The sequence below is a fragment of the Callithrix jacchus genome, chromosome 7 (assembly GCF_049354715.1).
Source record: "Callithrix jacchus isolate 240 chromosome 7, calJac240_pri, whole genome shotgun sequence".
In the NCBI taxonomy this organism is placed as follows: domain Eukaryota; kingdom Metazoa; phylum Chordata; class Mammalia; order Primates; family Cebidae; genus Callithrix; species Callithrix jacchus.
The window spans coordinates 82,289,827-82,514,794 of NC_133508.1; the positions used below are offsets into that span (position 1 = coordinate 82,289,827).

General features: G+C 42.6%; 7 protein-coding genes, 1 non-coding gene and 2 pseudogenes across 37 annotated transcripts; 5 read left to right on the forward strand and 5 right to left on the reverse strand.

The window, feature by feature from the left end:
• The first annotated feature begins 1,401 nt into the window (after positions 1-1,401).
• AKR1A1 (aldo-keto reductase family 1 member A1) lies at positions 1,402-20,687 on the forward strand. 3 transcript variants are annotated; one of them, XM_078331567.1, is made up of 10 exons: positions 1,402-1,460; positions 1,653-1,743; positions 11,179-11,268; positions 17,553-17,672; positions 17,859-18,010; positions 18,668-18,863; positions 19,177-19,376; positions 19,595-19,667; positions 19,808-19,894; positions 20,531-20,687. In XM_078331567.1, exons 3-10 carry the CDS (start codon positions 11,185-11,187, stop codon positions 20,594-20,596), a joined length of 978 nt encoding a protein of 325 aa, XP_078187693.1. In that variant the 5' UTR covers positions 1,402-1,460; positions 1,653-1,743; positions 11,179-11,184; the 3' UTR covers positions 20,597-20,687. The 3 variants fall into 3 exon arrangements, with proteins under 3 accessions (XP_078187693.1, XP_035107172.1, XP_035107171.1); XM_035251281.2 differs by lacking the exon at positions 1,653-1,743 and having other exon boundaries at positions 11,179-11,710; XM_035251280.3 differs by lacking the exon at positions 1,653-1,743.
• Positions 2,787-3,279, reverse strand: LOC100404787 (small ribosomal subunit protein eS24 pseudogene; annotated as a pseudogene).
• A 2,940-nt stretch (positions 20,688-23,627) lies between the features above and the next one.
• Positions 23,628-23,768, reverse strand: LOC118143283 (U4 spliceosomal RNA). Its single transcript, XR_004727520.1, has one exon. It is a non-coding gene; the product is annotated as a U4 spliceosomal RNA (small nuclear RNA).
• Positions 23,769-31,070: 7,302 nt separating this feature from the next.
• Positions 31,071-77,624, forward strand: NASP (nuclear autoantigenic sperm protein). 14 transcript variants are annotated; one of them, XM_078331570.1, is made up of 17 exons: positions 31,071-31,689; positions 47,211-47,258; positions 60,348-60,418; positions 61,051-61,123; positions 62,890-63,000; positions 64,465-64,545; positions 66,223-66,332; positions 67,053-68,042; positions 72,612-72,691; positions 73,513-73,598; positions 73,706-73,779; positions 74,122-74,310; positions 74,415-74,581; positions 75,757-75,813; positions 76,052-76,129; positions 77,011-77,136; positions 77,439-77,624. In XM_078331570.1, the coding sequence occupies exons 1-17, from the start codon at positions 31,640-31,642 to the stop codon at positions 77,517-77,519; spliced, it is 2,472 nt and encodes an 823-aa protein (XP_078187696.1). In that variant the 5' UTR covers positions 31,071-31,639; the 3' UTR covers positions 77,520-77,624. The 14 variants fall into 14 exon arrangements, with proteins under 14 accessions (XP_078187696.1, XP_078187705.1, XP_078187697.1 ...); XM_078331577.1 differs by having other exon boundaries at positions 31,482-31,561; XM_078331579.1 differs by lacking the exon at positions 67,053-68,042.
• Positions 77,625-80,069: 2,445 nt separating this feature from the next.
• On the reverse strand, positions 80,070-89,824 carry CCDC17 (coiled-coil domain containing 17). The gene is given in 17 exon segments (XM_078333115.1): positions 80,070-80,187; positions 80,189-80,286; positions 80,572-80,682; positions 80,752-80,962; positions 81,128-81,331; positions 81,485-81,582; positions 81,728-81,849; positions 82,102-82,209; positions 82,381-82,499; positions 82,584-82,667; positions 82,786-82,927; positions 83,025-83,247; positions 83,363-83,725; positions 86,312-86,460; positions 87,576-87,678; positions 88,473-88,597; positions 89,666-89,824. Coding segments are annotated over 13 exon segments (1,968 nt in total). The 5' UTR covers positions 83,693-83,725; positions 86,312-86,460; positions 87,576-87,678; positions 88,473-88,597; positions 89,666-89,824.
• Positions 85,384-146,869, reverse strand: GPBP1L1 (GC-rich promoter binding protein 1 like 1). 6 transcript variants are annotated; one of them, XM_035251301.3, is made up of 13 exons: positions 146,676-146,869; positions 146,094-146,298; positions 117,034-118,067; positions 115,885-115,999; positions 112,518-112,647; positions 111,873-112,159; positions 99,106-99,178; positions 97,038-97,231; positions 90,251-90,391; positions 89,666-89,824; positions 88,473-88,597; positions 87,576-87,678; positions 85,384-86,460 (listed from the first exon to the last, which is right to left on the reverse strand). In XM_035251301.3, exons 4-13 carry the CDS (start codon positions 115,942-115,944, stop codon positions 86,308-86,310), a joined length of 1,425 nt encoding a protein of 474 aa, XP_035107192.3. In that variant the 5' UTR covers positions 115,945-115,999; positions 117,034-118,067; positions 146,094-146,298; positions 146,676-146,869; the 3' UTR covers positions 85,384-86,307. The 6 variants fall into 6 exon arrangements, with proteins under 6 accessions (XP_035107192.3, XP_035107193.3, XP_035107191.3 ...); XM_035251302.3 differs by lacking the exons at positions 146,094-146,298; positions 146,676-146,869 and adding an exon at positions 145,806-145,912; XM_035251300.3 differs by lacking the exons at positions 146,094-146,298; positions 146,676-146,869 and adding an exon at positions 145,747-145,912.
• Positions 140,853-141,251, forward strand: LOC118142925 (dynein light chain roadblock-type 1 pseudogene; annotated as a pseudogene).
• Positions 146,870-146,942: 73 nt separating the features above from the next.
• Positions 146,943-153,461, forward strand: TMEM69 (transmembrane protein 69). Its single transcript, XM_035251305.3, has 3 exons — positions 146,943-147,018; positions 149,698-149,837; positions 152,478-153,461. The coding sequence occupies exons 2-3, from the start codon at positions 149,796-149,798 to the stop codon at positions 153,183-153,185; spliced, it is 750 nt and encodes a 249-aa protein (XP_035107196.1). The 5' UTR covers positions 146,943-147,018; positions 149,698-149,795; the 3' UTR covers positions 153,186-153,461.
• IPP (intracisternal A particle-promoted polypeptide) lies at positions 149,751-221,161 on the reverse strand. Of its 10 annotated transcripts, none has more exons than XM_035251297.3 (10): positions 220,964-221,161; positions 215,752-216,093; positions 210,058-210,489; positions 202,760-202,915; positions 200,146-200,313; positions 185,332-185,469; positions 183,384-183,506; positions 178,982-179,202; positions 168,466-168,586; positions 149,751-149,886 (listed from the first exon to the last, which is right to left on the reverse strand). In XM_035251297.3, the coding sequence occupies exons 2-10, from the start codon at positions 216,041-216,043 to the stop codon at positions 149,822-149,824; spliced, it is 1,716 nt and encodes a 571-aa protein (XP_035107188.2). In that variant the 5' UTR covers positions 216,044-216,093; positions 220,964-221,161; the 3' UTR covers positions 149,751-149,821. The 10 variants fall into 10 exon arrangements, with proteins under 10 accessions (XP_035107188.2, XP_078187709.1, XP_054115272.1 ...); XM_078331583.1 differs by lacking the exon at positions 149,751-149,886 and adding an exon at positions 149,917-150,254 and having other exon boundaries at positions 215,752-216,088; XM_054259297.2 differs by lacking the exon at positions 149,751-149,886 and adding an exon at positions 149,917-150,254.
• On the forward strand, positions 181,902-182,405 carry LOC103787193 (guanine nucleotide-binding protein G(I)/G(S)/G(O) subunit gamma-5). Its single transcript, XM_002750764.6, has one exon. The coding sequence runs from the start codon at positions 181,950-181,952 to the stop codon at positions 182,154-182,156; it is 207 nt and encodes a 68-aa protein (XP_002750810.1). The 5' UTR covers positions 181,902-181,949; the 3' UTR covers positions 182,157-182,405.
• Positions 221,162-224,968: the final 3,807 nt, after the last annotated feature.

Here is a 224,968-nt window from a genome sequence, read left to right on the forward strand (position 1 = left end):
ACACATAAATGCAAGACCTCCCCATTCAAACAGCACAGGCGATTTCAAATCTCAGATCTGTCATTTAATTAATACCTGTGTGACTTTGGGAAAATTATAAATAGCTTTAACCTTGCTGAGAATGTCTAATCTGTAAAACAGATCACTAATACTTTCCTCACAGGTTTATGACGTGCTGGTAATAGCTATATCTTCATCTGGATGGCAGTTACATTGCAAAAAATAACAATAATAGAACTGTATACATTTAAGATTTGTACATTTTCTTTCTTCCTGGATGTAGAATAGAAAAAAAAAGATTTGTGTATTTTCTGTATGTATGCTATACTACGATTTTAAAAGGCTTGTACGGAATAAAATAATATTCCTGGCCGGCCGCGGTGGCTCACGCCCATAATCCCAGAACTTTGGGAGGCCGAGGCGGGTGGATCACGAGGTCAACAGCTCGAGACCATCCTGGTCAACAAGGTAAAACCCCGTCACTACTAAAAATACAAAAATTAGCTGGGCATGGTGGCGCGCGCCTGTAGTCCCAACTACTCGGGAGGCTGAGGCAGGAGAATTGCTTGAACCCAGGAGGCGGAGGTTGCGGTGAGCCGAGATCGCGCCATTGCACTCCAGGTCTGGGTAACAAGAGCGAAACTCCGTCTCAAAATAAATAAATAAATAAATAAATAAATAATATTCCTTTTCCAGGGTTATTGTGAAGATTTGATAAGATCATATTAAGTGTTAAGCACAGTGCCTGGCACATAACGTGCTGCACGGGTCCATAGTCCAGACAGAAAGGGTACCCAGGCACTTTCCAGCGTCTGGACCTGTAGACCCGACGTCTTCTCTGTTCTGGCCAACCTTTGGGTTGCAGCTGCTCTCTGGGCCTCAGTTTGCTTTAATTAAATGTAACGGGGCCAACTTTGGTGAACTGTGGGAATCCAGCCAACATGACTTTAGGGAGAGGATGGAGCCAGGGATGGCATTGTGAATCCGGAGGGCGGACGCCAGAACCTGCAACGTGGCATCTACGACTCTACTTCCCCCGGAAAAGCGCCAGCAATTGCGCCCAGGCGCGCGGTGCAATGTGGGCCAGCAAGAGGCGCGGCTGGCCTCGCCCCTGGACCGCCCACGAGGCCGGCGCCCCCTGCCTCATTACGCTCAGAAGCTCTCCAGACCCACGCGGTGGAGTGAGTGACCCTGTTCCGGCCAGTTCGACCTCGAGGATCCAGAGGTGAAGACGGCATTAACTCCCCTCTCTGGCTTCCATTCGCTACAGGTCCTTCCTCTGGAGGTGGGGAAGGAGGTACACCCTGCGCGTGATCCTTGATGCCCGCCCCCTGCCCCTCCCTCCGGGTGGAGCTGCCTCATCACCGCCAGACTTAAGCTGAGGCTTCTTGGCTCTCTGGCAGTTTGTAGAACCGAGCCCACGCCACACTATCCTGTTCACGCTCTGTGCTTGTGCCAAGGTGAGTTTCTTCTGCTGCTGGCCCGTCTTTCTCCTGGAGGAGATAGCCTCAATCCTTTACTACTGAGATGTCAGCCCATGGGATTGAGCGGAGAGCGCAAGGCACTGGAGGGGACGAGAGTTGGTTTCGGATTTGAGCTCCTGTTTTTCTCTGTATGATCTTGGCTAACTTATCAGTTTCTCTGAACCCCAGTTTCCTCAGCGATAAAATGAGTTCCTACATTAGAGCTGTAGCAAGAATTGAGATAAAGCTTCGAAGGCGCACAGGACATACTATGTGATCTGTAAGTTTTAATTGTCATCTTTTCGTTTGCTCACCTACGTCCTTTTTCCAGACGCTCGGGCTTTCTTATGCAGGTGCAGGGATGCTTCTCGGAAGTGGCGAGAAGTGAGGATAAAATTGTCTTGAGTCTGGGAAACTCCGACATGTTATTGTGTTGCCCCAGAACTCTGTTTTTTTTTTTGAGATGGAGTTTTGCTGTTGTTACCCAGGCTGGAGTGCAATGGTGCGATCTCGGCTCACCGCAACCTCCGCCTCCTGGGTTCAGGCAATTCTCCTGCCTCAGCCTCCTGAGTAGCTGGGATTACAGGCACGCGCCACCATGCCCAGCTAATTTTTTTTTTTTGTATTTTTAGTAGAGACGGGGTTTCACCATGTTGACCAGGATGGTCTGGATCTCTTGACCTCGTGATCCACCCGCCTCGGCCTCCCAAAGTGCTGGGATTACAGGCTTGAGCCACCGCGCCCGGCCTCAGAACTCTGTTAAAGTGAGACACAGATCTGAACCTTCACTGGATGAGGCTACTGTTAATTAACTCTTACCCTTCAGATCGTTCATACTCAGGGCTGCAGGTCTGTTACTTTTCCAAGGTCTGTTTCCGTATCTGTAATAAAGGAGCAATCTCAGTATGATTCTATCTGGTCCACTGGAATTTTTTGCCAAATACAGTAAAGTGCTTTTATATTCTCCAAGAGGATTATTTCCAGGTTTTCCAAGAAGTAAAGGAAGATGGTGACAGAGGCAGTGACTTCCTCAAATGTCCTTCCAGCTGGTCAGACTCCACCTGTCAAGATCTCTCCCTCGTTAGCCATGTGTGTGTATGTGTGTCTGTGTGTGTGTGTGTACATTGTATATATGTATGTTTGTATGGGACAGGTACTCTAGGAGTGAGGGGTTCAGGCAGATGACAGCTCAGACCTCAAGGAGTAGCCAGGTTTGTGGGGTAAATTTATATATAGACAGAAAAATGCAGTGATGTGCACATGCTTTCAGTACATGGAGGTAGCCATCCATTAATTTATTTTCTTTTTTTTTTTTTTTACACACAAAAGTTTTTAGTTTATTAATAAGCTTCTCGTGAAAAATCCACAACGGCCATAGATAACATCATTGCGGCACCTTTTACTCCTTCGGCTTTTTGCCAGCACCAACATTGGCCTTTGCAGTCCCCCTGACTTTTTTCATTCTGTTCTTGCGTTCCTTTCGTTGCTTTCTTGAGGTCTTCTTCTTCTCATACAGGCCATGTCTTGCAAGTCTATGTTTGGGTTCATTTTTCTTTGCATAATCCAGGGAATCATAAATCATGCCAAAGCCAGTTGTCTTGCCACCACCAAAATGAGTTCTGAATCCAAATACAAAGATGACATCCAGTGTGGTCTTGTACATTTTGGCTAGTTTTTCCCGAATTTCTGTCTTAGGCACTGTTGCCTTCCCAGGGTGAAGGACATCAATGACCATTTGTTTCCTCTGAAGTAGTCGGTTGGTCATGAACTTTCTAGTGCGGATAGTTATTGTGTCGTTCATGATGGCGGCCTATCCTTAGACCTAATTTCTTTTCTTTTTTTTTTGAGACGGAGTTTCGCTCTTGTTACCCAGGTTGGAGTGCAATGGCGCGATCTCGGCTCACCGCAACCTCCGCCTCCTGGGTTCAAGCAGTTCTCCTGCCTCAGCCCCCTGAGTAGCTGGGATTACAGGCACGCGCCAACATGCCCAGCTAATTTTTTTTTTTTGTATTTTTAGTAGAGACGGGTTTCACCATGTTGACCAGGATGGTCTCGATCTCTTGACCTCGTGATCCACCCACCTCGGCCTCCCAAAGTGCTGGGATTACAGGCGTGAGCCACCGCGCCCGGCCTATTTATTTATTTTCTTTTCAGAGATGGATGGGGCTTTCTCGCCCTGTTGCCCAGGCTGGAGTGTACTGGTAGAATCCTTCCTTGCTCATTGCAGCCTCAAACTTCTGGGCTCAAGTGATCTTGCCACCTCAGGCTCCCTTTGGACTAGAAGCACATGCCACTGGGCCCAGTTAATTTTTAAAAATTTAAAAAAAAAAATTCTGCCTAGCAAGCAGACTCAAAGATTTTTTTTTTTTTTTTTTTTTGTAGAAACAGTTTCCCCCTTTGTTGCCCAGGTTTCAAGTGATCCTCCTGCCTCAGCCTGCCCAGGTGTTGAGATTACATGTATAAGCCACTGTACCTGGAAAGGAACCAGAAATGTAAAGTGCTAGCTCAAGGATGAGCAGTAGTTAGCCAGGCAAAGGTAGGGTTTGGGGAAGGAAAGTGGGCAGACACCTAGAGTCAGGTAAGTGGTGCAACCCTGTTGAGTGTTCAGAGTCTGGAAAACAGTCTGACATGAGGAGGTGATGAAATGAGGAAGATAAGACCCAGGTTTTGAGGAGCCTGGGCTTTATCCTGAATATAGGGGAGAACTCCTAGAAGGGTTTGAGACTGGGAGTCACCTGGTTGGATCTGGTGATGGACTGTGGGAAGAGGGACCACATTGGAAGCCAAGATCTGTGGTTTAAGTGAACAGTAATGGTCAGCTGGGCACAGTGGGTCATGCCTGTAATCCTAGCACTTTGGGAGGCAGAGGCAGGCAGATCACCTGAGGTCAGGAGTTCCAGACTAGCCTGGCCAACATGGCAAAACCCTGTCTCTACTAAAAATACAAAAAGCAGCTGGGTGTGGTGGCACACACCTGTAATCCCAGCTACTCAGGAGTCTGAGGCAGGAGAATCACTTGAACCCAGGAGGCAGAGGTTGCAGTGAGCTGAGATCATGCCACTGCTCTCTAGTCTGGGCAACAGCAAGACTCTGTCTCAAAAAAAAAAAAAGGCTGGTTGCAGTGGCTCACACCTGTAATCCCAGCACTTCGGGAGGCTGATGCGGGTGGATCACAAGGTCAAGAGATCAAGACCATACTGGCCAACATGGTGAAACCCCATCTCTACTAAAACTACAAAAATTAGCTGGACATGGTAGTGTATACTTGTAATCCCAGCTACTTGGGAGGCTGAGGCAGGAGAATCGCTTAAACCAGGGAGTTGAAGGTTGCAGTGAGCCAAGATGGTGCCACGGCACTCCAGCCTAGTGACAGAGTGAATCTAAAAAAAAAATACAGTATATGCTGGGCCTAGTGGCTAACTCCTGTAATTCCAGCACTTTGGGAGGCCAAGGCAGGCGGATCACCTGAGGTCGGGAGGTCGAGACCAGACTGACCAACATGGAGAAACCCCATCTCTACTAAAAATACAAAATTAGCTGGACGTGGTGGCACAGCCTGTAATCCCAGCTACATGGGAGGCTGAGGCAGGAGAATCACTTCAACCGGGAACCAGAGGTTGCTGTGAGCTGAGATCATGCCACTGCACTCCAACCTGGGCAACAAGAGCAAAACTGTCTCAAAAAAAAAATACAGTATAACACTTATTTACCTAGCATTTAGCATTTATACTGTATTAGGAATTATAAGTATTCTAGAGATGATTTAAAATATATAGGAACATGTAATTGGGTTATATGCAAATACTATCCCATTTTATATAAGGGACTGGAGCATCCCAGGATCTTGATATCCAAAGGGGTCCTGGAACTAATCTCCTGTGGATACCAAGGGATGAGTATATAGAAAGAAGAGCATGGGATGAATATACAGAAAGAAGAGCATGCAAGGTGCTTTAGATATAGTATCTCTTGAAATATCAAAACTAAGCATCAAACAGCCTTAACTGTTTCCTCTGCACTCTACTACTGGATTTGATGAGTACAGTGTTGGACATGGTGAATCTCAGGTGCCTATGGAACATACTAGTGGAGATGTCCAGAGGGCATTGAATATACAGAACTGGGGTGTGAAGAATCAAGGCTTAAGGTGATAATTGAAGACGAAAATCGCCTGAACCCAGGAGGGAGAGATTGCAGTGAGCTGAGATCATGCCACTGCACTCCAGCCTGGTGACAGAGGGAGACTCTGTCTCAAAAAATAAATAAATAAATAAAACCACAAAAATTAGCTGGTTGTGGTGGCATGCGCCTGCAATCCCAGCTACTTGGGAGGCTGAGGCAGGAGAATCAAGTGATTCACTTGAACCTGGGAGTGGGAGGTTGCAGTGAGCCGAGATCATGCCAGTACACTCCAGCCTGGGCAACAAGCAAAACTCCATCTCAAAAAAAAAAGAAAAGATAACATGAGAGTTTCTGAATGCTTCCAGAGGTCCAGGTGGACAGTTCATGACAAGCTCAGAGTCTGGAATCTGTTAATGCATGGCTAGTCTGGAAAGCAGTGGTATGAAGCAGAAGATGAGGATGTCAAGAGCTGGCTGAGGATGACTTTCTGTCCTAGAGAAAAACATCTATGTGGCACCTTCATTCTTAGGGAGCTCTTGTTCTTTGCAGATCTCCTCCTACCTCTTTCACCCCTGTGCCCCAAGCCTCATCCCCTTTGGTGTTCAGTTTCACCAGCAAAAGAAAGGGAAAAGCAAGATTCAGGTTTCTTCTTCCTTTTCCCCTTCAGCCAGGGTGTTCAAGCTCCCACCCCAGGTGTAATTTCAGAGCCTTCTCATATGTGCTGGGTAATCTGTGAGAGGCCAACAGGTCATTGGGCATTAAGCCCGGGAAACCGACCTTAGAGCCTGGTGGCAGCAGGCCACAAGGTTCCTCTTGTCAACTCCAGACTTGCTTGCTTGATTCCTTAGAAATTTGTGTCCCTGGCCAGGCTCAGTGGCTCATGCCTGTAATCCCAGCACTTTGGGAGGTCGAGGTGGGTAGATGACCTGAGGTCGGGAGTTCGAGATCAGCCTGGCCAACATGGAGAAACCCTGTCTCTAAAAAAAGAAAAGAAATTTGTGTCCCTGAGAAGCTTGATTATAAAGAGACACTCAGATTAAACAGTTTTGATTTTGTTTTAGCAGAAAAGAGTGGTTTCCAACGAAGTTATACTAGACTATGAAATTCTTGGCTGGGTGCAGTGGCTCACGCCTATAATCCCAGCACTTTGGGAGGTGGAGGCAGGCAGATCACCTGAGGTCGGGAGTTCAAGCCCAGCCTGACCAACATGGAGAAACCTTGTCTCTACTAAAAATACAAAATTAGCCTGGTGTGGTAGCACATGCCTGTAATCCCAGCTACTTGGGAGGCTGAGGCAGGAGAATCACTTGAACCCAGGAGGCAGAGGTTGCGGTGAGCTGAGATCCTGCCACTGCACTCCAGCCTGGGCAACAATAGCCTAACATCTCAAAAAAAAAAAAAAAAAATTCCTGGGTCAGAAGTATTAGGAAAGACAGTGTTAGTGCTGGCTTTACTCACAACTTGGCTTTTTTTTCTTTTTTTTTCTTTTTTTTTTTTTTTTTTAGATGGAGTCTTACTCTGTAGCCCAGGCTGTAGTGCAGTGGTGTGATCTCAGCTCACTGCAACTTCTGCCCTCTGGGTTCAAGCAATTCTCCTGCCTCAGCCTCCCAAGTAGCTGGGATTACAGGCATGCACCACCATGCTTAGCTAATTTTGATATTTTTAGTAGAGATGGGGTTTCACTATGTTGGCTAGACTGGTCTCGAACTCCTGACCTCAAGTGATCCACCCGCCTCAGCCTCCCGCAGTGCTGGGATTACAGACGTGAGCCACTGTGTCCAGATTTAACTTGTCGTCTTTGAGACAGGGTCTCGCTCTGTCGCCCAGACTGGAGTGCAGTGGCATGATCTCAGCTCACTGCAGCCTCCACCTCCTAGGTTCAGGCGATTCTCTGGCCTCAGGCTCCTGAGTAGCAGCTGGGATTACAGACGAGCACCACCACAACTGATTTTTTTTTTTTTTTTTTTTTTGAGATAGAGTCTTGCTCTTTTACCCAAACTGGAGTGCAGTGATGTGATCTCGGCTCACTGCAACCTCCTCCTTCCAGGTTCTAGCAATTCTCCTGCCTCAGCCTCCCGAGTAGCTGGGACTACAGGCATGTGCTACCATGCACCCGGCTAATTTTTGTGTTTTTATTAGAGATGGGGTTTTACCATATTGGTCAGGCTGGTCTCAAACTCCTGACTTTGTGATCCGCCTGCCTTGGCCTCCCAGAGTGCTGGGATTACAAGCATGAGCCACCACGTCCGGCCACAACTTGTCTTATTATTTGCTCTATCCTATATCCTTTTAGAACCTAGAAACTAAGATTATATTTATAAAGATATTATTGGCAATTAAATCAATCCCAAAAATGATATTCATGATGCTGATGAGATCAAGGAAGAAGGTTGTATCTATCTTATTGACTGTTAGTGTGAACTTTTTTTTCTCCTTTCTCTTTCACTTGGATAACTCCTGTTCATTTATTCTTTAGGACTTGACTCAGGAAGAAATGGCCTCCAAGAAGCCATCCTAGCAAGGTTACTCTTTTCTTGCTGTCCTTGTGCAGCTCTTGTGCAGAATTTGTTCAAATCTCTTAATCACAGTGTACTAATATCATCGGTTCCCATTACAAGACCATAAACTGAAAGAAGGCAGGGACCCTATTTAAATATGTTTGTCTCTTGGGTTTAGCACAAAATTGGAACATTCAGTTTACTGACTAAATGAGCTTTGGAGACTTCTTACTTTCATAACTTTCCAGAGAGGGAGGATCTAGTTACCTGCTTTGTTTAGTTGGAAATTTACTTGTATCTAATTTGTTATTCTTCTGCTATAGTGAAGTCATGTGTATAGTTTTTCCTTCCTGGAAAGACTTCTTCTTGACCGTTGGGAATTCTTAAAAGCCAATGTCAATATTTCTTTGTCCTTGCCCTTTTCTGTAGCACATCATACATGTTTCTATTGTGAGGCATAGTGCATATCTTTTTATAGGTTTGTGTTTATTTGCCTTTTCTCCATTAGCTCCTCCTTAGATCCTTGGTTTTGCCACTTCTTAGCTGTAGATTTGGAGCGAATAACTTCAGTTTCACTTTTTTTTTTTTTTTTGAGATGGAGTCTCACTCTGACACCCAGGCTGGAGTACAGTGGCACAATCTTGGCTCACTGCAACCTCCACCTCCCATGTTTGAACAATTCTCCCACCTCAGCCTCCAGAATAGCTGGTACTATAGGTACACACCACTACACCCAGTTAATTTTTGTATATTTTGGTAGAAACAGAGTTTCACCATGTTGGCCAGGTTGCTCTCAAACTCCTAACCTTGAGTGATCTGTCTGCCTCAGCCTCCCTATGTGCTGGTATTACAGGTGTTTGCCACTGCACCCGGCCTAACTTCACTTCTTTGAGTCTATTTTCTCATCTAAAAAATTAAAGATCTGGACATGGTGGCTCATACCTTCCTCAGGGTGCTGAAGTGCCTGGATAGCTTAAGGCCAGAAGTTCAAGACTAGCCTGGGCAACCTAGCCATACCCCATCTCTAAAAAAATTTTAAAGCATCCAATTGGCCAGACTTAGGGGCTCACACCTGTAATCCTAGCACTTTGGGAGGCCGAGGCAGGTGGATTGCCTGAGCTCAGGAGTTCAAGACCAGCCTGGACAACATGGTAAAACCCTATCTGTACTAAAATAGAAACAATTAGCTGGGCATAGAGGCATGCACCTGTAGTCCCAGCTACTGGGGAGGCTGAGGAAGGAGAATTGCTAGAATCGGGGAGGTGGAGCTTGTAGTGAGCCGAGATCGTGACACTGCACACTCCAGCCTGGGCAACAGAGTGAGACTCCATCTCTTAAAAAAAAAAACAAAAAACTCCAGTTTTGGTGGCATAGGCATATAGTCCCAGCTACCTGGAAGGCTGAGGCAGGAATGTCACTTGAGTTTAGGAGTTCAAAGCTGCAATGAGCCATGATCACACCGCTCTACTCCTAGGAGACAGAAAAAGACCCTGACTCTAGAACAGAAAAAGATATACCTTCCTCATAGGAGCCCACTCAGACCTACCAGCATGGCTGATCAGACCTCTGTGAGAGGTACTTAGAGAATCTCTGTAGCTCTGACAACCTCCTGGGAACATTCATTTCATTCTCAGAGAAGTGGCCCCTTCCTGGGCCTATTCAGTTACCTGGTCTCACTTTCTCTCATAATGGTCTTTGCCTGCCTTACACTGGCTTGAGACCTTATTAAGTCAAGACTGGGTACTTTGGTGTGGCCACTCTGCTTTCGTTTTTACATAATGCAGTTTTTTATTTTTTGAGACGGGTTTCGCTCTTGTTACCCAGGCTGGAATACAATGGCACGACCTTGGCTCACCACAACCTCTGCCTACTGGGTTCAAGCAATTATCCTGCCTCAGCCTTCCTAGTAGCTGGGACTACAGGCGCGTGCCACCATGCCTAGCTAATTTTTGTATTTTTTAGTAGAGACAGGGTTTCACCTTGTTGACCAGGATGGTCTTTTGACCTCGTGATCCACCCACCTCCCAAAGTGCCGGGATTATAGGCGTGAGCCACCGCACCTGGCCCTTTTTTTTTTTTTTTGAGATAGAATCTCACTCTTGTTGCCCAAGCTGGAGTGCGATCTTGGCTCACTACAACCTCCTGCTCCTGGGTTCAAGCTTTTCTCCTGCCTTGGCCTCCCAAATAGCTGGGATTACAGGCATGTATCACCACGCCCATCCAATTTTGTATTTTTTTAGTAGAGATGGGGTTTCTCCCTGTTGGTCAGACTGGTCTCAAACTCCTGACCTCAGGTGATCTGCCCACCTCTGCTTCCCAGGTGCTGGGATTACAGGCGTGAGCCACCATGCCTGCCCTGATAGTATAGGTCTTTAACCAAGATCTTTTTTTTTTTTTTTTTTATTTTTTATTGGATTTTAGGTTTTGGGGTATATGAGCAGAGCATGCAAGACAGTTGCATAGGTACACACATGGCAGTGTGCTTTGCTTTCCTTTTCCCCTTCACCCACATTTGGTATTTAACCAAGATCTTTAGCCTGGCACAAAGAAAGGCAGCCAGGCTGGTGGTCTGGTTAGTGTTTGTCCAGGAGTTACTGGCCATGATTGGTTTTGGGCACCCTGTCTCTACTGCCTTTGCTCACAGGCACATATATAACCATGTGTTTGTCCTCCACATCTGTCCCATCTTCCCCACCCCTTTCTGACCCACGCTTTGCAGTATTCTTTTTGAGACAGTCTTACCCTGTTGCCCAGGCTGGAGTGCTGTGATGTGATCTTGGCTCACCGCAACCTCCGCCTCCCGGGTTCTAGCGATTCTTGTGCTTCAGCCTCCCCAGTAGCTTGGACTACAGGTGTGTGCCACCATGCCCAGCTAGTTTTTATATTTTTAGTAGAGATGGGGTTTCATCATGTTGGCCCAGCTGGTCTCGAACTCTTGACCTCAGATGATCTGCCTGCCTCAGCCTCCCAAAGTTCTGGGATTACAGTTGTGAGCCACTGCACCTGGCTGCTTTGCAGTAGTCTTGAGAGTGGATATCTGAGACCTGAAAAACAGCACTAACCCCTACACCATTCTCTTCCCATCTGTGTTTCAGAGGACAATGGCGGTTTCCTGTGTTCTCCTGCACACTGGGCAGAAGATGCCCCTGATTGGTCTGGGTACCTGGAAGAGTGAGCCTGGTCAGGTGAGGGATGGGAGAAGAAAAGAAAAACTTGTGAAGCCTCTGCCTGCATTTTTCTAGCAGCTCCAGCCCCATACTGCCCTTCCAGTAGGGATGAGCCTGGAGAGCAATGGGAAGAGATAAGAGAAGAGTACAGTTACACACCCTGGACTTCTCCAGCTGACTCAGAGTGGGCTGAGGGGCCCAGCAGGGCCAGGGCCATCGGAAGGACATCTTTCTCTAACTGGATCTGCACTGAGTGCTGTGGCAGACATGGGGCCCCTCTGTGACCATTCCTGTGCTATGACCCCTAATATGGCAGTTATCACCCTGTGCTGTGATCATGTCTCCTCTCCCACATTGGGCTCTTTGAGGGCTGGGCCTTTCTGTACCTCTCTGTCCAGAATTAGGCACAAAGCAGATGTCAAGGTTTGAAGAAGAACTAGGTGAACTGTATAAACCAAAGGTCAGTAAGCTTCTTTTTTTTTTTCTTCTTGAGACAGGGTCTCGCTCTGTCACGCAGGCTGGAGTTCAGTGGCATAATCTTGGCTCGTGGCAGCCTTGACCTCCTGGACTCAAGTGATCCTCCCACCTCAGCCTCCTGAGAAGCTTGGGCAACTGGCATACACTAACACACAGGCCCAGCAAACTTTTTTTTTTTTTTTTTGAGACAGAGTCTCACTCTGTGGCCCAGGCTGGAGTGCAGTGGCCTGATCTTGGCTCAGTGCAACGTCTGCCTCCTGGGTTCAAGCGATTCTTCTGCCTCAGCCTCCCAAGTGCTAGAACTACAGGCATGTGCCACTATGCCTGGCTATTTTTTTGTATTTTTAGTAGAGTCAGAGTTTAGCCATATTGGCCAGGCTGGTCTCAAACTCCTGACCTCGTGATTCACCTGCCTCAGCCTCCTAAAGTGCTGGGATTACAGGTGTGAGCCACCCTGCCCAGCCAGCAAACTTTTTTTTGAGACCGAGTCTCACTCTGTTGCCCAGGCTGGAGTGTAGTGGTGTGATCTCCACTCACTGCAGCCTCCGCCTCCTGGGTTCACGTGATCTTGTGCCTCAGCATCCCAAGTAGCTGGGACTACAGGCATGAGCCACCAAGCCTGGCTAATTTTTTTTTTTTTTTTTTTTGAGATGGAGTTTTGCTCTTTTTACCCAGGCTGGAGTCCAATGGCGTGATCTTGACTCACCGCAACCTCCACCTCCTGGGTTCAAGCAATTCTCCTGCTTCAGCCTCCCAAGTAGCTGGGACTACAGGCGTGCACCACCATGCCCAGCTAATTTTTTTTGTAGTTTTAGTAGAGACGGGGTTTTACCATGTTGACCAGGGTGGTCTCGATCTCTTGACCTCGTGATCCACCCATCTCAGCCTCCCGAAGTGCTGGGATTATAGGCCTGAGCCACCGCGCCCAGCCAAATTTTGGTATTTTTAGTAGAGACACGGTTTCACCATGTTGACAAGGCTAGTCTTGAACTCTTGACCTCAGGTGATCTATCTGCTTTGGGGTATTTTACAGGGGTAAGCCACCTCCCCTGGCCACTAACTTTTTTTTTAAAGCACAAGATGGGGTCGAGTGTGGTGGCTGATGCCTGTAATCCCAGCACTTTGGGAGGCTGAGGCAGGAAGATGGCTTGAGCTCAGGAATTTGAGATCAGACTGGGCAACATATTGAGACACTGTCTTTACAAAAATTTAAACAATGAGAATATGCCTGTGGTTCCAACTACTTGAGAGGGCTGAGGTAGGAGGATTGCTTAAACCTGGGAAGTCAAGGCTGCAGTGACCTATGACATCATGCCACTGTACTCTAACCTTGGCAACAGAGCAAGACCATCTTAAAAAAAAAAAGTGGTCTGGGCACAGTGGCTCACATCTGTAATCCCAGCACTTTGGGAGGCAGAGGCAGGTGGATCACAAGGTCAGGAGTTCAAGACCAGCCTGGCCAACACGGTGAAACCCCGTCTCTACTAAAAATACAAAATAGCCCAGTGTGGTGGCGTGCACCTATAATCCCAGCTACTCAGGAGACTGAGGCAGGAGAATCACTTGAACCCAGGAGGCAGAGGTTGCAGTGAGCCGATATTATGCCACTACACTCCAGTTTGGGCAACAGAGCAAGATTCTGTCTTGGAAAAAACAAAAGGTAATCTGGCCAGGCGTGATGGCTCACGCCTGTAATCCCAGCACTTTGGGAGGCCAAGGCGTGTGGATCACGAGGTCTAGAGATCAAGACCATCCTGGTCAACATGGTGAAACCCTGTCTCTACTAAAAATACAAAAAATTAGCTGGGCGTGGTGGCGCGTGCCTGTAATCCCAGCTACTCAGGAGGCTGAGGCAGGAGAATTGCCTGAACCCAGGAGGCGGAGGTTGCGGTGAGCCGAGATCGCGCCATTGCACTCCAGCCTGGGTAACAAGAGCGAAACTCCGTCTCAAAAAAAAAAAAAAAAAAGTACTCTGGGCACAGTGGTTCACGCCTGTAATCTCAGCACTTTGGGAAGCCAAGGTGGGTGGATCACCTGAGGTCAGGAGTTTGAGATCAGCATGGCCAACATGTTGAAACCCTGTCTCTAATAAAAATACAAAAATTAGCCAGGTGTGGTGGCAGGTACCTGTAATCCCAGCTACTCAGGAGGCTGAGACAGGAGAATTGCTTGAGCCTAGGAGGCAGAGGTTGCAGTGAGCTGAGACCATTCCATTGTACTCCAGCCTGGGCAACAGAGCGAGACTCCATATAAAAAAAAAAGTTAAAAAACAAGATGGTTAATACTTTTGATTCTATTAGACAAATTACAGGTGGAGGTGATTATATACTCAAATAACCTTTTAATAAGTAACCACTTAAATATAAATGTAGTGTTTTTTTTTTTTTGAGATGGAGTTTCCCTCTTGTTACCCAGGATGGAGTGCAATGGCGCCATCTCGGCTCACTGCAACCTCCGCCTCCTGGGTTCAGGCAATTCTCCTGCCTCAGCCTCCTGAGTAGCTGGGATTACAGGCACGTGCCACCATGCCCAGCTAATTTTTTGTATTTTTAGTAGAGACGGGGTTTCACCATGTTGACCAGGATGGTCTCAATCTCTTGACCTCGTGATCCACCCACCTCAGTCTCCCAAAGTGCTGGGATTACAGGCTTGAGCCACCGCGCCCAGCCATAAATGTAGTTCTTAACTCAAGGACTGTTAAAAAAAAATTGATAATTGACTAACTCCTGGTGTAGAACTTTTTAGCTGAAGGGAGTCTGGGGATGTAAACCTGCGTTCTTTCTTTCTTTTTTCTTTTTTTTTGCGACGGAGTTTCCCTCTTGTTACCCAGGCTGGAGTGCAATGGCGCGATCTCGGCTCACCGCAACCTCTGCCTCCTGGGTTCAGGCAATTCTCCTGCCTCAGCCTCCTGAGTAGCTGGGATTACAGGCGCGCGCCACCATGCCCAGCTAATTTTTTGTATTTTTTAGTAGAGACAGGGTTTCACCATGTTGACCAGGATGGTCTCGATCTCTTGACCTCGTGATCCACCTGCCTCGGCCTTCCAAAGTGCTGGGATTACAGGTGTGAGCCACTGCACCCGGCCCTCTTTCTTTTTTATTTTTATATTTTGAGATGGAGTCTCACTCTGTAGGCCAGGCTAGAGCGCAGTTGTGCGATCTTGGCTCACTACAACCTCTGCCTCCCAGGTTCAAGCAATTCTCTTGCCTCAGCCTCCCTAGTAGCTGGGACTACAGGCGCGTGCCACCACACCTGGCTAATTTTTTGTATTTTTATTAGAGATGGGGTTTCACCATTTTAGCCAGGATGGTCTTGATCTCCTGACCTTGTGATCTGCCCATCTTGGCCTCTCAAAGTGCTTTTTCCTTCTTCCTAGGAAGTCTTGAGTCAGAGTGAAGAGAAGTTTGGGGATTAAGTTTGAGAGAAGCCCCAGCAGAGAACAGATTCTTCTATCTGGGATTTAGACTAGTATTTGTGGTGTGCTTGGATGACATGTGCCTTTTTTCCCTTTTGCTTTCTTTCCTATAGCTGCCTAGGAGCCCGGAGTCAGGGTGCCTGTGCTTCAGGCAGGCACTTGACACAGCCTGGGATAAGTCTAGGAGCTAGGTCAAGGCAGGGGTGGGAGCCAGACCCAGGGCTGAGGTGGGGCATGGAACAGCGGGGGTCAGATGTTAAGGGAAGTACATCTGCACCCAGGTGGGGATCTTGAATGCTATGCCAGGCACCCACAGCAAGAGCTTTGGGTGCTTTAGTTTTGCTGCTGATGTCATGTTTCCAGTCTGGATTTTAGCAAAATTAACTGATCTATCGTTCTACCTGATGCCTGTTTTCTTCTCTCTCATTAGGGGGTTCTGGGTCCAGCTTCCAGCCCACTTACCTGCCTTCCTTAATCTTTTCCCCGTTCTCACCCCCTTGCTGGCCTGAGCTCCCAGAACTCCCAGAGTCTGTCTACATGACTCTCTGAGGGTCTTTCCCTGTATGGCCTTGGCCTAGGAATTTTTTTCATAAGTTTCTCTAACCAACTCCTTAGAACTTGGAACTCATTTCCATGTTCTATACTTTTTTTTTTTTTTTTTTTTTGAGACAGAGTCTCGCTTTGTTGTCCAGGCTGGAGTGCAGTAGTGTGATCTCAGCTCACTGCAACCTCAGCCTCCTAGGTTCAAGCAATTCTCCTGCCTCAGCCTCCTGAGTGAGTAGCTGGCATTACAGGTGTGCGCCACCATGCTCAGCTAATTTTTGTATTTTTAGTTGAGATGCGGTTTCACCATATTGGTCAGGCTGGTCTTGAACTCCTGACCTTGCGATCCGCCTGTCTCAGCCTCCCAGAGTGCTGGGATTAAAGTGTGAGCCACAGCGCCTGGCCTATACTTCTTTTTTTCTGTTTATTTATCCATTTGTCTTCTGATTGAAATTTTAAAAAAATTTTTTAAAGAGTTTTTGTTTTTTGTTTGTTTGTTTGTTTGAGACAAAGTCTCACTCTTGTCCCCCAGGCTGGAGTACAGTGGCATGATCTCGGCTCACTGTAACCTCCACCTCCTGGGTTCAAGTGATTCTCCTGCCTCAGCCTCCCAGGTAGCTGGGATTATAGGTGCCTGCCACCATGCCTGCCTAATTTTTGCATTTTTAATAGAGACAGGGTTTCATCATGTTGGCCAGGCTGATCTTGAACTTCTGACCTCAGGAGATCCACCTGCCTCTGCCTCCCAAAGTGCTGGGATTATAGGCGTGAGCCACCATGCCTGGCCTTAATTTTTTTAAAAAAAGAGGTGGAGTCTTGCTATGTTGACAAGGCTGGTCTCGAACTCTTGGCCTCAAGCAATCTTCCCATGTTGGCCTCCCAAAGTGCTAGAATTACAGGTGTGAGCCACTGTGCCCAGCCTGAAAAAAATACTTACTAAAGCCCTGTTTATGGTAGATGGTGGGAAAATATTGTTAGTTTTTGCTAGACATTGCTGAGATGGCTTGGGTAGGAAGGCATCTTAGAGACTGGTTGGGGTAGGGGCAGGGCAAAGGGTTTGGGGCCTCTGAATAGGCTTCTGGTCCCTCAGACTGAAACCATCTTCCTTTTTTTTTTTTTATTTTTTTGAGACGGAGTTTCGCTCTTATTACCCAGGCTGGAGTGCAATGGCACGATCTCGGCTCACCGCAACCTCCGCCTCCTGGGTTCAAGCCATTCTTCTACTTCAGCCTCCCGAGTAGCTGGGACTACAGGCTGCGCCACCATGCCCAGCTAAGTTTTGTATTTTTAGTAGAGACAGGGTTTCACCATGTTGACCAGGATGGTCTCGATCTCTTGACCTTGTGATCCACCCGCCTCTGTCTCCCAAAGTGCTGGGATTATAGGCGTGAGCCACCGTGCCCGCCCCCCCTTTTTTTTTTTTTTTGAGATGGAATTTCACTCTCATTGCCCAGGCTGGAGTGCAGTGGTATGATCTCAGCTTACTACCACTTCCATCTCTTGGGTTCAAGCAATTCTCTTGCCTCAGCCTCCCGAGTAGCTGGGATTACAGGTGCATGCCACCACACCCAGCTAATTTTGTATTTTTAGTAGGGACAGGGTTTCACCATGTTGGTCAGGCTGACTTCCAGTTGGCCAGGCTGGTTTCAAACTCCTGACCTCAGGTGATCTGCCCACCTCAGCCTCCCAAAGTGCTGGGATTACAGGCATGAACCACCCTGTCCAACCCATCTTTCATCTTTCACCTCCACCGCATGGAGGGCCCTGTTATATTTCTGACCCACCTCCTCCAGCACTGACCTTGGGGTGGCGACATTAGAATGCTGAAACCAACAAAGCTGAAACCTCTGCTTATCTCACCTGGCAGGTAAAAGCAGCTGTTAAGTATGCCCTTAGTGTAGGCTACCGCCACATTGACTGTGCTGCCATCTACGGCAATGAGCCTGAGATTGGGGAGGCCCTGAAGGAGGACGTGGGACCAGGCAAGGTAAGGACTGCGGTTGTCAAGAGAGGTGGAATAAAAGAACTCAGAAGCTGAAGCTGGAGCTGGGGCTGGGGCCCAGCTGGAGGGAATCTGGCATCAGCTTCCTTCCAGTTCGTCTCTCAGAGTTGAGGGTGGGTGAGACCAGGTGCTCGTGGCTCTCCTCACTGTGGGCCCTTCCCCCTGCACTAGGCAGTGCCTCGGGAGGAGCTGTTTGTGACATCCAAGCTGTGGAACACCAAACACCACCCCAAGGATGTGGAGCCTGCCCTCCAAAAGACTCTGGCTGACCTTCAGCTGGAATATCTGGACCTGTACCTGATGCACTGGCCTTATGCCTTCGAGTGAGCCTTGCTAGAGCCTCATCTGGGGAATCAGGGTGGAGCAGGATGGTATTAGTAACTTACTGTAAGTCACAGCAGCAAAGCAGAATAGGAACACTTATCTGCGTGGCAAGCTGAGGAGCTTAACATGGGATCTTTGCCTCTTCTGCTACAGCAGCTTAGTGGAACTTACAGGAGTTTAACTCTAGAAAAAGGAAGCAAGCCTCACATGGCATGTACCCTAGGGTGTATGCCTGTAACCCTCCTGCTCCATTTATTCATTCAGGAAAGGTGCTGACCTTTCTGTGGAGCTACTGTAACCTGGAGTTACAGTAATAAGTAAGTCTCAGCAGAGGATGTGAGAAGAGCCCACCATTAGTGCTGTGCCCTGTGCTGGAAAAAAGGCGGAAGGGTGGATAACTCCCTGAAGACGAGTTAAGGAGGACTTCCCAGAGGAGAGGAGATATCTGGGTTTAGGAAGAGGAGGGGCATAAGCATTCCATGTAGACTTAACACTTGGGTTACCATCTGGAAGGATGAAAAATCATGACTTTTTAAAAATTCTTGGCCTTTTGTCCTCTCTGGGATTGGAGTTTGGGACATAGAGTGGCTGGATGGGAAGTCAGGGCAGAAACCTGGCATTTGTGTCCACACTTAGTGGGACTGTCTCTCACTCAGGCGGGGAGACAATCCCTTCCCCAAGAATGCTGATGGAACTATACGCTATGACTCTACCCACTACAAGGAGACTTGGAAGGCTCTGGAGGCACTGGTAGCTAAGGGGCTGGTGCGAGCGCTGGGCCTGTCCAACTTCAACAGTCGGCAGATCGATGACATACTCAGTGTGGCTTCCGTGCGTCCAGCTGTCTTGCAGGTAAGGACAGCAAGCAGATGAGTGGTTAAGGGTTGTGTGCTCAAGAGCATGAGTGAGCAAATGATTGATCTGCTTAATGGAGATGGCTAGCAAGTTGTCAGAGTGTTGGTGCAGAAGTCCTCTGCATAAAGGTGGGCACTGAAGCACTGGGAGAAAATGAAATTGCTGATGGGAAACAGTGAGAAAAGCAGGCTGAGGGGAAGTGGGGGCATGGGGGTCAGCAATAGGGGGTTGGTCCAGACATGCATGTCTGGGATGGAACAGGCAAACTGGGTGTGACCACTTCATGGTGATGGGTTATTCCTTGGCTCAGGTGGAATGCCACCCATACTTGGCTCAGAATGAGCTAATTGCCCACTGCCAAGCACGTGGCCTGGAGGTAACTGCTTATAGCCCTTTGGGCTCCTCTGATCGTGCATGGCGTGATCCTAATGAACCTGTCCTGCTGGAGGAACCAGTAGTCCTGGCATTGGCTGAAAAGTATGGCCGATCTCCAGCTCAGATCTTGCTCAGGTATGGGGCAGTCTTAGGGAAAGTGCCCTGGGTTGGGAGGCAAGGGTTAAGGGATTTCTTATTTCAGTGTCTGGGTGAGGAGGGAGGCCACTCTAGGCATACTCCCCATTTTGATGGGGCTCAGGTGCTCCAGGAGCTTAGGGACGGCTGGATGGAGAACAAAATGATGTTTATGAATAATGATCCCCTTTTCTCATCTACCTAATCCCCCAACTTAGGTGGCAGGTCCAGCGGAAAGTGATCTGCATCCCCAAAAGTATCACTCCTTCTCGAATCCTTCAGAACATCAAGGTACTTGGAATGGTTCTATCTTCTTCAGCTCTTTGGGACATTTTCTTGGCCCTGGCTCTGCCTGGCTAAAAAGGCAGTGTTGTGGAACCCCAGCTTCTGCTCACAAGACTGGCTTTCCTGAACCCCACTCTCCTCCTCAGGTGTTTGACTTCACCTTTAGCCCAGAAGAGATGAAGCAGCTAAATGCCCTGAACAAAAATTGGCGATATATTGTGCCTATGCTTATGGTGAGGATGTATCAGCCCGCTAGACTCGGGGCACGTGAAATTTGGGGTGGGATTCTGGCCCAAGTGTGACCTCAGACTTGCTGGTTGTGAAAGGGATACAATGTTGTGGGTGGGATTGCTATGCTGGACATAGTGCACTCATTTCTCTTCATTGATTTGAGGGAAGTAGTATGGCTCAGGGATAAGGCATATAACCTGTGAGTCCCAGTCCTGCTTCTTGATATCTTGTAACCCAGAGCAAGTTACTAAACTTCTCTAAGCCTCAGCTTCCCATATGTGACATAAGCCCGATTCCTGACATATAGTAGATTCTCAGTAAATGATATGAGAGCCCAGAAGGCATTGTTGACCTCGGTCAAGGGGTTGGGTTGGGAGGAAAGTCTGCTGTACTTAGCCTGTTGATCTCAGTTGAGACTGCAAACTCTTAGGAGCAGGGGCAGCTACATGTCAGGCTATAGGTTTGGTGCTGTAATGCTGTTGACACTGTGGTGTTCTCTGAGATGGGGATCCCGGCCACTGCCATCTGACACAGTGCTGTACACGACAAGTTTGTTTAGGAAGATTTGGGGAAGATGCCTGGAGTCTTCGGAATGGTAGCTCCTGCTGGTGGAGTAATCTATCTGTCTCTCTTTCCAGGTGGATGGGAAAAGAGTCCCAAGGGATGCAGGGCATCCTCTGTACCCCTTTAATGACCCATACTGAGACCACCACTTCTTGGCCTTCCTTCCAGCTCTTCAGCTAATGAGGTCCTGCCACAACAGAAAGAGAGTTAATAAAGCCATGAGAACATCCACACTGCTTGCTTGTCTTATATGCCTGGTCAGGCCTGGGATGGAGGCTGTTTCCCCCGGGGACGACAGACCTAGGGCTGCTGGATGTGACCTGCCCTTGAAGCCCAAACATACATGTCACAGGTTCTGGAGGAACCTGTGAGGTGGCTGAGTAATTCTGTATCCTTGCATTAGGCACATTGGGAAGTAGCACCATCTAGTGGCAAATCTTAAGTATTGCATGCTTCCGGGGAGTCTTACCAAGAATGCCTTTAATTGGTTACGTCAGGAATGAGCTATCACGGCAATGATTGTCCTTTGGTTTCAAGGCAGTGCTGGACCTGGGCCTTGAGTTCCCATCCCCCTGTCCTGATCAGTGCCTAGGATTAGGAATATGAAGAGTCCAAACAACTTACATTCAGAAGTTAGGGGATCCCAGCTTGCAAAATCACAAAAGGTGGGGATGGGCTTTTTCTGTCAGACACTGTAGTCAATGTGCATAAGTGACCTGCAGGAGGCAGAGTCCAGGCCAGACCTTGTCACTCAGCCCTTAAGGCCCGTCTTACGCACTTTTTATTAGTGGCCATCAGAGGCCAGTGATAAACAGGTTGTAGGAAAATTTTTGGCAAATCTCTCTAAACTCCAGTCACACAAAGCTCAGTTTACTTTCCCAAACCATTGCTCCTCATTCACGAAGTATTCATTGGGTACTTATGAGTTAGCCATGATGCTAGGCCCCAGGGATATTGCTATAACCAAGACATACAAGTCCCTACAGCCTACTTGAGGAGACAGACTAATTGTATAATGAGTTTAATTATAGTTGGAAGAAGTGTTTTGAAGAAGTGTAGGGTGAGAAGCCTACTTATTTAATCAGCTAAGATCTGAAGATGAATAGGGATTAACTTTAAAGGAGATAAGAGTGGGAACAGCATTCCATACAAATTGGACAGCTTAGGGAAAAGTCTTGAAACTGGAAGAAGCTGCTGGAAAAACCTAAAGAAGACTTGTATTGACAGCAACTAAAAGTGAGTGAGGGTCACCTGATGGTACAGGCAATGGCATAAAACAATGCTGGAGGCTGGGCAGGGTGGCTCACGCCTGTAATCCCTGCACTTTAGGGGACTGAGGTCGGGAGTTTGAGACCAGCCTGACCATCATGGAGAAACCCTGTCTACTAAATATACAAAATTAGCCAGGTGTGGTGGCATATGCTTGTAATCTCAGCTACTTGGGAGACTGAGGCAGGAGAATTGCTTGAACCCTGGAGGTGGAAGTTGCAGTGAGCTGACATCTACATTGGCCTTTTAGACTGGCTTTGATGGAACTCTGTTGCACAAGGACTGTCAGAGAAAACCTTTTTTTTTTGAGATAGGGTTTTCCTCTTGTTGCCCAGGCTGGAGTGCAGTGGTACAGCCTTGGCTCACTGTAACCACTGCCTGCCAGTTTCAAGCAATTCTCCTGCCGCAGCCTCCCCAGTAGCTGGGATTATAGGCACCTGCCACCATGCTTAGCTAATTTTGTATTTTTTGTAGAGATGGGGTTTCACTATGTTGGCAGGCTAGTCTCAAACTCCTAACCTCGTGATCCACCCAACTCAGTCTCCCAAAGTGGTGGGATTACAAGTATGAGCCACTGTGCCCAACCAGAGAAGACCTTTTAAACCCAAGCCCAGCCATGGGGTTGTATCCTCAAATACCTCTGAGTTGGGTGATCCTCTCCTCTTAAGGTCCCAAGATAAACTTGGAACTCCTAGGTCTGTTAGAAAGTGACATTCTTTACTGACCACAGGTCAGGAACCCTGTACAGGGACCCTGTAGGCAAGGGTATGAAGCCAGTTTTTTTCCCCAAAAAATTTTTTCAGCTCTGCAAGTCCAGCTCGACTGCTTAAAAGGAAGCATACCCTTCCTGTCAAAGCCTTGGTAAAACAACCAGTTTCTCCAAATGCATCCTGTTACAAAAGAAAATGGATACTTATTGCAGTGAGGCAAACAACTATATTACAGCAAGTTAAGAATACTCACAGTTTCCAAATTCTAGAGGAACAAGGCAAAGAGAAACAAACATGCTCCAGATTTTGTTCACAAGAGTATACCTAAGCTAGGCACGGTGGCTCACGCCTGTAATCCCAGCACTTTGGGAGGCCAAGGTGGGTGGATCAAGAGGTCAAGAGATCAAGACCATCCTGGCCAACATGATAAAACCCCATCTCTACTAAAAATACAAAAATTAGCAGGGCATGCTGGCATGTGCCTGTAGTCCTAGCTACTCAGGAGACTGACGCAGGAGAATTGCTTGAACCGGAAGGTGGAGTTTGCAGTCAGCCAAGATCATGACACTGCACTCCGGCCTGGGCAACAAGAGCAAAAACACCACCTGAAAAGAAAAAAAAGACTATAGCTAACTCAAATTATTAAAGGCCATAAATAGTTCAAAATAAGTTTCCTTGACTCCGAAAAACAAAACAAAGATCAGCAATATTCCAAGCAAAAGTTAAAAAGGTTTCTTCAGTTTCCTGAGTACATTCAGTTAACTCTTGCTTTGCTTGATATTTGTGAACATTTTAGCTCTTAATGAGTCCTGTATGTTTTTCCTTTATTCCAATGTTACAATCTCCAAAGTTATCAGAAATCTGTATTTGAGAGCACCTGTCAAAGTTCTGTAGCTTATTATAAACAATGTTTCAAAAAGGATTAAAACAAAACAATAACCATAATTGTCTATGAATAACCAAAAGTTCAGGGTATTTAGAAGCACAATTGAAAAAGAAGTTTGATTATCTCCATGGTTTACAAAAACTTAACAACTTTAATTATGATTGATAGCATATACTCAGACATTAGAATTTTAGAAATTCCATACAATTTTGGAACATATGTTAGTATTATTCACCAAAATATAACCTAAAGAAGACTGAACACAGTTCCATGTACCTAAATATTTCTATTTTTTTTCTTATGCAGTCCCCATAGAGACTGTCAAAAATTGCCATTGCGGGCTGTATTTCAAGTCATTATGGCGGGGTATTAGGAAAAGTTTTCAATGAGCAATAATCGTGCCTTGGATAAACCTCATTGGCTACGATACTGCCACTGTGCAAAGTGTACCTAAACATTTCAAGTAATCCTGTTTACCTCTCTTTTCTGGACACTCCAGGGGCTCTTCGGAAGTATTCGAAAACCCAGGTGTCAGGAAAGACAATTTTGAAACTGAAGTTTGATTTTGGAAAGTCTGTTAAATATGTTAAATATCTTGATGTTATGAAATAGAATTCCAGACTACCATAAATTACTTAGTTTGCCAAAATGATGACTCAGAAAAATAAAAAGGAAAAAAAACCTTTTATAACCCTTTACAAATTTTGGCAAAGAGCAGATTAATGCCTTAAGAGTACCTTGTTGTGCTTTTATTTCAATGCTCAATTTATAGAAAAATCATGTAATACCCTTTTGAATTTAGTCAAAATAATGACCTTTAGAATTTAGGCAGTTTCATTTTTCAGTGTCAAGGAAATATTTTTTTTTTTTTTTTTTGAGACAGAGTTTCACTCTTGTTACCCAGGCTGGAGTGCAATAGCGCGATCTCAGCTCACCGAAACCTCCGCCTCCTGGGTTCAAGCAATTCTCCTGCCTCAGCCTCCCGAGTAGCTGGGACTATAGGCGCGCACCACCATGCCCAGCTAATTTTTGTATTTTTAGTAGAGACAGGGTTTCACCTTGTTGACCAGGATGGTCTTGATCTCTTGACCTTTGATCCACCCGCCTCGGCCTCCCAAAGTGCTGGGATTATAGGTGTGAGCCACCACGCCTGGCTGGAAATATTTTGAACTATTTACAGCCTTTAACAAATGGAGTGAGGTATACTCTTGTAACAAAATCTAGAGCGTGTTTGTTTCTCTCTGCCTTGTTCCTCTAGAATTCGGAAACTATCTGTGAGTATTCTTAACTTGTGGTAATATAGTCGTTTGCATCAGTGCAAAAAGAATTTCTTTTGTAAGATTAATTTTTTTTTTTTTTAAAGATGGGGTTTCACCATGTTAGTCAGGCTGGTCTTGAACTCCTGACCCGAGGCGATCCTCCCACCTTGGCCTCCAAAGTGCTTGGATTACAGACGTGAGCCACCACGCCCGGCCATTTTATTTTTTTTTTAAGATGGAAATGGAGTCTCGCTCTGTTGCCCAGTTTGGAGTGCAGTGCCATGATCTCGGCTTACTGCAACCTCTGTCTCATGGGTTCAAGCAATTCTTGTGTTTCAGCGTCCCGAGTAGCTGGGACTACAGGTGCCTGCCACCATGCCTGACTAATTTTTGTATTTTTAGTAGAGACCAAAAAACAGTTTATAACTTTAAAACCTTTAGCCAACCTAGTATCTGACTTGTATAATTTAGTCCACCTATTTTTTTTTTTTGAGACAAAGTCTCACTCTGTCACCCAGGATGGAGTCCAGTGCCATGATCTCAGCTCACTGCAACCTCTGCCTCCAGGGTTCAAGCAATTCTGCCTCAGCTTCCTAAGTAGCTGGGACTCCAGGCACACACTGGCACACCTGGCAAATTTTTTGTATTTTGGTATAGACGGTTTCACCGTGTTGCCCAGGCTGGCCGAAACACCTGAGCTCATGCAATCCACCTTTCTTGGCCTCCCAAAGTGCTGGGATTACAGGTGTGAGCCACTGTGCCCAGCCCAGTCCACCTATTTATATTTTGATGACATCTGCTTTTTCCCCTTAATCTTTAAGTCTGTTTTCATTTCTCAAAGATTAAAGTCATGTGAACTGAAAAGTACCACAGCTTTTATCTCCCCCCCCAGCTTTTTTTTGAGGCAGAGTTTCACTTTTGTTGCCCAGGTTGGAGAGCAATGGTGTGATCTTGACACATCACAAACTCTGTCTCCCAGGTACAAGTGATTCTCCTGTCTCAGCCTCCCGAGTAGCTAGGAATACAGGCATGGGCCACCATACCCGGCTAATTTTGTATTTTTAGTAGCAATGAGGTTTCTCCATGCTGATCAGGCTGGTCTAAAACTCCCGACTTCAGGTAATCTGCCTGCCTCTGCCTTCCCAAGTGCTGGGATTAGAGACGTGAGCCACCGCGCCCAGCCTATCTTCCCTTTAAGAAATATTTGATTCAGCCCGGCATGGTGGCTCACGCCTGTAATCCCAGCACTTTGGGAGGCTGAGGTGTGCAGATCACCTGAGGTCGGGAGTTCAAGACCAGCTGGACCAACATGGTGAAACCCATCTCAACTAAAAAAACAAAAAATTAACTGGGCTCAGTGGCAGGCACCTGTAATCTCAGCTACTCGGGAGGCTGAGGCAGGAGAATCACTTGAACCTGGGAGGTGGAGGTTATAGTGAGCCGAGATCACGCCACTGCACTGCAGCCTGGACAACAAGAGTGAGACTCCATCTCAAAAAAAAAAAAAAAAGAAAAAGAAAATAAATATTTGATTCAAGTGCTTATTTTCCTTTTGGCCAATTAATTTGAGCTTTTTTTTTTTGAGACGGAGTTTCGCTGTTACCCGGACTGGAGTGCAATGGCATGATCTTGGCTCACCGCAACCTCCACCTCCTGGGTTCAAGCAATTCTCTGGCCTCAGCCTCCTGAGTAGCTGGGACTACAGGTGCGCACCACCATGCCCAGCTAATTTTTGTATTTTTAGTAGAGACGGGGTTTCACCTTGTTGACCAGGATGGTCTCGATCTCTTGACCTCGTGATCCACACGCCTTGGCCTCCCAAAGTGCTGGGATTATGGGCATGAGCCACCACGCCCGGCCAATTTGAGCTATTTTTATAGGCATCACACACACAACACATAAATAATTCCACAGACTGGCAGAAGAAAACTCAGCCTCCACAAGATCCTTCATTTGCCAATCTCCTATTTGGACTATTGGTCTTCGGGTAATTTTAATTCCTGGGGTTTCATGAAGAAAGCAGGCTGGACATGGTGGCTCACTCCTGTAATTCCAGCACTTTGAGAGGCTGAGGTGGGTGGATCACCTGAGGTCGGGAGACCAATACCAGCCTGGCCAATGTGGTAAAACCCCGTCTTTACTAAAAATACAAAAATTAGCTGAGCATGGTGGCTCATGCCTGTAATGCCAGCTACTCAGGAGGCTGAGGCAGGAGAATTGCTTGAACCTAGGAGGCGGAGATTGAAGTGAGCTGAGATCATGCCAGCACACTCCAGCGTGGGCAACAGCCTGGGCGCACGTGGCTGGGATTACAGGTGTCTGCCACACATGCCCGGCTAATTTTTCTATTTTTAGTAGAGACAGGGTTTCACCATCTTGGCCAGGCAGGTCTTTAACTCCTGTCCTCATGATCCACCCACCTTGGCTTCCCAAAGGGCTGGGCTTACAGGTGTGAGCCACCATGCCTGGCCTACTTATTTATTTTTGAGCTGGAGTCTGGCACTGCCACCTGGGCTGGAGTTCAGTGGTCTGATCTTAGCTCAATGTAACCTCCGCCTCCCAGGTTCAAGTGATTCTCCTGCCTCAGCCTCCCAAGTAACTGAGATTACAGGTGCCTGCCACCACGCCCAGCTAATTTTTTGTATTTTTAGTCGAGATGGGTTTCACCATGTTGGTCAGGCTGGTCTTGGATGCCTGACCTTGTGATCCACCCACCTCAGTTTTCCAAAGTACTGGGATTACAGGCTTGAGCCACTACATCTGGTCTATTAAGTTTTTTTTTTTTTTTTTGAGATGGAGTTTCGCTGTTGTTACCCAGACTGAAGTGCAATGGCATGATCTCGGCTCACCGCAACCTCCGCCTCCTGGGTTCAAGCAATTCTCCTGCCTCAGCCTCCCGAGTAGCTAGGACTACAGGCATGCATTACCATGCCCAGCTAATTTTTGTATTTTTAGTAGAGACGGGGTATCACCTTGTTGACCAGGATGGTCTCGATCTCTTGACCTCGTGATCCACCCGCCTCAGCCTTCCAAAGTGCTGGGATTATAGGCATGAGCCACTGTGCCTGGCCTAATTTCTTTTTTTTTTTTTGAGACAGTGTCTCAATCTGTCACCAGGCTGGAGTGCAGTAGCACGATCTTGGCTCACTGCAACCTCTGCCTCCCAGGTTCAAGCAATTCTCCTGCTTCAGCCTCCTCAGTAGCGGGGACTGCAGGCGTGTGCCACTACTCCCAGCTAATTTTTGTATTTTTAGTGGAGACGGGGTTTCACCATGTTGGCCAGGATGGTCTCGATTTCTTGACCTCATGATCTGCCCGCCTCGGCCTCCCAAAGTGCTGGGATTATAGGCGTGAGCCACAGCGCCTGGTCATCTATTAATTTATTTTTTTTGAGACAGGGTCGCACTCTGTAGCCCACTACACTCCGAGAGTGTAGTGGTGCACTCTCGGCTCTCCATAACCTTCACCTCCTATGCTTAAGCAATTCTCCTGCCTCAGCCTCCTGAGTAGCTGGGATTACAGGTCAGAGTCATCTTGCCCAGCTGATTTTCGTATTTTTTTTTATTTGAGATGGAGTCTTGTTCTGCTGCCAGGCTGGAGTGCAATGGCACTATCTCAGCTCACTGCAACCTCCACCTCCCAGGTTCAAGTGATTCTCCTGCCTCAGCCTCCCGAGTAGCTGGGATTACAGGCATCAGCCACCATGCCTGGCTAATTTTTTGTATTTTTAGTAGAGATGGGGTTTCACCATGTTGGCCAGGCTGGTCTCAAACTCCTGACCTCAGGTGATCTGCTCGCCTTGGCCTCCCAAAGGGTTGGGATTATACACATGAGCCACCATACCAGCCTTATTTTTATTTTTTATTATTATTCTTTTTAGAGACAGAGTCTCACTCTGTTGCCCAGGCTGAATTGCAGTGATGTGATTTTAGCTTGCTTCAACCTCTGCCTCCTGGGTTCAAGTGATTCTCCTGCCTCAGCCTGTTGAGTAGCTAGGACTACAGGTGCCCACTACCATGCCCAGCTAATTTTTGTATTTTTAGTAGAGATGGGGCTTCATTATGCTGGTGAGCGTGGTCTCCATCTCTTGACCTCGTGATCCACCTGCCTCAGCCTCTCAAATTGCTGGGATTAAAGGTGTGAGCCACCGGACCTGACGATTTATTTATTTAGAGACAGAGTCTCACTCTGTTGCCCAGGCTGGAGTGTAGTAGCGCAATCTCAGCTCACTGCAACCTCTGCCTCCTGGGTTCAAGTGTTTCACCTGTCTCAGCCTCCCGAGTAGCTGGGATTACAGGTGACTGCCACGACACCTGGCTAATTTTTGTATTTTTAGTAGAGATGGGGTTTCACTATGTTGGCTAGGCTAGTCTTGAACTCCTGACCTCAAGTGATCTGCCTGTCTCAGCCTCCCAAAGTGCTGGGATTACAGGTGTGAGCCACTGTGCCTGGCTAATTTTTGTATTTTTTTAGTAGAGGTGAAACTTTCACCATGTTTTCCAGGCTGGTCTTGAACTCCTGACCTCAAGTAATCCGCCAGCTTCACTCTCCTGAAATGTTGGAATTACAGGCATGAGCCACCACACCCAGCCTAAAATATACTTTAAAATATATTTCTCTGAGTTCCTCAAAGGCAGAGTCTATGTCTTTTGTCTCCAGAACCTAGTACAAATTCTTGAACATCATAGTTGCTCAGTGAATATTAATTTAATGAATGAATGGGTCACACCAGTAATTGCAGAGGGTTTCTCAGGCCCTAACTCTGGCTGCAAGGACTCTGGAGAGATCTTCCCTCCGAACACCCTCCATTTACCATGTCCTCAGACTGTGGTAGGCCATTCAATGAGTACTTAGCATAAATCCAACACAGTGCTAATTAACTGTAATTCTCACAATATCCTTAAGAGGTGGCTACTAACATGTCCTTATTTTACACTTAATCTTAATCCCAGTTACTCCATTACAATCCAGGTTACATGACCTGGCTCATGTCACCTAGCTAATAATGGAAGAGTCCATGTCTCTTTGCCATAGGAATTAGCATTTTTCACATCCAGCTCTCTAGCCCCAAAGATTTCAACCTCTTCAAGCCTTGACAGATTGGAGTAAGAAACCTTCCCAGGAATCTTTCCCAATATGCTGGAACCTGAAGGGAAATAACCCCTACTCTGATCAGTGTAGACTGGGCCATGGTGAAAAGGAATGGATGTGCTCCAGGTATGATGAAGTGCAGATTTTTAGCCTGACAGTTATTTTTCAATCAGCTAGTTACAGGAAATGAGGCACACTGCTTTCCATAATTGGTTTGTCTTGCAACTTTCTGAACAAGTCACACCTTCCCTGATCTTTTTTTTTTTTTTGAGTCGGAGTCTCGCTCTATTGCCCAGGCTGGAGTTCAAGTGATTCTCTTGCCTCAGCCTTCTGAGTTCAAGTGATTCTCTTGCCTCAGCCTTCTGAGTAGCTAGGATTATAGGCGCCTGCCACCATGCCCGACTAATTTTTGGGATTTTTAGTAGAGACAGGGCTTCATCATGTTGGTCCGGCTGGAAACTTGGGTTACTGTTTTTTTGAGACGGAGTCTTGCTCTGTCGCTCAGGCTGGAGCGCGCAATGGTGTGCTCTCGGCTCACGGCAACCTCCGCCTCCCTGGTTCAAGCGATTCTCCTGCCTCAGCCTCCCTAGTAACTGGGATTACAGGCGCGTGGCACCCGCCGGCTAATTTTTGCATATTTAGTAGAGAAGGGGTTTTACCATGTTGGTCAGGCTGGTCTTGAACTCCTGACCTGCTCGCCTGGGCTTCCCAAAATGCTGAGATTACAGGCTTGAGCCACCACGCCCAGCCTGGTTTTTGTTTTTGAGATGTAGTCTCATTCTGTCGCCCAGGCTGGAGTGCAGTGGCACGATCTCTGCTCACTGCAACCTTCATCCCGTGGGTTCAAGCGATTCTCCTGCCTCAGCCCCTCAAGTAGCTGGGATATCAGGCACCCGCCACCACACGTGGCTAATTTTTGTATTTTTTAGTACAGATGGGGTTTCACCACCTTGGCCAGGCTGGTCTTGAACTTCTGACTTAGTGATCCATTCACTTCGGCCTCCCAAAGTGCTGGGATTACAGGCGTGAGCCACCACGCCCTGCCCCTTGGTTTATTTTTCTAAGAAATAGACCAACACCGATCTCACCAGTAGCATTATTAAGACTGAATAAGATGGCGAACTTCAAAGCGTCTAATCACAGTACCCCCACATGTAGTCACTGAGCAAGTCAGCCAGGAGTGGACGAAAAGCACTGCGAGCATTAAACCAGCCAGATTTGGAATCTGGGCAGGGTTTACGAGGATGGTATCAGCGGATTGGGCCAGCCAAAGGGGGCGGGTCCAAAGGGAGGAGCCAGACGTTTCCCGCTGCGGCCAGAGCTTTGAATCAAGAGCGATAGCTTCAGCTGTAGCCAATCCTAGAACAAACTGTTCTTGCGTCAGTTGTTGCCGAGGCCCAGATGTCATCCAGATCAGTTGTAGCCGCTGCTGTTGTATTCGTCCTCGCTCTTGAGTGTCCATCCATTACGACTGAGAGGACGGACAGAAAGTCACCTTACTCAGTATCCAGGCCGGAAGGAGACTTTGGCTACTTGCCCTACACATGCAGAGCAGCACTGGCTTTCCTTTCTGTGGATACCGCAGGGGATTCCTGTCAGGAGTTACACTGTCAAGATTCCAGTTCTTCTTACGCGTCTTGCTGGAGAAGGAGGAAGTTGCTGTTTATCGGAGAAGGCGGGCTAGGGAGGGCAACAATCCCGCGGAGCCATCTGGAGAGGGCAGGAGGTGTCCTCGGATAGTGGGAGGCCGGGTTGGGGGCGGGGGGTATTGGTCCTGGCCCTTTAAACCCGAAGAGGAAGATCCGGAAGTGGATGGGCGGGGCCAAGGGCCATCATATATAAGAGGGCCCAGCCGCGCGGGGTCTCCAATCTGCCATTTTCTGTCCCTGAGTAAGTCCTTGGTATTCCAAATTGCTTGTTTTCTCACAGGCTCTATTCCGGTCGCTGGTTCGCCACCTCAGGGGAACGATGGCTACAGAGTCCACAGCCGCTGCCGCGGAGCTGGTTTCTGCCGACAAGTAAGCGGGACTGTGGAAAGCTTTAGGCACTGGCCAGTCCGCGGGGAGGGCTAATGGACGGGGGCTCCGAGGAAGGGATAGACCTGTGGGCGGGAGTACTTGCCTTCCTAGGAGCAACTGTCGCTGTTCGGGGAGGCCTGGTCACTGGAGCAGTTCTCTTGCTGAGAGCCTAGCGCTCCAGTGGTAACGGCGGTCGGCTGGCGCCCCTTGCCCCGCTTTTCGCGGCCGCCATCTTGCCGGGGGCAGCGGCGGCTGTATTCATCGCCTGCCCCTCTCTTTCCTCCCGCGTCCCGGGGCGGTTGACCGGGAGGCGGGGCCGTGGCTCGTGGGTTGGCCCTCACGCCCCTTCTGTCCCCAGCTTGTGCCTCGGGTAGAGTTCCTGGATAACCTGGGAATAGAACCAACGGAGATTTGGCGCCAAAAGAAAAAAAAAAAAAACCCTGCACGAGGAAGGAGGCTGGACCTCAGGGCGTCGGGAGTGGGCGGGGCCTTGTTGTGGGCGGGGTTTGCGCGCGTGTGTTTGCTTCCCTCGCTGGCTCCGGAGTAGGGGGCGGGGCCTCGAGGAGGCGGGAAAACTCCATTGTTTGGGGCCGCAGCCCGCTCCAGCAGGAGCCTTGGACTGGCTTGGTGGGGGTAGCTAGGCTAGTTCCCCCCGCGCCTAGCTCACTTCTTATCCTGGAGGATCCTTATCGCTCCCTCCGACTCAGTGAGCTCCTGCCTGTGGTAGGGAGGGTTGTAGTTCTTTATACTTTGGAGGTGTTGCCTGTTTTGGGGGAACGTTACCCGGAGGCAAAGCGTCTTCAGGAAGCGCTGTCTGGAGCTCTCACCAGCAGTGTTTGGTTGCTAGGTGAATCCGCAGTAGGATGCACGAAGTGGAGAAGAACTGGAGGGAAATAAGATAGGATTGCTTTGAAAGTGGCACAGTGCTACTCAGGCTCGTGTATTTTTTGAACAGTGGAGGGAAACACTACGTGAGTTCAAGGAAACAGGTGCTATTTTCCATAGAGTAGGTCTGATTTCCCATTCTTGCCTTATCTTTTTGAGGATCTGGTTCTATTTTTTTCTCTAATATGCACTTTAGAGGTTAGCTTCCTTCCCTGTAAAAGGAATGGTTGTTGTGAAGTTTTTAAAAATTAATATTCTGTAGGCTTACACTGACATGATTATGTCTTAGTGTATGTATAGTTACTAGAGATTTACTTATATCTCTGCTTACCCCTTTTTGTTTTCTCTGCCGACTTGCAGAGCAGTGGTTCTCAAGTCACCCTGAGAATCACCTGGCAACTCATGGGAAATACAATTTTAATTTCAAACTTACATAACCTACCTCTTTCCCTATTGGTTCGATAGGAGCAGTATAGATTGGGGTTGGGAGTCGTGCTATAACTATTACTAAAAAAAGAGCTCCTTTTCATAATATTTCATAGACAACTGTAGCATTCAGTATTTCACTGATAGGTGTCTGTTTTTGGAGACAGGGTCTGGCTCTTCAGGCTACAGTGCAGTGGTGGGATCATAGCTCACTGCAACCTCGGACTCCAGTGCTCAAGCGATCCTCCTGAGTAGCTGGAACTACAGTTGTGTGCCACCACGCCTGGCTAATTTTTTGTAGATACAGGGTCTTGGTGTTGCCCAGGCTGGTCTCGGACTCTTGGGCTCAAGCGATCCTCCTGCCTTGGCCTCCCAAAGTGTTGGGGCTACAGGTGTGAGCCACTCTACAGGGCCAGGTGTTTTATCTCTTGCAGGTCCTCTGTGTCTAGCCAGAGTTAGGTCATTAGTGAACTTAGTCTTAGCTTCCTGGCAGGTTATACATAAAGAAAGTTTATGTATATGTGGCTAGAAGAAAACAAACCATTTAAGTAGTTCCTGACACCATAAATTGAAAGCTAAAACTGAGCAATTATATGTGCTGTGTGTGTGGTGGGGGGCAGGGTCTCTTTTACCCAGACTGAAGTGCAGTGATGCCACCTCGGCCCATTGCAACCTCTACCTCCTGGGCTCAAGTGATTCTCCTGCCTCAACCTCCCGAGTAGGTGGGACTACTACTCAAGCTACTTGGGAGGCTGAGGCACAAGGCCCAGCTAGCTGATTTTTGTATTTATTTTATAGAGATGAGTTTCACCATGTTGCCTAAGCTGGTTTCCAACTTCTAGGCTCAAAGGATCTACCTGCTTGGGCCTCTCAAAGTGCTGAGATTACCCATGTAAGCTACCAAACCCAGCCAGTATTTTCATTTTCATTCCCTCATTACCCCATCTAATTAGTGTGAGAGAACAATGAAAGCAGTGTACCTCAGTTAAGTAAGTTAAGGGGACATTTAGAAGTAAAGTTTATAAGGTCCTCATGTTTAAGGGTAGGATAAAGAAAATGGAGTGAATTTAGACTTTAGGTAAGAACATGCATCATAATTTGAGGATAACTGTTGTAAGAATAAAATAACTTCCAAACCAGTAGGAAAAAAAATGGAATGAGAAACCTCAGTTCAGATATTTTAAATTTAGGAGATGGGGATCTTTCTATGTTGCCCAGGCTGAATTCCCAACTCTTAGGCTCAAGCAATCCTTCCACCTCAGCCTTCTGGGTAGCTGGGACTACAGGTGTGCATCACCTCACCTGGCTTGGAATTGGCTTTGATACCAGCTTCATTGCTTCAGTAGTGATACCCGATCACAATTCTCTAAAAAGTCTTAGGTTGGCTTTTGCTACTTCATAATACTGTTTGCCATTAAAACAGTATTGTTTAAGGTAACACATATCTAAATGCTAATGTAATCCTGTCATTCTTAGCTTTCAAACTAGTTCTTAGTTTTTTGTTTTTTTTTTTTTCCCCCTGAGAGTTTTGTCACCCAGGCTGGAATGCAGTGGAACAATCTCTGCTCACTGCAACCTCTGCCTCCCAGGTTCAAGCGATTCTACTGCCTCAGCCTCCCAAGTAAATGGGACTGCAGATGTGCACCACCATGCCTATCTAATTTTTTTGTGTGTTTAGTAGAGAAGGGTTTTGCCTTGTTGCCCAGTCTGGTTGCAAACATCTGACCTCAGGTGATCTACCCTCCTCTGCATCCCAAAGTGCTGGGATTACAGGCGTGAACCACTGTGTCTGGCCACCACTTTTAAAAACAGGTGTCCACTGGGTTCATGCCTTTAGTCCCAGCACACTTTGGGAGGCTGAGGTGGGCAGATTACCTAAACCCAGGAGTTTGAGACCAACCTGGGCAACATGGCGAAACCCCGCCTCTACAAAAAAATATGAATTAGCCAGGTGTGGTGGCACATGCCTGTAATTCTAGCTTTTTGGGAGGCTGAAGTGGGAGGATCACTTGATCCTGGGAGGTTGAGGCTGCTGTTAGCTATGATGGTGCCACTGCACTTAAGCCTGGGCGATTGAGCAAGACCCTGTCTCACAACAAACAAATGAAAACCCAGCGGTGACATAGCACCTCATACTCACTATGATGACTGTAATTTTTTTTGTTGTTGTTTGTTTGCTTTTTTGAGACGGAGTTTCGCTCTTGTTACCCAGGCTGGAGTGCAATGGCGCGGTTTCGGCTCACCGCAACCTCCGCCTCCTGGGCTCAGGCAATTCTCCTGCCTCAGCCTCCTGAGTAGCTGGGATTACAGGCACGCGCCACCATGCCCAGCTAATTTTTTGTATTTTTAGTAGAGACGGGGTTTCACCATGTTTACCAGGATGGTCTCGATCTCTTGACCTCGTGATCCACCCTCCTCGGCCTCCAAAGTGCTGGGATTACAGGCTTGAGCCACCGCGCCCGGCCGATGACTGTAATTAAAAAAAAAAAAAAAAAAAAAAAGTTTGGGTGCTGTGGCTCATGCCTGTAATTCCAGCACTTTGGGAGGCTGAAGCAGGTGGATCACGAGGTCAGGAGATTGAGACCATCCTAGCCAACATAGTGAAACTCCTTCTCTACTGAAAATACAAAAAAATTAGCTGGGCGTGGTGGCACACACCTATAGTCCCAGCTACTCGGGAGTCTGAGGCAGGAGAATTGCTTGAGCCCAGGAGGCAGAGATTACAGTGAGCCGAGATGATGCCACTGCACTATAGCCTGGGTGACAGTGCGAGACTCCATCTCAAAAAAAAAAACCAAGAAGGAAAAACACAAGTGTTGGCAAGGCTATGTAGAAATTTGAGCCCTTGGGACACTGTTGGTGAGATAGTAAAGTAGTGCTCACAGAGTGAGACCCTGTCAAAAAAAAAAAAAAAAAAAAGGACAGTATTCCATGATTCCACACAGGAAGTGTCTAAAGTTTCAACATAGAATCAAGTTAGATTCATTGAAACAAAGTGGAATAGTGGTTACCAGAAGCTGGGGAAAAAGAGGGGAAAGGGAAGTTATTTAATTGGTATAAAGTTGAGATTTGCAAGATTAAAGGGTTCTGGAGATATGTTTTATCGCAAAGTGAATACACCTAACTGTACTGAACTGTACACTTCAGATGGTAAATTTTATGTGTTCTTTCCCACATATGAAAAAGTTAAAACCATAGGATGAACAAAAGTTTGCCTTTTCAAATGAAAGCAACATTTTTCCTTATGGAAAAAAATGTAGATCACTCTTTGGCATCATTCATAATTATTTCTAGTCCTCTTAACCTTTAATTTGAACTAACATGGTTGGGTTTAAAACTTGGAGCTACATCATCACTGGTCATTAGAGAAATGCAAATTAAAACCATATTGAGATATCATCTCACGCCAGTTAGAATGGCGATCATTAAAAAATCTGGAGGCGGCTAGGCGCGGTGGCTCAAGCCTATAATCCCAGCACTTTGGGAGGCCGAGGCGGGTGGATCACGAGGTCTGGAGATCGCGACCATCCTGGTCAACAAGGTGAAACCCCGTCTTTACTAAAAATACAAAAATTAGCTGGGCATGGTAGTGCGCGCCTGTAGTCCTAGCTACTCGGGAGGCTGAGGCAGGAGAATTGCTTGAACCCAGGAGGCAGAGGTTGCGATGAGCCGAGATCGTGCCATTGCACCTCAGTCTGGGTAACAACAGCGAAACTCTGTCTCCAAAAAAAAAAAAAAATCTGGAGGCAACAGATGTTGGAGAGGATGTGGAGAAATAGGAACACTTTTACACTGTTGATGGGAGTGTAAATTAGTTCAACCATTGTGGAAGACGGTATGGCAATTCCTCAAGGACGTAGAAATAGAAATTCCATTTGACCTAGCGATCCCATTACTGGGTATATATCCAAAGGATTACAAATCGTTCTACTATTAACGACACATGCACACGAATGTTCGTTGCAGCACAGTTGACAATAGCAAAGACCTGGAACCAACCCAAATGCCCATCAATGATAGACTGAACAGGGAAAACGTGGCACATATACACCATGGAATATTATACAGCCATCAAAAACGATGAGTTTGTAGGGACATGGACGAACCTGGAAACCATCATCCTCAGCAAACTGACACAAGAACAGAAAATCAAACACCGCGTGTTCTCACTCATAGGCAGGTGTTGAACAATGAGAATACATGGACACAGAGAGGGGAGCATCACACACTGGGGTTTGTTGGGGGGGCAATAGGGGAGGGACAGCAGGGGGTGGGGAGTTGGGGAGAGATAATCTGGGGAGAAATGCCAGATATAGTTGAAGGGGAGGAAGGCAGCAAACCACGCTGCCATGTGTGTACCTATGCAACAGTCTTGCACGTTCTTCACATGTACACCAAAACCTAAAATGCAATTAAAAAAAAAAAAACTTGGAGCTAGTGGAAAATAAAGTATATAGAGAAACATCTCAAAAACAAATTTGGAAAAAAAAAATGCTGGGTGCTGTGGCTCACACCTGTAATCCCAGCACTTTGGGAGGCTGAGGTGGACAGATCACAAGGTCAGGAGATAGAGACCATCCTAGCCATGGTGAAACCCCATCTTTAAGGGAAAAAAAAAAAAAAAAAAAAAAGATGTGAAATCAAGTTACGATTTTTCTTTTCCTTTTTTTTTGAGATCGAGTCTCATTCTGTTTCCCAGGCTGGAGTACAGTGGCACAATACTGGCGAGCTGCAACCCCTGGGTTCAAGTGATTCTCCTGCGTCAGCCTCCTGAGTAGCTGGGATTACAGACACCTGCCACCATGCCTGGCTAATTTTTTTTTTTTTTTTTTGGAGGGGGGAGGAAGGCAGGAAGGAAGGGAATAAGGACGGTAGGGAGGAAGCGGGGAGGGAGGGAAGGGAAGGGAAGAAAGGAAATCAAGCAATGAAAGAGACATTGCCGACCTGGATCTAGAGGTTTACAAGTTGATTTCTTTTTTTTTGAGAGAAGGAAAGAAAAAAAAAAAATAATAAGTAAAGGAGAGGAAGAAAGAGGGAGAGTAAATGGAAATACTGCTTTATTTTGAAAAAAATTGGGTATTAATAATGGCCAATCAATGTTTCATTTAAACTAATGGGTAGGTGTGATGTGGTATTGACAAGAATGTATATTTTGTGTATTTGAAGTGGAGAGCTCTCTATATATTTATTAAGTTTACTTGTTCCGGATCTGAGTTCGAGTCCTTGATATCCTTATTAATGTTCTGTCTCATTGCATCTAAGTCTCGTATCTGGGTGTTAGGATCGTTAGCTCTTGTTGTTGCATTGATCCTTTTACCACTGTATCTTTGTTGCTTTAAAATCTATTTTATCCGATACGAGAATTGCAACTCCTGCTTTTTATTTATTTATTATTTATTTTTGCTCTCTATTTGGTTGGTAAATCTTTCTCCATCCCTTTGTTTTGAGTCTTTGTGTATCCTTGCATGTGAAACAGGTCTGGATGTAACATGCCATTGGGTTTTGGCTGTGTCTTTTGATTAGGGGATTTAGTCAGTTTAAATTTAGGGTTACTGCCATTTGATGTTGACTGGCTGTTTTATCCATTCGTTGGTGTAAATTCTTCTTTATGTTGGTGCTCTTTACTTTTTGGTGTATTTTTAGAAAGGCTAATAATACTGGTTGTTTCTTTCTGTGTGTAATGCTTCTTTCAGAAGCTCTTGTAAAGCAGGCCTGGTGGTAATAAAATGTCTGAGTTCTTGCTTGTTCATAAAAGATTTTATTTTTCCTTCAGTTGTGAAGCTTAGTTTGGCTGGATATGAAATTCTGGGCTGAAGGTTCTGTTCTTTGAGGATGTTGAATATTGGCCCCCACTCTCTTCTGGCCTGTAGAGTTTCTGCCGAGAGATCTGCTGTAAGTCTGATAGGCTTGCCTTTGTGGGTAACCTGACCTTTCTCTCTGGCTGCCCTTAGTATTTTCTCCTTCGTTTCAACCCTGGTGAATCTAACGATGATGTGCCTTGGGGTTGCTCTTCTTGAGGAATATCTTTGTGGTGTTCTCTGTATTACCTGGGGTTGAATGTTGACCTGCTTTGCTAGTTTAGGAAAATTTTCCTGAATAATATCCTGAAGGGTATTTTCCAGCTTGGATTCATTCTCTCCGTCGCATTCAGGTACACCTATCAAACGTAAATTAGGTCTTTTCACATAGTCCCACATTTCTTGGAGACATTGCTCATTCCTTTTTATCCTTTTTTCTCTAATCTTTTCTTCGCGTTTTATTTCATTAAGTTGGACTTTGACCTCTGATATCCCTTCTTCTGCTTGAACAATTCGAGTGTTTAAACCTGTGCATACTTCTCGGAGTTCCTGTATTGTATTCTTCAGTTCCATTAATTCACTCATACTCCTCTCTAAGTTGTCTATTCTCAATAGGATTTCATCAAACCTTTTTTCAAAGTTCCTAGTTTCTTTACGTTGGGCTACAACATTTTTTTTTAACTCACCGAAGTTTGTTATTATCCATTCCTTGAAGAGTGATTCTGTCATCAGGAGGCGCTCGTTCTCCATCAAGCCTTGTTCCATTGTTGATGTGGAACTGTGATCATCTTTAGAGGGAGAGGCATTCTGACTTTGAGTATTCTCAGCTTTTTTACGCTGGTTTCTTCCCGTCATTGTAAATTTATCCTCCTGTCGTCTTTGAAATTAGCAACTTTCAGATTAGGTCTCTTGAGTGGACGTCCAGGTTGTTAGTTCCCAGGGCCAGAGCAGCTGCGTTAAAACTGATGGTGCTTTTCTGCCCAGGATTCTCCTGTTGGGCTTCTTTCTTGTTTCCGTAGTAGTTTACTCTGCTCCCAGCGCTGCCGCGTCGAGGTGTCGGTGGAACCGCTGCGCCAACCACGAGAGTCGTGCTGGCGACTCGTGTGTTTCCACCACTGGGGGATCTTCTGCTCCGTGAGCGACCAGACTTTGTCTGAAAGTGTGGCGTCCTCTAGTTCTCCGCGCCTTCCCTGAGAGCTGCAATCCCGGGATGTTAGCGATCGGCCATCATTCACTTTTTTTTTTTTTTGAGATGAAGTTTCGCTCTTGTTACCCAGGCTGGAGTGCCATGGCGCGATCTTGGCTCACTGCAGCCTCCGCCTACTGGGTTCAAGCAATTCTCCTGCCTCAGCCTCTTGAGTAACTGGGACTACAGGCACGCGCCACCATGCCCAGCTAATTTTTTTTTTGAGATGGAGTTCCGTTCTTGTTACCCAGGCTGGAGTGCAATGGTGTGATGTCTGCTCACCTCAACCTCTGCCTCCTGGGTTCAGGCAATTCTCCTGCCTCAGCCTCCTGAGTAGCTGGGATTACAGGCATGCACCAGCGTGCCCAGCTAATTTTTTGCATTTTTAGTAGAGACGGGGTTTCACCATGTTGACCAGGATGGTCTCGATCTCTTGACCTCGTGATCCACCTGCCTCAGCTTCCCAAAGTGCTGGGATTATAGGCGTGAGCCACTGTGCCCGGCCCTACTTCTTTTTTTTAATTAATTTTTTGAAATAGAGAAGAGGTCTCATTTTGTTGCTTAGCCTGGTCTTGAATTCATAGCCTCAAGCAGTCTTTTCTGCCTCACCCTCTCAAATAGCTGGGATTACAGATGCCAAAGTTCAGGGATTATAGCAGTGAGCCACCCTCCCCAGCCTTGAACTTTTGTTAGCAGTGTATGGGAATGCCAATTTCTCCTTAACCTATCTTTGACTATTTGATGGATAAAACATAATTTCTTAGTATAGCTTTTTTTTGGTTTCTCATAAGAATGAGCAGGAACATGTGGTCAAGTGTTTGTGTTTGGTTTTTTTGTGAATGTGTTTGTTTATATTAAATTGATTCTTATTGGGCTTTTTATATCCTGTTGATGGTAAGATTCTATGTATATTTGCTAAGTTAACCTTTTGCGAAATGAATTAGATAGAGTAGAATCTATCGATATCCCATGGTTTCTGGATTTATTATTTATTTGAGACGAGATCTTGCTCTGTCATCAGGCTGGAGTAAAGTGGCATGATCATAGCTCACTGCAGGCTCCATCTCCTGGGCTCAAGCAGTCTTTCTGCATCAGTCTCTGGAGTAGCTGGGACTAGAGGCATACACCACCATGCCCCAGCTCATTTTGTTTTTGGTAGAGACAGGTCTCGCTATATTGCCCAGGTTGGTTTTAAGCTCCTGAGCTCAAGTAGTCCTCCCACCTTGGCCTCATAAGGTGTTGGGATTACAGGAGAGAGCCCCTGCACCCAGTCTGATTTCTGGATTTTGAAAGGCCTTCTCCAGATAATTACTAAGTAATTTTCCTATGATTTCCTCTAGTACTTTCCTGTTTTCATACTCATTCTAAAAATTCATTATGTTTTTTTTAAGGAAATCAGAAATCCAGATTAAGTCATAGCTTCATAGTTTTACATGTAGTGACTACTAGAATTAACATTTTAAAAAGTAACTGTATCAGGCGTGGCCTGGTGGCTCACACCTGTAATCCCAGCACTCTGGGAGGCTGAGGCCGGAGGATCACTTGAGGTGTTCCTCAAGGTCAGGAGTTTGAGAATAGTCTGGCCAACATGGTGAAACCTGATCTCTACTAAAAATATAAAAATTAGGCCGGGCGCGGTGGCTCAAGCCTGTAATCCCAGCACTTTGGGAGGCCGAGGCGGCGGGTGGATCACGAGGTCAACAGATCGAGACCATCCTGGTCAACATGGTGAAACCCTGTCTCTACTAAAAATTACAAAAAAATTAGCTGGGCACGGTGGCGCGTGCCTGTAATCCCAGCTACTCAGGAGGCTGAGGCAGGAGAATTGCCTGAACCCAGGGGGCGGAGGTTGCGGTGAGCCGAGATTGCGCCATTGTACTCCAGCCTGGGTAACAAGAGCGAAACTCCGTCTCAAAAAAAAAAAAAAAAAAAAAATTAGCCGGGTGTGGTAGCAGGCACCTGTAATCCCAGCTACTTTGGAGGCTGAGGCAGGAGAATTGCTTGAACCTGGGAGTTGTTTGCAGTGAGCCAAGATGGCGCCACTGCACTCCAGCCTGGGTCACAGAGTAAGACGCCATTCTCAAAAAAAACCCAACTGGATCAGACATAGCTATTGCTCAGATAGGATATGAACATTGGTCTATAATTTTTGTTCTAATCCAGTAGTCCTCAGAGCATGGTTCCAGAACCTGGGGAATGTGTCGTCTGGGCAGTTGTTAGAAATGCAGATTCTTGAACCTTACCCGAAATCTTCTGACTCAAACTGCAGGGGATGGAGTTCAAACTGTTTAACAGTTTTCCAGATAGTTTGCATACAGGCTAAAATTTGAGAAACATTGCTTTAATTCATTTTTTTTCCCAACTGTACCAGAGTTCAATCTGTTTTCTATTTGTCAAGGCTTCTGCTGAGCAAGAAGTAAATTTATCACTAATTAGTAGTGTTTTTACTGGTTCTTTGCTTTTAATGGTATTCACTTCAAAGAATCTTTTATATTGCAGTGATAGTGTATAAAAAGTAAATTTGAGGCCAGGCACGGTGGCTCAAGCCTGTAATCCCAGCACTTTGGGAGGCCGAGGTGGGTGAATCATGAGGTCAAGAGATCGAGACCATCCTGGTCAACATGGTAAAACCCCGTCTCTACTAAAAATACAAAAAATTAGCTGGGCGTGGTGGCACGTGCCTGTAATCCCAACTACTCAGGAGGCTGAGGCAGGAGAATTGCCTGAACCCAGGAGGTGGAGGTGTTGCAGTGAGGTGAGATCGCGCCATTGCACTCCAGCCTGGGTAACAAAAACAAAACTCTGTCTCAAAAAAAAAAAAAAAAAAAGTAAATTTGATTGTATTTTTAGTGACTCCTGACTTTACAATAAAAAATGTTAAACCTTAGGTTGGCATCAAAAGTAAATGGTCTGGCTGCTGTGTACCCGTCCAGCTTTGTAGCTTTTTTCCCAGTTACATTTTGGGATAGCAGGAGGAGGAAAGTTTAGAAAAATAATTGTCCTGTTCCTGGACTTTACATGATATATAAAGAAGTGTTCTTAAAAATAGAGAGGAATTAAGCTTTAATAATAGACATTGACAATTGACTTAGTTATTTTTTTTTAGAGATGAGGGTCTTGCTGTGCTACACAGGCTGGACTAAACCACCTAGGCCTATCATCCCACCTTAGCCTCTGGAATATTTGGGAGTATCAATGTGTGCCACCACATCCAGCTGACAGTTGCCTTATTTGTGACTTAGTTTATCCAATTAAAAACTAGCTCTTACCAAATGGGTTTGTTTAAAAGATACTGGAAAATTGCATAGAGTCCTTGAAGGTATTTGGTGGCAGCATAGGGTGGGAGCAGTGAATTAGGAAGATAAATGGTAATCAAAACATTTCTAGACTGAGCACAGTGGGTCACGCCTGTAATCCTAGCACTTTGGGAGCCCAGGGCAGGTGAATCACCTGAAGTCAGGAGTTTGAGACTAGCTGAGTGAGAGTCCCATCTCAAAAAAAAAAAAAACAAAACTTTTTTTTTCTAATTTTGATGAGAAAGTAGAAACCCACAGATCCAAGAATCTACAAACCCAAGCGAAAGAAATGTGAAGAAAATCACATGTAATCAAATTGTACACTATAATTAAATTGCTGGAAACCAGCAATTAAAAAATGAAAAATCAGGCAAATGAAAAACCACATTACAAACAGAATCAGGGTTGAATTCTGTTTTTTGGTCCCCCCTCCCCCACCGCCCCTGGTTAATGTATAAGCATTAATGTATAAGCAGGACTTTTTTTTGTTTTTGTTTTTTTTGAGACTTATTGCCCAGGCTGGAGTGCCACGGCGCGATTGGCTCACTGCAACCTCTGCCTCCCAGGTTCAAGCAGTTCTCCTGCCTCAGCCTCCCGAGTAGCTGTGGTTACAGGAATGAGCCACCACGCCTGGCTAATTTTGTATTTTTAGTGGAGATGGGTTTCTCCATGTTGGTCAGGCTGGTCTCAAACTCCTGACCTCAGGTGATCCTGCCCTCCTCAGCCTCCCAGTGTGCAAGGATTACAGGCGTAAGCCACTGTGCACAGCTGTTTTTGTTTTTAAATCAAATTTTTTTTTCCCCAGAGTCTCTCCATGTTATCCAGGCTGGAGTGCAGTGGCTTTTCACAGGCAACATGCACTACATCCTTGAGCTCTTAACTCCAAATGATCCTTCCACCTCGGCTTCCCTGGCGCCCCCCTTCCCGCCTTTTTTTTTTTTTTTTTTTTTCAGTCTTTGTCTCTTCTTTCAGAATAGTTTCTTCTTCTTTTAGAATAGTTTTTAGGTTTGTAAATTTTTTTTTATCAGGTTCTAATTTATTGTTCATCCTATCGTGTATTTTCATCTCTAAAAGTTTGACTTTCAGAGTTTAAAAAATCTGTTTCTCTATGCTTTTCTCTTAACTTTGTGAGCTTGTGGGATATATTTATAACTAAATATATCCACATCTGTATAATTTCTGGATGTGTTTCTATTGTGCTTGTTTGTTTTGTGTTTTGTTTTGTTTTGTTTTGTTTTGTTTGAGACGGAGTGTCACTGTCACCCAGGCTGGAGTGTAATGGTTCGATCTCAGCTCACTGCAACTTCTACCTCCTGGGTTCAGGTGATTCTCCTGTCTCAGCCTCCCTAGTAGCTGGGAATACAGGTGCACACTGCCACGCCCAGCTAGTTTTTTGTACTTTAGTAGAGACAGGGTTTCACCATGTTGCCCAGGTGGATCACTAACTCCTGAGCTCAGGCAATCCACCTGCCTGGGCTTCCCAAAGTGCTAGGATTACAGGCGTGAGCCACCGAGCCCAGCCTGTTTAGTTTTTTTTAAAGGCAGTCTCCCTGTATTGCCCAGGTTGGAGTGCAGTGGCTTGATCATGGCTTCCTGCAGCTTTGACCTCTTGGGCTAAAGGAATCTTCCCACCACAGCCTCCTGAGTAGCTGGAACTATGGGCACATGCCACCATGCCTGGCTAACTTTATTTTTTGTATAAATAGATAAAATTTAAAACCATTTGTTTGTTTGTTTATTTATTTATTTTTGAGACGGAGTTTCGCTGTTGTTACCCAGACTGGAGTACAGTGGCACGATCTCGGCTCACGGCAACCACCGCCTTCTGGGTTCGAGCAATTCTCCTGTCTCAGCCTCCCGAGTAACTGGGACTACAGGCGCGTACCACCATGCCCAGCTAATTTTTGTATATTTAGTAGAGATGGGGTTTCACGTTGTTGACCAGGATGGTCTCGAACTCTTGACCTCGTGATCCACCCGCCTCGGCCTCCCAAAGTGCTGGGATTATAGGCGTGAGCCACCGTGCCCAGCCAAAACCGTTTATTTTTTTTTATAAATACAAAGACCATGTTGTTCAGGCTTGTGTTGAACTCCTGGGCTGAAGTGATCCTCCAAGTGAAGCCATCCAGAGTGTGGGGATTACAGATATGAGCCACTATGCTTGCCTAATTATTTTCCCTACAGGTTTGACTTTCTGTTTCATTTGTTTTCCTGATAATTTTTTTCTGGAGGGGGAGGGAGATATCAGACATTATGAAATTTGTTATTGGTTGCTGGATGTTTTGTTTCTTTTGATATATTTTGGCTTTGTTCTAGGATGGTTATTTGGAAATAGTCCAATCCTTTTGAGGTTTTTAAGTTTTCTTTAGGCAGGCCTGGAATACTCTTTAGTACTAATTTGGCTCCATTACTAAAGCATTACTTTCTGCTCTTGATGTTGGGACTATTTTAGAACCTTTGTGAATTCTGAGGTTTTTTATCTATTCCTTTCTGTTGTTTGTCTTCCAGGCTTCAGTAGTTTTCTCATGTAGTAAGCTGATTAAAACCTAGCCACAGACTGAGGGGACCCTCTGTAGATCTCTGGAGCTTGTTGGCTCTCTTCTCTCTAGTTATTCTGTTCTACAAGTTCTAGTCACCTTGGTCTTTCTAAACTGTCTCCTCAATTTGGTGAGATTGTTGGACTCTGTTTGGGTCTGCCTGTATGCTGTGGATAAAACTCCACAAGGTAAGCTGGGATAGTCATTAGGCTCACCTCATTCCCCTCACTGTCTCTGAGATCACTGTTGTGGTCTACTAGTTGTTCAATATCTCCAATACTTCACATATTTTGGCTATATCTAGTTGTCCGAGTTAGAAGGGTGAATCCTCTCCAGTTACATCCATCATGGCTAGCTAAATAGGATTGTATTACAGTCTCTCACTGATATAGGTACAAAATATTTTGGATTTTTTTGGCGGGGGCGGAGGAACGGAGTCTCACTCTGTTATCCAGAGTGGAGTACAGTGGTATGATCTTGGCTCACTGCAACCTCTGCCTCTCAGGTTCAAGCGATTTTCCTTCCTTAGCCTCCAGAGTAGCTGGGATTACAGGCACGTGCCACCATGCCCAGCTAATTTTTGTATTGTTAGTAGAGGTGGAGTTTCGCCATGTTGGCCGGGCTGATCACGAACTCCTGATCCCAGGTGATCCACCTGCCTCGGCCTCCCCAGAGTGTTGGGATTATAGGTGTGAGCCGCTGCGCCTGGCCGCAGTTTGGATATTCTTGTTGCCAGTGGTGCCTGAATGTTTGTAGTGCATGTACAGTATTTTGATGTTTATTTTTAGTATTCAAACTCTTATTTGGACATTTGTGATACATTGTGTGGTTCCTAGACTAGTGTTGGTTTGCTACTGGTCTACAAAAAGATAAGTACAAAAGTTTGGAGTAAGCATTTAGAAACAAAGCAATTTGACATCTCCCTGACATTGTATTTTTAAAACCCTATGGTTGCAGACTGGAAATAAAAGACTTAGTCGTTTAACCACAGGTAGTTTGAGAAGCTCTGTGCTAGACCATTTGGTCAAAATGACTCCTTAATAAAACTATTTGACGTAAATAACTGGCTGTGACAGAATTTGTAGATAAGGATCCAAGACCATTTAAAGATTTAGGCAAATGGCCCAGATAGCTTACTTAACCTGTAGCTGAAAGCACTGCCTGTACTCCCCTTTAAGTTGTTCTTCATCCCTGTGGTTATAGCTGTGAAGTTACTACTTATTTTTAGCCCTGAATATTTGAATGAGTAAGAATTAAATTTGAGAAGGTAAGTAAGTAAATAATACTAGGGTATTTAATAAATGACAGTTCTTTTATTTTATTTTATTTTTATTTTCAGGCTTAATAATTGCCTCCAGTTTTACCTTTTTCCCCCCTTAATTTTTTATTACAGAATTGAAGATGTTCCTGCTCCTTCTACATCTGCAGATAAAGTGGAGAGGTAAGATTATTTACATGGTACAGTTAGATTTGTATCTGAAACATAAACTAAGAACAATATAACATGAAAACAGTTTCATTTTTATTTTTAAATTAAATTTTTTTAATACATATAGGCAAGATCTTGCTTTATTGCTCAGGCTGAAGTGCAATGTGCAGTCTGGGCTCACAATAATCTTGAACTCCTGGGTTTAAGCAATCCTCCCACCTCAACCCCTGAGTAGCTAGGACAACAGGCACATACCACTACACTTGGCTCACTTTAAATTTTTTTTGGAGAGATGGGGTCTTGCTATGTTGCCAAGGTTGGTCTCAAAACTCCTAGCCTCAAGCAGTTCTCCCTGCCTCAGCCTTCCAAAGTTTAGGATTATAGGTTTGAACTACCTGGCTGGTCTCACGTACTTCCCTGTAACTTTTCTATCTTGATATGACTGTGGTTTGTTTTTTTTTTTTCTTAATCTCAGATCTGCAGAGTTACCTTTTTTTTGTGGAGGGGGGAGACGGAGTTTCACTCTTGTTACCCAGACTGGAGTGCAGTGGCGCAACCTCCACTTTCCCGGTTCAGGTGATTCTCCTGCCTTAGCCTCCCAAATAGCTGGGATTACAGGCATGTGCCACCATGCCCGTCTGATACTGTATTTTTAGTAGAGATGGGGTTTCTCCATGTTGGTCAGGCTGGTCTCAAACTCCTGGCCTCAGATGATTCCCCTCACCTCGGCCTCCCAAAGTGCTGGGATTACAGGCGTGAGCCACTGCACCTGGCCCATGGCTATGTTTATTAATCAGAAGTGGGCATAACAGTTAACTAAAAAGCTTACCCAAAAGGTAGATGTTAGGTTGCATCCCTAGAGATTTTTGTTACTGTTAAGACAGGGTCTTATTCCGTTACCCAAGCTGGAGTACAGTGATGCGATCATAGCTCACCACCACCTTGAACTCCTGGACTAAAGGGATTCTTCTGCCTTAACCTCTTGAGTAGCTGGGTAGGCAGCCACCACCACATCTGGCTATTTTTTTTTTTTTTTTGAGACGGATTCTTGCTCTGTCGCCTAGGCTGGAGTGCAATGGTGCAATCTTGGCTCACTGCAACCTCCACGTCCTTGGTTCAAGCAATTCTTGCACCTCAGTGTCTTGAGTAGCTGAGATTACAGGCATGCACCACCATGCCCTGCTAATTTTTTGTATTTTTGGTAGAGACAGGCTCTCATCATGTTGGCCTGGCTGGTCTTGAACTCCTGACCTCAAGTGATCCACTTGCCTTGGCCTCCCAAAGAACTGGGATTACAGGTGTGAGCCACCACGCCCAGTCTATTTATTTTTGAGATGGAGTTTCACTCTTGTTGTCCAGGCTGGAGTGCAGTGATGCAATCTTGGCTCAGTGCAATCTCCATTTCCTGGGTTCAAGTGATTTCTCCTGCCTCAGTCTCCTGAGTAGCTGGGTTTACAGGCGGGCCCCACCAAATCCGGCCAATTTTTATACTTGTAGTAGAGATGGGGTTTCACCATGTTGACTAGGCTAGATCATGTTGAACTCCTGACCTCAGGTGATCTGCCTGCCTTGGCCTCCCAGTGTTGGGATTACAGGCGTGGGCCACTGTACCTGGCTGAATTATTTTATTTTTTCAAGTGGAGACTTGGTTTGTTGGCCAGGCTGGTCTCCAGCCTGGGCTCCAGCAATCCCCTGCCTTGGCTTCCCAAAGTGTTCGGATTAGAAACCTGATTTACCATGCCCACCTGATTTTATTTGTTAAGCTTGAGATAAAATTTTGGTTGGTTTGTTATGGAAAACCTTTCTGATTAAGGTTGAGAATTATTACTGTTTCTGTTTAAACCTTGTGCAGAATATCTTAAAAATACTTTTTTCTTTTTTGGAGATGGAGTACGGCCGGGCACGGTGGCTCAAGTCTGTAATCCCAGCACTTTGGGAGGCCGAGGCGGGTGGATCATGAGGTCAAGAGATCGAGACCATTCTGGTCAACATGGTGAAACCCCGTCTCTACTAAAAATACAAAAAATTAGCCGGGCATGGTGGCAAGTGCCTGTAATCCCAGCTACTCAGGAGGGTGAGACAGGAGAATTGCCTGAATCCAGGAGGCAGAGGTTGCGGTGAGCCGAGATCGCACCATTGCACTCCAGCCTGGGTAACAGGAGCGAAACTCCGTCTAAAAAAAAAAATCCCTTGGAGACGGAGTACAATGGCATGATCTTGGCTCACTGCAACCTCCACCTACTGGGTTCAAGTGATTCTCCTGCCTCAGCCTCCTGAGTAGTTGGGATTACAGGCGCCCACCACCTCACCTGGCTAATATTGTTTTGTTTTGTTTTTTTTTCCTTCTCCAAGAGTGGGTCTTGTTCTTTTGCCCAGGCTACAGTACAATGGCATGATCTCGACTCACTGGAACCTCTGCCTCCTGAGTTCAAGCAGTTCTCCTGCCGAGACTATGGAGTAGCTGGGATTACAGGTGCCTGCCGCCATGCCCGGCTAATATTTTTTTCTTTTTTTTTTGAGATGGAGTTTCGCTCTGTTGCCAGGCGCCAGGCTGGAGTGCAGTGGTGTGATCTCGGCTCACTGCAACCTCGCCTCCAGGGTTCAAGCAATTCTCCTGTCCCAAGTCGCTGGGACTTGGGACTACAGGCATGTGCCACCACGCCCAACTAATTTTTGTATTTTTAGTAGAGACAGGGTTTCACCATGTTGGCCAGGATGGTCTTGATCTCTTGACCTTGTGATCTACCCGCCTTGACCTCCCAAAGTGCTGGGATTACAGCCACTGTACCCAGCCTGATATTTGTATTTTTTAGTAGAGACAGTGTTTTGCCATTGTGGCCTGGCTGTTCTTGAGCTCCTGATCTCATGATCTGCCTACCTTGGCCTCCCTGAGTGTTGGGATTACAGCGGTGAGCCATCACGTCCAGCTGTAATTTTTGTATTTTTAGTAGAGATAGGGTTTCACCATGTTGGCCAGGCTGGTCTCGAACTCATGACCTCAGGTGATCCACCCGTGTCAGCCTTCCAAAGTGATGGGATTACAGGTGTGAGTCACCATGCCTGGCCACAAATAGGTTTTTAAATTGTCCATAGGGTCTTATGTTTTTCATGTTTGAAATCCAGTTGTCATCTTGGTTATTTAACCCTTTCCTATTTGCCCCAAGAATATTCGCTAGTGGTGCTTGGGGCTGCAGCATTTACCCAGTGATAACTACCACCAGCTAGCTCCCCTTAATTGTTATTTTCACATCACTCTAATATATTGATTTTGGAAAAAAAGACATCATTGTATTTATAGCACTGTTTTTAGTAGTGGTATTTTCATTTTCAGAATATAGTAATTCTTGATCACTGTCAGTGTCAAATCCTAGAAAACATAGCATTCCTATGTGTGATGTTAACACCATTCTCAAATGGTTGTTGGCCACAGATTCATTTGATGAATTCGATTTTTCTGAAATAGATGATTCTGATGTTCTGTTTAGAAATAAGTCCAGCCAGGTGCGGTGACTTATGTCTGTAATCCCAGCACTTTCAGAGGCCTAGGTGGGTGGATCACCTGAGGTTAGGAGTTTGAGATCAGCCTGGCCAACATGGTGAAACCCTGTGTCTAGTAATAAATACAAAAATTAGTTGGATGTGGTGGTGAGTGCCTGCAATTCCAGCTACTTGGGAGGCTGATGTAGGAGAATAATTTGAACCTGGGAGGTGGAGGTTACAGTGAGCCAAGATTGCGCCACTGCACTCCAGTCTGATGAGTGAAACTTCATCTCAAAAAAAAAAAAAAAGAAAAGAAAAATACTAATATTTTGTGAGTTAATCGGGTATTTTTATGGTATGCATACTGTTTAGGATTGATCCTAAACACAATACTTTTTTTTTTCAGACGGAGTTTTGCTCTTGTTACCCAGGCTGGAGTGCAATGGTGTGATCTCGGCTCACCACAACCTTCGCCTCCTGGGTTCAGGCAATTCTTCTGCCTCATCCTCCTGAGTAGCTGGGATTACAGGCACGCGCCACCACGCCCAGCTAATCTTTTGTATTTTTAGTAGAGACGGGGTTTCACCATGTTGACCAGGATGGTCTCGATCTCTTGACCTCGTGATCCACCCACCTCGGCCTCCCAAAGTGCTGAGATTACAGGCGTGAGCAACCACGTCTGGCTACAATACTTTCTTTTTTTAAGAGCCAGTATCTCGCTATGTTGCCCAGCCTGGAGTGCAGTGGCTATTCACAGGCACTATCCCACTACAGATCAGCATGGGAGTTTTGACTTGCTTCATTTCCCACCTGGGCCGGTTCACCCATTTTTAGGCAACCTGGTGGTTCCCTGCTCCCGGGAGGTCACCGTAGTGATGCTGAACTTAGTTCGGACACCTGATCGGCATAGCGCACTACAGTACAGAACTCCTGGGCTCAAGCGATCCTCCCACCTCAGCCTCCTGAGTAGCTGGGACTATAGGCCCCTGCCACCGCGCCCGACTACACAATACATTCAAGAGGGTTGCTCATAGGATATACCATAGTATTTAAGTTTCTGGACTGACTAAATGTAGCTAGGCTACCCAAAACACAGTGCTTGATACATAATCATCAGTATTAAACTTCGTAGCCCAGGCTGGAATGTAGTGGTGCGATCACAGCCCACTGCAGCCTTGACCTTCCCTGGTCCCAGGTGATCCTCCTGCCTTAGCCTCGTGAGTAGATAGGACCACACAAATGTATGCCATCATGACTGGCCAGTTTTTGTATTTTGTTTTCAGTGATGAGGTTTCCGTTTCCCTATGTTGTCTAGGCTGGCCTCAAACTCCTGGAGCTCAAGCCATCTTCTCACCTCAGCCTCCCGAAGTGCTAGGATTACAAGTTGGGGGGCCACCGTGTTGGCCTAAGCATTTGATTTTTAAAGGACGAGAATATTCTTATTCTTAGAAAAACGTGAAGGATGATTGGAAAACACATTATTAGTCTCACCTTAAATTTATAACCTCTGACCTCAAGTGGGTTTTTTGTTTTGATTGGCAGTTTATACCACATTTTTCTGGTCAAGTTATTTTTCCATTCTGCTGAACTGCTTTATCTCCCTCCTCCCGCTCCGACTTCAGTCAGGATATTACTCAGCCACTTAGGCTGGAGTACAGTGGTCCTGTTCCTGGCTCAGTGCAGCCTCCCTGCTGGGCTCAAGATATCCTCCTGCCTCAGCCTCTCAAAGCTAAGTTTTTTATATGTGTTTTAGAGTCAGGGTCTTACGTTGCCCAGGCAGGTCTTGAACTCCTGACCTCTCTATGATGCTCCCTCATCAGCTTCCTGAATTGTTCCAATTACAGGCATAAGCCACTGCACGTAGCTGATCAACCTCCTTTTCTTTACATTTTCTTTTTTCTCCTTTTCTTTCTTTTTTTTTTTTTTCCTGAGACTGAGTCTTGCTCTTTTGCCCATGCTGGAGTGTAATGGTTTGATCTTGGATCACTGCAATCTCTACCACCCAGGTTGAAGCGACTCTCCTGCCTCAGCCACCTCAGGAGCTGGGATTACAGGCGTGTACCACCATGTCTGGCTAATTTTTTGTAATTTTAGTAGAGATGGGGTTTCACCACGTTGGTCAGACTGGTCTCGAACTGACCTCGTGATCTGCTCTCCTTGACCTCCCAACGTTGCTGGGATTACAGGTGTGAGCCACCGCACCCGGCCTTTGTATTTTCTTAAACATTCAATATCATACCCCTCATCTTGCTTTTACCTGATGATTTTGCTTTATGTTTGGTTCTGGATTTTTGTTTGTTCTCTGAATAAACTATACAAAGAGAAATTTCTTAACACTGTGCCATTAATTTGTACCCATATATTCTTTCCTTTTGAATGCCTGTTCATGCTCTTATTCAGCAGTTCTCAAAAGTTTTTTTCTTGTGTACCCTTGGGTCTCCAGTACTGTTTCAGGAATAATGTAAGATTAAAACTGTTTACATAATAGCAAGACTGCCTTTTTACTGTGTTGACCACTGGCACTGATGTTGCTAGAATAATGGTGGATAAAATTACTGTCCTTAACATAAATCAAGGCAGTGGCAACAAACAGTAATAGCAACTCTTTTGTGTTCTTCACTATCACCTTCACTTAGAAAATGCTCATGATGAAGCACTACAAACTTAAGTTTATTAATTCTCAGTCATTAACTACATGGCTTTAAAATAACCTGGTAAAATAGGGATTGTGGATGGAGTGCTTCAGCATATCAAAAGTAAGTGTGCTTTTCTCTGCCGCCGCCGCCCCCCCCCCCCCCCCGCCACAAGACGAGGTTTCGCTTTAGATGCCCAGCCTGGAGTGCAATCGCATGATCTCGGCTCACTGTAACCTCTGCCTCCTGGAGTCAGGCGACTCTCCTGCTTCAGCCTCCTGAGTAGCTGGGATTACAGTTGCGCACCACCATGCCCAGCTAATTTTTGCATTTTTAGTAGAGATGGGGTTTCACCATGCCGGTCAGTCTGATCTTGAACTTCTGACCTCAGATGATCCATCTGCCCTGGCCTCCCAAAGTGCTGGGATTACAGGCTTGAGCCACTGCTCCTGGCTGGTACAGTGGTCTTTAGGAAAAGCCCTTGTGTGATTTTAATTAAGAATTGAGATGGCGTGTGGTGGCTCATGCCTGTAATCCCAGCACTTTGGGAGGCCAAGGTGGGTGGATCACGAGGTCAGGAGTTTGAGACCAGCTTGGCCAACATGGTGAAACTCTGTCTGTACTAAAAAAAAATGCAAAAATTAGCCAGCACCTGTAATCCCAGTTACTCGGGACATTGAGGCAGGAGAATTGCTTGATCTTGGGAGGCAGAGGTTGCAGTGAGCTGAGATTGCACCACTGCACTCCAGTCTAGGTGACAGAGCAAGACTCCATCTGGGGGTGGGGTAGGGTAATTGATTGAGCTGCTTTTTTTTTTTTTTTTTTTTTTGGTGGTGGGGGGAAGGCAGGAAGGGAGGGAAGAAGGACGGTAGGGAGGGAGGGAAGGGAAGAAAGGAAATCAAGCAATGAGAGAGACATTGCTGACCTGGATCTAGAGGTTTACAAGTTGATTTCTTTTTTTTTGAGAGAAGGAAAGAAAAAATAAAAATAAGTAAAGGAGAGAAAGAAAGAGGGAGAGTAAATGGAAATATTGCTTTATTTTGAAAAAAATTGGGTATTAATGATGGCCAGTCAATGTTTCATTTAAGCTTATGGGTAGGTGTGATGTGATATTGACAAGAATGTATATTTTGTGTATTTGAAGTGGAGAGCTCTCTATATATTTATTAAGTTTACTTGTTCCGGATCTGAGTTCGAGTCCTTGATATCCTTATTAATGTTCTGTCTCATTGCATCTAAGTCTCGTATCTGGGTGTTAGGATCGTTAGCTCTTGTTGTTGCATTGATCCTTTTACCACTGTATCTTTGTTGCTTTAAAATCTATTTTATCCGATACGAGAATTGCAACTCCTGCTTTTTATTTATTTATTATTTATTTTTGCTCTCTATTTGGTTGGTAAATCTTTCTCCATCCCTTTGTTTTGAGTCTTTGTGTATCCTTGCATGTGAAACAGGTCTGGATGTAACATGCCATTGGGTTTTGGCTGTGTCTTTTGATTAGGGGATTTAGTCAGTTTAAATTTAGGGTTACTGCCATTTGATGTTGACTGGCTGTTTTATCCATTCGTTGGTGTAAATTCTTCTTTATGTTGGTGCTCTTTACTTTTTGGTGTATTTTTAGAAAGGCTAATAATACTGGTTGTTTCTTTCTGTGTGTAATGCTTCTTTCAGAAGCTCTTGTAAAGCAGGCCTGGTGGTAATAAAATGTCTGAGTTCTTGCTTGTTCATAAAAGATTTTATTTTTCCTTCAGTTGTGAAGCTTAGTTTGGCTGGATATGAAATTCTGGGCTGAAGGTTCTGTTCTTTGAGGATGTTGAATATTGGCCCCCACTCTCTTCTGGCCTGTAGAGTTTCTGCCGAGAGATCTGCTGTAAGTCTGATAGGCTTGCCTTTGTGGGTAACCTGACCTTTCTCTCTGGCCGCCCTTAGTATTTTCTTCTTCGTTTCAACCCTGGTGAATCTAATGATGATGTGCCTTGGGGTTGCTCTTCTTGAGGAATATCTTTGTGGTGTTCTCTGTATTACCTGGGGTTGAATGTTGACCTGCTTTGCTAGTTTAGGAAAATTTTCCTGAATAATATCCTGAAGGGTATTTTCCAGCTTGGATTCATTCTCTCCGTCGCATTCAGGTACACCTATCAAACGTAAATTAGGTCTTTTCACATAGTCCCACATTTCTTGGAGACATTGCTCATTCCTTTTTATCCTTTTTTCTCTAATCTTTTCTTCGCGTTTTATTTCATTAAGTTGGACTTTGACCTCTGATATCCCTTCTTCTGCTTGAACAATTCGAGTGTTTAAACCTGTGCATACTTCTCGGAGTTCCTGTATTGTATTCTTCAGTTCCATTAATTCACTCATACTCCTCTCTAAGTTGTCTATTCTCAATAGGATTTCATCAAACCTTTTTTCAAAGTTCCTAGTTTCTTTACGTTGGGCTACAACATTTTTTTTTAACTCACCGAAGTTTGTTATTATCCATTCCTTGAAGAGTGATTCTGTCATCAGGAGGCGCTCGTTCTCCATCAAGCCTTGTTCCATTGTTGATGTGGAACTGTGATCATCTTTAGAGGGAGAGGCATTCTGACTTTGAGTATTCTCAGCTTTTTTACGCTGGTTTCTTCCCATCATTGTAAATTTATCCTCCTGTCGTCTTTGAAATTAGCAACTTTCAGATTAGGTCTCTTGAGTAGACGTCCAGGTTGTTAGTTCCCAGGGCCAGAGCAGCTGCGTTAAAACTGATGGTGCTTTTCTGCCCAGGATTCTCCTGTCTGGCTTCCTTCTTGTGTCCGTAGTAGGTGACTCTGCCTTCCCGGGGCTCCAAACGTCGGTCAGAAGGGGAACCGGTCCCGTTTACTCTGGGCGGAGCGCTACCGCGCCGAGGTGCCGTCACAGCCACTGCGCTGGGCTCTGGTGTCCTGCTGGGGCCCTTGGGGGTCCTCCGAACCTGTTTGCTCTGCTCCGAGAGCTGCCGCGCAGAGGTGCCGGTGGAACCGCTGCGCCGGCCATGAGAGTCGCGCTGGCCACCCGTGTGTTTCCTCCACTGGGGGATCTTCTGCTCTGGGAGCGACCAGAATTTGTCTGAAAGTGTGGCGTCCTCTAGTTCTCCGTGCCTTCCCTGAGAGCTGCAATCCCAGGATGTTAGCGATCGGCCATCTTGGATCGTTCTCTGATTGAGCTGCTTTTTAATGTAATTTTATTTACTGGCTTTTATTTGAAAGAATCTTATTTAATTAAAAGTTTTATTTTTGAATGAATGACCAACAGACAAACTTTTATTTAGACTTGAAATTTAGCAGATGTTTTCTCTGCAATGAATACAGTGAGCCTGTCACTTTAAGGGAAATAACTGACAGTATCAGGTGCTAGTGATAGAATGTGAGCTTTCATATGAAAAATAGAAATTTTGGGTAAGTTATATCAACTGCTGTTGTGAGACTGACAGTATCCTAATACTTTGTTCTGATGAAATTGATTTTTAAGTTGTAAAATACACATAATATAAAAGTTTCCATATTTTTAAGTGTTTAAGTCCGTGTGAAGTACATTCACATTGTTGTACACCCAATCTTATCTTGCAAATCTGAAACTATTACCCATAAACAGCTTACTCTTTAGCCTATAGCTCCTGGCAACCACCATTCTGCGTTCTGTCTCTCTGAATTTGGCTGCTTTAGGTACCTCATATAAATGGAATAATAGAACTTTTATCTTTTTATGACTGGCTTATTTCACTTAGCATAGTGTTCTTAACGTTCATCCCTGTTGTGGTGTCTCAGAATTCCCTTGCTTTTTATTGTGAGTACTGCTGCTATGACCGTGGGTTTATGTAATCGTTTATAAGTAGAAGATCCAGAATACAAGATAGACTGGTTTTTAACGTACCAGTATAAGTTCATCAGTGTTTTTAGATTGTACAGTACAACTAACCTTTAAGAAATTATCACTTGTTGGCCTAGTCCGGTGGCTCATGCCTGCAATCCCAGAACTTTGGGAGGCCAAGGCTGCGGATCACTTGAGGTCAGGATTTTGAGAACAGCCTGGTCAACAAGGTGAAACTGTCTCTATTAAAAATACAAAAAGTAGCTCGGTGTGGTGGCGCCTACCTGTAATTCCAGCTATTCGGGAGACTGAGTCAGGAGAATGGCTTGTACCCAGGAGCTGGAGGTTGCAGTAAACTGAGATTGCACCACTGCATTCCAGCCTGGGTGACAGAGCAAGACTCCATCTCAAAATAAAAAATAATAATAATAAATGCCACTTGTTGGGTTTGGGTATGGTAACAAAATACCAAGTTATCTCTAAAGACTAAATGTTTCCTTTCCAACTACATATCTAGGTCAAGTCAGATATTCTTGTACTTTAATGAAAACAAAACATTACAGAATAGTGAATATGGAAATGCAGCTATCTTCTGTCAGACATTTCGGAGATTTGTAAAAATGTAAAACTGCCACTATTAACAAATTTTTGTTTTGAAGAGTTGTTTCTCAAAAGCCATGTTATTAACATGTACCATTTTAAAATATTTAAAATTATTTTAGTTTTAATTTCAGTATGGTGGATGCTGATAGATATAACTTGCATACACAGAGACTTGGGGCTTCAGTAATGTAGCAGTGTAAAGGATCCTGACACCAAAGTTTCTTTGCTCTTATGTAACACCGTCATCTCCATTTGTTCACAAGATCCCACTCATCATTTGCTTAAGAATATAGCTCCTGTAGTTCTCTATGCAACAATACTACTCTTGTTTCCTATGAGATAAGTTGTATCAACCCACTAGGTATCATCAGGTTTAACTATTTGTTGACTCCTCATACCTCCCTTCATCTATTACCTCACATTAGTTTCTTTGACAGGAAAATATCAAAGAGGTGTCCACTCTTTCTCTACTTCCTCTTTTGTTCCTAATTGAAGGTTCAAGTTTTTCTCTGTCATTCTACTAAAATAGTCTTGTTTGTGCTCATTAATACCACCCATATTCCTTACTCTGGTAGTCATTTCTCAGCTGAGTTAATTTTTTTTTTTTTTAGATGGATTCTTTGTCACCCATCCTGGAGTGCAATGGTGCAATCTTGGCTCACTGCAACCTCTGCCTCCTGGGTTCAAGCAGTTCTCCTGCCTCAGCCTCCCCAGTAGCTGGTATTACAGGTGTGCACCACCATGCCTGGTTAATTTTTGTATTTTTAGTAGAGACGGGTTTCACCATGTTTGTCAGCCACTACACCCAGCTTTGTTACTTTACTTCATATTATTTTCTTGTCTCTTTTCCTTCACTGACTTTTACCCCAAACCCTTATTCTTACCTACATATAAATGTTGGAAGGCTTCCTACTAATGAAAAGGTCTCAAGTCCTACCTCTTCAATTAGTAGCCACTCTGTATATATACTCCCTGTTAAGTCCTGTGGCTTTAAGCATCTGAATCCCATTTGTATCTCTAGTCCCCATATATCTCCCAAAATTTTTCCCTTATTATATCTTGGAGGTCTAATAGGCATCTTAGAATTAACATATCCAGCCGGGCACGGTGGATCACGAGGTCAAGAGATCGAGACCATCATGGTCAACCTGGTGAAACCCCGCCTCTACTAAAAATACAAAAAATTAGCTGGGCGTGGTGGCGCATACCTGTAATCCCAGCTACTCAGGAGGCTGAGGCAGGAGAATTGCCTGAACCCAGGAGGCGGAGGTTGCGGTGAGCTGAGATCGCGCCATTGCACTCCAGCCTGGGTAACAAGAACGAAACTCTGTCTCAAAAAAAAAAAGAATTAACATATCCAAAGCCAAATACTGTACAGTAATTGATTGCCTTGTTCCTCAGTGGCTTTTTCTTCAATTGACTTTTTCTTAGTAAATGGCAATGTTCTAGAATTTCGAATCTTGATTGTGTAGATTTGAATCACTGCCATTAATGTTCAGTTTTCCATCTGTAAAGTGGGGGTAATGATTCAATAATTTTATGAGGTTTGGATCCTAGGATTTAAATGTAGGTAAAAGTTCTACATAGTTCATCAATAACACTTAATACCAGTTGGCTAGGCCTTAAAACATTTGCGTTATCTCTCTTTCATTCAAGAAATTACATATCTAAGCTATTAGTACATTGTAAAATAAGTATATTCGAACCTAATCCTCTGTAATACTCTTCAGGTTCTTGTCTAGATTCATATGGTTTCTTTCTTTCCTTTTTTATGGAAAACGAGTCTTGGTTTTTTTTTTTTTTTTTTTTGAGACGGAGTTTCGCTGTTGTTACCCAGACTGGAGTGCCATGGCATGAACTTGGCTCACCGCAACCTCCGCCTCCTGGGTTCAAGCAATTCTCCTGCTTCAGCCTCCTGAGTAGCTGGGACTACAGGCGCGCATCACCACGCCCAACTAATTATTGTATTTTTTAGTAGAGACGGGGTTTCACCTTGTTGACCAGGATGGTCTTGATCTCTTGACCTCGTGATCCACCCGCCTTGGCCCCCCAAAGTGCTGCGATTATAGGCGTGAGCCACTGTGCCCGGCCTTTTTTTTTTTTTTTTTTCCCTTAGACCTGGAGTGCAGTGGTATAATCTCGGCTCACTGCAACCTCTGCCTCGGGGTTCAAGCAATTCTTCTGCCTCAGCCTCCCTATTAGCTGGGACTACAGGTATGTGCCACTATGCTTAGCTAATTTCTGTATTTTTAGTAGAGACGAGGTTTCACCATATTGGCCAGGATGTTCTCGATCTCCTGACCTCGTGATCCACCCACCTTGACCTCCCAAAGTGCTAGGATTGCAGGCATGAGTCACCACACCCCACCAGGCGACCTTTTTAAATTTATGTTTTTGACATAGGGTCTTGCTCTGTTGCTCAGGCTGGAGTGTAGTGGTGTGATCCTGGTTCACTGCAGTCTTGAATTTCTAGGCTCAGACAGTCCTCCTGCCTCAGCCTCCCAGGTAGCTGGGACTACAGGTGTACACCATGATGTCAGCTAATTTTTATATTTTCCTGTAGAGTTGCTAGTCTGGAACTCCTGGGCTCAAATGATCATCCCACCTTGGCCTCCCAAAGTGCTGGGATTGTAGGTAGGAACCACCTGCCTTAGACTTTATTTCTAACTGGTTTTCTCCCTAATTCTATACTTGTTCTGTCTCAAAGTCTATTGTAATGTGATGCTACCCTCTCCCTCTTTCCCTTTATTTCCCATATTTCTTCCCCAGCTTACTCTAGCTGGAAAATTTTTCTGTTTCTCAATTATTTTAAGCAAGCTTCTTTAAGCTTTGAACTTACTGTTGCCTCTACCCTTAGAGTGCCTTTTTCCCCCCTCTGTATTTTTTTGGGCTTGCCTTCTTACTTTAAAGTATTTGCTTAAATTTGATATTGTCCATGTGGTCTTAGCTCACTCTTGTTATAATCAGTCTTGAATTGTGCCCAGCAATATTAGGTGCCCAAGTATTGTTGATTGAATTAAGATGACCAGTTATCCTTCCAACTAATTTGGTTTCTATTAATGGAACTGCCCCAGGTTTTTCTTAAAGCTGTAAGAAACATTAAATGAAGGTCTAATTAATACACAGGAAACTGCACATAACTTTAAAGTAACAATTATGAATTTTTACATATATACACCTATAAACCATTATCACAGTCAAGATAATGAGCGTATTCATCACCTCAAAGTTTCCTCATTTGCCTTTGTACTTCATTCCCTCCCCAGCAACCATTAATCTGCTTTCTGTCACTGAAGATGGGTTGCATTTTGTAGAATATTATCTAAATAGAATCATACAGTAAGTACTGTTTCTTTTTGCAGTTTTTTTGATTCAGCACAATTATTTTGAGATTCATCCATGTTACCACATGTATTAGTAGTTCATTGTTTTTGTTGGTGAATGACATTTCATGACGTAGATATATCACAATTTGTCTATCCATTTAGGTTTCCAGTTTTTGGCATACAAATAAAGCTGCTGTGAATATTTGTGTACAAGTCTTTGTATGGGCATTCATTTCCATTTTTGCGGTTTATACCTAGGAGTAGAATGGTTAGATATATGGCTGGTATATATATAACTTTAAGAATCTCCGAAGCTGTTTTCTGAAGTGATTCTAGCATTGTGTTCTTTCTAGCAGTGTTTGAGAGTTCTAGTTGATCTACATCTTCATCATCACTTGAGTCAGTCTTTTAACATATTAGCCATTATAGTGAGTGTAACAGTATCTTATTGTGGGTTTAGTTTGTAGTTTTTTGAGTGACCAGTAATACTGACATCTTTTTCATGTGCTTATTTGCCATCCTTGTATCTTTGATGACATATTTGTTAAAATCTTTTGCCCCCTTTTTATTGGATTGTTAATTTTATTGCATTCTAAGAGTTACGTATTCAAGTCCTTTCTCAGAAGTTTTGTGTATATTTTCTCCCAGTTTGGCTTGCTTTGTTTTTAAAACTGTTCTAGTGGTTTGTCTAGTTTATTGATTTTTTTCTCTTGTTAATAGTTTGTGCTTCTTTCATATTTAAGAAGTCTTTGCCAAACCTAAAGTCACTAAGATTATTCTCCTGTATATTTTTGTCGAAATTTTATCATTTAAATCTTTTTTTCTTTTTTTGAGACAGAATCTCACTCTGTCGCTGAGGTTGGAGTGCAGTGGCGCGATCTCAGCTCACCGCAACCACCACCTCCTGGGTTCAAGCAATTTTTTTGCCTCAGCCTTCCAAGTAGCTGGAATTATAGGTGCCTGCCACCAAGACCAGCTGATTTTTTTGTATTTTTAATAGAGAAAGGGTTTCACCACGTTGGTCAGGATGGTCTTGATCTCTTGACCTTGTCATCCACCTGCCTTGACCTCCCAAAGTGCTGGGATTACAGGCATGAGCCACCGTGCCTGCCCGGTTTAAATCTTATATTTAGAAAGCCTATGATCCATTTCAAATTTTTTGTATGAGGTATAACAGCTGAAGTTCACTTTATTGCATATGAATTTATAGTTACTCCAGCACCATTTGTTAGAAAGATTATCCATTCCCAATTGCATTGCCTTAGTACCTTTGTCAAAATTTCAGTTAGTCATATATTTGTGGATCTATTTTTGTACTCTGTGTTGTTCTATCTGATCCATTTGCTTTGTTTTATGCCAATACTACATTGTCTTAATCTTAAAATCACTGCCTCTTGCCCTATTTACCTAAATGCTTCTTAATTTTAATATTTCTTTTAGCTAGTACAGTTTGTATGAATTTATAGTTCTTTTATGATACCTTTTTTATTTGTTGCTTAATTAGCAAATATTTATAGTAACATACAATACAGGCTTTGTGAGTAGATGAGCCATTATGAGAAAATATTTTAGTCAAGCTTCTGGGAATGTTGCCTTTAAGATTTCTTTTGGTTTTATGATGGTAAATAAGTGTTATTCAGGCCTTGCCAGAGTAGTCCAAAAGTTTAAAAAAATTAAACTCTTGTTCAAATATAACAGGTATTCAGAAAATACTGATTTAAACAGTACTTGATACTATGATACTAGAAAAAAAGTCTTTTTTTTTTTTTTTTTTTGCAGTCTGGATGTGGATAGTGAAGCTAAGAAATTACTGGGTTTAGGACAGAAACATCTGGTGATGGGGGATATTCCAGCAGCTGTCAATGCATTCCAGGAAGCAGCTAGTCTTTTGTAAGTATTGTATATTTTGCTGTGATGTAATAGTATCTTCCTAATAAACCTTGAGTTATAAAAGATTGTTTAATGGGGAAAAAGCATGAAGAGCAAGAGTTTTAAAACATTTGATTAGCCAGGTGTGGTGGCTCACGCCTGTAATCCTAGCACTTTGGGAGGCTGAGGTGGGTAGATCACCTGAGGTTAGGAGTTCAAAACCAGCCTGGCCATCATGGTGAAACCCCATCTTTTTTTAAAAAAAAAAAAAAGAAAACACATTTAATTATTTTTCATGTCGTTTGTACCACTAACTGTAGGTGTAAAACCTAAATATCACCTAGCAATTCTACCCTTTCATTTTCCTGAGTAACACAATTTGTATTTCAATCATCACTAATTTGGGTGACCACACCTTGTCCTGGTTTGTCCAGGACTTCCCCCTGCCCTGCCCACCCCTCCCCCCGCCCCCGACTTTTTTGAGACAGAGTCTCTGTCATCCAGGCTGGAGGGCAGTAGGATGCTCTCATGCTCACTTCCCAGGTTCAAGTTATCCCCCTACCTCAGCCTCCCCAGAAGCTGGGACAACAGGTGTGTGCCACCATGCCCAGCTAATATTTGTATTTTCTTTGTAGAGATGGTGTTTCCCCACATTACCCAGGCTGATCTCAAACTCTTGGGCTTAAGGAATTTGTCTGCCTTTGCCTCCCAAAGTGCTTTGTAAAGGGATTGCAGGCATGAGCCACTGAGCCCAGCCTGACTTTCCCAATTGAACACTAGAAGTTCAGTGTCTGTGGAAACCCTTTAGGCCCAAGGAAGTCAGGATTGATAGTGCTGTTATTAGCACAACATTTTTCATAGATCTTTGGCACATTTTTCATACATTCTTAGCATTGTTGCAGTTGCTTAGAAGTTGGTAGCTAAACATTGTTTTCAGTGCTTTTACATATATTAACTTATTTAGTTCTTTCAATAGCTCTTTGAACAAATAGTTATTAACATTCCCATTTGACAGATGAGAAAACTAAGGGACTGTGAGACTAATCTGTCTAAGGTCTCACCGCTAGTTATTGGTTAAAGATAGTATTTGAACCCATGCAGAACAACTCCAGATAGTCTGCTCTTTACATCATGCCTTTCTATGGGCCTCAATCATCTTCTAGGTCCCAGCCAAAAGTCCTTTAACTATTCTGGTCCATATTGACATCCATCTTGTAGCAGGAGGAATACCTGTTTTAATACCTAAATTATATTACCAGTTGTAGCACAGTATGTCACTTAGGATATATATTGATAAAGAGCACACAAGATTTTCATGCATTGTTTCTTAAAGTCCTTTTGACCTTGACTTGAAAGCAACAGGAATATTGATTTCTTTGGAAGGAGTATGTTACGGAAGAAATACTAATTTATAACTGAAGAACTAGAGCTAAATGTTTTAGACTAGATGTTAATTCAGATTTTAGATGTTTATTCTCTTTGCAGAGGTAAGAAGTATGGAGAGACAGCTAATGAGTGTGGAGAAGCTTTCTTTTTCTATGGGAAATCACTTCTGGAGTTGGCAAGGTATGGATGTTATATTTACAAACTGAAGTTTCCTTGTTAAGATTATTTACCAGCTTTGAGATTTCACATAAGTCAAGCGAGACTGGTTTTACCTAGAGAGTTTTGAAGGAGCTCGAAGTAGTGTTGGAAGTTGTGAATGGCACTTGATGCAGTTAGTAGTTATATTTAAGTTTTGACTTTTCGAGTCATTAGAAGCAAAGATCTTTCCAATAGTGAATGATCCAAAGTTCAATACAGATAATCTTTATTTTTATTTATTTATTTTTGAGACGGAGTTTCGCTTTTGTTGCCCAGGCTGGAGTGCAATGGTGCCATCTTGGCTCACCACAACCTCTGCCTCCCGGGTTCAAGCAGTTCTCCTTCCTCAGAGTCCCGAGTAGCTGGGATTACAGCCATGTGCCACCATGTCTAGCTAATTTTATATTTTTAGTAGAGGTGGGGTTTCTCTATGTTGGTCAGGCTGGTCTTAAACTCCCAACCTCAGGTGATCCACCCACCTTGGCCTCCCAAAGTGCTGGGATTACAGGTGTGAGCCACTGCGCCCAGTTTAGAGTGAGAATCTTTAAAAGTACCCCCGAGCTAGCTCAAAACAAGGACTGAATAGAGTGACAACTGGAAAGAACTAGCATGTGAGACTGTTAAAAATAAACTCTTAATACTGAAAAGTTCTTGGCTATGTTCTACCAGAATTTATTAACCCGAATAAGTTCTGTTGAGGGTATATGCAAAGTAGGAAATGATGTCATCTATTTAATCTCAGTTCTGGTAAGATGTGTGTGTGTGTGGGAGGGGGGGACGGTTTGAGACAAAGCCTCACTTTTTTTGGGCCAGGCTGGAGTGCAGTGGTGTGATCTCAGCTCGCTGCATCCTCCATCTTGTGGGTTCAAGCGATTCTCCTGCCTCAGCCTCCTGAGTAGCTGGGATTACAGGCATGTGCCAGCACACCTGGCTAATTAATTAATTAGCTATTTATTTTTATTTTGAGACGGACTCTTACTCTGTTGCTCAGGCTGGAGTGCAGTGGCACAATCTTGGCTCACTGTAACTTCTGCCTCCTGGGTTCAAGCAATTCTCCTACCTCTCAGCCTCCCTAGTAGCCAGGATTACAGGCGTGCGCCACCATCCCCAACTAATTTATGTATTGTTAGTAGAGACGGAATTTCACTATGTTGGTCAGGATGGTCTCGAACTCCTGACCTCAGGTAATCAGCCTACGCTGGCTTCCCAAAGTGGTGGGATTACAGGCGTGAGCCACTGTGCTTGGCCCAGTTCTGGTAAGTTTTTAATCTTGTAATCATATTGAACTTTATGATGATTTGCCATGAAAATCTTGCTAGAGTATTTTTGGCTGTTTAGAGAAATGGGGTGGATACAAAGTTTGGGAAACTGTGGTCCTGTTACAAAGGGAATGCGTATAAGTCTTTTTCTTTTGACAAGAGACATCATGCTTTTCAGGTGGCTGGATGGAAAAATATGCTTATTTTCTTCAGTACTCTTGCAGTTTGGATTTATTAAAGTTTTGATCATTGCTTCCTTGTGTATGTATAGTTCTACATTGCCTGTGCTTGGCTTATTCTTCCCTTGCTTTTATAATATAGGACTATAATTTTTGTCTTAGAAAAAATTGTTAGGTTCTAGCCATCTAACCTTTGGTGCTTTCTCCTCTTATTCTTCTAGAATGGAGAATGGTGTGTTGGGAAATGCCTTGGAAGGTGTGCATGTGGAAGAGGAAGAAGGAGAAAAAACAGAAGATGAATCTCTGGTAGAAAATAATGATAACATAGATGGTATGTGGAGTTGCATGTGACATTCAAGAGATGCGACATTGTATATTTCTTGTATACAAGTGGTGGAAACAGGGCTCTACCTGTCCTGGATGGTCTCTCCTAAGATGCTTGGGTGATGCCTGCATCTGGTGGAGATTGCAGTAGGGGTAGCTGAAACTCACAGCAGGTTTTTATAAGAGAATAACTTAATTTCTTAAGTGAATCTGGTTATTTCAGTTGGAGGTTTTTAAACCAAAAAGATAAAAAGCAAAATTAAATTGGTGTTTTAAATACTATTACAACCTTAAATATTTTTGTGATGCAGATTTTTTAAACAGGGTGTGCAGTTCAGTTATTTTAATAGCGGTACTTTTAGAGCCCTTTCACATTTTTTATGTCTATGAAATTTATATAATTTCTAAGCTGAATTTGGCTACTAGAGTTTTACATACCGGATGGGGGAGAATTAAAAAGCTTGGCATCTCTTACCTAACTGGTAATCGGAATGCTCAAGTAAAACAATGTCTAGTTTAACAAGCTTGGGTTTCCTTTGCAGTAAGTTGCTCTGCTAGCTGGGACGCTCCCTTTCCTTTTCTCTAGGGGGCAGATAGTTTTTAGGCCATCTGCTAAAACTTGGTAGGCTTTTTGAGGGTTTAAAGGGAATGTATTTTTAGTTTCCATTTATGCCTATATCATTAAACTCGAAGACATGTTTATGCTTCATGTTCTTTAACCATGTAGAGGAAGCAAGGGAAGAGTTGAGAGAACAGGTTTATGACGCCATGGGAGAAAAAGAAGAAGCCAAAAAAACAGAAGACAAGTCTTTGGCAAAACCTGAAACTGATAAAGAACAGGAGAGTGAAATGGAGAAGGGTGGAAGAGAAGATATGGAGATAAGTGAATCTGCAGTGGAGCCACAGGAAAAAGTTGACTTGACTCTAGATCGGTTAACTGAAACCTCTGAAGAGGCAAAAGGAGGAGCAGCACCAGAAGGGCCAAATGAAGCTGAGGTCCCTTCTGGGAAGCCAGAACAGGAAGTACCAGATGCTGAGGAAGAACAATCAGTTTCTGGAACTGATGTCCAAGAAGAGTACAGAGAAAAAGGAGGTCAGGAGAAGCAGGGAGAGGTAATTGTAAGCGTAGAGGAGAAGCCAAATGAAGTTTCAGAAGAGCGGCCTGTGGTGACTCTAGAAAAGCAGGGCACTGCAGTGGAGGTAGAAGCAGAGTCTTTAGACCCGACAGCCAAACCAGTGGATGTGGGTGGGGACGAGCCAGAGGAGAAGGTAGTTACCTCTGATAATGATGCAGGAAAGGCAGTTCTTGAGCAGCTGGTAGGTCAAGAAGTGCCATCTGCTGAAGAGTTGCCAGAGGTGACAGCAGAGGCTACAAAGGCTGGATCAGAGCCTGGGCAGGAGGCTACAGTTCTCCCTAAAGATGGTGCCATCAGTGGACCGTCAGCTGTAGGAGACCAGATTTCTGTTGAACCACAGGCTTCTATAGAAAGACAGACAGAAATAAAAGATGGCTCAGGACTAGAGGAGAAGGTCAGGGCAAAGCTGGTTCCTAGTCAGGAAGAGACTAAGCTGTCTGTAGAAGAGTTTGAGGCAGCTGGAAATTGGGTTGATACCAAGGTAGCCCAGGGAGCTACTGAGAAATCACCTGAAGACAAAGTTCAGATAGCTGCTAATGAAGAGACACAAGAGAGAGAAGAACAGATGAAAGAGGGTGAAGGTAACCGGGATATGCAAGAGCTGCAGTGGGTGGAGTACATTCTGGATTTGACTCACTAATTATGGGTAAAAGTCAGCCTTCCATTCAGGATTTTCCGTCTGCCTTTGGATTAGGAAAGGGCTAAATGAAAAGGGGATAGTTTAACAAGGTTGTGAAAGTGAAGTAAATCAAAAGCAGCAAGTCTTTAGCTGGCTTATAAACTAACACTTTTACTAACTGCAAAATAGGTCGTCTGTGATTTCTGAGACTTGGCTAGCTATTAGTAACTTGTTGCAGCATACTAGCCAATAAAGTGGGATGGAAAAGGTAGATGAGGGGAGGGGTGGGCTAGGCTGGCAGAGAATGCTGAATGGATGTTCACTTGCATGCCTCTGGATTTTTAAATTTATTGTTCTTTTCATAACTCCTTTTCTGTACGTTAGGAAGCAGGAACAGAGCAGTAGAATCCACTGAATTGGTACACTGAAGCAGGCATGCCATTTTAGTGAAGGCAGTTAACCTTGAGTGTTCTGTCACCAGAGTTAAAGAATTCTGTTGCCCTCCTCTACCTTTAAGTCTTCAGGAAGTGTTTAGAGGCTTATTCACATTAGTTAAAACAGGACCTCCACCTTCCTCAAGGCAACAAAAAACATAACCGTTAGCTCTCTTGCTGCTTTTCTTCCTCATTTCATGCTTGCTTTGGCTGCTAAACTCAATTTTTTGTCACTTTAGAATGTTACAAAGCGTGGATGCTTTCTATAGTGCTATTGGTCTAATCGTGATTAAATTTCATCAAGATGTATAAGCCTCTAATTATTCCATAATTGGCACGTCTGACTTGTGCTATCATTTGAGGATTCTACTGTATATAAGGTTCATCTAACATTGGTATTAACCACAGGTATATTCCAACTAATTTGTTACTTTTTGTAATTGCCAGGCTATTTCAAGTGTTCTTAAGTTTTAGATTTTCAGAGACCCATCTTCAATAGTTGAAACTCATGCTGGTAAACTTCCTTCTACCTATGTGCAGGTCCCTGTACTCCAGCTAGCACAGGCTCAGTAACTGGAAATGAATTGGCTAAAATGGTAGCACCATTGTGTTTGTCATTGAGCTTTAGGAGTTCTTTATAGAAAAAAACAAAACAAAATTCCTATGTCTCAATCTTAATGATTGTGAGCAAGGATGGTAAAAAGCTCTGCTAACTGGCTCTCTTAAAGACCTTGAATGATAAGCTACAACAGAGATGTCATAGTCCTCTACAGTTTGTTCAAAAACAAGTTGGATCATAATTAACATTGTTAGAGCTCTCTCACATAAATTACGTCTGATTCTAAAACAGTACCATGTAGGTAGGTCGTATTGCTTAAGTTACAGTGATGAGATTGAGGTTTTAAGGTTACATGACTTGTTTAGGGTCATAGTACTGAATCCGAACCTAGATCTGCCTTGAATATATTATTCTTCCCAAGTTACTGCACATTGGAGAAGGCAGTATTCATCCCTTCCCTACACCCACTTAGAAATTTTGTCATGGGCTAGTGTGGTGGCTCACAGCTGTAATCCCAGCACTTTGGAGGTCGAGGTGGGCAGTTACAAAGTCAGGAGTTCGAGACATGCCTGGCCAGCATGGTGAAACCCCATCTCTACTAAAAATACAAAAAAAAAAAATTAGCTGGGTATGTGGCAGGCACCTGTAGTCCCAGCTACTTGGAAGGCTGAGGCAGGAGAATTGCTTGAACCCAGGAGGTGAAGATTGCAGTGAGCCGAGATTGTGCTACTGCACTCCAGCCTGGGCAACACAATGAGAGACTGTCACCGAAAAAAAGAAATTTTGTCATTTATTTTCAAAATTACTATATTTTAAAAGTCTCAAGCTTTTCATATACTGCATCTTTTGGTGTTGTATATCAGATATTGTTCGGCTTGCAAAGACAATATAGTTTTCCATATTTTACAAAAGAAATGGGAGAAAATAATTAAATTGTCCTAGTCACACAGTAAGAAGGCTGGGTACCCAAAGAACTGGCTTGAGTACCCAACCACAACTTTCTGTGCTTTATTTGTCTTTATGTGGCAGCACCATTCTGCAGAAATCTTACAAGCAGTTTTTTTTTTTTCCCCTCACATAAAAATTAAAACCCGGCTGGGTGTGGTGGCTCACTCCTGTAATCTCAGCACTTTGGGAGGCTGAGGCGGGTGGATCGCGAGGTCAAGAGATCGAGACCATCCTGGTCAACAAGGTGAAACCCTGTCTCTACTAAAAATACAAAAAATTAGCTGGGCATGGTGGCGTGCACCTGTAATCCCAGCTACTCGGGAGGCTGAGGCAGGAGAATTGCCTGAACCCAGGAGGCGGAGGTTGCGGTGAGCTGAGATTGTGCCATTGCACTCCAGCCTGGGTAACGAGCGAAACTCCATCTGAAAAAAAAAAAAAAAAAAATTAAAACCCTCTTTACTGCCACCTCTTGACTTTTTTCCATGTCTTGTGCTTTACATACCCTTCTAACGAAGATAATTGGTCTGTTATTTTTCTCTTTGAATTGGGGTCTTGCTCTTTTGCCAGGCTAGAGTGCAGTGGTGTTGCAGTCATGGCTTACTACAGCCCAAACTCCTATGCCCAAGCCGTCCTCCTGCCTCAGCCTCTTGAGCAGCTGGGACTACAGGTGTCCATCACCATGCCCAACTAAGTTTTCCCTCCCCTTCCCTCTCCTTAATGGAGCTTCACTCTTGTAACGGAGTGCAGTGATGTGATCTCAGCTTACTGCAGCTTCTACCTCCCGGATTCAAGTGATTCTCCTGCCTCATCCTCCCGAGTAGCTGGGATTATAGCCACACGCCCCCAGTCCGAACTGATATTTTTGCATTTTTAGTAGAAATGGGGGTTTTACCATATTGGCCAGGCTGGTCTCAAATTCGTGTCCTCAGATGATCCATTCGCTGTGGCCTCACAAAGTTTTGGGGTTACAGGTGTGAGGCATCATGCCTGGCCCATCATATATCATTATCTTTTTTTTTTTTTTGGTATTTTTAGTAGAGACGGGCTTTCATCATGTTGGCCAGGATGGTCTTGGTCTTCTGACCTCGTGATCCACCTACCTCAGCCTCCCAAAATGCTGGGATTACAGGTGTGAGCCATTGCGCCTGGCCTATCTTTTTGTCCAAATTTCCAAGTTCGTCTGGTCTTAGTTTCCAAAATTTAGACCAGATGAGTGGTTTTATTAACTCTGCCCATCCTCTAGCTGAATATGCAGAAAAGCTGAAGTAGATGTGTATATTTAGGATAATTAAAAATAAACACTCATCTTCCCAATCTGTAGGAAAAATTAAATTGATACTCTTATCCTCTTATCTGGTATCTCTTCCTACTCATACCAGAATACTAGAAGACAACCTCTAATTTGGAACAAAATATCTTAATTACTTCGAAGTTTTACATTAAAATTTAAAAGTTCCTACAATTGCCTCAGAAGAAGAATATTGGTTTCTCTTGAGGAAGCTATACTATCTTGAAAGAATGGTAGAGAGCTAAGTTAAGAAAGCCATTGCCATGACTTTAAAATCTTTTCCAACCTGTACTCAGGTATCAATGGCAATGCCCTGATGCCCTCAGTAAAGAATTTTATTGAAATATTTCCTAAGCTTCTTTGTGACTGCTGCTGATAAAAATCCTTTAACCTGACATTATTACTCTAAGGCCTAATTCCCATGGTAGGGTGTTTGGAGATAGTATTTCAACTCTTTTGCTGGTGTTAAAAATGCTTAATGAAAGATGGCAGAGAGGGGCACATTATACCCAATTCATGAATTGTTTATATCAACAAAAAGCTCATTTTACTCACTTAACATTGTTGATTTGTCTTATCACTGACAATAGAGCTATTGATTAGGAGCCTGACCTTTAGGTGGCTGACTTGTGAGTGTATTCAGTATGGTAAAATACGGTTTCGATATGGCTGCAGAATTTAGAGGTGTCATTAACAAGGTACAGGAGTAAAATAGGGGTTATAGTATTCCTTACTCAAATTCTGTATGCTAGAGCTGGCTGGAGTCTGTGGCATGCTCATTGGTGCAAGTCAGTAAGGACTATGCTTTTTGCTCCACAACTCAGTTGTGGGAAAGCTAGTCTCTAGAGCATTCTTGATCATAATGGACTGGAATAATTTAACTTTTGGTACTTTCTCAGGCTGTTAGTATTATCTAATGAGTGGCTTAAAGACACCAGAAACACTGACTAAAGTCTCCACTTGCTTCTGGCTGAATGGATGGAAGCTTCTAGCCAGTGAAGAAGAGGCAGTAGCCAATGTGCCTTATTCTGAATGGTCCAGGTTAACTTTTATAAGAGAAACAGAGCCTTTTAATTGCTGAAGGTCTGACCCATACACTATAAGATACAGATTCCTAGTCTAAGTTACATTTGAATTAGACTGCACCTACTGACAATATATTCACTTCAGGTGTTAACTCACTTGGATTAGCATCTGGCCTATCCTATCTCTGAATATAGGTTGGCACGTGTATTGGAATGTCTGAGTAGTCAGAAGATATTTTTAGTTATATTCTCAATACTGAGGAATTTTTACTTCTAGAAACTGAAGGCTCAGAAGAGGATGATAAAGAAAATGATAAGGCTGAAGAAATGCCAAATGATTCAGTCCTTGAAAACAAGGTACACTGTTAGCTACTCAGTACTGTTGTCTGCTTTTTTCCTTTTTTGGGAGACAAGCGTTCACTTTGTTGCCTAGGCTGGATTACAGTGGGGTGATCGTGATCATGGCTCACTACAGCCTCGACCCTCAGGGCTTAAGTAATCCCTTCACCTCAGCCTCTCAAGTAGCTGGGACTACAGGCTTATGCCAGCATGGCTAGCTAATTTGCAGGACTGTAGCTTACTAGTTTAGGCACAATGATTTTTTTTTTTAAGAGATAGAATCCCTGTTTCTGTTGCCCAGGCTGGCATGAACATGGCTCATTGTATCTTCAGCCTCCTGAGCTCAAGGAATCCTCCCACCTTAGCCTCTCAGACAGCTAGGTATCCAGATGTCTGCTGCCATGCCTGGTTAATTTGTTCTCTAATTTTATTAGATGTTATGCTGCCCAGGCTGGTCTCAAACCTGGCCTCAAGTAATCCTCCTGCCTCAGCTTCCCAAAGTGTTGGGATTATAGGCATGAGCCACCATGCCCAGCCCTAGGGATGATTATTATAATTATCTCTTGGTTATGAATTAGGGACCCTTTATTCGTGCCTAAGATGTAAGGACATATTGATTAGGGGTCATGTGTGTTAATATGTGACCCAACATTTCACTGTTAAATACCACTGACATGGTCATGACTTAGGATAGTATGTGGACCCATTCTCTAGATAATAGGGAGAAAGTTCAAATTTTGAATTGTATGTCAACTATTTTGTTTTTAGCTATGCTAAATTATACATTTAGATTTGTACTGTGAAAACATGCCTATCTTTTTTATTTGGACATACTTTAGTCTCTTCAGGAAAACGAAGAGGAAGAGATTGGGAACCTAGAACTTGCCTGGGATATGCTGGATTTAGCAAAGATCATTTTTAAAAGGTAAAACTCTTAGTGCTTCTAGGCTCAGGTTGGGAGCTTGGTGATTAAATAGAAATCAGTGTTAGACAAGTACTGTTAAGGTTTTTCATCAGCTTTCCTTCTTTTAGGCAAGAAACAAAAGAAGCCCAGCTTTATGCTGCCCAGGCGCATCTTAAACTCGGAGAAGTCAGTGTTGAATCTGGTAATGCATTTTCCATTTTACACTCTCCTACTCTGTTCATCTCTCCTGATCTTCCCATAACAAACTCTCTGGAACCCAACTTGATTGATCATTAAAAAGACAGGTTTAGATTTCCTGTAGAACATGGAATAATGAACAGTCTCTTCCAAGTTGTACTCTGATAGAAAGTCTTTGAGTAGGTTTTTAAAAGTCATTTTGACATTCTTTATAGTCAAGGGGACTGGAAACATACAAAAATGAAATATTAAATAGGGGCATATTCCCATAGGATGGGTCTGAATTCTGGAAGTATTTTATGTTAAATGCTGTCCATTTACTTGCTCTTCTTTGTCTCTTCATTAGAGAACTATGTACAAGCTGTGGAGGAATTCCAGTCCTGCCTAAACCTTCAGGAACAGTACTTGGAAGCCCACGACCGTCTCCTTGCAGAGACCCACTACCAGCTGGGCTTGGCTTATGGGTACAACTCTCAGTATGATGAGGCAGTTGCACAGTTCAGCAAATCTATTGAAGTTATTGAGAAAAGAATGGGTGAGTGAAGACGAGCTGCTTCATGGTGATCGTGGATCCATCAATTAACAAGAAAAAAAGTGGTTCTTTTTTGTGCTGTCACTTATCACTTATTCTTTTTACAGCTGTACTAAATGAGCAGGTGAAGGAGGCTGAACGATCATCTGCTGAATGTAAGAAAGAAATTGAGGAGCTGAAGGAACTGCTACCTGAAATTAGAGAGAAGATAGAAGATGCAAAGGAGTCTCAGCGTAGTGGGAATGTAGCTGAACTAGCTCTGAAAGCTACTCTGGTTGGTTCCATTTCAAGATTTTGATAATAGTATGTTTGTACCATTTATGTTAGTACTCCATTTGCCAGGAACTTTTCATCATGACTTGGTTTCCAGGCAGTTGGTGGGCTCATCTTGTTATTCCTATCAAATAATGTAGTGGTTAAGAGGAAATACTCTGGAGCCCCAGACTATCTGGGTTTTAATTCCATACTTAGTGTGTGTGGCTATGGGCATTTCTCTCCCTCAGTTGACCCATTTGTAAAATGGATAATACAGCTTGAGTATCCTTACCTGAATGCTTGAGACCAGAAGTGTTTTTGCATTTCAGATGCTTTTGGATTTTGGAATACTTGCATCATACTGAACAGTTGGATGTCCTTAACCCAAATTATGAAATGCTCCAGAGAGCATTTCCTTTGAGTGTCAATGCGAGTCCTCAAAAAGTTTGATTGTTGGATTAAGAGATGGAATGCCCAACCTGTAGTACATGTATATAAAATATACTTCTGCCAGTACTGGACAATTAGACATTTCTTAACAAATGTGAGTTGCTGGCCAGGTGCAGTGGCTCAAGCCTGTAATCCCAGCACTTTGGGAGGCCGTGGCGGGTAGATCACGAGGTCAAGAGATCGAGACCATCCTGGTCAACATGGTGAAAGCCCGTCTCTACTAAAAAAAAAAAAAGAAAATTAGCTGGGCATAGTGGCGCATGCCTGTCCCAGCTACTCAGAAGGCTGAGGCAGGAGAATTGCCTGATCCCAGGAGGCGGAGGTTGCGGTGAGCCGAGATTTCGCCACTGCACTCCAGCCTGGGTAACAAGCGAAACACTGTCTCAAAAAAAAAAAAAAGAAAAAAATATGTAAGTTGCTGTTTCCATCTCTGAGAACTCATTTGCATAAATTGGTGACTTATTGAGAGGCATTCACCACAAATTGCCTGGTACTGTTTTTGGCTGTCAGGATGTCACAGAGCTTTTTACCCTGGAGGGAGGATATGGAAGATTTAGTTTATTATGTACCCTCTGACTATGCTTTGGGTGGCTGCTAGACAAGCATAGGTTGGCCAGGGTTAGATGATCTTGACACTACATGGAGGCCACTAGCATTTGAGATCAGTTGTTTGGTTGGTGATTGGTACCTGTGAGTGGCCGGGTTCTAAACTAAAACCAATTGGGTTTGTCATTTCTCATACAGGTGGAGAGCTCTACTTCAGGTTTCACTCCTAGTGGAGGAATCTCTTCAGTCTCTATGGTGGGTATTCAGGTGGTTTTTGGTCACTTATTAAGTCTCAGTGTTGGCACAGTGTGGTGGCGCTTGCCTGTAATCCCAGCACTTTGGGAGGCCAAAGTAGGAGGATTGCTTGAGGCTTGGAATTCAATACTTAGAAACATAGTGAGACTGTCTCTAAAAAACTAAACGTAAGTCATATAAGCCTCAGCATTGATCTTGTATAGCTTGAACAATTACTAATAAAGGCTTATTTTGCCAGATTGCCAGTAGAAAGCCAACAGATGGTGCTTCCTCATCAAATTGTGTAACTGATATTTCCCACCTCGTTAGAAAGAAGGTAAGTCTGCATGCAGTGTTTCCTACCTTTTCCTCAGACTCCATGTTTAATACCTTTCCTATAAACCCCTCTATAGTTGGTGCATGTAAGACACTTTTTCCAAAGATGGTAAGGATTTGTAAGTGAAGACAGGTGTGTGTGTGGGTGTGTTGAGATGGAGTGTTGCTCTGTTGCCCAGGCTGGAGTGCAGTAGTGCGATCTCAGGTCATGCACCTCCACCTCCCTGGTCAAGCGATTCTTCTGCCTCAGCCTCCCGAGTAGCTGGGACTATAAGCGCCACCATGCGTGGCTAATTTTTATACTTTTAGTAGAGGTGATATTTCACCGTATTGACCAGGATGGTCTTTAAGTGCTGGGATTATAGGCATGAGCCACCATTCCCAACCATGAAGACCGTTTACATTTGCACATCTCTTCTAGGAGAGTTCTGGCCTTTTAAAGCCCAAAGACTATCATGAAAGCTGCAGAGGAGGATTGGATCAGCAGCTGGCAGGTTTTCTTTGACAGTAGTCATTCAGCACCAGGCCTATTGGTACTTAGTCTGCCTTTGCCTAGTGCCGGTGGCGCTTTTCTTTTGGTGGATAGGGGAAGTCAGACTTTCCTGACTCAAACACAGGAATTCGAACTTCTACAGTAATTTCCATTCACATCCCCTCACCCCAACTTTAGTCCGCTGTGCTTTTGGTACAGAGGCCTTGAGTATTATGATGGGACAGATTTATTCTGGGAGTACAGGTTAGCATCTGTCTGTAGCAAGATTCATTAGACCTGTGAATCTTGGTGTTCAGGATCTTTGCCCACAAGGATTGAGGAAATGTTTTTCAGTTGTCTTTTTAAAATCATTACACACATTTGTGAAGTCTTCATAATTATATCTTTAGAGGAAACCAGAGGAAGAGAGTCCCCGGAAAGATGATGCAAAGAAAGCCAAACAAGAGCCGGAGGTGAATGGAGGCAGTGGGGATGCCGTCTCCAGTGGAAATGAAGTTTTGGAAAACACAGAGGAGGTGGGCAGTTAAGCAGGGCTTGGCCTCTTGCCTCATTCCTTGTTCTCAGGACCTGGGGAAAAAAAACCATTAGGTCATTTCTCCTTTTCATGTGATAGGATCATTGGCTCTGTCAGCCCAATTATCACAGAGAATTCAAGAAATTTCCTTGTACATTGTGGTCACTGCCCTCTTAATATAGGGAGCAAAGCAGAGTTTGGGTGATTTTTATGTAGTTCTTTTGACTGAGGCCTCAGTTATATAAGACAAAATGAATGGCTTAAAGTAGGCTCACTCATGCCCAGGCTCCATTTGTCTTCCAGGCTGAGAATCAGGCTGAAAGCCGAGTGGCAGTGGAGGGGACAGTGGAGGCTGGAGCTACAGTTGAAAGCACTGCATGTTAAGAGGGGGCAGAGCTTCCTCCCAAGGGGAAGTGTTTTTGTATATAATGTATTTTTTCACTTTTGGAGGATTCTTTTTGTATAACTTCAATAAAGATTGTAAGCAAAGGTTGAGGCTTTGATGTTTTTTTTTTTTTTTTTTTTTTTCTTGATTATTGGCTGAATCTGCCTTGGAGCACTCCTTGTTTTATATAGTAGCTAAAGGTTTTGTTTTGGCCTTCTGTACTGATCTGTGTTGCAAGTCCTGATCCGTAATTCCTGTCTGCCTAATGTGGAGCTGAACAGGTGTGGCTGTAGGCCTTTGTTTTTCAATGGTGCTATATTTCTTCTGTTTTCAAATATTTCACTGAACCCAGCTGTCTTGCAAACCTTCAGTGGTGCTGTCTCTGGATGGGGGCTACAAAAACAAGACTTGGTGAATATTTTGCTCTTCGGTGCTGAAAATGAATAATGGACTTTGGCTGTGGGCCAGGGTTAGGATGGTACTTGTCTTACATCCACCTCATCTTCAACTGGGGCTATAATTCTGTCCTGGAAAAAGAACTCTGAAAAAAACATGGGTTGGGGGAATGATCCCTAAAGAAAACAGTTTACACTTGAGCTCTGGTTTGAAAGTACAAGGGACTGATGGTGATGGACAGTTCAGCTGTGGTTGGAAGACTATGTGGGGAGGCTGGCTGGTTGAGTTTGCTATTTTCTGTATATAGAACTTGGAATTGTTACCCATGTACAGAATTGACTTCTCAAATAAAGATGCTAAAAATCTCCTGGTCTGGAATTGTGTTTAAAGATCTTACAGTGGGAGCCTAGGCTGTTTTTTCTTGAGGTGCAATCTCTGCTCACTGTAACCTCTGCCCCTCCTGGGTTCAGGAGATTCTCTCGCTTCAACCTCCTGAGTAGGTACCACTACAGGCTTGTGCCACCACACCTGGCTAATTTTTGTATTTTTACTGGAGAGTGAGGTTTCACCATGTTGTCCAGGCTGGTAGTGAACTCCTGACCTAAAGTGATCTGCCCACCTCACCCTCCCAAAGTGCTAGGATTACAGGTGTGAGTCACCCCACCTGACTGCCTGGAGCATTTCTGTGTGCAGTAGGAGGTTTGAAAGACAGAAACCACCACCCCAAAGATGCTGCTGGTGAAGGCACTAGTAGTAATGTCATCTGGGTTGGGCTCTCACTGGTGACTAGCATTCAGGGCTCACTTGAGGCTGAACTGCCTCTCACCTGACTCAGTTTACTAAGAACCTGTTAGGATCTGAATTCCAAACTGCCTGCCCTACATCACCCAAGGGGATTCAATTTAGTAGTCTTGACACCTGTAGGGCTGCTTTGTTGCACTGGAGGCAGAGGGAGCTACGCCGACCCCTCAAATCAGTCCCATTTTTCTGACTAGGATTTTTTCTGGGCTGGTCACAATAAGTCATGGTTGCAAGATCTCTGGCTTATCCTGGCTTTGGAGTTTCTTCCTGAAAATGCCCTTGCAATATATGTTCCAGGTCCTGAGGACTACCCCGCTACCTCCTTTTTAAAAATAGCCTTATTTATTTATTTATTTATTTAAATTTTTTTTTTTTTTGAGACAGAGTTTCACTCGTTACCCAGGCTGGAGTGCAATGGCGCGATCTTGGCTCACCACAGCCTCCGCCTCCTGGGCTGAGGCAATTCTCTTGCCTCAGCCCCCCGAGTAGCTGGGATTACAGGCATGTGCCACCATGCCCAGCTAATTTTTTGTATTTTTAGTAGAGATGGGGTTTCACCATGTTGACCAGGATGGTCTCGATCTCTTGACCTCGTGATCCACCCGCCTCGGCCTCCCAAAGTGCTGGGATTACAGGTGTGAGCCACCGCGCCCGGCCCATTTTTAATTTGTTCTTGAGACAGTTTCACTCTTGCCGCTCAGGCTGGAGTACAATGGCACGATCTCAGCTCACTGCAACCTCCACCTCCTGGGTTTAAGCAATACTCTTGCCTCAGCTTCCCAAGTAGCTGGGATTGCAGGCATGTCTCTGCAATCAGCTTTTTTCCCCTTTATTTATTGGTCAGGACAGTCATGATGTAGTTTACTCCCAGGTGCTTGACCTCTGGTTGGCACTGGGATCTAGGGCTAGGCACAGTATCTCATTTTAGCTAGATCTCACATGTGACCCTTGCGGGGAAACAACCTTAGGCTGGGGCCGTATCCCAGAATCTTAAGTACATAAGGCCTCAGGAGTTTCCTGTTTATGGGTATCTTGAGCAACCTGAAAGGTTTCCTGGCAGAAGTACTGAGGAAACAGATTTGAGTAAGTTTGGTGATAAAACTGGCTTTACCAAAAAACCAGTGGGAATTTATAATACTTTCGTTGGAATTAAAGAATGCCTCCTAGTCATCTTTATATGTGTCAGACAATATAAATACCTGACAAACTCATTCTGCTTTAAAAAAAAAACAAGAGGTACAGAAAAATTAAGGACTTGGGGGAGTTGATGGTAAAGCTATGCTTGGAGCTCGTACTCTCAACTCAACTGCTAGTTGCTTCTAGACCCAATGTCAGAACATGGAGTAGTAAAGCTATAGGTCTGCAAATAGGCCCCAGTCGTGTATGTTCAGATGCTCATCCCCACATTCACTTGGGTTCAGAAACTCACTGGGGCAAGTCAACTGGTGAGGGCCCAAACCCTCATCTCTCCTTGATGCCACTGAGGGGCTCTTCTGTAGGAGGTGGAGGATCAGCAAACCCAGCTGGGGGGGTGGAGAAATTGGCTTCCAGTGAAGATGTGCTGGACACCTGTGGAACAGGGAGAAAGCAGGTTTGGAGCAAAAATGTGAAAGTTAAGCACACAGGTTTTGGAGTTAGATCTCCTTAGAGTCTCTCACTATGAATCAAGTTAACCTGATCCTGCTTTGATTCCCTTATCTGTTACGTACAACTTCATATAGATGTGAGGATCAAACAGGGGAGCATTGCTAATGACTGACCACTCATGAGTGGTCAATAAAGGCTGGGTATTAGCCCTACCAGCCACAGTGGTATGGGTAGCTGTGGTATCCCTAGCTGTAGTTGGGCCCTCACCAGAGGTGGGTACTGGTACTCATGGACACTTGCTGGATTGATCTCTGCCTGTTCCTGGATAGCTGCATCTCTTGCATTTACCAGCCGCAGAAAGAGCTCAGCTTGACCTGCCTGGGGAAAGATGGAATAGTATTACAGTTGTACCTTGGTGTATGCCCATTGCCCGCCCTCCACACTCACCTGAGGAATCCCATTCAGCTGCCCAAGGCTAAGGCTAGGATCTAGAGGAAGGGCCCGAAGTGGGAGGCGCCAGCGGCCACTTAGCACCCGCTGATCTTGGTCAAATAGCCCAAGTGAGACCCAAGCCTTTGGCTGTGGTGCCCTAGTCCATGCCAGCCCCTGCCAGACCTGCAGCTCACAGACCAATGATACTGATGGTGAGGGTGGCAGTCTGTAGAATAACCAAAAATCAGTGTCGGAAACCAGAGCTGCAGTCCCTTCCTAGGACTTAGCTCTTCAGAGCCAGTGGACTTTCTATACAGATGAGAAAACAGCAGAATGATGAATAAGCCTCAATTGTGGCAGAGTACCAGAGTCATGATCCCCACCTACTGACCTGGGCACAGGTTGCCTGCTAGCAAGGATGGCACAGTTGCCCGTGGGCCCGGGAGCAAGAGGTGGGGGCAGGCAAAGGGCTGGGGGCAATGCTGTGGTCCTTTCTGTATCCTGTCCATCGCGTGTCAAGCCAGTCCTTAGCTGTACCCAAAGCCAGGAAGCCTCAAGGCCCCGCAGAAAATCATAGAAAATGACCAGGCCAGCCCTGGGGAACATAAGTCTTAGCACAGACATACCCAGCTCCTGTCAACCTCCCTCCTCTCAGGCAGCTCCCCAATCCTATATGGCCCTAGTGGGCTCCCTTAACCAGCAGTGCTGGCCAAGTCACAGAGGATGTCAAAGTTGGCACAGGCCTCACCCAGGATCATAGGGTGCAGGGCCCAGGACGTCCGATGTGGGCAGGAGGAAGTATGGGTCCAGGCCCAAGTTTCTGGTCATTGTTCCAGGAAGCCCTGGCTGTGGGGAAGAAAGTTGACTCCTCCAAAAAGCTTTGTAACTACCCATGGTTCCCCCAACTGCTCAGAGCAGAGCTGCCCCCAACCTGTTCCCCCACTCCACTCTGTGTTCTCACAGCCTTTCTCAAGCCACTCAAGAACCGGACCTCCCTGAAGCCTGGAAATGGTGGCAGCAGAGGGGCCACCGGTGGCGGTGGGAGGAGTGGGGGATTTCTCCTGCCCTTCAGTCGGTGGCTGGGACCTCCCAAGAGTCGCAGATCCTGGGGCCCTGGGAGCAGAAGAGTTTTAGGGTGCCCCTAAGTTGGACAAAGCAGGTAACCAGCTTTTTTTCTTGGGAGACACCCCTCCCCCAAGAGCTGGGCCCATAAATGGGTGGCAGATCCCTGAGGACACAGGAACATACAGGCACAGACTCGACCTAGGGGGTGACAAACACAGGTCTTGTTCCCCATACAGTGCCTGAGCCAGGCCTGCTGGGGAGGGATACGTGGGATGGGATAAGGTTGGAGTACTCACTGACCCAAGGGTGCCTGACCCCTCTGCATTTGCAAGGCCAAGATTTCTGCCTCCAGGCGCCGGTTTTCAGCCTCCACTACTGGAAGCTCCCCTGAGGAGGCACCTGCCCTTCCTGCAATGAACAAGTGTGACCTCTGGTGACCCAAGCAGCCATCCAACACTAAGATTCTTTGGATAAGGCTGGAGTTGACAGCTTACATCCTATCCACAGCCACAGGCCCTCCCTCGAGTTTTTCTCTCTTCCCAGGATTGACCACCACTGCCGAGAGGCCCTCCTGTTCACCTCTGCGGGTCTGCGACCGCTGCAGCTCCAGTGCTGATGCCTCCACATGCAACTGCCACATCTGGCCCAGCACGCCGGGGTCCCGACCTCCACCTTGAATGTAGGCCTCCCGTAGGGCCCTAGTGAGTAGGGGACAGGAAGGCCGTCTTTCCAGAACTGCTCAGCGCTTCACCCCATGCCCATCTCTGGACCCTGGCCCTCACCAGATTTCGGCAGCCAGAGTTCCCGGGTTGGCCTTTAACCCTGGACAATAGAGTTCTGTCTCTCGCCGGGAGTTGAGTGGGGTCCTGGGGTGGCAGGCAACACTCAGGGAGACGGTGACGCATCAGAGGCCCAAGCAACAGCTGGCCCGCCACTACCGCACCGCAGCTGCACGTTCCGGGGGTGCGCTATGTCAGGCCTTACCCTGTCTCCGTCTGCAGCTCTTGAACGCGGGCCCCCAACACCTCTAGTGCTCCCTGTGTTCGCCCGGCTTCAGCTCGGAGTTCCCGAATCTCCCGTTCCAGGAAAGATAGGCGGGCCACACCTTGGAGGCGCTGGCTTAGTTCTGAGGGAGTGCAGGACAGAGTCAGAACCAGCCTGAGCAAGCTTAAGCCAAAGGACGAGGGCAGAGGAGGTCCTTGGTCCTCGCCATTCTCCCTCACCCTCGCCGCGTCGCTGCAGGGCTCGGCTCTGAGCTTCCGTCTCCACCATGCGCCTTGCGCGAGTCCTGAGCAGCGCCTGCAGCCGCTCGCTGGGGCTTCCCACCGCCTCGGACAAGGGGCTCTGAGGCCACGCCTCAGAACGCGTCCAGGGCCGTGCGGACACCCTGGGGACCTCTGTTATCCAGGGCCACATTTCCTGTAGGGACAGCCGCAGCCACTGCACCTGGAGGTAAGTAATCCTTGATCTTTCTATGGGCAGAATCTGTCCCAAGTATGATCTACAGGTTTGGGTAAGATGCTCAACATTTTGAGACCTGGGGAAAGGTAGGTGGCCCTACCTCCTCTGCTAAACTCTTTAGAGCAGATTTACTGGTCTGCTGGTCTGGGAGACCCTGGAGTTCTTGTGGTACAACCTGGGGACAGGGTGTAGTAGGAAGAGGAATTGTAAGGTCCTGCTCCTTTCAATCCCCACCCATGGCCACAGAGGCCCTTACCGCAGCCTGCTGGAGTTCAGTGTTAACTGAGGCCTGTGCTCCAAATGTCATCTCTTGGGTCAGGTGACCAATGCAGAAGCGCCGTGTGTGGGTGGCTAACAGAGCTGAGGAGCGGAAAACCATGTCACAGGTCCCACAGGGCAGGAGCTCCGGTTCCCCGGAGTGGGAGTCCATGGATGGGACCAGTTTCCTGAAATCAGCCAAGACCTGCAGAAGGGAGCAAGGGCAGGGGGAAGGCAGAGGGGGATGAAAGAGAAAGCGAGGCAGAGAAGAAAGGCCAGGTCTGTTAAGTCTGCGAGATCTTCAAGTTTATGTTTGGGGAGAGCCTTAGCTCCCTGGACAGCAACCACAGGCCTGGACAGGTCAGGAGAATGGGTGGGGAAACCTTGGCTGTCTGGGAGGAGCCAGTGGCTTAAAAAAGTCATACGAAGTTTGAATGTAGACAAGTCTCTAACTGTATGTTGGTTTCCCTGTGTTAATAAAGAGGAAAAACAGCTGCCTCCTAGACTAGCTGGACCCTTATCACTTACTCCATCACTGGTCATTTAATAGCCTCTAAAAGGCAAGTGTCATCTTTTTCACTGCTGTGTTAACAGTCTACCATTCTCCAATCCAGAGAACTACTTGGTAAAGGAGGCACTCTGACCTTTCCAGCATTCTGCCTGGAAACCATGTCACACCAGGGATAGCAGTTTCTAACTTCCATTCCCTGATTGTTTTTTAGCTGTAGATGGAGTTAATCAGCATAGCCCAAGAAATGAAAGCTGTGAGAGAACAGAAGGACAGGGACTGGAGACATTTCCTTACAGGGTACCTAAAGTCAAGGTATGACCAACCCAGCAGCAAGTTACAAAGTGTTCAAAGTATGTCATCTCAGTTCAGCTTAATTCCAAATGACATAGAGTACATTTTTAGCAATACGTTCTGAGAGAATAGCAAACTACTTTTCAATAACTAAGTTTGTCCCAATTTCAATGGTTAGACTTTTGACTGTTTTGACTTTACAATGGTGCAAGGGTGATAGTATTCAGTAGAAAAACTACTATTTCCCACCCCCGCCAAGAGGTAGGGTCTCACTCTGTCATCCAGGCTGGACTGCAGTGGTGCCATCATGGCTCACTGTAGCCCTGAACTCTCTTGGAATCAAGCAATCCTCCTCCCTTAGCCTCCTGAGAAGCTAGTACTACAACTGTCTGCCACCACGTGGACCTGGCCATTTTGTTTTTGAGACAGTGTCTCTGCTCTTTTGCCCAGGCTGGAGTGCAATGCCACCATCTCGGCTCACTGCAACCTCTGCCTCTCAGGTTCAAGCAATTCTTCTGCCTCATCCTCCAAAGTAGTTGGGATTACAGGCGCCTGCCACCACACCTGCTAATTTTTTTGTATTTTTAGTAGAGATGGGGTTTTGCCATGTTGGCAAGGCTGATCTCAAACTCCTGACCTCAGATGATCCACCCACTTTGGACTCCCAAAGTGCTGAGATTACAGGCATGAACCACTGCACCTGGCCAGATCTGGCTATTTTAATGATTTTATTTTTTGTAGAGACAGGTCGCTGTGTTCCGCAGGCTGCTCCTGAACACCTGGCCTTTTCTTAGGTTACTGTCTATTCTCTCCCCTGCTGGGCTGGGTACTCCATGCAGCCTTAGAGCCTTGCATAATGCCTGCAACACACAACAGGGTAATTTAGAAAGTATCTGATTAATGAAAAAAACCTGCTTTCTCCACTAGCCATCCAGCTAGCATCGTTCAACTCTCCCCCAAGTCCCCACTCCAAGTTCTTATTTAGTAGGAAAACAGAACACACTTCCCTTAAAATACGTACATTGGTAAATACATGGGCACTAAAAAACTGAGAAAAAAAATTTGGTTTCTGACTTTATTACTGAATTTATTGCACAGGTTTTTCTGCATCAAAAAAGTATCTGCTAAAAAGAGAAACAGTTGTGTCTGAATTCACATTCCCCCCAACTTCTAAAAATATTTCCCATAAAAAAGAATCCACTCATCTGATTTTAAAGAAAATATACTTCTTACACCAGACAATCCAAACTGATGCAAAATATTTATTCCAAGTTAGTTATTTTATGCAGTAGTTTCCCCCTCAAGACTTATGATAACCACATCTTTTAAATCTGTAAATAATGTTATCAAAATAATCTTAATCTTTGAAATCTCACAAAAATTTATATTTTACAATCCACCCTGAATATCAAGGCTGCAAGAATAACACAACATTTTCTATATCCAAATATTTTACAGCTGTACCCAAAAAGGAAAAAGAAAAAAAAACATAAAACCACATATGCTTGGTTAAGGGCTAAAGTTACCCAAGCAGCCAAAAATAAAATAAAATATCCAAATTATTAGCATTAATTTAATACAATTATAACTTCAATAGTCACTTTGTCATTGACAATGATTGCTTGAGCACAGGGGTGAGTGCCCCAAGGGCTGGTAGTAGAAGCTGTTGCTGCAGACCAGTGTCTCTTCTCTCTGCATTGCCAGCTCCTACCTGTGCATCGCCCCATATATACTATGTGTGTGTGTGTGTGTGTGTGTGTGTTTCAAAAATCTGTTCCACCACACAAACTTCTCTCTATTAAGCAGATAACAGGGAAGAACAACAACAAAAGCAAAACAAGCCAATCGCTCTCTCTGGGATATGATTATTTCCCTTCTGAATGACATATTCAACAACATAAGAAAAGGAAAAGAACGATTTCTTTTGTAGACTCCCTAAACACACAGAGTTTACTGGGTCTGATTTAATGGTGAGCATTATATGCCTACTTCCAGGCATCGTCATCTGATGTCTCACTGCTACTGGTTTCGGTATCTGAGTCCTCAAACTCTGCTTTGCAAGTGCTTCTCCAAGGGGAGAATAGGCTGGAACTGCGGTTCTGCAAGAAGCCATTCTTTCCAAAGCCATTTCTTCTCAGCTGTGGTTAGTATGGGAGAGAAAGAAAAAGAAAAAACATCAATGTCTGTATTGACCCATGAGCCCTGGGAAAGGCCAGCTCTCAATTCAATTATGGGTAGAATGTGGAGAAGAAACCCTCCAAGATCCCTTATAGCAGTACTCTCCAAACTTTAATGTACAATGAGTCATCTACCCATCTTTCAAAAATGCAGATTCAGATTCAGTATGTCTGGGATGGGGCTTAAAAGTCCTTATTCCTTGCTTTGTCACCCAGGCTGGACAAAAGACAGCCTTGCTCTGTTGCCCAGGCTGGAAGCGCAGTGGTGCGATCTCAGCTCACTGCAACCTCTTGTCTCCAGGGTTCGAGTGATTCTTATTCCTCAGCCTACTGAGTAGCTGGGACTACAGGTATACACCACCACACGTGGCTAATTTTTGGCCTCGAACTCCTGACCTCGTGATCTGCCCGCCTTGGCCCCCCACAAAGTGCTGGGATTATAGGTGTGAGCCACTAAACCCAGCCGAAAGTCTTTATTTCTAACAGAGTTCTGAGCGTCAAGGTCTCACATCAGCCTGTGCTGTGCCCCTTTTAAGGACATAGCCAACTGTAATTTGTGCTATAAATATATGCCACCAGAAAGTCAAGGATTTTTGTAGAAATCTCATTAGTCTTGTTTACCCTAGGTAGCAGTGTTTTATTCAGAGAAAGAATCCAAGCAACTATTGAATAAACTGACACAAGCTATTTAGCTTCTTAGCTCTGGCCAGAGGACCAGGAAACTACAGGGCAGAACAGGAAGCAGAGAAGGTGAACCTGTTTCCTTAAAGACCAAGAGCTCAGACCATAACTCTGGAACACAAACTTGTGGTTCTGGTAAGGAGTTAGAGCTGTGAGGATGAAAGAGCATACTATTTTCTAGATCTGCTAATCACTGACACTTAGTTTTTGTATCCACCACTGGGGATCCTTATTTCCCAGGCAGATTTAGGAGCCCCATTACATTTCTACTAAGGTAATTTTTTTTCCCAAGGTCTTTCTCTCACATTAAACTAGGCTCCCTAATGGCAAGGATTGTCCTGACTCCTTATTCTCCAGGTTACTAACTGGTCTCTAGGAAAAAGGCTAAAACAAACCTGCTCTGTCTTCATGTGGAACTCTTTGAGCTCATCCTCTGTGAGGGGAAGGCAATTCTCATCATTTTCAGGATATTCTTGCCATCCCATTGCTTTCAATAACCTGGTGGACATAGACAGGTAAAGAAAATATGCCATCATTAAGCCTCAGTGAACAGCCCACCACTTTCCACAGAAAACATTTCTGCCCAGGGGCAACTGATGTTAAAGAATGAATTGTTTTCCTCCCTGTAAGACAAAGTTTAATTTCAGCTACTTGAGTGATTATAAATAACTGGAGGCTCTTCACTGTTGAGAGAGGAAGAGCTACAGAACAGACAGCAGAAGCAGAAACCAAGATAGCATTAAGGAAGAAAGAGTACTTGCAGTCTGGCTTTTTTGTTGTTGTTGAGACGGCGCCTCTGTCACCCAGGCTAGAGTGCAGTGGTGCAATCTCAGCTCAATGCAGCTGTCACCTCCTGGGTTCAAGCCATTCTCCTGTCCCAGCCTCCCTAGTAGATGGGATTACAGGCATGTACTATCATGCCCAGTTAATTTTTGTATTTTTGGTACAGACAAGGTTTCACCATGTTTGCCAGACTGGTCACGAACTCTTGACCTCAAGTGATCCACCGACCTCAGCCTCCCAAAGTGCTATGAGTACAGGTGTAAGCCCCCTCGCCTGGCCTGAAGTTAAAATATATTAAAGTCTTGGAGAGCAGATTGTGAAAAAGATGGCTGAGTCTGGGAAAGAATGCTTGATGGGCAACAGGCCAACCTGGGGCATACACAGAAAACAAGTTATAATTGGGCCACTTCTCTCTGCATGTGGGCCTCTATCTGAGATATCTTCTCCAATACGTTCAAGGTCCTTAAGGGTCATACACTGCATGCCCGGTGATGTCTTCCCTCACTTACCTGTGCTCTGCTTCCAGAGAGTGTGAGAGAACCTCCCCTTCTTCCACTACAGGGAGGGCAAGACCATTCTGATGACAGCCTTCCTCCCCATTTTCCTTTGGTTCAGGTGTACTGTTGTCCTCCAACTGCAATAAGGAAAAGTAAGGACACACCTGGTTTAAGGTTCCTTTGTGGTAATATAAGCAACCTACAAAATCAAGGAGTCACCACCCAGAAAGTGTTTTCCCAAAGACAGCCTCAGCCCATAGATTTTCCCCATTTACAAATGAGGACCTGCTGTATCACCAGACTGATTCTAAAGTTTTAATGAAAAGGCAAGGCTGGGCGCAGTGGCGGATGCCTGTAATCACAGTACTTTGGGAGGCTGAGGCAGGTGGGTCACTTGAGGTCAGGAGTTCGAGACCAGCCTGACCAACATGGTAAAACCCCATCTCTACTAAAAATACAAAAATTAGCTGGGCGTGGTGGTGCATGCCTATAATCACAGCTACTCTGGAAGCTGAGGCAGGAGAATTGCTTGAACTCGGGAGGCAGAGGTTGCAGTGAGCCGAGATCACGCCATTGCACTCCAGCCTGGTCAACAACAGTGAAAAACTCTGTCTCAAAAAAGAAAAAGAAAAAGAAAAGAAAAAAGAGAAAGAAAAGCAAAAGATTCAGGACAGCTAACACAATACAGAATAATAAAACCAGAGGACTGATAACTAGCTGACATCAAGACTTAGCACAAAAGCTAGAGCAATTAAAACAATGTGGTAAAGTGCTCATAAGAGGTGTGGAGGGAAAAAAGTGTGGTGCTGACAGAAGATGACACAAATAGTTAAATGGGACAGAACAGAGAGCCCACAAATAGACAACTGATCTTTGACAAAGGAAATACAATGGAGAAAAGATAGTCTTTTCAACAAATGGTGAGGGAACAACTGGACACTCACATAAAAAAAAAAAAAAATCAATCTAAACAAAGACCTTATAACCTTCACAAAAATGAAATGGGTCACAGATCTAAATGTAAAACACAAACTTTTAAAGGATTAATCTCACTTTACTACATGGTTTAGAAGGGAGTTACAGCTACAGATACTATCTCTGTACATTTAAAAATATTGCCACATCTTTATCGTTTAAGAAGAAGAAAGCACATATGTATGAAAGGAAAATTCCTAGGCTACCCCAGAAAAAGCCTATGCTCTTACATCTTCCAGCTTGTCACAGTCTCTGTTCTCTGAGAAGTCTCCATTCCGGTCATCCTTCAGAGTCTTTAGGAACTCACTCTTTCTGTCAGTGGTTCGGCGGGTCAACTTGGTCAGACGAGAGGAGCTGATCTCAATTGGAGGGGTGGTGCTGGAAGGACTCTGGGCAAATACCACAAATAGGTTGCTCCTGACAGCAAAGAGCAGGAACTGGGTTCTCTTCTACACAGCACAGACTTCAAGAATTTGGTAGCCTATTTATCACTCTGTCTTAAACCAAACAATCCTTTTATTTAATAAGACTTTAGTTTTGCAGGGTTTATATAGTTAAGAGTAGCTGGCTTACAAGGGACCTCTTTGATCTTTCTACAGACACCAGCAGAATGCCAATCTAACATAGCATGACCTCAGAGCATTTACCCCATTTAGCTACCCACTTTTGGATGTGAACCGAAAACATCAATAAAGAAACAATTCTCAGCTACAAAAGAAAGTGTCACAGCTATACATGTTACACTGGTTATCTTAGTATAAGTGAATGGGAAATGGAAATTTCAGAAAAAGCTGCCTTGCTTTATCCTCACTCACCTCTTTGGGAGAACTCAGAGCTGCACCACCAGCCAGTACCACTGGTTTGATAACAGAGATTGGACTGGTAAAAGCGGACTCCCGGCTAGAAGAAAGGGATCCTGACTTGTGCTCCATTCTGTTAGCTTTCCATGCACTAGGCTACAACGGATGAAAGAACAAATCAGTCAGAACAAGCACACAAACAGAAGCTCAGCTTATAAAATCATAAAGCAAAGAGTGAAATGTTATATGAGAACATGTTTCTAGGGCTTACCTGTCTTAACATGTTTGGGAAGTATGCAACCTCTTTTAGAGGTGAGGCACTTCAAGGAAAAAGGCAGATGGGATACAAAAGAGCCATGGGACATTAATAGGGACTTCTCAAAAAAGAGGGCTCTAGCTCAATGAGTTTGGGAGGGACTAGGGTGAAAAAAGTTCAACAAGGTTCTTTTCTGTGCAATTTTTCAAAGCATTTAACTGCCATGTAAGAACTTGAGAGGCAGTTATACAGCATTTTCCAAATTTATTGAATCCCAAAACGTTTTTTAATAGTGTTTAATTTTGGATGTAATCCTGATAGCCCATGAAATACATCAGAAAATTGCCACTTTCCAGGAACTCTGATGGCAATAGCCTAGTTCCAGGCCAGGGTGGCTACTGTAAATGTCTGAACAATCCTGATTTAGTTTGGAGGCCCGTCTACTCAACCTTGCAAGGTCTGGGCCCATTCTATCACTCTGGCCATATCCCCTACTATGATGGATAGCTGGAATACAGAGTTAACCACACTGTCTGAGGAGACGAAGGAAGATGAGGCAGGTCAATGGAATGGTGCTTATTTTTCCAGAATAAACACTAAGAACTGAGGACCTCCAGGACAAAGAAGGGGCCTAAGTGAAATGAATTCATTTCCTGAGTACTTTCTTGGTTGATGGGTATTGAAAGAAGATGCAATAATAGCTTTAGGAACGGAATTAACTTCACTATCTGCCATGTACCAGATGACGGTCAGTTTAATTTTTAAATCAATGAGGGCTAATAATTGTTATGTTGAGGCCGGGAGCGGTGGCTCACGCCTATAATCCCAGCACTTTGGGAGGCCGAGGCGGGTGGATCACGAAGTCAAGAGATCAAGGCCATCCAGGTCAACAAGGTGAAACCCTGTCTCTACTAAAAATATAAAAATTAGCTGGGCATGGTGGTGCGTGCCTGTGGTCCCAGCTGCTCGGGAGGCTGAGGCAGGAGAATTGCTTGAACCCAGAAGGTGGAGGTTGCAGTGAGCTGAGATAGCGCCATTGCACTCCAGTCTGGGTAACGAGAGCGAAACTCCGTCTCAAAAAAAAAAAAAAATTGTTATGTTGACTTTTAATAGAGAATGATACTGACCATAAGAATTTGTTCGAGGTTATTCAGCTAGTAAATGAAATTGCCTTTTCACTATCCCAAAATGACTCCAAAAAGAACAAGCAAGCAGATCAGAGAAACAATGACCCAACCAGAAAGAGGATTAATTGTTTTCTTGCATTGATAAAAATCTAAAGATGGTTGCTTGTGTCAGGTTAACTATCAAAGACAATTTGTGACCTTTCCTGAGTTGTAGAGTCATCAGATGTCCTGTCTTTAAAACAATGTCACTTCAGAACACAGAAACACTTGGGTTTCTGCCACAGTAGTACAAAAGATTTACTTTGTTACATCAAATAGAGTATCTACATCTCTGTCAATTTTATTTCAACTTAATTGATAGTAACTTAAACCCTATGGGATAGCTAGACTACCCCCTGGAAAAATCATTATGTCCCATACCTGTTTTTATTAGATGATTATACATGTAAAAGTCCATTAAAGTGAACTGTATAACCAGTTTTTTGTTGTTGTTGTTTAAATGTTCTCTCCTTTTCCTCTAAATTCTGAATCAGCCCTAACTTGCTCCACTTCAAGTGGTCTTCTCCTACTGAACTGAAAATTCTAAAATCACTGGTCTCAAACTTTCTCCCACCTCCTCTCCCATTTGCCCCTCAAGTTCAAAGGAACTTCCTCCTTTGTAACACTGTTTGTTCTCTTTCAAGTTTACCAAATATGCTAACCCTCCTTACTGAAATTAGGAGAAAAAAGCCAGACTTATTTTCCCTCAATCTTTTTTTTTTTTTTTTTGAGACGGAGTTTTGCTCGTTGACCAGGCTGGAGTGCAATGGCGCGATCTTGGCTTACCGCAACCTCCCCCTCCTGGGTTCAGGCAATTCTCCTGCCTCAGCCTCCTGAGTAGCTGGGATTACAGGCACGTGCCACCATGCCCAGCTAATTTTTTGTATTTTTAGTAGAAACGAGGTTTCACCAGGTTGACCAAGATGGTCTCGGTCTTTTGACCTCGTGATCCACCCACCTCGGCCTCCCAAAGTGCTGGGATTACAGGCTTGAGCCACCGCGCCCGGCCCTATTTTCCCTCAATCTTATATACTGCCTTCCTTTTATTGCCAAACTTCTAAGTAAGACAGTATCAGCTATCTTTCACTTGCTGATTAACTGCTTACGGCTTATTTACCTGCAATACTCACCTTTATCCCCATTTTAGTTAAACTCGTTCATAAATAACCAAAAATTGCATCTTTTTCTTATTTTATTTTATTTTTGAGATGGAGTCTTGCTCTGTAGCCTAGGCTGGAATGCAGTGGCGTGATCTCAGCTCACTGCAACCTCTGCCTCCCGGGTCCTGGTTCAAGCAATGCTCCTGCCTCAGCCTCCCAAGTAGCTGGGATTATAGGCAGGCACCACCATTTCCAGCTAATTTTTATATTTTTAGTAGAGACGGGGTTTCACCATGTTGGCCAGACTGGTCTTGAATTCTTGACCTTGTATTCTACCCACCTTGGCCTCCCAAAGTGCTGGGATTACAGGCATGAGCCACTGCACCTGGCCCAAATTTCATATTTAGATTACAAAGGCCAGCTCTAAAAAAAATCTGTCTTCTTTAGGAAATGTGGTATTGCTCATTACAGTATTTTCTGAACCTGTCCCTTTTTCCCTTCTTGAGTTCCGGATGCTTCTCTCTCTTGGTTCTCTTTTTACCTCTTGAATTCCCTTATTTTCAATGGATGTAAGCATTCTAGCATTCTAGCCTCAGGGTTTCACTATGTTGGCCAGGCTGGTCTTGAACTCCTGATCTCGTGATCCTCCCACCTTGGCCTCCCAAAATGCTGGGACTACAGGTGTGAGCCACCATGCCCGGCCGGTACTACTGTTTTTAAATGTCCACTTACTGAGGAATTAGGATGATTCAAAAACTGTATTCTAATTACTTGCTTCAATTTACTGTTCAGAAAATTTTAGCAAAATCAAATAACTTGCTTAAGATCACAACCCTAGAAAGTGTCACAAAGATTTCAACTTAGTTAAGTTTGACTCAAAAGACTAAATTCTCATCTTCCTTTTCTATTCTTCATCCTTCAAGACAAGAGGCATTCTGGAACAGTAGAAAGGGCTCTGGTTTTGAAGTCAGACCTGGGTTAAAAGCCCAACTCGACCACTTATTAGCTATGTAACCACACAGTATGTAATTCCCTACATCCCAGGATCAAATGAGTAAATGCTTTAATATGTGTAAAAGGTCTAACAAAGAAACACAGTAAGATGTCAACAAATGGCAGTTCTCTTTATCATATATTTGAAGCCCAGTTATCTGTAAAGACTCTGACAACCCTTCCCAGGCAGAAAAGGACAATTTTTTTTAATGTCTGTTTCTTCATTAGATGGTAAACTCCGGGATTACAGGCTAAGTATTATTTTGTGCCTCTAGTGACACCTAGTGTTTACTACATAGATACTCAATAATTATTGCTAATGTCTAGATAGAATTAATAAATAAATGAACATTTGGTTATTAGTTTATCTTACCTCTTCCTCCCTCTAACATCTCATATTCTAGGTACCCAGAATCACAACCACATTTCCTGAAACCTCATCTTCCATAGTTACCCCAATTTCCCAGGGTAGAATGTCTTCTGTTTTCTTTTGCTGTCTAATTTTCCTCTTCCTATCTGCCATTACCACCTCCTTTCTCTGCCAACTGTCACCAACCTGTTCAAGCTTCAAGAGCAGCAGCTTTATATTAGTTTTCCAATCTTCATTCTACCCCTGACTTACAACAGGGCTAAAATGATCTTAACTTTTGTATCATAATTTTTATCCTTGTCACTTTTTTTACCTTTTATTAGATCCTTGAGGACACTTTGACATTTTCTTACTCATTTTTGTATTTTCTATAGTCCTGCAGAATCCTTGCAGACATCTTAAAGTAACACTTAAGAAAGTCTTTATAAACTCTCAAGAATTGGGACAAACATTAAGGTGTGCTGGCAGTTGGGAACAATAACGTTTATTGGCACATATATGCCAGTTTTAGGTATTTCATAAAATTTTCTTATTTACTTCTCACCAAAAAAGGTGGGTATTATTATCCCTATTTTATAGAAGAAGAAACTGAGACTTGGAAGTGAAGAAATTTGCCCAAGGTCTTAAGATGAAGGAGGAGCAGGGTAGAATCTGTCTATTCCATAGCTTGGCAGTTAACTTCCATGCTTGGCTGTTTCCTTCTTTGTAATTGCTCTCTTCACTTGAATTCACATTTTTTCCCTTCTACATCAGAGGAAAGTAAGTATCCTAAACCCTTTTCAAAGATAATTGTACTTGTCAATTAAGTTTTATTCCCACGTATTTATTGTTGGTCCATGACCCTTTACTGACCTCCTCTCTTCCAAGTACAATTCAAGTTGCTTCCAGTGGCTTCTTCCTACAGATTTCCTCATTTATGCACTTATCTTTTCCACCACCTATATTCAATCTAGTTCCTTTTACTGTCAAGGTTAAAAGTTGCCACTACCTCCACATATTTCCAAAAGTTCTTGAAATATTGTTTCAGACCTACTTTATCTAAAAACATCAACTCAAAAGTCTCCTGAACACCAGGAGAAATGCCTGATGTAGGTGGGAGGTGGGGATGGAGACAGCAAACCATTATGGCATGTATGTACCCATGCAACAATCCTGCAGGATGTGCACATGTACCCCAGAGCCCAAATACAATTAAAAAAAAAAAAGTCTCCTGGAACTTTCTAATCACTAAGGCTTTTTTTCAGTTATTTTCCTCAACTTGCTTCCCCTGTTGCCATTGCAAACTCACCCACTTATTTCTGTGATAGTTTACTATTTTTTTCTGAAATACAGTTTGTCAGTACTATCCCATTCTTTACTCCTCATCTTCTATCCTCTTCTCTGGTAGATCTAATCCATCTTGAAAACTCCAATCATTATCAGTAGAACAATTATTCCCAGTGAAATTTTTAAGAGACCAGGCTTGGTGGCTCAAGGCTGTAATCCTAGCACTTTGCAAGGTCAAGGAGGGAGGATTGCTTGAGCCCAGAAGTTTGAGACCAGCCTGGGCAATACTGTGAGAACCCATCACTATTTAAGATAAATAAGTATTGCCGGGCATGGTAGCTCAAGACTGTAATCCCAGCACTTTGGGAGGCCGAGGCGGGTGGATCACGAGGTCAAGAGATCGAGACCATCCTGGTCAATATAGTGAAACCCCATCTCTACTAAAAACACAAAAAATTAGCTGGGTGTGGTGGCGTGTGCCTGTAATTACAGCTACTTAGGAGGCTGAGGCAGGAGAATTGCCTGAACCCAGGAGGAGGAGGTTGCGGTGCGCTGAGATCACGCCATTGGACTCCAGCCTGGGTAACAAGAGCAAACTCCGTGTCTCAAAAAAAAAAAAAGATAAATATTACAGTTTGGCTATGAGAAAACTTCACGTGCTGCTGCTTAGTCTGGACACTGATTAAAAGACTGGCAAACTATAATTCATGGGCCAAATCTCACCCGAGGCATTTCTGTATGATTCATGAGCTCATAATATTTTTTTACATTTTTAGGGAGTTGAAAAAAAAAAGCAATGAGTAACAAAAATCCTATTTATCAAGCAAAGCCTAAAATATTTATTACCTGGCCCTTCAAATAAAAAAAATTACCAATAAGGTTTGGAGCCACTGAAGGGATTCAGGAAGGAATGTGATATATTCAATTGTTCTGGGATGATCATTCTGGCAGTTCTGCAGGACACAGAGACATGAGAAAATAGAAAGGTATACTATAATAGTAAATATGAGATGACAAACTCCTGAACAAGGACAGCATAGAAAGAATAACTAATAGGGACTCTGTAATTCCTTGGCTGAGGAGAATGACTAAGGAGGAAGAGAAGTAGCCAAGGTAGTCAAGCTGAGTGATCAAATGGATGTTGTTGCTATTACAGAAAACCAGAGGGGCCATGTGCTTATAATCTCAGTGCTCTGGGAACCTGAGGTGGGAGGATTGCTTGAGGCCAGGAATTAAAGAGACCAGCCTAGGCAACAGAATGAGATCCTGTCTCTACAAAAAATAAGCCGGGCATAGTGGCATGCACCTGTAGTTCCAGCTACTTGGGAGGCTGAGGTTATACTGAGCCATGATTGTGCCATTGCACTCCAATGTGGGTGATGGTGAGAAACTGTCTCAAAAAGAAAAAAAAAGGAAAGAAAGGAAACTGCAAATCAGGAGAAAGATTAAGAAATGAAGCTAATGAGTCTGAGAGGTCTACTAAAAATCCAACTGGTAGGAGTAGAGTCTGGAGACAGTAAAATACTATACATATAACAGGCACTGAGTATCTGGTGACTGATTTGGCAAGAAAAAACAAATTTATTAATTTTTTTCTGATTTATTCCCAAACTTCTCTTGTACAAGGTTCTTAACATGATACTAATCATACCTTAGAAGGAGGTGGTACAGGCTTAGGAACCAGGTTCTTATAGACACTTGGAACCAAAGATGAAGATTTGTTCCCATTTGCATGGTGAGATCCTGGTGAGGTGAATGCAGCAGAGAAGGCAGCAGCAGGATCCTCTTTGGAAACTTTTTTGATAACTAGCATCTTGGAGGGTTGCTTGGCACTAGGTGGGTTTTCTGTGAAATGTAAAGTGGAGAGACAAAAGAATGTCAAACCTGTTGTGTAACATGAAGCACAGTTTATACAAAGGCCTTAGTCAACAAAACAACTGACAGTTAAGACAGAGGGATTAAACATTCCCTGGTATGCACTTAATAGATACTCTAAAAAGTGAGACTACTCAAAAAATGCAGCATATGAGGAACTTGATACTAAATTTATAAATCAGCCAGAAGCCCAAAGATGTTAGCAGTCCTTCAGGGGCATAGTATGTCTGATGTACAATGTAATCAGTCAGGCATGAACCAAACAATAAATCCAAGGGCCAGGCACTATGGCTCAGGCCTGTAACTCCAGCACTTGGAGGTGCTGAGGTGGGCACATCACTTGAGTCCAGGAGTTTGAGACCAGCCCGGGCAATGTGAAAAAAATGCCACAGATTAGGTTTGGTTTGAAATACAGATTCCTTTCTTGTCACTGCATTCCAGCCTGGGTGACAGAGCAAGATGGCATCTCTAAAAAAAAAAAAAAAGCCAGATTCATATCTGTTATCTTTCTTTTAATTCCCAAAAAATATATGCAGACATGTGGCATTTATATATGTTTCTCCCTCGCCCTCTATAACAAGTATTATTTATAACTGCCAAAACATAAAAGATCATACAATTGGAAACTGGTTGAATGAAAATGGTATATTCCTAGGATATGGTATTATATAACAAAGAACACTTCTGAATTGTATTTAATAATATTGAGAAGCCAGGCAGGACGGCATGTGCCTGTAATCCCAGCTACTCAGAAGGCTGAGGCAGGAGGAATACTCAAGGCCAGCAGTTTCAGACCAGACTGGAGAACAGTGAGAACTCGTCTCCTTTAAAAAAAAAAAAATATATATATATATATATATAAATTTATATGTACATACAAACACACACATACATATATTCATATATTAGTCATACATTTACTTATATGTATACCCGGCATATATTTAGAAAACAACCATAACATAAAATTTAGTTATTGTAAGTGAATTAGCAATGTTAATTAAAAGTTACTTTTTATGAACTTTTTCTACCAAAAATCTGCTTCTAGGCTGGGTGCAGTGGCTCATGCCTGTAATCCCGGCACTTTGGGAGACCGAGACAGGTGGATCGCTTCAGGCCAGGAATTTGAGACTAGCCTGACCAACGTGGTAAAACCCCGTCTGGACTAAAAATACAAAAATTAGCCAGGTGTGGTGTAATCCCAGCTAAGGAGGTGGAGGTTGCAGTGAGCAGAGATCATGCCACTACACTACAGCTTGGGCAACAGAATGAGACTGTCTCAAACGATCACCGACACCGAAACAACTGCTTCCCAGTTCAGGGTTCTATAAGCTCTCAGTTGTCTATATTCGAACTCCAATACCATGATAACTTTTTTTTTCTTTGAGACAGAGTGCAATGGTGCGATCTCAGCTCACTGCAACCTCTGCCACCCGGGTTCAAGCAACTCTCCTGTCTCAGCCTCCTGAGTAGCTGGGACTACAGGTGCACACAATCACACCCGGCTAATTTTTTTGTATTTTTAGTAGAGACGGGGTTTCACCATGTTGGCCAAGATGTTCTCCAACTCCTGACCTTGTGATTCGCCCACCTCGGCCTCCCAAACTGCTGGGATTTACAGGCGTGAGCCACTGCACCCGGCCCCATGATACCATTTCAATGGTATTTGGGGTTGGGGCAGGGTAGGGCAGAGTAACCTGCTGTAGTTGGATGTTAGTTACCATGGGCAAATGCATGTGATGAGAAACAAGATAAAACGAAACAAGATAAAGGAATCTTTGTTCCTCTCCCTACTAAGAAAAAGATTTTAAAGTTATGTCTTTAAAATGGCAAAATTTACCTACCCCATACTCCAGAAGGGGTCCCAATAGGTCTGCATGGCTGATTCTGTTTGCCAGCTTCTGGATTCAAGGAAGGCTAGGAAAAAAGGGATATGAATGGTTGATACAGAAAGCTGATCATTTTGGCACTTTTCACAAAGTAGCTATCACTGTGGAACCTATCAAATAATTACATATTTGCAGCACTTATTAATTTAACACGGTATTCGGAATTATAACAGAAGATGCTGAAAGCAAAATCAATAGATAGTATGTTAATCTTATGCTCTCCTGAGTTTCATTTCCTTTGATATAAGGGATTTTATTTATTTATTTATTTATTTATTTATTTATTTATTTATTTATTTTTTAAGGCTAGTCAAGTGAAGCAGTGGGAGTGGGATTTTATTTATTTTTTAAATAAACAGACCAAATGTGCAAGTTCCCACTTTTCTATGGGATATGTATGCCAAATAAGGAGGCACTGAAAGTTAGATGAACAAGGATGTGGATAATTTACCTCAGATTAAAGGACAATCTGGTTAGTGAAATGTCTAGTATTCACTCCTCTAAGACAGGTGTAGGGCAGGGGTAGACGATATGCCAAAGACTGCTAGAAATACAATCAAGAAGAGCCCCTGTCTTCACAAGGGCCAGTTTCACTATAAAACCTTGTAGACAAGTACAACAAAAGGTTACAGGGACTATGAAAAAAATCCGTATTAGGGAATAAGGAGTACTCAGGAAGAAATGTCAATTCTACTTAATAGAAAAGTCCTATCAGAAAAGGTTTCACTGCAGGTGATTTAGGAATCCTTAAAGATGAATTCCAAAGCTGGAAAATGGGTAATTCCTGGAAAAGAAAGCTCACTGCATACTAGGGAAGCATTAAATAGAACAGAATATTCACAGATCTGCAAATAGTTCAGCATGATTAGTGCTAGGGAAGGAGGGGACCCTTCTGTGGGGAAAGAGATCATCTGGCAAAGTAGACAAAAGTCAGCTGGTGGAGGATTTCTTATGGGAGAATAAGTTTTATTCTGCAGGTAATGGGGAGCCATCTTTCATGCAGAGTTAACACAATCTAATTATCAGTTTATAACAGCCACTCTAGTAGCAGCTTGAAAAACAGATCTGAGGGATTTAAATATCAACTAAGAGACAAGTAGGAGATCAATTGCATAGTCCAGGAGGGTAATAAAGGCAACAGAAGTAGAGAAAGAGGTAAGTAAAAGGGCAGAGTTAAGAGTAATAGACTAGACTTAATAATTGTATGATACTGCTGTCCTAGCCTAAACTTTACAATCTGGTAAAAGGGTAGGAAAGAAAATGTTTTTGTTTTGTTTTTTTGAGAGTTTTGCTCTGTTGCCCAGGTTGGAGTGCAGTGACAGGATCTCGGCTCACTGCAACCTCCACCTCCCGGGTTCAAGCAATTCTCCTGCCTCAGCCTCTCGAGTAACTGGGATTACAGGTGCGCGTTGCCACACCTAGCTTTTTTTGTATTTTTAGTAGAGATGGGGTTTCACCATGTTGGCCAGGCTGGTCTGGAACTCCTCACCTCAAGTGATCTGCTCACCTTGGCCTCCCATAGCATAGTGCTGGGATTACAAGTGTGAGCCACTGAGCCCAGCTGGAAAATGGCTTTTCAGCACAACTGCCTGTAAACATTGTACAAACAACAAAAAAGACACCTGGACTCCACTACAGAGCTTCTAAATCAGAATCTTTAGGGGCAGTGCCTCTAGCAGGTATGTATTTTTCAACCAGTCAAGGTGAGAACCACTATAATAGGAGAATAAGCACAAATGCAAATGGAACTACCAACTTGCTATATAAGTGGACAAATCAGTGACAGTTTTGAAGGACAGATAAATACATTCCCCTAGACGGAACAGTATAGGCAGAAAGAGTACCCAGCAATAAAAGCTCTGGTTGTTTCCTTGCTTCATTTTAACAGGCATGTGTTCTAAGCCATATTGTATCCAGGGTTCTCAGAGACAATGCTCTTATTTATACATTATCTTTTACCTCTTTCCACTGTTTTAAAACTGTACAGTTTTTGTTTTGTTTGGGACAGTCTCGCTCTGTCGCCCAAGCTGGAGTGCAGTGGTACGACTTCCATTCACTGTAACCTCTGCCTCTCGGGTTCAAGCAATTCTCCTGCCTCAGCCTACTGAGTAGCTGGGATTACAGGCACCCACCACCATGCCCAGCTATTGTGTGTGTGTATGTGTGTTTTGTTTTTTTTTTTAAGTAGAGACAGGGTTTCACTATGGTGGTCAGGCTGGTCTCCAACTCCTGACCTCAGGTTATCCACACACCTCAGCCTCCCAAAGTGCTGGGATTACAGGTGTGAGCCACTGCGCCCAGCCAAAAACGTACAGTTTTAAAACTTTCAAAAATAGTAAAATATAAACAGAGAAAAAAATATGTAACAAATGAATAACAGTAAAAGTTATTTTAAACACTACATGGTTTAAGCAACATAACATTACCAGTCAAACGAGAAAGACATTACAAATCTCATTCGAAAAAAAAAAATGAAAAGCAAAAAAAAGCTTATACTTATGGTGATCACTGCATTTTTTTTTTTTTTTAACTATCCAACTGTGTCTCACTGGACACTATAGTTTTGTCTCCAAAATCATCTCAACTTTTAATCTACTAGTTTTTAGAAAATCTTACACCTCTGCATTTTCTATAAATTGGTAGTTGGTTTTAAACATTACAGAATCCTTGGTGGTGGTTTTGTATTCCATTAGGAGAAACACACATCTGGTTGTGCTTCTTTTGGTGATGTTGGCAGACACTGATGCTCATAGCCTGAAACTGTTGACTCAATACAAGATGCAAAAACAATGATGTAATTTTATAATTCTTTATAAACTAGTACATTTCCATAAATAGGAACTTCCCCTCATCAACTATTTGGTGATTCAATGGTACAGTTCATATAGAAAAGATAAGATACATGCTTGTTCCTAAGGTGAGGCAGGTATCATTGTGAATTCACAGGTTTAAATCCTATTTGATGTGACTCAAACCCTCCCTGTTAACATCATTAATTGATGGATAAAACTGTCTCTCACACTTGGCCTGTGGAACCCTCTTCAATTTGGCTTCTAAATCCTTTTGTTACAACCCAAGTATTTAATTACTTGTTATCTGTATGAAAAAAATATTCTAAGCTCTTCTTATAAGTATCCTGACCAGATAAACTATTTCAAGATCACAATATGGGCAGTAGTGCCACTCATTGCTGTAAGGTTGTTCATTGTTTTGATGCCTTTTCAGTGGACGGAATCACCTAAAAGTATGTATTTTTCTCCCCAAAGCTAACACCTCATAACCTATTATTGATATTTCCAATTCAAACTGAAAACCCTTGTGGTTTTTACAGAACATCTATTTTATGTTTTTATTTCCTTCTACACAGAATCCTGATTCTCAGGCATACAAAGGACAGAATATCATTATCTAGTTGCTTTATCCCGTATTACATACAAGTTTCAGAATAGCAATGCATTTCACCAGATACCAAAATGTTTATTTTTTTGGACGTGTTCTCCCCATCTTTCCACTTTGAAAAAGTTATACTATATCCAGATTGTCAGATCACGTAACTATCACACGCTAACTCTTTTAACCCTCATTTCATCTTAGTTTGGCAATTAGCCATACATTTAATATTTACCACCATTCCTTTTGTTATTGTCTTTCTGGTTAGTTTGTCTGAAGTTTGTTCTCTAGTATTTCTCAGGAAATGCCATGGGAACAATATTCTAATTTTTTTTGGGGGGGCATTTTATTTGTAAATATGTGCTGTATCCCTAGAAATAGAATCCAAGGATTTTCCCTCCTGTGTGTTTTTTCCTTGCTTCCTCATGGTCCCCAATACCAGCTGAGGTTGTCAATATGATGAAGTCAAACTGGTGGGAGAAAGGCATATTCTGCCATTTTTCTAGATTTTGTGAGTTGTACATCAAAGCTGGGGCTCTGTACTTGTTTAGCCTGCCTGCAAGGTTCAATTTTCCCAGCTCTATCATCAATGATTTCAAATGCACCAATGTAACCATGCTTCATCACAGCTAGAAGTTGACCACGACTTTGGAGCATGGCCTAATTAAGAACCTGGCATTTGCCTCTTTTTAGCATTGGTGATACTCTTGAGTATCAGGCAGGACGTTCACTCGCACCATTGTGGCAGGGCAGAAAGAGCAATATTCTAAGTACTTACACATTAATGTTTGTCTGTGATCTTTATAATTGAAGATTAGCTTGACAAAGCACAAAATCTTTGGGTCACATTTTCTTTGAATATTGTAATTGTTACTCCATTTACTTGTTATAAATCTTTGCTGTCACAGTCTATCTATCTGGTTTTCTGTCTCTTAACAACTCAGTCTTTATGTCTGAATGGCCAAAGGATATCTTTTTTTTTGTTCAAGTCTAGTATTTTATAAGAGCATGCCTTACTCATCCTGGCTGTCCTTTCAATTTATAGATTGAAATCTAAATGTATTTCAGAAAAATGTTCTTAAATTAAAATTTTCAGTATTTAAGCTATTCCTTTGTTTTGGTTTGCTTTGGGGTGGCGGGGGGGCAGGAGAATCCTATTATATATCTATATTAGTCTTTTCTGCCAAACTAATTTTTTTCCCAGTTTTAACTTATCTATATATTTCTTGTTCATTTAAATTTTTTTCTAATTCTTAAAATTTTTTTTCTAATTTTTGAAAACTATTAGTATTTATTATCTTTATTCTTTCTTGTTTAGTCTTTATTTTTCTGAAATATTTTATTACTTCTTTCTAGAGTTCTAGCCCATTATTTTGAGTTTTTCCAGATTATGATTTCTTTTTGTTAAGATATAATTTTGCTCTTGTTGTGCAGGCTGGAGTGCAATGGCGTGATCACAGCTTACTGCAATCTCCACCTCCCAGTTTTAAGCCATTCTCCTGCCTCAAGTCTTTCAAGTAGCTGGGACTACTGGAATGTGCCACCATGCCCGGCTAATTTTTTTTTTTTTTTGAGACGGAGTTCCACTCTTGTTACCCAGGCTGGAGTGCAATGGCGCGATCTCGGCTCACCGGAACCTCTGCCTCCTGGGTTCAGGCAATTCTGCCTCAGCCTCCTGAGTAGCTGGGATTACAGGCACACGCCACCATGCCTAGCTAATTTTTTGTATATTTAGTAGAGATGGGGTTTCACCATGTTGAACAGTATGGTCTCGATCTCTTGACCTCGTGATCCACCCTCTTTGGCCTCCCAAAGTGCTGGGATTACAGGCTTGAGCCACTGTGCCCGGCCTATAGTTCTTATCTGTATACAGATACACTGCATTTGCATTGTCTGTTGTGATGTTAACCTGCTCCTTATTCTTTTTCCTTATAAGATCTGCAGCTCAATCTAGATTATATTTCCAACAGTTTGTCCTCATTGAGGGGCTTTGTTCTGGAAAGGAATAGTGGCCAGTTAGTATGAACAATGATAGAACATTGTGCCGGTTACTGCTTCTTAGTTACAAAGTCATCCCATCTGCTGGTTCTGCATAAACGTGTCTGGATGTTTTAAAATTTTCCTTTGACAGCTGGCATGTTAACTTCTGCCAGTGGAGAACAATGGAGAGATTTTTACTTTCTGTTCCCATGTGCATTTTCAGCAGGCTCCTGAAGCACCGAGTTCCTCAAAGCCAGGTTCTGACGTACAAGTGAGCTCAGAGACCAGTAGCTTCCCTCAGCACCTCACCTGAGTTTTGTAGCAGAGTGACACCTCTCACGAGCATGCTTCCCCAGAGAAGCACATCAGCAATTACTCTGCCATTCAGTGAGCCACAACTGAGCCCTTTCTAACCAGGTATGGATTTCAACCCTGGAGTAGTGGTAGGGAAAGAGGGACACATTCTTGGACACTCCATCTTAGCCCTAAAGGTAGTGGCTGCTCCTTATATGTGTGGGGTTTTTTTCCTCTCTATTTTTTTTTTTTTTGAGACAGGGTCTCACTCTGTCATGTAGGGTGGGGTACAGTGATGCCATCTGGGCTCACTGCAGTTACAACCTCCCAGACTCAAGCAATCCTCCCACCTCAGCCCCCAGTAGCTGGTACTACCAGGTATGCACCACACTCAGCTAATTTGCTGGGATCACAGGTGTGAGCCGCCAAACTGCACCTATATATGCTATTTCTATTTTCTTTAAAGTTCTTCTTACTAGCCAATCCTTCATGACTCCAATCCTGCTATAGTTAGTAATTCCCTGTATTAATTTTCTCTAATCAAACTACTGTGCGGTTTGAATTCTTGACTGGTCCAGTCAGATCCTTCATAGCTTATCCCAGAGCCCTGTATTTACCAGTTATGGAAAACCACTCCCAATTAACTGCTGCTCTTCTCAAATATGCCCTCCAAGCTTTCCAGAAAAAACGGTTGGCTCTGCTGGCATTCTTTATGCTGTCAGGTGTCCTGCTGCTTCCCTTCAGTTCCCTCTGCACAAATGCTAGTACTACCCAAGCCTCTTTTTGGTGGTTTGTCCTTATCTTCTTAAGGGGTTTGTGGGGAAACTTTATTTTGCTTTGATGTAGATGGTATCTGTGGATTTTTTTGGTTCTTCAACTCTACTTGCTTTGTCTTATTTTTAACTTTACTTTAAAATAATTTCAGGGCTGGGTGCAGTGGCTCTTGCCTCTAATCCCAGAACTTTGGGAGGCTGAGGCAGGTTGAACACCTGAGGTCAGAAGTTCAAGACCAGCCTGACCAACATGGCAAAAGCCTGTTTCTACTAAAAATACAGAAATTAGCCGGACATGGTGGCACATGCCTGTAATCCTAACTACTTGGGAGGCTGAGGTAGGAGAATGCCTTAAACCTGGGAGACAGAGGTTGCAGCAAGTCGAGATCATGCCATTGCAGTCCAACCTGGGAGACAAGAGCGAGATTTCGTCTCAAAAAATAAATAATAACATAAAATAATTTCAGACTTACAAAAGAGTGGCAAAAATAGTAACAAGAATTCCTGAACAACCTTCATCTAGACTGTCATAAGGGTTTAAATATCCCTTATGTTTAGGACCACAAGTGTTTCAGAATTTGGATTTTGGAACATTTACACATTATATTTGCATATGTGAGACACCCTGAGGACAGGAACCAAATCTAAACATGAAATTCATTTTGGTTTGATATACACACAGCCCAAAGGTAATCTATACAATATTTTAAATAATTTTGTGCATGAAACAAAGTTTTGACTGCGACCTGTCACATGAGCAGATATGGAATTTTCCACTTGTGGCATGTGACATCCACACTCAAAAAGTTTTAGACTGCAGATGCTCAACCTCTATTAATATTTTACATTTGCATCCCCATTCTATCTTTTGCCTGAACCATGTGCAAGTTGCAGGACTTGATGCCACTCTTAAATATGTATTTCCTTAAAAGGATATCTTTTACATAATCAGAGTAATTATTAACACTTATAAATAACATTATTAATCTGTAACACCTATTCAAATTGTCCCATTAATGTTTTAGCAAAAGAAAATTTTTGCAAAATGGTTTTTGCCTCACCCATTATTTATTTAATCTAGGTTTACATGTTGCTTTTAGTTGTCATTTCTCTAGTTCTTTAATATAGAGCTTTTTTTTTTCATGGCCTTAACATTTTTGAAGACTACAGGCCAGTTCTTTTGTAATTCTTTTGTAGAATCCCCAATTGAGCTTGTCTGATGTCTCTTATGATTAGATCCAGGCTATGCATTTCTGGAAGGAATGTTAGAGGTGATGGTGCATACCTCTCAGTGCCATCATATCAGGAGGCTTATAAATATTTGTTTCACTACTGGTAATCTTAATATTTTTCTCAATGTTAAAATTTTCATACAGTAAAATGCATAAATATAAAACATACTCAATTCTATGAGTTTTTAAAATGCTAATATCTTCCCAACTTCTACGAAGATTATTAATATTTCCATCAACCAGAAAGTTCCTTTCACACCCTTTCCCAGTCAATCCCCACTGTGCACAGGCAACCACAAAACCATTTGCATTTTCTTTCCCATCATAGATTATTTGGCTGTTCTGGAATCTCATATATAGTTTTCTAGAGTCCTTAGGATTTTCCTGTCACCTGCAAACACAAAGTTTTATTTCCTCTTTTTAAACTGTATACATTTCTTTTTCTTGACTTACTGTACTTGTTAGGAGCTCCAATATAATGATAAATACAGGTGATAAGAGTAAACATCTTAAATATTACTCTCAATATTAAAGGGAGCTCTGCTTTTACACTGGAGAATTTGGGAAGATGAAAAAGCGGTAGACAACACTGCTGGCATCCTCTCAAGAATTCCTTGTCTCCACAAATTTCTTATTCCTCAGGTTTCAACACATTCAAGTCTCCTAATGCTAGAAAACTCTACCCTAACACCTGGCTCTTTATTCTCCAAAGAGTAGTGTATCATTTATCGTCAACTTACTCTCTAACCCTTCCAACCAAACTTTTCACTTTTGAAAGGCCATCCCAAACTGCCAGATTCAAAGCTCTCTCCCATACTTAATAACAGCTACTATTTAAAAATCTGTGTTCTTGTCTATAACATATACTTCAAAAAAGTAAAAAAAAACAAACAAAAAACAACCTGTCAAGGCCTGTGCTGAGTGTGTCACATACATTCTCTAATAACTCAGGGACAATTAGGACTATTTAACTTGCCCAGGTAACAATATAGGATTGTTAATTACAGTAAACCGATACTATTTTAAAATAATTTTCTAATTATACAAACGTATGATATAGAAAAAATAATAATATAGAAAACCTACTGCAAACAACCAGGTCCCAAAACATCTTCAATTTGTGAATTTTATCTACCTACTTTTTTGTTGGTATACTCATTCCTTCTTCAGCTAATCACTTCCCAGTCTCCCTTACTGCTACTCCACAGGTTCTGCTCTACACCTTCCCTTCTTTCCAATTTATTATTCTTCTTAGACGATTTTATCTATCCATAAACCTCAACTATTATCTCTATTTCCACGTGCACAGCTCTAGATCTAACCCATCTCTTTGGTGTCAAGAGTTTGTTATCTTCTCTGGCCAATTCTGCTCCTTCTGTTTTCTCTCTTCAAGTTAATTACAAATTACTCATCAAGTCACTCTGGATAGAAATCTTTTTTTTTTTAAAGAAAAATTTGTATATGTTATACGAATTATTTTTTAAGTTCAACAGTGTACATTTAACCCAATTTGGTGGCAAGTTCTTTAGCCTTTACCTTTTTGAGCTTGGCAATGCAAGCCACAGACTTGGGACTCAGGACACTGCCTCCCCAGTGACGGTGGATCTCATTGTATCTGTCTTTGTAATTGGTCCTGATAGCTTCCACTAGCTTAGCTAAAGCTCCTTTGTCTTCTGAATTAACCTGTGTGAAGGCAACCAGCAGCGCAGGTCTTTCTGTGGACTAGATGTCCCACTCTTGCCTTCCCCTTGATAATGCAGTAAGGGACCCCAATTTTATGACACAGGGCAGGCAGGAAGACAACCAGTTCGATGGGATCCATGTCATAGGCAATCAACACTAGCTGAGCCTTCTTGTTTTCCATCAAAGTGGTGACAGTGTTGACTCTTGCTTGAAAAACAGGTGGTCTCTTAGTGGGAACGTCCCCTTTGCTGGCAGCTTTCTTCCCAGTCTGGGTCAAGAGCTTCTGCTTCTTCTCTTGCTTTTTGTCTGATCTGTACTTGTGGGCCACCTTAAGTAGCTGAGTAGCTGTCTGGCAGTGCAGGGCCTGGGTGAACTGGTAATCGCAGAAGGTACTTTCAGCCGCTTATAGAGGATAGCTCTCTGCCACTGTAACCTGATTATAGCAAGGCCATTTCACAAAGCGGGTAAGGTCCCTTTTGGATTGGATGTCCCTATCCAATGCCAAAGTTCTTAGGCCTTTTCTCAAACACGGGATTCACCACTTTCTTGGCCTTCTGATTCTTGACAGAAGGGGCTGGAGCCACCTTCTTCCCCCCGACCTTCTTTTCTTTTGGCATCTTGAGCGGTGGGAGAAGAGATCTTATTTTTGACTCTTCCTTCTCTAATACAATACCGCAGTTCTAATCCTTTAAGTTTAGCCTCCAAAACAACATCTTTTACAAACTGAATTTCCATTAACAGAAAAATGGATAAATAAATCTAGTATATTCACATAATATAATATTTGCTATACAACAGTAAAAAAGATCTAGTTTTGTTAACCATGACACTACTGAGATTTTAGGCTGGTTAATTCTGCTATGGGGCTGTCCAGTGCATTGTCGGTGTTTAGCAACGTCCCTGATCTCTACATATTAGATGCTATTAACACAATCCCCAGCTATGACAACAAAGATGTCTCCAGATAATGCCAAATATCCCCTAGTGGGCAAACTTGCCTCTAGTTGAGAACCACTGAGCTAGAGCCCCATGATCCAACACATGTAAGCTTTAAACAATTTTACATAAATAAAAGAATTACAGTGTGAAAGTTCGTATAAAGGTACAAATGTGCATATTTCTAGAATGTATCATTCCCACTGGGAATGTCACAGGACTGATAATGAAGCTTCTAATCAAACTATGCCAATCAGTTGCATACTACCCAGTTTAAAAGGTACTCTTACGTCTACTTCAGACTATTTCTTGTTTGCCACAATCTCCTCTTTTTCTTATCAAAGTATGTAACAACACTATTGGTGAGTCAAATAAATTTGCTTTCTATATGCACAGCTGGCTATGTTATAATATTAAATATACTCTAAATATTTCATTTCAGATACAAATTATGTTATAATCATTATGTTTATTTGATCATAGAATAAAAGTATTAAAAGAAAGTTGCCTTTTTTTTTTTTTTTTGAGTCAGAGTCTTGCTGTGTTGCCCAGGCTGGAGTGCAATGGCGCAATCTCGGCTCACTGCAACCTCTGCCTCCTGGGTTCAAGCAATTCCCCTCGCTCAGCCTCCCAAGTAGCTGGGATTACAGGCGTGAGCCACTGCATCTGGTACCTTTTTTTTTTTTTAAAAAAAGAGATGGTGTCTTGCTCCCACATACACCTCCCAAGTAGCTGGGACTAAGGGTGTACACCACCCATGTCCACCGGCTCTGTTGCTAATGCTTTTGTTGCAGTTTGATATGAATTTTATCAAGTTCCTTAAGTGTAATGAGCAACATATATTGTTTTCAAATCATTTCCACTGGTCTTTCTTGGATTTGCTTCTAAGTTTATTGTATAAATAATAAAGATTACAATTTGATATTGTAGTAATTTCTGGACTACTTGATATCTACAACATCCTGGACAAATATTTAATATGTAAGGGCAGTACAGACCTTCCTGAGGATAAAGTTTTGAAGAACAGTCACCTGGGAATAGGAATTCACATTAACATATAATTTAAATCAAGAACTCCAGGTCACTTGCTAGATTTGAGGGTAGAGGGGCTAATGCCTAAATTTCACTCCTCTTTAGGTTACTCCATTAACCGATGTAATGACTGTAACAGAAGTGACTGATTAATGTTCTACTTAAAAATAGCTAGAGGCTGGGTGCAGTGGCTGACGTTTGTAATCCTAACACTTTGGGAGGCCAAAGTGGGAAGATCACTTGAGGTCAGGCATTCAAGACTGGCCTAGGCAACAAAGTGATATCTAGTCTCTACAAGAAATAAAAAAATTAGCTGGATGTGATGGCATGAATGCAGTGGTGCAATCATAGCTCACTACAGCCTAAAACTACTGGGCTCAAGAAATCCTCCTGCCTCAGCCTGCCTAGTGGCTGGGACTGCGGGCATGTGCCATCATGCCTGGCTAATTTTTTAAAATTTTTAAAGAGGCAAGGGTCTTGCTGTGTTGCCCAGGGTGGTCTCAAACTCCTGGCATCAAGCAAGCCTCCTGCCTTGGTCTCTGAAAGTGCTGGGATTACAGGCATGAGCCACCATGACTGGCCAACTTAAAGATATTGATTACATGTTAAAATGATCATCTTTTCTTTTCTTTTTGAGATGGAGTCTCCCTCTGTCGCCCAGGCTGGAGCGCAATGGCGCAGTCTTGGTCCACTGCAACCTCCGCCTCCTGGGTTCAAGCAATTCTCCTGCCTCAGTCTCCCAAGTAGCTGGGATTACAGGTGCTCGCCACCACACCCAGCTAATCTTTGTATTTTTAGTAGAGACGAGGTTCCACCATGTTGGTCAGGCTGGTCTTGAACTCCTGACCTCAGGTGATACAGCCGCCTCAGCTTCTCAAAGTGCTAAGATTACAGCCATGAGCCACCGTGCCCAGCCCGATAATCTTTTCTTAAATGAAATATATTGAAAAATTTTAAAGATACTCTAAAAACGCTACCTTTGATTTAGAGGCCAAAAGGCATGTAATTTAACACACAACAACATCTAGTGTTACAGTTATTTTGTATGATAGAGAACAAAATCAAGAGAGAAAAAGTTTTAAGTAGTTAGAAAAAGACAATTTTACATGCAAGACTACATTTTAACATAATTATATTTGAGTATTAAATGTTATATGACTTAAGAGAAATTAAAGATTTTTTCTAAATTCCAAAGACATAAAGATGAAATCTTTGCTACAAGTTACATCAAAGTTTTGGTCACCATTTTCAAATGTATCAAATCCTTTCTTCTAAAAACAAAAACCTCAACTTACAGATTACTTTTTCTGTAATTTCTGAAATGTTCTCATTACTAACAGGGTCTCTTATTTCAGACATCATTTGTTGGGTTATAACCACACATCTAAAGATTCATACTTACAAAGTCTTCCTCCTCAAACTGCAACTTTTCCACCTTGTCTTCTTTCTTTTCTTCTCTAATCTCCATAGGTGGCTTTTCCTGAAAAGCACACCCTTTCCGGGAGTGGAAGCTGCCATTCCAGTGGCGATGGTTCCCTGTGCCACCTCCACTACGTTGGCTCATGCCATCATGACCTCGGGAAGAGCCATGCCAACCAGATGGGTTCCCTGTGATTCCAGCATATGCTCCCTTAGAGACACCAGAGTCCACAGAATCATGGCGGAACAGGGAGGGCTGGTGCCAAGAATCTAGAATAATAATGAAAAGTAACTCATTAGATTGTTTGCTTCCTGATTTGGTTTACAGTATTGCCAAAAGGCCTTTGGGGACCTTGTTAATAAAAAGTCTACATAAAAAACATCACAAAGCGTATCTTTTTTGGTGAGGAAATTTCTGAATGCGTTCAACTGAATAAATGATTCACAAGAATCATAATTATAGTTAGACCTAGAAAGCCAGTGTATTTGGGTAATGACTACTAGAGAATCCAACTGAAAACTACATTCAGAAAACATCCTATTTCAAGATTACAGACATGTACCCTTAGCCTGGGCTTGTGCTAAATGAGTAGCTTAAATATAGTCATGAAAGTTGGACATGGCTCACCTCCTGCAGTTCGTAGAGGACCATTGTTAAAAAAACCATCAGAGGAATTATGTCGACGGCGGCTTACTCCGAATCTACCTTCTCCTCTGGGTAGGTGCTCTCCGTGTTTTTCGAAGGTTGCAGTAGGTGACTAGGATGATGAAGTATGGAGAGGCAAATGGATAAATAACTATTAGTCCCTTTCAATATCTCAACAGGCTTTGTATCAGGCTTTCAAAAAACAAGTAATAATGGTGGTAGAAACCCATATAATAAGCATACAGACCCTAAGGGTATCCCCAGGCGCCTGAGTTAATTTAGAGAAGTCTTAGGTTATATATTCAATCATTAATTCACTTCCTTTATTCCAGAAGAGGAGAAAAGCTAGCCACTTCAATTGTTTGCATGAAAGGGGGCAGGGGGAACCTTGTAAATATCCACAGGCATAAGCTCTAAAACTTTACACTTAAAAATATTTATCTTGCAATGGGAGAGGGAAATCAAGATGACTGCCTAAAAAATAATTCTAAAAAGTCTTAGTATTTCTGGAATAGGGCAAAGACAGTGGTTAAATATCACCCTGGTTGGTTAGTAGTAATTACAGAGTTTTTGTTTTATTTTGTTTTAAAAGAGAGAGAGAGATGGAGTCTTACTGTTGCCCAGGCTGGAGTGCAGTGGCACAATTAAAGCTCACTGCAGCTTCTTATCCTTGACCTTTCTGCCTCAGCCTACGGAGTAGCTAGTACTACAGGCACATACCACTAAGCCTGGCTAATTTTTAAAAATTTTTTGTAGAGATGGGGGTATCACCAGGCTGATCCCTCACTCCTGGCCTCAAGCAATCCTCCTACATTGGCCTCCCAAAGCTCTGGGATTATAGGTGTGAACCACAGCACCCAGCTGCTAGAGTTTTTACAATTTTATAAAACATTTATTTCCAAATGTTATACTTCTAACAATACTACACTTTTGGCATCATACCCATTTTACTCATTTACACACAATGAAAGAGGTCAAAGAGAAAACAGTCTTTGAGGTAACAAAACTGAAAGGAAGCAGTTTAAGAAACATTACTATAGATAAACTCTAATATCCCTTACTATTTCAAAGAATTTTATTCCAACATTCTTAAATGATAGAGATCATAAAGCCATGAAAAGTATGGTTATGTCTGACAAGGAAAACCATAGTCAGGGCATGTTTACATTTCTTTTTCTTACTATCAATATCTTTCCAATATTTTACCCATTCCAGTGGGTTAAAAAAGATTTGCTCCTAAAAGTTTTATGATTTTAGCTTTTTAACTTATGTTCCATTTTAAATTAATTTTTCTGTGTATGAAGCAAAGGCTAGAATTCTTTACCCTACCCCCATACAGACAGCAGCTAGTTCTTCTAGCACTGTTTAAAATAAAAACGTAACACTATCACTTCCTTATTGAATTACCTTTGTACTTTAATCGAAAATCAACAAAATACATAAAAAAGCCTTTTTTTTTTTTTTTTATAGAGACAGGGTCTCACTCTGTCACCCAGGCTGGAGTACACTGGCCTGATCATAGCTCACTGTAGCCTCAAACTCCTGGACTCAAGCAATCCTTCCACCTTAGCCTCCCAAGCAGCTGAGATGACAGGTATTCGCCATCACACCTGGCTAGTTTTTTGTTTGTTTTTTCAAGTTTTTCTTGTAGAGACAAGTTCTCACTTTGGTGCCCAAGCTGGTCTCAAACTCTGGGCTTTCAAGCAATCCTCCTGCCTCAGGCTCTCAAAGTGCCAGGACTACAGGCATGAGCCCCTGAGCCCAGTCTGTACAGGTCTATTTCTGAACTCTCTATTCTGTTCTATTCCTTTCCTATCTATCCTTATTCCAAAACCACAGGACTTTGCTTATTGTAGTTTTGAAAATGAAAGAACATCTTCTAATTCTTTTTACTTAGTTCACTGTGCTAAAGCAATTATTCGTTACTGATATATCTGTATACGTTTCATGTAGCCCACTACCTCCAAGCATTGGGTCAGATTAGGCCAATTATGAGATCTTGCAAATTTCCTGAAGACAATTTGAAATGAAGTTTAGAGCCGGGTGTGGTGGTTAGTTCCTATAATCCCGACACTTTGGGAGACTAAGGCAGGCAGATCGCTCGAGCACAGGAGTTCAAGACCAGCTGGGCAACGTGGTAAAACTCTGTCTCTACAAAAAAATTCGAGGCTGCAATGACCATGCCACTGGACTCCAGCCTGGGTGACAGAGGCTCTGTCTCAAAAATAAGTATAACAGAAACAAAATGAAGTTTAAAGCAAAAAGCTGAGACTGGAAGTGCCTTCCCAAAAGTCCACATTTTAAAATATGAAAGGTAGGCCTTTTTTTGAGAATACCTATCAATTTCCTTCTTCCACTATTCATTGGCAAAATGGAACACATTTTAAAATTTACTAGCTTCCCAAACTATCAGTAACTCAGGCTGATTCTTTTGTGTAGTGTAACTAGGTCTGCTTTAATCTATATAAACTGGTAATTTCATCTGTGTTTACCCCTAATGCAACACTTATCTCTCCTGAAACTATTAAGTAGGTTAATGCCTCTAAAACAGTTTCTGGGATTTAATCTGAGATTCATGTAGTAGTTGAATAAGCACTGTCTCTACCTTTTCCTACTCTTCATCTATTACCATAGACAAATGTGTGTTCACTCCAAAGGTTTGTTTACCCAAGCACCATTCCCCTTTTACTTCTGCCCCTTTGACCTCGACAGTAGGTTAGAAGTTTGTTTAATCTCCAAAGTGTGCTGCAGCTAATATAAGACTTAACTGTGTCATGTAATGAGAAAAGCCTTAGGATGTAATGAAAAAAGTGAGATACTTAAAAACAAAAACAAACATAAAATAGTGAGATACTTGGTAGTAATAAGGTACACACTCATGTGGACTGCCTAATTACTTACATCTTTCCAACAGAAAGCTATTAAGTCTATGAAAATGTTTTTTGAAATCCTCACACAAGGCTGAATATATTAAAAAACACCCAGAATGGGCTGAGTGTAGTGGCTCATGCCTATAATCTAGCACTTTGGGAGGCCAGGCAGGCAGATCATTTGAGCTTAGGAGCTGAAGACCAGCCTGGCCAACATGGTAAAATTCCATCTCTACAAAACAGTAATAAAAATTAGCGGGGTGTGGTGGTGTGCAGCCGATAGGCCTAGCTACTCTGGGGGCTGAGTCAGGAGGACTGCTTGAGCCCAGAAGGTCAAAGCTGCAGTGAGCTGTGATTATACTACTGCACTTCATCCTGGGTGACAGAGAGAGACCCTGTCTCAAAACAAAGAAACAACCAAAAAAAACCCCAAAACCCTCTGGTATTTGAGTAGATACTACAGGAATTGAGAACAGTACCTTAGCTGACTGTGGTGTTGAGAAATTTAGCCAAGCAGGAACAAAATCATGCTGCGCCATTTAGGTCCAGTGTCTCCTTTCAGCAAGGTGAGGCATCCAACCTCATGGCCAGGATCTGAAAACAAAATAACTCAAATCACTTATGCTTACAAGAACCTGATACCAATGTGTAAAGGTATCTGTAATTTATTCTAAGATTCCTCTACAGAAAGACCTGCCCTCTGACCTCTCTATAGATTACTTACTAAGCCTTGTAACTCAGAGAAGTTCTAAATAAAAGCAATTTTTGTTAAAACAAAAATTCTAAACAAAAGAAAACTGTAGCATGAGTCTGGAAGATTTATTTTTTAGAGGAAGGGTCTTGTTATAGTGTCCAGGCTGGTCGCAAACTCCTGGCCTCAAGTGATTTTCCTGCTACAACCTCTCAAAGTATTGGGATTATAGGTGTGAGCCACTGCGCCCGGCGAATATGGAAGGTTTATGAAGGAAGCTAACAAATTACTGATTGTTACATCAAAGAACTTGAAGAATTTAACATCTATTTAAAACTACAGATACTTATGAAAAGAGACTAATCTGTTTCAAATACTCAGGTAACTTCTAGCAAAAGCAGTAGAAAAGATCTTCCTGGCTGGGCACGGTGACTCACACCTGTAATCCCAGCACCCTGGGCGGCCAAGGCAGATCGCTTGAGCCCAGAAGTTCACGACCAACCTGGGCAAAGTGGCAAAACTCCAACTGTACAAAAACTAATAAAGAAGCCAAGTGTGGTGGCACATGCCTGTGGTCCCAGCTACTCTGGAGTTGCTAAGGTGGGAGAATCATCTGAGCTGAGAAGGTTGAGGCTGCGGTGATCTGATATTGCACCAAGGCACTCCAGCCTGGGTGATAGAGTGAGACCCTGCCTCAGGGAGGGGAAAAAAGATCTTCCTAGAGAGGGATGATGCAACCTCTCAAGAGCTTTTCTATTTAGTTCATATTAATTTCTTCAAATACCAACTAGCATCTGTTTTCCTGAAATCTGTTGGTATCTTCAAACCACCCTACTGATATTCTCCAAAATTAAATACATCAGAAAGGAGTATGTGTTTTTCATGATGCATATACATAGAGTTTTCTTTCAAAGTAAGATATATGGAGAATATTTACCCCAGAGTGCAACCTCTGTGGTCCTGTTTCTGAACTCAAGTCAGCCAGCTGGATCTCCCACGAGGTTTTCTTCTTAAAAGGGTGCTTAAGTAATCTGACCAGCAACACGACTTATGATGAAGCACAAAGAAGCCAGGTTCTGTGTGGATCTCTCAGTCCCCTCAACTGCTCATCTTAAACTATTTGGTTCCTGATACGTTTTCAAAAGGGGAAAGGGGAAAAGGGGAAGGGGGGAAGGGGAACATAAAAAGTATTTGTTACATTTAAAAAAGGGGGGGAAGGGGAAAGAGCTGTATCTATGTTCACCTCATTCAACTTCCTTGAGTTATGGCACTATGATGTTGCTTAATTAGGTAAGACATGGATATCTGCACTGAGTGCAAACACTGTTCATAACAAGGTCATAGCTAGAAAGACCGATGGGCTCAAGTGTGGACAAGTAATGTCATCAAGGTGATAGATCAAAAATATAATATTAAAGCCCTATAAAAGATCTGAGCAGTCAACTCCAAAATATCACATGACAAGGTCGTTAAATACAAATCTCATTATTCTTACTCATGCAACTGCTAAAAAATAGTGTGCAGATATGTATTTATATTTGCCTTAACCTTCAAAATCTAGGGACATAAATCTTGTCTTTGCTTAAAAAATAGAAATAAAAATATATCAGACAGGAACTTGCTAAACTTTTCTCTCCACAAACAGCAGCTTTCAAGGCAAATTTCTTGGAATAAAGCTCCTAAATGTATATTCTGTTTCTTTGGCCTTTACTATTTATAAATTCAGAGCAAAGTTAAAACATTAGAAAGATGGGTGAAACAGTCAAGGAGCAATATAGTTCCAAAATGAGGATTTCTTCTCTTCAGTTTTCTGTGTTTCACTTGTTCTGCTCCTTCCCAATAACTGAATTGAGCCACTAGAAGGAGATACGAAGAATCTTCTGCTTTGGTAGAGAAGTCACTTATTAATATTATTTTGGATCCATTTCCACCATTTCACAATCATTTGAAAGGCCACACGAATCTATCACTCTGTAAATGAAAAAACAAAACACATGAAATCACATATGTATATGTCATATATACGTATATATATATGTGTGTATATATATATATAAAGAGAGAGAGAGAGAGAGAGCTGCTAAAATGAGACAAAGTTAAATAATCAAATCAAGGTCCTGAGAACCATAACCCTTAAGTCCAATTGAGATACTAGAGATTTATTATGTTCACCACCTATACCAATAAGATGATTTGGATATAAATCTTTTGGGATTTCAGAAAAGTCACCTAAACAGTTTGCTTTTTTATAAATCCACTTTTGCAATCAGCTATCTAAGGTATTCAGAAATGCAAAATAATGGGTCTTTCAGACTTTAGATTTTTCTCTCATAAATGGAAGAGGGTGCCATAAGTGGTGAAAGGGCCATATAGCTTGCTGGTATATTACCAAAGTCACCAACTACCTATTTGTTTAGGACTAGCCACAGCTAGGATCCTTAAAGTAAGATATCTGTCACAGTATTTTTTATGTATTTATATGGTATATATTTTTATATATCTGGCTCTCAATTCAGAGATTTAAAACTTTTATAATTTAACTTGTTACGCACTGAGATGAAACAAAAATTTCTTTGGTAGTTTATCAACATTCTTTCAGGGGATACAAATTATTTATTTGCTTATTATTATTATTTTTTGAGATAGAGTTTCGCTGTTGTTACCCAGACTGGAGTGCAATGGCGCGATCTTGGCTCAATGCAACTTCCGCCTCCTGGGTTCAAGCAATTCTCCTGCCTCAGCCTCCCGAGTAGCTGGGACTACAGGGTGCGCACTACCATGCCCTGCTAATTTTTTGTATTTTTAGAAGAGACGGGTTTTCACCTTGTTGACCAGGATGGTCTTGATCTCTTGACCTCGTGATCCACCCTCCTCGGCCTCCCAAAGTGCTGTGATTATAGGCATGAGCCACTGCGCCCAGCCTATTTGCTTATTATTTAAGAAACACAGTCTCACCCTATCACCTAGGCTGGAGTGCAGTGCCTTAATCGTAGTTCACTGCATCCTTGAACTCCAGGTTTAAGCAATCCTCTCACCTCAGCTTCCTGAGTAGCAAAAACCATGGGACCACAAGTGTGCACCATCATGCCCATCTAATTTTTAAAAACGTTTTTTGTAGACACAGGGTCTGACTTTGTTGCCCAGGCTGGTCTTGAATTCATAGCTTCAAGCAATCCTCCTATTCTGGCCTCTCAAAGTGCTGAAATTACAGGTGTGAGCCACAGTGGCTGGCTGTAGGAAGATACTCAGAAACCTTGCACTACTGTTTTAAAGTTCATGGAGATAAGAAACACCAAATTCAGGATAGTAAGTATCTCTGGGGAAATGAAGGGAAATAAAAAAAGAGGTCCCAGAGAGTTTCAACTGTATCTGTAATGCATTATTTCTCAAGTTGAGTGATGGGTACAAGATGACTAATCACTTGTTGCTCTTTTTAAAAACTTCTAACACTTAAAAGAATATTAGGCCAGGTGCAGTGGCTCATGCATATAATCCCAGCACTTTGGGAGGCCAAGGTGCATTGATTACTGGAGGTCAGGAGTTCAAGACCAGCCTGGCCAACGTGGTGAAACCCCATCTCTACAAAAAATACAAAATTAGGCTGGGTGCAGTGGCTCACGCCTGTAATCCCAGCACTTTGGGAGGCTAAGGCAGGCAGATCACAAGGTCAGGAGACTGAGACCATCCTGGCCAACATGGTAAAACTCCATCTCTACTAAAAATACAAAAAAAGTAGCTGGTACACGCCTGTAGTCCCAGCTATTCTGGAGGCTGAGGCAGGAGAATTGCTTGAACCCAGGAGGCAGAGATTACAGTGAGCCGAGATTGAGCCAATGTACTACAGCCTGGGTGACAGCACAAGAATCCGTCTTAAAAAAAAAAAAAATTAGCTGGGTGTGGTGGCATGTGCCTGTAATCCCAGTTTCTTGGGAGGCTGAATCAGAAGTATCTCTTGAACCCAGGAGTTGGAGGGTTGCAGTGAGCTGATATCGCACCATTGCACTCTAGCCTGGGCAAAAAGAACAAAACTTGCCGGGCATGATGGCTCATGCCTGTAATCCTATCATTTTGGGAGGCCGAGGCGGGTGGATCACGAGGTCAAGAGATCGAGACCATCCTGGTCAACATGGTGAAACCCCGTCTCTACTAAAAATACAAAAAATTAGCAGGGCATGGTGGTGCGTGCCTGTAATCCCAGCTACTCAGGAGGCTGAGGCAGGAGAATTGCCTGAACCCAGAAAGCGGAGGTTGCAGTGAGCCGAGATCCTGCCATTGCACTCCAGCCTGGGTAACGAGAGCGAAACTCCATCTCAAAAAAAAAAAAAGAGCAAAACTTCTTCTTAAAAAAAAAAAGGATAATAATAGGACAAGTATATAAAAAAGTATAAAATGCTTGAAAAGAAAAATATTTCAATAATATAATTTATAAGCTGAAATATACGTATCACCCAGACTATACATTCCTTGGGCACACATGGAATAGCCATAAAAAAGGATCATATACCAATTTAAAGAAGTAAATCAGTTCCAAAGAATAAGACATTCTTTGTTCTCTGACAATACAGTATCAAAATTAAAAATGACTTTGTCTCATAGTTCCCACTCTCCTTCCCCATCCTAAAGCAATTCTGTTTAAAAATTACTAGGTGGAATCAAGCAAGGTAACAATCTATGGGCAGCAGAAGTGGGAGCTACAGAGGGTTGGAGTAGACTGTTCTGCCTAACCAGTATGTGAAGGGTAACCATAAGGGGTGGGGAATAGAGAAATGTGTGTGTGGCTGTAGCCCAGATGCCGGGTGTCAGCACCCATTCAGTGGTGTAACAGAATGTACCAGTAGGAGGGTGGCCCAATGCAGCATATGGGAGACTGAGTGGAGTGAGGAGGGCATCCTGGGAGAGGGACAAAGCCAAGCAGATTGGGGACTTCTATGTAGCAAGGTGCTTTGCACAGACATTCCATCGTTGGTGTGGTAAGGAGGGAATTGCGTGGTAAGGGAGGAGGTGGTAACTGGAAGTTGGTTAATACTGAGAAATGATTAAAGTTAAAAATATTAAGAAAAAAATGGGAGCCATATTTCTTACCATGGGAGAAAGGAGGCAATGAGAAAGAGAATTTCAAAATACTTAAACAGAATAACACCAGGAATAAATATGCAATATAACATCTGGAGCAGTACTTAATGAAAAATGAAGTTTAAAAACATTATTACCAGCCATCTGCAGTCCTAACACTTTGGGAGGCTGAGGTGGGTAGATCACTGGAGGGTCAGGAGTTCAAGACCAGCCTGGCCAACATGGTGAAACCCCGTCGCTACTAAAAATACAAAAATTAGCCAGGTGTGGTGACACGTCTATAATTCCTGTGGCTACTTGGGAGGCTGAAGCATGAGAATTGCTTGAACCTGGGAGGTGGAGGTTGCAGTGAGTCAAGATTGTGCCACTGCACTCCAGTCTCCAGCCTGGGCAACAGAGTAAGACTGTCACAAACAAACAAACAACAAAACCACCACCACTAACAACAACAACAACAACAACAAAAGCCAACATCAACCTCCACCTCCTAGGCTCAAGCAATTCTCCTGCCTCAGCCTCCAGAGTAGGAGGGATTACAGGCATATGCCACCATCATCCAGCTATTTTTGTATTTTGAGTAGAGACAGGGTTTCACCATGTTGGCCAGGCTGGTCTTGAACTCCTGACCTCAAAAGATCCACCCTTCTCAACCTCCCAAAGTGCTGAGATTACAGGTGTGAGCCACTGTACCTGGCCTGGTTATTGTTTCTTTAGTACAATTCAAAATTGTTGGCCAGCTACAGTGGCTCACACCTGTAATGGCAGCACTCTGGGAGGCTGAGATGGGCTGAGACACAGTGAAACCCGTCTCTACTAAAAATACAAAAATTAACCAGGCCTGGTGGTACATGCCTGTGGTTCCAGCTACTCAGGAGGCTGAGGCAGGAGAATCACTTGAACCTGGGAGGCAGAGGTTGCAGTGAGCTGAGATCCCATCACTGCATTTCAGCCTGGGTTACAGAGCCAGATTTCATTTCAAAAAAAATAAAAAAGCAAAAAAACCCCAAAATTGTTTTTATATAGGCCTATACCTGTAACTCCCAGTAAAGACATATGATGAAACTATCCCTGTAGTGAAGTTATTCTGGAAAAATAATCAAATCAAGCATCCTTATGGAAAAGATATAATTAACTGTTTGGTACATACATTTTATCTTAAGAATTCTAGCTGAAACCACAGAGAAACTCAAGCTCAAGGCAGAGAGATAAATCACCTAATAGGGTATAAAACTGTTGGATACAAAGGAAAATGCCTCAATTTTCAACATACACAATTCCCTCTTTTCAATCACCACTAGGTACTTTCCAGTTTTCTAACTTACACACACAGCCACCTTTTCAGTGTTTCACATACCAAATACTAAGTTTCTGTAGCAGAGTCCCAACCTAGGGAGTGACTGTAGAAGAAATACTAACTAGCAATACTTTGCTACTGTTACAGGTCCTACAACTGTTATATATCCCATAACAATTACCCATCACCCTCAACATACTCTGATACCTGAAGTGTAAAGAGTGTAACATAAACATGTATGTGCAGAGTATGTGGTTGAGAGGAGATGCACTGTAAATGGCAGCATATAATCAAACAGCACAAATAAAAGAAGGTAGAAAAAAAATTTCTGTTCCGGAAGTAAAAGACTAAAAGGAAAAATGCCAAAATGTTAATAACGGTTTTATCTGGATGGTGGAATTATGGGCATTTTGTTTGTTTTATCTTTTCTATTAGTCAAAATGGTTTGTAATGAACTTACTTTGCTTTGCAAATTTTAAATTAAAGATCTTTAGTGAAAAAATAAATAAATAAATAAATAAATAAAGATCTTTAGTGATGCTGTTTGGGGCTGTGGCTATTTTTACAGAATGACTAACCGGGAGATTTCTGCTTATTACTAAAAAATTCTGAGAAGGAAAAACGTTATCACTTAAAATTCTCTTAAACTTTTTTTTTTTTTTTTTTTTAGAAAATAGAGCAGGATCCGGAGTAGCTGCGACTATGGGTGAGTACCCCCATGCTCAGCTAATTTAAAAAAAATTCTTCTGCACAGATGGGGTCTTACTATGTTGCCTAGAGTGGTCTCAAACACCTGAGCTCACGCATATTATAGAATCTTTTTTTTGAGAGGGAGTCTTGCTCTGTCGCCCAGACTGAAGTGCAGCGGTGAGATCTCGATTCACTGCAATCTCTGCCTCCCAGGTTTAAGTGATTCTCCTGCCTCAGCTCCCTGAGTAGCTGGGACTACAGGTGCGTACCACCATGCCTGGCTAATTTTTTTGTATTTTTAGTAGGGATGGGGTTTCACCATATTGTTCAGGCTGGACTTGAATTCCTGACCTCAGGTGATCCATCCAACTCACCCTCCCCCAAAGTGCCAGGATTACAGGCGTGAGCCACCGTGGTGGGCCTTTTTTTTTTTTTTTTGAGACAAAGTCTTACTTTGTCACCCTAGCTGGAGTGCAGTAGCACGATCCAGGCTCACTGCAACCTTTGGCTCCTCCCAGGTTCAAGCAATTCTCATGCCTCAGCCTCCTGAGTAGCTGGGATTACAAGCACCCTCCACCACACACATCTAAGTTTTGTATTTTTAGTAGAGATGGGCTTGCGCTATGTTAGCCAGGCTGGTCTTGAACTCCTGAGTTCATAGAACTTTTAAAAAACATGAAAGATGGCCGTCATGGTGACTCATGCTTGTACTCCCAGCACTTTAGGAGGCTGAGGCAGGTGGATCACCTAAGGTCAGGACTTCAAGACCAGCTGGGCCAACATGGTGAAACCCCGTCTCTACTGAAAATATAAAAATTAGCTGGACGTGGTGGCTGACACTTGTAATACCAACTACTTGAGAGGCTGAGGCAGGAGAATCACTTGAACCCAGGAGATGAAGGAGGTTGCAGTAAGCCGAGATCACACCATTGCACTCCAGCATGGGTGACAAAGCAAGGCTGTCACACACACACACACACACACACAAATGAAAGACTAGATTGGAGGAGAAATCAAGATTCTTCCTTTGAACAATTTTAAATGTGAGATGTCAAGCACATGCTCTAGAGCTAAAAGGAGAGGTGTGTTCTAGGGGTAGAATTATGGTTATTGTCAGTATTTGGTAGACAAAATGCTGAAAATTACCAGAATTGGTTGGGGAATAGGTGAAATCTAAAAAGAATATAAAGATGGAAGTTTCCAAGTCTTGTCTATTTCATTACTTCTTTTCCATCTGTTACTTGTGCCTCTTCTTCAAGGTCAAAGTACTGTCCAACTTAAGAAACTAATTTCTTAGGCATTACTAGTCTCTTTCTACCATCTGCCTCAGCCTCTCCTAGTTGCCACTCTCTGTTCCTAGACCTAGGATCTAATTATATCACTCCTGCTCAAAAATTTCTGGTTTTCCACCAACAATACAATAGGATTTAAATTCCTCAGTCTAAGAGACAAGAAATAAGCCTTTCCCCCACTCCTCAAAAAACAGCCTAAAAAGTCTCCTTTAATTTTCTATCTGGAAGTAATCCCTGCCTCTGAAATCTTCAAAGTCGTTTTGGTTTTTTTTTTGGGGGTCTCTTTTTTTGAGACGGAGACTTGCTCTGTTGCCCAAGCTAGAGTGCAGTGGCATCTTGGCTCACTGTAACCTCCACCTCCTCGGTTCAAGCAATTATTCTGTCTTAGCCTCCCAAGTAGCTGGGACTACAGCTGTCCACCACCACGCCCAGCTAATTTTTGTATTTCTAGTGGAGACGAGGTTTCACCATGTTGGCCAGACTGGTCTCAAATTCCTGACCTCTCGATCCACCTAGGCCTCCCAAAGTGCTGGGATTACAGGCATGAGCCACTGCGCCCACCTTCAAAGTACTTTAATTGTGCCTACTAGGCTACTAACACTTATTTCTTCCAGGATAGTCATAAATGTTTATCTTAGCTCCAAAAGTAGCCAAACACTTGTCACTTCTAAGAATCCCGACTTGCTATTCTCTGAAACATGCATATGATGTATCTAGCATGATACCATGCATATGGTAAAGATTCAAAAATTTGATAAATTTTTACAAATTACAATAAAGTAAAAATTTACTTTATTGTAAATTAGAAACCTCATCTATTGCTGGTAGAAATGTAAAATGGTGCAACTACTATGGATAACTGATTAAATAATGAAGTACCATATGATCTAGTAATTCTACTTCTAGGTATATATTCAAGACAAATAAAAACATGTCCACACAAACACTTGTACATGAATGTTCACAACAGCCTTATTCACAATAGCTACAAAGCAGAAACAACTCAAATGCCATCAACAGATGGATTAACAAAATACTGTATATTACACGACAGACTATTAATCAGCCCTAAAAAGGAAAGGAAGTACTGATATAAGCTACAACATAGATGAATCATGAAAATATTAGGTTAAATGAAAGAAGGCAGACATAAAAACTGTAAATTGTATTTCACTTATATTGTGGAATCATCCAATTCCACAAAGCTAGAAAACACATCAGTGATTACCAGGGACTGGGAAGAGGAGGGAATGGGGGGTATGACTGCTTAATATATATGAAAATTTAGTTTGGGATAATGAAAGGTTCTAAACTACATAGTGGTACAATGCTGAGAATGTACTCATGTCATGTAAGTGCACACTTTTTCAATTGATTACAATGGTAAATCTTGTGTGTATTTCCCCATAATTACAAAAATTATAGGCCAGACGTGGTGGCTCACACCTGTAATCCCAGCACTTTGGGAGGCCAAGGCAGGCAGATCATGAGGTCAGGAGTTCCAGACTGGCTTAGCCAACATGGTGAAACCCCGTCTCTACTAAAAATACAAAAATTAGCCAGGCATGGTGGTGGGTGCCTTGAATCCAGGTGGCAAAGGTGAAAGTGAGCCAAGACCACACCATTGCATGCCAGCCAGCCTGGGCAACAGAGCGAGATTACATGTGAAAAAAAAAATATATATATATATATATGTAGTCAATGTTAATATTAAATACATACAATGCCCTACATCACCTGTTCTTTTTCAGATTACATAAGTACTTTTGCTCCCTCTCTACAAATTCCCTGTATCTGAATATTTGATCCAACCACTCATTCATAAACATTTGTCAAATACTTTACATCTTCAAAACCTCCAACTTAATGAGCACCTCACATGTCAGGCACTCTATTCGGTTCTTCACAACATGACCTAACTTTGTATTTTATAATTAAGTTTATAGTGCTAGGAGAGCACCTCCCTGGCCAAGGGCCTTATCTCAATTGCCTTTACTTCAGGCTCCTTTTACCTAGGTACAACACTACTAGTGCTCTTGATTTCAACCACTCTTTTTTTCCAGAGTCCAGCGGCATCACTCAATTAAATTATAGTCCACTCAACAAAAAACTGTACTCAATTCTCCAACTGGAAACAAACCCCCTTCTTAGAACCTGTATCTTGCTCCAGGTATATACGTTATATGCTTTACTCTCCAGTTTGTTTTTTTTTTTTTTGAGACAGTCTCACTCTGTCACCCAGGGTGGAATGCAATGGTGCAGTATGGGCTCACTGCAACCTCCACCTCCTGGGTTCAAGCGATTCTTATGCCTCAGCCTCTTGAGTAGCTCACATTACAGGCATATACACCTTTATTTTTGTATTTTCAGTAGAGACAGAGTTTCGCCATGTTGGCCAGGCTGGTCTCTAACTCCTGGCCTCAAATGTTCCATATGCCTCAACCTCCCAATGTGCTGGAATTACAGGTGCAAGCCACCCCACCTGGCCTATACTACAGTCTTAACAAAAATCTATACAGAACAGTCTACCCTTATTGTCCTTATTTCCTCACTCCCCCATTTATTCCTCAACCCATAGAAAACTACCTTTCCCCCACAGCTCTAATAACTGATGCCCTTTTAATTTCAAATATTCCCATTAAGTTAATCTAACTAGTATACGATAGGCATAAATAAGTTTGCAGAGAAATGGTTGATGAATGACAGTGAACAAAAGATTTGCATTGAAATAAAAATGAATACATTTATAGTATTTAAAATACTATAGGAATATTTATGATTTTTTTTTAAGTTTCTAACTAAATTAAATCTCATATTTAATAGAACATGGGCCAGGTGCAGTGGCTCATGTCTGTAATCCCAGCACTTTGGGAGGCTCAGGAGGGTGGATCATGAGGTCAAAAGATCAAGAGCATCTTGGTCAACATGGTGAAACCCTGTCTCTATCAAAAATACAAAAATTAGCTGGGCATGGTGGCAGAGGTTGTGGTGAGCTGAGATCGTGCCACTGCACTCCAGCTTGGTGACAGAGTGAGACTCTGTCTCAAAAAGAAAACAAAAAACACAAAACCACCACCTGGCTAGGCATGGTGGCTCACACCTGTAATCTCAGAACTCTGGGAGGCTGAGGCAGGTGGATCACTTGAGGTCAGGGGTTCAAGGCCAGCTTGGCCAACGTGGTGAAACCTCGTCTCTACTACGAATACAAAAATTAGCTGGGTGTGATGGCACACACCTGTAATCCTGGCTACTTGGGAGACTGAGGCACAAGCATTGCTTAAGTGGCAGAGGTTGCAGCAAGCCAAGATCACACCACTACACTCCAGCCTGGGCAACAGAGCAAGACTCTGTCTCGAAAACAAAAACAAAACAAAAAGTCCAAAACAGAATGCCTGCATCTACATATAAGGCTGAACAAATGTTCCTGAAATGAATCTAGTAAGTTAATGGCTGATGTAATGCCCTAACCTTGAAAAACTTCATCAGCCTAGGCAAAATAGGGAGACCTGGTACCTACAAAAAATTTAAAACTTAGCCAGCCATGGTGGTGGGTGCCTCTAGTTTCAGCTACTTGGGAGGCTGAAGTGAGAGAATCGCTTGAGCCTAGGACTTCAAGGTTACAGTGGTGCTATGACTGTAGCACTGCACTCCAGTCTAGGTAACAGTGAGACTCTGTCTAAAAAAATTGAAATTGAAAATTTCATTTAATTTCAATACATTCTCCATCTGTCGTTGATATAACATTTTAATTTTCTCAAAGGCATAATTTTGAGCACATCTTCAACCACGAAATAAGATTTCCATTCTATCTATACTATATACAATAAATAATTAGTAGAGTAGCTGGGACTACAGGTGCACACCACTATGCCCGGCTAATTTTTTTGTATTTTTAGTAGAGACAGGGTTTCACTGTGTTAGTTAGAATGGTCTTGATCTCCTGACCTTGGGATCTGCCTGCCTAGGCCTCCCAAAATGCTGGGATTACAGGCGTGAGCCACTGCACCTGGCCATTAAAACTAATTTTTGATGTATTGTGAAGTGATTTTTAGTAAATAAAAGGATCCAAAGAACTGAGTGGCACTGATACAACAAACAGTTACCTAACATCCTGAGAACTTATATCCATAAAAACATAAGTTGACCCAAAACTGAATTCATTTTAGTAAGTAATATTTTCCTATAGCACTGGTCATCTATCTCTCTTTATCTGTCTCCCCCTGATCCCAAGCATATGGAACACTATCTGGCACATAGCAGATAATAAATATTTCCTGAATGAGTACATTAATAAATGGTTTGGTGACTCATAGGGCTATACATCTTCAACTTCACAAAGTAATGTCATAATACTTCCGAACAAGGTGTAACCAGTTTCCATCATCAGCAGGGGCATTTTAAGCATTCCATCTTCTTTACGTCTTCAACCAAACTACAGATGGCCAGACTGGGTTATTCTTTGCTCTACTGTGATCTTTTAATCTATTTATCAGGTCTTTGTATTTTCCTTTTTATAAAGTACTTATTCTTTCTATCATTCTTCTTTTGGTTGTTGATCTTATTCAATGAAAACAAATAAATCAGATACAAATCCTTTGATTATATGAGTTGCAAATACCTTCTTCCACTTCATGGGTTATCTTTTGATTTTCTATGTTTTTGATGAACATATGTTCTTAATTTAGATGCAGTCAAAGCTGCTGGTCATTTCCTTTATGATTCACATCTCTATGTCTTATTTATGACAGCTCTTCTTCTCCAAAGTCCAAAGAATTTACCTATATTGACTTCTTAGTTTTAAGTTTTGTCTTTCACATTTAGGACTTCAATCAGTTGGAAATGATTTGTATATGGTTGAAACCCAGGTCCCATTTCATTATTTTCCACAAAAAAAAAAAAAATTATCCCAGACGTATTCTTTTTCCACTGATTCATACAGCCAGCTCTATAAAAAATTGTTTCTATATATGTATGGGTCTGCTGCCAAATTTCTGTTCCATTGACTTATTTACACATTTCTACACTATTACCATATGTCTTAACTATTATGCCTTTACAACAATATTCTGATATGTATCAGAGCAAGGCCCTCACCCCTCATAATATACCTATTAAATGCCTTGGCTATTCTTGGCTCTCTGGCTTTTTTTTTTTTTTTTTGAGACAGAGTCTGACTCCATCACCTACACTGGAGTACAATGGTGCGATCTTGGCTCACTGCAACCCCTGCCTCCCAGGTTCAAGTGACTCTCATGCCTCACCCTCCCAAGTAGCTGGGATTACAGGCATGTGCCACCATGCCCGGCTAATTTTTGTAGTTTTAGTATACACAGGGGTTCACCATGTTGGCCTGATCTTATACTCCTGGCCTCAAGTGACCCACCTCCCTCGGCCTCCCAAAATGCTGGGATTATAGGGATGAGCCACCATGCCCAGCCTCTCTAGCTCTATAATATAAATTTTAAAACAGGCCAGGCACAGTGAGTGGTACGTGCCTGTAATTCCAGCACTTTGGGAGGCTGAGGTGAGAGAATCGCTTGAGCTCAGAAGTTTGAAATCAACCTCAGCAGCATGACGAAAACCCATCTCTACAACAAAGTAAATGCAAAAAATTAGCTGGGTGTGGTGGCCCTGTAGACCCAGCTATGCAGGAGGCTGAGGTGGGAGGATTGCGTGAACATAGGAAGTGGAAGCTGCAGTTAACAGAGATGGCGTCACTGCACTCCCGGCCTCGGTGACAGAGCAAGACTCTGTCTCAATAAATAAATAAATTTTAAAACAACTACTTCAAATTTAAGGGAGAAAGTCCTGTTATGACATTGCTTGCAATGGCAATAAATATCAAAATGGGAGAACTGACATCTTCATAATAAATGGTCCAAATCATGAGCATGGTTAATTTATTATTTAGGTCTTCTTTAACATCTTCAAATAAAGTTCTAAACTTTTCTCCATGAAGATGCTGTATGCTGTATATCTTTTTTAAAAGATTTACTTGGGCTGGGCGCAGTGGCTCACCCCTGTAATCTCAGCACTTTGGGAGGCTGAGGGGAGTGGATCATGAGTTTAGGAGTTTGAGACTAGCCTGGCCAACATGGTGAAACCCCACCTATACTAAAAATATAAAAAATTAGCTGGGCATGGCGGCAGGCACCTGAAATCCAAGCTATGTGGGAGGCTGAGGCAGGAGAACTGCTTGAACCCCGGAGGCAGAGGTTGCAAGGAGCCGAGATTACACCACTGCACTCCAGCCTGGGCGACTGTGAGACTCCTCTCAAAAAAAAATAGATTTACCCTTAGATACTATTTATATATATATTTAAGCCATTGCATTATCTCCTTTAAATGGATGTTTACTGCTAGCATAAACTATATCCAGCAACTTGCTAAACTCTTACTAATTCTAATAATTTGTCTATAGATTCCACAAATACTAAGAGACAGAAAAACTCTTTTTATAGACATGTTAACTTTTAGCTGTCCATCAAACATTGAAGTGGAGATGTTAAATAGATAGCTGGATATGAGTCTGTAGTTCATGGTAGAAGTACAGACTGGAGACAAATTTTATTTCAATCCATGGACCTAGATGAGATCATCAACAAAGTGAATGTAAAAAGAGATAGAACCTTGATATATAACTTTAAATATTGGGGAGATGGAGGAAAAAAACCATCAAAGTGTGGGGATCCAGAATCTAAGCAGAAACATAATTTCAAGAAGATAGGAGTGACCTTTATCAAATGTTACTAAATAGCATAAAAAGCTGAGAACTAGATTCACATAAAGTGTCAGTGATGATGTTGGATAGGGGAGATGGTGAAAACCTAATTTCAATGAGATCAAGAAGGAAGGAATTTGAGACTAAAAGTGCAGACAACTTATTTGTTTGTTTGATTGTTTTTGTTTTGAGACGGAGTTTCGCTCTTGTTACCCAGGCTGGAGTGCAATGGCGCCATCTAGGCTCACCGCAACCTCCACCTCCTGGGTTCAGGCAATTCTCCTGCCTCAGCCTCCTGAGTAGCTGGGATTACAGGCACGCCACCATGCCCAGCTAATTTTTTGTATTTATTAGAGACGGGGTTTCACCATGTTGACCAGGTTTATTTTTGAGACAGTTTCACTCTTGTTGCCCAGGCTGGAATGCAATGCCACGCTCTCAGCAACCTCTGGCTCCCAGGTTCAAGCAGTTCTCCTACCTCAGCCTCCAGAGTAGTTAGGATTACAGACGTGTGCCACCATGCCTGGCTAATTTTATATTTTTAGTAGAGATGGGGTTTTTCCCTGTTGGTCAGGCTGGTCTTGAACTCCCAACCTCAGGTGATCTGCCTGCTTCGGCCTCCCAAAGTCCTGGGATTACAGGCATGAGCCACTGTGCCCAACCTAACGGTTCTATTTTTTTTTTTTTTTTTTGAGACGAACTTCTCACTCTTGTTGCCCAGGCTGAAATGTAGTGGTGCAATCTTGGCTCACTGCAACCTCCACTTCCCGGGTTCAAGCGAATCTCATGCCTCACCCTCCAAAGTAGCTAGGATTACAGGTACCCACCACCATGCCCAGCTAATACTTCTGTATTTTTATTTATTATTATTATTTTTTTTGAGATGGCGTTTCACTCTTATTGCCCAGGTTGGAGTGTAATGGCATGATCTCACTGCAACCTCCAGCTCCTGGGTTCAAATGATTCTCCTGCCTCAGCCTCCCAAGTAGCTGGGATTACAGGCATGGGCCACCATGTCCAGCTAATTTTGTATTTTAAGTAGAGATTGGGTTTCTCCATGTTGGTAAGGCTGGTCTTGAACTCCAGACCTCAGGTGATCTGCTCACCTCCGCCTCCCAAAGTGCTGGGACTACAGGCATGAGCCATCGTGCCTGGCCTGACAACTCTTTTGAGAAGTGTTGCTACAGAACAGAGAAAAGGAACATGTAGACTAGAAGGGGATATGTGGTCAAAAGAAGTTTTTTACTGCACTGATAGGAATAACCCAGTAGAGAGAGAAAACTTGATGCAGCTGATACAGAAACTGCTGAAATAATATCCTTCAGTAGTTCAGAGGGGTGAAATCTGACATACCAATAGAGACTGGTCTTTAACAGGCTCATGCATACTTCATTTACAGAAACAGGTAGAAAAGCAGAATACATGGTTACTAATGCAATGAGAGTCTGGAAGGTCTACCCTGATTGCTTCTATCTTTTCAACGAAGTAGAAAGTAAGATCTTCAGCTAAAAGCATGGGTTGGTGCAGAGGAGTTGAGAGTTATGAGAAGAATTAAAGCATGAAACTGGAGAATCAGCTACAGAGATACAGTAGAGCTTCCCAGCAGTGTAAGGGCCCACATCTGTAAGCTATCATGACTTTGACTCCCTGAAGTCTCTCGCTGTTCTCACTGACTCATACTCAATTCCCCAAACACCAATCTAAGATCCCAGTTCTTACTTACCTTGCTCATTACTCATGAAGCTGACTGTGGCTTCACAGGTGATGGAAAAAAAAAAGTTAAGAGACACAAGCGTGCTTTTAAATATTTGTTTTCTACAACAAAAAACCCTAACCAATATACTCTCAAAAGTCAATGACAGCTGGGCACAGAGGCTCAAGTTTATAATCCCAGCTACTCCAGAGGCTAAATCACAAGAATCTCCTGAACCCAGGAGGCGAAGCTTGCAGTGAGGCAAGATTGTGCCATTCTACTCCTGCCTGGGTGACAGAGCAACACTGTCAAAAAAAAAAAAAAAAAAGAGAAAAAGTCAATGTCTTGTGAATCACCAACTTCAATGGCTTACACTGTTTATATGTACCTTAGCAAAACCCATCTTACATCCCCTGATTTCCATGACATTACACCATTAGACCAGCAGTTCTCAAACCTGGATTACATCAAGCTAAAAAATTAAAAAAAAAAAAAAAAGTTAATAATCTTACATTGATAATATTCACAAAGGTCTGAGGTCTTTGTCAGAGAGCAGCACTGAGTGACAACCACTGCATTAAGATATCCTAACCTGTGATTACAGATGGTTCCCTAACTTACGATAGTTCAATTTAAAATTGTTCAACTTTACAATGGTGTGAGGTGAGAAAGCAACTCAGTAGAAACCATACTTTGAATTGTGATCTTTGCCCAGGCTAGCAATATGCAGTACAATACTTTCATGTGATGCTGGGCAGTGGCAGGAAGCCATAGCTCCCGGTTAGTCACAAGGGTCAGACAAGAGTAAACAACTGATACTGTACCGGGTATGTGTTGCCAGATGATTCTGCCCAATAGCAAGCTAGTGTTCAGTGTTCTGAAAACGCATAAGGTAGGCTAGGCTAAGCTATGATGATGCTTGGTACGTTAGGCATATAAAGTACATTTTCAACTTAATATTTTCAAATTACAATGGGATGTAAGTCAAGGAGCATCTCTACTTTTCATCAGATTATTTTCCTTTCTCCTTAAATGCTTTCAAGTAGCCCTTTTCTTGTTTTTCTGTACTCTTCATTATCTCACCAATTTTGAAGACTTCAGGTCTCTAAGTCAGTGACTTAAATTCTTGCTTCATGGACTCATCACAATGCATTACACTTACCTGTTTACATATTTATCTCCCTTACAAATGGGACACACTTGGTAGAGATTAAAAGTAAAGGTGATCATCTCCATCTTTTTACAGACAGGGTCTATATATTGGGTGCCCAATAAATGGTATTTTTTAAAGAAATGTGACAATTCCACCAATTAATATCCCCTTCACCTTAACTGCTCTTTTTTGCCCAGGCTGGAGTGCAGTGGCACAATCATGGCTCATTTCAGCTGACCTCCCAGGCTTGAGCAATCCTCCCACCTCAGCCTCCCAAGTAGCTGGGACTATAGGCACATATCACCACACCCAGCTAAATTTTGTATTTTTTGTAGAGACAAGGTCTTGGCCATGTTGCCCAGGCTGGTCTCAAACTCCTGAACTCAAGCAATCCACCAGCTTCAGCCTCCCAAAGTGCTAAGATTATAGGCATGAGCCAGCACACCCAGCCTTCTTACTGTTCTTAAGAGCTCTCCTTGAGCATTTCTTATTCCCTTAAACTACAGATCCTAAGACTATGGTATGTTTATCTTTAAATATTCACTAGCCCTAATATTTCTTTTCCAAAATCTCATGATATGAACCACACAGGTTTAAGAGACTTCCTTCAAAGGACTGTATAACCCTATAGTAGCCTATATCCATTTTCCAGCTGTACATAAAGCTTCCCTTCTAAGTTCTCAATAAGGAGAACTCAGGGGTTATCGGTGCCTTCTTTTATTTCTAATTCTCAACAGAAAAGAGCCCCAAGCCATTTTCTACCTTAGTACTGCTTATTTTAACTATAGCAGAGAGAAATTCCTATTTAAGATTTTCTGAAGAATATGAAATTTGAGTAAGTCTTTCATGAACCAAAAGGGGGTATAAGACGCTTTAAGATTTTATTCCTCATACAGCAGTTCTGTCTATTAAGAAAATACTTGGGGCCAGCCAGGCGTGGTGGCTCACACCTTTAATTCCAGGACTTTGGGAGGCTGAGGCAGGCAGATCATGAGGTCAAGAGATCGAGACCATCCTGGCCAACATGGTGAAACCCCGTCTCTACTAAAAAAATACAAAAATTAGCTGAGTGTGATGGCATGTGCCTGTAGTCCCAGCTACTAGGGAGGCTGAGGCAGGAGCATTGCTTGAACCCAGGAAGCAGAGGTTGCAGTGAGCTGAGATCGCACCACTGCACTCCAGCCTGGTGACAAAGCAAGACTCTGTCTCAAAGAAAAAAAAAAAGTAAGTACGTACTTGGGGCCAAGCACAGTGGCTCATGCCTGTAACTCCAGCACTTTGGGAGGCCAGGGTGAACAGGCTGCTTGAGCCAAGGAGTTTGTGACAAACCTGGGCAACATGGCAAGATCCCATCTCTAAAAAAAAAAAAAAAAAAAATTAGCCAGGCATGGTAGCACATGCCTGTAACCCCAGCTACTTCAGAGGCTGAGGCACGAGAATTGCTTGAGCCTGGGAAGCAGAGGTTGCAGTGAGCTGAGACTGTGCCACTGCACTTCAGCCTGGGCAACAGAGGAAGACTCCATCTCAAGAAGAAAAAAAAAATTTAGCCAGGCATAGTGGCACTGTAGTCCCAATTACTTGGAAGGCTGGAGTGGGAGGATTGCTTGAGCCTGGGAAGATGACGGCTGCACTGAGCCGTGATGATCATGCCACAGCACTCCAGCCTGTGGTACAGTGCAAGACCCTGTCTCACAAAAGCAAAAACAAACAAAAGGGAAAGTACCTAATACTATGGTGATTAATATGGATATGTAACGTCTACTATAGAGTCTGATAAACAATAAATGAACAAAAAAATCTTATTTCTATTACAAATTCAATGACAACAATGGAATTTCTGTACCCTTAAGAGGTGCATGAGAGAAATCAAGTGAGGTGCTATGAAATCATATAAAGCACAATAAAAAACGTTATCTTGAATTATTCACTAATTCATACTCTAAAACCTGACTCAAATCATAAGAGACCATTTTACAACTATCAAACTGACAAAAAAAATTATGACACTATGAAGTGTTGATGAAGATGAGGCACAAAGAATTCTCATATATTGCTGATTAGAGTGCCAACTGTTACAAAACCACTTTGGAAACCGGCAAACAAACTGAAGTTGTAAAACCTCTATGATTGGGCCGGGTGTGGTGGCTCACACCTGTAATCCCAGCACTTAGAGAGACCACGCAGGCAGGTCACAAGGTCAGGAGCTTTGGTCAACATGGTGAAATCCTGTCTCTACTATATATACAAAAATTAGCCAGGCATGGTGGCACACGTCTATAATCTCAGCTACTCGGGAGGCTGAGACAGGAGAATCACTTGAACCCGGTTGGAAGAGGTTGTAGTGAGCTGAAGTCACACCACTGCACTCCAGCCTGGGTGACAGCAAGACTCTAAAATTAAAAACAAAAAACACTTCCAGGATCCATTAATCCTAATCACTCACAACCACAAGAAATACTGATAACATCCTACGAGAGGGATGAACCTTGTAACACTGTGCTACATGAAAGAAGCCAGACACAAAAGATTTCTATTCTATTCTATTCTATTCTATTCTATTCTATTCTTTCTATTCTATTCTGTTTATATGAAACAACTAGAATAGGCAAATCCAGAGAGAGAGAAAATAGGTTAGTAGTTGTCTAGAGCTGGAGAGGAATGAAGAATGACTGCTAATGGTTACAGTTTGTTTTGGGATAATAAAAACTTTCTACAATTAGTAGCAATGGTTGCACAACTCTGAACATACTAAAACCACTAAATTGTACACTTTAAGTGTATTTTGTTGTATAAATTACAGCTCAATGAAGCTGTTCCCAAAAAAGTTAAGACCAATGATTGACAAGGGAATGGGAAATCCTTCACCGCCAAGGTAACACCAAGCAAATTAGTTTCTTGCTCTAAGGGGAAAGATTGTTTAATATATAGAACTACCTTAATAACCAATTTTAGCATTACAATGTCTTTTGTGATACGATGCAAAATGAGGAACTGCTATGCTATATTTTAGTCAACAATGTTTAATGGTGAATCCATCAATCTGTCAGCTATGAACTTTAAAGTACAGGAATTAAAAAAGGAAGAAGCTAAATAATACCACAAGGATGCAATCATACAAAACCACTCTAGGGTAAGTGACACAGTCTCAAAATCAGTGTCACTGAAAAATAAAGACTATACTATATTAAAAAGATATAAAGAAATTAAACAAACATATGCAACAAGGTCCTAAATCAGATAATAGCTTGGATAGCTAGCTATAATAAACATTTTTTTTGGATCAGCCAAGGAAATATGAATGGCACCTGGGTATTAGAGGAAATGAACATTTACTCACATGGAAAGTGGGTATCACCAACTAAAAAAAGCAAGTTGATCTCATTTAGTAAAATAAAAATAGAAACCTAAATACATGTGCTTAGACAACAATCTGGAAAAAAAGTGCACCAAGTTGTTAACAGTAGTAACTCCTGTGTGATGGGAATGCCAAGGCTTTATTTTTGCATATCTATGTAGTCTAATATTCTATATTATACATACACTGCTTCTGTAATAATAGAAAGATTATTCAAAGAAAGAATCACATGGAGAGCTTTAATAAACCACTGATGTCCAGGCCTTACCCCAGAAAAATTAAAAAAGGTTGAGAACTATCGCTTTTGAGAATTGGGGTAGATAAACGGAAAAACTGTCTGATAGGTCTTTTAAAAAGGAATTTATCAGAAGAACTCTGAAAATTCAGAGAACAAATGAGAGTTTCCCTTAACTTGGCAAACACCAAAAACCAAAGGAAGCTCACCAGTCAAAATCCCTGCCAAGGTCATGCCACAGGAAGAGCCTGCTTAGGAAACTGCTCCAGCTAGCAATGCCACCACCAACAGCCACTGGCATGAATTCCAAACAGTCCTTCATCTTTACATCTCTCACTTCTGATGCAAGTCCCCACTCAAAGTGAAGGACATCTGACTAGCACAGGTTGGGTAACATAACCCAGCTCTAGCTGACAGGGGTCCAGCACACAAAGTTTATCTATATTGTATGTGTATGTGTGCACCCAACCTTCTTTCCCAGCATCCTCTCCCACTAAGATTCACAAGAAAGCCGTACTGGAAGGGGGTTAAAATGGTAAACAGACAAAAGAAACAACAAAGGATCATTTTAAAGCCCAATTGGTAGAATGTTCAACACAGGAATTCTGCCAGTCCTGCCATTAGAAATAAACTTGAATTACTTTGCCTTATTCTGCTTCACTGTTCCAAAAGAATTTCCTAAAAACTAATTTTAGGCACAGTGGCTCACACCCGCAATCCCATCATTCTGGGAGGCAAAGGTGGGAGATATTGCTTGAGCCCAGGAGTTCAAGACCAGCCTGGACAACATAGTAAGACTCTAGCTATACAAAAAATAATAATAATAATAATTGGCCCAGCATGGTGGCACACACTTGTATTCCCAGCAGGGCTGGGGGCAGGGGGGAGTGGGTGTGTGGGGATCCAGGGCAGAGCTGAGGTGGAAGGAGGTCAAGGCTGAAGTGAGGTATGATCATGCCACTGCACTCTGGTCTGAGCAACAGAACAAGACTCTGTCTCTACTTTTATCAGTTTCAGCAGCACCAAAAGGCTCTCTAATTCCCTATGCCCATAAGTAAACAGACTATTTGTAACATTTCAAAAACTATACAGTTTTTTCTTTAATTATACCTAGCTTATTTGGAGACTCTTGAATTGTTGTTAATTATATGAGTGAATGTATATAAAGTGTTAAGAATAATGCCCAGATGTTGTTCCCCGAAAAAACAAAAAAGAATAGTGCCTAGCCTATAATGAGTATAGCATTAAGTGCGAATACTAAAATAACCTAATGGTTGGAGGGCAGATAATAGGAAAAAAAATTCAGTTGCGAGAAATTTTCAGATTGAATATGCTGAGACACCTATTCATTAGTAACCAAAACCGGGAAATAACAACACTAAAAAGCTATCATACTTAGCTCAATTTTATAACAGAATAAATATACAAGTAGGGGGAAAAAAGGGCAGGAAACACACTACCTGGAAAAGTTAATACTGAATTGGGCACTAAAGCAAACCAAACACTCTACATAACATCTCAAACGAGAGTAACCCATAAAGTTACTTACTCTATGTTGCTCAACAGGGAAATTGCAAGAAAATGATACAGATGAGAACCTCTGGACAAACTAGAAAATAAAAATCCGCAAATACACAGAATCACCTAACAAATTCAGTCTTATCACTTCTATCTCCAAATCAAATCTCAATCTAAGCCTCTATATCCAACTACCAATTTACAAGGAATCAAGAAAATCTAGAATGTGGGAAACTGCAGGATAAATGACCTGGTTTCTTAAACAAAGTACAAGGGGAAAACAAAGAGAAATATGCAAATTAAGGTTTTTTAAATGGCAGCCAATTGCAGTTTGTGGGACCTAGATACTGATTCAAATAAACTACAAAAGTCAACAGAAAAGTAAAATCTAAGAAAGAAAAACACCACTCCGCGTGCAACTCGTCTGTGCAGATTTCACTAAATTTCATTAGACTGGTGTGTAAAATGATGTTTATTAAAGACAACTTCTCTAATAATAATGAAGTTCTTATGATCAGACATTATTTTAATAACTCTACAAATATTATTTATTACAACAACCCTAGGAGAAGGTACTACTATTATCCCCATTTAACAGATGAAGAAATAGGCAAATAATCTCATTAAACTAATTCACTCAAAGTCATAAAGCTATAAGGAGCAAAGCTGAGATTCGAACCCAAATGGTCTGGCTACAAAGCCAACCACTGATTACCATACTATGCCATTTCTCTGCATGCTATGGTGGAAACTATGCTTTGGAATCACAGAAAGCTGCCCAAACCTCCATCTCTGACTATGTTACCCAAATTACTTAACTTCTTGGAAACTGTATACTCACTTGTAGAAGGGTTAATATCTATTTCTTTAAATTGTAAGATATCATGAGATTATATAATTGACTCTATTATAGCATCTAAGTTTATGAAGCCCACAATAAATGGTTCCTATTGCCCTTCCCGCCATACGTGGTAAGACGAATTAAAAAGTAGAATTTACAAACAACACAAAAACTGGAATAGTTCTACTTTTAAATTAACTAAGCAGCTCCAAAATCAACTTTTCTACGCATTTATAAACTTTAAGGATAGCAATATTCAGACAATAACTTTTTTATATGCCAAACTTTTAAACTTAGGTAGAAACAGGGTTTGCAAGTTCAATTTAAAGTATAGAGCTAAACTTAAGTGAGATTTTTCTGGAGGAAAAAAATTACTCCACACAAACAGACCTACTGCTCAGCAAAGGGTACCAAAATTTTGTTCCTCTGGTGATTCTCTAGCCTGAAGTCTGGTTAACAAAAGGCAAAGTGGTTTTATCTTAGAAAAGGAAGGTGGACTTAATGAGTTTGTTAAAATCAACTCCTTTAAGAATGATTTTTTGTTATCTTCCAAGTATAAACCATAACGTTTATACTTGATAAACCATAAAGTTCTTTAGGGGCAGGAATGTTTTATGGTCATCTAGATACTCCCAGTGCCTAGTACACTGAAACTGGCACAGTAAGCCTTCAGTGTTTTTCTTTTTCCCTATTAACCTCAATAGAGACAGTGTTTCTTAAAAAAACGATTGTGCTATTTTATCTGAAAAATGATCAGCTTATAAAGTGACCAATTAAAGACTAATTATTTGTCTTAGTAAAGAAAAATAATAGGCTCTTTTAAATGTTTGCCTAGCATGTTTAAAGTCACCTATAAAAATTCAATTTACGAGAAAGGCGCGGGACTGGGCTGAGTGTTGGCTACGCGGGGCTACCGGATCCGTCGGAAATGGCAGAGGTGGAGGAGACACTGAAGCGACTTCAGAGCCAGAAGGGAGTGCAGGGAATCATCGTGGTGAACACAGAAGGCATTCCCATCAAGAGCACCATGGACAACCCCACCACCACCCAGTATGCCAGCCTCATGCACAGCTTCATCCTGAAGGTACCGAGCACCATGCATGAAATCGACCCCCAGAACGATCTCACCTTCCTTAGAATTCGCTCCAGGAAAAATGAGATTATGGTTGCACCACATAAAGACTATTTCCTGATTGTGATTCAGAATCCAACCGAATAGGCCACTCTCCTGACTCCCTGTGTCATTCCTTAATTTAATGCCCCCCAAGAATGTTAATGTCGATCATGTTAGCAGACTGGCACGTGACAGTCACCTTGGAGCCCACTCAGACCAATCCAGTGACCATGTGTGGGCTGGTGGCTCTTCCTCCCCAACCAAAGGAACCCCTGTGCTGTGCGGGCCTTCCCCAGAGCTCCGGGAGGGCCCTCTCGCCTCACTTCCAGGTTTTGGAGCAAGAACTTGCGAGAAGCCTGTACCCAGCTTCCTTCTGACCTTCAGTTCATTTTGTTGCCCTTGGAGAAGGCTGTTTTTCTTTAAAAATAACCAAAATGCTTAAAAAAAAAAAAAAAATTCAATTTACGGCTGGGCCCAGTGGCTCACGCCTGTAATCCCAGCACTTTGGGAGGCCAAGGCGGGCAGATCAGGAGGTCAAGATATCGAGACCATCCTGGCTAACATGGTGAAACGCCATCTCTACTAAAAAAAATACGAAAATCAGCTGGGCATGGTAGCACGAGCCTGTAGCCTCAGCTACTCGGGAGGCTGAGGCAGGAGAGTTGCTTGAACCCAGGAGGAGGAGGTTGCAGTGAGCCAAGATTGCGCCACTGCACTCCAGCCTGGTGACAGAGCAAGACTCCGTCTAAAAAAAAAAGAAAATTCAATTTACACAACATTAGAAATATATCTCAGCTGCAAATATTGAAAAAACAAAAAAGAAATATATCTACCTCACTTAAGATATACCTGTGGACAAAGTTCAGTTCCTCTTACTGAACTATTTTTCAAGTTTGATTGCAGGCTGTTTGGGGCAGATTTCAGTGGGAAATAGGAAACACTGAGTCTAATTTAGAAGTAACTTGGGCAATTAATTAGGTCTCTACAGCAGAACCACATATTCAATTCCAGACAACAGCAACTACAGCCACTTAAGAGGTAGTATGTCATTTCTCCACCACCTAGATTTTTCCCCTCATCTATCTGAAAAACAGTAAATACACCAAAATTTGCCTTTTCCATTAAATACTTTTTTTGGTTGTAATCCTTTAAAATTTTGTGTGCCTCTCATCTTTTAGACCAGTCTTACTTTCATGTTTAAAGGCAGTGACCATAACAGTTAAACCCAACGACTTAGATTGCCTAAATTTAAATACGGGCTGTTTACCTACTGGCTCGATGAATCTCTGGACTACTTTTCCTCAACTACAAAATGGGCTATAAAACAGTACCTACTCAGGCCTGGTGCCATGGCTCAGGCCTGTTAATCCCAACACTTTGGGACGTCAAAGTCAGCAGATCATTTGAGAACCAAAGTTCGAGACCAGCTTAGGCAATATGGCAAAACCTCCTCTCTAACAAAATACAAACAAAAAAAATTAGCCCAGTGCAGTTGTATGCACCTGTAGTCCCAGCTACTAGGGAGGCTGAGGTGACCAAAACCTTGATAGCTTGAACTTGAGAGGTGCAGGCTGCAGTGAGCCAAGATCTTGCCACTGCACTCCAATCTGATCAGTGTGACCAACTGAGACGCCGTATCAAAACAAAACAAAACCAACCAACCAGTATACTTAAGTAAATCACAGGCCGGCGGCTCATTCCTGTAATCCCAGCACTTTGGGAGACCAAAGCAGGCGGATCACCTGAAGTCAGGAGTTAGAGACCACCCTGGCCAATGTAGTGAAAACTCGTCTCTATTAAAAATACAAAAATTAGCAGGGTGTGGTGGCATGCTCCTGTAATCCCAGCTACTGGAGAGGCTGAAACAGGAGAATCGCTTGAACCCAGGAGGTGGAGGTTGCAGTGAGCCTAGATCACGCCACTGCACTCCAGCCTGGGAGATAAGAGAAACTCCTACCCTCCGTAACCCCCTTCAAAAAAAGTTAAATGACAAATGTAAAGCACCTCAAACAACAGTCAGTCCCTGGCACATCAGTTATAAAATAGAGATATGCAATTTTCTTAAGTATGATTCACGATTCTGTTTTATCTTTAACTCAGCATTAAAAATGAATTATAAGCAGAACTGTGAACCAGATTTCTTATCATTCTAAACATAAATGATTGAAAGTGTCCTCCTCAGTTAAGATTTTAAACAGCCACTGATGAGCAATCTAGAATTGAATTTGCTCAAAATAAGGAGGCCTCTCAAGAGCTCCCCCCTACACCACAAATTAAGAGCTCTGAATAGACACCATCCAGAATCAATTGAAAGAATGTTTATATTAACAAATGTACAAACCGTTGAGTACCCTAAAAAAAAATCTCTCACTCCAATTTAATAGTTCACAGTGACAAAACACGAAACAACTAACTTGTAATTTCTATTAAAAACTTTAAATGTTTTTCCTGTAAAACCACCAAAATAATTTAACAAAAAAAATTATAGGGGAATTAACAAAAATAAACTTTTGTATTTGAAAAAAAACGTCAAAAGGCACATTGAAAATGGACTCCCTAGGAAAGATGACAGTTTATTTTACTATTAATTTCAAAGCTCTCGTTCACAATTAACATTTCACTCTTTTATCTCTTAAAAACAGTCTACAGGCTGAAACTCCAGCACCCTTCCAAATACTGAAATTTACTGGTTTTGGTTTCCAATATATAACTTTTTGTTTACACTTTTGGATCTACTGGTTAAAAAAAAAAAAAGCAAACAAAAAGCAGCCTTTTGTTTAAAAGGGCACAACAATCAGGCTCTCCACAACTAAAGTATGCTTTCACTTGTTAAAATGTCTTAACACTATTCTAGTAAATATCTCAAACTTAATAACACCCTAATTTCTTTTCAAATATTGGATATAAAAGACCTTAGAAAAGATCAGCAGTCTACCAAATTACAAATACAAGTTTACTGAGGAGTGACTACCAATCACTTTACTTTTGGATAGGGTTTACACAAGAACATGACTTGTTACTAAACTAAAACACGAACCACTATTATTAACTCTGTATTTTCCTGGTAAGCAATGAATATCAACATTAAAAGTATTTCAACAAATATGACAAGCCACCCTCAGAGCGCAAAGTTGGCAAATAAAATTGACACCACAGCACAATCTGAAAACTATAAGCAACTATTAAACACACACACACACCACCGCACCCATTCTTATGTAAACTTTTGGAGTAAGTCAACTTTGTGAGTCTCACCTTTGTTTTCACCTAGCAAGAGAGTTAAAGATGAGACAACAATTGTAAAAAGCCAGAAGAACAAAAGATTCAGTTAATGTCCCCATAGGGGAAACGACTAAAATTTTTAAACGTTACTGTATTTAAGTAATCGAAGGGCAGGGCAGTTCCCCAAGCTACAGCCATTTTAGATTCAGACTTTCTTTTGAATTTCTCGGGTTGAGGAGAAGTAGATTTAAGACGAGAAAAAAAATAACACTCTTAAAACATTTCAGGATTTCCCCCGCAACCCCCGCAAGGGAAGGGGGTTGGAAAATATTGGATAGACTCAATCTAAACGAAAACACCTCGCTACCACGGAGAACCGGAATGCTGGGGGTTAACTTTTTTCCCCTAAAATATCCAACATTTGACTTACACTTTTTCCTCCTTAGGTTTTTCTTTGAAGGAAAACAAAAGCTCTTAGCTCTCATTTCAAGAGGGAAAGAAAAAAACCCGTAAACCAAGTCCCTCAACCGGCACCAAGCCGGATCGTCTGGAGAGGAGCCAAAAAGCCGCAGGTGAGCGTTCCGACCCGACGACCAAAGTTAAAGTAGCAGCGCTTACGCAGAGCCCCGGCAACGCTCGCGTGCAAAGCTCTAAGCACTGCGGTGGCGGGAGTGCCCCGTTCGAACCAGTTGACCCGTGGGCTCCGCTCGCCCCTCTCGGGTAGGACCTACAACCAACCACCTGTGTGAGAGCTTCTTTAACCTAGTTTTAACAGCCGGTTGGTTAGGCACCGGGCGGAGCCCCGCGCCGGAACGACTCCAAGATCTCCTACTGCCCCGTTGTCCCCAACTCCCACTCACCGTGCAGCGGTGGGGCTACGACCAGGGACGAGACGCGGCGTCTAAGGACGCGTCCCCAGCTTGTCGACCCGGCAGAGGCGGCTAGCCCACAACCATAACAAAGCTCTTCCCAAAATGGCTGCCCAGCCCACAAGACCCAGGAGGGGCAGAGCGGGTGGAGGAGGAGGAGGAGCGACGAGCAGCATGGCCCTCCCGTCCCCCGTCCGACCCCGCCTTACACACGCCCACCTGAAGGAGCGCATGCGCGCGGGACCTGCCCCGCCAACACTGCCGGAGAGACGCTCGCGCCCCGAGCTGCCAACGTTCGGCTTCCAGAACGGCGGTTATGCCCTGCCCTGCCCCTGGCTCCCTTCCTCGCCGCTGGAGGCGGCGCGTGGTCGCCTCCGCCTCCTACAGAGTTGAATCCTCTGCCTTTCCTCGTGCCGCCTGAAGCAAGGACAAGCCTAATTTAGTACGCCCCTTCTAACCCCCCTGCCCACTTTCAGGGCCTGAGCGCGTATGAATGAGTGGGTGGGTATGTATGTGTGTATTCCTTCTTTCTTCACCTTCCCACAGCCCTCCCGTGGGCCGGTACGCGTCCCGAAACTACCTCTACAAGGACTTGCAAACCGGTTTCGGAGGAACGTGTGTTTTTCAGCCCTTTCCCACCTTCCGCTCCTTCCTTCACGTGTGCGTGTCGTTGAGACTCCAGTCCCCAGCAGCCCACACGGCCTTGCTCCGGAGGCTGCGCGGCTGGGTGAGCCGCGCAACCCACTGGGAGTAGTAGTTCCCTGGGAGCGCAAGCGTCATGCCCCGCCCCAGCGCAGGGCGGGCTTTTGGCTAGAGTCTGCGCCAGTGACAGTGCCGTTTCTTCTACCTTAAGTCTCATTGGGTATCGCACTACTGGAAGGGGCGGCGGTGCCATGACAGAGAAGGCAATAAAAACTGAAGGCCTACCTCTACTAAAAGCGCTATTAGCGAACACTTTGCTGTGGCTCCTTCCGGCACGGAACACTAAACCATGTGATGGGTGGCAACCAGGAAGCTACACTACGTAGAATCCAGAGGAATGGAGGGGCTGGCCGGCGTGGGCCCCTGAGATACATGTCTTCAGCTTTATCCATATACACGGAAGGACACTCAGATTGCCTAGTGCCATTTCCTGTGAAACAAATCCAGATAAGAGAAGGGACTTGCCCAAGGTCACATAGCGGAGAAATAAAGCCGCGGGCAGCAGGAGAAATGATCTGACTTTCCGCACCACCCCCAAGCCCAGGGCTCTTATCACCACACCTTTCATGGAAGTAAAAATCCTGCTCTTGTGCTATTTAATCCTTAATGAAGTTTCTATCTCCTAGCAAAGAAAATAAATGTAATAATTGGGCTTTTTTCTTCCTTTAACTAATAGTAAAGGGCCGTAATGCGGAGTGACATGGGCCCCATAGGTCTTATAACCCTGTTTTGCAAAGTAAAAAATAAATTCCACAGATGACAAGCAATTTGGCCAGGTCACTCTGGGCCTAAAATCCCGTCTCTTACCTTCCTTCACCACCATCATTCTGAGATTGTTTCAGTACTTGCACTCTACCTTCTCGAACTCTGTGGGCAGATTCTGCTGCCTGGGAGCCATGAAACAGAAAGTCAAGAACCGTTCAGGTACCTTGTTCAACATCTGGCTTCAACTAGAAATTGAGAATGGCCCCCAAACAGAAAGCCGGGCGTAGGAACCAGTTAGCGCAGGGTAAGGCCCTACCCGGACTTATTTTCTTTTGAGTCCTCAGGAAGCAGGGGGCTTTCTCTGATTCCACTTGCCGGAAGTGTCTTTCCAGGGAGACATGGGCTGTTTTCTTGCTGCTGTGTTCCATCTCTCTGTGCAACACTGGTAAATCTCAAAGCCGCCACAGATACAGGGTGGGATGGGAGGCACCAAGGGTTGGTAGTAAATTGGAGACGCGGGTACTGTAGGGCAAGGTTTCCCGAAGACACTGGCGTCTAAACTCCTCCCCCCTTTCTCAGAGGTCTTTTTGAAGCTGGCAGTTGCAGTCTTCCTATTAGGGCAATGGGCATATTGCTCTTTCATCCAAATTAGGAGGATTAACCTTTGAGTCTCAGTCCTTAATCCCCTCATCACCTGCCGTCGCTGGACTTTAGGTTATCACGTTTTTATACCCATTAATTGGAAAGCATGTGCTACAGAGGATAGGGCGTTTCCAAAGGTGGGGGAATGGTTGAGATTTTAAATGAAGTGGTCTGGAAAGTCTTAACGAAGAAACTGATTTTGACAAAAGTGATGGGTACACTCTGCGGGCATTTTGGTCTGGGGCTCAGGTGGGTGGGTGTGGATGTGATCTAACTTACCTGTTCCTTTAGAATGAAGACATTCACTGGTATACAGGGTTTCTTGACCCAACCCTAAGATATGTGGATCTGTGATCAATAAATTAGTTCAATTTTTTTTTTTTTTGAGATGGAGTCTCGCACTGTCGCCTGGGCTGGAGTGCAGTGGCATGATCTTGGCTCATTGCAACCTCCGCCTCTCAAGTTCAAGAGATTCTCCTTTGTCAGCCTCCCAAGTAGCTGGGATTACAGGCACCCGCCACCACGCCCTGCTAATATTTTGTATCTTTTTTTTTGTTGTTTTGTTTTTTTGATTTTTTGTTTTTTACTTCCTCTAACATGAATCATAGGAAACAAATTTTTTGTATCTTTAGTAGAGACGGGTTTCACTATGTTGGCCAGCTGGTCTCGAACTCCTGACCTCGTGATCCGCCTGCCTCAGCTGCCCAAAGTGTTGGGATTACAGGGGTGAGCCACCGCGCCGGCCCAATCGATTTTTTTATTTTTTTTAATTAATTTATTTATTTTTGAGGCGGTTTCGCTGTTGTTACCCAGACTGGAGTGCAATGGCACGATCTTGGCTCACCGCAACCTCTGCCTTCTGGGTTCAAGCAATTCTCCTGCCTCAGCCTCCCGAGTAGCTGGGACTACAGGCACGCACCACCATGCCCAGCTAATTATTGTATTTTTAGTAGAGATGGGGTTTCACCTCGTTGACCAGGATGGTCTTGATCTCTTTACCTCGTGATCCACCCGCCTCGGCCTCCCAAAGTGCTGGGATTATAGGCGTGAGCCACCGTGCCCAGCTGATTTTTTTAAATTAAACAGCAACTGTAGATTTTTTTCAGACATCTCATTCTCCTGGCAAAGAATGGAATTGTCAGATCTAGATTCATATTCTCATTCAACTGTTTTTACTGGTTACTTACTAATCAGTGTCTCCTCTGTAAGGTGCTTACTTTGTGTCAGGAGCAGTTCTCAGCTATTTACATGTATTAACTTATTAAATGTTACATCAGACTAAGTGCGGTGGCGCACACCTGTAATCCCAGCACTTTAGGAGGTCAGACAGGCAGATCGCTTGAGCTCAGGAGTTCGAGACCAGCCTGGGCAATATGGCAAAACCCCTTCTATACAAAAAATACAAAAATTAGCTGGGCATGGTGATATGCCCTGTAGTCCCAGCTACTTAGGAAGCTGAGGTGGTAAGATCCCTCCAGCCCAGGAAGTTGAGGTTGCAGAGAGCGGAGATCATGCCACTCACTCCATACTGGGCAACAGTGAAACGCTGTCTCCAAAAAAAAAAAAAAAGTTACATCAACCCTGTGAAGTAGTTAGTACCTTTATTTCAAAGGTGAATGAACTGCACCATAACAAGATTAAATAATTTGTTCAAAGACACTCAGCTAATAAGTAGTGGAGCTAGAATTCCAACCAAGTTTGATTCCAAAGTCTGTATTCCAACAGGCTATTCTCTTTGCCGTACCAAGTTAATAAAATGCCTGCTGGGCATGGTGGCTTATGCCTGCAATCCCAACACTTTGGGAGGCCAAGGCAGGTGGATCACCTGAGGTCAGGATTTCAAGACTAGCCTGGCCAGCATAGTGAAACTCCATCTCTACTAAAAATACAAAAATCAGCTTGGGAGGCTGAAGCATGGGAATCCCTTGAACCTGGGAGGCAGAGGATGCAGTGAGCCAAGATTGTGCCATTGCACTCCAGCCTGGGTGACAGAGCAAGACTGTCTTAAAAAAAAAAAAACCCAAAAAACTAAGTTATATTGGTTGGTTCTATCATTATTTTGAATTGTGAACTCTTAAGCCCCAAAGTAAATAACTAAGGAGAAAAAAAGGAAACAGAGAAGCTATGACTTTCCAGTCGTTGTTGTTTTTTTTTAAATCTCACAAAAATGCCATTTAGAAGACCTTTCATTTTAAAGATGAGAAAACTGGTACTCAGGCAGTTTACCCAGTGTCACACAGCTAGGAAGTGGTGGAGGTATCTGTAAAATCCCTGTGTACATTACTCTTTCTGTTACATAAGACAGCCAAAGCTAAAAGAACAGTTCAGGTATTAAAAGAATCTATTTCCATACTGTGTTACCGATAGTTTGAAAACATTAATGATTCTTTTCAAAGGAAACCGTTATATTTATGAATTTCTACTGTTTAAAATTTAATGTATAAAATGAGGAAAATTAAGTGACATCTTGTTTTATACACAGAAACATGCCTCTGAGTCAGGGCCTCCACTGAGCTGTAACAACACGTTAATCAGAACTGCCCGGCATCTTCTTGAACAAGACTTTCAACAGGGGCCAGTATGCTTCGCTTCATTCAGAAGTTTTCTCAAACATCTTCAACGGTTGGTTTATTCAGCGAATATTTGAGCACTATTTGCCAAATTGCTTGGGCTAGGGAAGTTGCAGTGAAAAAGACAAAAATCCTTATCATTGTTTATTTAGGTGATGGAGGGAAGAGTTCGGTCAAATACAAGTAAATAAAATATTTAATATATCAGGCTGGGTGTGGTGGCTCACTCCTGTAGTCCCAGCACTTTGGCAAGCCAAGGTGGATGGATCACTTGAGCCCAAGGAGTTCAAGTCCAGCCTGGGCACATGGAAAAACCCCATCTATACAAAAAATTAGCTGGGCATGGAGTCACACGCCTATAGTCCCAGCTACCCTGGAGGCTGAGGTAGGAGGATCGTTTGAGCCCAGGAGGTTGAGGCTGCAGTAAGCTGAGATCATGCCACTCCATCCTGGGCAACACAGCAAGACCCTGTTTCAAAAAAAAAAAAATTTGTCAGGTGCTGTGACTTAAAGCTCTAATCCCAAATCCCAGCACTTTGGGAGGCTGAGGCCGGTAGATCACTTGAGGTCAGGAGTTCAATACCTGCCTGGCCAACATGGTGAAACCCTATCTCTACTGAAAAATACAGATATTAGCTGGGCATGGTAGTGGGTGCCTGTAATCCCAGCTACTTGGGAGGCTGAGGCAAAAGAATTACTTGAACCCAGGAGGCAGAGGTTGCAATGAGCTGAGATGGTGGCACTATACTCTAGCCTGGGTGACAGAGGAAGACTCCATCTCAAAAAAAAAAAAAAAAAATTAACACCAGGTACAGTCACTCATGCCTGTAGTCCCAACACTTTGGGAGGCCAAGGCAGGCAGATCACTTGAGGTCAGGAGTTTGAGACCAGCCTGGCCAATGTGGTGAAACCCTGTCTCTACTAAAAATACAAAAATTAGCTGGGCATGGTGGCGGATGCCTGTAATCCCAGCTACTCGGGAGGCTGAGGCACGAGATCACTTAAACCTGGGAGGCAGAGGTTACAGTGAGCAGAGATCCACGTCATTGCACTCCAGGCTGTGTGATAGAGTGAGACTCAGTCTCCAAAAAACCATAATAATAATAATAGTATATCACTTACCTGCTGTGGAGAACTATAAAGCAGGGAAGGGGAATAGGAAGCGTCAGGATGAAGGATTGCACTTATAAATGGCAGGGGATTAGAAATACGGGAATGAGGCCAGGCGCGGTGGCTCAAGCCTGTAATCCCAGCACTTTGGGAGGCCGAGGCGGGTGGATCACGAGGTCAAGAGATCGAGACCATCCTGGTCAAAATGGTGAAACCCTGTCTCTACTAAAAATACAAAAAATTAGCTGGGCATGGTGGCGCGTGCCTGTAATCCCAGCTACTCAGGAGACTGGGGCAGGAGAATTGCCTGAACCCAGGAGGCGGAGGTTGCGGTGAGCCGAGATCACACTATTGCACTCCAGCCTGGGTAATAAGAGCGAAACTCCGTCTCAAAAAAAAAAAAAGAAAAGAAAAAGAAATAGGGGAATGGGCCATACAGGTAACTGAAGGAAAAGCAGTAAATATGGAAATGGGAAATGGTTCCAAGATGGAACCATTCCTAGTATGTTTGAGTAATCACCAAGAATCTTAAATAGCTTCAATTTTTTCTTTAATCCAATACTTTTTAGTTGAAGTCTGGCATCTGCTCACTAAAGCACAGAATCAGCAGAAAAGGTGATTACTTTGCACATGTACAGTGAAATGCACTGGGGATTTTAAGGCATGGAAAAAAATATGGTCCTGGCTCTCAAGTCTACTGAGACAAAGACAAGTAAACACATAATTTTAATTTACTGTGAGAAGAATTATGATGGAAGTGTGCATAGGGTACTTACTATAGAAGCATTAAATCAAACTGTAGAAGGGTTAAGGAAAGCTTTAAGTTGAATGTCGATTGTTGAGGTAAGTTTCCTAGATAGAAAAGGAGTAAGAGCTAGAATTCTAGGCAGAGCATATAGGTGTAGAAGTATGAAAAGTATGTGGTGTTTATAAAGCTAAGTTGGAAGGCAGATTTATTTTCTCCATATAAAAACAGTATTCCCACAGTAATTAGTGCTGCTGCTTTTGCTAGTAATAAATAGAAGAGGCTGTTTAGAAGGCCAGATTCTGCGCCAGGCGCTGTGGCTCACGCCTATAATCTTAGCTCTTAGGGAGGCGGAGGCAGGAAGATAGCTTGAGCCCAGGAGTTCAAGACCTGCCTGGGTGATATAGCAAGACCCCATTCTCCACAAAAAGGAAAAGAAAAACAAAAGGACAGAAGGTCAGATTCTGAAGATCTAATCTTTACCTGTTCCTCTTTTAGATATTTCTCTCATGGAATAAAATTAAGCGGTAGGTTTAAATATATCATGGTTTGTGTTCAGTGATTTCTTTTGTACATTGTATAGCCATTTCATACTCTTACCAGCAATAACATCACTTTAGAGTCAGTTCATCCTTTCTGTACAGTTTGATGTGCTAATGGAAAGCAGATCTTTTTTGTCTGCTCCTTCCAAATAATCTTTCATATTGGGATTGACTAAAATCTGATACATATATATATATATTTTTTTTTTTTCTTTTTTTTCAGGTATGTCTTAGTAGCGTGAAAACAGAATATATATTTTTTTAATTTTGTCTTCTGGCTCTGTTTTCTTTGCAGATGCTGAAGTATTCTTTCCCAGTGGGATTAAGAGCCAGCAGAACAGATACACTTTCTCTCAAGATGTCTCTCCAGCAGAACTTATCCCCGTTTCCAAAGCCTTGGCTTTCTTCTTCATTTCCAGTGTATATGAGCAAGACACAGTGCTATCATACATCCCCCTGCAGCTTTAAAAAGAAGCAGAAAGCAGCACTTCCAGCCAGGCCACCAAGCACCATCTCTTATCTGCCTGAGAGCCCAAAGCCAGCATTATATATAACTGTGGCAGGACTAATCCCCTTCGTTGCTCCACCACTGGTCATGCTGATGACAAAAACTTATATTCCCATATTAGCTTTTACTCAGATCGCTTATGGAGTCAGTTTCCTATCTTTCTTGGGTGGAATCAGATGGGGTTTTGCTCTACCAGAAGGTAGTCCAGCCAAACCAGATGTCCTTAATTTGGCTAACAGTACAACTCCTCTTTTGTTTTCATGGATTGCCTTCCTTTTTTCTGAAAAACTCGGTGAAGCAGAAGCCATAGTCACAATAATAATGGGTCTGGGGATAGCATTACACCTTGAAGTTTTTCTCTTACCACATTATCCCAACTGGTTCAAAGCCCTGAGGTTAGTAGTCACTTTAGTGGCCACTTTTTCACTGATAATCACTTTAATAGTTAAAGATGTTTTTTCTGAAAAGGGACATAAAAAACCTGGTCAAAGATAAAAATACACTGTACATAACATTAGTATGCTGGTTAAACCTTTTTCTACTTCTGTTTGGCTCTTTTTTTCCCACACCAATGGTAATTTACTCTTCACAGATTGTTCTTCATTTCTAGAAGTTGTTATTTCATAGTAATTACTTGAGCAAGAGCTTGGAAATCCCTGTCAAATGCTTTCATCTCATAGTAAACTAGTTTTCAGTCATTTTATGAATAATATAGTTATCCACTTAAACATTTGAATGTTTTAGCTGTCTTGAAAATTAAAAGATTAAAAATTCCCTTTGTTAGAGTCTTACGATCATTGAGAAGAATGCACATATTCTCCCACTTCAAGCAGAAAACCTCATATCTGAGTGTCTGGAAATAAAAAGTAGTTCCATTGAGGAGATTTCACAGGAGTTACCCCTGGGAAATCCATGTCCAAACTTATTTCACATGGTATAACCAAATTATATGAGCTAAAAGGATCTGTGACTCTAGAGTCACAGATAGGGAGCAGTATCATGAGGGAAAGCCACGTTCAAAGGTAAGTTGGACATGTTTTCCAGTTTTTATTAGGGTATTTGGCATGGTATAGATATAATTTATCCCTTATCACCAAACACATAATATAGCTGGTCAAATTGATTATTTTCAATAGAAACTATTTAAAAAGCCCTAGTATATATAAATTTAAAAAGAAAAGGCAAGCTGGAGCCATCTTGATATTCTAGTGAGCAGGCCTATCTAGTTCTACATCATTTTTTGAGATGGAGTTTCATTCTGTTGCCCAGGCTGGAGTGTAGTGGCATGATCTCGGCTCATGGTAACCTCTGCCTCCCAGGTTCAAGTGATTCTCCTGCCTCAGCCTCTCTAGAGTAGCTAGAATTACAGGTACGTGCCATCATGTCTGGCTAATTTTTTCTTGTGTATGTTCATTAGAGGCAGCATTTCACCATGTTGGACAGGCTGGTAGATCTACAGCTTTTAAATCACAGAGATGCTTTTAGCTTTCATGTCTTTGTTTTTTTGTTTTGTTTTAAAGATAGAGTCTTACTCTGTCACCCAGGCTGCAGTGTAGTGGTGTGATCATGACTCACTGCAGCCTCAACCTCCTGGGCCCAAGCAATTCTCCCACATCAGCCTCCTGAGTAGCTGGGACTACAGTTGTGCACCATTATGCCAAGCTAATTTTTAAATTTTTTGTAGAGACAGGGTATACCTATGTTGCCCAGTCTGGTCTCGAACTCCTGAGCTCAAGCAATCCTCCCGCCTAGGCTCCCAAAGTGTTGGGATTACAGGCGTGAGCCACTGCACCCAGTGGAGAAACTTTCTTAAAAGCAACACCTTAGATTTTCACTTGAAAGTCACCCTACTTAAGGTGGAGAACAAATTAACAAAAAAGAAAACCTAGTTTTCTGAAATTTCTAGTCTCACCAAAAAGGAAAAACATTTAAAATAGTATAAGAATATAGATCTGGAATTTTTTTTTGAGATGGAGTTTCACTCTAGTTGCCCAGGCTGGAGTGCAATGGTGCCATCTCAGCTCACTGTAACCTCTGCCTCCTAGGTTAAAGCAATTCTCCTGCCTCAGCCTCCTGAGTAGCTGGCATTACAGGCATGTGCCACCATGCCCAGCTAATTTTGTATTTTTAGTAGATAGAGTTTCTCCGTGTTGGTCAGGCTGGTCTTGATCTCCGACCTCAGGTGATCTGCCCGCCTCAGCTTCCCAAAGTGCTGGGATTATAGGCATGAACCACCGTGCTCAGCCTGTAATGTGTTATTTTTACATAACATTCAAATATTAGATAAATCAAATTTCTTTTTTTAAAAATGAATTTGTTCATTCATTCATTCATTTATTTATTTGAGATGGAGTCTTGCTCTGTTGCCCAGGCTAGAGTGTAGTGGGATTGCAGGCACGCACCACCATGCCAAGCTAATTTTTGTATTTTTAGTAGAGGTGGGGTTTCACCATGTTGGTCAGGCTGGTCTTGGACTCCTTCTTTTTTTTTGTTTATTTTTTTTCCTTATTTTTTTTTCTTTTTCTTTTTGGTGCCTTCTCTGCACTAGCAAGTCTTGAACTCCTGACCTCAGGTGATCTGCCCCCCTTGGCCTCCCAAAGGGCTGGGATCACAGGCGTGAGCCACCGCACCTGGCCAGATAACTCAAATTTCATAAGTAAATTATATGCATATGATTTCCACTCTAGTGATTCTTATTGTGAAGAGATTTATTAGACTTTACAGTAGTAACTTGTTTACTTTTTTTTTTTTTGAGACAGAGTCTCACTGTCATCCAGGCTGGAGTGCAATGGCACCATCTCGGCTCACTACAACCACTGCCTCCTGGGTTCAAGTGATTCTCCTGCCTCAGCCTCCAGAGTAGCTGGGACTATAGGTACCTGCCACCATGCCTGGCTAATTTTTGTATTTTTGGTAAAGATGGGGTTTCACCATGTTGGCCAGGCTGGTCTCTACTCCTCGCCTCAGGTGATCCACCTGCCTCAGCCTCCCAAAGTGCTGGGATTACAGGCATGAGCCACCACACCCAGCCCAACTTGTTTATCTTCTTACACACCTGTAGTGGGTTGAATTGTGTGAATGAAGCCCTAATCCAGAGTACCTCAGGATGTGAGCTTATTTATAGATAGGGCCTTTACAGGGATAATAATGTTAATATAAAGTGATAAGGGTGGTCTCCAATTCAATTTGACCTGTGTTCTTAGAAAAAGGGAAAATTTGGGGACAGACACAACAGAGTTAATTGTTAGGTAAACATGAAGATGGCCATCTACAGGCTAATGAAAAAGGCATGAAATAGATCCTATCCTCACAGCCCTCAGAAGGAACTTACTCTGCCAATACCTTGATTTCATTCATATTTCTAGCCTCAAGAACTGTGAGACGTTAAGTTTTTGTTGAAATTTTTGTGGTATTTGGTTAACAGCAACACAAGCAAACTAATACAATACCATAGAGCTAGACCTCATTCTGATCATTGAGAAGCTTACCAGTTAAAGTCCATGGCTGAAACAACTACGGAATCTTCTTTATTTTCTTTTCTTTTTTTTTTTTTAAGATAAGGGGCTGGCCAGATGCAGGGGCTCACACCTGTAATCCCAACATTTTGGGAGTACGAGGTAGGCAGATCACTTGAGTCCAGAAGATCAAGACCAGCCTGGGCAGCATGGCAAAACCCCATAGCAAAAAAAATAAAGGGTATGGCTATGCTGCTGAGGCTGGCATCAAAATCCTGGCCTCAAGTGATTCTCCTGCCTCAGCCTGCTGAGTAGCTGGGACTACAGGTACACACCACTATACTCAGTTAGGCATTTTTTAAAAAAAAATATTTGGTATTCTGGAGATGGTTTTTTTTTTCTTTCCTTTTTTTTTTTGAGATGGGGTCTCACTCTGTTGCCTAGGCTGGAGTGCAGTGGCACAACCTTGGCTCACTGCAGCCTCAAGCTCCCAGAATCAAGCAATCATTCTACCTTAGTCTCCTTAGTAGCTGGGACTATAGGCATGCACAATCATGCCTGGCTTTTTTTTTTTTTTTTGGAGAGGGAGTTTCACTGTAGTTGCCCAGGCTGGAGTGCAATGGCACAATCTCAGCTCACTGTAACCTCTACCTCCCGGGTTCAAGTGATTCTCCTGACTCTGCCTACCCAGGAGCTGGGATTACTCTTTATTATTTTTTCTTTTTTATTGCATTTTAGGTTTTGGGGTACATGTGAAGAACATGCAAGATAGTTGCATAGGTACACACATGGCAGTGTGATTTACTGCCTTCCTCCCCTTCACCTATATCTGGCATTTCTCCGCAACTCCCCACCCCCTGCTCTCCCTCCCCTATTCCCCCCAACAGACCCCAGTGTGTAGTGCTCCCCTCCCTGTGTCCATGTGTTCTCATTGTTCAACACCCGCCTATGAATGAGAACATGTGGTATTTCATTTTCTGTTCTTGTGTCAGTTTGCTGAGAATGATGTTCTCCAGGTTCATCCATGTCCCTACAAAGGACACAAATGCATCATTTTTTATTGCTGCATAATATTCCATGGTGTATATGTGCCACATTTTCCCTGTCCAGTCTATCATCGATGGGCATTTGGGTTGATTCCAGGTCTTTGCTATTGTAAACAGTGCTGCAATGAACATTCACATGCATGTGTCCTTATAGTAGAACGGTTTATAGTCCTTTGGATATATACCCAGTAATGGGACTGCTGGGTCAAATGGAATTTCTATTTCTAGGTCCTGAGGAATTGCCACAATGGTTGAACTAATTTATACTCCCACCAGCAGTGTAAAAGTGTTCTTATTTCTCTACATCCTCTCCAGCATCTGTTGTCTCCAGATTTTTTAATGATTGCCATTCTAACTGGTGTGAGATGGTATCTCAATGTAGTTTTGATTTGCATTTCTCTAATGACCAGTGATGATGAGCATTTTTTCATGTTTGTTGGCCTCATGTATGTCTTCTTTTGTAAAGTGTCTGTTCATATCCTTTGCCCACTTTTGAATGGGCTTGTTTTTTTCTTGTAAATCTGTTTGAGTTCTTTGTAAATTCTGTATATCAGCCCTTTGTCAGATGGGTAAACTGCAAAAATTTTTTCCCATTCTGTTGGTTGCCGATTCAGTCTAATGACTGTTTCTTTTGCTGTGCAGAACCTTTGGAGTTTGATTAGGTCCCATTTGTCTATTTTGGCTTTTGTTGCCAATGCTTTTGGTGTTTTGGTCATGAAGTCCTTGCCTACTCCTATGTCCTGAATGGTTTTGCCTAGATTTTCATCTAGGGTTTTTATGGTGTTAGGTCTTCTGTTTAAGTCTTTAATCCATCTGGAGTTAATTTTAGTGTAAGGTATCAGGAAGGGGTCCAGTTTCTGCTTTCTGCACATAGCTAGCCATTTTTCCCAACACCATTTATTAAACAGGAAATCCTTTCCCCATTACTTGTTTTTGTCAGGTTTATCAAAGATTGTATGGTTGTAGATATGTTGTGTTGCCTCTGAGGCCTCTGTTCTGTTCCATTGGTCTATATCTCTGTTTTGGCATCAATACCATGATGTTTTGATTACTGTGGCCTTGTAGTATAGTTTGAAGTCCGGTAGTGTGATACCTCCCGCTGTGTTCTTTTTACTTAGAACTGACTTGGCTATGCGGGCTCTCTTTTGGTTCCATATGATGTTTAAGGTGGTTTTTTCCAGTTCTGTGAAGAAGGTCATTGGTAGCTTGATGGGGATAGCATTGAATCTGTAAATTACTTTGGGCAGTATGGCCATTTTCACAATATTGATTCTTCCTAACCATGAACATGGAATGTTTCTCCATCTGTTTGTGTCCTCTCTTATTTCATTGAGCAGTGGTTTGTAGTTCTCCTTGAAGAGGTCCTTTATGTTCCTTGTTAGTTGTATTCTTAAGTATTTTATTCTCTTTGTAGCAATTGTGAATGGCACTTCATTCTTGATTTAGCTCTCTTTATGTCTGTTATTGGTGTATAGGAATGCTTGTGATTTTTGCACATTGATTTTGTATCCTGAGACTTTGCTGAAGTTGCTTATCAGTTTCAAGAGTTTTTGGGCTGAGACGATGGGGTATTCTAGATATACTATCATGTCATCTGCAAATAGAGACAATTTGGCTTCCTCCTTTCCTATTTGAATACCCTTTATTTCTTTTTCTTCCCTGATTGCTATGGCTAGAACTTCCAGTACTATATTGAATAGGAGTGGTGAGAGAGGGCATCCTTGTCTAGTGCCAGATTTCAAAGGGAATGCTTCCAGTTTTTGCCCATTCAGTATGATATTGGCTGTTGGTGTGTTGTAAATAGCTTTTATTATTTTGAGACATATTCCGTCAATACTGAGTTTATTGAGGTTTTTTAGCATAAAGGGCTGTTTAATTTTGTCAAAGGCCTTCTCTGCATCAATTGAGAAAATCAGGTGGTTTTTGTTTTTGGTTCTGTTTATGTGGTGAATTACGTTTATAGACTTCCGTATGTTGAACCAGCCTTGCGTCCCTGGGATGAATCCTACTTGATCATGGTGGATAAGCTTTTTGATGTGCTGTTGCAATCGGCTTGCCAGTATTGAAGATTTTTGCATCTATGTTCATCATGGATATTGGCCTGAAGTTTTCTTTTCTTGTTGAGTCTCTGCCGGGTTTTGGTATCAGGATGATGTTAGTCTCATAAAATGATTTGGGAAAAATTCCCTCTTTTTGGATTATTTGGAATAGTTTCAGAAGAAATGGTAACAGTTCCTCTTTGTGTGTCTGGTAGAATTCGGCTGTGAACCCATCTGGACCTGGGCTTTTTTTGTGTGGTAGGCTCTTAATTGCTGCCTCAACTTCAGATCTTGTTATTGGTCTATTCATGGTTTCAACTTCTTCCTGGTTTAGGCTTGGGAGGACACAAGTGTCCAGGAATTTATCCATTTCTTCCAGGTTTACTAGTTTATGTGCATAGAGTTGTTTGTAATATTCTCTGATGATGGTTTGAATTTCTATGGGATCTGTGGTGATTTCCCCTTTATCTTTTTTTATTGCATCTATTTGGTTATTCTCTCTTTTCTTTTTTATTAATCTGGCTAGTGGTCTGTCTATTTTGTTGATCTTTTCGAAAAACCAGCTCCTGGATTTATTGATTTTTTGAAGGGTTTTTTTGTGTCTCTATGTCCTTCAGTTCTGCTCTGATCTTAGTCATTTCTTGTCTTCTGCTAGGTTTTGAGTTTTTTTGATCTTGCTCCTCTAACTCTTTCAATTTTGGTGATAGGGTGTCAATTTTGGATCTCTCCTTTCTTCTCATATGGGCACTTATTGCTATATATTTTCCTCTAGAGACTGCTTTAAACGTGTCCCAGAGATTCTGGTATGTTGTGTCTTTGTTTTCATTGGTTTCGAAGAACATCTTTATTTCTGCCTTCATTTCATTGTTTATCCAGTCAACATTCAAGAGCCAGTCGTTGAGTTTCCATGAAGCTGTGCGGTTCTGAGTTAGTTTCTGAATTCTGAGTTCTGACTTGATTGCACTGTGGTCTGAGAGACTGTTTGTTATAATTTCCATTCTTTTGCATTTGCTGAGGAGTGATTTACTTCCAATTATGTGGTCAATTTTAGAGTAGGTGTGATGTGGTGCTGAGAAGAATGTATACTCTGTGGATTTGGGGTAGAGAGTTCTATAAATGTCTATCAGGTTTGCTTGTTCCAGGTCTGAGTTCAGGTCCTGGATATCCTTGTTAATTTTCTTTTTTTTTTTTGTTGTTCTTTTATCCTTGTTAATTTTCTGTCTGGTTGATCTGTCTAATATTGACAATGGGGTGTTGAAATCTCCCATTGTTATTGTGTGGGAGTCTAAGTTTCTCTGTAAGTCATTAAGAACTTGCCTTATGTATCTGGGTGCTCCTGTATTGGGTCCATATATGTTTAGGATCATTAGCTCTTCTTGTTGCGTTGATCGTTTTACCATTATGTAATGTCCTTCTTTGTCTCTTTTGATCTTTGTTGCTTTAAAGTGTATTTTATCAGAGACGAAAATTGCAACTCCTAGTTTTCTTTGCTCTCCATTTGCTTGGTAAATCTTCCTCCATCCCTTTATTTTGAGCCTTTGTGTATCCTTGCATGCGAGATGGGTTTCCTGGATACAGTACACTGATGGGTTTTAGCTTTTTATCCAATTTGCCAGTCAGTGTCTTTTGATTGGGACATTTAGTCCATTTACATTTAGGGTTAATATTGTTATGTGTGAATTTGATACTGCCATTTTGATGCTAGCTGGCTGTTTTGCCCATTAGTTGATGCAGATTCTTCATTTTGTTGATGCTCTTTACCATTTGGTATGTTTTTGGAGTGGCTGGTACTGTTTGTTCCTTTCTACGTGTAGTGCCTTTTTCAGGAGCTCTTGTAAAGCAGGCCTGGTGGTGATGAAATCTCTGAGTACTTGCTTGTTCACAAAGGATTTTATTTTTCCTTCACTTATGAAGCTTAGTTTGGCTGGATATGAAATTCTGGGTTGAAAGTTCTTTTCTTTAAAGATGTTGAATATTGGCCCCCACTCTCTTCTGGCTTGTAGGGTTTCTACTGAGAGATCTGCTATAAGTCTGATGGGCTTCCCTTTGTGGGTAACCCGACCTTTCTCTCTCGCTGCCCTTAGCATTTTCTCCTTCATTTCAACCCTGGTGAATCTGACAATTATGTGCGTTGGGATTGTTCTTCTTGAGGAATATCTTTGTGGTGTTCTCTGTATTTCCTGGACTTGAATATTGGCCTGCCTTGCTAGGTTGGGGAAGTTTTCCTGGATAATATCCTGAAGAGTATTTTCCAGCTTGGATTCATTCTCTTCATCACATTCAGGTACACCTATCAAATGTAGATTAGGTCTTTTCACATAGTCCCATATTTCTTGGAGAATTTGTTCATTCCTTTTTATGCTTTTTTCTCTAATCTTGCCTTCTCATTTTATTTCATTGAGTTGATCTTTGACCTCTGACATCCTTTCTTCTGCTTGGTCAATTCAGCTGTTGAAACTTGTGTATGCTTCGCGAAGATCTCGTGTTGTGTTTTTCAGCTCCATTGATTCACTTATATTCCTCTCTAAGTTGTCCATTCTTATTAGCATTTCGTCAAATCTTTTTTCAAGGTTCTTAGTTTCTTTGCATTGGGTTAGAACATGTTCTTTTAGCTCTCAGAAGTTTCTGCTTACCCACCTTCTGAAGCCTGATTCTGTCATTTTATCACACTCATTCTCCATCCAGCCTTGTTCCCTTGCTGGTGAGTTGTGATCCCTTGTAGGAGGAGAGGTGTTCTGGTTTCGGGTGTTTTCCTCCTTTTTGAGCTGATTTCTTCCCATCTTTGTGGATTTATCTAACTGTCGTCTTTGTAGTTGCTGACTTTCAGATTGGGTCTCTGAGTGGATGTCCAGTTTGTTGATGATCAAGTTATTTCTGTTTCTTAGTTTTCCTTCTAACAGTCTGGCCTCTTTGTTGTAGGACTGCTGGGGTCCACTCCAGGCCCTGCTTGCCTGGGGATCACCTGCAGCAGCTGCAGAACAGTAAGGGTTGCTACCAGTTTCTTCTTCTGCTATCTTTGTCCCAGAATGATGCCCGCCAAATGTCAGTCTGATCAGTCCTTTGTAAGGTGACTCTGTGGATATACGGGGTTCAGGGAGCTGCTTGAGGAGACAGTCTGTTCTTTATAGGAGTTCAAGTGCTGAGCTGTGAGCTCCGTTGTTCATTCAGAGCTGCTAGGCAGGTACGTTTAAGTCTGCTGCAGCAGAACTCATAAACCCCCTTTTTTTTCCCCCAGGTGCTCTGTCCTGGGGAGTTAGGGCTTTGTTTATGAGTATCCGTTGTGCTGCTGCTTTTTTCAGGGCTGCCCTACCCAGCAAGGAAGCAGCCTAGTCACTGTCTGGCTGCAGAGGCTTTGCTGAGCTGCTGTGGGCTCTGCCCTGCTGCCATGTGAACTTCCCTGCAGTCCTGTTTATATGGGTGTGGTTAGAACTACCTCAGCAATGGTGGCTTGCCTCTGTAAAGGCGGACTCTCTCTGTTATGGCGGGTTGCCTCGGCAACGGCAGGCTGCCTCAGCAATGGTGGACTACCTCCATAGGGGTGGAGTGCCTCAGTAATGACAGACACCCCTCCCCCACAGAGCTGGCCTGTCCAGGGTTCAGCTGTGCTTGCCATGAAACTCTCAACCCCGAGCATTTCCAATTGCTGTTTTTTTCTTTGTTTTTTGTGGGGGTGGGACCCGCTGAGCCTGATCACCTGGCTCCCTGCCTCAGAGCCTTTTTTTTTTTAAAGTTGAACAGTTGACTCTGAGGTGTTCCAGTCGCCAGCTGAAAGGGCGCTGGGATCTGTGTGATTTCCTGTGCAGCAACCCACTGTGCTGGCTGAAACAATGGCGCTGCCCAGGAATCTCCTGGCCTGCCTCCCTGTTTCAGACCTGTTTAATCAGATGAATGGGTGAATCTGCCTTGTCGGAGCTCCAATTGCCAGCTTAAAAGGGCTACCAGCCCAGTATATTTTGTACAGAGAGCTGCTGTGCTGGGGCACCGGCAAAACAGCCGTGCCGGCTGAAACAGCCGCGCTAGTCAAAACAGCCGTGCTGGAGACCCGTGGGGCTCCTCTGCCTGGGAATCTCCTGGTCTGTGGGCCATAAAGATTCGTCTGGAAATGCGGTGTCCACTCACCCTCTGCGCTTTCACTGGGAGCTGCAATCCCGAGCTGCTCCTAAAGGGCCATCTTGGATCTTCCTCCCGCATCTCATTTTGTATTTTTAATAGAGACGGGGTTTCTCCATGTTGGTCAGGCTGGTCTTGAACTCCCAACCTCAGGTGATCCGCCCACCTAGGCCTCCCAAAGCACAGGGATTACAGGCGTGAGCCACGGTGCCTGGCCTGTACTTTTTTTTTAGAGAGGTGTTTCCAGTCAGTCTCAATCTGAGTCTACTCAGATTGTTTTGATAAGGAAACTCACTTCTTTGCTACTAAATTGCAAGAATGCTATACAGATTTAAGACTTGTCCATAATCTGGGCCAGGAGAGGTGGCTCACACCTGTAATCCCAGCACTTTGGGAGGCCCAGGCTGATGGATCACGAGGTAAGGAGTTTGAGACCAGCCTGACCAACATGGTGAAACCCCTTCTCTACTGAAAATAAAAAAATTAGCCGGGCGTGGTGGCGTGCGCCTGTAATCCCTGCTGCTCAGGAGGCCGAGGCAGGAGAATTGCTTGAACCCAGGAGGCAGATGTTGAAGTGAGCCAAGATCATGCCACTGCACTCCAGACTGGCGACAGAGCGAGACTCTGTCTCAAAATCTGAATTAAATAAATTATTTTCCAGAATGGAGGCAAATAATATTTTTAGGCTAATTGCCCAATTTTGCTTTAAAAATGCTATTTTCATAGTCAGGCACGTAGCTCAGCAGCGGCCGCAGTGCGTGCGTCTGTGCCTCTATGCAGGTCTCCGGATCCCTCTGCCGTCATACCAACGTGTCCTGCGATGGGTTCCTCTCCGAACTCACCCAGCAGCTGGCGCAGGCCACTGGCAAGTCACCCCAGTACATTGAGGTGCACTTGGTCCCGGATCAGCTCGAGGCCTTGTGCTGCTCCTGCAAGCAGTGCGCGCTCTGCAGCCTGCACAGCATCTGCAAGCTTAGCGGCCCGCAGAACTGCTCTTACACGAAGCTACTGTGCTGCCTGTGGGCCGAGCGCCTGTGCATCAGCCAAGACAGAGTCTATATCAACTATAACATAAACGCGGCCAACCTTTTAACTTCAGGCTGGAACAACTATACCTTCACCTAAGAGCCGCGCCAAACCCGCGCTGTCTGCACTGGCCTGACCCAGGAACCCTTCGCAAGCAGTGTTCTAGGCCCGCCCACCCCCACCTTCTGGAGGGGAGAAATAAAGTTTAGAGAACAACAACAACAAAAAGCTGTTTTCCAGGTGAATTACAGTGTATGCTTCTTTAAGAAAACTGATTTTTAAGTACATTTGATTAAGTACATTGGCAGGAAACTTAGAAGCATATCGAATTGTTAAGCATTTTGGAGGTAGATCACTTTAATCATTTCTCAAAAAACAATTAAATGTAAAACTAAATGTGCAAGTCCCTAAAGTTAAAACAAAACAAACTAAAAAACTTGTGCAATCCTACTACAGTTTGGTAACACAGAATGCCACTGATAAAGTAATACAAAGAAACAAAAATCTAGATACTTTATTAGTACATTCTTTTAAAAACAATGTTTTAATTACCTAAGAAACAATAAGCATATTTACAGTTACCTATTTTCAGAGATCTTCAGGACCTGTTAAACACTGATTGTCCTGACATTACATTTCTGCCACAGCTGTGCAAAGCACCCCCCTTCACAGTGTCATTTTTAGTTGCCACTAGACAATAATGAGAAATAAGTTGTAAAAGTATTTTGTAAATCTGTTTTAAATCAGAATACAGATTCTCTGTAACTAGAAATAGTAAAGGCACATGAGTTAAAGCTTAGTCTATAAATTATCTTTATACTTTATTCTTTGACATCTTACAGATCTCTATACAGATAGCTATGACCCTTCAGATTTTCAGGATGCCCCAGAAAAGGAAACACAGAGCTTCCTGTCGGCATTACATAAGCTTTTCCTAATAAATGCATATGGCTAAATTATAAAGAAAGCATACTTCTGGATTAAACCAAATACTTTTTTATTTTATTTTATTTTGTTGAGACAAAGTCTTGATCTATGGCCCAGACTGGAATGCAGTGGTAGGATCTTAAGTCACTGCAACCTCCTCCCAGGTTCAAGCAAGTATCCTGCCTCAGCCTCCTGAGCAACTGGGATTATAGGCATGTACCACACCTGCTGTTAAGTTTTTGTATTTTTAGTAGAGACAGGATTTTACCATGTTGGCCAGATTGGTCTTGAATCCCTGACCTCAAGTGATCAGCCCACCTCGGCCTCCCAAAGTGCTGGGATTACAGGCATAAGCCACTGTGCCCAGCCTAAACCAAAGAATTTGGATATGAGTGCTACCTGATTCATTAATGCAATTAAAGGTTTTCTTTTTTTTTTTTGAGACAGAGTTTCGCTCTTGTTACCCAGGCTGGAGTACAGTGGCGCGATCTCAGCTCACCGCAACCTCCGCCTCCTGGGTTCAGGCAATTCTCCTGCCCCAGTCTCCTGAGTAGCTGGGATTACAGGCATGCGCCACCATGCCCAGCTAATTTTTTGTATTTTTAGTAGAGACGGGGTTTCACCATGTTGACCAGGATGGTCTCAATCTCTTGACCTTGTGATCCACCCGCTTCAGCCTCCCAAAGTGCTGGGATTACAGGCTTGAGCCACCACGCCCGGCCGCAATGAAAGGTTTTCTATCTAAATAAGTTGATGATGCTTATATTAATATATTTTAGGACCTTAGTAAAGAAACAGGAAATCAAATCTGTAAGTCAACTAGTTAAATTTTACTGTATGTGGCCAGGTGGCTCACACCTGTAATCCCAGCACTTTAGGAGGCCGAGGCTGGTAGATTACCTGAAGTCAGGAGTTCGAGACCAATCTTACCAACATGATGAAACCCTGTACAAAAAATTAGCCAGGCATGGTAGTGGGGGCACCTTTAATCCCAGCTACTTGGGAGGCTGAGGCAGGAGAATCACTTGAACCTGGGGGGCAGACATTGTAGTGAGCCAAGTGCACCATTGCACTCCAACCTGGACAACAGGAACGAAACTCTGTCTCAAAAAAAAAGTTTTTTACTGGATGCAAGATATATATGGCTCCAACTTGCCAGCAAAATAACTTAAAAGTAACCCCATCACACACCCAGTGAATCTTCCTCTTTTAAATGAACAGAGAACAATTCTTTAGAATACTTCTCAAGGAGAAAATGAGAAGTTTTGAAAAGCAGTTTGGGGTCAAGGGAGCTTTTCAAATTACACTTATGAGTCAATGTCTATAAAAAGTTTCACAAGTACCTACAATTTAGCCCTCTACATCCAAGCAGTAGCTTTGTAGTGTGCTCTTACTTAGGTTTGTCCAAACACAAATAAATTTCACAAAGCTTGATAATCTAATAAAATTCCCTCTTCCTAAAGCCAAACAGATAATTTTCATGACAACAATCTAGCAAAAAAAGGAAGAAAGAAGAAATTTTCTTTCTTTTTTTTTTTGAGACAAGGTCTCATGCTGTCACCCAGGCCAGAGTGCAGTAGCACAGTCTCAGCTCACTGCCGCCTTGACCTCCTGGGATCAAGTGATCCTGCAACCTCAGTCTCCCAAGTAAATGGGACCACAGGCATAAGCAACCATGGCTGGCTAATTTTTACATACATTTTTTTTTTTTGATAGAGATGGAGTCTCATCATGTTGCCCAGGCTGGTCTTGAACTCCTGAGTTCAAGTGATCTGCCCACCTTGCCTCAGCCTCCCAAAATGCTGGGATTATAGGTGTGAGCCACCTCGCCCAGCCTAAAACAGGAATAAATTTCTAGATGCATACTGCCTGCTGGACTCTATAGTGTATTACAACTTTCAGTCACTAAGAACCTTCTATTAATTCCTTACTTGCATTCTCAGGATCGAGACAAAAAATATGAGTAAGCAAAAGCTTATCATCAAGCAAAATGGCATCTTTCTATAAAAATAGCTAGATATAGGCCAAGAGCAGTGGCTCACGCCTGTAATCCCAGCATTTTGGGAGGCCAAGGCAGACAGATCACGAGGCCAGGAAATTAAGACCATCCTGGCCAACATGGTGAAACCCTGTCTCTACTAAAAATACAAAAATTATCTGGGTATGGTGGCGCATGCCTGTAATCCCAGCTACTTGGAAGGCTGAGGCAGGAGAACCATTTAAACCCGGGAGGCGGAGATTGCAGTAAGCCAAGATTGCGCCACTGCACTTAGCACAACAACAGACTCCATCTCAAATAAAAAAGATAGATATTTCCCAAACACCCTCTTAGTATATCTGTTGCCAATAAAAAGTTTGGGGTGAGTGAAAACTCCTGGCATCAAATAAAAATAGGAATGTGTTTCATTGGCTTTTCTCTGTAGCTCAAACTATGGCAATGGAAAATTATGCTCTGGATAGAATTGTGAATATACAGAGATCTTTAAATTGTGTCATCGATACTATTCCTACATCACATAAAGGTTACATTACAACTTATATTGCACTGGAGAAGTAGCTAAAGGGGCTATTTGCCAGGGATCTTCAAGTAAATAATTTTTACAAATTTATAAAATAGGACTTGTCTACACTTAACTGGAGAATTCTACAGCATAAATGGCATTTCTACTTTTATTAAGCTTGGTAATTCTGTGTGAGCTCTTTATTAATTGAGATATATTCCATATCTGTTCTCACTTACATTTTTAGAAAAATCACTCTGTAGTTTTTTGTTTTTCTTTAAGAGACAGGATCTCATTCTATTGCCCAGAGTGGACAGGAGATGGCATGATCACAGCTCACTATAACCTCAAATTCCTGGGCTCAAGTGATCCTTCTGCCTCAGCCTTCCAAATTGCTGGGATTTTAGACATGAGGCCACTGTGCTCAGCCTCATTAGTCATTTATCTACCAAATACATGGAAAACTCAAAGAATCAGAGGGTCTTATCACCAAATGTATGTTTGCTTTGCAAAAGGTCAGATCCTGCATTTTCAAAATGTTCCTTATGCTCCATTATGCTTTATATTTCATAGCACAGCAACACCCGCTTCACAACGACTGGTGATCATGTTACCAATTTCTGTCCATGTATCTGAATGAGGGTTATAAACTTCGACTGAGTCCAAGGTACCTGGGGCCAAAAAATCATGGCTGGAAGATCGACCTCCAGAGACATACAGAAGACCATTGACTGCCACAACACACATGCCTGCTCTAGGCACTTTCATTGATGCAACTTCAACCCACTTTTCCTGGTTAAGAGAGAAAAAAATAAATATGTTAGCAGTGTTATGAAATGATGGAAAGAAAACTACTGAGAAATTTGATATTCCAGTTCTTTTTACATGTCTAAATGTAAAACAGTCTAGTCAGGTAAGCATACAGATTTTTTGTTTTTGCTTTTTTCCTTCATGATCTCTGCTCACTGCAGGCTCAACCTCCCAGACTCTAGAGATCCTCCTGCCTCAGCCTCCCGAGTAGGTAGGACTACAGGTGTACACCACCATGTCCAGCTAACTTTTCTATTGTAGAGATGCAGTTTCAGCATGTTGTCCAGGCTGGTCTTAAACTCCTAAGCTCAAGTGATTGTCCCACCTTAGCCTCCCAAAGTGCTGGGATTACAGGTGTAATCTGGGCACCTGGCCCAGAATATTTTATAATAAACTTGAAGTAGCCAATGGACAAAGTAAATTTAGAGGAATATATTTTTTTAAAAGGTCTGATTATAAAATATGATCAGGAGATGACCTAGAAATCATATACAGGACAACATGCTAAGAAACAGTCTCACTCAAAAATAAGCAAGTCAAAAGAACCACAAAGCTCCAACGAGAAAGAAGCTTAATAAGCAAAGGATTTTTTTTTAAAAACAGAGTCTTGCTCTGTCACCCAGGCTGGAGTACAGTGGCATGATCTCGGCTCACTGCAACCTCCGCCTCCCCAGTTCAAGCAATTCTGTCTCAATCTTCCAAGTAGCTAGGACTACAGGTACCTGCCACCAAGCCCAGCTAACTTTTGTATTTTTAGTAGAGACAGGGTTTCACCATATTGGTCAGGCTGGTCTTGAACTCCTGACCTCAAGTGATATGCCCACCTCGGCCTCCGTAAGACCACTAACATGTTTTACATTATGTTTAGGCCCTGGATTTGTAATGCAAATTGTTAGTAGGTAGTAACAATAAAATTTCATATTTATGCATAAAAACCAAGGTAATAACATTATTAATAAGACTTAATTTGAAACAAAAATCTATTCATTTCAAAGCCATTCATTTCTAATACAGAAAGTACCCTAAAAAAGTTCACTTTCTGTATCAGATAAACCCAAATAAAATCATGGAAAAAGGCATTTGAAATGCCACCAAAGTTTAAAACTTGTCAGAAATGAGAATCAAAATCCTCATGCTTTACAACAAGACATGGAAGTCCATTCTTGCCACCTCAACATTATACTGGAGGTTCTAGCTAGGGTAAGGAGGGGAAAACAATGAAATGAAATAAAAGGCATCTTAGTTTTAATCCAGATTTAAGAAGTAAACAATCTTTTTAAAAAAAAAAAATTTTTTTTTTTTTTTAAAGATGGGGTTTCACCATGTTGGTCAGGCTAGTCTTGAACTTCCGACCTCAGGTGATCCGCCCGCCTTGACCTCCAAAGTGCTTGGATTACAGGCGTGAGCCACCACACCCGGCCCAACAATCTTTTTTTTTTTTTTTTTTTTTTTTTAAGACAAGGTCTCACTCTGTGGCCCAGGCTAGAGTGCACTGGTGCAATCATGGCTTACTGTATCCTTGACCTCCCTGGGCTCAGGTGATCCTCCCACTTCAACCTTCCAAAGAACTGGGACTACAGCTGTGCACTACCACACCTGGCTAGATTTTGCATTTTTTATAAAGACAGGGTTTCATCATGTTGCCCAGGCTGGTCTCAAACTCCCGGGCTCAAGTGATCCACCATGCCTCCCAAAGTGCTGGGATTATAGGTTTAAGTCACCGCACCCAGCCAACAATCTTTATTTTTAGATAATATGATCTTGTATAGAGAAAATCCTAAGGAATACATAAAAAAAAAAAACCATTAGACTATGAGTGCAGCAAGGTCACAGAATAAACTGTATTTCTATATACTGGCAATGAACAATCTGAATGTGAAATTAATAAACAATTCAATTTACAACAGCATTAAAAGGAATAAAATACTTCAGAATAAATTTAACCAAAAAATGTACAAGGAACTGAAAATTATAAAACATTGTTGAAACAATCTGAAGACCTAAATTAAAGACATCCTATGATGAATCAAAAGACTTATTAATACTGTTAAGTTGGTGATACTCTCCAAATTGATCTCAAATTCAATGCAATCTCTGTCAAAAACCCAACTGGCTTCTCTGCAGGAACTGACAAGCTGATCCTAAAATGCATGTGAAATTCAAGGTACCCAGGATAGCCAAACAAATTTTTAAAAGATCCAATTTGAAGGACTCACACTTTCTGATTTCAAAACTTACTATAATGCTATAATAAGAGAGTGTGGTACTGGCATAATGATAGAGAGACATGTAGATAAGTGAACAAAATAGAAAGCTCAAAAACCCTCATGTATATGGTCAACTGATTTTCAACAAAGGTGCCAAGACAATTCAATGGGGAAAGAACAGTTGTTGCTTTTTTTTTAAGATGGGGTTTCACCATGATGGCCAGGCTGGTCTTGAACTCCTGTCCTCAGGTGATCCACCCACCTCGGCCTCCCAAAGTGCTAGGATTACAGGCGTGAGCCACTGCGCCCGGCACAAGAACAGTGTTTTTAATAAATGATGCTGGGACAATTGGATACCCAAATACAAAATAATGAGGGCCGATCTCTACCTCATATCACATATAAAATTAAATCAAAATGCATCAAAGACCTAAATACAAAAATTAAAACTATAAAACTCTTAGAAGAAAGCATAGCTGTAAGTCCTTATGACCCTGGATTCAGCAGCGATTTCTTAATTATACTAAAAGCATAAGTAACAAAGGAAAAAAATAAATTAGACATCAAAATTAAAATTTTTATGCTTGAATAGCATCAAGAAAGTGAAGAAAACACACATAATGGGAGAAAAAATTTGCAAATTATATATTTGACAAAGGACTTGCATCTAGATTATGCAAAGAACTTTTATAACTCAATAATAAAGACAAATAATCCAATTTAAAAACAGATAAATTCAATAGATATTTCTTCAAAGAAGATAAACAGATGACCAAAAAACACATGAAAAGATGCTTAACATTATTAGCCATCAGGGAAATGCAAATCAAAGCCACAATGAGATACCCATTTATACTTACTAGAACAGCTATAAAAGAAAAAGCAAATAATAACAATCATTGGATGTGGAGAAACTGGAACCCTCAGACACTGATTGTGGTTATATAAAATGGTGCAGATACCTTAGGAAACAGTCTGGGAGATCCTAAAAAAGGTTAAACACAGCGAGGCACGGTGGCTCACACCTGTAATCCCAGCACTTTGGGAGGCTGAGGTGGGCAGATCAGTTCAGGTCAGGTGTTCAAAACCAGCCTGGCCAACATGGTGAAACCCTGTCTCTACTAAAATACAAAAATTAGCTGGGCATGATGATGTGTGCCTGCAATCCCAACTACTCTGGAGGCTGAGGTACAATAATTGCTTGAAGCCAGGAGGTGGAAGTTGCAGTGAGCCAAGATTGCCCCACTGAACTCCAGCTTGGAAGACAGAATGAGACACTGTCTCAAAAAAACAAACAAAAAAACTCTCAGACATTAGATAACAGGCAATGTAAAACTGTGATCCCTGAGAAAATGAAACAAGGTAAACACAGCTTGGGAGAGGCTTTCTGAAAAGAGGTACAAGGAAGGGGATGTGAAGCAGAGTATGATAGCTTATACAGAAGACAGAGATCAGAGTTTGGTACAGTATAGAGGTCCCCTTCATAATATTTACAATGTCTACCATCCAATCAAAAGTAAACAGAAATGTGGAGAAGCCAGAAAAAAAATGTTACTCAAACCAGGAATTTAAAAAGTGAACGAGCTAGGCACCATGGTACATGTCTGTAGTGTGAGTTACTCAGGAGGCTGAGGCAGAAAGACCACTTGAGCTCAGTGGTTTTGGTACCGGGAGTTTGATACCAGACTGAGCAACATAGCAAAACCTTGTCTCTAACATTTTAAAAGTCAACAGATACAGATCCAAACATTACAGAGATGATGAAATTAGCAAAGACTTTAAAACCAATATTATTAATTGTTAGGGGATCCAAAGGAAAATATGAACATGAGGAGAGAAAAAGAAGACCTAAGAAAACAGATCTTCTAGAACTAAAAAATACAATATCTAAAATGAAAAATTCCATAGATGGTATTGAACACTGAGATCTAGAAGTCTGGATACTCTAAAGGATTAATAAACTTGAAGACAGAGCAAAACAAACTACCCAAACTGAAGCACAGAGAGAAAAAAGGGTGGGAAAAAATTTAATATATGCATATGTACATATATATAAATAACTGGAGTCCCAGAAAGACAGGAGAATATTTGAAAAAATATGGCAGAAAACATTCCAATTTGATTAAAGCTATAATCCCACAGATTCAAGAAGTACAGTGAATTCCAAGAAGGTTAAACATAAAATCCCAACAAGACACATCATAATCAAATTACTGAAAACCCATGATGAAGAGAAAATCTTAAAAGCTGACAAAAAGAAATAAATTACATATGGGGGAACAAAGATAAAAAATCACTACTGACTTCTTGTCAGAAACAATTTAAGAAATTAAAAAACATCTTCAGGGTGATGAAAGATAAAAAAAAAGCAACCTAAGGCCGGGTGCGGTGGCTCATGCCTATAATCCCAGCAATTGGGAAGCCAAGGTGGGTTCCCAAGCCTGATCACCTGAGGTCAGGAGTTCGAGACCAGCCGGGCCAACGTGGTGAAACCCTATCTTTACTAATAATACAGTAATACAAAAATTAGCCAAGCATGGTGGCACACACCTGTAATCCCAGCTATTCAGGAAGCTGAGGCAGGAGAATCACTTGAAACCTGGAAGTGGATGTTGCAGTGAGCCAAGATTATGCCACTGCACTCCACTGTGGGTGACAAGAGTGAAACTCATCTTAAAAAAAAAAAAAAAAAAAAAAAAGCAATCTAAAATTCTATACCCAGCAAAAAATCTTTCAAAAATGAGTACAGGTTGGGTGCAGTGGCTCACACCTGTAATCCCAGCACTTTGGGAGGCCAAGGTGGGTGAATCACCTGAGGTCTGGAGTTCAAGACCAGCCTGGCCAACATGGTGAAACCTCATCTCTACTAAAAAAAATAGAAAAATTGGCCGGGTGCAGTGGCTCACGCCTGTAATCCCAGCACTTTGTGGGGCCAAGACGGGTGGATCACGAGGTCAAGAGATCAAGACCATCCTGGTCAACATGGTGAAACACCGTCTCTACTAAAAATACAAAAATCAGCTGGGCATGGTGGCGCGTCTGTAGTCCCAGCTACTCGGGAGGCTGAGGCAGGAGAATTGCTTGAACCCAGGAGGCAGAGGTTGCATTGAGCCAAGTTCACGCCATTGCACTCCAGCTTGGGTAACAAGAGAAAATCCGTCTCAAAAAAAAAATTTAAAAAAAAACCCAGAAATTAGCAGGGTGTGGTGGCGGGCACCCGTAATCCCAGCTACTTAAGAGGATGAGGCAGGAGAACTGCTTGAATCCGAGAGGTGAGGTTGTAGTGAGCTGAGCTCACATCACTGCTCTCCAGCCTGGGCAACAGAGCAAAACTGTCTCAAAAAAAAAAAAAAAAAAGAAGGAGAAAAAAAGACAGTTTTAGAAAATAAGAGAAGTTAATCACTACCAGACTTGCATGGGAATAAATATTAAAAGAAGTTCTTTGAGCTAAGAGGAAATGATGTGAGACAGAAATTCAATTCTACACAAAAGAATGAATAGAACTATGCATTGGAACCAAATTATTTTCTGTGTGAAAAAAAAAAAAGAATGAATAGAACTACCAATAGTAAACATATAGGTAATTATAAAAGACTTTCTCATTTTAAAACTTTTTGAATATATTTATATAAAATAACACATGAGTTTTACAACACATAGAAATATAGAAGTTGAACAAAGCACAAAGTATAAGAGGGGTAAATAAAATATATATATACTTTTGGAGATCTAAAGAAAAATATAAACATGAGGACAGAAAAAGAAGACATAAGAAAACAGATTTTCTAGAACTAAAAAATACAATATCTAAAATAAAAAATTCCATAGATGGGATTGAACACTGCGAACTAGAAGTCTGTATACTTTTTTTTTTTTTTTTTGCCAATCAGTTTGAGCTTCTGAGGTTAGCCTTGAACTGATGACCTCGCCTTCGCGAGCGCCATTACCTCCAGCGGGAGCCACTTTGGACCCCAAGTCTGTATACTTTAAAGGATTAATAAACTTGAAGACAGAGCAAAACAAACTACCCACACTGAAGCACAGAGGGAAAAAAGAGTGAGAAAAAATTAACAGAGCTTTAATGGCTGTAGGACAATATTGGGTGGTCTTACTTACATTAATATATAATTGGAGTCTCAGGGGAAAAAATATATATATGTATATATATTTTTTAATTTAATTTTAATTTTCCCACACACACCCCCCAAAAATGTAAACAATTTTTTTTAATTTTTTGAGACAGAGTCTCACTCTGTCACCCAGGCTAGAGTGCAGTGGCACAGTCTCAGATCACTGCAACCCCTGCCTCCTGGGTTCAAGTGATTCCCCTGCCTTAGCCTCCCAAGTAGCTGGGAATACAGGCATGTGCCACCACACCCAGCTAATTTTTGTATTTTTGGTAGAGACAAGGTATCACCATGTTGACCAGGATGGTCTTGAACTCCTGACCTCAGGTGATGAATCCACCTCTGTCTCTCAAAGTGCTGGATTACAGGCATGAGCCACCGTGCCCAGCAAAAGTATATATTTATAAGGTCCTTACTTTATTTTTTTTTTGAGATGGAGTTTCGCTGTTGTTACCCAGGCTGGAGTGCAGTGGCGTGATCTCGGCTCACCGCAACCTCCGCCTCCTGAGTTCAGGCAATTCTCCTGCCTCAGCCTCCTGAGTAGCTGGGATTACAGGCACGTGCCACCGTGCCCAGCTAATTTTTTGTATGTTTAGTAGAGATGGGGTTTCACCATGTTGACCAGGATGGTCTCGATCTCTTGACCTCGTGATCCACCTGCCTCGGCCTCCCAAAGTGCTGGGATTACAGGCTTGAGCCACCGCGCCTAGCCGGTCCTTACTTTCTTTCTTTCTTTTTTTTTTGAAAGTCTCGCTCTGTTGCCTAGGCTGGAGTTCAGTGGCACCATCTCCTCCTGGTTCAAGCAATTCTCCTGCCTTGGCCTCCCGAGTAGCTGAGACTACAGGCATGCGCCACCACACCTGGCTAATTTTTAAAATTTTTTTTTAGTAGAGAAGGGGTTTCACCCTGTTAGCCAGGATGGTCTCAATCTCCTAACCTTGATCTGCCCACCTTGGCTTTCCAAAGTGCTGGGATTACAGGCATGAGCCACTGTGCCCAGCCAAGGTCCTCACTTTCAAGTGATATAGTATATTGTAGATTTCATACACTAAAAATATATAATGTAAACCTGTAATATTATGAAGTACATACTTGGTCTTCAACCCTCTTCCTGGCAATGATTGATGGCTGGAAGCCCATAGTTAGCTTCAGAATCCGGGCTGGTCACCAGAAGGATCAAGACATGATTAGAGGATTAGAACTTTCAGTCCCATCCACTGACTTCGGGGAGGGGAGAGGAACTGAAGTTTAAGTGGATGGTCAATAATTTAATCACTCATGCCAATGTAATAAAGTCTCCATAAAAACCTGAAAGGGCTGAATTCAGAGAACTTTCTGATAGTTGAGCACCTGGAAGTTTTTAGAGGGTGGTATAACCAGAGAGGGCATAGAAGTACCATGCCATACCCACATACCTCCCCTATGCATCTCTTCATCTGTATCCTTTGAAATATCCCTTATCAAAACCTGACAAACATAAGTGTTTCCCTAAGTTCTATGAGCCACTCTAGCCAATTAATTGACTCCAAAGAGAGTGTGAGAACTCCAACTTGGAGCCAGTGGGTCAGAAGTTCCAGAGGCCTAGACTTGGACTGGTGCCTGAAGGTGGGGGCAGTCGTGAGGATTGAGCCCTCAACCTGTGAAGTCTGAGGCTATCTCCACGTAGATAGTATCAGAATTTAACCAAATTAGAGGACACCTAGCTAGTATCTGCTGCTTGATGTATAGGGGAAAACCCACACACAGATTCACTCACAGAAGTTTTCTGTGTTAATGATTGTTCTGATGTGAGATCAGAGTAGAAAAACATGTTGAGTATGTTTTTTTCACCCACAAAATCCTAAAGCCATCACCAAGATAAAGGTTGAAGAAATATAGCTAACTGGACAATAAAAGCAATAAAATAGAATACTAAAACAATCAACATAAAGATGAAAAGAGGAAAAAGAATTAAAGAATAGATTTGATATACAGAAAACAAAACAGAAGGCCAGGCACGGTGGCTCACACCTATAATCCCAGCATTTTGGGAGGCCAAAGTAGGGGGATTGCTCAAGGTCAGGAGTTTGAGAACAGCCTGGCCCAAATGGTGAAAGCCCATCCTTACTAAAAATATAAAATTAGCTGGGCATGGTGGTGGGCACCCATAATGCCAGCTACTCGGGAGGCTGAGGCAGGAGAATCACTTGAACCTGGGAAGCAGAGGTTGCAGTGAGCCAAGATCATGCCACTGAACTCAGCCTGAGCAACACAGCAAGGTTCTGTCTCAAAAAAAAAAAAAAAAGAAAAAGAAAAAGAAAAAACAAAAACAAACAGCAAAATAGGAGTCTACAAACCAACCATATTTGTAATTACATAAAATATAAGGCTGGGCATGGTGGCTCATGCCTATAATCCTAGCACTTTGGGAGGCTGAGGTATGCGGATCACAAGGTCAGAAGATGGAGACCATCCTGGCCAACATGTAAAACCCAGTATTTACTAAAATGCAAAAAATTAGCCAGGCGTCATGGTGCACACCTGTAGTCCCAGCTACTCAAGAGGCTGAGGCAGGGGAATCGCTTGAACCCAGGAGGCGGAGATTGCAGTGAGCCAAGACAGTACCACTGCACTCCAGCCTGGTGACAAAGCAAGACTAAGTCTCAAAAAAAAAAAAAAAAACAAAACCCATATATATATGAACTCTAAAAAACATTTGAAGTCAGAGATTGTCAAAGTGAACTTAAAAACAGACCACAATTATATGCTGTCTACAAGTGCAATTTGTAAAGACACAGAGAAGTAGAAGGAAACAAAAAGATATACTATACCATGAACACAAATGAAAAGAAAGCTTAGAGGCTAGGTGTGATGGCTCACACCTGTAATCCTAGCACTTTGGGAGGCCAAGGCAGGCAGACTACTTGAGGTCAGGAGTTTAAAACCAGCCTGGCCAACACAGCAAAATCCCATCTCTACCAAAAATACAAAAAGTAGCCGGGCATGGTAGCACATGCCTGTAATCCCAGCTACTCAGGTGGCTGAGGCACAAGAATCCCTTGAACCCAGAAGACAGAGGTTGCAGTGAGCTGTGATCATGCCACTGTATTCTAACCTGGGTGACAGAGTGAGACTCTGTCTCAAAAAAAAAAAAAAAAGTAGACTTCAGTATAAAGAATTACCAGAGATAAATCAAAATATGTGAAGCAGCCAGGCGTAGTGGTTCACGCCTCTAATCCCAATCCCAGTACTTTGGGAGGCCAAGGCAGGCAGATCATGAGGTCAGGAGTTCGAGACCAGCCCAACCAACATGGGGAAACCCTCTCGCTACTAAAAATACAAAAATTTGCTGGGTGTCATGGTACATGCCTGTAATTCCGGCTACTCAGAAGGCTGAGGCAGAAGAATCGCTTGAACCCAGGAGGTGGAGGTTGCAGTGAGCCGAGGTCACGCCACTGCATCCTAGCCTGGGCGACAGAGCGAGACTCCATCTCAGCAAATAAATAAGCCCCCTGAGTAGCTAGAACCACAGGGCATACCACCATGCCCAACTAATTTTGTTATTTATTGTACAGACATTCTCACTGTGTTGCCCAGGCTGGTCTTGAACTCCTGGGCTCAAAGGATCCTTTCATCTTGGCTTCCCAAAGTACTGGGATTACAGGTATGAGCTACCATGCCCAGCAGTACAAAAAAGTTTTTTTAAATTAGCTGGGCAGGAGTTCAATGTTACAGTGAGCTATAATAATTATATCAGTACACTCAAGCATGGGCAACAGAGCAAGACCTTGTCTCTAAAAAAATTAAAAAATAAATATATAATCTAGAAAAGAGCAAACTCAATTAAAAACAAACAGAGAAAAGGAAAAACTAAGAACAGAAATCAATATAACAGAAAATTGACAATAGAAAAAAGCAATGAAACCGAAAATTGCTTCTTTGAAAAGAAGAAAAGGGAAAAATGTCCATGAATGATCAATATCTGAAAGACAGTGCATCACTACAGATCATACAGATATTAAAAGAATACCAGGAGACTAAACATCTGAAATCATCCAACCTACCTCTTCAAAGGAATATTTTTCTACAGTATGAAGAGCATCTTGGGTCTCATTCCATCCTCCAATAGAATAGATGCAGTCATTGAGTGCAGCCACGCCAAGATATGCTCTCCTGGTTCCCATTGGAGGAAGTGGAGACCAACGCTTAGAAAGTGGATCATAGACTTCAAAAGAACGAAGTTCTATTCCTTCATTGCTGATGCCCCCAATTACATAAATTAAACCTGGAAATGAAATATTTTTGCTCAGATGCCATAGAAAATAAGATACAAATAGTGATGAAAAGTAGTGACTGTGATCTATGTTTCCTATGCCCATGCTATGTTTAATCTAGGGTTTAAAATATTATTTAAGAGAAAATCGACTTTGTCAAGTTTATCACCTCACTGTTCGGCAAGTTGCAAAAAAACCAGTGGAATTAATTTAAAATGGCATTGACAGGCCGGTGCGGTGGCTCACGCCTATAATCCCAGCACTTTGGGAGGCTGAGGTGGGTGGATCACAAGGTCAAGAGATCGAGACCATCCTGGTCAACATGGTGAAACACCCTCTCTACTAAAAAATACAAAAATTAGCTGGGCATGGTGGCATGCGCCTGTGGTCCCAGCTATTCGGGAGGCTGAGGCAGGAGAATTGCTTGAACCCAGGAGGCAGAGGTTGTGGTGAGCCGAGATGGCGCCATTGCACTCCAGCCTGGGTAACAAGAGCGAAACTCTGTCTCAAAAACAAAACAAAACAAACAAAAAAACATAAAATGGCATTGAGTTTTCAAATAACTTGAAATAATCTGTCAGCCAAGGATTTTCTTTTTTTGGAGATGGAGTTTCACTCTTGCTGCCCAGGCTGGAGTACAATGGCATGATCTTGGCTCACCACAACTTCCACCTCCTGGGTTCAAGCGATTCTCCTTCCTCAGCCTCCCGAGTAGCTGGGATTAAAGGCATGCACCACCATGCCCAGCTAATTTTGTATTTTTAGTGGAGATGGAGTTTCTCCATGTTGGTCAGGGTGATCTCAAACTTCACCTTCCACCCACCTTCGCCTTCCAAAGTGCTGGGATTACAGGCGTGAGCCACCATGCCCAGCCCAGCCAAGGATTTTCTATCTAATTGTCTGCTTGGTGATCTCAGGTTCCAGATCCCCTACTACCACCCATATATAAAACAGGAAAGAGGTTGGGCGCAGTGGCTCACACCTGTAATCCCAGCACTTTGGGGGACTGAGGTGGGCAGATCACAAGGGCAAGAGATCTAGACCATCCTGGCCAACATGGTGAAACCCTGTCTCTACAAAAATAATAATTTAAAAAAATTAGCCCAGTGTGGTGGTGTGTGCCTGTAGTCACAGCTACTAGGGAGGTTGAGGCAGAATTGCTTGAAACTGGAAAACAAAAGTTGCAGTGAGACAGCATGGTGCCACTGCACTCCAGCCTGGTGACAGAGCAAGACTGTCTCAAAAAAAAAAAAAACCATGGATTTTTAATTTTCTTTTGTAGAGATGGGGTTTCACCATGTTGGCCAGGATAGTCTCGATCTCAACCTTGTGATCCACCCACCTCGGCCTCCCAAAGTGCTTGGATTACAGGCGTGAGCCACCACACCCGGCCTAGAAACATGTATCTTTTCCCCTAAAAAATGTTATGCACTTAGGCTGGGAATGCCGCGGCCCTCTTTAGTGACGGCCTATCAGTTACTCAGATGGACATAAAGTAGGGAATTTAAATTTAAATAGTATGTGGCTAAATTAAGGTATCAGAATCAATTACTACAGTATACAGTTGGGCACAGTGGTTTACAATCCCAGCACTTTGAGAGGACAGGGCAGGCAGATCACTTGAGTTTGGGCAAAAAATACAATATCAGCCAGGCATGGTGGTGCATGCCTGCAGCCCCAGCTACTCAGGAGACTGAGGTGGGAGGATAGCTTAATACTGGGAGGCAGAGGTGCAGTGAGCCAAGATTGCACCACTGCACTCCAGCCTGGGCAAATAGAGCCAGATCTTGTCTCAAAAAAAACAAAAAAACAAACAATTACTACAGTAAAATATAATGTAATTTACATCGAATTTCCTTATAAACTCTGGCAATCTACAATTACTTTTGAATCTCTAGTGTTGTTTTTCATCTTCTAAAGTGGGGAGTTACAAAGAATTATATTTTAAGAAATGTAGGCTAAATGTTAGTAAACTTGGGTTTTAGTTCCAGCCTTGCCAGTAACCAGCTATGAAAAAGCAACTCACAACCTTCATGATCTCCAGCTTCCTCATCTATAACTTAAAGAAACTAAAATAGATTAGTTCAGGCCGGGCGTGGTGGCTCACGCCTGTAATCCATACACTTTGGAGGCCAAGGCAGGCAGATCACCTGAGTTCGGGAGTTCAAGACCAGCCTGACCAACATGGTGAAACCCCATCTTAAAAAAAAAGAAAACTAAAATAGATAAGTTCAAAGATCACTTTCTAGTTAGTGCTATGATTTTAGATGGGATGGTAAAAATAATAAATAGAAAACAATATAACATTAAACAGATATAGTTGGCACTACATAATTTGCTAGTGGAAATCAGAGAAGGTAATCACAAAGCAGAAGGAACTTGAGCAGGCTAGGCTGTCATACTACAAGGGAAAGTTGTTTTCTTCTCCACAGGTACATATAAATCAGCTCTCCAATCCTAGACAGAGAATCAGGTTCTAGTTAAAACAGCTTACTACCTACCTCTCAGAGTGTAGTCAATAATTAAAATAATGTTTGTATACTACTTTAATATGCAACATAGAATTTTTAAAATCTGTCACAGGATTATATGCTATGTGAACTGAATCACAATGTACTTTGAAGAAAAAAAAAAAAGCTGAAGAAGCCTACAAATAGAGACCATGAGCCCCTGCCGCGCGTCGCTCAGTTGTCTGGCCCTGTCGACCCACGGCCCACGATCTACCGACCCACGAATCAGCCCGGCCCTCTAGTACACCATGTCTGGCTCCTCCAGCGTCGCCGCTATGAAGAAAGTGGTTCAACAGCTCCGGCTGGAGGCCGGACTCAACCGCGTAAAAGTTTCCCAGGCAGCTGCAGACTTGAAACAATTCTGTCTGCAGAATGCTCAACATGATCCTCTGCTGACTGGAGTATCTTCAAGTACAAATCCGTTCAGACCCCAGAAAGTCTGTTCCTTTTTGTAGTAAAATGAATCTTTCAAAGGTTTCCCAAACCACTTCTTATGATCCAGTGAATATTCAAGAGAGCTCCATTTGAAGCCTGTACAAAAGCTTATCCCTGTAACACTTGTGCCATAATATACAAACTTCTATTTCTGTCAGTACTTAACATCTACCTCTCTGAATTTTCATGAATTTCTATTTCACAAGGGTAATTGTTTTATATACACTGGCAGCAGCATACAATAAAGCTTAGTAAGAAAAAAAAAAAAAGAGAGACCATGAAAATAGTTTTTATTTTTATTTACTTTTTGAGATAGAGTCTCACTGTTCCCAGGCTGTAGTGCAGTGGCACCATCTCTCTCACTCACTGCAACCTCCGTCTATTGGGTTCAAGCAAGTTCTCCTGCCTCAGCCTCCCTAGTAGCTGGGATTACAGGAGTGTGGTACCATGCCCAGCCAATTTTTGTATTTTTAGTAGAAATGAGGTTTCACCGTTTCTTTGGTCTGGTGGGCCTCAAACTCCTGAACTCAGGTAATCCTCCTGCCTCAGCCTCTCAAAGTGCTGGGATTACAGGCATGAGCCACCAAGCCTCAAAATTGTTTCTGATACTCTCTTCCTACTTAGAAATATTTACTTAGATGTTCATGGGAGAGAAAAGACAGTAACAGATAACACTTTAAATGCTTATTTTGCTAGTCAGATATTCCTGCTTATTTGCAATTTTTAATTCTAGCCTTGTTTATTTTGAAAAAAATCAATTATTTTGGCAATACAGAAATAAAAGTCAATGATAGGAGGTAAAAAGCAGAACGTCAATGCTGCTAATAGTAGTCATTCAATACTAACAGACCTAAAATATACTTTTGTGAAAATAAGTTCTCAAACTCAAACAGTTTTGCAGCACTACATTTTGAGGAAAAATTTTAATTTTTTTTTTCGAGACAGAGTCTCACTCTCTTGCCCAGGCTGAAGTACAGTAGCACAGTCTTGGCTCACTGCAACCTCTGCCTCCTGGGTTCCAGAGATTCTCCTGCCTCAGCTTCTCAAGTAGCTAGGTCTACAGGTGCATGCTACCACATCCAGATACTTTTTGTATTTTTTAGTAGAGACAAGGTTTTACCATATTGGCCAGGCTGGTCTTAAACTCCTGACTTTGTAATCTGCCTGCCTCGGCCTCCCAAAGTGCTAGGATTATAGGCATGAGCCACCATGCCCAGCTGAAGAAAAATATTTTATAAAGTCATTACCTTGCATTTCACAGCACCCAAAGTAGTAGCGTGACACAGCCATGTTGCCCACTACTTCCCATTTATTTTCATCAGGATCAAATCTTTCAATGGTGTTCCCTATCTCAGCTCCAACCCATCCACCTATAACAAAATAGAAAAATGTTTATTTCTGGGATAAAGAAATCTTATTTATGACAAAGACCTTACAAAATATCTAAACCAAATACTTCATATTATGGATGAATATCATATGAACCAAAGAGGCTATCTGTTCCACCATCACATGAAAAAGTTAGAATCTGACCACGAGTAGAACTCAGGTCCTTTGTAAAATTGATGCTCTTCTGAGAAAAATAAAAAGAATTCAATTATTTTAATTTGGCGTCTAATTTTCACTAAAGACTAAAACAAAACAAAACAGACAAGCCCCAAAACTTCAATATATTGCATGGGAAAGATAGTATTTTGCAAAACTACCTTTTGAAATGACTTCTGGCTATTCAGAATGTTTATCCTAATCAAGGACAGCTCCAAGTCTAATTAGTGTATTTGGTGTAATTCAAAAAGGCCCTTAATCCCCACAACAACACACTCTCCAATTCTTAAAATTGAAAATATTATTTCCCAAAATTAACTAAAAAATATAGATACTTATGGAAGTAATAGAATATAATAGATTAAATCCACCTTCAGGTAAGTGATATTTTTTCCACAATAGGTTATGATGAGGGGAAGACCCTGAGTTAGAGTGAACTGAAGGAAAATAGGGGAGACTGAGGGCTATGTCAACTTATAAGTTCCTTAAGAACAACCTTGGTTCTAACATTTATTACACAGATAATTAAAGAAATAGAATAGCTTGCTCATAATCATTCACTACATCTACAAGAATAAAAATAATATAGTGCAGAATTTCCTTGTGATACATTTAAATTTTTGGCATATGCTTTTTTATATTAGACATAATTAGGCCACTAGGCAGAGTGGTAAAAATGTTATATATTTAATTAAAATAATGAGATTTAACTACTCAGCTAAAGGACTTCACTGGATGTCTCATCTATACTTTATCTCCAGTGATACAATTTTGATAATAAGAATTTAAAGAGCTGACAAGCACATTTACAGCATACAGTAGCTCCAGAGCTACCTGCAGAAGAATGTGTGTGACTAGCAGCTTGGTCAGCCAGACAACTGGCCAGGCAGGGATCTACCATCTGCCCAAGAACTGATGCACCTGCCCAACAAGACTCTGCCCTGCAGGTGCTCAGGTCCTCCTGTACCATTCCCTGCCTGAGTGCCTCCTCAGGATGGACAGCCCAGGAGCATCACCCCAACCCTACCTACACCTTTCCCTAAGACCTTGCAGTCTCCAGAGTATGCAGATTAAAGCCAATTGTTTTTTTTAAAAAAAGAATTTAAAGAGCTAAAAAGTGGGAAAGATCATCTCCACGGTAATCAGAACCCAATAATTTAAATAATATTAGCTATCTTTACGAACATACCATATTCTCACTTCTTTGTGGGATCTAAAAATCAAAATAATTGAACTCATGGAGACAGAGAGTAGAAGGATGGTTACCAGAGGCTGGGAAGGTTGGTGGGGGGTGGGGAGGAGGTGGGCATGATTAATGAGTACAAAAAAACAAAAACAGAAATAATGAAAAGACCTAGTATTTGATAGCACAACAGGATGACTATAGTCAATAATAATTTAATTGTACATTTAAAAATAACTAGAAGAGTATTACTCTAGTTATTTTTAATAACTGGATTGTTTATAACACAAAGGATAAATACTCGAGGGGCTGGATATCCCATTTTACATGATGCGATTATTACACATTGTGTACCTGTATCTCATGTGCCCCAAAATATATATACCTATTATGTACCCACAAAAGTGAAAAATAAAAATAAATACCTAAATAATATTAGCTCTCTTTAAATTGAACAGTATAATTACCCAAAGCATAGATAGCCCCATAACACACACACACTCCTAAACCACAGCGGGGATGATTCATCGAAGCTACAGTTGTCCACTGTTTAGTAACTGGATCATAGCATTCAGTACAATCAAAAATCATCGAATCCTTTTCACCTGAGTTAAATAAAAGAGACATATATTAGAAAGTATAGTAATGCTAATATATTAGCACCGTTATACAATATTCAGTAGTATTCTCTATTGTCAAAAATGCAACCATTATGGCTGATTTTATACTATTCATTAACTTTCACTTGCCTATTAAGCATTATTTTGAATCTATAGCACTGTCATTTATTAAAGCCCACTTATGAAACAGAGGCATAATTTTCCTATTATCTGTTTCTACACCCAAACAATCCATGTAATTTTTTAGGACATAATTTACATTTTAACCCTTCTATATTTTTTTCATGCATTAGTTTGGGTGGCTGGCCCTGGTACAATTTGAGTTTAAATGTAATCCTTTCCTAACCACAAACAGAAAATGAAACTTTTTTAAAAAGATAACTGAATTTTCATTTCTGGTATTTATTTATTTATTTTTAGAGGCAGAGTCTGGCTCTGTCACCCAGACTAGAGTGCAGTGGAACAATCATTGCTCACTGAAGCCTTGAAATCCTGGGCTCAAGTGATCCTCCTGCCTCAGCCTCCCAAGTAGATAGGACTATGAGCATATGCCACCATGTCCAGCTAATTTGGAATTTTAAAATAAGATATTTAAGAGTAAATCTAACCAAAGATCATGCAATGCCTCTATGGATAACATTTGTAAATTTTATTTAGATAAAACTTTAAATTATGGAACATCTAAATAAATAATGTTCACAAATCATAAGAGTCAATGTATCATGAAGATTTTCCTATTAAAAAAAGTCAATGTACAGATGATAGCTATCCCCATATTGATTTAGAGATTTAATGTATTCCCAATCCAAAAAAATCCATTTTTTAACAGATTTGACAAACTAATTCTAAAATTCATATAAAAGTGCAAAGGACCTAGAACAGCCAAGCATTCTCAGAAAAGAATAAGGAGAGAGAAATAGTCCCATCATACATCAAGACATATAACAAAACTATAGTAATTAAGAAAGGGACAGACAGCGAGACTAATGGAACAGAAAAAAAGATTCTAGGAACAGAGACATACATATATGATTACTTGATAGAAGACAGAGTTGGCACTACAGAGCAGTGGGGAAACAACAGTCTTTCATGCTAGGATAATTGAGCATACATCAGGAGGAAAATGAAATGAATTTCCTATTGCATATTATCCATAAAAACTCAATTCCAGGTAGATTACTGACATAAAGGAGGATGGAAAAACTATAAAACTGTATAAAACAATGAAGGTATAAATCCTTATGACTTTGGAATATGGAAGGATGTCTTAAATAGGGTGCAAGAAACATTAACCATAAAGGGGAAAAAATAAGAGATTTGACTACTTTAAAATTAAAAACATCTGTTCATCAAAGGATACCATAAAGAGAGCAAACGATGAAACAGCAGAGTAGGAGGAGACATTTATAGCATATATGACTTTATGAGGGCCTCGAATCCTGAATATAAACAAAATTCCTATTGTACATAAAATAGTTAACATAGCAGGCCTAAAACTGCCTGTCCTTAGAAAAGCCTATTGCAAGGTTGACCCTTTGCTGGAATCTGGGAACATGGCTGGTTAACAGTTCCCTGCACTGAAATAAAATTTTCCCAAAATGGTAAGAGTGGCTCCCTGTGCTTAAACTGTACAAACAATGTGGTTTATGATGAACACATGTTTTCCTTCTGAGGGTCTGAAATTTGGGTATGTGCTAGGAAAAAAGAGGCTATGTGATCAGCTGCCAACAAAAACCTTGGGCACTATGTCACTAATGAGCTTCCCTGGTAGACAATATTTCCCACATGTTGTCACAACTAATTGCTGAGGAATTACGCATGTCATGTATGACTCTACTGGCTGAGGACTCGGAAAGCTGTCAACAGTTTCCTTGCGGACTTCATCACATGTGCAACTTTTCCTTTTGCTGATTTTGTTTTGTACATTTCACTATAATAAATCTTAGCTGTGGATAATTACATGCTAAATCTTGCAAGTCCTTTTGGCAAATCACTAAACCTGGGGGTGGTCTTGGGGATCCTGATGTACCCACAAATCAACAAAACAGGCAAATTTTTAAATTGACCAAAGATTTAAAAAGTTACTTCTTAGAAGAAAAAAATCTAAATGACCAGAAAAAAATGAAAAACTGCTCAATGTCGTATTTATCAGGGAAATGCACATTAAAACCATAATGAGATATCACTATATTGTCACCAATAGGCAAAAATGTGAAAGTCTGATAGTATCAAGAGTTGACAAAAACTTGGATGAAGTATATATAGCCACTTTCTTAAAAGTTTGGCATTATCTATTAAAAGTAAAGACCTGAATGCATTGTGACTCACTCCAAGCTGTAGAAACCATTGATTTTACTCCTAGGTATATATATCTAGAAAAACTCACGCACAAGGCATCTGTTAGTATGTACAAAAATTTTGACAGCAGCATTGTTGTTTATAGTCAGAAGGTAGAAATAGTCCAAATGTCTACCAATTACTTAGAATGGCTAAGTCAAGTAGGTAAGTTAAAATAACCCAAATGTCTCATGATAATAGAATGAATATATAAATTTTGGTATACTCCAGCCTGGCACGGTGGCTCACATGTGTAATACCAGCACTTTGGGAGTTTGAGGTGGGTGGATCACCTGGGGTCAGGAGCTCAAGACCAACCTGGCCAACATGGTGAAACCCAGTCTCTACTAAAAATACAAAAATTAGCTGGGCATGGTGGTGCACACCTGCAATACCAGCTACTTGGGAGGCTGAGGCAGGAGAATCACTTGAACCTGGGAAGCGGAGGTTACAGTGAGCTGACATCGTGTCACTGCACTCCAGCCTGCATGACAGAGCAAGACTCTGTGTCTCAAAAAATAAAAAATAATAAATAATAAATAAATTTTGGTATACTACATAGTATACAATAGGAAACCGTACAGCAATGACTACATGAAAGAAACAAGATGCTGGCTGGGCATGGTGGCTCACACCTGTAATCCCAGCACTTTGAGAGGCCTACACAGGTGGATCACCTGAGGTTGGGAGTTTGAGACCAGCCTGACCAACACGGAGAAAGCCTGTCTCTACTAAAAATACAAAATTAGCCAGGTATGGTGGTGCATGCCTGTAATCCTGGCTACTTAGGAGGCTAAGGCAGGAGAATCGCTTGAACCTGGGAGGTGGAGGTTGCAGCGAGCCAAGTTCACACTATTGAACTCCAGCCTGTGTGACAAGAGCAAAACTCTGTCTCAAAAAAAAACAAAACAAAAAGAAATGATGCACAAATATCAGACACAATGTTCAATAAAACAAAGCAAGAATATTTATATAATTCATTTACATCGAGTTCAAAAACAGACAAATGTCTCAAGTATACTGCTTAGGGAAGTCTACATAGGAGGTAAAAAGTATAAAGAAACAAAAGGAAATGATTATCCTAAAAGTTTCTTCAACAATTATCAAGCTGTAAATATATTTATATACTTTTACATGTATTAATGTGTTATATTCCACATCCCAAAATTTAAAATGTAAACTTTCACTTTGGAAAAGTGAAGTTTGGAAGGCCAAGGCGGGAGGACTGCCTGAGTGCAGGAGTTCAAGACCAGCCTGGGCAGCATGGTAGCACCATCTCTGCTAAAAACATAAAAAATTAGCTGGGCATGGTGGCCAGCACCTGTAATCCCAGCTGCTTGGGAGGCTGAGATGGGAAAATAGCTTGAGCCTGGGAGGCAGCTGAGATCGAGCCATTGCACTCCAGCTTGGGCAAAAGAGCAAGACTCTGTCTCCAAAAAAAAAAAAAAAAAGAAAGAAAGAAAGAAAGAAAGAAAAGAAAAAATGTAAACCTTATGAATACAATCAACAACAATTATGTTTATTGAGCATAAGCTGCTTATTGAGCACCTAATATATTCCAGATAAAGAAAAGCTAAAAAGCCAGGTGCAGTGGCTCACGCCTGTAATCCCAGCACTTTGGGAGGCCAAGGCGGGCGAGTGGATCACCTGAGCCTGACCAACACAGAGAAAACCTGTCTCTATAAAAAATACAAAATTAGCCAGGTGTGGTGGCACACGTTTGTAATCCCAGCTACTCAGGAGGTTGAGGCAGAAGAATCGCTTGAACCCAGGGGGCAGAGGTTGTGGCGAACCGAGATCACGCCATTGCACTCCAGCCTGGGCAACAAACGAAAACTCCATCTCAAAAAGAAAAAAGAAGAAAAGCTAAAAAAATCGTTCTTATGTTTTAAAGATCACAACCATTTGGGCAGACAAGAATTAATCAGCAAACACTATTCAGCTAAAATAATTAAGTACTAAATTATCATACTGCAAACTGCATTGGGAGTTCTGGGAAGAAACCTAGAGGATCCTGAGCTCAATCAAGATAGAGACATAACAAATCATATTGCTGATGAATTCCTTACCTATGCTTAAGAAAGCACAACAGTGGCTCATACCTGTAATCCCAGCACTTTGGGAGATCGAGGTGGGCGGATTATTTGAGGTCAGAAGTTTGAAACCAGCCTGACCAACTTGGTGAAACCCCAAGACTTCATCTCAAAAAAAAAAAAAAAAAAAAACACGAAGAAAAAGCAAGCACAACAGCAAGATCATTATTAGAGATGCAGGTTTTTGTTTTTGTTTTGAGACAGAGTCTTGCTCTGTCACCCCAGCTGAAGAGCCGTGGCATGATCTCAGTTCACTGCAACCTCCACCTCCCAGATTCAAATGATTCTCCTGCCTCAGCCTCCTGAGTAGCTGGGATTACAGGGGCCCGCCACCATGTCCAGCTAACTTTTGTATTTTCAGTAGAGGCAAGGTTTCATTATGTTGGCCAGGCTGGTCTCAAACTCCTGGCCTAAGGTGATCCACCTACCTCAGCCTCCTAAAGTGCTGGGATTACAGGTGCAAGCCACCACTCCTGGCAGAGATGCAGTTTTTAAATAACCATGTTTATTTTTCCAACTGGTAAAGAATGGTAAGAATGATTCTTATTTGCAAAGAAGTTGCTGTATTATCTGCCATCTTATCAGTAAAGAAGGAAAACCTGATAATGCTGTAGAGAATGCATAATTGTAAGAACAAGATCCCTGAATTCGTGTGAAAGGTTGGGATCTGGTAGAGATAGAGACAATGGGGGTAGAAACAGTTCATCCATAGTAACAGGAGAGAAGGATATATGAGAAGAGATACAAGTAGACCAATAGATATGAGGACCAAATAGAAAAATGGGCAAAAGATATGAACTGCTAATTCACAGAAGAGAAAATACAACTGGTCAAAGAAATGTGGGATGTTTAACCTCACTTTATTTTTCTCCATTTACAAAACTATTATTTTTTACTGATAAACAATGAATGTACATATTTTGGAGGTATATGTGATTATTTTAATATTTTTGGGGAACAAGTAATTTTTGGTTACATGGATAAGTTCTTTAGTGATGATTTCTGAGATTTTGGTGCACTCATCACCCAATTAATGTACCCTGTACCCGATGTGTAGTCTTTTATCCCTCACCTTCTACCCATCCTTCCCCCTCCAAGTCCCCAAAGTCCATTATATCATTCTTATGTCTTTGTCTCCTCATAGCTTAACCCCCACATATAAGTGAAAACATACAATATTTGGTTTTCCATTCCTGAGTTACTTCATTTAGAACAGTGGTCTGCAGCCGGGCACAGTGACTCACGCCTATAATCCCAGCACTTTGGGAGGCCGAGGCAGGAGGATCACGAGGTCAAGAGATCAAGACCATCCTGGCCAACATAGTGAACCCTGTCTCTACTACAATACAAAAATTAGCTGGGTGTGCTGGCACGCGCCTGTAGTCTCAGCTACTTGGGAGGCGAAGGCAGAAGAATTACTTGAACCCAGGAGGCGGCGGTTGAAATGAGCTGAGATCAGCCACTGCACTCCAGCCTAATGCCTGACAACAGGGTGAGACTCTGTCAAAAAAAAAAAAAGAACAGTGGTCTGCACCTCCATCCAGGTTGCTACAAATGCTACTGTTCCATTCTTTTTTTATGGCTGAGTAGTATTCCATGGTGCATGCGCATGTGCACATATGCACGCGTGCGCGAGCACACACACACACACACACACATTTTCTTTTTTCTTTTCTTTTTTGACAGAGTCATTCTGTCACCTAGGCTGGAGTGCAATGGCGCGATCTCAGCTCATTGCAATCTCCACCTCCTGGGTTCAAGCAATTCTCCTGCCTCAACCTCCCAAGCAGCTGGGATTATAGGCGCCCACCACCATGCCCAGCTAATTTTTTGTATTTTTAGTAGAGATGGGATTTCACCATATTAGCCAGGCTGGTCTCGAACTTCTGACCTCACATGATCTGCCCGCCTCAGCCTCCCAAAGTGACTGGATTACAGGCATGAGCCATGGCACCTAGCCCATACCACATTTTCTTTATCCACTTGTTGGTTGATGAGTGTTTAGGGTGGTTCCATATTTTTGCAGTTTTGAATTGTGATGCTATAAACATGCATGTAGTCTTTTTCACAGATAATGACTTATTTCCTCTGGGTAGATACCAAGTAGTGAGATTGCTGGATCAAACAGTTGTTCTACTTTTAGTTCTTTAAGGAATTTCCATGCTGTTTTCCATAGTGGTTATACTAGTTTACATTCCCACCACAGTATAAAAGTGTTCCCTTTCACTACATCCACACCAACATCTATTGTCTTTTGATTTTTTTTTTGAAACGGAGTTTCGCTCTTGTTACCCAGGCTGGAGTGCAATGGCGTGATCTCGGCTCACCGCAACCTCTACCTCCCGGGTTCAGGCAATTCTCCTGCCTCAGCTTCCTGAATAGCTGGGATTACAGGCACGTGCCATCATGCCCAGATAATTTTTTGTATCTTTAGTAGAGATGGGGTTTCACCATGTTGACCAGGATGGTCTCGATCTCTTGACCTTGTGATCCACCCGCCTCGGCCTCCCAAAGTGCTGGGATTACAGGTTTGAGCCACCGCGCCCAACCATCTTTTGATTTTTTTTAATTAGGGCCATTCTTGCAGGAGTAAGGTGATGGCTCCTTGTGGTTTTAATTTGCATTTCCTTTATACTAGTGTTGTTGAGCATTTTTTCATATGTTTGTTGGCCATTTACATATCTTCTTTTCAGAATTGTCTATTCATGTCCTTTGCCTACTCTTTGATAAGATTGTTTTTTTCTTGTTGATTTGAGTTCCTTGTAGACTCTGGATAATAGTCCTTTGTTGGATGCACAGTTTGCAAATATTTTCTCTCATTCTATGGGTTGCCTGTTTACTCTGCTCATTATTTCTTTTGTTGTGCAGAAACTTTTTACTTTAATTGGGTCCCATCTATTTATTTTTAATTTGCTTTTAGGTTCTTGATCATGAACTCTTTGCCTAAGCCAATGTCTAGAATAATTTTTCCAATGTTATCTTCTAGAACTTTTATGGTTTCAGGTCTTCGATTAAGTCTTTGATCCATCTTGAGTTAATTTTTGTATGAGGTGAGAGATGAGGATCTAGTTTCATTCTTCTACATGTGGCTTGCCAATTATCCCAGCAAATTTTATTTTTTTGAGACCAGGTCTCACTCTGTGGCTGAGGCAGAAGTGCAGTGGTGTGATCACAGCTCACTGCAGCCTCAACTTCCTGGTGTCACAGAATCCTTGGGGTGTTGCTTCATCAGCCGGGAATCTCTGTGGCTAGTGGTGCTTTTGCCTGAGTTTTCCTTGGGCCTGCTGGATTCGTTCTGCCCACTCAGCCCAGCAGGCTGCACTTGGCTTGCACTACTGATCCAGATCCCATGCCTGCAAAGGGCAAGCCAGGTACAGAGTGGTGAGGGGTCTGTGAGTGAGTGAAGGGTCAGGCCACTGTGCACAGCCAGACATGCTGGCTATGGCAGGCCAGGCAGCCCCAGGCACCAGCACAGGCACCAGTTCTATGTGAGGCTGTGGGTGGCCCAGGCATACCACAAGCAGCTTCTAATGTAAGCACCGGGGAATGCAGTGGCACTTGGGAGCTTGGAGATACCACGAACTGTAGAGCCCCAAAGAGGGTGTCGCAACTCTGGCTCAGGAAGCCCCTATGTCTGGTCTTCCCAAAGGGCCAAGGCTCTTCTCTCCTTCTCATTGCTCACAATGTGGCAAGCAGGAGGTGAGGTGTGTTTCAGCCCTATTTGTGTTACTGCTATTTCAGCCCTTCCATTCAGTTGGTCCTGAGTTCTTATCCTGTGTCTAAGAAGAATGAGGTACATGGACAACTGGAGTGTGAGCAAGGCAGAGAAGAGCTTCATTGAATGACAGAACAGCTCTCAGGAGACCAGAAGTGGGTAGATCCAGGGTTGCTAGCTCCTAGCCACAGGCAGGTGGTCCTGACCTCTCTGCAGCCCTCAGCGGAGAGGAGACCTGAACTGAGTAGCTCCTATCTGCAGGCAGGTTGTTCCATCATCTCTGAAGCCCTTAGTGGAGATAAGACACAGATTGGGTAGCTCCTTCCTGCAAGCAAGTCATCCCAATGAATGTACAGCTCTCAGGGTTGAGGAAACCCACAGTGGATAGATCCTGTGTGCAGGCAGGTTGTCCCATCATCTGCCTAAGTCTGGCTGAGTCCAGGGTTTTTATGAGCTTCAGAAGGGAGGAAGTGCATGCTGATTGGCCCACGGTGGCCATGGATGGGCCTGGAATAAGCACCATAAGTTCTCACTCAGGTCTGTAGAACTGGTAACCTGGCCCCCAGGCTTCAGGCCATCCCTGGCTTGAAGGTGGGGTTTCACCAGAGACCCACCCCTTTCCACCTAGGAGCTTGTCTGCCTCCTGCCACAGTTCATGGCACCCAGGCTGTTTGTGGCAAGGGGCACCTGCAGGCCTATGCCAAACTACCCTCTGGACCCCCTCAGTCTCCCTCTCATGCTTGTTGGCACCCAAAGTCTAGAAAGGGCTGAGGTAGCAGGGGGTTGGTATGCCAGCACTGCCCCAAACATGTGCACACTTAACTGGGTTGTGACAGCATCCAGGCTTGGCCTCAACTTTGCTCTGAAATTTAAACAGACATCAGTAGTAGGGAGAGGCCAGGCAGTGGGAGCAGGCACTTCTGAGCCTGCAGCAGCAGGGGGAATTACTGGGCCCCTGAGAGTACAAGGATGCCCAGGTCTGCAGCCTCCACTGGGCAGCTCCAGCTGCGCCCAGGAGGCCAGCGTTCCTGCCCTACCAACTCAGAAGGAGGCAGGGCTCCTGCCCACTCCATGGAGTGTGCAGCCCTGGCCATGCTGCAGCCAGCATCTTTGCAACAGCTGTTCCAGATAGGCGGCTGCTACCATCACCAAGCTCAAGCAATCCTCCCACATCAACCTTCTATGTAGCTGGGACTACAGGCATGTACTGCCACACCTAACTAGCTGAAAACATTTTTTTTGTAGAGATGGGGTTTTGTTATATTGACCAGGCTGGCCTCAAACTCCTAGGCTCAAGTGGTCTTCCCACCTTGGCCTCCCAACGTGCTGGGATTACATGAGAGACCACTGTGCCCAGTCTTAACCTCACTTATAATATAGAATATGTAAATAAAAATGAGATCCTGCCGGGTGTTGTGGCTCATGCCTGTAATCCAAGCACTTTGGAGGCCAAGGTGGGTGGATCACCTGCGGTCGGGAGTTCAAGACCAGCCTGACCAACATGGTGAAACCCCATCTTTAAAAAAAAAAAAAGAGATCCTATTTTTTACCTATCAGACTGGCAAAGTTAAGAAGTTTGATTATATATGGTGTTAGCAAAGAGTAAAGAAACAGGTAATCTCATTTATTGTTGGTGGAGGTAACTTGGTATTATCTATAAAAACTAAAATTGTCCTTCATGAAGTGACTCTTTGGATATAAAAAAGAAAGAAAAAACTAAAATTGTACTTAATCACTAACCCGTCAATTTCCTTTCTCAACTTATATCCTACTGAAATGCTCATACACATGCATGAGGAGATACCTATAAGGATGTTCACTGGAACATTGCTTGCAGTAGCAAGAATCTGGAAATAAATTAAAGGTCCATCAATACAAGAAGTTAAATATATTCCACCATTTCCAAATTCTGAAATATTGTAAACAAAAAATTTTTAAATGAGGTCTATCTCTATACACGGATTCATAAAAATCTTCTCCCGGCCAGGCACACTGGCTCTCACACCTGCAATCCCAGCACTTTGGGAGGCCGAGGCAGGCAGATCACAAGGTCGTAAGATTGAAACCATCCTGGCCAATGCTGTGAAACCCTGTCTCTACTAAAACTACAAAAAATTAGCTGGGCATTGTGCCACACACCTGTAGTCCCAGCCACTCAGGAGGCTGAGCGAGAAGGATTGCTTGAACCCAGGAGGCAGGTTGCAGTGAGTCGCGATTGCACCACTGCATTCCAGCCTGGGTAACAGCGAGACTCCATCTCAGAAGAATAAATAAATAAAAATAAATATTTTTAAGTAAATAAAAAACAAAAAAAGAAGTTAATAACAATATAGATCTCAAAAAGTTAAATATACAGTTACCATATAACCTAACAATTCCACTCCTAAGTATATACCCAAAATAAATCAAATGTGTATACACCAAAACTTTTACTTGAATGTTAAGTGGAAACAATGTAAATGTCTACCACTACATAACGAATAAACACAATATGATTATTTCCACACAATGAAATATTATTAAGCCATAAAAAGAAATGAAGAACTGACATGTGTTATGACATGCTAAGTGAAAGAAGTCAGACACAATATTGTACATTTATATGAGATGTTCAGAATAGGCAAGCCCATAGAGACATAAAGTAGATTAGTGGTTACTAGGATTTGGGAGGAGAGATGGGGAGTGACTGCTAACACGCACAGTGTTTCTTTCTGGGGTGCTGAAATGTTCTGGAATAAGATAGTGGTGACAGCTGCACAGTTGGTGACTACGCTAAAACCACTAAACTATATTCTCTAAATGATAAATTTTAGTATGTGAATTATATCTTAATTTTTAAAACCCGACATTTAGAAGGCCGGGTGTGGTGGCTCACGCCTGTAATCCAAGCACTTTGGAGGCCAAGGCGGGCGGATCACCTGAGGTCGGGAGTTCAAGACCAGCCTGACCAACATGGTGAAACCCCATCTTAAAAAAAAAAAAAAAAAAAAACAAGACCAACATTTAGAATACGAACCCAGATAGGTATGTATTGGGAAAAAACTAAACCAAAATGTTAACTCTGATTATTCTGGGTACTATGGCATGAGGGATTTGAATTTTTGGTTTTTTTTAGATGGAGTTTCACTCGTTGCCCAGGCTGGAGTGCAGTGGTGTGATCTTGGTTTACTGCAACCTCCGCCTCCCAGGTTTAAGCAATTCTCTGCCTCAGCTTCCCAAGTAGCTGGAATTACAGGTGCCCTCCACCACACCTGGCTAATTTTTGTATTTTTAGTAGAGACGGAGTTTCACCACATTTTCCAGGCTGGTCTCAAACTCCTGGCCTTGTGATCCATCCACCGATACCTCCCAAAGTGCTGGGATTACAGGTGTGAGCCACTGTGCCCAGCCTAAATTTTCTTTTTCATATGCTTCTGTTTTAGCAAAATTTTCTACAACAAACCTGAATTACTTTTATAATTTTAAAAATATATAGGCCAGGCGTGGTGGCTCATGCCTGTAATCCCAACACTTTGGGAGGCTGAGTCAGGTGGATCACGAGGTCAAGAGATTGAGACCATCCTGGCTAACATGGTGAAACCCCGTGTCTACTAAAAATACAAAAATTAGATGGGCATGGTGACACACATCTGTAATCCCAGCTACTTGGGAGGCTGAGGCAGGAGAACGGTTTGAACCAGGGAGGTGGAGGTTGCAGTGAGCTGAGATCACACCACTGCACTCCAGTCTGGGCAACAGAGAGAGACTCCGTCTCAGAAAAAAAAAATTATTTAAAAGTTATGTATTAAGGAATATCTTAAGATAGCAATGTTGACAGTATTAACAGCTAGCAAAGTCACAGCAGTTTTGAAGAGCCTCTGTAAGCACTTTTGTGATATCTGGAGAGGGAATACATACATACGCAACTGTCACACAAGGACACTGTGACCCTAAGTTAAACAGAAGAGTTCAAGTGATAAAACTATGCACAATTGACAAAAAATACATCAAAGGAATTATTACAGTTGTAGTCAAAGTCTATATAGAATTGTGGTCTTTATGCAGATAGAAACTTATTGCTTAAAATTCTAATTTTGGCTGGGCGTGGTGGCTCACACCTGTAATCCCAGCCCTTTGGGAGGCCAAGGCGGGTGAATCACGAGGTCAAGAGATTGAGACCATCCTGGTCAACATGGTGAAACCCCGTCTCTACTAAAAATACAAAAGATTAGCTGGGCACGGTGGCGCGTGCCAGCTACTCAGGAGGCTGAGGCAGAAGAATTGCCTGAACCCAGGAGGCGGACGTTGCGGTGAGCCGAGATCACGCCATCACACTCCAGCCTGGGTAACAAAAGTGAAACTCCGTCTCAAAAAAAAAAAAAAAAAATTCTAATTTCTTTGTTGGAATTTTCTGATGTACATGTCATTTCTTGATTTAATAAATAGTTCTGAGTTACATATCCTCCAAAATAAAAACAAAAATCAAATACTTCCTATATCTCTCATAATTTAAACTGACAGTACCATGGTTAGAAAATATTTATAAAATTTTTGAACAGGGATGGCTTACCAAACCCTGGCCCACTAAAAATATAAATAAAATAAAAATAAAATAATTATAATTTTTTAAATATACAGGCTGGGTGCCATGGCTTACATCTGTAATCTCAGCACTTTGTGAGGCTGAGGCAGGAGAATCACTTAAGCTCAGGAGTTCAAGACCAGCCTGGGCAAGATAGTGAGATGCCATCTCTAAAAAATAAAAATTTGTAATGAGCCAAGCATGGTGATGCTTGCCTATGGTCCAAGTTACTTTATTATTTCATAATTCATAAAAATAGTTTTACATGGCTGGGTGCAGTGGCTCATGCCTATAATCCCAGCATTTTGGGAGGCTAAGGCAGGTGGATCACGAGGTCAGGGGATTGAGACCATCCTGGCCAACATGGTGAGACCCCATCTCTACTAAAAAAATACAAAATTAGCTGGGCGTGGTGGTGCCTGGCTGTAATCCCAGCTACTTGGGAGGCTGAGGCAGGAGAATCACTTGAACCCGGGAGGCAGAGATTGCCATGAGCTGAGATCACACCACTGCACTCCAGCCTGGTGACAGAGGAAAACTCCATCTCAAAAAAAAAAAAAATTGGTTTTACAAAACACCATGATTTCAATCAAGAAATATATCCTACTTTCCAATGCAAGCCACCCAAATTACCTGAAAAGTAAGAAGTAAAAAGAGAATAAGAAGAAAAAAAAAAGAAATATATCCTACTATCTTGTTGACTTGATTTTTAAATATCCAGTATCCATACAACTTTGTTTATTAAAAAGGAATCATAATGCAGCTTTCAGAATTTAAGAAATTTCAATAATAGATATTGATCTAAATTTTGGTGCCACTTTTTTTTTTTTTTTTTTTAAGAGACGGGGTCTCGCTATGTTGCCCAGGCTGGAGTGCAGTGGCTATTCACAGGCGCGATCCCAGTACTGATCAGCACGGGAGTTTTGACCTGCTCTGTTTCCGATCTGGGCCGGTTCACCCCTCCTTAGGCAACCTGGTGGTCCCCCGCTCCCAGGAGGTCACCATATTGATGCAAACTTAGTGCGGACACCCTATCGGCACAGCGCACTACAGCCCAGAACTCCTGGACTCAAGATCCTCTAGCCTCAGCCTCTCGAGTAGCTGGAACTACAGGCACGCGCCAGTGCGCCTGGCCACATTTATTTTTTTTTAGATGGAATTTCTCTCGTCGCCGAGGCTGGAGTGCAATGGCGCGATCTTGGCTCACTGCAACCTCCGCCTCTCACATTCTCCTGCATCAGCCTCCCAAGTAGCTGGAATTACAGATGCCTGTCACCACACCTGGCTAATTTTTTTGTATTTTTAGTAGAGACAGGGTTTCACCATATTGGCCAGGCTAGTCTTGAACTCCTGATCTCAGGTGATCTCCCTTCTTGGCCTTCCAAAGTGCTAGGATTACAGGCATGAGCCACTGCACCTGGCCAGGTGTCACATTTTACAAACAACTTTTCTTTTCTTTTTTGAGAGAAGGTCTTGCTCTGTCACCCAGGCTGGATACGGTGGCACTATCATGGCTCACTGAAACCTCTGACTCCTGGGCTCAAGCTATCTTCCCACATCATCCTCACAAGTATCTGGAACTACAGGAATGTGCCACTATACTAACTTTTAAAGTTTTTGTAGAGACAGTCTCACTATATTGCCCAGGCTGATCTCAAAGTCCTGGGCTCAAGCGATCCTCCCGCCTTGGCCTCCAAAAGTGCTGGGATTACAGGTGTGAGCATCCAGCCACAACTTTTCATTAAAACCAAACCTAAGTATTCTGGCTGTGATAAATCACAATATTCATCTGATATGAAATATTCAACAACTTGTGTTTCTTCTTTCTTTCTTTCTTCTTTAGTAAATACTTATTAAGGACAATGAGATATATGTATATCACATAGCAATATATAAAGCATATTAGAATATAGCCAACAAGACCAATAAGGAAAATAAGACATTTTTATTATTACCTCCAATAGCGTAGACCATCCCTCCCAGAACTGTTACTCCCAGCCCACTTCGAGCCTGATGAAGTGAAGACACAGTGGTCCAGTATTGGCTAAAGGTGTCAAAACGTTCTACACAGCTGAGGGCTCTGCTGTCACTCCAACGACCCCCCTGTAACCGAGTATATCCACCTAAACAAAAGAAGAAAAGGGAGTACACAGCAAATCTCTTACTATTAAATATAAAAATGGTAGTAAAGAAAATCTAGCATTCCACATGTAAACATTTAGTTTAACTATTATATAGCAAGAAATAAATGGTTTAGAGCTTACTTTCTCTATATACTTATAATGTAATTCTTTTTTTTTTTTTGAGATGGAGTCTCACTCTGTTACCCAGGCTGGAGTGCAATGGTGCGATCTTGGCTCACTGCAACCTCTGCCTCCTGGGTTCAAGAGATTCTCCTGTCTCAGCCTCCCAAGTAGCTGGCATTACAGGCATATACCACCACGCCAGACTAATTTTTGTATTTTTAGTAGAGTTGGGGTTTTGCCATGTTGGCCAGGCTGGTCTCGAACTCCTGACCTCAAGTGTTCCACCCAGCTCAGCTTCCCAAAGTGAGCCACCGTGCCTGGCCATAATGTAATATTCTTAAATGTGCCAATTCCTGAATGATTGTGGCTTAAATACAGTAAGAAGATTAGTCTCAAACAAAACAAAACAAAACAAAAAAAACGAAAGTTAGCCTCAGTGTATTACCACTTTGTCTTGGTTATAAATAGAATATTATATGAAATATAAATCTAGATATTGCTTATCTGTTAAGATAGGAAAGTTTCATTATAACTTTCATTGGTGTCTTTTTCAATTAAAAATAGTGAGTTGAAAGCCGTGTGTGTGTGTGTGTGTGTGTGTGTGTGTGTGTGTGTGTGTGTTTGAGGCAGGGTTTTGCTCTCTCGCCCAGGCTGGAGTGCAGTGATGTGATCACAGCTCACTGTAGCCTCGATCCTCCCCCATCAGCCTCCTGATGAAATCCTTGCTTTGACTACACATCCAATCAGCAAAAAAATTTTAACATGTAGCCAAAAGCATTATACTTAAATATTAATACATATATAATTATACATACATGTAAATTATATCATATATAAAGTACTTCTATGAAAACTGTATTATATATACAGATCTGGACAATCTGTATATGTATCTATATATTATATATGTTTTAAATGCTGATAAAGTTTAATGCTTTTATTCTCATTTTTTGAGACAGGGTCTTGCTCTGTTGCCCAGGCTGGAGTGCGGTGGTACAATCTCAGTTCGCTGCAACCTCTGTCTCTTCAGCTCAAGTGATCCCCCCACCTCAGCTTCCCAAGTAGTTGGGACTACAGGCACACCCCACTACACCAGGCTAATTTTTGCATTTTTTCTTTTTTTTTTTTTTTTAACTGTGTCTCACTCTGTCTCCCAGGCTGGAGTGCGGTGGTGTGATCTTGGCTCACTGCAACCTCCACCTCCCGGGTTCAAGCAGTTCTCTGCCTTAGCCTCCTGAGTAGTGGGGATTACAGGCACCCACTACCATGCCTGGCTAATTTTTGCATTTTTAGTAGAGACAGGGTTTCACCACCTTGGCTAGGCTGGTCTTGAACTCCTGACCTCGTGATCCACCTGCCTCAGCCTCCCAATGTGCTAGTATTACAGGCATGAGCCACCGTGCCCGGCCAATTGTATTTTTTTTGTAGAGACCAGGTCTCATCATGTTGCCTAGGCTGGTCTTAAATTTCTGGGCTCAAGCAATCCTCCCACCTCAGCCTCCCAAAGTGCTAGGATTACAGTCCATAAGTCACCACAACCAGATGTAAGTTTAATACTTTTTTTTTTGAGACGGAGTCTCACTCTCACCCAGGCTGGAGTGCAGTGGTGTGATCTCAGCTCACTGCAACCTCCACCTGTTGGGTTCAAGCAATTCTCCTGCCTCAGCTTCCTGAGTAGCTGGGACTACAGCTGTGTGCCACCATGCCTGGCTAATTTTTTATATTTTTAGTAGAGATGGGGTTTCACCATGCTGGCCAGGCTGGTCTCAAACTCCTGACCTTATGAACCACCCACCTCAGCCTCCCAAAGTGCTGGGATTACAGGCATGAGCCACTACGCCCAGCCTAAATTTAATACTTTTTAAAATAAAAATGAAAAGAAGTTGTAATATGTTCCTCTGATATTCCTGTGGATCATCCTTTATGACCACACTTTGGAGATCACTGGTGCCTATAACTCCTAATGACTAAGATACTGTGAATAGTTTAAAAACTTGAGATTCATTTTCTTTATTTTTCATAAGAATTCAAATTTTTTACTTTTAAAGCAGTACTTCTTTAGTCACTTATTTGATAACTGGGTAATCTACGAACTCAAAGGTTTAGATCACAGAATAACAGATATCAAATGAACAGCTATTTCTTTTTAGATGTATTTATCATAACATATAAATTCAGTATATGAATCTGTAGTCTGTATGTGAAATTAAATATGCCTCTTCAATACACCCACATATTCTGACATGTATAGTAATAACAACAAAATATTAAAAAGGTTTGATCCGGAACACAAATATAATTTCTATTACTTAAGGGCTCTCACCTACTGCATACAGGTACTTTCTTGCTTTCTTCCGAGGTCGAACCTTAGATGTCTGCAGAAAACTACAAAACTTATTCTCTTTGGGAGATTTGCATACTTCACAGTACTCTTTCAAAAGTGTTTGCAATGCAACACGAAGATTAAAATCAGATACTCCTAAAGCAATATTTTAAAAGATAATATTTTAAACAACTTATAAATTAATATTGAAAAAACACATTTTTATAAAGATCAGACACATTTAACAATGAAGAAATAAAAAATCATCATCAAACAATGGTGTTTGTTTCCTACAATACAAATATTGGTACTAAATATATTAAGGAAAGTATTTTCTTCACTAATGAAGAACAAAAAAGATTATTATTAAAAAATATGCTTCGGCCGGGTACGGTGGCTCACGCCTGTAATCCCAGTACTTTGGGAGGCCGAGGCGGGTGGATCACGAGGTCAAGAGATCGAGACCATCCTGGTCAACATGGTGAAACCCTGTGTCTACTAAAAATACAAAATATTAGCTGGGCATAGTGGCGCGTGCCTGTAATCCCAGCTACTCAGGAGGCTGAGGCAGGAGAATTGCCTGAATCCAGGAGGTGGAGGTTGCAGTGAGCCGAGATAGGGCCATTGCACTCCAGCCTGGGTGAGTGAAACTCCGTCTCAAAAAAAAAAAAGCTTCATATGTAAGCAGAACAGCAACTAAAAAAATATGCTTCACAATATCCTATTTGAAAGCACATGTATAAAAATTTCTAGGTCGAGCATGGTAGTTTATGCCTGTAATCCCAGCACTTTGGGAGGCCAAGTGGAGTGGATTGCTTGAGCCCAGGAGTAGGAGCCTGGCCAACATGACAAAACCTTATCTCTACAAAAAATACACAAATTAGATGGGTGTGGTGGTACACGCCTATAGTTTTAGCTACTCAGGAGGTTCATGTAGGAGTACCATTTGCGCTCAGGAGGCAGAGTTTGCAGTGAGCCAGGACTGTGCCACTGCACTCCAGCCTGGATGACAGAGCAAGACCCTGTCTTAAAAAAAAGAAAAAAGAAAAAAAAAAAAAGAATTTCCAAATAACAATTGCAAACTGAAACAAGATCACAATTATCTAACAAAATTTAAAAATTAAAATAGCCCAAAATTCTACATTTACAATATAATAACAAAAAGATATAAAATTATGTCATTAATGCTTAAGAATGATAGACAAAGCAAGAAAAATAAATTCTGGTGGAATGAGTACCATATCCTAAAAGGATCATACATATGATAAGGTAAGTTGTCCTGGCTCAAGGGTGCTTAGCTGAGGAGGTAAACTGGAGATGAGAGTCAACCTGTGTGCATTTGCCAAGCTGCAAGACCTGTTCTCCCTGAAAGAGCAGTATTTTCTAATTTGCACGAAGGCATTACACATGCTAGCTAGCAAGAGATTGTCTCCTATCCTTCCATCTCTAACATTGTCTCTATATCCCAGACAAGATGCAATATTGAGGAAAAATGGTCAACTAACAAAATCTTGAGAATTCTCACTAATAATTAATAATTTGCAGACAGACTGAAGAGTGAAAAGCAGAACTGAGAAAGGTTGAACAAAATCAAAAGGAGGTCAGGTATGGTGGCTCACGCCTGTAATCCCAGCACTTTGGGAGGCTGAGGCGGGTGGATCATGAGGTCAAGAGATCGAGACCTTCCTGGCCAACATGGTGAAACCCCCGTCTCTACTAAAAAAATGCAAAAATTAGCTGGGCATGGTGGCGCGTGGCTGTAGTCCCAGATACTTGGGAGGCTGAGGCAGGAGAATTGCTTGAACCCAGGAGGTGGAGGTTGGTTGCAGTGAGCCGAGATCGCGCCACTATACTCCAGCCTGGCACCTGGTGACAGAGTGAGACTGTCTCAAAAAAAAAAAAAACCAAACAAAAAAAAAACGTTAAAAGGAAGTCTTTACGGGACCATCAGCTAAGGTAGAAAGGATCACCTGGATTTGCTATCTACCAGAACACAGTGGTAGCCAAAGTCTACACAAGTGGGATACATCTCTGGCGAGGTTAAGTAGGCCCAGATATAAGATAAATAACAGGGTCTCGTTCTCTGACCCAGGCTAGAGTACAGTGACATGATCACAGCTCACTGCAGCTTCGACCTCCTTGGCTCAATTGATCCTCCTAGCTGGACTACAGGCATGCACCACCACACCTGGCTAACTTTTTAAGAAAATTTTATAGAGACATGGTCTCACTATGTTGCCCAGGCTAGACTCAAACTCCTGGCCTCAAGTGATCCTCCTGGTTTGGTCTCCCAAAGTGTTGTTATTACAGTTGCGACTACCATGCCTGGCCTGTTGTTTTTATATTTCTGTATTGCCTAGACTTTTTATAATGAGCATATTCCATTTAAAGATAAGTAAAATTGGCCGGGTGCAGTGGCTCATGCCTATAATCCCAGCACTTTGGGAGGCTGAGGCGGGGGGATTACAAGGTTAGGAGTTTGAGACCAGCCTGGCCAATATAGTGAATGAAACTCGATCTCTAAGAAAAATACAAAAAATTAGCTGGGCGTGATGGCAGGCACCCGTAATCCCAGCTACTCCGGAGGCTGAGGCAGAAGAATCACTTTAACCTGGGAGGCGGAGGTTGCAGTGAGCCGAGAGAATGCCATTGCACTCCAGCCTGGATGACAAAGTAAAGTCATTCTCTAAAATACAAGAAATAGACATATAATCAAATATCTAATAATATTAAATTGCCTAAATTATTTCAGTTGTAAGTACAAAAATATATATACTAGGAAAAAAAACAATATATTTCATCTAATACAACTTAACCATTTAAGATTTTGCTCCCTCTGAATTTTATAGTCTCATATTTTTGTATATAAGTTGCTCATATTTACTCCAATATAATCAAAGAGGAAATGTTTCAAAGTTGAAAAATATTATGGTTGCCTTACAAAAATCAATTTACTGCTGGGTGCGGTGGCTCACACCTGTAATCCTGGCACTTCGGGAGGCCGAGGCGGGTGGATCATGAGGTCAAGAGTTCAGAAGACTGACTAACATGGTGAATCCCCATCTCTTCTAAAAATACAAAAAGTAGTCGGGCATGGTGGTGCATGCCTGTAATACCAGCTACTCAGGAGGCTAAGGTAGGAGAATCGCTTGAACCCGGGAGGCAGAGGTTGCAGTGAGCCGAGATTGCACCACTGCACTTCAGCCTGGGCCACAGAACAAGACTCTGTCAAGAAAGGAAGGAAAGAAAGAAAGAAAGAGAGAAAGAGAGAAAGAGAGAAAGAAAGAAAGAAAGAAAGAAAGAAAGAAAGAAAGAAAGAAAGAAAGAAAGAAAGAGAGAGAGAAAGAGAGAGAGAAAGGAAGGAAGGAAGGAAGAAAGAAAGAAAGAGAGAGAGAGAAAGAGACAGAAAGAAGAAAGAAAGAAGGAAGGAAGGAAGGAAGGAAGGAAGGAAGGAAGGAAGGAAGGAAAGAAAGAAAGAAAGAAAGAAAGAAAGAAAGAAAGAAAGAAAGAAAGAAAGAAAGAAAGAAAGAAGAAAAAGAAAGAGGGAGGGAGGGAAGGAAGGGAGGGAGGGAGGGAGGGAGGGAGGGAGGAAGGGAGGGAGGGAAAGAAAAAATCAGGCCGAGTGAGGTGGCTCACCCCTGTAATCCCAGCACTTTAGGAGGCCGAGATGGGCAGATCACAAGGTCAAGAGATTGAGACCATCCTGGCCAACATGGTGAAACCCTGTCTCTACTAAAAATACAAAAAGCAGTTGGGTGGGGTGGTACACGCCTGTAGTCCCAGCTACTCAAGAGGCTGAGGCAGGAGAATTGCTTGAACCCAGGAGGCGGAGGTTGCAGTGAGCTGAGGTCATGCCATTGCACTCCAGCCTGGCACCTGGCGATGGAGCGAGACTCTGTCTCAAAAAAAAAAAAGGAAAAAAGAAAAACTCAATTTACTTCTCCCTTGATCCTTGCAGTATTTACTAGATAACTACTGGGCATGCTTAGAAAACAGCTCAAGACTTGAATTAGACACTCCTACTGTGTCTAATTTATAAATTATAACTTTAAAAAGCTGTAAGAAAACATACCCCATTTCTAGGGGACATTGCCTTGCTCCTAGCAGAAGAAATTTCCATTAGTACTCTGTGTCTGCTACACTTGGAAAAATCAACTCAATCATGAAAGCTTTTGTCTCACTCCTAAATTCTCACCTGATTCATGTCAATGTGTATCGGGATAATATCTTGTTTTAGCATTTAAATAGTGTATTCCTATACACTATTAAATAAGGAATAAGATATATTCCTTATTTGTGAATATACCTACTTGCTAAAATGTATTTGTAACCCCAAATTTAATATAGTAGTCCTTCTTATCTGCAGTTTTACTTTCCATGGTTTCAATTACCCATTAATATTTCTAAAAATATTAAGTGAAAATTCCTGAAATAAACAATTCCTTTTTTTTTTTTTTTTTTTTGAGACAGGGTCTGGCTCTACCACCCAGGCTTAAGTGCAGTGGCACGATCTTGGCTCACTGCAGCCTCAACTTCCTGGGTTGAAGTGACCCTCCCACCTCACACCCAGAGTAGCTGGGTCTACAGGCACACGCCACCACACCCAGCTAATTTTTCTATTTTTTGTAGACACGGGTTTTACCATGTTGCCCAGGCTGGTCTCAAACTCCTGGGCTCAAGTGATCTGCCCACCTCATCCTCCCAAAGTGCTGAGATTACAGGTATGAGGCCACCGTGCCTCGCCCAGAAATAAACAATTCTTTTTTTTTTTTTTTTTTTAATAATAGAGACAGGATTTCACCATGTTGGACAGGCTGGTTTCGAACTTCTGACCTCAAGTGATCCACTCGCCTTGGCCTCCCAAAGTGCTGGGATTACAGGAGTGAGCCACCACACCTGGCCTAAACAATTCTTAAGTCTGTTTTTTTGAGACAGAGTTTTGCTCTTGTTGCCCAGACTGGAGTACAATGGTGTGGTCTCAGCACACTGCAACCTCCACCTCCTGGGTTCAAGTGATTCTCTTGCCTCAGCCTCCCGAGTAGCTGGGATTACAGGTGCTAGTGACCATGCCCAGCTAATTTTTGTATTTTTAGTAGAGGCAAGATTTCACCACATTGGCCAGGCTGGTCTTGAACTCTTGACCTCAGGTGATCTGCCCATCTCGGCTTCCCAAAGTGCTGGGATTACAGGCATGAGCCACTATGCCTAGCCAACACATCTTAAGTTTTATACAAGTTTTCAATAATAGCCTAACACTATATTACAATGCATAAGTCATTCACCTCACTTCATTTTATCACATAGGCACTTTACCATCTCATATAATCACCAGAAAAAGGGTAAGGACAATATAATATTTAAGAGAGAGCACATCCACATAACTTTTATTACAGAATATGAATATAATTTTTCTACTTTATTATTAGCTATTATTAATCTCTTACTGTGTCTAATTTATAAATTAAACTTTATCATAGGTACATATTTATAGGAAAAAACATAATGTACATTAGATTCAGCATTACCTATGGTTTCAGGCATCCACTGGGGGGTTTCAGAATGCATCCCCCATGGGTAAAGGGGGACTACTGTACTTGTTCTTTTGCAGTCATTCATAGACATGCATAAAGTGGCAAAAAATGTGAATCACCTTACATGTGTTTTCTGGGTGAGATCAAACAAAGTTTCACTCTGTCTTCTCATTTCAACTCTTATTAAATCGACTGTGGAAAAGACAAATAGTCTTTTCCACAGTCTATTTAATGTCCTTTTTTTTTTTTTTTTTTTTGCACTTTTGTGCTTTTTGTTGGTAATTTTACTGTTTAAAATGGCCCCTAACCATAATGTTCAGGTATTACCTAGTACCCCTAAGTGCAAGAAAGCTGTGAAGTGCCTTACAGAGAAAATGCCTATGTTAGATAAAGTTTCATTCAGGGATGAGTTATACCACTGGTGGCCATGAGTTCAATGTTAATAAATCAATAATACGTATTCAATAAGGTGTTTTTAGGCATACACCTATATAAAACAAGGCTATATTGACTATGTGACAAAAACGTTGTGACTACAGGCTTGCAGGAACATAAACCTATATTTCCCCTAGGAGCATCATTCAGTATTTGCTAATTCTCTGTTCATAGCATACTTATAGAACATAATTACTGCAAATAACAACCAACTATATATGTAGTAAAACAAGATATCACTCAGGAAAACCTACAAAATTATGTTAACACTGCTAAGAGTGGAGAAAAAACTAATAATCCATTATTTTAAATTACGTATTTAAAGAATTATAACTTCAATGTTTAGTAGTGTATTTAACTTGTAATAAGATCATTTGTAATTCAATAGCAACATAATGTTTCAGTGCATGACAACAGTAAAAACTTCAAATCTCAAAACCAAGTCTAAAGTAAGCTGGAGTACAGAGGCACAATCCTGGCTCACTGTAGCCCCTGGGCTCAGGTGATCCTCCCACCTCAGCCTTCCAGGTAGCTGGGACTACAGGTGCATGCCACCATACCTCGCTAATTTTCTGCTTTTGTTGTTGTTGTTGTAGAGATAGGGTTTCACCATATTGCCCAAGCTGGTCTTGAATTCCTGGGCTAAAGCGATCTGCCTGCCTTGGCCTCCTAAAGTGCTGGAATTACAGGCATGAGCCACTGCACCTGGCTTAAAGTAATTCTTAGAAATAAATTTAAATATAATTTTTCTAATATAAAGATAAAAACTACTTTGTATTATGGTAAAATACATTTCAGAATTAAGTTTAGGATCTAAAGATGATTCAAAGGCTACTCAGGCTATAATAGCGTACTAATACCAAATTTATTTTATAATGAAAGAACTTATAGGATTCATTGAGTTTTTTTATTTTTAGTGTATGCATTTTCTTCAAGTATTAGGTTTTGCTTAATTTTTCAGAGTAGCAAGGGGAAATCTTACACGGAAATAATTAGTTCTGTCAATAGCAGTCATTATGTTAGCTCTGTCAGTAATTTTATCTATAACACTAATCTGCCTTAGTAATCAATCTCAAGAAAGAGTTTGATAAAAATAATGGGTATTTTTTAATATTACCCATATTAAATATTAAAATACTTATTGCCCACCCACAAAACACAAAAGTTGTATCTTACATAATCATTCAATAAGTTTAAAAAAAGAAAAAAAAAGAGTAGTCATTCAGTAAATGTCTGTTACTGAACCAAAAAATGAAAACACTCTCCCACATTTCAGAGAACACATCACTGGATAATTAATCAACTAATTTGATATATAGCACAAAAAGTTACCTTCTATATACTTTAAAAGCCTCTGAGGAGGTAATAAAGGGAATCGAATTGGGTCTAGCACTTCCACCACATGTTTTCTTCTTTTTCCCAAATCTTTCAGAATCCATTGCATTGCAGCTAAGAAGACCTGGTATTCATCCTCAATGCTAAGCTCTTCACTTCGCAAAATTTTGATCAGCTGATCTTTTGTAAGGGCCAGGAACTCTTCCCCACTATGAACCTCTAAGAAATGCACGTGAATGTAGTTTTCTGAGAATTCCAAGAGATCATGGCAGGCAATTTGCTCAGAGAACTGAAAGATCCCAATGCAGTTCAGTGGATCAATTTGTCCTTTCAGAAATTCACAGCAAAGATGAACAACTTCAGTCAACTGTAGCATGTCTGCTGCAACAATCAACTCCTGGACATTACTCACACATATGTTCACTATCCCTAGAGAAGTAGGAAGACAAAATGGCCAATAAAATAAAAACAAACATTGGCTTACCATATTCAAAAAGTGTTCTATTTGATTTCACTGATAGTTTGAGGTTTGCAGAGTAGACAAACGCTAAAAAAGACAACCAGGGATTTGTGTAAAGAGCACAAAATTTAAATGATAACAATACCTAACACATTTATAAAAAACTTAAAATGAACCAGGTGCAGCATTAATTGCTGTATATCCTCATTTAACCCTCACTACAATCCCATGTGGTAGATATTATTATTTTTCTTATTTTCTTTCTTTCTCTTTTTTTTTTTTTTTTTTTTGAGACAGAGTTTTGCTCTTGTTACCCAGGCTGGAGCGCAATGGTGTGATCTCGGCTCACTGCAACCTCCACCTCCTGGGTTCAGGCAATTCTCCTGCCTCAGCCTCCTGAGTAGCTGGGATTACAGGCACACGCCACCATGCCAGCTAATTTTTTGTATTTTTAGTAGAGACAGGGTTTCACCATGTTGACCAGGATGGTCTCAATCTCTTGACCTCGTGATCCACCCGCCTCTGCCTCCCAAAGGGCTGGGATTACAGGCTTGAGCCACCACACCCAGCAGGCTATTTTTCTTATTTTCATATTAAGGAAACAGAATCAAAGTTTAAGTAACTTGTCCATAAGTTGTATGGTCAAGCAAGTTGCAAGGTAGGAGTTGACATCAAAGTTCATGCTTTTGCCATAAAAAAGAAAATCCCAGCACTTTGGGAGGCCGAGGTGGTCGGATCAAGAGGGCAAGAAATCGAGACAATCCTGGCCAACGTGGTAAAACCCCGTCTCTACTAAAAATACAAAAATTAACTGGGCGTAGTGGCACGGGCCTGTAGTCCCAGCTACTCGGGAGGCTGAGGCAGAATTGCTTGAACCCAGGAGGTGGAGGTTGCAGTGAGCAGGGATCGCACCACTGTACTCCAGCCTGGCGCCTGGCTAGAGAGCAGGACTCTGTCTCAAAAAAGAAGAAAATTGCCGGGCGTGGTGGCTCAAGCCTGTAATCCCAGCACTTTGGGAAGCCGAGGTGGGTGGATCACGAGGTCAAGAGATCTAACATGGTGAAACCCCGTCTCTACTAAAAATACAAAAAATTAGCTAGGCATGGTGGTGCGTACTGGTAATCCCAGCTATTCAGGAGGTCGAGGCAGGAGAATTGCCTGAACCCAGGAGGCGGAGGTTGCGGTGAGCCGAGATAGGGCCATTGCACTCCAGCCTGGGTAACAAGAGCGAAACTCCGTCTCAAAAAAAAAAGAGGAAAATCATGTGCTTTAGAACAATAAGATTTGTGTAAAGAGCAAAAAATTTAAATGATAACAATACCTAACACATTTATGAAAAACTTAAAATGAACCAGGTGTAGCATTAATTGCTTTATATCCTTTTTTTTTTTTTTTTTTTTTTGAGACGGAGTTTCGCTCTTGTTACCGAGGCTGGAGTGCAATGGCGCGATCTCAGCTCACTGCTACCTCCGCCTCCCAGGTTCAAGCCATTCTCCTACCTCAGCCTTTCAAATAGCTTGGATTATAGGTGCCTGCCACCATCCCTGGCTAATTTTTGTATTTTTAATAGAGACTGGGTTTCACCATGTTGGCTAGGCTGGTCTCAAACTCCTGACCTCAAGTGGTCTGCCCACTTTGGCCTCCCAGAGTGCTGGGATCACAGTTGTGAGTCAGCACACCTGGCCTGTTGCTTTTTTTAAATGCATGGTATTTAAACTTGGAAAATGACAAAAGGAGATTTCTCTGTTATTTTCTATTTCTTTTTGGAACATTTCAGAAAACAATGATAACCTTAATTTGGGGACTGTAACAATCCAGTCTAAGCAACAGAGTGGGACTCTGTCTGAAAAACAAATAATAAAAATAAAAATAAAATAAAGCAACAGGTGGCCATGGTGGCTCATTCCTGTAATCCTAGTACTTTGAGAGGCCAAGGCGGGTGGATCACTTGAGTCCAGGAGTTTGAGAGTGGCCTGGGAAACACACCAAAACCCCGTCTCTACAAAAAATTTAAAAATTAGCCAGGTGTGGCCGGGTATGGAGGCTCACGCCTGTAATCCCATCACCTTAGGAGGCCAAGGCACGTGGATAACCTGAGGTCAGGAGTTCAAGATCAGCCTGGCCAACATGGCGAAATACCATTTCTACTAAAAATGCAAAAATTAACCAGGTGTGGTACCAGGTGCCTGTAATCCCAGCTACTCAAGAGGCTGAGGCAGGAGAATCGCTGTAACCCGGGAAGCGGAGGCTGCAGTGAGCCAAGATCACAACACTGCACTCCAGCCTTGGCTACAGAGCAAGACTCCACCTCAAAAAAAAAAAAAAAAAAAATTAGGTGGTATGTGCACCTGTAGTCCTAGCTACTCAGGAGTCTGAGGTGGGAGGATTGCTTGAGCCCAGGAGTTTGAGACCACTCTGGACAAGATAGCCAGACCTCATCTCTACAAAAAAAAAATTTTAAAATTAGCCAGGCATGGTGTTGTGTGTTGTGGTCCCACAGGTACTCAGGAGGCTGAGGTGGGAGGATAGCTTGAGCTATGGAGATCGAGGCTGCAACGATCTTGCCACTGCATTTCAGCCTGGGCAACAAAGCAACACTCTGTCTCAAAAAATAAAAATAGAAACAAAAGAGGCTAGGCACGGTGGCTCACACCTGTAATCCCAGCACTTGAGAGGCTGAGGTGAGCGGATTACTTGAGGTCAGGAGTTTGAGAGCAGCCTGGCCAACATGGTGAAACCCCACCTCTACTAAAAAAAATACAAAAATTAGCTGGGTGAGTTAGCACATGCCTGTAATCCCAGCTACTCGGGAGGCTGAGGCAGGAGAATCACTTGAACCTGGGAGGCAGAGGTTGCAGTGAGCCAAGATTGCCCCACTGTATTACAGCCTGGGCAACAGAGTGAAACTCCATCACAAAAAAAAAAAAAAAAAGAAGAAGAGTAATATATATTCACTGTGGAAAAAGAACTTAAGACAGAAAAATATAAAAATGAAAATGAGGCTGGGCGCAGCTCACACCTGTAATCCTAGCACTTTGGGAGGCCGAGTTGGGTGGATCACCTGAGATCAGGAGTTCAAGACCAGCCTGGCCATCATGGTGAAACCCCATCTATAATTAAAAAAAAAAAAGAAAATGAAAAACTTATTTTTCCATACACAGACATACATGACACTTGATCTTAGACAAAAGGCCGAGAAAAGATACAGACATATATTGTATTAACACTGTAGTGTCTTTCCTCAAAAATTTTTTTTTTCTTTTTTTTTCAGACAGTTTTGTCCTGTTGCCTGGGCTGGAGTGCAGTAGCATAATCATCATTCACTGAAGCCTCGGCATCCTGGGCTCAAGTGATCCTTCCACCTTAGCCTCTCAAATCTTTCTTCTATGCATATTTGTTGCATATCATGTAAGACTATACATCGCTGGCGCAGTGGCTCAAGCCTGTAATCCCAGCACTTTGGGAGGCCGAGGTGGGTGGATCACGAGGTCAAGAGATCGAGGCCCTTCTGGTCAACATGGTGAAACCCCGTCTCTACTAAAAATACAAAATATTAGCTGGGCATGGTGGCGCATGCCTGTAATCCCAGCTACTCAGGAGGCTGAGGCAGGAGAATTGCCTGAACCCAGGAGGCGGAGGTTGCAGTGAGCCAAGATTGCGCCATTGCGCTCCAGCCTGGGTAACAAGAGCAAAACTCCGTCTCAAAAAAAAAAAAAAAAAAACAAAAAAAGACTATACATCGTTTTGGTGTGCCTTCTCTTTCTTTCCCCCATCCCTACTACCCTCCTCATCATCCCTGTTGTTTTACTTTATTTACTTAGAGATGGGGTCTCACTCTGTCTCCCAGGCCAGGCTGTGGCAGTTTTATCACAGTTTACTGCAGCCTTAAACTCCTGGGCCCAAGTGATGGATCCTCCCACATCAGCCTCCCATTATCTGGGACTACAGACACAAGCCATGACACCCGGCTAATTAAAAAAAAATTTTTTATAGCCTGGGCAATATAGTGAAACCCTGTCTCTACAAAAAAAATTTTGTTTACATTAGCCAGGCATGGTGACATGTAACTGTAGTCATAGCTATGCAGGAGGATGACATGGTAACACTGCTTGAACCTAGGAGATCAAGTCTGCATTGAGCTGTGTGTGTATCACTGCACTCCAGCCTGGACAATGGAGAGAGACCCTGTCTCACAAAATTTTTTTTTTTTTAGATATGGGGTCTTGCTATGTTGTCCTGCCTAGTCTTGAACTTCTGGTCTCAAGTAATCCTCTCCCACTGGACCCCCGAAGTGCTGGGATTACAGGCATGAACCACTATGCCCTTGTGTACATTCTCTAATGTTATTAAAACTCTTCAAAAACATTTAAGAAATAGTTTGAGTAAAATAACATGTGCTGATTATAAGCACTTTGTGGAAAAAAACTACCTACAGATAAACACTATCAAATATTCTGGTCATGGTCTCTTTCTCATGTACACGTATGTTTTTTGGGTTTTGTTTAAAACAAAATAGGGGTTTATTTATATGCTGATTCTTAAAATTTTATGTATTATAAACATTCTTCCATAATACTGTACATATATTTTACTATTTGTTAGATCTCATTTGTGAGATCTATACATTATCATAATTTACCCATATAATCTACTGAGACAAGATTTTATTAAATTACATACTACTATAAATAATGTTACAGGCCAGGCATAGTGGCTCACATCTGTAATTTCAGCACTTTGGGGGCTGAGGCAGGCGGATCACGAGGTCAGGAGATCAAGACTCATCGTCAACATGGTGAAACCCTGTCTCTACTAAAAAAAAAAAAAAAAAATTAGCTGGGTGTGTTTGTGCACGCCTGTAATCGCAGCTACTCAAGCGGCTATGGCAGGAGAATTGCTTGAACCCAGGAGGCAAGGTTGCAGTGAGCCAAGATCGTGCCACTCACTGCACTCCAGCCTGGATGACAGAATAAGACTCTGTCTCAAATAATAATAATAATAATAATAATAATTTTACAATAAAATCCTGGTATGTAAATATTTGCCCGCATCACTAATTCCTTCAGATTCCTAGAAAAGGAGCACCAGGTCAAAAGATACGAAATTTTCAGCTTCATAATAACATGTTGCTAAGTTACCTTCTTGATAAGTTAGATCCATTTATATTCCCCCATTAGAGCATGAGTGATTGAATCATTCTTCACTAAAAGCAACAGGCTCATGTAACATACCTGTGTAAATGAAATCTAGAAGTATCTGAAAGATTGCAGCTTCAATTCCTTGAATTGGTACAACATCTTTTGAAGACTCTTTCATTCCTCCAGTGAACAAAGCTGCAAAGTAAGGACTGCTGGCAGCCAAAACCAGCCGGTGAGCTTTAAAAGTTTCATTTCCAACTTGCAGCTGCACATCACAGAAATGCTGTCCACTTCTCATTTTATTGATTTGGGCCAAGATGAGTTGGGCATGTTTATCTGATGAAAAAGGACTATCTGTAGCCTTGGGATAGCCCTCATTAGCCATGATGATGACAGATTAATTAAAAGGACTATTGCCCATAATGTGTTACTACACTGAAAAACAAAATACAAAGAGATCAAGCAACAAATTTTTTTTAACATGCTTTCTATTCATACATAAGAAACATTCTCTATACTTAAAATCTACTTAAGGACATAAAACAAATAAGAACTAAAGTGTGGTACTATTAGCATTTCTAACATGGTTTTAGAGAACAAATAAGTAGGGGACTAAAATAATTGGATAATGCTTCACACAAAAAATAGACCTACACTAGAAACTGAAAGATAAACAGTTAATATTAAGGTATGAGGAGAGAATATAAGCCCTTCTTGATAGAGTAAAATAATAATAATAAAGCACAAAGGAAGTTAACAAAGTACACATCACAGCCAATATAAACTTTCAAAAAGCAGTTGTGATTAGGCTAACTGCTTAAAATTCTTCAATGTGTGCACTTCCTGTAGCACACAAAGCCCTTCGAGATCCTTGTTATAATTCAAGACTTTGTTCAAATATAACTTCCTCCAGGAACCTTTCCCTGTTCCTCTCCTGGAATTGTGGAAATATGGTCCCAAATTCATCTGGGTTTGTTGCTTACCCTAAGCTTATTAGTTTTACATTCTATAGTATAGTCTACCTTATCAAATACCCTACTACCCTACTCCTAGCATACACACACACAGTCTGAAAGCTCCTTGAAAGACAGCCCTTTAAGGGCTATACCTTTCGTAACATATGTTAGGTTTCCAGTGTTCGTGAAATGAATGAGAACAAAGAGAAATAACAATAGCTTATGCTTTTTTTTTTTTTTGAGATGGAGTCTCGTTCTTTTGCCAAGCTGGAGTGCAGTGGCACCATCTCAGCTCACTGCAACCTCTGCCTCCTGGGTTCAAGTGATTCTCCTGCCTCAGCCTCCTGAGTTGCTGGGATTACAGGCGCTCACCACCATGCCCAGCTAATTTTTGTACTTTTAGTAGAGACAGGGTTTCACCATGTTGGCCAGGATGGTCTTGATCTCTTGATTTCATGATCCACTGGCCTCGGCCTCCCATAGTGCTGGGATTACAGGCATGAGTCACTGATCCTGGCCTGGGTTTTGTTTTGTTTTTTAACTTTTAGCTTCTCCACATATTATATATCAGTGGTAGTTATTACAATAATTAAGAGGTGAGAAGAAACAAAAATCTTATCTAAAATGAGAGGAAAGGAAACTGAAGCTCAAAGTTTCCCCAAGGATACAATGTTAGTATGACAATCTCAGTATCTGACTTCAGGCTTTCTTACTCTAAATCCAGGATGGTTCCACCACATCACACTGCACAGGAATTATTAGGCCACCGCGCCTGTTCTAAACTGCGTTTTCGTTTCATTTTGTTTTTTGTTTCTAGATTGCTTTTTAAATAAAGAAAGTGCTGGGCACGGTGGCTCATGCCTATAATCCCAGCACTTTGGGATGTTGAGGCATGCAAATCACTTGAATCCAGGAGTTCGAGACCAGCCTGGGCAACAGACAAAACCCATCTCTACTAAAAATACAAAAATTAGCCAGGCGTGGTGGCACCGGCCTATAATCCCAGCTACTTGGGAGGCTAAGGCACAAGGAGACGGAGGTTGCAGTGAGCTGAGATCGTACCACTACCCTCCACCCTCTAGCCTGGCTGACAGAGCAAGATTCTGTCTCAAAAAAAAAAAAAAAAAAAAAGAACCCAAGAGATCCTGTAATATAAGAGATATAGAACAGCAAAGGGAAATTTAAGATGACTAAGATTTTGTAATTTAGATATAATTGACAATTGATAATAAGACATAGTGTGGGCCGGGCACGGTGGCTCATGCCTGTAATCTCAGCACTTTGGGAGGCCGAGGCAGGTGGATTACCTGAGGTCAGGAGTTCGAGACCAGTCTGACCAACATGGTGAAACCCCGTCTCAAAAAAAAAAAAAAAAAACATTGAGTGGGCTGATGGTAGAAAAAAATGGTTATATTTACAATATTTAAACTTATCAAAGTTTAAATACAATTGATAATAAGACATAGTGTGGGCTGATGATAGAAAAAATGGTTACGTTTACAGTATTTAAACTTATCAAAGTCGAAATAACAAGGCTGATTATCATGACTTTCTAGGAATTAACTTGCTGAGAAATTTGAGAGGTTTGAAAGTAGCTGCTAAAACTTCCTATCACCATCTACAGAATATCAACATATTACATATAACTAGCATATAAAAGCAAGCAGTGTTTGAGGTGCCAAATATGCTAATTACCCTGATTTGATCATTACACATTCTACACATTCTATACATGTATCAAAATATCACACTGTACCCGATACATATAAATATAAAATAATCATTATGTATCAATTTTAAAAATCTGTATTTTGGGGGACAGAGTCTCACTGTCACCCAAATTGGAGTAAAAAATAAATTATTAAAAGAGGGTGAAAGGGGCTGGGCACAGTGGCTCATACCTATAAGTCCAGATCTTTGGGAGGCTGAGGTGGGCAGATCACTTGAGTCCAGGAGTTTGAAACTAGCTTGGGCAACATGGCTACACCCAGTCTCTACTAAAAATACAAAAAAAATTAGCCAGGTGCGATAATACAGGCCTGTAGTCCCAGCTACTCAGGGGAGGCTGAGGAGGGAGGATCACCTGAGCCAGGAAAGTAGAGGCTGCAGTGAGCTGAGATGGCGCTACTGCACTCCAGCCTATATGATAGAGCAAAACCCTGTCTCAAAAAAAAAAAAAAAGCCGGGCACGGTGGCTCACGCCTGTTATACCAGCACTTTGGGAGGCCAAGGCGGGCATTGCGAGGTCAAGAGATCAAGACCATCCTGGCCAACATGGTGAAACCCTGTCTCTACTAAAAATGCAAAAATCGGCTGGGCATGGTGGCGCACGCCTGTAGTCGCAGCTACTTGGGAGGCTGAGGCAAGAGAATCACTTCAACCTGGAAGGCGGAGGTTGCAGTGAGCTGAGATCGTGCTACTGCCCTCCAGTCTGGCGATAGAGCGAGACTCTGTCTCAAAAAAAAAAAAAGAGAGAAAAAAAAAGCCAGGCTTGGTGGTGGGCACATGTAATCCCAGCATTCGGGAGGCTGAGGCAGGAGAATCGCTTGAATGAAGGAGGCAGAGGTTGCAGTGGGCCGAGATTGTACCACTGCACTACAGCCAGGGCAACAGAGAAAGACTGTCTCAAAAAAAAAAAAAAAAAAAAAAAAAAAGCAGGGGGCAGGTGGGGCACCTACCTCCGGTTGCTTTCCAGCAGCTGCAAGGAGAGTCGAATCCGACCTGCCCCACTTTTAAAAATTTAATTTAATTTAAAAAGAAAAAAGGGATGGGGAAGAAAGCATGTTTTTTTTCTGTTTCCCATTTCTCTCTGTCAGCACATTTAAAACCCTAGTGGTAGGCCGGACGTGGTGGCTCACGCCTATAATCCCAGCACTTTGGGAGGCCGAGGTGGGTAGATCACAAGGTCAAGAGATCGAGACCATCCTGGTCAACAAGGTGAAACCCTGTCTCTACTAAAAATACAAAAATTAGCTGGGCATGGTGGTGTGTGCCTGTAGTCCCAGCTACTCAGGAGGCTGAGGCAGAAGAAGTGCTTGAACCCAGAAGGCGGAGGTTGCGGTGAGCCGAGATCCTGCCATTGCACTCCAGCCTGGGTAACAAGAGCGAAACTCCATCTCAAAAAAAAAAAACCCTAGTGGTTTAATTACAAAGTACTTCCTCTGTCCCTTATTTCAAGGCATCAAGCACAGCCACTTAGCTAAAATGCTGCCTCCTGCTACCAAGAAGGATTTGACTGAATATCCTTCGGGTAGCAGACAACAGAAATACTAGTCTGTTACCATGCTTCTCAGTAACTGCTGACACCACCCCACTTTCAGTGGGGTAGGAACATCATCCCAAAAGGTAGCATGTGGGATGCTATTTACAAAGGAAATATTTACAAAAAATGGAAAACCATATTTACAAAGGAAAAGAGCACAGTTCTGTGACATTGCATAGGGATATAAGGGACGTGCCTCATGTGCCCCAAATTTGAAAAGCAGATTATTGGCTGGTCAAGGTGGCTCACACCTGTAATCCCAGCACTTTGGTAGGCCCTACCGGGAGGATTGCTTGAGTCCAGGAGTTCAAGACTGGCCTGGGCAAAATAGAGGGACCCCCCCCGCAACCTGGCCGCCAAAAAAATTTTTAAACATTAACTGGGTCTAATGGGGACGCCTGTACTTCCAGGTACTTAAGAGGCTGAGATGGGAGGATGGCTACAGCCCGACAAGTCGAGGGGCTGCAGTGAGTTGTGATCGCGCCAGTGAACTCCACCCTGAGCGACAGGGCAAGACTGTCTCAAAAAAAAAAAAAAAAATGCAGAAAAATAAAAGCAGATTATTAGGAAACGGTGGAAATGCCCAGAGGAACTAAAGCGGACCTATGTTTGCTGGCTTTGAATTCACTGCTGAGAACATGTGGAAGCTGCTTCAGCAGAGGCGTGTCAAAAAGAACATCCCAGACAAGCGTCAAAACGTCCGAGGTTCTTTGTGCTTGAGTTGGGGGCCCGACCTACAGAGCTAACCCTAAACTGCTGCTGCTACACTAAAAGCTGATAATCGTTCCCGCGCTACCTAAAGGTCAGGGAAGGCATCTCAGACAAGCGAGGCTACAACGGAGGGACTGCAGGCATGGCCTCAGGATCCCCCAGTGGGGGTGCGGGAGGCAGGAGCGGTCGGGAGGAGAAGGTCTGGGGAGGGCAACACGTAAAGACTGTCGGAGGAAGGCATGCGGCAGCCGGAGGAAAGGCGAGGACACACAGTTCTAGAGGGTCCTCTCACTCCAGTTCTCCGGAAAGCCCGAGACAGTAGAGAAGGAAGTTCCCAACCCTGTCAGAGACGCGCCCGGAAGCAGGCCCTCCTTACCCGCCGCTTCCCCTTCCCTCCAGCGCCCACTCAGGCTCTGCGCACGCAGTCGTGACCGGCCCCGGCTGGGGGGCGGGGGAAACCCTGCGTGGGTGACGAGGCGGGAGTGACAGGGCCGTGCGGTTCCCCCGAGGACCGGACGCGAAGCCGGGCTGGGTGAAGGGGCTTCCGACGCTTCACCGGCCCTGGACTTTCACTGCGCGTGCGCGGGGTTCTTCCGCTCGCGGGTGGCGGGGCCGCCGGCGCCTTTAGTTGCCCACTGCTAGGGCCCCGGGCTTGGACTTGCTTCCCCGCAGACCAACTGCCCAGCTGCAAGCCTCCGCTCCTGCCTGTTGGCCGGCTGGCTCACCCTTTCCATGCCTCTTGCATTCTTGATTCCTGGGGTGTCCCAGGAAGGCCGCGGATCTCAGTGTTAAGGAGAGACTACCCGAACTCCTGGCACGGTGCTTCTGTACCATTCTCTCAAATCATTTTCTTAGTCTGCATGACTGAGCCCGGCACTGAAGGGATGCTTACTTTGGGGAAGGAGGAACTCAAAAGTCCAGTTTTTTTTCACTGTTTAACCTCATGTGTCACATTAGTGGCTTTTAAACTGTTTTGATCTCAGCCAACAGTGAAACAAAAATACTTTACATCAAACCCAATACCACATATTTCCTTCTCTTTTTTACGGGACAGGGTCTGGCTGAAGTACAGTGTTGCCATCTCGGCTCACTGCAGCCTCAACTTCCTCGGCTCTGGTGATCCTCCCACCTTAGCCTCCTGAGTAGCTGGGACTACATGCCCGTTCCAACACCTCCAGGCTAATTTTTTGTATTTTTAGTAGAGACAGAGTTTCGCCATGTTGACCAGCCTGGTCTTCAGCTCCTGAACTCAAGTGATCCTCCCGTCCCGGCCTCCCAAAGTGCTAGGATTACAGGTGTAAACCGACGGGCCCGGCCTGAAACAAAATCTTCACAAAACTGTGTTTACACTTACGACCTGCAATGCACAAAATTTTTATTCCTTCTTTTCTATTTCATTACCAAAAACTGCTAACAGGCACCAATTTTCAGCAAACATTGTTGAAGACTTGGAAATAAGGAAAAGGGATTACTGGGTGCCCTTTCAGTGTAAGGCTGAAAGGATTTGAATCCACAGGGAGCTCTGACTTTCTATTGACTAAAGTATTTTACCAGAAAACTGATTAGTACTTAAAATAATTCTTGCCGGGCGCGGTGGCTCACACCTGTAATAGCAACACTTTGGGAGGCCGAGGCGAGTGGATCACAGGAACTCCTGACCAGGATTTCGAGACCAGCCTGGCCAAGATGGTGAAACACTGTCTTTACTAAAACAATACAAAAATTAGCCAATGCGATAGCAGGTGCCTTTAATTCCAGCTACTTGGGAGGCTGAGGCAGGAGGATTGCTTGAACCTGGGAGGCAGAGGTTGTGGTGAGCCGAGATCAGTCACTGCACTATAGCCTGGATGGCAGAGCAAGACTTCGTCTCAAAAATAATAATAATAATAATTCTTGCTCATCTGTAGAAAAGATACACCAAAACATTATGTTTTATTGATCTATAGCATAGTAAACCATTTTTACCCTTCTTAGCAAATTTGTTTAAACATTCCTGATTTTTAGCAAATTCATGCTACATTCCTAAACACCTTACTGGCTCCCTTATTAATTAATGAGATAAAAATATTTGATACATATTTATTTTATATTTGTAAGAGAGTCATGATTTTACTTTTCAGAAAATTATACTTCAACACCACTAAAATCAATTTCATGATTTACTACTGGGTTACACCTATGAAAGCTGAGCATACAAATTGGGTCATTCTTCTCATATCCAGTGAAAACATTGGGAGGGGAAGCACTGAGGGCACATTACATTGCTTAAAGAATGTAATTCTCTGCAAGCCTGACTGCTGAAACTGCCTGTTATAATCTGAAACCAGTTTTACCCAATAGCTACTGAAACAACCTGCCATGACTCAAAGACTAGTTTGGTTTTTTGGTGGTGGTTTGTTGTTGTTGTTGTTGTTGTTGTGTTTTTGTTTGGTTTGGTTTTAGACAGGGTCTCTCTGTCACCCAGGCTGGAGTGCAGTGGTGTGATCAGGGCTCACTGCAGCCTGGACTTGCTTTGCTCAATCAATCTTGCCACTTCAGCTTCCCAAATAGTTGGAACTACAGGTGTATACCAGCAAGCCCAGCTAATTTTTGTCTTTTTTGTAGAGACAGGGTTTCACCATGTTGCCAGGCTGATCTTGAACTCCTGGGCTTAAGTGATACACTCACCTAAACCTCCCAAAGTCCTGGGATTACAGGTGTGAGCCACTGAGCCCAGCCGCAAAGGACTAGTTTTACCCACTGCAGTCACTCACCAATCAGAGCTTGCCAGCAACCTAAAACTTGTGTAGTGCTAATGAACTTTCTTTCAAAACCGTATGTAACATTTCTCCTTCTTGTAAAACCTCAAAGTGAACCAAAGAACACCCAGTCTGCGTATATGCTTTGAATTGCAATTCTTGCTTCCCAAATAAAATGTTAAATTTAGAGATTAGTCCCTACATTTTTATTGTATGCACTTTAGCATATATATCTAAGAGCAAAATTGCTGGAATGTAGGGTATGTTCATCACAAATTTCATTAGCAAATACTTAACTCTTATTCAACCTACTTTCCACCAGCAGTGAATGAGAAGTCTCATTCTACATCCTTCTCAACACTTAATATCATCAGATGTTTTGATTTTGTATAATCTGGTGGGTATAAAATGGTATTTCACTTTTATTTTAATTTATATTCCCTGATCATTGATGAGATTGGGCAGTAAAAAGATGTTTATAGGCTGATGGCCAGGCACAGTGGGTAACAGCTGTAATCTCAGCACTTTGGGAGGCTAAAGCAGGTGAATCACCTGAGGTCAGGAGTTTGTGACCAGCCTGGCCAACATGGTGAAACCCTGTCTCTACAAAAAGTACCAAAAAAAAAAAAATTAGCTGGGCATGGTGGGGCATGCCTGTAATCCCAGCTACTCCAGAGGCTAAGGCAGGAGAATCACGTGCACCTGGCAAGTGGAGGTTGCAGTGAACTGAGATTGTGCTACTGCACTCTAGCCTGGACAACAGAGCAAGACTTTGTCTCAAAAAAAAAAAGTTTATAAGCTGCTATAGACTAAATTGTGTCCTCTCCACAATTTACATACTGAAGCCCTAGCTTCCAATGTAATGGTGTTTGGAGATAGGGTTATTAGGGTTAGATGAGGTCGTTAGGGTGGGATCATCTTGATGTGATTAGTGTCCTTTTCAGAAGACACACTTGATCTCTCTCTCTCTCACTCAAACAAACAAACACACACACACACACACACACACACACACACACACACGCAGAAAGAGAGAGAGAGAGAAACAAAAGATTATGTGAGCACATAGTGAGATGATGGTTGCCTGCAAGCCAAGAGAAGAGGCCTTAGAATGAAACCTACCTTGCTGGCGACTTGATCTTGGACTTCCCAGTTTCCAGAACCGTGAGAAGTAAATTTCTGTTGTTTAAGCCACCCAGTCTATGGTATCTTGTTATGGCAGCCAGAACGGATTGCCATATAAGACATATGCTAATTAAATTTCTTTTTTTGTCATTGTTATTTTTTGTGATGGGATCTTGCTCTGTCACCTAGGCTGGAGAGCAACAGTGTGATCACAGCTCACTGCAGCCAGGAACTCTTCAGCTCAAGCAATCTTCCTGCCCAGCTCCCCTCAGCAGTAGCTGGGACTACAGGCACAGGCCACCATGCTCAGCTAATTTTTTTTTTTTTTGAGACGGAGTTTCGCTCTTGTTACCCAGGCTGGACTGCAATGGCATGATCCTGGCTCACTGCAACCTCCGCCTCCTGGGTTCAGGCAATTCTCCTGCCTCAGCCTCCTGAGTAGCTGGGATTACAGGCATGCGCCACCATGCCCAGCTAATTTTTTTTGTATTTTTAGTAGAGACAGGGTTTCACCATGT

What these genes read in the sequence shown, in the direction of transcription:
- NASP (XM_078331569.1), top strand. Translation starts at nt 31,216, where the DNA reads ATGCAGAGCAGCACTGGCTTTCCTTTCTGTGGATACCGCAGGGGATTC. An exon ending in AGAAGTCAGTGTTGAATCTG is followed by an intron (nt 73,780 to 74,121) that starts GTAATGCATTTT and finishes TCTCTTCATTAG; the next exon opens with AGAACTATGTACAAGCTGTG. An exon ending in TTTTGGAAAACACAGAGGAG is followed by an intron (nt 77,137 to 77,438) that starts GTGGGCAGTTAA and finishes TTTGTCTTCCAG; the next exon opens with GCTGAGAATCAGGCTGAAAG.
- AKR1A1 (XM_078331567.1), top strand. Translation starts at nt 11,185, where the DNA reads ATGGCGGTTTCCTGTGTTCTCCTGCACACTGGGCAGAAGATGCCCCTG. An exon ending in AGGACGTGGGACCAGGCAAG is followed by an intron (nt 17,673 to 17,858) that starts GTAAGGACTGCG and finishes CCCCTGCACTAG; the next exon opens with GCAGTGCCTCGGGAGGAGCT. An exon ending in ATATTGTGCCTATGCTTATG is followed by an intron (nt 19,895 to 20,530) that starts GTGAGGATGTAT and finishes CTCTCTTTCCAG; the next exon opens with GTGGATGGGAAAAGAGTCCC.
- LOC103787193 (XM_002750764.6), top strand. Translation starts at nt 181,950, where the DNA reads ATGTCTGGCTCCTCCAGCGTCGCCGCTATGAAGAAAGTGGTTCAACAG.
- IPP (XM_035251295.3), bottom strand. Translation starts at nt 216,043, where the DNA reads ATGGCTAATGAGGGCTATCCCAAGGCTACAGATAGTCCTTTTTCATCA. An exon ending in TCTAGATTTCATTTACACAG is followed by an intron (nt 210,490 to 215,751) that starts GTATGTTACATG and finishes CTACTTCTCTAG; the next exon opens with GGATAGTGAACATATGTGTG. An exon ending in AAAAATATTCCTTTGAAGAG is followed by an intron (nt 168,587 to 178,981) that starts GTAGGTTGGATG and finishes TCTCTTAACCAG; the next exon opens with GAAAAGTGGGTTGAAGTTGC.
- GPBP1L1 (XM_035251301.3), bottom strand. Translation starts at nt 115,944, where the DNA reads ATGGCGCAGCATGATTTTGTTCCTGCTTGGCTAAATTTCTCAACACCA. An exon ending in CTGTACCACCTCCTTCTAAG is followed by an intron (nt 90,392 to 97,037) that starts GTATGATTAGTA and finishes CATCCGTTGTAG; the next exon opens with CCTAGTGCATGGAAAGCTAA. An exon ending in CTCTGAGTTCTCCCAAAGAG is followed by an intron (nt 89,825 to 90,250) that starts GTGAGTGAGGAT and finishes GTATTTGCCCAG; the next exon opens with AGTCCTTCCAGCACCACCCC.
- TMEM69 (XM_035251305.3), top strand. Translation starts at nt 149,796, where the DNA reads ATGCTTCGCTTCATTCAGAAGTTTTCTCAAACATCTTCAACG. An exon ending in TTTCTCAAACATCTTCAACG is followed by an intron (nt 149,838 to 152,477) that starts GTTGGTTTATTC and finishes TTTTCTTTGCAG; the next exon opens with ATGCTGAAGTATTCTTTCCC.